At 37.1% G+C, this 288,358-nt stretch overlaps 1 protein-coding gene across 25 annotated transcripts; it reads right to left on the bottom strand.

The window, feature by feature from the left end:
* Nucleotides 1-55,224: 55,224 nt before the first annotated feature.
* Nucleotides 55,225-285,796, bottom strand: RAPGEF2 (Rap guanine nucleotide exchange factor 2). Of its 25 annotated transcripts, none has more exons than XM_026499568.4 (32): nucleotides 285,625-285,796; nucleotides 216,042-216,112; nucleotides 205,715-205,771; nucleotides 191,936-192,019; nucleotides 166,094-166,169; nucleotides 164,327-164,494; nucleotides 161,977-161,994; nucleotides 109,619-109,684; nucleotides 103,444-103,575; nucleotides 92,979-93,156; nucleotides 87,171-87,307; nucleotides 86,453-86,611; nucleotides 81,565-81,717; nucleotides 81,122-81,286; nucleotides 78,440-78,547; nucleotides 78,148-78,351; nucleotides 77,940-78,048; nucleotides 77,220-77,466; nucleotides 74,039-74,196; nucleotides 73,129-73,369; nucleotides 70,729-71,112; nucleotides 69,650-69,861; nucleotides 69,434-69,557; nucleotides 68,796-68,819; nucleotides 67,531-67,754; nucleotides 65,916-66,122; nucleotides 63,582-63,734; nucleotides 62,709-62,831; nucleotides 61,263-61,488; nucleotides 60,122-60,678; nucleotides 58,101-58,406; nucleotides 55,225-57,286 (listed from the first exon to the last, which is right to left on the bottom strand). In XM_026499568.4, exons 1-32 carry the CDS (start codon nucleotides 285,691-285,693, stop codon nucleotides 57,261-57,263), a joined length of 5,166 nt encoding a protein of 1,721 aa, XP_026355353.2. In that variant the 5' UTR covers nucleotides 285,694-285,796; the 3' UTR covers nucleotides 55,225-57,260. The 25 variants fall into 25 exon arrangements, with proteins under 25 accessions (XP_026355353.2, XP_026355357.2, XP_026355361.2 ...); XM_026499572.4 differs by having other exon boundaries at nucleotides 62,757-62,831; XM_026499576.4 differs by lacking the exon at nucleotides 62,709-62,831.
* Nucleotides 285,797-288,358: the final 2,562 nt, after the last annotated feature.

Genomic DNA, 288,358 nt, shown 5'->3' with positions numbered 1-288,358 from the left:
ATTTTTCATGATTGAGAACACTCTTCGTTTTATGACACTAACTGACAATAAGTCCAATCATAGACCAAGATAATTTCTGTTTTTACTGATATTTAATACTCCAGAAAGGGTAATGTACTTTCAAGGATTTTCAAACCTCTTTGGCTTCAGGGCTCAAAAATTGATTCAACTCTTTATTGTGCAAAGAAAAGAGATTCTGAAATAATGAAATGTCAGTGCTCGAGGATAAAATGTCAGAAACAGCTCAGTGAAGCATATTATATTAGTGTCCTATAAATGATTGAAATGGTTATATTATTTGCTCTCAACACATTTATTGACGATCTGCTATAAGCAAGGAATTATTTGTAATAGGTACTATGGAGAATGCAAGAGGACACAGTCTGAGTTGTCACAGTCTAGTGAGGGATACAGACACAGACAAATAATTAGAATATGCAACACCCGGAGTTTGCATTTCAGTAGAAATGTAACCAGTTGTATAACAGTGAACATAATTCAGAGATTCTCTGTAACATAATTCCTTAACTTGTAAAATGAAGTGTTATATGGGCTGGTATAGGGGCCTTCAGATATTTGGAATTGCATATATCTATCCATAAAAATTGTTATATCATACCTCTAATATTTATTTATAATGTTCATGTTACATATTACATACTCTATAAAACAATGGTCAGGATCCCCATCAACCTAATTATATCAGGAAATCTGGGAATAGGGCATAAACATGGATTTTTTTTTAAGATTTTATTTATTGTGCTCACTTCGGCAGCACATATACTAAAAAGATATTATTTATTTGAGAGAGTGAGAGAGAGAATTCACAAGCAGGCAGGAGGGGTAGAGAGAGAAGGAGAAGCAGACTCCCTGCTGAGCAGGGAGCCTGATGGATGTGGGACTTGATCCCAGGACCCTGGGATCATGACCTGAGCCGAAGGCAGATGCTTAACCGACTGAACCACCCAGGTGCCCCATGGATTCTTCATGCCACAAGGCTAGAAGAAGAAACAGATGAACAAGAAATGAAAATTTATATGTACTTTCAAATTTATCATAAATGCTATGAAGACATTTGTCAGAATTAAAGACAATTAAGTGGAGATACTTACTTAAAGTAGAGGTGCATGTTTAGATAGACATAATTAGAGAAGGCTTCTCCAAGAAGGTGACATTTGAAGAATGAGAAAGAGCTCCCTATTAGGAGCTGAACTGTGTGGACTTGTGGGTGTGCGGGCAGGGGGCATGGATAATAAGAATATTTCAAACAGAAAAATAGGAAACACACATCTAGAAAAATAAATCAATGGGAGCAAACAGATGAGAGAGAGTGGCATAAGTTAAAGCTTGAGAATTAGTTACAGGGTAGTCATATAGGCTTTCGAGTGTGGAGCACAATTTAGTCACAGCGTAAAAGAAAGCCAGTGAGGGGTTCAACACATGAGTCATGTGGTCTGATGTTCATTTACAGAAAATACTCTATAAGCACTTAGCCTGAATACAGGCATACCTTATAACCCATCAATTATATACTCTTTCATATATACCTAACAGAAGTGTGTACATGTGATCTCCAAAAGGCATGTGCGAGAATGTTCATAACAGCATTCACAATAGCCAAAAATTGGAAACCACGCAAATGCCCACCAACAGTAGAATGGATAAATAAATTGTGGTATATTCATATAATGGTACCCTGTACAACAATGAGATTTAACAGTCTACAAGCATATTCAACAACATTGATGACTCTTATAAACTTTATGTAGAGTAAAAGAAACAGGGCATAAAATGGTCTATATGGCCAGTGACATTTAATGTACAAAAATAACTCTCCACCTGAAAAGGGAGTGAGGGGAGAGTATGCTGTGGACAGGTCATTTGAAACTAAGATTGAGAATCAGTAATGTAATACAGTTGATACCCTAAAGAGACCAAGTATCTCTCACACTTGTAATTCTCAGTATAAAGTGAAAATGTATTCCTGTATATAGATAGATACAGATATAGATGTATAGATATGTATCTATTGCAGCTTTCAAATTCCTTCTTAAAGAGAGCATGCTTTAAGAGGATTAATAGCTAAGGGTAGAATAATTCTAGCCAGAGATTTAAAAATTCTCCTTAAAAAAAAAAAGCTTTTATTAAAAAAGTACTACCTACCTAGATTACCAAGAAAAAGTAGAAAGTAAAAGAAAAAACAAAAAACAAAAAACACAGAATCATCAGAAAGGGATACTAGAGGTGCCTGCAAGGGAATGTTACAGAAAGAGAAAATCACAAAGAAAAATGAATATTTTGGGCCTGTTGGCAAGGTTATCTCTATTGCAGAGAACAACTTTTCAAGCTACCTGGACCAACCAAGCAATCTTTGATTAAAGTGAGGCTTCTGAGTAAGAGTCCATCTGTAGGAGGGGACCTGGTTGATCATGCAGATAAGAACATTCCTCTGTTCCTCCCTTTGTGTCTGTTTAGTGGACAGTCTAAATTTATACTTCGGTCTTTGTAAGCCAAGTAAATATTAGACTTTTCCTTACAAAATGTGCTTTTGTGTGCTTGCAAATTAGGATTCTTAGTTCACAAGGTAGGGGGTAAACCCTGTACTCCGGTGAATTTACCTGGGTGAATATATTGTTTCCTCAAACCTAGATAACATTCGCGCCAAGAGTCACACCCTCACCATAATTGTTTTGTTTCATGGGGCTGGGATATGCAGGGGAGAGAAGAAACACCGCCACTGTATTAAATGTCCCTAGCAATTGTAAGATACATCTGAACATCTGCAATATTGAAACATGAGAAAATCCAGACATCCTAGAATCAGGACCATTCCTCCCAAGTCTCTTCCTGTTCCATTGTCTGGCAACCTTCCATTGTTTTGGCTTCCTTTTCACCTGGTGTTGCACACTGATCTCTCCAGCAAGGTCTCTCAATCTGTTAAAAAGATGAAAAGAGACTACTTCCCTCAGCAGTGACCTTTTCCACTTGAAATGTTTACTCTGGTGCCCACTCCCTCGGAGCTCCTAACACTGCAGCTGAATGCCGCCGCTGCCATCCACTCTAGCGGCTACTATTTAGGAACATGGCATGCAGCCCTGCAGAGGAAGTGCCATGTGGGTCATCTGTAGTTGGAGGGGAGAAGAAATAATACAAAGACTTGCTAACAAAACCTTAATGTGGATATGGCCTCCTGGGAAGCAAGGGAAGCAGGCAGACTAACCTAGGAGGAGTCACAAGAAAATGGAACAGCTATTTTTAGCACAAGTGCCTGGCATTTAAAGGAGCTGCAAACAAAGCCTTAAGGGGGAAAGAAAAAGGACTGTGGCTACAATTGTAAGCCATATCAGACAGGTATGCAGTGAGAAAAGAACTGCCTTCCACATATAATACACATACCTCGCAGGATAGTCAACTATTGCCCTATTAAGTCAACTATTTCAAACCACTGCATTGAAATCATAATCCAGTTGTTTAGTGGTTACTGGGACTGCAATGAAAAAAAAAATGTTTAATTCCTTACTGTCTGTTTGTCAGCCGGAGCCAGTTTTAAATTCTCTCCACAAAGCAGACTGAGCAGTCTCAGGAGACTAAATGCTTAAACTGTCTTTCTGAGAGTATAAGACCTTGCTGTTTCCTTTTCCACTATACCATAAAATGAAAGAAAACAAAACAACACATACCACGTAATCACCGGAAATTTCATTTATTCTCATGATATATGCCACTCTCACCTTGAGGACATAAAAAATATTACCTTTAACATATAAAAAATATGAAATCTCTTTGATCCTCTGACTATATAAAAGAGTTCACACAAATGCAAAGAAAATTCCAACCTAGTAGGTTTTACTAACTTGAATGTACACATCCCATCTACACAGATTGTTTACTGTTGTTATTGTTTGTGATCGTCAGGTTCCAGATGGCTGGTTAGAGAAACAAGAACAGTATCAGGTGGCACCTGGTAGAAATCCAAGAGAAAAAACAGCACCTTGGAAGTCTCTAGATGTCAATAATCCCAAGAGAAGATGGAGACAAACTTAAAAATCTGTTGAACATCTCCCATGTGCCAGGCACTATGCTAAACACTAGAGAGGATATGAAATAAAACATGGTCTCTGACCCTGAGGACTTAAAAACCTAATGGATCTAAAGACATAAATGCGAATGCCAGTCAATTGATTAATGATTAAATAATTGATGGTCACTGTATGCCCAAGATATGTTTCGGTAGGTTTGGGGGTGTGCATTTTTTTAAATGACCCATAGCTAATTATATTGCATTAACAAATTTGGGGACAGTTTGTCCAGGTAATTAAAAACACAAACCAAGTACTTTGGGAGCACCAACAAAGAAGAAAATCAGTTAAGCTTCATAGAGGTGATTGTATTTGAACTGGGATTTGAAAGCTTTTAAACAAGCATGATTGGAGATAAGGCAATTCTACCGTGAAGGGAAGTTGTATATTATATATTTGTTTGTACCTCTGTCCTTTAAAACAAATTGGCAGTACCCTACAACAACAACAAAAAATAAACATTGATAAAAAGAGAAGAATGGAATTAAAAGAAGAAAAGCAAATAAGCCAGACATAAGTATGTACATGAATTCTGTGAATGAGCATGTGAGTCTGACTTTATGATACCTGTTACCATAAAACAGTATCAACAAAAGCAGCCACCTAGAAGGAAAGGAACACCACGGGTTCAATATGAGGTTGGAAAATAGTAAAAGGCCATGAAAAATAAGGCTATTCAGACTCCTGCACTTCTGCCTTGTACACCATCTTCTACTCACCAAAACACCTATTCCAAACTTTCCTATTTCCATTTTTTTTTAATGGCCCCAAAGTTCTTTGATACTTCTCTCAGTGGGAGATGAGGTCTATATTTCTTCTCTTTGCATATGGACTCCTTGACCAACAGAATATAGTAGGAATGATGCAGTGCCAGTTTCCAGGGCCAGGCCTTAGAAACCAGCAGCTTCTATGTCCTGTCTTTTGAGACACTCTCTCTTAGAATCCAGGTACCATATTTTAAGATCAGGCCCATGAAATGGGCCCATGTAGGTGTTCCAGTTTACATACTCAGCTGAGGTCTCTGCAAAAAGCCAGTATCAACAGCCAGATATGTAAATATAAAGAATCCTCCATGGGGCGCCTGGGTGGCTCTGCCGGTTAAGCATCTGCCTTCGGCTCAGGTCATGATCCCAGGGTCCTGGGATCGAGCCCCACATCGGGCTCCCTGCTCAGCAGCAGAGTCTTCTTCTCCCTCTTCCTCCGCCCTGCTTGTGCTCCATCTCTCTCTCAAATAAATACATAAAATCTTTACAAAAAAAAAAAAAAAGGAAAAAAAGAAAGAATCCTCCAGATGGTAACAGGTGCTAGACTTTGACTTACCCTCAGCCTTCATGTGTTTCTGGTTGAAGCCCCAGACATCAGGGAATAGAGACGAGCTGTCCCCACTGTGTTTTGTCCATGGAGTTTATGAGCATAATAAAATGATTAAACCAGTAAATTTTGAGGTGCTTTGTTATGCAGTGGTAGATAACTGAAATACTTTTCTGCATTTCCTTAGTCTCTTGAATCCTCCAACTAACTCCCCTCTCCCCAAACGTGCATACACACACATTTACAGAATTTCTTTTTTCTCAGGAAATGGCTTTATTTCTTACTTTACATAAAAATAAAACCATCAAATTAGAACTCTCTCAGTCTGCTTCTACAAGCATATCACATTACCTACAATTGTAGCCACACTTCTGTTATAAAAGGAAAGCTCCTTTCTAAGGTAATATGAGAGCCCTATGGGAAGGTAGAGGGCAGGGATTCAAAGCACAGCCCTCTCATAAAACATACTTTGTCATGAATTCAACATTTCTCTCCTAATTGAATCCTTTCCATTCTTATTTAAGTATGTTCAACTGATTCTCACTAAAACAAACAATATCCCTGAACCCTTCATCTCCTTTCTTCTCCCTAGCTTCAGCCCTATCTCTTCTTTTTTCACAGTTATATATACTAAACACCTTCCTTTCGTTCTCTTTCACCCACTTTTCAAGCATCTAATCTGGCTTCCACCCTGTTATTCCATTTAAACGATTCTTATTAATGTCATGAGAGACCTCCTCTTCACTAAATCCAGTGAATATTTGGGACCTTGTACTTGATACCTTCAGCTGCATGCAGCAATGTTGAGCCTTCTCTTTGTCTTCTCTTGTTTCGGGCTGCTACAACAGGATACCATACACTGGGTGGCTTAAGCCACAGACATTTCTCACAGTATTGGAGGCTGGGAAATCCAAGCCAACCCAGGTGCTGGCAGATTTGGTTCCTGGTACCGAGCTCTCTTCCCGTGTTGCAAATGGTCATCGTCTTATTGTGGCCTCACAGAGACAGAATGAGAGAGCTCTCTGGGGTCATTTTTATAAGGCCACTTATCTCATTCATGAGGACTCCAGCGTCACATCCTGATCACCTCCAAAGATCCCACAGCCTCATACTATGACATCAGGGGTTAGGATATCAACATATGAATCTTGGGGTGACTCAAACATTTAGTTCATAACACACTCTTTCTTAAAAATCTTGTTTCCTCCTTGTTTTCATCCTGTTCTGGCCACTCCTTCTAAGTCATATTGGCTGGTTCAGTCTCCTCTAATTAACCATTAAATTCCTCTTGGTCTCTCCTCTCTTACATACTCTTATTCTAGGAAATCTCATCCACATCCTTAGTTTAATTACCATATAAAATTACAAATTCACATCTCCAGCCCAGACCTCTACTGTAAGGTATAAACCTGTGTATCCAACTGCCTGTTTAACACCTATCTACCCTCTTAAACCTGCTCCACTTCCAACACTCCCTGTCTCAGTGAATAGTACCACCATCTGTTCAGTTACCCAAGCCTAGAAACCTAGCAATAACAATACCTCTCTTCCTCCTCCCCATAGTCCATTTCTCACCAAATGCTGTGTACTTTACCTACTAAATATCCTTCATAGCATTTCTTTTTAACTTGCCACTGCTTCTCTTCAAACACCTGATCCATTCCACAGAGTGGAATGATCTTTTCAATGTAAATATGATCAAGTCTGTACAAAGCATCTCAAATGACTTTCATTACTTTTTCAATATGAAGAGCAAATCTTTTTTTTTTCTTAACATAGTTTGCAGCCCTGCATGATCTATCCTGTATCTGCTTCTTAAACCTTACATTACTTTGCACTATTGGTGGAAATGCAAAGTGGTATAGCCACTATGGAAAACAGTATGGAGATTCCTCAGTAATTCCACCACTGAGTATTTACCCAAAGAAAACAAAACACTAATTTGAAAAGACACATGCACCCATGTTTATTGCAGCATTATTTATAATAGCCAAGGTATGGAAGCAACCCCAGTGTCCCTTGAGAGATGAATGGATCAAGACGATGTGGTAAATACACATAGGAATATTACTCAGCCATCAAAAAGAGTGAAATCTCGCCATTTGCGATAACGTGGATGGAGCTAGAGTGTATTATGGTAAGAGAAATAAGTCAGAGAAAGACAAATACCACATGACTGCACTCATATATGGAATTTAAGAGATAAACGAACAAACTAAAAAAGAGACCAAAAAACAAACACTTAAATGCAGGGAACTGGTGATTGTCAAATGGGAAGTGGATGGGGGCATGGGTGAAATAGGTGAGGGGATTAAGAATACACTTATCATGATGAGGACCGAGTAATGTATAGAATTGTTGAATATTGTACACCTGAAACTAATATAATTATGTTGATTATACTTGAATATATTAAAAAAAAAACACAAAACCTTACTTTATGTTTTCCCTTCTGCTGAAACTATCCTCATGTTTAGTTCCTTGAAATTTCTATCCCTTCTGAATTGAATATTCAAGTTTGTACCCTCCCCAACTCTTCCTCCAAACCCATGCTATTTAGTTGATCCTTACTCAGTAGAATATAAGTTCCAATAGAGGAGCTTATCCTTTTTTCTTGTCATTGTAATTCTATTGCCTAGCACAGTGCTTAATATTTAATGGATGTTTAAAATGTATCTTTTAAATGTATAAATATGCATGTTTGATCTGCTGGCCAAACACCTCTATGGCAGTGTATACCAGGCAGTCTAAACTGTAAGATCGTGCCCCAAAGAGATGTCGGAATCAGAGAAATAGATTTGGGGATCATCTTCAGAACTGGTATCTCTGGAAGGGAAATGAACATGATTCTCCAGGGAAGTTGTGGAATAAGGATAGAGGAGAGAGTTAGGAACTGACCTTTGAGAAATATCTTCACTGAAGGGATGGGCAGAAAGTCCAGCAAAGAGACTGCTAGGTAGTTTTGTCACAAGAACAAAGTAACACAAAAGGCGGAGTGAAAAGTTTCAGAAAGGAAAAGGTGGTCAGGAGAGTCAAACACCATGAAGAAGCACAGAATATGAGTGCTGACTGAGATACCACCTCACACCAGTCAGAATGGCTAAAATTAACAAGTTAGGAAAGGACAGATGTTGGCGAGGATGCAGAGAGAAAGGGGAACCCTCCTACACTGTTGGTGGGAATGCAAACTGGTACAGCCACTCTGGAAAACAGTATGGAGGTTCCTCAGGGAGTTAAAAATAGAGCTACCCTATGACCCAGCAATTGCACTAGTGGGTATTTACCCCAAAGGTACAAATGTAGTTATCCGAAGGGGCACCTGCACCCCAATGTTTATAGCAGCAATGTCCGCAATAGCTAAACTGTGAAAAGAGCCCAGATGTCCATCGATAAATGAATGGATAAAGAAGATGTGGTAGATATATATACAATGGAATACTATTCAGCCATCAGAAAAATGAAATCTTGCCATTTCCAACGATGTGGATGGAACTAGAGGGTATTATGCTAAGCGAAATAAGTCAGTCAGAGAAAGACAATTATCATATGATCTCAGTCATGTGTGGAATTTAAGAAACAAAACAGAGAAACCAGAGAGGGAGACAAATCATAAGACACTCCTAATTTTAGGAAACAAACTGAGGGTTGCTGGAGGGGAGGCAGGTGGGGGGATGGGGTAACTGGGTGATGGACATGGGGGTGAGTATGTGTTGTAATGAGCACTGGGCGTTATATAAGACTGACTGTACCCCTGAAACAAATAACACATTATGTGTTAATTGAATTTAAATTTTAAAAAAGAAAGCAGAGGATCATAGGGGAAGAGAGGGAAAAATAAAACAAGATGAAATAAGAGAGGGAGACAAATCATAAGAGACTCTTAATCATAGGAAACAAATTGAGGGTTGCTGGAGGGGAGAAGGGTGGGGATATGGGGTAACTGGGTAATGGACATTAAGGAGGGCATGTGGTGTAATGAGCGAGCACTGGGTATTATATAAGACTAATGAATCGCTGAACTCTATCTCTGAAACCAATAATACACTATATGTTAATTGAATTTAAATTAAAAAAAAGAAAAAGTGAAAAAAATAAATTTGAAACTTAGTAAAAAAAATTAAAGAATATTAGTGCTGAGGTATTGGACTTGGAGATTCGGATATTATTGTTTATTGTAGAAGTTTGGGGACTAAGTGAAAAATGCCAGTGAAAGTGCCCATGAGAGCCCTGGGCAAGCAACAGTGACAAAAATAAATAAATAAATCTAACATTCTGTTTAAAGCTAAATGCTATGCTCTTCCTTTGCTACAAAGTTAAATTTGGCCATTGTTTCCATATCTTCTTCAGCAAAATGCCAATAAACCCAAGTCCCTTATGAGTGGATATAGGGGATACAGGGGAGGAAAAACATCTTTCCTTCTGTCTTTTTAAGTTCTCTGCCTGGGGCCCTGTAAATTATACTGACAAATGACAGGTTAACAGAGAGACAGAAGTTGACTCGCAGGGGCATCATGCATACACACGGGAGCGCTCAGAAATGAGGAGATAGAACTCGGCTTGTAGAGCATCCCAACAAAAGAACAGTAAGTTGTTAGAGAAGTGACAAGACAAAGGAAACGGGCTTTGAGTTTTGAGGTGGCGAATCATGGACAGGTAAATATACGAGGGAAGTGGATGGGGGACAAGGGCTGGCTTTAGCCAAATTTGTTATGTAGATTGCTCTGGCGCCATCTCTGGGCTGATTAGGGTATAGAGTTGTATCTGGTGATTAACTTCTGTCCTTCCTGATAGTAGGGTGGAGTGGGGGGAGATGGGGCACCTTTACAAATTTGTTCTATTTTTAGCCAAAATAGGAAGGAGGGCAGAGAGATTTTCTTGTCTCTGCTTCTCAGTTGCCTTCAACTGAAAAGAATCATTATGCCAAAGTGTTGTATTTTAGGGCGGCGTATTCTGCTACCCTTCAGGGGAAATAAGGGGGCCGTATTTGTTAGGGTGCAGGCTAAACTGCTACAACAGAGAATCCAATGGCTTCCAGAGCAACTAAGTTCACTTTGTTATCATGTACTAGCCCCAGTGCGGGGAGAATCATTTAGCAACCTGGTTTCCTTCAGTCTTCTCACTCCATCAGTCCTTAGACCTTTGTCATCATCTGCACAGCCAAAGCTGAATCAACCTCCAGACTAGATTCCAGCAAATGAGAATGAGAAATAGAACATAGAAGGGACCCTAACCAAAAATGGCCCATGTTCCTTTGGCTAGAACAGTTACGTGGTCATTGTTAACTGCAAGGAAGGCCAAAAGAAATGTGATCTACAAGCCAGCAATGAGCTCAATCATGCCAATCATCTTCATATTACTCTGGAGAAATGCGTAATGAATATTGGCAGACGGCTAGCTGGTAGTCTCTGCCAGAGCCCACCTTTCTGGACATCTACATATCCATGTGCAACTTCCCACAAGTAAAGCATACCCTTTCCTCAGAGGAGAAATTCAATGTCCCACCCAGTTACTGAATCCAGCTCCAATTTCAGAAACTATGGGTAATGTACGTATGGGACCTTTGTAGTTCAGGTACCTATAAACTAAATGATTTTTAAAATCTGCCTAATCTCCCTGCCTCATCCCACTCCCACACTCCATAGGCAGTGGTAGAGCAGAAACAAGATAACCATGATAAAATTCCCACTTGGAAAAGAGACGAATAGGAAACACACAGAGATCACTAGTGCATGAGTATTATCAAGTCCTGGGTAGAAAATCATAGAACTTTACCCTGGCAGTGAAGTGAGTTGTCTGGTTAGCCCAATTTTCTCTCTGGATATAACTCCTATGTCCTTTATGGACCCATCTTTGCATTATAGGAGGCTCTGTCTTGTTCATTTCTTCCAAGGTCAAAGCTAAAGTAGATATTAAAAAGTATGCCCTATTAGGAACTGGTTTGGAGTTGAACAACAAGCTTTTATAGGCGAGGCTTGTCATTTCTTTGGCAATACAATTCCCTCAAAATCTTAGTCGGCTTCTGATATATTTTTTATAGTCTGTTCCATGTGCCAGTATCCATACTCACCATTCTTTTCCAGCCATATTTCTTTAGCCTGCTCTATTTTTTATCCTCTGAGCTTAAATCTGACTTCTCCATTTTAATGAAGATTACCTTGAGGCCATGTGAAACTCTAGGTTTGGGTAGGAAAGCCACACCCAGAGTCCTGGCTCCCTTTGTTTTTCAGAAAAATTTTAAAGGGTCTTTGAGGAAAATTTTCAAGGGGTTCAAAAGTGGTTGGGCTTTAACTTATGAGGCTCTAAATGTATGGACTCTTGCCATTTCCCTACATTTCTGATTACAAACTGGCTAAATCTTGGCTGAACTGGACTCTTTATTGAATTCTTTGCTAAAATTTGCCAGGAGACCCCATACTCCTGTTCTTTCCACCTACCTTCCTTAGAGCAAATAGTGTGTCAGGTAAAATTTTAGCAACATTTTGCCATAATGTAAACAAATATGTTTTCAGCCTGCACTGTCCAGTTTCTCACGGTTTCATTATTATCAAACAATGTATAATTGATTGGCATGAAGGCTAAGTTGCCTTAATAGAGACCCAAAAATACAGCAGGTTGAAGAACGCCGAAGATTATTTCCTTGTCCAGTACCAGTGAGGCAGGGCACTCTCTTCTAGATGGCTCTTCATGGACCCAGTTTCCTTCAATCTTGTTGCTTCACCTAAGGCTTTGTAATGACCAAATCTGAGTCACAGCCATAACTGGGTTCCACAACCTGATGGGAAGGGGAATGAACAAGCCCAATGTCCTAAGACCCGTACCAGCAAGTGTCAAACATCACTCCCTTCCTATTACATTGATAAAATTTAGTCATATTACCAGGGTTTTCTGTCATATGTGGATGGATCAAGAGGTACTGAACAAATGGGAAATTCTCATTCACTGTATATTGCATTTCCCTAAATTGTAGACCAAACCTTTTCTGCTTGTAAAGATTGTCCAAATCGATTCCTGCAGCTGGCCTCTCAGAGAGGGAGTTGGCTTTCTCCAAAGCTTCATGTAATCTAGCTAAAGCCCTGGATGAAGGCAATCAGTTCTCATCAATCATATGCCTGGACCCCAACCCCTCAGCAATGCCAGCAGAGAGCAGGTGTCTCTCTAATGGTAAAAGCCAATGTGGCAAATGCTGCTTCTGTTTTGTCACGTTATATGGCTATTATTACAAGTCTTGAACACCAGGCTCCTGACTATATCAGAGTAGAAGCTAGTGCTTTCCCAGTCACAAACACTGAACTCTCAGGATAGGGCTGGACCCAAGATTCCCCTTCATTATATTGCTTTTGTATGAGTGATCTGATCACAACAGGGAGGGGCTGGTACTTCCCTCATCACGTGGCTTACAAACTTGAGTTCAACAGTTAAGGTCCTCCCCCATCTTGTCTTTTTTTTTTTTTTTTAAGATCTTATTTATTTATTTGTCAGGGAGAGAGAAAGAGCACAAGCAGAGGGAGCGGGCAGAGGGAGCCCGATGTGGGACTCAATCCCAGCATCCTGGGATCATGACCTAAGCCGAAGGCAGACGCTTAAGGGACTGAACCACCCGGGTTTCCCTCTCCCATCCTGTCTTAACTACATCTCTCTGCACTGCCCTAGAATACAACGTGCAGTGATGGGCAGGCACACCGGCTCTGCTCATGTCTGCTGAGTCTTACCCAGTCCATACCGCTCCACCAGCTGAAGTACAAATGCTGCTCAGCTCTTTGTCCCCTATGGACCTCAGTTGTGAACTTGGTGTCTAAAGGAAGAAAGGAAGGCCCAAGACCTTTTTATTTGAGCACAAGAAGAAAAGGTAACTCACAGAAGCTTGTGGGACAGGAGACACATGGGAGGCTGATATTTGGGTTATACCAAATATCAAATACAACTAGATGATTCTGTTTTTTAAAAGCCTAATGATAAAGGAATTTAGCTCTTTATAATAACAGGATGCTACATACAGTAGTTAGAGAAAGTTGAAATCTCAACACAGTGATATATCACTACAGTTTTGCTACTTAAAAAAAAAAAAGGTGTAATCTCTTTCAAATAAGCATTCTCAGTACTCCCCACCAATAGGCTTTTTGAAATCTGCTAAATTGGGTTTATAAGGTTCACTTTCTCCTAATGTGCTATCACAAGGCTTCTCCTCCTCAGCCTATGTGTTATGAGGCCCTTTCTCCCCTGTTGGTGACAAGGCAATTCTCAGAATGGGTCTTAGGTTGTCTCGGTAACCTAAGGAAAAGCCTGTCATTTTGATACGTGAAGAACTGGGATGCAGTGTTCGCCCGGTAACTGGCTAGTGGTTTCTTTCCTCCCTGCTGTGCAGTTCTTAGTAAATGACAAGTTTTATTATAAATTCTGAGTCCATGTTCTTAATTTCTGCCAAACCAGTGATTACTAATTGTGTCCCTTTGCAAAGCTTTCCGGCCAGTTGCAGACATCAGACACCCATAATACCCTTAGCACAGAATTCTATGAGCAACCTGAGCTGCTTATTCCAGACCATCTGCACAAATTCAGTTCTGGAAATTTTATAAATGAAAGAAGACTAACGTTAGCTTAGAAGATAGTATACAAATATGTAACTGGCAAAGCAATTATAAAATTTTGTTGTAGAGAATGAATGAGACTGAAATCACATTAGAAGTGTAGAGAATCAGACTAAAATTAGGAGAAATGAAACAGAAGGGACAGACATATTCACATTATGCTTGTCTATTAATTTTTACCCTATGCCATTTTTTAAAAGATTTTGAACCAAAGTGAATTTTCTGCAAAGAAATTAAACCTTATAAGCTTTGGTTTAAGGATAATTCATGAATTATATTAATAACTATATACCCCATAACAGTGGTTCAGTACAATTTTTTAAATTTTTTTTTCATCAACAGCCATAGACTTCTACTACCTTAGAAATTCTAGGAAATTAGTGAATTAATTAGCAGATTCTTTCAAATTAACATTTTATATCTAAATTCCAATAGTCAAATAGATGTTATTAAGATTTAAAAATATACCTGAGAGACAGCCCATTCTTATGATCTGTAAATTTGCATTATGCTTAAAATACTGATAATAGTAAGGAAACAAGATACCACCTTTGATATGTCTGATTTGCAGTAATATTTTGTAAGCTTTATGAGAGCAGGAAACTTCTTGTCCCCCGAGACTAGTGTCCTGGCACAAGGCAGACACTCAGCGAGTACCTGTGGATTTGATAAATAGAGAATGTCTTAAAATATCAGGTCTTATATATTCAGAACTTTTGCCATCATTTCAGTCTAAGCCCAGATTCTTTCTAATCAAGCAGCAGAAAGATCAAGTTCTTTCCTTTGTGGTTTAGAAATATAAAAGATCTGTTTGCATATTACTCAGTTTTCATCTGTCATGATCACAGGGACCAGATGGCTACCTCCTTTATAGCACTTGCATCCCAAGGAGGACAGCATGACAGAATGTGAAACTGGCAGCCTTCAGTGTGAGTTCTTCATGATTCTGCAGGAAACACTTCCGTTTGTTTCATGTTTTGTGGAGCATGCGCACTCTAAATATGGCCCATCAGATGAACATTTATATAATTGAGAGACTTTTGAAGCAGAGAAAACTCAACCAAGGTTCTCAGAGCTGTTTTAAGATATTCCCAGAGAGCTATCAGTGCTGACACCCAAGTACCATTACTCCATCCCAGAGCACCCCCGTGCCTGCCGAGAAAGGAAGCTTCAGATCCTCCCTTAGTGCAAGACTAGAATACAGAGGCAGGCTGTATTCTTCCCACTTGACAAACAGTATACATATATACCCAGCTGCAAAGGGAAGTGAGTGACATGAAGCCAGGGGTTTCTAGGGCAGGAAGGCCATCCACCTTTGTCTACTCAGTAACAGTGTATCTTATCCAGGAACATGGTTTGGGAGAAGGCAGTTCAATCCCTATTACTGGTGAGTTCAGAATCCCCACCTTTTTCAAAGGATTGCATCATATTTTAGGTCAATTTCAAGACTGGAGACAGAATGTGACTTCAGTATTTCACCATGTCTGTCTACAGAATTGTGACAAATGCCATGGACAGGCCCTGTTTGGTTTCTCTGTGTTTGTGTGTAGGCTATGAAGAGCCCTCCAGTCTTCAGGTAGTTTGTGTCTCTCTATCCTGTGGTTGTCTGCCTTCAGCTCTCTGGGGTTTGTTTTGTTTTGTTTTCAGTGATGTTGGAAACTGCTGGGACTTGCAGGTAAAATCGAAAAGCCATTTTACATCTGCTCAGAGTAAGTCATAAAGCACTATGACTTTGTGATTTGGGGTAGAGATACCTTGAACCAAATACATATTTGAGGCTCCTTTGGAGAGTAAGTATGTTTGCATTTAAGGAAGTTTTGGAGGGAAAGAATTTGTGAAAATAATTTGTATACATTTTTAACAAGGAGTTTACGCTTTCTGTCAGAGTGGTAGACAACAGCAAGCTTAAAAACAGCAAATGAAAGAAAAGAGCTGTAAAATAAACAATGAAGGGTGCAGGAACTGCGGGATGGAGCGTGGGACATTTACTGACAGTAAAAGCGTATTGAATGCGACAGTATAGTCTACTTCTTTAGCCCCTGTGGTATAATTGAAATTCCACAGCACAAATATATTAAGAACTATTTTAGCTTAACTTTTAATTCTTTTTTCTTTTTTGTTTTCCAGTTATTTTGTCTGTTAAACTATCCATGAGTTAAAGGTAGATAAGTAGATAGACTTAATATATAATGTATATATATTTTAAATCAGTGAAAATAGAAATAAAAATTGAGTACTATGCTAGCGTATGTGTGTGTGAATATATGCACATGTGTGCATATATCTGTGTGTCTCTGTATATGTGTGTGTGTGTATCTCATTTTGTTCTTTCTTTGTTACCTAGATAATTTGCAGGTCTTCTGCAAAATAAATATCTCTCCTCACCTCAGGTTTAGCTCTGGATAATTTATATGGCACTGTGGGATTGAACAACAGTGAAAATAGCTTCCAAAGGATAAAAGTCCTTCAATAAAATAGCCCAGTATCTATCCTTGTTTAATCCCACCTTAAATCAGCACAGCCATCATCTACATGTCCTCAAGGGGAACAGAACCAATATGACTTCATTCATTCATCATTAAGAAAATATATTGTGTTCCTACTATGTCCCAGACACATACCAGTAACTGCAAACGTTTCTATACTGCTTTAAACTTTCTCAAACAGTTTTCCTACGTATAATGCCAGGCAATCATCCTAAAATCCTTGTGAAGTAGATATTATTGTTATTCTTTTTTTTTAAAGATTCATTTTATTTATTTATGGGAGAGAGAGAGAAAGACAATGAGTGGGGGGAGGGGCAGAGGGAGAGGGACAGGCAGATTCCCGGCTGAGTGCAGAGCCCTCCATGGGGCTCAATCTCACAACCCTAAGACTATGACCTGAGATCATGACCTGAGCTGAAATTGATAGTTGGACATTCAACTGACTGAGCCAACCCAGGGCCCGGATATTATTGTTATTCCTAATCTATTTTTGGAGATGAGGAAATTGAATCTCAGAGGTATTTAGTAACTGGCCCAAATCACATGGCATTTGAATGGCAGATCCAAGACTCAGGTCCATGGTCATTAATGGAAGGGTCTGTGACTCTTCCACAATACAAAATGGGTGATCCAGGATTCACGTTAAAAATAAATGAAAAAGTTATCATGAGGAAACCACAGGAATGTCTTCTTTGAGCATAGCTATGTTCTAGGGATAGTTAATTTTTGCATGCTTCTTTTGCAGTTAGCCTGGTAATTATAAAGAATTCGCTTTGGGGTAATCAATTAAGGTGGTTTATTAGGGAAATTGTTCAAAAATTTAATATAATCAGTTTTGTAAATTAAAAGGGAGCAGGGTGGGGGATAGTAATCCCCAGGAAATTATATAATATCTAACTGTTTAATTAGCTTTTTAAAAATGTGTTGCTGTGAAACAATGATTGCCTATAAAATGCTTGAATTGGATTTACTGTAAAGTTACTTGAAATAAGAAAAATTGATCTTTTCCTTCTGCAACTTTCATGAGCAACATCTGTTGCCAAGAAATAAGGAGTAAATAGCTTAAAGCTTGGCTGAAAGGGATCACTTTGGTGAAGGGAAAGGGAAAAACAATGTTTTTCTTCTGTGGGAATTACATGCTAGTAGAAAATAAACAAATGTAAAAAAATAATGTCATGTAAGGGAGTGATAAGTGCTAAGAAGAAGAAAACAAGGAGATAGAATGATACCGGGTCTTATTTGGGATACATCGGTTAGGAAATGCCTTTGAGAGGATACTGTTCCATAAAGACCATAAGAAAATAAAAAACAAAGCACTAAAAATATAAGGGGGCAGTACATTCTAAGCTGAGGGAAGAGCAAGTACAAGGGCCCTGAACTGGGAAAGTCCTTAGCATGTTCTAAAAAATAAGAAGGCCAGTGTGGTGGGAGCAGAGTGAGCAAGGGGAGGAAGATAGAAGTCGAAGAAATATGGGATAGCCTGATCATGGAGAGCTTTTTAGTGCATGGAGCAGAATTTCATTTTATTATAAGTGTATTAGTCAAGGTTTTCCAGAGAAGCAGGACCAATAGGAGATAAATATAGATACAGATATGGGTATCGTTATCATGAGACTACATATTTACATATAGCAGTCTCCCCTTTTACATGGTTTTGCTTTCTGAGGTTTCAATGACCTGTGATCAGCTACCCTACAAGCAGATGATCCTTCTTCTGACGTATTGTCAGATCAGTCGTAGCTTCACGTCACTCACCTCACTTCATCTCCTCATACAGGCACTTTATCATCTCCCTTCATCACTGGAATATGGTGAGTACAGGACATTAAGATATTTTGAGATGGGGAAACCACAGTCACATAATTTTTATTACAGTATATTTTTATAATTGTTCTGTTTTATTATTAGTTGTTAATCTCTTACTATCATAATTTATAAACTAAACTTTATTATAGGTATGTATGTTTAGGAAACAGCATAGCATATATAGGAAGAGGGAGAGGGGAGAGGCAGTAGAGTATTTGAATGATCTTTACTCTTCTCCTTGATCTCCCATAACTTAAATACTATGAAGCAAAGTTAACAATACTTAAATACTATGATACAAAGTTAATACTTCTTATGTTACAAGATAAGGGAATAAGGGAAGAAAACAAAGATACTTGCTTAATGTATATCTCTATATCTGCGCATGCACACACACACACACACACACTAACATATTTTTAACAAAATAAGGAGGGAATACTCATTTCTATAACTGGTCACATGGTTGTAGCTGGTATGTATAACTACTTTCTTTTACTACCCATTCCATATTCTTTTCGCCTTCATGTACCTCAACTAATCATGGTTCTTAACCTGGTGGGGTAACCCTGACCTTCATTCCTGAAGAGTTGGGACCATTAGTAGTTCTGCCTGGATTGGTTGTTGTAGTTTTCCATGGACCTTAATCACAAGGCATCATGATAGTAAGAGACGCTCTAGGGGATCTCCTGTTTTCTAGACATACGCTTCCCTGCATACTCTGTTGTGGAGTAGTAGTCTAATTTCCCTCTGGTTGTCAGAATCAATCACCCCAGCCAATGCAATAACTTTGTTTTTTGCCTGTTTTTTTTTTTTAAAGATTTTATTTATTTATTTGACAGAGAGAGAGACAGCCAGCGAGAGAGGGAACACAAGCAGGGGGAGCGGGAGAGGAAGAAGCAGGCTCATAGTGGAGGAGCCTGACGTGGGGCTCGATCCCGCAATGCCGGGATCACGCCCTGAGCTGAAGGCAGACGCTTAACCGCTGTGCCACCCAGGCGCCCCTGTTTTTTGCCTGTTGGTTCATAGGCATGAGGAACCCAAAGTGGCCAGTTTGCAGTCTTAGTTTCTAGTTCAATGGAATTATTGTTGTGTTTCTTGACCTTTGGAACTAAGACCTCTAGGCCAGTAGGATATAAGGTCATGGAAGCAAGAAGCAAAAATTTTGCTAGTGGGTCACTAGGAGTATTAGTGAGGGATGCCACTCTCATTTTTCACTCTTTGATTCCTGGACCCATGAATTCTAGCTATGGAAGAAGCAACACCATATACTGGATGCTGATTCAGTGCATATACAGCCTTCTGGAGAACCTTTCCCTATGCTTATAAGGCAGTGCCACCTAGCTGTCATTGTAACTAAGTTTTCAAAAGTCCATTATAGGGGTGCCTGGGTGGCTCAGTCATTAAGTGTCTGCCTTCGGCTCAGGTCATGATCCCAGAGTCCTGGGATCGAGCCCTGCATTGGGCTCCCTGCTCAGCGGGAAGCCTGCTTCTCCCTCTCCCATTCCGCCTGCTTGTGTTCCCTCTCTCACTGTCTCTCTCTCTGTCAAATAAATAAATTCTTAAAAAAAAAAAAGTTCCTTATACCTTTCTGTCAAGCTAGTTGTTTCAGGATAGTGGGGAACATGATAATGTTAGTGAATTCCACGAGCATGGGCCCATTGTCATACTTCATTTGCTGTGAAATGAACTTCTGGATCAGCAACAATGCTGTGTGGAATGCTGTTTGACCAAATGTCTGGGCATCCCATGACCCAGTTGACACATAAAATTAACCATCACAAAAGCTAGCTAATAAGTCATCATAGGTTTCTAAGTAGATCATTACATGACCTGGGTGTATTTCAGTAGGATCAATCGGGCAGTTGTGTAGAGAATGTTAGAGGGAAGTAAGAACAAAAACAAGATTATTGCAGGCGAGAGCTAATGGCTTGGACTAGATGGGGAGGTAGAATGTATTGTGAAGCTAGAGTCTGCCGGGTGTGTTGATGAATAGTATGTAAGTCATGAAAGAAAGAAGGGAGTTCATTCCAATTTTGCGGTGAATGATGATGGCATTTACTAATATTTGGGAAGGAAAATGGAGTTTGGTGTTGGATATGTAGTAATCAAGATTCCCATTAGAAATCAAATAGAGATATAGAATAGGCAGTTGGATTTCTGAATTTAGAGATCCAGAGAGATTCCCAGGCTGGGGAGGTAAATATGGAAGTTTTCAGCACATAGATGTCTTTTAAACCATAGAACTGTATGAAGTTGTCTAGAAGAAAGTAAGTGTGAAAAAGAAAGCAAGAGTCTATAGACTGGACACCCCAACATTTAAAGGTGAAAAAGAGGAGGAAGAGAGGTCAGCAATGGAGGCTAAGGAGGAGCAACCAGGGAAGGAAAAGAAAAGGCATGCTGGACGCCAAGTGAACACTGTTACAAGAGGGAACCAGCCACCAGATCAAATGCTGCTAAACGTCCAAGTAACATGACTGCGAGTGAGCATTAGAAGAGGCTCCGTGGCTGACATTGACAGCAGCTGCGGACTGGTGGGCTTGAATGTCTGCTAGAAGTGGTTCAAGAAAGATGAGTGCTGATGACAATGATCCAGTAGAGAGGAGAAAAAACAGACAGAGGAAGGTGAATTGCAGGAATTTAGTCCTTCAGTAGGTGAGAGGATGGGATACGGTGTCACAGTAAAGAAATTTTCTTTAGATAAGAGCAAGGGAAAGTCCCCCATCATACCTGAAAGGAAAATAGAGAATATATATACAGTTGCATAGATGGTGGATTGATTTGGTGATGGGGAGAAATAGAGGTTTTCTTCTTTCTTTCTTTTTTATTTTTTTAAGATTTTATTTATTTATTTGACAGCCAGCAAGAGAGGGAACACAGGCAGGGGGAGTGGGAGAGGAAGAAGCAGGCTTCCAGCAGAGAAGCCTGATGTGGGGCTCGATCCCAGGACTCTGGGATCATGCCCTGAGCTGAAGGCAGAGGCTTAACGACTGAGCCACCCAGGCGCCCCGAGAAGTGGAGGTTTTTTTCTGATTGCTTCTGTGTTCTCAGTTACAATAGAAAGAAAGATATCAGCTGAAATATTTCAGTGAAGGAGTTTGAGGAAAGTGAGAGAGTGAAATGACGAGATATGTACAAGACAGACAGACAGTGCCAGGGACCACTTGAGGGTTTGGCATCACAAATTTAGTAAGACTCATTCAATTATCTTAGCTGTGGATATTAGGGACAGCTGGATCAAAACAGGTGGAGAGATTGCCAGAAAGCGCAAGAATGATGTAGAAATATAAGGGACTTAAAGGTATATTCAAGGGAGTATTTACTAATGCTGAATAAGTAAAAGGTGGTAGACTCAATTAATTGAAAGTGGAGTCAAAGAGTTATTGAAATGGGGAGCCTAAAGGAAATAAGCTATAAATATAAGAGATAGCATTCAAAGAATGGTATGTTTGGAATTAAGATTTTGGAGATTGTGAAATAATGGGCAATGACAAAGATATGATCATTAAAGTAGGGGGCTGAGGTGGGATGGAGGGCAAATTTTTGTAAGTGAGAATGTCAAGGAATAGAGAGGTCAAAATGTGGATGGATTATCTATGAGGATACCAGTTATCAGAATGATGACCAGAGTCATGCTGGGGAGAATGACAGTGAACCAGATGGTAAGATCTTCAATAAGGGGAAAAGGGTAACCAAGAGAATGGTAGATAATTGCAGTGTGAAGGGGTAGATACAGACCTAATCCAATGTCATGTGTTTCAAAAGATCTTGAATATGTTAGGAAAGAGGATAAATGATGGTTTGGAAAGAGCAATGAGGAACCAGGAACTACATGTCCCCACCTTTACACCTAGTCTGAGCATCAGAAAAGGACCAGCCACCATTTGAGAAGTCTCTGAAGAAGCTGAGTCTTCTGGGGACAACCACGTCTGAGCAGTACTGTCCTAGAGCAATACAATGTAAGCTATGTACGTCATTAAAATTTTCTACTAGCCATCATTTTTTAAAAGTAAAAAGAAACAGGGCATCTGGGTGGCTCAGTCAGTTAAGCTCCCGACTCTTGATTTCAGCTCGGGTCATGATCTCAGAGTCATGAGATCAAACCCCACATTGGACTCTGTACTCAGTGGGATGTCTGCTGGAGATTCTTTCTCTTCCTCTACCTCTGACCCCCTCCTCATGCTCTCTCTCTCTCAAAAAAAAAAGTAAAAAGAATTGGGTACATATAATTTTAATAATCTATTTTATTTAACCCAATAATAGTGAAAATATTATCATGGAAAACCATGGAAGCCAGAAGGAAGTGATTCATTTTTGAAGTGCTAAAAGAAATATCAACGCAAAATCCTATTCATGCCTAAATAGCCTTCAAGATACTTTAAATTTTTTTTTTCCGCATAAGTGTTCAAAATCCAGTATGTATTTTGTATTGACAGCACATCTCAGTTTGGCTTAACCACATTCAAGTAGTTAGTGGCCACATGTGGGTAACAGCTACTGTATCAGCTCAAAGTTAGAGCAAGAAGGTGAAAGAGATATGTTCACAGATGAGATTGAAGACAGGAAATCTTATGATAACAGTCTCTGAGTTCCAGAGGGCCAGGGGAATGGCTAGGGGTCAGGAAGGGGTGGGAACACGAGTCCATGAGAAAATGTCCTGAACGATTGTGGGAATGAGTCAGAATATAAAGGTTGACCTTGAAGACTTGGACTTTTGGAGGTGACTGAGGGAAGCAGGGACATAAGTGCTGGAGGGGTTTGTCCTCATGGTCTCCTGTGGGCATCTGGGTAATCAGTTCTCATCACAATCTCTTTCAGGGGGCTGGTCTCTTAGGCAATTTATAGTGAAGACAAGGGAGGGTGAAGGGTGGGGGCTAATGGATTATCAGAATCCTTGGATCACTGTGGCTCTCCCTTTAGTCCTGCGGTGGGGGGGGCGGTTCAGGCTTAAAGAGGCATCAGAGCCCCCCCCACATTCCTGACTTAGCCTCGTTGCCAGCTATGAAGAGTAAAAAATGGGCGGTTAACATGGGAGGTGGTGGGGAACTGAGCAGGATTTGTTACTTTGAACAAAACAGTATTTTTCTTGAGAAAAACACTACAGAATAGTGGAATCAGTGCCTCTTAACTAAAGGAAACTGAGCATGAAAGGGCACTAAATCAACAGAGTGGATAAAAGGAGTGCCAAGAAGGCAGGAAAAGAGAAGAGGGTGGGGCAGGAAGGAGAGAGGGTGGAGTAGGAAAGGAAGAGGGAAGTCAGAGAGGATAGATGAAGGACTCACTGTCCCTGCTTTGTTTTCAGAGACCTTAAAAAGATGGGCTGTCTGTGGACTGACGGCCCCTGGTCGGCAGCCCCATTCACAGTGACTGTCAGTGCCCAAGTGCTGAACTCTCCCCAAGCACCCTGCCTTCATCTGCGGAGTGAGCGGCCCTGTGCACACCAGCCTGGACTGAGTGACCTTTTCTCATGCTGACACACCAGGCCCTTGGTCTTCCATTTAGGTCTCCCATGCTTACCCCCCAACAGAATCACGTGTATAAATGACTTACGTGTCTCTGAAATAAATCCCTCCCCAGCACCTGTTTTCCCAGCCCTGTCCTTTCAAAGGAGTAGGACTGGATCACAACCCCCAGCCAGCACTTAGCCAGGTGCGAAGCTGTCTTCTAACTGATGTCTTCCCTGCCTTATAAATTTGCGTCCACGGTAATAACAATAATGGTAACATCTCCGAAGGCTTCATTTTACTCCAAACTATTTCTCAAAAATTTAGAAGTATGGAGGTCCCCAGCAGCTCTTCTCAAGGAGAAGTTGAAACCAGTGTCCAGCACCAGTTCCGAAGGGTATACGGCTGAGAGGGTGAGTGGTAGGTCAGCCCCCAGGGCACACATCCCACCAGCAGATCCCTGTGCTGTGGGAGAGGCATCAAAATCCTCAGGAGAAATTTCTCTGTGATTAAAAAGGGCTGCCTCATCCAGTCGCATCTTTGTGTGAAACGTTAGCTAAATCTTGTAAAAAAAAAAAAAAAACAAAAAACAAGTCTGTGAGAGGATTTCACTAGTCTAATTTTAGACCAGCATTTGACACACTTCAGAGGGAAACAATTGACACTTGCTAAATTAATTCAAATTGGTTTGACTACATACAGAAGCACATTCCCCCAGGAAGTCAAACAACCCCATTTCAGGCAGAAAGGGATGGTAGAGCCCTGTCCTGAACTTTAGCCTCAGGCACAGGGCCCATCTCCGCCATCTCCCAACTCAGTATTCCCTCCCCAACCCTTCCGCACGCAGCGGCGGGTGCTGGCAGGACGGCTGCATCCAGAGAGCAGGCTGCCCAGGCAGGGGCTGAGTCACCCTGGCCTGCCTCCGCCTTCCATCCAAGGAAGCACGTGCCCATAGGAATGAAAACGTCTCAGCATGCAGGCTCTTTTCTCCTTGGAGGCATCATTATCCAGTTTTGAGTGGCCTCTTTTATTCCTCTCCGATTCTTCTCCTTGTGGCTCTAGGTCAAAACAGCCAGAGTGCAATCCTGGTTCCTGAACTTACTGGCTGCGTGCTTTGGACTCCCTGGGCCTCCCCTTTCCCGGCCGTTACATGGAAATGACACTAGCACTCTCGTCATAGGGTTGCTGCATAGGTTAACATATGTAAGGCATTAAAAGACTGTCTCTCATTTAAGGAAAACACCCAGGAAATATTAGCTATTTCTATGGAGAAATGTCCATTTGCCAACTAAGAGCCTCTGTCTACTGGTCCATTCCTTGCAAGCTGCTAGTTTGAAATCTCAGTTCATCTTCTAGTGTAATGTCCTCTCTTACCCACCTCACTCCACCCCCACACACAAACACAAACATGTCTCACTCCTGCACCTACCACCATTGCCAACTCTTAAAGAATCTAAGTCAGAAAGAAAAAAAAAAAAAACCCTCTAGTGACACCAGAAGTTAAATACCGAAAACCATAGCCCGTCCCTTCCAGTGTTGAATCCATGCACAAGGTTGGTTCCCTTGGACTTCTCGCCTCAGGGTGAGGTTCTGCCACCGCTGGTCTACCAGTTGGGCGTTTAGGGAGAGAATGATGTCCCTAAATTTGTCCAGGAGTTAACATGCTTAGGCAAACTGGGTCAGTCCTTTTTTTTTTTTTTTTTTTTCCCTCCAGGAGAGTTTAAAGCACAGAGAAACCTGCAGAAATTTCGGTCGCTTACAGGCCTAAATTCTACTAGTGGGCTCCCGCTGAGTCTTTAGCTGTATACATTCAGGTTTGGTTCCTTTGAACAAAATGGCACTTAACCAAGATGGGACATGGTATGTGAGTTGAAGTTGCTGCACACACACGGCCTGCCTTTGGGAATACAGGCCTGAGCCCCTCGTCAGTCTTCTTTCTTGCTCCCTCGCAAGCGTCTTTTGGGTGCAGCAGTAGGCAATGCCGGCTCCTTGCAGAGTCAGCTTGGTACATCTTTAGTTGTCCTTTGGTCTGTTTTCCCCAGAGTCAAACATCTGCTCAAGTCCAAGAACATTTCAAAAAGCCAAAGTAAATAAACAAAAGAAACCTTTTTTCCGTGGCTCACAAGTTGATTTCCCAAGTTTTTCCCAGCTATAAAAAGACATTTCAACCGACAGGAAATACTTCCGTGACTGACGCACTATCTCTTGAAGGGAAGTTTAACTTCTTTTCTCTCCCTGTTTCAAGTCAGCTAGAGAATCATCCCACCTTCCCTTGAAGGCCTCCTAACGTGCTTTCTGCTTTCACTTGGGGAATCAGGTGTTCCAGTCAGGAATGCCGTGATACTATATGAACCCAATGATCCTCTTAAGTAATCCAATTTACTGGGAAATCCCCATTTTATCCTTAATTAGCAGTGTTCTTTTAATTAGCTCATAGAATAAGGCCCAGGTATATTTGGAGAGCTTTTTCTCTCTTAAAGCTGTTCGTGGTTCAAGAGGCAAAATACTTTTCAATATGAGGTGATCCATTTCAAAAAGATCCATTTAACTTAACATATATTAAGTTTCCTATTGCTGCTGTAACGAATTACTACAGATTTAGTGGCACAAACAACACAAATTTATTCTAATATAGTTTGGGAATCAGAAGTCTAAAATCTGTCTCACAGGGGCACCTGGGTGGCTCAGTCAGTTAAGCGTCTGCCTTCAGCTCAGGTCATGATCTCAGGGTCCTGGGATTGAGCCCTGCATTAGGCTCCTTGCTCAGCGGGGAGTCTGTTTCCCCCTTTCCTGCTGTCCCTGCTTGTGCTCTCTCTCTCTCTGTGTCAAATAGATAAAATCTTTAAAAATAAATCAGTAAAATAGAATAAAATCCATCTCACACTGACAGGGCTCGTTCCTTCTGGCTGGTCCAGGGGAGAATTTGTTCCTTGCCTCTTCCAGCCTCCAGAGGTTGCCTTGGCGTCCTTGGTTCGTAGCCATATCACTCCAAACTCTGCTTCTGTCTTCACATCATCTTTTTCCTCTTTTGACCCTCTTGCATCTCTCGCATCATTATGTACCTTTGTGATTACATTTAGAGTACACCCAGATAATCCAGTATAATCTCCCCATCTCAAGATCTTTAATTTAATTACCTCGGTAAAGTCCTTTTTGCCATATAATGTAACATTCACAGATTCTGGGTATTAGGAAGTAAATATCTCTGGGCGATGGTTATTCAGCCTGACACATATGGCTTTTTTTCATTTTGAACAATGTGTACCTGTTTTCATTTAAAAAAAAACACAGTGTCTTATTTTATACGTTATAATATGGGTCAATTGATAAAACCAAATTTTCTCTGTCTGGCAGCCTGCACAATTTTAATAGCTATTTTGAAGTTCTGTCCTATAACTATGATTTTCCCAGGCGCTCTCCTCTAGGACCACAAGACCTTACAGTATTTCATTCTTTGTCATGGTCAATAGTACCAATTCACAGAAAACTAGCTGTGTTAATCAGAACTCTTTCAGTTGTCAGTGTAACTCAGCTTAAATTGGCTTAAAATATTAATAATAATAATAATATAATTATATGATATAACAATATAATACAAGATTATGGATGAGCTCAGGCACGGAGGGAAGCAAGTACTCAATAACATCTTCAGGAATTTACTTACACCATCTCTCTGATTTGCTTCTGGGTTGGCTTTTTCTCAGGAAAATGCTTTTTCTCAGGTTAATGCTTCTAAGTATTTTTTTAAAAATGGCTACCAGAAGTGCCAGGTTTCCATTCTATCAATTTAGCAACCTAGCAGAAGACTCTGTATCTTTCCCAAAAGTTCCAGCCAAAGTCCCAACGAGGGACTTGACCCAGCTGAGGTTAAAAGCACATCCCTCACCTGATTCCTCTCACTGATGTGACATGGTGCTCTGAGTGGCCAGGCTGGAGTCATATACTCTTCTTGAAACCTAGGGTAAGCATATGATCCAGGCCACATAATAGAGAAGGATGGGCTCCATCACTCAAATAAAGGTGCGGTTAATAGAGGAAGGGGAAATGGATAATGGCCAAACAAAATTAACATGTCCACTACACCTGTGTTGGACCCAAGTGGCACCTTTCACATGGAACATCTAATAGTATATTCAGACAGTCTCTGAAGGCAAAATTACCATTGCTTTTTCAAAGCCAGATCCTTACTTTTGTCCTTGAGCTACAGTGTTAATTGGTTGTTTGTGGAGTCTCAGATAACACTGGAGTCAGGGGAGAAATTATGTTTTCTCATGCCTAGGGCTGAATCATGAAAGGACTATTTTCTTTCTAAAATGACCAAATACTGCAGGATCGCAAAACCACATCACAAAAATATGAACCCATGGTCAAATCTGTTAACACTGGGGAAATTTAAATGAAAATAAGTAATTCAATTGTCTGAAAGGTTAAATGACAACAATGAAAACATGATCTTTAGAGCACTGTACTCTCATTTCCAGTAGGACATAGAATAAGAGTAACTGAGCCTAAGGTTCTTAATTTTGAAAACTCTCCTAACTAAATGAAATAAAAAGGGACCAATAAAGCTCTCAATTTTATGGCTTTTAAAGGCTTTTAAAATTTATTTTACCAAACTAGCTCTTGGATTCTTGAACTCAGAAATCTATTTCTACATAGGATATTCTCTCTCCATCCAAGAGTGGAAAATCAGTCTGATTTTAATTTTTCTCTTATTTGGAAAAGATGAACCAGAGAAATAGGAAACAAAGATTACAGATAAAGGAATCTGCAAAATCACAGTTTACACATTTTTCATATTGTTATCAGTTATTTCTAGTATAAAATTATAATCTTAGTGTTTCTCACAGTTTCTATGTTAAATGATTATAACAGGTAGTATAATCAGACAAGTATATGCTGAATCAAGAAATGAACCTGCAGGGGGCGCTGCTTACCTGATTTTCCCACTTCAAGTGACACAATTTTTATTGCAGTTTTTAGTGGGGATCCACACTGCCCAGCGAGACTAACCGTGGGAATAACAAAAGAAGTCATTTAGATCAATTCATTACGTAAACAACTGAAAAGTTAACAAAAGTACCTAACCTGCATTACAAAATGAAAATTATATACATTATTGTAATGAACTCAACCACATAAGGCACAACAAACAATAAACTCTGAGGTTTTGATATGCCAGTTCGTCCTAGGAGCTGGTCAACTCATAACACAGTTAAAAGTGTTTTACTCTTTTCTGAGTAAATATCTTTCTTGTTTTTGAGTTCTTCTGGTTCTTTCTAATTTTAGAAGTCTCCATTTTTTTTAGTTTATAGTTACATTAAGTCAGAATTTTAAATGCAAGGTCTTATTCTTACCATCTCAATTATTTTAAAAAGTTTATTCCTTTAAAACATTCCATAGAATTCCTCTAACTACCTGTCTGCCTCTAGGAGTAATCCTGCTCTATCAAAGCATGTGAAACCATAATAAAACAAGAGACCTTTATAGCCAGGTTTCTGTTTAGATTTGCATTCACAGACCTCCCATCCAGGAAGCAAGGTAAGTTTTAACAGAGACTGTAAACTTTTGTTGCATATACTGAAAAATATTGAAAGACATCCCATTTTAAATTCACAAAAACACTTCTCAAATGTCTCTTTTTCTACTCTTCATTACTCTCCCTCCTTCTAACCAGTCATGATCTCCTCATATGTCCAACCTAAAGCTCTCATTTGAGCTCCTGCCTATGTCTTCTGAATCTCTCTAGTTCTTTCCACTCCCCAGCTTCTGTATTGTAGGTGGATAGTTAGTCTGAGTAGGTTGTGACCCTATTTTCCTACTACTCAGCAGTCCAGTTCTACTGACTACAACACTGAAGAGTAGGAGATTCAGCCAAGCTGAACCAATCCAAACATGGGAAGGGACAGTAAATTCTTTGCAGAGGAAAAACAAAATTTTCTGAAGCCAGAGAGAGGTAAAGGGGGGAAGGAGGCAAGGAATATTACACAGTACTGAAGCTTGTCCCTTGTGTTTCTACAACTTCCAGCACTTGTGGCTCAGCACTCTTTGGCTGTTTACATCTTGTTCAAGTGTGTGTGCACTCACATCAGATAAGAAAAGGCTATGGGAGGTTTACAGTTGTCTGCTTTTTATAAACAAAAATAACTTCCAAACTCAGTCTGAACTAAAAAGCCTTCCCTATTGCTCAGAAATCATGGATGCCAAGGCAATTTCAACGAAAACCGTTTATGTAACCTTTCTGGACATAGCAATTCAAATGTTTACTGTTTAATCATTTACAGAGTAATGATTAAGACCACAGACTCTGGAGCTAGCCTGGCTGGGTTCACATATTCTAGCTCTACAACTTTCTCACTATCACATATTCTAGCTCTACGACTTTCTCACTATAGTTGCAGCAAGTAGCTTACCTCCTATGCTTGTTTTTTCACCTAAAGCAATGGCAAGAAAATCTACCTTTAAGGTGACAAATCAACCTGTCACTGAAGGTGACATGCCTTGAACAGTACCTAGCACACAGTAAAGGCTTGATATATATCAGTTATTGCCATTCGTGTCTACTCTCATGTAGGCTGCATAGACACATGGATCTGGGACATTAGGATAATGTCTGCTAAGGTACTTTTAGCATATTCATGGCATAGAAAGATTTCTGTAGGCTGTGATACACATAAAACTGTGAAGTTCTGGCTTCACAAAAAGTGTTATTTAGACTAAAAAATGACAGTAACTGCCTCTCCTGAAAGGAAAGCTAATGTATATAGATATTCTGTCCAGGGTGAGCATTTTAGTTGAATTTGCTATTTGAGAGACATATAGTTGCCCAATGGTCTGGTATTCCCAAGTTTGAAACTGTTATAAACTAAGTAATAGGTCTCAGGTCCATTACTAATTAATTATGGATAGGTCCGTCCACTTTTTGAAATTATAGTTTTCTTATTTAAGGTTTGATCCAGCTCTGAAAGCATATGTGTTTCTTGCTCTTTATCAAGGTGAAGATTTTCATGTCTATTCTTATTATTCAGAGAGTTTTTATCATAAATAGGTGTTAAATTTTGTCAAATGCTTTTCTGCATTAACTAATATGATCATGCAATTTTGTTATTGTTTTCTATTAATATGGTGAAGTTTGCTTTATGACTAAGGATATGGTCTATTTTGATATAGGTTCCAAGGTATTTTAAAGAATGTGCATTCTATTGTTGTTGGGTGGACTGCTCTATAAATGTTGATTACCTCCTGTTGGTTCAGGTTGTTCAGTGCTTTTATATTGTTGTTGAAGTTCACTCTAATTGTTGTGAAAGGAGTGTTGAAGTCTCCAACTATAATTCTGGATTGGTCTATTTTTTCTTTCCATTCTACCAGTTTTTCATTAAAAGTCTATTTTCATTAAAGGTCTGTTGTGTGGTAGATACCCATTCAGGATTGCTATAATAAAAGACAGTGTAAGTGAAAGACTATTCTTGATGGATCCCTTTTGTCATTATGTAATATCTTTCTCTGTCTTTGGCAATTTTCTTTGCTCTGAAGTCTATTACCTGATATTAATATAGCTACTCCTGTTTTCTTTTGATTAATGTTTACATAATATAACTTATTCCATCTTTTTCCTTTCAACTTCCTTGTATTGTTACATTTGAAGTGAGTTTCTTATAGACAGCAAATAGGTAGGATTATAGATTTTTAAATAAAATATAATTATAGATTATAAATTTTTAATGCATATTGCCAGTCTTTGTCTTTTAATTGGTGTATTTAGGCCATTTACATTTAATGTAATTACTGGTGTGTTAGACTTTAAGTCTGCCATTTTGTTTTCTGTTCTCTGTTTTTCACTTCTCTGTTTTCTTTTTCCTTCCTACCTGTGGATTACTTGAACATATTTTAGTATTCTATTTTGATTTATCTATAATGTTTTTGAATGTATCTTTTTGTATTGTTTTGTTTTTGGTTTGGTTTTGTTTTGTTTTACTAATTTAGGTGGTACATAATATATACATAACTTGCTGCTACCTCCTGGAGTCAACATTTTACCCATTTTACCAGTTTGATAGAAGTATGAAAACCTTTTCTCTCTTTATGGCCCTTACTCTCTCCCATTTGTAATAATTGGCTTAAGTATTTCTCCTACATATGTTAAGAACTATATCTAGCAGTATTACAATTTTTGCTTCAACTCAAACATAACTTAGGAAATCCAAGAAAAGAAAGGAATTGTTCTGTATTTACACCATACTTACTCTTTCCATCTTTCCTTCTTCCTTTCAGATGTTGCAAATTTTCTTCTTCCACTCTTTCCTTTCTGTTTTGAGAACTTCTTTTAGCCTTTTTTAAAATTGAGAGATCTTTGTAGTTTATCTTCATCTGAGAATGCCTTGATTTCCTCTTTATTTGTGAAGGATATTTATTTTTATTTATTTTTTTTTAAAGATTTTTTTTTTTTTTTATTTGACAGAGATAGAGACAGCCAGCAAGAGAGGGAACACAAGCAGGGGGAGTGGGAGAGGAAGAAGCAGGCTCATAGCAGAGGAGCCTGATGTGGGGCTCGATCCCATAACGCCGGGATCACGCCCTGAGCCGAAGGCAGACGCTTAACCGCTGTGCCACCCAAGCGCCCCTGTGAAGGATATTTAGTTCAATGTAGTTTTTTGTCTAGACAGGCCTTTCCTTCAGCACCTCAGAACTGTTGTTTCACTTACTTCTGGCTTTCATGGTTTCTCAGGATGAATCTATTTGTTATTCAAATTGTTTTTTCTTTGTAGTTAAGGTGTCATTTCTTTTTCCTTTTTCAAGATTGCTTTGGCTATTTGAGGTCTTTTATGGTTCCATACAAATTTTAGTGTTGTTTGTTCTAGCTCTGTGAAAACTGCTGTTGGTATTTTGATATGGATTGCATTAAATGTGTAGATTGCTTTAGGTAATGTAGACATTTAACAGTGCTTGTTCTTCCAATCCATAAGCATCCATTTCTTTGTGTCATCTTGAATTTCTTTCATCAGTGTTTTATAGTTTTCAGAGTACAGGTCTTTCACCTCTTTGGTTAGTTTTATTCCTATGTGTCTTACTATTTTTGGTGCAGTTATAATGGGATTGTTTTCTTCATTTCTCTTTCTGCTGCTTCATTATTGGTGTATAGAAATGCAACAGTTTCTTTGTTTGTTTGTTTGTTTGTTTGTTTGTTTTTGAAATGCAACAGATTCCTGTAGATTGATTTTGTATCCTGCCACTTCACTGAATTCATTTATCAGTTCTAGCAGTTTTTTGGCTGAGTCTTTCAGGTTTTCTGTATCATGTCATTTGCAAATGGTCAAAGTTTTACTTCTTCCTTACTGATTTGGATGTCTTTTATCTCTTTTTGCTGTGAGAATGCTGTGGCTGGGACTTCCAGTACTATGTTGAATAAAAGTGGTGATAGTGGATATCTTGTCTTGTTCCAGATCTTAGGGGAAAAGCTCTCAGTTTTTCCCCATTAAGGATTATGTTATCTGTGGGTTTTTCATATATGGTTTTTATTATGTTGAGGTATGTTCCCTCTAAACTCACTTTGTTGAGGGTTTTTATGTTGTACTTCATCATGCTTTTTCTGCATCTATTGAAATGATCATATGGTTCTTATCCTTTCTTTTATTGACAGTGATGCATTATCTTGATTAATTTGTGAATACTGACCCATTCTTACAGCCCAGCTATAAATCCCATTTGATGATGGTGAGTGATTGTTTTAATGTATTATTGGATTCGATTTGCCAGTATTTTGTTGAGGATTTTTGCACATATGTTCCTAAGAGATATTGGCCTATGGTCCTGTGTGTGTGTGTGTGTGTGTGTGTGTGTGTGTGTGGTATCTATCTGGTTTTCGTAGCATGTAATGCTGTCCTCATAGGATGGATTTGGATGTTTTCCTTCCTCTCTTATTTTTTGGAATAGTTTGAGAAGAATAGATATTAACTCTTCTTTAAATGTTTGGTAGAATTTGCCTATGAAGCCATCTGGTCCTGGACTTTTGTTTGTTGGGAGTTTTTTGATTACTGAGTCAATTTCTTTGCTGGTAATTGGTCTGTCAGGTTTTCCATTTCTTCCCGTTTCAGTTTTGTAGGTTATATGTTTCTAGGAACTTATCCATCCCTTCTACATCGTCCACTTTGGTGGCATATAGTTTTTCATAATGTTCTCTAAAAATTGTATTTCTGTGGTGTTGGTTGTTATTTTTCCTCTCTTATTTATGGTTTTATTTATTTAAGTCCTTTCTATTTTTTTCTTGGTAAGTCTGGCTAGAGTTTTGCCAATTTTATTGACTTTTCAAAGAGCCAGCTCGTGGTTTCATTAGTCTGTTCTATTGTTTTTTAGTTTCTATATCATTTATTTCTGCTCTAGTCTTTATTATTTCCTTCCTTCTGCTGGGTTTAGGTTTTGTTTGTTGTTCTGTTTGTAGCTTCTTTAGGTATAAGGTTAGATTGTTTGAGATTTTTCTTGCTTCTTGAGGTAGGCTTGTATTGCTATAAACTTCCCTCTTAGAAGTGCTTTTGCTGTATCCCAAAGGTTTTGAACCATAATGCTTTCATTTTCATTTGTTTCCACATACTTTTTTATTTCAAGTATTTTATTTCCTGGTTGTCCCATTAATTGTTTAGTAGGATGTTATTTAACCTCCATGTATTTGTGGTCTTTCTAGATTTTTTCTTGTGATTGACTTCTAGTTTCATAATGCTGTGGTCAGAAAAGATGCATTGTATGACTTCAGTCTTTTTAAATTTGTTGAGGCTTGTCTTGTAGCCTAATATGTGATCTGTTTTGGCCTTATGAAGTAGTGATCCTGTGGTACCCTGCTGTGTAGTGTTGCCTCTTCCCAAGGGTCTGGCTTTTCCAAGAGTGTCTCCAGTGTATGCTACATATGCTCTGCTGTTTTGTCCAGCTGTTTTATCCTTCAAGCCAATCGTCTGCAGAGGCTGTCTTTGCCTTTTGTGGGCAGTGTTTGGTCCCTGGCCTGAATATGGCATGCTTTAGGTAGGTGTGATCTGGTCTGCTTGTGAAATGAGACCTGTCACCACCATTGCTGGAACTTAGGCTTCACAAAACTCCCAGGTCAGAAGACACAGTGTTGGCAATGGTTTGGGCTGGTCTTCTGGGGGAGGGGACCCACTGCACTGGGACTGAGGCTAGCATGACTTGGAAGGGTGGTTCCCCTGGAGCACAAGGGGTTTGGCATAAGCAAGTTAGGTAGCAAGTGTTGGTGCTGTGCTTATGATGAGGGAGACGGGAGGGAAATGGCACCTGCCAGTTCCCTTGTACCTGGAGGTGTTCCTCCATGAACACTACCTCTCTGGGATGAGCAAATAACCTCTGCACTGTGTACCCACACACACTCTTTAGACCACTGTTTCCATGTACGTCCTTGGCCTGTTTCTTGTCCTGCCTTTTCTTTAAGTGTAGCCCCAAATGCCTTTGGGCTTTCCCTGAGCCAAGCCCACTGACCTTTAGAACTCCAGGCTTTAAGCCCTCCTGGTTGCAAGAATTCATGAAATTTGGCCCCTCTTGCATTCCAAGTCAATTGCTATAGGGATTCATTTTCCCTGTGTAATCCCCTGTATACTAATCTGTCTCTCACCCTCCTCCAAGACCACAGCTCCCTCCCCATCACAGTGGCCAAGATCTGTTTCTCTCCCAAACTGCATCTCTGCCCTTCCTACCTTTTTTGAACAGCCTCCTCTCTACCTTTAGTTATGGAGTCTGACAGTCTTCAAGTTAGTTTCTGGGGTATTTAGGATGATTTGATAGTTACCTGGTTGTATTCATGGGACCAGGTGAGCTTAAGGTCCTCCTACTCTGCCTCCATCTTCTCTTCTTCCCAGATTGGGTAATTTCTATTGTCCTATCTTCAAGTTTACTGTTTCTTTCCTCTATCCCCCCTATTCTGCTGTTGAGCTTATCTACTGAGTTTTTTTTGTTATAATTGTGTTTTTCAGTTCTGAACTTTGCATTTCTCTCTTTTTATATCTTCTCTTTCTTCATTAATACTTTCTACTTATTTGTTTCAAGCACATTTGTAATGTTTCTGAATCATTTTAATGATGAATTCTTTAAGACCTTTATCAGATAATTCTAATATTGTTTCATCTTAGTATTGGCATCTATTTTTTGTTTGTTTAGTTTTAGTGTTTTTTTGTTTCGTTTGAGATCTTCCTGGTTCTTGGTATGAGTGATTTTCTGTCAAAACCTAAATATTATGTAATGAGATTTTTGGGTTTTATTTAAATATTGTTTTAGCTAGTTTCTTCTAGGAAGGAAAAGTAGAATTGGGAGGTACACTGCCTAATTACTGCCAGATGGCATAGATTCAGGTTCCCACTTGGCCCTCATTGATGTCTCGGGGGAGGAGCTAATCATTACTGTGAGGTGGGAGTAGGAGTTTCTGCTCCACACTCAGCTACCCCTGGGCTGGGAGGGATTGAGAGGCTTGTGATTGCTTTCCTCATGGCATTGACTGACATTATGGGGGTGAATTGGCCTCATTGTTCCTAGGTGGATTTAAAAGTCCTGACTCTTCAGTAGGCCTCCTCTGAAACCCAAAAAGGAGAGGCAAAGGCACTTCATTATTGTTCATTACTTCTAGGTATGAAAATCTATACAGTCTTGAGTGAGACTGCCTGGGAGGGATGAAAGTCCTAGCTCTCTGATCAGCTTTCTTTGACACTGATCCAGTAGAACTTTTAAAGGGAGATTGGTGCCACTACTCTTACAGTCTGGGAACAGTGGAAATCTAGGCTTTCCATCTCAATCTTTGCTGGCATGGGTAAGGCGAGGCTACAGTTTTTTCTGTGCTGTTTCACTGGAGCAGAGCAGTTATTGTCTCACAGTTTTCTGTCTTGCTAGTTGCCCATTTCTTGCTAGAGAGCAGCCTTGTTTTATTTGCTCTCCATTCACTGACATTTCTGGATTGCCAGCTTTAGCTCCAAGTCTGGGATACATGAGGCAAAAAGAAAACCCAGGGAACACATCACCTCTGGTCCTGAGGTCTCTAGCCAGCCTGTCTTCTTCTCTCCACCTTTCAGAGTTATTTTATGTTTGTTTTTTATATAATGTCAGAGGTTTTAAAGTTTTACCTCAGTGTAAGGAATAGGGAAAAGTACATTTATTCCATCTTCTCATCTACAGATTTTTTAAAAACGAAACTGCAGTAAGCTATAAACACTAGAGGTCTCTTCTAACATACTTTTTTCGTTTTGTTTTTTAAGGAAGTCTAATTTTCATCATTCTCAAACATAAATGAGGGATTAAATTGCTGTTTTAATTAATTTTCAATTCCTAAATATCTAAATTTTCTTAAATTTATCTTGAAAAAAAGTCAGATATATCTAATTATTTTTTAAAGATTATTCAATGAGAGGAGCTACAGGTGTGAGTAAACTGTGGCATTACTCTTTGTCCAATGTTGATCAGTTTACTTTTGACATGTTATATCCAGTAAATTCTTTGAAGGAAACACATCAACTGCAGTTTGAAACTAAAAAGTAAAACTTAAGATGTCAGGATTTTGAAATTAGTTTTATTATTCATCTATCTTTAATGAAAAAGCATTTATTGAAAATCTAAAGTTGTTTACACAACCTGAAGGAAAGCAGTTTACAATAAAAAAATCTTTTCAATTTTAACCAATTTGGTAGCTGGAGTGGGACAGCAAATGTTACAACACTTGAATTTCTAAATGTTTGTTTACCAGATGTAAACCAAAAAGGACAGAGCGAGCGAGTTAAGTGTTGCATCTGGAAAAACTGAAAATTCTTGAGGCTATTTTCTAGTTGATTGTTAGATTTATTGGCAGCGTTGCTTGCTCTAACCTCTCACCTACATTCTTTCATCTTCGGAATAGAATGATCAGTCTTTCCAAGTGTTACCAGAGACATTCAAATTGAAATCCTTAGTGTCTTTGGAAATGTAGATTACCATTCCAGTTCAAGTGTAGGTAAAGGTCATGAACTGCTTCTCTAACCTTGCTTTCTATCAACCTTTGGCCAACTAGTAGTTTAAAATCAATTCTTTATACTCAGAGAGAGTCATTCCCATGACCTCTAACAGGACCAGCAGGATTTTACTCTTAAATCACTTTTGTATTTAGAAATCAAAAATTACCATAAGAAAACATGGATACCATTTCAAACCAAGCTTCCCTAAACTTTTGACCTGGGTGCGTTTGTGAGTGAAGAAGGTAAGGAAAGAACTAACTTTCTTCCGATGGAAAGCTTTTTCAGTTGCCTATTATTTAGAATTACTGGTCATGACAGCTTAAAAAAAAAAGAAAGAAAAAAGGTCAAACATCCGCATAATGAACGACACCCCCTGCTGTGTACTCTGAAAGTGATCTGTATGAAACAAAAGCAGATTTGCTTGCTGCAGCACAGGGGGCGGGAGAGCATTTCTGTAGGGTACAACATGAATGGTGCCTGCTGGGGTTTTCCAGCGCCTTCTCTTACCTCTACCACCTACTGACTGCAGCCCCTACCCAGTTTATTCATCGAAAGGAACCAGTACCTGCCGTATAGACTTCATGGAGATTTTTGAGGAACAAATGAAATAAGAAATGTGAGCAAGATATTGGAAGTCCAGAATACTACTTAAGTTTTCTTTGTGAACAAAATACAGTCATTTTACTCTGTTAAAGCTTCCCCCCCCCCCACCCAAAGCTGGGAGAAACATTGCTGAAGCTTGAAAGTAAGTCAGAGTTTGCTGACAGTATGGGAGAAGGGTTGTGGAAAAATACAGAATAACACATTTGAAAGAAAACACAATTGTCTAAAATAATTTAGAGCATTGAAGGAAATACGAGTAGTGTTTATATAGACAAAGTTAAGAGGAGGGATTGGAGAAATAAACAGGATCTGGATCCTGAGCAGCCTAGTTTATTTCAGAAGGAATGTTTTCCTTAAGTGATAGGGGGCCAGTAAGTGCTTCTAAACATAAGAGCCAAATGAATCAATTTACATTTAAGATCTTGCTAATGGTTCTTGAAGGAGCAACTGAAGTGGGTGAGACTAGAGGTCAAGAGATAGTTAGAAACCTGTTGCCATAGTGCAGGAAAGAAAGAAAGAAGTCCTGAATGAAGCAGTGGCGGTGGGAATAGAGATGTTGAAGATGTTGAATGGATGGAACTTTGGGCTGCTGGTTCTGTTGGAAGAAGGGAAAGAGGAATTAAGAGTGACTCTTAGATTTTCTGACCTAGAAAACTGGACAGATGGTTTTAAGTATTGCTGTTTTTAGTGTTGTCTTTTCATAAATCTCTTAAGAATCGACCTCTTGCTAATTTTGATTCTGTACTTCTGTGTATAAAGCTCCATTATGTACTTGTAACTTATGTGAAGTTGTCAATCATTTCAGCCTGATGTTTATATAGATATAAAATTCAGCATTCAAAAATAATTTAAAAATGAAAGTATTTTATGTCAAAATGACATGATATCTTGGATTTTCTTCAGAATAAGAGTAGGAGTAAATAGGGCTAAAAATGAAATAAGATTAGCTATATGTTAATAACCACAGAGGGGTAGAAGTAAACTATTCTCTCCACTCTCTACCTTTAAAATTTACATAAGGAACACTTTTTATTTATTTTTTATTTTTTTTTTAAGATTTTATTTATTTGTTCGACAGAGATAGAGACAGCCAGCGAGAGAGGGAACACAAGCAGGGGGAGTGGGAGAGGAAGAAGCAGGCTCATAGCGGAGGAGCCTGATGTGGGGCTCGATCCTATAACGCCGGGATCACGCCCTGAGCTGAAGGCAGGCGCTTAACTGCTGTGCCACCCAGGCGCCCCTAAGGAACACTTTTTAAAAAAGATTTTATTTGTCAGAGAGAGAGGGAAAATCAGCGGGGGAAGGGGCAGAGGAAGAGGCAGGCTCTGCGCTGAGCAAAGAGCCTGATGTTGGGACTCAATCCCAGGATTCTGGGATCATGAACTGACCCGAAGGCAGACACTTAGCTGACTGAGCCGCTGAGGAGTCCCAGGAACACATTTTTTTTTTGGACCACCTAAAAAATTAAATAACCAAGTTTGTAAAAAATAATTTCTAAGGAAATTTTGTTCAAAAGAAAAGCAAGAGCATACCATTCTAGGAATTAGCTAGTAATGGCAATGCAGTTCTTGAATCTCTCTGGATTTCCCTGTTAAAACAATCAGAGCAACTAGAGAACAAAACCAAATACAGAGATCGACTAAATTACTCTCAGTGACTCACTGAAAGGATGGTGGACTGTTCCGAGAATAGCTGCGGAACCTGCAAAGGCATTTTGCAGGCTGCTTTGTGCCGATGACTTCTGTGGGGTTTCAGGAAATTGAGGATGCAGGATCTGTCCAGGGATTTGTGCCTATGAATTCTTGAAAGTAACAAACCAAACCAGCTTTTTATGACAAAGCCCTGCACCAGGGAGAGAGTGCTGAGAGTAGAATCCTGTTTGAGTAGGACAGAAACAATAGAGTCAAAAGAGAGGTAGGAAGATCAGTAGGAGAAGAAAGGGAAGAAGAAAGGAGGGGTAAACAGAAGGGGGAATGAACCATGAGAGACTATGGACTCTGGGAAACAAAGTGAGGGCTTCAGAGGGGTGGGGATGGGGGATCGGGATAGGCCGGTGATGGGTATTAAGGAGGGCACGTATTGCATGGAGCACAGGGTGTTATACGCAAGTAATGAATCGTGGAACTTTACATCAAAATCTAGGGATGTACTGTATGGTGACTAACATAATATAATAAAAAAATTATTATAAAAAAAGAGGAAATTTAAATAAAATTAGGGAGAAGACCAGAAGCGGAAAATCTTAGGAATGTTACTGCTGTATTTTTTATCACTTTGTAAAAACAACAAAAGAGAGATCTAGAGTCATGAAGTTAGAAAAACTGTCCTGGCTCATTCATTCCTCTTAAGAAGCCAGGAGTACTCATTTCACTTAAAAATGAACTGCGGAAAAGGATTTATCAAATCTCAAGCCAAGATATTGTTATCAGAAAAAAAGAGAAATGGGTTATATTAAAATACATCCTTCACATACTACGAAATAATGCCACAGATCCAGCTCACAAAATGAATGAAAACTGTAATCTAATATTTCAAAATATGTTAAAATAACATATAGAAAAGTATTATAAGCTTTGATACAACATCAAAAATCAGAATTTTTAAAAAAATTTCATAAATAAAATGAGTAGAGAAAAAGCTTTAAGTGAGAAGTGAAAGAACTCAGAAAATGAAACACAATAACAAAGCCAACAGAATGCTTTAAAGGAAATAGAAGACTCAAACAAAACTGAAACATCAAAAATAAATGAAGAAAGAGATGAAAAAAGATTTGATTGAAAGTGGTAGCTGTAAAAGTCAGTAAAAGAGGATCTAACGTGTATTATGAGAACTTTGAAAAGGAAAACCAAAATAATTGAAACAAATGCTGAAATCTGAAATTCAGTAAAATATTCTTTAGGAAAGATAGAAAACTTGAATGTGCCCGTCTGCTTGAATGAACTAGTAGCTGAGAACTCAGAGTGCAAGATTTCTAATTCTAACAAAACTATAGCTTTTCAAGGGGAAAAAGATATCCTTTAGGCGTCAATGCAATAAAGAACACAGAAAGCATTGCTGGCTAATAAATTACCCCTAAAACATAGTAACTTAAAACAACAAATAGTTTCTGTGGTCAGGAATTTGGGAGCCATTGAGCTGGGTGGTTCTAGCTCACCATCTCTCATGATGTTGCAGACAAGTTGTCAACCAGGGCACCGGCCATCTCAAGGCTTGATGGGGGCTGAAACATGTTCCAGACTCACTCACATGGTTGTTGGCACATCCATTCTTCACCACACGAGCTTTCCACAGGCTGCTGAGTGACCTCACAACACAGACTGCTCTCTCCCAAAGCTATGATCCAAAAAAGAAGCAAGGACTCAAGACCATAGTTGCATTCTTTTATAACCTAATCTTGAAAGTTCCATACCATGACTTCTGCCATATTCTGTTGGTCAGAGAGAACAGTATCCATCATGGAAGGGGCACGAGGGCATAAAGACCAGGATATAAAAGGTATACAAAACCAGAGATCATTGAAGACTACTTTGGAGGCTCAGAGATGTAAATTTCTCCAAGTCACATAATTGAAAGGAAGAAGATCTGGATTTCAAACCAAGATCTGTGTGACTCCAGAAACTGTCCTCTTTGTTGTATATTCAAACCAAGATGGAATGTAGATTACAAATGTTCTAGATCTTTCTCTTAGAATTAAACTATAAGGAAAATAGACGGACCTTTCTAAGAGTTTCATATCTACATTTTTTTTAAAATCTTTATTTTTTTTAAAGACTTTATTTATTTATTTATTTGACAGAGAGAGAGACAGCCAGCGAGAGAGAGGGAACACAAGCAGGGGGAGTGGGAGAGGAAGAAGCAGGCTCCCAGCAGAGGAGCCTGATGCAGGGCTCGATCCAGGGACCTGGGATCACGCCCTGAGCCAAAAGCAGACGCTTAACAACTGAGCCACCCAGGCGCCCCATCACATCTACATTTTTAACAGATATATAAGTCTTACTTTATTTTCAGTGACTCTGAACATCCACAGACACTTTTCAAAGTTCAGCCTAACAGCTTAGTTGTTCATCATTTTCAAATAGAAAAACTCTTTAGTTTATAATTTAATGTATGTGATTTATGTCTGTTTGCTTTTGGTTTGGTAAGGAAGGATCAAAATGGTCTGGATAACAGGAGCCCAAACTAAATTTTAAGGTAGCAATTCTCAACCTCTTTTGTTGACACATTTCATTATGTAATATCCAAATCACATTCTTTAAAATATCACTACTAATTTCATTAGAAAAATCTTTAACTATTGGGAAGTTTTCAAGTGTACAATAGCAGATACATATTTTCCAAAATTTAATTTTTACTTGAAAGCTTGAATTTTATCATTGGCAACAAATACCATCAGTTATTTTTCCTTGAAGTTGGTGGGCTCACTTTTTTATTTTTGAAGAAACAATTTACCAAATGTCATAGTCAGTTCGGGTTGTTATAACAAATTACCATAGATTGGGTGCTTATAAACAACAGAAATTTATTTCTCACAGTTCTGGAGGCTCAAAGTCTGAGATCAGAGCGCCATCATAGTTAGGTTCCCGGAGAGAGCCCTCTTCTGGGTTGCAAACTGCTGACTTCTCATATCCTCACATGGCAGAGGAACAGAAAAAGGAAGTCATCTTGCTTGTGACTCATAAGGGCACTAAGAACCATTCATGAGAGCTCCACTACTGTGACCTCACTTAATCCTAATCATTTCTCAAAGGCCCTATCTCCTAATATCATCACATGGGGAAGTAGGGCTTCAACATATGAATTTGGGTGGGGGTACAACATGACATGCAGTCCATTAACACCAAATACCCAAGGCCAAGTAACCATAGTCATTCTTCTGGAAAAAATGATGTTCCTAATATTCCATGAAAAAAAAGAGCTACTTAAGTTTACACTCAATCAAAAAAGTGCATGTTCTTTTTTAAAAAACCACTTTATTGAGATATGATTGACATCAAACAATAAAGTGCTTTTTTTCTGAGGCAATCACGTACTTCGGTATGCAGAAGTGCTTTATTGGTATTTACATTTCTTCATCAAGAATGTTAAAGAGTTCAACATTCAAGGGACAAGATTTAACAAAATCTTAAAAATTTCACTGCCTCCTTAAGGACTGGTGTGTTTCTGTTTGTTTTACCGGAAGTAACTGACAATGAAAAACACAATGACGGCTAGTTCAGTTTGATGCCCCCGCTTGAGTTCATGTTAAGGTACTAACGGTTTACCCACCGTGCCTTTTGTACCATCAGTGTAGATGCCAACACAGAGAACAAAGCAAATGATGTGTGTGTTCATCCCTTATTTCCATGATAATGAAGCTGATGAGGTTTTGACCACATATACCTTCTTGAAAGTGTTTTGAGAACAACTGCTTTTAAATTGCTACAGCCATCGGACTCTGATAATTTGGAAACTTTCCCTTGATTTTTTTTCTTGGGATTTCTTGAGACATTTTCCTTAATCTTGTTGCCTGAGGCCTTGGCCTGGGTTCACACCCTCACCCCCAGCCCTGATAATATCCCCAACCACATCCCATGCCAGTTCACCACATACCCAATCTAAGGGCCAAAGGGCTGGCGAAAGCAGCCACTGTTACAGTCCACTTTGGATCTGCACAAGAGCTCTACTCTGCGTCATCAGCATTTCCCACAGGACAGGCTGGACATTTCAATCACAGCTCGGACATAGCTGCCACGCCTCTAGTTTGGGGCCATGAGATGAATCCCTGATTATTATAACCCATCCGACTTCACTGTCACTTGCAGATTTACATCGTTAAACTGTGTGTGTGCACATCTATGCCTTTTATGAAAAAAATTTCTCAAAAAATATGCATGGAGTTTGCTATTTTGGAAAAGTTATTTGATACTAAAAACTGTAAGACCCTGGTCTCAGCAGAGCATTTCCTAGGAGGAAACAAGGACTGAGGGTCGTTATGAGAGACCAATAGGACCATAGGTTACCTTTAAATGATCTCACTCATCACATGTATACGGACAGGGTCCCTGGAGGATCGTCACTGGTGGAGAGTTTTTTGGGTGTCCCTTTGCACTGCATGAGGACTCTTGCTTTTATGAACCTGAGATCTTGCTCTTAGCTCCCTGCTGGCTCAGTGACCACCTGTTACGGATTGAATTGTGTTCCCTCAATATTCATGTGTTAAAGCCCTAATATCCAATGCGACTGTATTTGGAGGGCCTTTAAAGGGTAATTAAGGTTAAATGAGATCATAAGAGTGAAGCCTTGAACAACAGGACCACTGTCCTTAGAAGACACACCAGGAATATATACTTAGGGTGAAAAGGCCATGTGAGAAAACATCAAGAGATCAGCCGTCTATAAGCCAAGGAGAGAGGCCTCAGAAGAGGCCTCTTGATCTTGGACTTGCAGCCTCCAGAACTATGAGAAATTACCTTTCTGTGGTATTATGACAGCCCTAGCAAACTAATTCAGGGAGCATAAAGGAAAGAGAGCAATCCAGGATAAACCAAAGAGACCTTTGCTTTCTACTCCTGAACACTGCCTGTCTTCCCTGTGGCCAGCTCCCGAGCCCCTCGAAGTCTGGCATGTTCACCAGTAAGCCTTCTTGACCTCCTGTCCACATGTCACCCCACTCCTTCGCAGAGCAGGATGGACACAAAACTCCCCCTTGTGGCAGATGACCACGTGGTGTGTGCTCAGTATTCCTGGTGATGCTTTGATTTGTCATAATGATGCTTTTCAAGAATAAAATAAGGAATAGGAGCTTGCTATTACAGTTGTATTTGCATTTATCCCTTAGGGCTCACACGGTCCCAAGAGGTGATTTGGAGACTTTGCTTCAGTCATAGAAGGAAGCCGGCCTGACCAGGACTAGGGTGCATACGTTGAACACCTTCAGAAATTTATCAGGTCCGTGGGCCATAACAGGAGATGCCAGAAGGCCGTCTCGGAGTGGAAAGGAGCTTGGCTCAGGGCACTCTACTGGCAGCTGAGGACAAGCTTTGCCTTCCCCAGGGAAAAAGCCCAAGATACACCCAGACTTCTTGTCACATTAAAAAAAATAGTATATGTGTATATGCACACACACACACACATACATATATGTATATATATGTGGCATATATATATAATATATATACTGTCTTGGAGGAGAGCTTCTGGAAGGATATTCATATATAGCTTTATACACACACATACCACAGGAAAAGTAGGCACAACTGAAAACTTTTGAGTCATTCACCTTCTTATATCTGAAAGAGTTCTCAGAAGAGAAATAGTCTCTTTTCATGCTGTTCACAGTTTATTTAATTTTTAAAGATAAGGGTTTGTTGTCAGGTAGAAATAAGCCAGGAAAAATGGTTTGCAATGTCTTAAAGAGGGTTAGAATATTTTCTAAATGCCTTCTGGTTTCTTGGCATCTCGGCTTAAACAGCTAGGCTACATTAAAAAAAAGTTTTAAGCTGTAACACTGTACTCACTGTGTGCATTTACTGTTTCCTCTTTTCCTTTTAATCTGTCTTCTTATCTTCCTTCCACCATATTTTTACCCATACATCCTCGCTCGCACGCGCGTGCACACACATGCCCTACATCTTCTCCCTTCACACCTCTTATGTCACATCAAACACATTTACTGTTCGTCTTGCATTGCCAAGAGCTTCTCAGAAGACAAACCCCAGCCTAATTAAAGAAATTAATTAATTTAGTGAAATGGTGATGCCCACTGCCTTTGAGTAATTTTTTAAAGGGGGAGGGACAAAAGCTCATTTTTTTCTTGGGATGGAAATGAACATTGTCTGGACTTTTGTGAGGAGGCTGATGAGAGGAGGTCTCAGGCAAGAAAGGACACCAGCGACCTTGGTGGAAGTTGTGAAGGGTGCTTTAAAAGATCCTCAAGATTTCGCAGTAGAAGATTCATAAGGAGCCTGAGGATGTGGATGAATGCATTTAAAATTTCTCTAATGAGAACCACTCTTTAATCAGGTGTGGGTCAGGGTAGAAGAATGCTCAGAGAAAGGAACTGTCTTCCTAGGGTAGGGTGGGTGGTGGCGAAGGATGTGGGGGAGGACAGGAAAAGGAGGAAGGAAGGAGGACTGGGGAAAGAAGGAACTATTTTATGGTAGAAATAAGTTGTAAAATATTCAGAGAAGAAAAAAGCACAGCAGTAGCCAATAGATATTATTTGCTTCTACTTTGTTCCAGAGACATATCAAAAGTGGTTTGAAAATCACTTAAAGCTCACTGATACTTCTAGCTTTAGGCTCACTAAAGCCCTCAGTGTGCTGTCACCATGGGGCGGAGTCTTCCTGTCTGGGTGGACAAAGCATGATTTAGAGACCCAGTGAAGCCTCCCCAGCATTTCTTTCGAGTCAGGAAGGCAGTGACGTTCCACTGTCATGAGAATTAGTTCCTCAAAGAATCTGCTGCCCTAACATGACCTCCAGTGGGAATCCTTGATTGATGTAGAGAGCAAAGGGGCAACTTCCTGGAGAGCCACGAGGAAGGAAGGAAAGTCTCACTTAGAGTCGCTGCTGAAAGAGTAACTCAGAAGTTCAAGGCTTATAATGTGTGAAGCTGATAAATTTGGGTTCCTTTCTGGGTCTGGTAAAAAATTGAAAGCACTTATGAATATTTTGTCTCTAAATAATGATATCTATATAAACCCACTAATAATTTGCTTCCTCCTGAGCTGATCAGGTCAACTGAAACTTCAAATGAAGTGAACGTGTTTAGCCTATTCTACCCTCCCAATAAAATGGCCTCGTTTGGGGGAACACTGAGGATCTCATACTCTGTAGAAGTAAAAGGAAACACGGCTGTTGAAATTTCAGTCATACTTTACTGACCTTAAAAGATAGTTGAAATCAAAGAAAACCATTCTAAGTGTAAACCAAGGAAACTCTGGATTCGGCTATCACGTGAATTTAGTCTTAAACTAATTAAATGAGCTTATCCAGTAACTACCAAAATCTGACAATTGAAAGATACAATTCTTTGCTTTTATCAGAAGTATCCAAAATATGACCCACATCAACTATTAGTAATGGGAAAATCTCAGTGCCATTATTATAATGTAAAAGGACTGGGTTTTTTTGTTTCACAAGAGTTCTGCTCTATTCCATGTCTGTGCGTTTTAATTTTGAAAACAATGTTTGCCATATACCCAAATATGAATAACTGTAGTTACTGGTTCAGCAAAGAAAAGTGAATATAAACTTCCTTTTCATTCTTTCTATTGGGTGTCAGGAAGTAAAACCAAAAGAAAAATCTGTTTCTTTTGTTCATTTTTTCCCTTTATTATAATGATAATCATATTATCAATAAAGTAATATTTTTCACATATTATGGTTAATATCTGCATATATATTGAGTTATTTGAAATGAATATGAACCACTGTGGAGATTTTCCTCTCTTGAAAAATGTTATTTAAAAAAAAAACAGAAGAAAATGTTATTTATTTCTCCCACATGATTGTTTCTTACCCATCTCTTTCTCTCCATCTTTCCGTGTCCTTCCATCTCCTTGACCACTATTCATGATTTTCCTGAGTTTTTCCATACTTTGTAATATTTAGTTCTACTCTTGACATCCTATAATCAATGATAACATTGTCGAGAATCTAGATTTATGTTTCTTTCCTCTGAAGTATTGCGTTGTGTTCTCTTGTAATTAAATTACAGACAGATCACTTTGGTCCTGGGGGCTTAGCTGTAGGCTTTGTTAGGATGAATCTTAGAGGACATAACCCGCAGTCTGGGGACATGATCTTTACTCCTAGTAATGGCCCTTTTGGGTTTTCCATGGAAAGCCCAAGGTGATTATTCTAACTCCAGTCTCCCCAGAAACAGACAGTGGCTGAAATCTCTGCTTAGTTCTCTAGCCTCCCAGCAGCTGCTTTCTCCTGGGTTCTTCGGACCATCACTTGGCACATGAACAGTCCTGGAGTCCTCCAGTGACTTGAAGGGAATTGTTATGCAGATTTGACACTCCCTCCTCTGTGACCGTTATCTTTCATCCTCTCAGGACAGAACTCCGATCTTCCAAGCCTCGTATGACTGACTTTGAGCTCCGTCCCTAGTGGGCCACGTGACTGGAAGATACCCTCAAGGGAAAAGGCAGTTCAATGTGGAGCTCACCTGGTGTGCTTTCCTTCCTTCGAGGATTGTGTCCCTACCAATATTGCTTTTGGTTGCTCTCCAATGCATTCAAATGAATATTTGCTTTTATATTTTGTCTAGCATTTATAATTATTATCAGCAGGAGGGTTAGTCCAATCCAAAGCTATTCTTCCATTACCAGAATTGGAACCCCCTACTTCTAATGTTAAAGAATGGAGCAGAAGTCATACTTAATCCTACCCGATGCTCTGCCCCCAACCTGATTAGTTAGCAAATCAATTTTCTGTTTAATTTCCTGCATCATGAATATGTAGTGCCATTCTGTTGCGTTTTTTTTTTTTAAAGCATCAATACAACGTATTGGACACAGGATGTAAGTAAGCAAGGTTATTTTAGGTTCAAATATTTTGATTCCCAATATCCTTTTAATTAAAACTGATTTGACTTTTAAAGGGAAACTTACCCCTGATTTCATATTTTCATTCTCAAAGAGAGAATTGTACAGATTTGTTTCCGCCTCTGGAAGACAGCTATAAGGAGCAAGAAGTATGGAGGCACACATGTATGTGAGACTACTGTGGGCTAATGATAAACTTTAAGAAAAAAATTTATGGTAAAATACAAATAAAATTTGCCATCTTAACCATTTTTAAGTGTCCCATTAAGTGGCAAAAGTATCATCACTATCCATCCACGGAAGTCTTCTCATCTTACAAAACTGAGACTCAGTACCTGTTAAACGGTAACTCCCCATCCCTCTAGCCCCCGGCAACCACCATCCTACTCTCTGTCTCCGCGAATTTGACTACTCTAGTGTGCATAGCTCACATAAGTGGAATCAGACAGTATAGTCCTTTTGTGACTGGCCTATTTCACTTAGCATAATGTCCAGCCATTTTGTAGCATGTGTCAGAATTACCTTCCCTTTGAAGGCTGACTAATATTCTATTACAGGTGTATGCCTCATTTTGTTTGTCCACTCATTGGTCAATAGGCACTAAGGTTGCTTCCATCTTTTGGTTATTGTGAATAATGTGGCTGTGAACATAGGTGTACAAATAACCCTTCTGGTTCTTATTTTCAATTCTTGTGGGTATATACCCAGAAATGATTTTGCTAGATCATATGATAATTCTATTTTTTATTTTTTTAAGGTGTATTTATTTGAGAGAGAGAGAGAGAGAGAGTGCTTGTAGTGGGGAGGGGCAGAAGGAGAGAGAGAATCTGCTTGAGATTCTGTTGAGCGCAGAGCCCAATGCGGGGCTCAACTTCATGACCCTGAGGTCACGACCCAAGCCAAAACCAAGAGCTGGACGCTTAACTAACTGAGCCACCCAGGCACCCCTGTTTATAATTTTTTGAGGAACTGTTTATATGGCTTCCCACAGTGGCTGCTCCATTTTGCATTGCCATCAATAGTGTTTCACCAACATTTGTTATCTTGCTGGTTTTTGATAGTAGCTCTCCTAATGGATATGCAGTGGTAACCCAGTGTGGTTGTGATGCACATCCTCCTGAAATGACAACATTTTGCTGAATTGCATTAAGTTGTATGCTTAAAAGCACATTTTAATTACAAGTAGATATAGAGGTTATTGATATGTACATGCTATTTGGGAAAATATTTTGCATTTTAGAAAATCTAACAGCTAATTTTTTTTTTATTACCTACTATGTGCCACATGCTGTGTAAAATGTTTAATATGTGACATTTTACTTTACCTTTGCTGTTACCATTGAGGTAGATACCATTTTACACATGAGGGGACTGAGGTGTAGAATTCAGGCTTTCCCAGAGTCACACAGTTAAGAAATCAAAACCAAGCAGTTCAACTCCAAGATTCAAATGTTTGGACCAAAAAAGAATGTTAGTAAGATTGTAAAAGAAACCTTGGCACATATTCATTTCGCCTTTTTGAAAACAAGGTGTTTTTTTGTCTTTTGTTTTTCACAGACTTGCATCCTACAGACTCGGTCATGTCCCAGGACTCTTGAAGGAGTGAGAATCTTAGCAAAGGCCTTCTCTTCCCATCTCTTGGGTAGTGAAGGACCTGACAGCAGGCACAGCAGATGCCAAGTCACCACCAGTTTCTCCCCTTGTCAGGAAAGATCGTGGGAGAAGAGACCCTCAGAGAATCAAGACTCTCCCATGAGCAGGCTGGGTATGTTCTCATTTCTGCTAGTCCTCTGGGGAGTGCCTTTTTAAAGGTGAGTCTCTGAAATTCCATATTGTAAACGTCCTTCTCTGGGCCCAGCTTTTCATGTGAATCAATAATTATAATTTTGTGGTGCTGTGGCCTAACCTCTTACCCACTCAAATTCTCTGTTTGGCTCTTTTCATTCTATTTATTCACATTCTGCTTGGCTATTTTGTTTCTTCTGTACTTTTGGTCTTTTGAAGTGCTATAAAAAAAAAACTAACCAGCTGATCCAAGATCACACAAATTCTATCATTTAAGCATAACTATAGGGTACATAGTGCTAGAAATAGTTTGGTTAGGTATAGTGGCCTGCCCTCAAAGATTTGAAACCAAGGCAGTGATATAAATGAATGATTCAAACATGTTTTGCAACATGTAGTGAATAAGCCATGAGGACTCACCAATAATGGTACCTAATGGCCCCCTGCCTCAACCACATCCAGTCTTTCCTTGTGGATGCAGAAGGTATGATGGGGATAAGGTGAAACTTTGAGTCCCCTGGACAAAAATATTTTTTGACTTGGTTTTAAAAATCAGTATTTTCTGCGGCTTCTTTGTCATTGTTACTTCCTTTATCTTAAGTGCTCAGACTAGGAATTTTAAGTCTTTGTTTTGGTGGGGAGAGGGGTTTAGTTTTTCTTTAATTTATCCTATCCTAATGGACGCCAAGTTCTATTGTGTTTTTTCCCCCTTTGAATTGCCTTTACTCTCCGGACATACTTTTCAGGACTTGACCAGCACAGGCCTGGATTATTGCAGATTTTTTCCTAGCTAACTGCCTTCTCTTTGCCTCGCCCTTATATCTTACATAGTTCTGCCAAATCAGATTGTCCTTCATAATATTGTCTCATCAAAGAGTCTTTTGCTCTTTCCCTTTCTCCCTTTTTTCTTTTTATAAACACCAATCCTCTAGAATAATCTCCGTAAAAATTTTTTTGTTTCGTGGAATCTCACATTCCCCTAAGTGTTCCACTACTTTCTCCTAATCCTGATGTCCTGTCTCAGTAAGCAGGTCTCCCCAGTGTCCCGTAGGCACTGCTTTTGTTCATCCGTCTTCCTAATACTTCAAGGGAGAACTGAAAGCTCTTCTTTACGGAAACTTCAGTCTTTATAGATCTTTCACCTGTCTGAACTGTAACCACACAAAATGGAACTCTTAAACAGTATTCAATTTTTTGTTCCTTCTGGTTAATCTTCAATCCTTGCTACCCTTGTTAACAGTCATTTGTCAATTTTACCTACAAAAAGGAAAAATAATTTTTTTATAGACTCATTTATTTTATGTCCGAGTATGGGGCACAGTTGTGGATGCCCCTCAATAAATGCACGTTGGCTGATTTTGATCGTCCAGTCTACCAGTGTAATTTAGGCCCTTTAGGTGCTCGGTAAGATAGTCATTTATTAAAAACCTTTACCATATCCCAGGCACTGTTGTAGGTGCTGAGAAGAACGGTTATCAGAAGAGGAAACACAAAGAACAGGAATGGCGTCTCATCCTGGTTTGGGGAAGAATAAGAACAATTCACAGAGCCAGGCTGCCAGGGAGCTGTTCTGAGACTGGAAATCTATTCAAGTACATTAAAGACATAGCATTTGGTTGCTTCCTAAGAACCAGGCATGTGTTGCGCTAAGCTTTTCCCCCCACTCCTGTCTTTGAATAATCCCTTTCTTGACTTCAGAGACTCCTTCTTATTCATGATTCCTGCATGCTCATCACTTCTCTTGTCTCATGGCTTCTGCATACTGATTTGAGTTCAGCTTTTGCTCTTTTTTGCCTTCACCCAGAAATACCCCAAAGAGAATGTGATGAGTTCAAGTTGGTTGTTGCTTTCCCTACTTGCCACAGTGCTTATGCCACGACCCTCTTACACATCACTGTATGCAAGAGTCCAAATGGGTAACTCTTGGCCCAGGTAGCTCCTTTGATCCAGCTATGATCAAGACTACTTGATAAGATATTCATTTATTATCTTAGGAACACTCAGTAAGTTTTCCCCTCTAAGGCTTGAGAAATGGGAGACACCTTGCAAAAAACCTTGTAATTAAAAAGCACCTCAGTTCATATTAGTAAAATCTATAAATATCCAGCATCTGAAAAAGTGCAGACCATAATAAGTACATCATATGAATGAAATCAGCTCATTTAACTACATCTGGAAGCATTGCATTTATTTTTATTTTAATGCTACACGTGACACTGACTTGATCCTACATCAGTTTATAGTCTTATTTGAAAAAACTGTTTTGTATAAATCTGTATAAATCTCAAGTGTTCTGATATACTGTTAATTCATTGGTTTCCATAAGACCATACTGCATGGCAACTACTGAGTGTTAGGTCACATAGTTAATATTATTAATAAAGTTCCTGAAATTTTATGAAACTATTTACAGAATATAACTAGCTTTTATTTTTGAGGTGTTGAATACCCTGGACTGAATTTACTTCACTATTTCCCCTCCTCTATAAATTGGTCATTTGACTCTGAATTTACTTTGATATTATATTCAATGCCCAATATTTCCCATAAATTATTATGAAAATTGTTATGATCTTCTTGATTGCCCATGAAATAAAGCCTGTTCTAAGATTCCTTTAACCTTGCATGCAATGTTTTGATCACCTCGATAAATTTGCCTGTCATACAGCCATGGCGTTGTAAAAACCAGGCAATAAGTATAATTTCAAACATAGACGGGAATTGTATTGTGCTTGCAAAGAAATGTCAATGTCAAAAAAGTGCAATTTGCAAATTAGTTTTCAGGTCCAGTGTCTCTGTCTCACGTTCAGTGGGGTAAGTTCTCATACACTTTAAAATCTTTCTTCAAAGTCCTGCCGGTGTGGCTGCAGTCTGTCCTCAGTTCCATCGCATTGTTGCCCCTTTCGACATTGTTCTTGACATTAGTGAATATTCATAAAATCATTTCCCTCGCCAACAACTTCACCCTCAGTTTCTTCACTTTTTCTTTGAGTAAGCTGTTTTTAAAAGGGAATTATATCATGGAATCAAGGACTCAAGAGAGCTTCCTATTTTTCTTTGACAAAAACAGGAATGCAATACCGCATTAATACATCAGTACAGAGACCTAACCGGTGTCATTGCTAAATGCATGCTCAGAAGCTTGCAGCATTCGGGGACGTTTGGGGAGATGTTATTGGTGCCCTGGAGATAAAATACATTAAAGCATAAATGAGCATACATTCTACACTTCCCAGTAGATGAAAATGGATTGAAGCTGAGGAGAATACCTGGAGCGCTTGAACTGGGATGTATGGAAACCGACCTGGGCCCGTGCGGCTTTTTTGATTAGGGAGTAGAGCATCCGATGTTTGCCAACAAAGTACTTTCTATGACGTTCCTAAAACTTGGCCAGATTTTGTTATTAACATGACATAGATTAAACTCTGTCTCTACTATCAATGACATCTGATGAACACATACTTCTTGAAGCCCGAGGCAGAGACAAGTTTTTGGCTACTTAAAATTAACCTAAAACATCAAAGTGTTAATAATGGGCACCGTGGCAGATTTGTCATTTTCCTATGCTTTTAGCAGAATACAAAAAGTTATGAAGAGCTTATTAACATCAGATTTTTTGAACCAGATTTGAGAAAATTAAGCTTTCTGAATGACAAATTTAAAAAGAGCATTGCATTAAATAAAGCACAGGCGGTTGTTTTGATGTGTCCCTGAGTTAGAGGCTTTATAGTAAAAAGATGGAGGCGAACACATAACACATGTACACACAGTACCCTCATTTTTTAAAAGGTATGGTTGAAGCTATTGGTTTTAATTCTCCAATTGTTTCCATGGACAGAGTTTCAAAATTTACTCACCAAGATAGCACAAATGCCTCAGAAAGATTTTTGGGTTTGGCCAGTGGCCACGTTAGCATCAGGACTAAACTCCTGACTCTTTTGCAGACTTTGGAACGTTTTCTCACGTTTTGCGCCTGTGCGCCGGTATGCTTCTGCTCCGACTTCTGAGGCTTCCCGGTGAGTGGTGGATACTGCTTTTTATTTATGCCTGCTTGAGGATAAGACACGAGTCCTTGATTTCAAAATGTGCTTAAATAGGCTGCTGCTGCTGCTGAACTGATTTCTACCTTTTTAAGTATAATGCCCTTGTGATAGACTGAAATATTATTCAACTTAGCAAACAATAGAACTCTTAGACATAACAATGATATTTTATGTACTCATTAGAAGTCTGAAATCATTAGCTAAATTATACCTTTAACCTAGTGGTCATGATCTTGAAGGACAGTTGAAGTTCTCTGAGGTCCCTGTTTCTTGGTATGTATACTGGGAATGAAAACATTATGTCCCACGGAGATTTTTATTGGAAAAGGGTTGAGAAGAGACAAATGCTCTGTAAATATATAGTGATCATCGCCATTATTTTTCACGGAATCTCAAGAAACATTGAATTCTGAACATGGTTGGGTTTGTGATATTAATTTCTCTGAATCAACAGAAAGCTACCTAAAAGAATAGGCCAAATCTCCTTGGCCTCCTGAGGACTTGCTCCTGCAGTGAGACCCTAGAGCCTTATTACACTTCAATAATAAAAAGCATGCACGATTCATTAAGGATATAGACAAGACTTTCTGTTATATTTATTTATTTTCCAGCTTGTACAAACTGGATGTAGAAGCATAAACATAGTACATTTCTACCATCTTCAACAAAAATATAACCAATATGTACAATTATTGTATTAAAAATACAAAAGGGATACAGACTCCACCAATGTCTTTCTAAAAGACATACAGGTACAAGTAGTATCAAAAGTATGAGGAGATCACCAGTTAATTGTACATTCTGCACTTGACATCACAGAGCGAACTGAGATTAGCAGTCCTATGTTCTACAATTACTTAATGCTTAGATAACGTTTGTGCAACTTGTGGTAGCGCTAGATTTCTGTCTTTCTATCTGCACATGAGGTCCATAGCCTATATAAGAAAACTGGCAAATAATGCATATTACATGTAAAATTACAAATGCATAATTGACAATGTAATATATAAGCAAGTAGACAAATGCCATGATACAGAAGAGATTTATTAAATAAAGCACTGACATCGTTTGATACAGTGAAAAAACACTGCAATTTGACTTTTAAAATTTGAAGCTATTTACGTTTATCTACTGATCAATATGATCAGCTGAATTTAATGGAAAAAAAATCCAAGACCAGCAGTTCCTCACATTTGAGTACTACTCGGATTGGCAGCCTTCACTTTTCCGGAGTCTGTGCAAAAACAACACAAAAATAGAGTGGAGGGGTCATTTCAGTCATTATAGGGTTAATAGCAGCTGTGAGCAGGTGGATGCTACACACGTGGTCGGCCTTCTCTATCTGCAGCTAGTCCATAAAGCCACTTACAGGTCAGCCTTTGGTGACTGACCCACCTTGCAAAGGCTGGCATATCTCATCAGGTTTTTGATCTTTTGTCTTTTACCATGTTAAAGGCTTGTTTATTCCCTAATGCCAATTCAGTAAAGGGAGGCTGTCTTGAAAGAGCAGTATTAACAGCTGGCATTAGCTCCAATATCCCGAGCTGCGTTCACTGCAATGCTATCCAGTTACGAACGTTTCTCTTTAAAAACGAACAACAAAAATCCCTAAAACTAAACAAAAATCAAAGAAACATAACTTAAAAAAAATGGGGTTTGCCATCCATCTCAATGGAGCAGGACACGCCCTCAAATGACACCATCCTGCACTCCATAAGGCTCAGACACAGGACACAAGAGTCCCATTTCCCTCCCCTGGCCATGTGCAAACAGTTTTACAGAAGCACCCCACCCACTGGGGAAGGAGTGGATGAGGTGTTGGTATTTAAGTAATTGGCTAACATCTTATATTTCCAGGATAGGGCACTTCACGGGTGAGGCCAGAAGGACGCGGGAAGACAGGGTCGCAAGCCAGGTCTTCCCTCTTCTTGCTGTGACCACACCCTGTCCGGCATATTTGGTTTTTTAGAAACCCAGGCTGGCAACCCTACTTAAAGGTTCAAAATAATACTGTAATCATTAAATGGATCTAACATTTTACTCTCTGAACACAATCTTTAAATTCATTTCTTTAAAAAAAAAAAAAAGACATTGTAAACAAGTGGACAAAGCACTGTACTCAAAGGATTTCATTGCTTTTCTTTGTCTTCCTTGATGGGTTAAAGGCCCCAAGTAGTTCAATGGCTAGCTTTTCTCATTATCCCAATGAGACCAAGTGCTAGGGCTGGATTGAAATCTAAAAGGAAGATTTAAAAAAAAAAATCCTTTCAGGCATCGAGAAGTGCAGCCAGAGTGAATCATCTTGTTGTGATGACCTTGGGATTGGGAATGATACTGTGTGATGCGGCAGGCGGCAACAGTGGGAGCTCGAAGAGGGCTGCACTGTGCATTTCAAGCAACAAAGTCTGAAAAGTGCCAGGGCAATTTCTTCACAGTATTTCACATGCAAAGGGGAAAGGAAGAAGGGGAGAAGAAGCCCCATGCTGCTTTTAAGGCAGGGAAGGAGGCAAACTGGTCCACCGGCCTCAGAACGTGGGTTCCAAGGCTCTGCTGCTAGGGACGTCTTCTTGTGCTCTCCTTTTAAAGGTGGCTAACTCTGCATCCAGAAAAAGCCTGTGCCTCAAACAGCAGATACTTGTTCATCTTCTGCAAACATAACCAGAAAGGAGAGAAAGGAAAAACATCAGTGAGCAAGCGAGTCGTTTCTTGTGCTAGAGAGAACACATTACTGATAGGTTAAATAAAAATACCATAGTGGTTTCTTTGTAGTATAACTCACCTAAGTAATGATTAATAATAATGTTTTTAAAAAATACATAGATTCATCTTAAATATATATACATAATATAAAATAGAAACATTGTTTATTGATTGAAAAATTAATAAATTGAAAATTATAAATTATAGCAGCATGTGACTTTAAACAATATACACTCAAAGTCTAGAAGGATATCTAACAAAATGTAAATAATGGTTAGCTGCAAGTGGATTAGAATTCATTTTCCATTTTTGTCTTTTGCTTTTTTCCCGAATGGTTATTTGCATAATGAAATAAGTTAAACTTAAGGGGAGGGGATGATCTCTGTCACCCTCATTTCAGCATGATCAGATAGATTGATAGAAGACAAAAGAGTTATAGAGAACTCTGTTTCTTCACCAGACTTCCATCTGAACTCATTAGAGGTCCAAATATAACATCTCCACAGAAAACTTTGACAATTAGTACAGAAATCTAGCCATATACACGCTTCATGACAAGTGCTCCCCCTCTGCAATCTTCGGTATTTCTTAAGCCACTTAGAAACAAAAACCTCAAACATTTGAAAGCTTTAACCCTAAATTTGGACCTCTGAATATAAACTGTTCTCTGTATATTAAGAAAACCAATGCCCTGGAAAGCTTACAGTAGGCAGCATCAGTGAACACAGCTAACGTTATGGTTTTAAGAGTGCATATGTACCATCCTCCTCGGTGGAAAACCCTGGAGACTGATACGGGGCGAGGCGCGGGTCACACTCGTTGGGTTTATGCCACTGCGGTTTGTTCACGGGCCTGCTGCTCGGCGGATGCCCGTGCGCCTGCTGGACCGGCGAAGGCCCAGCTGTGTCCGTGGGTCGGGCGACCATCCGAGACCTCTGAAGTGCCACGTTGTAGTCTGGAGGTTTCCTGGCTGGATGGGAATGCCCTTCTGGAAAGTCAGTGATGGGGATTCCAATGTAGCCGGGAGGGGTGGGCGGCGGCTCTCGATACCTGCCCTCCTTCCGCACTGTAGTAAAGACAAGGTACCGGCCATTAACCGTTTTGTGGAAGAATATTTCATGTCCCAAATGTTTATCATAAATTGTTCAAGTAATTCTTGAGACAGCAAACACAGTGTCATCACAGAGGTAATTCTGTGTGGTCTGACACAGCGGTAGGGGATATGGTAGGTGAGGGAATGGGGGTTAACTGGACCAAATATTCGCAATGGTTATCTCTATGTGGTGAAAGAATTGGTGAGAGAAGCAGGTAAGCAATCTGCTATCTTTAAGCAGACTCCTTCAAACCTTTTATTTAACTATAAAATAGTCATAAGGTTAACAGCTAACCCTTGGGTTTACTGGAAAGATTAAGAAAAGAAAAACAGAAAAGGTACCCAAGTAGTATGCCTGGAATATGGTGAATGGTTCTTTCCTTCCTTCTTTTCTCCTGGCCCCAAGGTCAAGTTAGGCTAGTCCATCTTTGCTGGGCACTTACCCAGCATTACCCTTGTGAGGCAGAAAATCAGTCTTAGGTTACTTTCAGGTCTTGGACCACACTTTGGAAAATAGAGAATTAAATTTGGAAAAGTAGTACCAAAAAAGATGCAAATTTGGAAACTAAACTATATGGTATATATTTCTCTTAAAATTCTTTAATTAATGTTCATGACCTAGAACATGAGATCTGTAAAGGCAAGTAAAACTAAAGTTTTATTTTCTTGAACCTCACAGACTCAATTATTAGGAATGAAATCATTCTTTTCTTTTCTTGCAATAAAAATTAAGTATTCGTTTGTTTAAAAAAATGCTTTAAATTCACAACCCAAGGAGGGGTATTAACTGTTATCATCAATCCATGACTGTTTATATGGCAAAATAACTATAATTTTTCTACGAATAAAAGTGATGTCTGTAATGATTATACTCTGGAGTTTCTCACTCTGTATCCTGTGATATATTCCTACACTTCAATCACATAGATGTTGAATATGCCATAGGAAATACAACCTGATAGGACTGGGGGAACGTGGGGGACTTCGCAACAGAAACAGCAGCCTCTCCCAAGCACTCACGAGTTCCTAGCTAGGCACTGTTCTAAGTGCCTTCCCTAGATTTCCTTTGATCCCCACATCAACTGTATTAGTAGAAGTTATTCAGCCCGTTTTTACAGAGGAAGAAACAGGCCAAGGTTGGTACCTCGCCCAATGTCACAAAGCGAGTAAAGTGGCAAACAGGGATTCAAGCCCAGTCTGCTACGCTCTTCTGCGTCACGTTATCGCTCAGCACCCTCTCCCTGGTTCTGTAGTGTGCACAGAGGATCTGGTTAGCACCCAATCTGTCTGCATAAAGAAAGTCAGTGGAAGATTTATATATGCAAAGTGTAAAGTTCTAAATACAATTCAAGGGAACAAAATAGAATAAGAAACATTTAAAATAATTTCCATTAAAGAAAATTGTTCCTTTAGAAAGAATGGACAACCTTCCTCGTAATTTTAGCTTAAAAGATAAGAGAACATCCATAATGATAACCTGCTGACCTTGATTGCTAAAATGTACTGAATGTTTAGTATGTTGGAATATATCTGTATGTACCTGACCACAGAACCTGGGCTCTTGACTACTCTTCATTTCAAAATCCTGAACACACCACTAATGCGGAAGCTCTAGGCAACAGTGGGTGGGACAAAATGAGGAAAAGACTCATGAATGCAGATTTGACAAAGCTTTCTAATCAGCTTACCTATGAGTCCCTTTGCGGTACTCGATGTCACAGCTATGTGGGCCGGCATGGGAACAGGTTTGGTCTCTTCTGTGGTCACAGAGGTCATGCTGCTGCTTTCAGCCTCAATGGAAACGTCTTTCCCACCCCTTCGCTTGATTGTGCCCGTGTCACCTTCTGAGTCTTCCCCCCAGTATCCTGTGGAAGACGCCCAGCTTGCCCGGGATTGGGCTTGTTCGAGACTCTCCCTACTTTGATCTTGCCTGTTATACTTTGTGCTGTGATCGGAAAACATAATTTGGTCCATATGGCTGCTTGAGGCCCATAAACCTGGATCCCCTGAATAATCAAAGTGAGTGTGCCCGAATGGAAGTGTCTCCCAGCTTCTCTGGTGCTGGATGGTCTGTATGTTATCATGTGAGCCGCTGGAGCACGACGTCCAGCTCCCACGGCCGCTGTCGGCAGCATCGAGGGAAGCCCGGTCCCCTTGGTCTTGGGAAAGTTCCTCTGTGCTTGGAGAAGAAATTACTGTAGCTGTAGCATATAAGCCTCGGCTCTCGGACATCGGTGCGTAGGACCTAAGTGGTCGAAAGAAATGAAAAGGAAAAAAAAAGGTGCAAGATTGTTAACTAAGAAACCTAGGATATAAAACCAAAACACCTTTTCTTCCCCCTGGAAAGGAGGCTTTTTTCATCCCAGGAAGAGGATGAAAGCCCCACTGAACTGCATTCTCGTAGCCGGTTCTGCTACATCCAGTCTGCTCACCTGATCATTACCAAAAAATAAGTCCAGAGGGAAAAGAACCACCACCTGCTCATGGTAAGGGAACACTTTCCTTATACGGCTAAAGGATGGCTCAACATAATCTGATTTCGGGAAGGCAGCTTCTACAAAGGATCTGGGATACGTCCTAAAGCCACCCTCTGTCTTTAGCACAGAACAATGGTCTTCCAATAAAGAATAAACCTAACTTGAAAAGCAGGATGTACAACAAAAATAGCGTGGCATTTAGTAATCTAGAAATTGTGAAAATCAGGACTGGGGTGGGAGAGCATTTTTTAGGCATTACGTAAAGTAATAGAAATATACATCAGGAGTAAAGGATTCATTTTTAAAGCATAGAAGAAGGAATGTAAAAGAACACGAAAGAAAAGCTGCCTACCCTAAGCTGTACTGATCTGGTTCAATCATAGTCCGCCTTTCCATCCTGCCCACACCGAGGTTTGTTTCCACGATGCTGACAGAATGCCTCTGGCGCCTCTCATCATGCAGCGAGGCTGGCACCGAGTCAAAGGAAGAATTGCTGACAATACTGGATCGGGAAGAAATTTCACTGTGACCAGAATCTGAAAAATTATCCACAGTACCACTGGGAGCCAAAGTGTAGCCTGCATGGGAAATACAACCGTATTAATTAGACACTGTGGGTTTACAAGAGAAAACTGAAGTCTACCAAACAGAAGCAAAACCAAAATGTAGGCCAAAGATAGCACCACTGAAGTGGGGGAGAAACCATCTGACTTGTGGAGACCAGGTGACCGAGATAAGGTAAACTTTCACTCAAATGAAATTTAACATGCTTAATGAAAGATGAAGGAGGAAAAAAAAGAAACAGTGTTATGTGAGCAAGGAATGCTGCAGAAATCAGGGCACTACACGACTATTCTTAGCTTCTTTAAGTATAAATTACACTACTATTGGTCTATATAAAAGAAACTAAAGAATACTATGATCAAGTTTAAAAGCTGCCTTTTTGTTTCAAACTGCCAAGTCAGTTACCTTCAATAAAGTTTTAAATTTTTCAAACTATATGGTATAGAGTAATTCACCCGGAACTATCTGTATTAGAATTTCAAGGGTGACAAGTAAGAGTAGTACCCGAAGAAGACCTCTTTGGTTTTTTGCCATTTGGTTTTTCAATATTAATAATATATTGGATGAATCACATAAAAGCCAATTGTTTTGAAGGATGTAATGTGCAAAATCTCCATTTATCTCCCTAGACTATCACAGTGTCTAAACAGATGTCCTGAAGGACATTTTTTGGCCCGAAGGACCCTTCACTTTCCTTTGTTGCTAAAAATAATTTTGAAAGTCACAATGGAAGAGACACTTGTCTTGATATTTTTTAATGAAAAAAATTCAAATCTTCTTTCTCAGTACTCATTTTTTTAAACATTAATTACTATAGATCTCAAGTTACCTTAAAATACTGGTTTTATATGATTATATGGATACAAGCAAATTTTTCAGTGCCATTTACCTAATAAAAAAATTAAATCTAGAACACCCAAGGGCAGCTAATTTACTCTCTAAATAGTACTTCCCGATCCTTTCAGTAGCTTAATTCCTGATTTATTTTTTAAAGGTTGCACAGGTCTTGATAAGATTTAATGTGTTCATCTATGAGAAGTCTTTTTATAAATCACACTGGAAGTTCTGACAAGATTTAAAGCCTTTGCTACACAGTCTGCTCAAAAAAACATCTCAAGAAAAATCATCACTCAGATGGAGCACTTGACATTTAGAGGATTTCTCCCATTTTCCTTAACTAATAATGAGAAAATTCCTCTCTTTCCCACCCCATTTTTGGTTCTATTAACCCCACCTATCCCATAGGTCCGTGGTGCATTGTTATTCTTGTTACTGTTCTCACTTCCAAGAGAAGAGGAGGAACTGGTTAAGTCCAGCTGCCCGGAGCCAAAAGATCTCAGCTGATTGCCACTGCCACCTAACAACAGGATGAGAAAAGAATTTAGATATATCCATTTAACAAGGACAGTAGAGACTGATACCCACACAAAATGCACAGATGTCTGAAATATCTAAAAAGCAGAGCTGAAAAGGTATTTGTCATGTCAGTGAAATCCAATAATTTGTTAATCTTTTTGGCCTTCCTCCAAAGAAAACCGTCTTGGCCATTTATGGCTGGCATCCCCCCATTCACTTACAGGGGAAGAGGAGAAAGTAACTCGGGGGGTTATGCAGAAGAAAGTGACTATTATTGTAATCTCAGAAAGCATCAACATAAGGGAGAGAATTTGCCTAAAATAAATAGCGACCAAAAAAAGATAATCAAGACCCGTGTTAATACAATGAAAAAATAAATCAGGAAGATATTAGTTCTTCTTATGTGTTTAAAGCCCTCTACTCTGTAATTATTGTTATATAATCATATTAAGTTAGAACAACTTTTGGTATAAAAAGAATTATTTCCATACTTACAATCAATAAAAATCTTAAACGTATGTTTTAAAAGGCCTTATATAGTTAAACAGTATTTACTAGAAGTAGAATATTAAAAAATACCAAAAGTCTTCCAAATTTATAAACTGAGGGGGAAAATAATCCCTTGGGCATTATATAGATCATTTTCAATGACTCTAATATCAAAAATGATGTGATATACAATTGTGGAATTTATTGTAGCTGAAATGTTACAGATCACTATAAAGGAAAACAGTAAGTAACTGAGTTCTACCTTTCCTTGGAGAACTTTGTGGAGAAGTGGGAGGGGAAGAAAGCTGTGAAGACGCATTTGATATAGTATCTTCTGCTTGTTTTTTATGACGCTCCAGACTTCCTTCTTCAGACAAAGAAAGAATTTTCTTTAAAGCTTGTGGAGAGTTTATGCCTATAACAGAAAGAAATATGTATTTTCAAGACGAAAAAGAAATAACATTAATAACTAAAATCTCTTAAGATTTAATATTACATTCCGTTTCAATGTATTTATAATCTCAACAGTCTTTGTTCTCATCATGGTATAAACAGTAAGCTTGCAGAAGGCACACGATACCTGTAATGTGGTTTCTGATTGCTAGCTGCTGGAATGCTGGAAATAGACTGTTTTTGGTATTTTACTGTAGATTCTAAATCTTAGAGTAATCACCATCTTTATTCAACAATACGTTAAACAATGAAGAGAAAAACATACACAATTTGAAAACACTAGAATTTAGATGAAAGTGATACAGCTAAGAATATTTGTTTATTATTAGAATTCAAGTTTGAGTATTTTGGTGAACTCAAACAGGTATTTTGGTACTGTGGGATATGTGAGCTCAGGAGAAGTGGGAATGATGGCAGAAAACTAACGAGCCAAGAGCTAAACAGAAGTCGGAAGAAAAGTGAATAAAAGCATTCTGAGGGATTCCATATAGTTAATATTTGATCAAATAGTAGATGAAAGAGAAGGCAGAAGGAGACCTAGGAAAGTGCCCTGTGCCACAGAAATGAGGGGAGATGATTTTCAGAAGGGAGTGATCCAGTGCCAAGGGTAAGATCAAGTAAGGTGAGTGTAGAAGGAAAAGGATTACATATGCCGATATGAGGTGATTTCCCCCAAAAATTATTTTTAGAAATAAGGGACTCACATTAAAATATTTTACAAAGCCTCTAGTATTCCTATGAAGCACTCTCAATTACCTTATTTTAAACAACAAAGAGATACTTGGGAAGGCATGATAGCCTGACACTACCTTGATCAATGCCAGTTTTAATGTTCTTAGATTTAACAGAATCCATTAAGAAGGAGGCAGTAAAATTTAACAGAGATTTAATCCTTCATTTCACCTCATGTAAGCATTTGATCTTGTTTTAATACAGTTTTTTAAAGACCACTTTCAAAGCAATATTTTATTTACATGCATAGATGCTAATATAACCAAAACGCATGAAAATGTTAGCTACACTAAAACTGAATAAACAGGTTTGGTTTGGGAAAGAATTCCAAGGCCAGCATTATACACGGATTCAAAAAGTGCTTTATACTCGGGCACACCTACACATTTGACTGATAGGCTATCTTTAGCCAAAAGAAAGACTGATAAACTTCCATATAAAAAGTTCAGTGTAAAAGAGGAAATAGCAGTCAGGTTGCAGGGGATTTAGGAATATATAAACATTAATAAGATAGTGGGCAAATAAACATGTAATTCAGTTTGTGATAGGGAAAGCAATACAAATATTTCGAAGGGAAAATGTCAAGGAAAGGTATTCTTTTGTCACTCTTCCCCAAATTCAACAAATGGCCTACTTGCTGATCAGGAAGAAAGGGCCAAAGATAGAGTACGAAGGACCTAAGAAGACTTGCTCACCTCGTAAGGACAGGCTGTAATTGGGCAGGAACTGCATCAGTGACCAAGCACCTATTTTATCTAAGTAAACTCTACTACAAGTTCGTTTTTTTTTTAAATAATTTCTTCCCTTTTAACAGTTTCCTTTCACATATATGTATAAAAAAGAACCCACCCATTTTATGAAATATAATTTTGTTGTACCATTTACATAAAGGGACTAAACTTGTAGCTAGATTTTAATGGGAAAGATGAAGCATGATTTGGCCCCTTAACATTCAGGAATTAACTGTATTTCCCCCTCAAGTTACAAAAATCAGTGATGCAACAAATAAGAATTCACCGCCAGATAAATCATTTCACTTAAAAATATTCTGCCTAAATTCTAGCAATTCATTGACCAGAAGGCCAAACTAGTTTAAATAATGTATATGGACAAAGCAACTTCTGTACTCATTAAAAATTAATCAAAGCAAAATTTTCCCATTTCACAGCCCCCCCCCCCCGATGCCATGACAAATGAGTATGATTAAATGAGAAACTCTATAACATAAACAGTCCCTTCCACCAGCAAAAGTAAAGTTTCACTTAGTCAACATTAATGTTTTATTAAGAAGTAACAATCTGAGAGAGACCCAAGTATATTAGATAGTAGTTATTCAAGATCAGGATGTTTTCTAATCTGAAAAATATGACACCAAATAGCCTCAAAAGAGGATATGGTTTTAATCACCTACCAAAAGGTGGGAGATCCTTTACTGGCACTTTCTTTCGTGAAGGATAAAGGGACACAGCAGGAACCTGCAGTCCTTGGTTGATTTTATGTTGGGGCTGTGGCTGCTGGGGCTGGGGCTGGGCTTGTGCTTTCTGTTGCGACCCTGCCCTTGGAGCCACTGGGGAGGTCTCAGATTTGACGGGCTTTTTGTCACCAGGATTCTTGGGCACTGTATTGTTTGGTTTGAAAACAAAACAAGAAATTTCAGAGGTTAGTAACTATATACAACAAGATAAATTTAGAACCACATGAGTATTTTCTACACTTTAGAACACTAAAATGTATCTTTTTATTTTTTTTACGGCCTATATAAAAGACAGAAATGGGGGTGGGAGAGAACTCAGCTATAGAAAATCATAACGGCATGACAGGACAGAGCTATTTACTTTATGACACTGGCTCTCGAATGATGGTTATACTATTAAATACTACCACATTAAAATAAAAATAGAAAAATATGGGGAGTCCAGTATCTTATGTGTATATATATATAAAAAGCACAAATAAATGATAAAAGCTACAACAGGAAAATTGCTAGGAATTACTTTTCAAAATGGAGTCCAAAATTCCTTGACATACATGAGCTTAGTTTTTATTTAATAAGTGGTATTAACTGTAATCTTGTTACTATCAAATTCTCTCTCCTATGGGTAGAATGATCTATGTTAGCTAATAGCAACCAATACTGCTTGAATATTATACTGAGTATATATAAGTCCATGGCATATAGAAGGCGAACCAATTTAGTAGGGCAATGAAATTCTGTATGTATAATATACTAATATTTGAAACACTCAGTATATCTATGATATACTTCCTCCATTTCACATTAGGCAGCTCAAGTAAGTTGCCTCAGGTGACATTGCTATTTTGAGGAACAAACAAATTTGAACTCAAACCAATCTGACTCCAGAGAACAAACTCTTCATGTTTTCACAGCGTCCTGGGAAAATCTCATAACTTGAATCTTCTCAAATCATCTAACATTTAAAGTCTTTCTAAAAGGTGTCTTCAGACCTGCCCATGAAAGACCCAAAAGTGTCCTAAGTGGAAAATGCCTCTATCTCGCAAAAATGCAGATGCAAATAAACAAAACTGCCCCCACTTCGAGCCTGGCCAGGTCCGGAAAGGCCGGGAAGCTCCGGCTCAGGCGGCGTTGTGGCTCACCGCGCAGCAGAATTACTGCTCTGCGTGGCAGGGGAGTTACTGCTCGGCGCTGTCCAGGCTGGGGTCTGACAGGCAGCCAGCTCGCCTAGGGCCAGGCCCCTCCGACAAGGTAGGCCCTCACCCCTCTCAGGCTGCCCATCAATCTGGAAATATCCTTGTGAGAAAAAGGGATGCAACTAAAATGGCAGGCACCGTCAGTCAGTCTCTGGTGTCGTCCTCCCGACACTAACCCGGTCGGACGCAAGGTCCAAGCCTGGGAGAGCGGAGCATTCAAGGGAAAGGCGGGTACGTCCCCGGGATGCTCGCGGCCCCTCCGCACTGCAGCCCCGTGTGTCCCGGCCCAGACCGCGGCACCGGAGACCCGTCTGCGCTGCAGGCAGATTCTGCAGCCACTTCAGGGAAAAACTCACATGTGTTGGTTGCTGGCTCGCACTGCAGTGATAATGTCTGAAGACTCTCCTCGTCCATTTCTAGCTCCAAATTGGACAGGTACTGCTTCACTTTTCGAGCCATTTGGGCATCTTCATAAAGCTTTTTGGCATTGAGAAAGGAACTACGCCGTACCCGCTTTTTATGGCCACCTGTCTGAGCAACGTCTAGCACCGCTGCGTTTGCACTACCCTGGCTGAGGGACCTGGAAGACGGAAGGCACATATGCAGCTCGCTCTAGCACGCGATCGCGGCGGCTTTCTGGAACATGCCAGGACTGCCGTAAGTACTTTAGGTTCTAAAGATCACATGCCTCATTCTGGTAAGTAAACTGTTACAGAGAAATAGAGACTAACATAGATTAAAATGTTTTTTTAAGTTAAAAAATCATACACACACACATACAAACATATATACGTTTGGCACCTGGTTCCAGCCCAACTAGGCGATTCTGCTTTTCTCATCTATAGAGCATTCAAGGCAGTTCTTTCATAGAAGCCGGCAAATAGGAATGATTATATATAAAAGCTCATGCAATACACAGTTAAAAATCATTGAGATTTACATTAAATTTACTTCTCTTAAAGAGGATGTCTTACATAAATTTAAAGTTAGCTACACTGTTCACAATCGTTCCCTTATTTCTTGAGTTAAAGGTATTGAGTTTTTAAAGTTATATGGGTCAATTTGTTAATAAAATGATCATGCAAATATAAACATATATATATATATATATAGAAACTAGTACATGAATTGTTAAGAATTATGTTTAAAAAGTATTGGTTTATAGAATGAAAATAGTAGTTAGTTGAGCTATAAAAAATTTAGTTTTAACACGTAGGGGCACTTTTTATAGTATGCGTATTTACTTCAATATCTGTGCAGTGGTATTTAAATTGCACAGTTTTTCCTTTTAATGTTCTTCCTCCCCCAACCCTGCATTAGGCTTTCTCCATTTCAAAGCACACAAATTATATTAAAATAAAATCTTTTTGAAACTTCCAAAGTATGCCTGGTCTACACTTCCCCAGAACAATCATCAATCATTTCACAGCTGTCATGGATCATGACCTCAAAAGCAAAAGCCCCAACAGATTAAACTTGAAGTCAGTTTGCCAACTGAAATTCTGCTACAGCAAGAGGGTTAAGAAAAAATGCAAAGCATCAGAAAACACAGCAGGTAAGAAAACAATGCAATGAGCAGAATAAGAATCGTGTGTGGGTTTGCAAGGTCTCCACCACTTACCCCAGACTCCTCCACTTCTTCTTCCTGTAAGTGAGAGCCATGGAGATTGAAGCATGGGTGTAGAAAGAGAGACAGAAAGATCACAAGCTCAGAAAGAAAGGACTAGACTTCTGGGTAAGCAGTACTAAAGCTCACAAACATTGAACTGCATAATCACCTCACACACACAGCTTTACTGGGAATATTCTTCAGGCTCAAAAGACCGATATATTTAAAATTCTTGCTCTAAAAACTCCTCTCCTTCACTGGATTAATCACTGTTGACTCTACTGACAACTAAATCCATTGTATAGATACTAAGACAATACTGTTGGGTTCTTTACATATTTTGGGTCATAATATCAGTTATTGAGTTTTAGCTCCACAAATCGGTGTTCTGACAAACAAGGCATAGTTCTGCCTCGTGTCAAGTGGAAAATTTCTGCAGGACGAGCTGTTTTTACTGACAGTCAAAAATGTACCTGATGCAGAATAAGACATTTATTTCAAATTGGAGCCCAAGGGGGATTCTCAGCACGACCTAATACAATTTCTACCATGCTATAAACATAAATATTCGAAAACTTCTCCTTTATTAAGGAAGCTCTAAACCCAAACTTCTCTAATCCCACATGTGCTACTAAAGTTGACACACTCACCGAGTCCTGAACATGAGGGCAGGGTCCATGTTAACTGAAGCCATGCGGCCAACGTGACGAATTTCTTTTGCGATCATCCTCAGCTTCTCAAAATTGACTAGCCCGTCGACTTTTGAGTCATTTCCTGTAATTGTCAAAGAAGAAAGAGAGGATCACATCGCATTCATTTATTCTGTGCTTCCACAAGTGAAGACAGAAAATCTACTTTATATTTACCTTCATGAAGGAATGTGAGGTCCTTCTTGATAACTGGGAATAGGGGGATTATGGGAGGCTGGAGGTTTTGACTATTGAGGACATTGCGATATTTTGCCATGTTTCTGGAGGGATCAAACAGGTCTTGGAGATCTTGAAACAGCTTTTCATATTTATTGGGAAGTTTTTCCCAGGTGGTTCGTAGTCTTGCCACTGGTGCCAAGTTTAGGCCACTGAAAGGAAAACAAGTGACATAAGATCAAATTACTCATTAATGAAGGAAGTAAAATAGCATATTGTTTATTAATATATAACACCTCTGTGTTTATGCTATATATACACAGCAATTTACAGGATTCATAAGAAACTATTAATAACTCTGGGTAATGAGAATTGAAGATAGAAGCAGGGTTAGGGCCAAGGGCTATTACTCTTCTTCCCTTTATACCTTTCTAGTCTGTTTTTTATGAACAAACAACTAGAATGTGAAGTGTCATGAGGGTAGCATTTTATTTTGCAGCTTTGTCTCCATACACAGAGAAGCACTTGGCACATAGAGGGCATTTGATAAAACAGACTAGCCGACTATCCTGTAGTAATCAAATAAAAGTCCTAACAGTAGTGCGAGTATGATCAAACCCCTAGTGAGAGAAAATGACTAATCATCACCATGAATATCAATATTGCTAATTGTTTCAGTTTATATTTTCTTCCAGCCTCAATCTAAGCACTTAAAAGGGAAGAAAATGAACATTTACTGGGCATCTCCTTTGTTCATACCATTTAATCTACTCGATCACTCTTTGGGGCATAGTTATTTTATGGAGAAATAAACTGATGTTCAGAGAAATTCAAATAATTTGCCCATTTTTTTAGTTCACAGAACTAAAAAAAAAGTAGTGAATATAGCTTCTCTGGGCTCTACATGTAGCTTACAGGGGATTTTAAATTAAGAATGACTGGATTCAGAGAAAAAGAATCATTCAATACGATTCAATTAAAAACCACTGCACTTACACAAATTATATGGTGCTCCTGGATTGATACATATTTTTAATCTACAAACTGAACTGAATCTTAGGACCAGTCTGCTCTCTTACCTGATGATTGCAAACATGGAGTTAAAATTCTTGCATTCCCTGCAGTGTAGTGCTATCTTGATGAAATGCTTAATGATCTTCATCCTCTTCAGCTGGTTGGTCTCTCTCAGAATTTCGGATGCTACCCAAAATGTTTCTTGGTTAATTACTTCTTCAAATTTCTTCAGGTTGGCACAGCTGGTTTTGGATTTGAGTTTAAATAAGTCATCTATATATTCGGTCGGTTCAATGTTACGGAAAAGTTCAAAATTTCGCATGGAGAGCTGTGTGGCAACTTCAACGGTGCTGAGCTGCAGGAGGGAGATCTGACTCTCCCTCAACAGCTCCTGAGCATCTTCATCTGAACAAAGAGTTTCTGTCTCCATGTTGTTTTTCAAGTAATACCTACGAAAAACACAGAATTCAAAGCCTAAGCAGTAGTCTCATGACATTACTTGAAAGAATAATGCTGCTTTGTAGACAACATTTACAAGAACGCTCAGTTGAACGACGGAAGGATTCTTCTCTATAAGGACAGAGAACGCAGCTGCCGCCTCAGTCACCAGTTCATAGAGCACCTATCCAGAAGCCGCTGATGGAAGCTAAGGAATCACAAGTCCTTTCATTTGTACCAGTTGTGATGCACTTTTCTTCTGCCCTTTCCTGCTTTCTAGATTATTTTATCTGTTTTTGCTGAAAGTGACAAAAAAGAGCTAAATTTGAAATTTCAGCTTAAATAGGAAAATAGGCTCTAAGGAAGGCCGTGGGAGAGGCCAGACACAGGTCATATACATATATTGTCCCAGAGAGAATCTGTGACTATCGATGTGGTTCAAACTGGATTAATCCAAGTTTACCTATTAATTCAAATACCAAAGAAACCTATAAGCAATTCCTCCCTGTTTGATATTATGAGTACAACAATCCCAAAACAGATTGTTAACTTTTAAGTATCTGATTTTCACAAAAACCCTACAAGTAAGTGAGGCAGGTATTATTCTTATCAGATGAGGAAACACAGGCTCCCAAATATTAATGAGTAGTTAATATCAGTGAAACTCATTCATACTCCTTTCTCTTTGTAAACAACTTGTTGAAAACAGAATCCAGATGTTTGCCCTGTGGCTTTCTTTTTTGGGGGGGAGGAGGGGTGGTGTGTAGACAGACGCTTTTCCTAGGCCAAATTCCATAAAGACAGAAACTGAATGAGCACAGCGGGAGTCCTGCCAAACTGGCCTTTTGCACATTTCACCAAAGCAGCCAGGACAGGAAACACATAACTTGAGGCCTTCACATTCACAGATCTAACGTTCCCAGTTTTCATTACTCACGAAGCCCATGACATGTATTCATCTATAATTTTCTTGAATGTGAACCATGAATCTGCAACTCAGTGGAGATTTGTAGAACTCCATTATGGTTACAGATCTATCAATGTACATTCAAATGATCATGAGAAAAACTGATCTCCTAAAACAACACTAACTACTCGTGTCAGGGTTGGAAATAAAGGAGGAGTGAAGGAGAATATGAAAGTTATAGTTGATAGCAAGAAAAATGAAGTTTTGAATGAATTAAATCAGGTTTAGATATAGACTATGGAAAAGTCAAGTAAAATAAAACACTCCATTTGGCAAGAAAGAAAGAAAAAAAATGTGATGTATGGAACTAGTTAATATTCCCATCAGTGCAGAATCTGGTCATTAAATGACAGCCAAAACTTAACCACTTTTTCAACTTTCACTAATTTGTGGTTTGAGGATACAAATTATATATATCGAGGGAAGCAACATTCAGGAGACTCACAACATCAGGTACAACGTTTTCTTGCCAGTAATATGAGATGAGCAGTTAGGCAGCAGGAGAGCAAGCTCTGAAGCAACTTAAGTTTAGTTCTAGAGCGAGGTACTCTTCCTAGTTTAGCGCACAGTCACAGGCAGCACTAGCCAAACACATAGTCATAGGTATCTTCACCTAACTGAAGCTTCAGAAGGTTGGGCAGGCAGGAGCAACCGACACTAGAATATTCTTTAAAACTGTGTTTGTGAATGTATGTATCCAAGAAGAGAGCCTCAGGGTTAACCCTGTGACTCTATGTTAGGCACACTCCACGTTCTGCCGGCCCAGTGTCCTCAAGGGCGAGTCTAAGAAGTGACGGCCTGTGCCCGGACAGGCCATAACAACATTCAGGTCACACCGCCCTGCTTTGGAAAAGGTTCTTAAGAGATCCTCGTGAGGGTCAACAATCTATGGGGTACATTTACTTTGAGACAGCAATTCTTGGAGAATGGGAAAATCCTTCTTTCTAATTTGTAGGGGTACTTACTTCATTTTAAAACCCTCTGAAAGTGTTCATCTCTTAGACTTTGGTGTGGGTTTGAAGAGGGGTTAAAGAAATCCAACAGAATAGATACTGTATACCTTCCACTCAGCTGTATTCTATCAGCAAGTTTGGAAAGCTGATCTGGAAGTCGTCTTTGTTTGATGACACCCTCAGGTGTGACAGAGACCTCACACAGCGAATACTGATCCGGGGTGGCAGTCACAGCAAACTCTCTGATGGCCTGGATGACGACTTCCTTCGCCGTGGTGTCCTTACTGATCATGATGTATCGGCTTTGCTGATCAGCCTTAAAAACCCGTAACACTTGATCTGGCAAGTCTGGGGGAAAGAAAGGCCATACGTGAGTAGAGAGGATTTCAGTACATGATAACACAATTAAGTGAAGTCATCTGAAAAACCTCCTGAGAAAAGATAGCGTTGAATTTTTATCTCTCCCTTATTATAATCCTTCTTCAAAGATTCAAGAAGTCAGCATACTGACTTGCTGCATGAACACATCTTCCCCTGTAGATAACTGAAACCTGATCCACAGACAAACGCAAACATATCAGTACACAACCAGAGCACATAAGATTGTTAGGTTGTTAGCATAGCCAGAAAAAAAAAAAAAAAAGATTGTCAGGTTGGTAGCAAAAAATATAAAATTTAAATCTAAAGTTCTTTATTATACTGAAAATTCATTAAGCTAACCTAAAATACTCCTTTTACTCTATTTATTTAATATGGTTAGTAATAACCTGCATCGTATGTGTTATCTTCATTTTATGAAAGAGAAAACAAGTTCAGAGAGACTGATTTGCCCACGACCATATCAAATTAGTCTCAAGAATAAAAAAGAACTGATTCCAGCTGTTTGAAATTTAACGTTCATTCTGACTTTCAGCATTTGACATAATCCATTCCAGACCAGAGCACAGAGCATTATACCATTTCGTTAGAAGCAAACAGAGCCTACGAGAAAACCGTAGCAGCGTGGGCGGGGCTCACCGGGAGTAGTACTGAAGTCTAAGATGCGATGATGTGACTGCAGCAAGTCGGGATTGCTGGATGACAAGGTTCCACTGACGGGCAGCGCCGTTGGGATGTGCTTCGTCTGCCTCAATCCCACTATGCTGTCGTCTTGAGACTGACCAATCCCAATATCACTGAACAAAGAAGAGAAGTTAAAAAATCAATGATCCACAAGAAAAAAGGTTATAGCTCATTGATATGTAATAGACGCAGACCCTAAATAAACCATATTTCCTAAGACTTGCAGTTCATTTAAAAGTACCGGTAATAAATTTGGTTGAAAACTGCAATAGCAACTACTGCTTACGTGTATGTAACTCATCTTGCTGTTTCTTAAGCATATGTTACTCCCAAACCTATGTCTTTTTCACTAGACAAAGCATAACAAATACTAGTAATTTATCAGTATATTCAAGAGAAGATAAGCTTCTTGTGACTCCTGGAAATAGATTTAAGAAAAAGCACATTGAAAAGAGTGCATTTAGTTTCATTCGATTGATGATTTATGCATCAGAATGATAAATTATTTTATAATCTGATCTTTAAAAACTGAAAAAAATGGAGTAAAATGAACAGAGGGGAAAAAAAATCCAAGCTGTCCTAATTTCATCCTTCAGTGTTTCAGAGAAATAAATGAAATCACTATGGAGTCAAATGTAAAGAAACCCTGACACAGACAGTATTTCTTAATTATACAAAGCAAAAAAAGCAGTGATTCATGGTGGTATTTCTTAACATCAAAGAAGAGGCAATGGAAATCCAATGACTCACTTTTAATTGTCTACTCAAAATTTCTAGTTAGACATTTAAGTTCCCAGAGAAATATTGCTTATTATTGATAGCTACAAAATTAGTTCCATTTCTAAAAAGTCTCTTACTGTGGACAATTTTTAAAAAGTGGTTTAATAACATATGAAAATTATTTCTAGAATTGAAGGGTCAACTGTTTCCAAAATAAAACATTAAAATTAAAATAAGCATGGACACACACAAAATAACTAGATCATAAGCAAATGATTAGAGTTCTAACTATAATTTTCTTGCCTCACCCTTGTCTTCCCCCTCTGTTCATATTACTCCACCATGCCTATCTTTGCCAATTTGCCATCATCTAGCATCTTAGCTTTTGTAATACTGACAGTGTTTGGGAGGGGAGGGAACTACAGTATATCTAGAAGATTTGTCTAATTGACTAGATTAGTGGCTTTGTTAAAAAAAAAAAAAATCTTTGTGAACACATGCTGATTCCTAGGAGAGCAAAGTTTAAGTAGTAACTAATATTAAATCAAGTCTATCATACCATATAATAGATCCTACAGTTTACTGAGCCTTCTTTTAAATATAATTTTTTTTCATTTCAGTTGCTTTAGATATATGAATTATTTCAAAGCAAATGTCACAATAAAATACCTAAAGGAGGCATGCATGTTCTTAAATACAAATTAAGATGTTTCCACAGTGTTTCAAAATCAACACATCTCATTATCTTCTTTTCCCTTCTCCAGCTTTTGGATATCTTTTTAAATACACATAGAACAAAGTTATACATAGTATTCTCATACTGTGTTCCTTGCCAACATCCTGTACTGTGGATGGCTTATATCCCAGTTCTTACATGTCACGTTTCTATTAATACTTGCCAGGGTCATGCTGACTTTTATTTAACTTTTTTTAAGGTTCATATTTAACTCATGGTCAAATATGACTGTAGGATTTTTTTGTTATTGTACTGCTAATAATTCTACATTTAAGTAATTTATTTTTTTGCCCATTTAAAAATAAGTTTTTTTTTTTTATCTAGAATGGTCACTTTAAAAATCAATTTCTATTTTCTGTAATGTTAATAAGCCTAATCCATCATTTATTAGGAACTTAATATAAACATGTTCTCAAGTCTATAAATAAAACCATCATACTCATTACTTATCCTTAGATCTCTGTTGTAGAAGTCTATTTAGCTGATACAAACCCACCAATCTTTATAGTTCAGTGGGGACAACACAGGCTTGACACTTCCATTAATACTATATTTTGGGCCATCTCTCTAATCTGTGGATAAAAAATGTATCTGAAATGGAATTTAATAAATGTTTGATATAGTTCTGAATGTATCTACTGTTCCTCTAGAAGACCCATTATATTATCAAAGAAAGAAAAAATAAGCTACACGTTTTGAACTTATATCATTGTAGTTTGAAGAATATAAAATAAACGCATTTGGTGCATCCATGTTATTTATTTATTTATTTATTTATGATTTATTTAGGAATGTACGTGCACATGCACAAGTGAGGGGAGGGGCAGAGAGAGAGAAGCAGACTCCTCGCTGGGCATGGAGCCAGACGCCACCAATCCCTGGACCCTGAGGCCATGACCTGAGCTAAAATCAAGAGTCGGAGCCTGAACCAACTGAGCCACCCAGGGGTATCACATCCAGGTTATTTAACGTTAAAAACAAAAACTTTGGCTACTGGTAGTCGAGTTTTATAAAAGATTTCTAGACTCAGAGGAGCTAAAATGAAGAAATAACCAAGTAAACAGGAAAACAAACGAGACTTAAAATCTGTGACACCTACAACTTTGTCTAGTCTGAGCTCCTGGCATAAAAAAGCAGCCCAGAAGAGATTCAAGAATACACCTGACATTCTGACTGTAGAGCCCATTGAGAGAAGGAAAGGAGTTCTGTGCTTGGTGGGTGATATCTTGGCATCAATTAAATAACTGAAAACAGAGAGAGGAAAAAAGAGAATGGCAAGGATGAATAGTAGCACCTAGAAGAAGCAATGATTTGGTTGTCAAAGAGCAGATACAAAGAGAAGATATCCAGAAACAAAGAAAAAGTAGCAAAAACAACTCCAAATCATGGGTGAAACAGGAGCAAACACACATTCTTAATTTTTTTAAGTGCAAATGATTAAAAAAAAGTTCAAATGAGGAAGTGCTAAACTATCTCTAATGAAGCCTGGGTTGGGCAAGTAAGGGGCAAATATATGAGATTAAAATCAACATGGTTATTTAATATTGCTTCTAAGATAGCTCAGCTATAAAAGCTCAGAACATTTTTTAGATTAATGAGTAAATATTAATTATATCACTACCTTTGCATATCATTTTAACACAATAAAATAACGCACAGAAAATTTACACAGACACTTACTTATATGGTTTCTGTGGCAAGATACTGATCCGAGTCTTGTCGAGTATCTTTTTTAGCTTGTTCCTTCCTCCAACAGTATTGGCTTTACTTTTTTTATTTACTTTTTCAAGTCCTATCACCTGTTCTACATCTACAGCGAGATCTGGAATGGAGTAGCGACTGGCCTTTTTGATGTCTCCAATTTTGGGAAGGTGAGGGGCACCATTTCTTTTTTCTTCTGACAATCTTGTTAGGAGTTCTTTAAATACTAAAATGGAAAGAAACACCAAAAAACACCCATCATAAGAAATCAAAGCAATTCAAAGGAAACTGTAGGGCCTGGAAATAGGTGAGAAGTAGACACTTCAGCTATCAAAACTACACTCCTATTGAAAAACACAACCCCAATGAATAAATGACACCAAGAATCTGTGTTCTTATGTTGCTCTATCACTTCCACTCAGAATGATTAATACAGTAGTATTTATAGGTATTTAACATAATGGATGTTTAAAACATCTATCAATAAAAATAATTTTTATGGTCCTCAAGTAAGTAGATTTTGTTTTAGACCTACTTACATACTTACATAATTAATATCTATCTATATACACACATTTTAGTATATTTTTATTCTTATATTTGAAATATTACTTATAAAAATGACTTTTTTCATGATTAAGACCTAAATGTGAAAAAAAACCAAAAGGAAAAAAATGAAAAGTATGCAAAACTACTTACCAAATAGATTGGTTTTCACAGTGATCGATAAATGTGTGTTATTTCTAAGAATTTCCATGGCTTTTGACAGCTGAATATTTTCAAAGTTTTGACCATTTACTTCTAATATCTAAAAATAAAATTATGAAATTTATTTCAGCATCCCAATGGACTGAAGAAAAAAAGACACCAATATTCACCCTTAAGTTTGGATTTAGAAATATCATACCTGATCCCCTCGTTTCAAGCCTGCTTCAGTTGCTTTGCTCCCTGAATCTACACTGTCAACAAAGATTCCAAATCCCTTCTCTGAGCCACCAAGTAAGATAAAAGGCAAAGGAGCTTCTCGGGATGGTTTCGTTAACGTCATCAATCTTCTTTTTGCTTTAGCTGCACATGCAATATTTAACAGCCTTAGATGTCCACCCATTTTCTATAAAAGTTCAGAAAGAGTGGTTTCAAAAATAGGCTGAACTAAATGAACTTAAAATTGATGACTTTTTAAAAATCACAAATATTACCTCTCTTTCCAGGTTATTTTCAAATTCTTCTAGAAATCGAGTCATTGCTGGATCTCCTTCAAAGTCATTGAAGTGATTATTCACCCACAATAATACTACCCGTGTAACCTGAAAAATAAATTGTTTCCAACAGGTTTTCTTTTCAGTGCTAAAAATGTGCAATTAAAGTCATTTCAAAAAAAGATATCTAACAATTTACTTAATAACAATGGACAATAAACTAACAGTAAAACTCCTCACGGCAAGCATTTTATTCATAAGAAAATGACCTTCTGAAAAAATATATATAATGAATACAGACTTTTTGTTGTTTTGCCAAGAAGGGTTTTGAATCTGTGAAGGATGGTATTTATATCTTGTTTACTCTCAAAACATATTTGAAACTGGTCACAATAAAAACAAAACTATGATAAAACCAAAATAAATTAATACAAGACAAAAGAAGACAGAAACTAAAAAATAATGGCAGAGGGCAGAATAGACAAAAGGAATGGATAGTATTAGGCCTAGAAAGATCTACAAGGGAACAAGTTGTAAAAGGAAGGAGCTAGCTGGGAGTTATTGGGAATTACATCTTACTTGCTAACATTAAGATTTAGGAGGCTTTTAACATCTACAAAAATTCAGGAAAAATGAGTAGCCTTTCTTACACTGCACACTTGTTTTCACAGAGCACTACAGCTCCTTTATACAGACACACAGTTAGAGAATATTTGCGTTGTACTGAGCAAGAAGTGTGTGACATTCATTAGACTCTAAGTTCCACGTGGACAGCTTTATCTAGTTCTACGGACATCCTTAAGACTTATTACAAAGCCTGGCATGGAGTGAATTCTCAACAATATTTTACGAAACGGGGACGCCTGGGTGGCTCAGCTGGTTAAGCGCCTGACTCTTGATTTTGGCTCAGGTCATGACCTCAGGATCATGAGATCAAGCGCCCTGCGTTGGACTCAGTGCTGGACATAGAGCCTGCTTAAGATTCTCTCTCCCTCCCCTCCTCCTCTGCTCCCCACTCATGCACTCGCTCTAAAAAAAAAAAAAGAATTTTTTTTTTACTAAATGAAGTGAGTATAACTGCGCCTTTAAATATAAAAGTACTTGTTTTATTTAGGAGCTTAATTTTCTGAATTTTAAATAACTTAAAAGAAATTTTCCATAGAATTGTTTTTAAACATCTTAACCTCTAATCAAACCATCTAACTTTTTAATTAAAGTGAGAAAATTAAGCATGGTATTCTTTTAGTAGCAGAGAAACAAAGGTGACGGTATATAATTTTTTTTTTAAGATTTTATTTATTCGAGAGAGAGCACTAAGAGGGAGGGGGACAGCAGGAGAGGGAGAAGAAGACTCCCCAACACGGGGCTTGATCCCAGGACCCTGGGATCATGACCTGAGCCGAAGGCAGACACTTAACTGACTGAGCCACCCAGGCGCCCCTAGTTAATTTTTTTTTTAAAGTTGTTATTTTTAAGTAATCTCGACACACAACATGGGGCTCAAACTTACAACCCCAAGATCGACAGTCGCATGCTCTTCTGACTGAGCCAGGCAGGCGCCCTGGTATATAGTTAATTTCTAACTATAGTTAAAATACTAGTTATAGTTAATATACACTTAGGAGCCAAGTTTTGATATTTATATTAATTTTTGGTCTATCGCTATTGTCCATTTTTCAAATTTAGGAAACCCGGATTATCTCCCTTGAAACTATATCTAACACATAACCTTTTCATAAAATTAAAATTTCATAGCTGAGAAGTCAACTTGAAAGTCTTACTAGACTATTAGAGGTTAGAAAACTGAGATTCATGAATCATAAGTTGAATATTACCAACTACCACCACCAACAAACAACTTTTAAAATGTATTATGTGTTAAGATGTATTAAGTGAATTGAGTCAGGCACTACAAAAAGAACTTTACTTGTATTATTCACATTGACAATAACCCCAAAGGCTATAGATTATTCATTTTACAAGTAAATAACTGATTGTCAGGAGGGCCAGATGACACATAAAGTACATGGCAGAGTTAATACTCAAACTAAGTTTTGACAACTGGAGAGTTTGGCTCAGCTCTTCTGGGCTTATGACTCTCAGAATATGAAATGAAAAGCATTGCTGTCCAAACAATTTCTCTAAGGCCACAGAGCTAGTTAGTGGCAGGAGCAGCAGGAGAACTTGGGGGCTTTTCACTGTTGGTCTCCTGTTCTGGATCTTCTTGCCTGTGTTCCCAAGTCTGTCTCATGTAAATCAGACTGTCACATAAAAGGAGAAACTGAATATAGGCTGATTAACTCACACACACATCTCTCAGGATGTAGTTTATCATCTAATCTGGCCTTGACAGAACTCTCAAGAGCTCCTAAAGGAGTCTGTTTAGAATTAGATTCCTGGGGCGGACCGACCAGCAATGCTTACAATAAAATGCTGCTCTGGTGCCAATTTAAAAACTGCAACTTTCATCAGCATATACTGACCATTTACCCAAGTAGAGAATGCAGATTCCAGTGGAACTCAGGAGTGTGGGGGTTGCATCATTTTTTGGGGTTAAAAAGTACATTCTCTTATTGCATTAAAAAAAATTGAACATAGCTAGTGTGATACATATTAAAGTATCTCTAAGTTTCTATCTGAATATTTCACATTTAAAAGCCAAACTAGAATATATTTTCCGACCTTATCCCTGAGGCTCGGGTCATTAAACCACTCCAATAACTTTTTGCCCACTTCCATTGGGCTAGAAAGAAAAGTCCTATAGGTCAACAGGAAGTCCTCTATGAATGTTGGATCCACCACCGAATGCTCTTCCACCAAATGCATTGTTAATCTTTCTGAGGTGCCCTGTAACAAATAAAAGCTTTCATCACTAATCCTGCATAAGTATCATCTATATGGTACCTTAATGCCAAATTGTCAACATAACGACCTGAGTAGTCATATATATAATGCTTTATAAAACTGCTGTTCATCAGGAAGTATAAAGATATTTTTTTTTAACAACCGATAACTTTTAAGAGAAATCATACATAAAAATGTGGTATGTGGAATCTTAAGTTGTCATAACTAACTGATACTGCCAAAAAAATCCTTCCCACGAGATGGAGGCATGTCTGTCTTACCTTGATGACGATGTGTCCCTTTCTTGTTCCGGTTCTATCAAGTTCTCGGTGTTCTTTTACCATAACAATTTCTCCTTCCTCCTCAACCTTTTGCATGTTCTTTTCTACTTGGTTGAGAATACGGCAATAATCCTGCTGGGCTATACAGACAAACTGCAATAAAATGTAAGTCACATGTTACTGATGAAGTGCTTGCAAGAAACCCAGCAGTACTAATCATTCAGTGTTTTAAATATTTAACACGGACATTTTTCCATGTCTTTCCCATACTCTCTAAATGAATGCAGTAATGAACCTTAATCAGACTTCTCTACTTTTTAATGTATTTCTTCCTTGGTCAAATCAAGTTTCATTTTTTAGTATATTTATATGTGGTTTATATTAAAAATCCTAACAATTTTAAAAATCAGAAGATAAAATTAGAAGAGTCCTTTTTCATGCCTCTTCTTTGATGGAGGAATCTTAGGAGGATATATTTAAGAACATAATTACCATTTAGTGGGTTTTACAAGTTAGAAAAGATTTTTAAAAGCAACGATTTTAAAATAAAGAAGGTTTTCTTAAAAGATCAAAATTCAAAGATACCCATGGAATAGAAATTATAAATTTGATAATTATACTGATAAGAAATCAGTTTAGAAAGTTTATTCAAAAAAGGTCCACAAAACAAGCCACCTACTTGTTAAACTCAAGTCATTACTCCTTGTAAGTAGTATTAAGGATAATCCTTGCTCTTAAACAAAGTTAAAAATAACATGCACATCAAGCCATTACTCCTCCACGACCCCAAATACAAAAATATCAGGGCTTAGAGCAAACCATTAAATTACATTTCTTAGTAATTTTAAAAAGAAAGTGAAGAATGAATTATACAAATCACTTAATGCACAAAATAACCAGAAGCCAGTGAGGAGGAGACAAGAGTTAGATTCTAAAGTAAGAAAGAATCATTGTCTTCTCTGATTTTTGAAGAATTTATTCTCATTTTGCAAATGAAAAAAGCATGGACATTTCTTTTTCTCCATTAACGTGAAAAGATGAAAAAAGGGGATGGTTAAATTATAGCATATAGAAGATAAAATATGACACAGCCATCCAAAATTATATTTTCATAGAATATTTACAGTTTTGACTTAATGTTCATGATAGCACATTTTTTTTTAAAAAGATGCAAAACCAAATGTTATAATAACTATAATGAAGACAACATGATGATGGCCATCATTTTGTGGTAGCCTTATGGGAACGTTCTCGATTTATCCTCTTGATCATCCCATTAGGAGGTACTACTATTATCTCCACTGTACAGATGAAGAAACAGCTGTACCAACAACCTGATTTGCCCAGTGTCTCATAGTTACACACTTGCTAATTAAAAAAAAAAATTATACACCCACATCAAAATCTTGGAATGAAATATAACAAAGTGTTGAGAATTATTATTTCTGAGCAAGCAAATTACAAGTGACTTTCATTTTATTTAAAATACTTTTCTATATTTTCCATACTTTCTGTACAACTAGTAAAGTTATTTTTAAAAAGAAACAGCAGCATGTCATACTTGAAAAACAGCATATTACAATATTAAGTTTCCTCCAGAGCTGGTTGATATAATCTCATTAATTTTCCGATTAAGAATTTGGAATCAAAAAGTTAAAATTCTAAGGACATAGGCTTTTCTTGTAATTACATATAGTTTAATTTTTTTAAAAACCTTAAAAACAAACCCATTTCTGTAATGCTGACCACAGGTGTATGCATGTTTTGAAATACATGGTCCTTAGTCCCTTGTCTCAAAAATAGTTTATTTTTTTCTTTTTATAGGGCACCAAAATTGCTCTCTAAGCCTCCAAATACTTTTAGGTGATCTTTCTTATACTCAGTTTCAGAGAAAACAATTATATATTGTATCTTCTCATTTATCTCCTAAAAAAGAAATACATCTATGAGTTAAAAGGAGTAAACAGGGAAAAGAAAATACTTTTAGAAGAGAAACACACTAAAATTAATCTTGACTAAGGATTTAAGGAAATTAGAATAAGCCTAATTTGAAATGCTTAATGCCTAGTCAAACATTTTTGGCACTTCGTCTGTACCAAACTGAAAAGCACCATCCAAAAAGAAAATAAAACCCGACTGACTTTCTAATATGGCCACACATACCTAAAAAGAAATAAATTTTAGATGAAAACATTTATCAATATTTTTATTAGATTTATTTTTGCTTTAAGAAGTTAATAGATCTAATAAGAAATTCATGTGTAAAACATAATTTTAATTGGTACGATGAAACCAGATGAAAAATTGTGAATTATGTATATAATTGTTTTGGTAAGGGTTTATACTTTCAGATAGCTGTTAACACATGAAAGTGATATATGACCTTGGCATTCTGATATAAAATAAAAATTCAAACAAGATTTTGCTTACAAAAGGCCAAAGGCAGTTCCTATTGCAGGACTGGTTTTGGGGCAGATGACACCACAACTGATATGTAGAAGAGAACTTACAGATGATAAAAGGATGAAGTAAAATTAAACCTCAGCCATAATACAGTATTGTCAACTTTAAATTTATCCATGCAACTTTCACCAAAGCCACTTAAATTCAAGGTGTCATTAGTTCCCATGGTCTCTGAAAAAGGTGAGTCTAACAGGTTTACCTTAAGAGGTTAGACCTATTTAAACGAGGGCACTTTGCAGTCTGTAAGGGAAATTCATACCTAATTTTTCACACAGGTATCCAAGTGTTCATTCCCCAATGAAGGGTGTAGGGCGGGGCTAAGCAATGCCTGACGTGTCACTGGCAGGCCTAAGACACAGGCAGTGGAGAAGGAAAAAGGGAGAAGGAAAAAGAACATAGGAGAGTAGAAGAGGAGAAAAGGAAAAGACGGATAGGAAGTGAGAAGAAAAAATGAAAAAGGCACATATGGGAAGCGGAAACCATTACCAACTGCCGGCTACCACAGGGTGTCTATATGCAGCCCTGCCTTTGTACTTCAAACCAAACAGGGGAACAAGAATAGACAATGGAAGGAAAGAACTGAGAGAGGAGCCTACGAAGGAGGGATCCAGAGCAAAATACAACTTTGAGCATGTCTTGGGATCCAAATAAACAGAAATGTTAAATTTAATCCACTCATTGTAAGCCACTTAGGCTTAATGCGAGCTCAACTCCATATCATATTACCCAGTATTTATTTTCAGAACCCACTGGAATGTAAGAAAATTAAGGCCAGTCCTAGGTGAAGTTGCTTCTTGGTAAAGAGAGCACCATTTTTGTTCATTTCATTCAATAACTGTTAAATGCCTACAGTGTGCTCAGGAGAATGACCTAAATGTATGGAGGGCATCTTACGGCTGAATGGAAATATGATTCTCATTGTTTCCCTTACTTTCTCTAAGAAGAGGATGATCTGATGTGTACTTTCTGAGAGATACAGGACATTTTAACAGAAACACACTAAACTACTAGACCAAAACAAGTGTTTACATTAAATGGTCTAACTTCATTCTCCATCGTTGTTTTACTGCTGAGGGAATGAATGTCAGGTCTGAGCAGACGAGTCAGTGGAGGTACAAGAGGGATTCTTGAAACCCCTGATTTAACATGTTCCTTTTACGGTGGCTTAGAGCGGAGTGGAGGGGAAGAAAGACTGACTTTCACCCCTGACCTTCTTTGTATATCTGGCAACCTGTATCAGGAGCTACAGGAGTCTAGGTATCTTAATGAGAATTTTCTTTTGGGTCTATCTTGCTAACAAGGGGTTTCCCACCAATTCCTCATCCAGTAAATAGATTAGACTTTCTTCCCTGACATCTACTTCCTCTACTTTTCCCAAAACTCCCAGGTAAGTATTTAATGTTACCTGGTAAATCTGATATTACTGAAGCATTCTATAATATTCAGTCATATAATATTTTTATCAATTATTCTGAAACATTTCTATGCCTCTAACATCACTTCAGTTCCATGATTATAAATTTCTAACAAAAGGGGCTGGCCAATTAAGACATATTAATGTAATCAATGAATTCTCAGAAATAAAGTTACTTTTTAACTTGCCCTTTAAGGGCAGAGACTGACTAAAATGCTCTAGTAATGCCAACATGTCCCAGGGAGGAACTGATAAGAGATACTAGAATGGGGAAACCTTTAACAAATTTCTAGTTTGTTTTGGACTAAGTATGGCTTTATTATTTTTGGGTGTACAGTTCCAGAGCTGAAAAAATCACAAATGATCTCTTTTACAAACACATTTCCAGGCCAAATAATGACATCAAGATTTACCTACCATTTTGTTTTCTTTTATTATGCTAAATAATTGAGAGTTGACTATATTTAGAATGTTCTTCTGGCATTAGTATTCAAAACACTGAACACAGCCATTTATTTTTTCTCTACAATGCTTGCTGAAGGAATTATTTGGCAACATTATTTTGATTCTCTAGGTAAGACCACTTCATTTACAGCCATGGTCATTTTCTCTTTTGGTAAGTAAAATGCTCAAAATGAAAACTTAAATGAGTACTATTTTACATTTATCAGACACTATAAGAATTATAGAACACCTACGTATGCGGAGTTCAAACAACCTTTTTTTTCTTTTAAGTAAGCTCTATGTCCAACGTGGGTCTTGAACTCATGACCCGAGATCAAGAGTCACATGCTCTACAGACTGAGTCAGCCAGGTGCCCCGAGTCCAAACAACTTTAAGGAAAATTTATTTTTAATTTCCTGGGGCATGATAACACTAAAAGTAATAGTTCTACTTTAAAATCTTATTTATAACTCTAAAAGACAACCTATTTATATAGGCAGAAAAATCTTACCCCAATGACATATATGTGTTAAGCATAAAATATACATTTTTAATGATATTTTATACCTGGCAGTCATCCACTTTTGTTCTCATGACTCCTTTCATGTATTCTTTGTCCATGGTAGGAGAGACACCAAAACTATTTCCCATACATAATATTTCTGCTTTTCCATCTGGATAAGTTACTTCCACAGAACCATTCAGAATCACTGACCAGGAATCCAGCTAATTCAAAAATATGAAGACAAAGCAGAAAATCATGGTCATGCAGCTGTAAATGCTAGAATGGTCCCTACAAATGATTTAGCAGATCTTTCACTTTAACGCTGGAATAACTCAAGTAAAATGAACTGTTTACTAAACTCAAAGAACAAGGAATATAGCAAAGCACAGCCACGTATCTATGTTTTCCACACGCCCAGCAAAGGGTACATGCCATTCTGCTCTTTTAATTTGACCTTGGATATTCTTCTCTAAAATGACACAAGGAAAAAGAATTCCTCTGTTCCCCAAAACATATGTAAGCAATATGAAATGATTGCCATTGCCTCAATAAGATCATTTTGTTCTGACAAAAGGCACATTATGAACATTTAAAGTTACAAAAATCTGAAAAGTTAATTCATCAAAGTATTTCTACCAGTATCATATGAGAAATATTATTATAAAAATAATGGATTTGGAATACTTTGACCTAACAATAAGTGTATCACAATTCTTGAATTATTCAAATTAATTGTTGCTTATTTCCTTAAGAAGAAAAAATAAGAATTGGTTCACTGACCTCTTCACCATCATTTAGCACTATGGTCCCAGCTCTTTCCACCACTGCAAACACCATCACGGCACAGAGTTCTCGCCTCACCGACATTGTCATATTGGCAAAAGCAGGCAACTGGTGCATAAATTCTAACAGTTGTTCTGAAAGGCAAAAGATATTATAAACATTACAGCTTTTTTTAAAAAGCAAGCATTCAAAAAGAATGCTCGAGAGTTCTTTTTAAATGTCCTACAGACCTGCCCACTGGAAAACAAAATTATTTCAAATATTGTTAGTACAAAAGTTGGATTTCTTGCAGGTATACAAAGAATTGTGACTGTGGAAATGGTGACATTTACTTAGTGATTTAGGGACAAGAGTATACACTGTAATTCAAATTCTAATGGGAATGAAGAAACTAACAAACTTCAAATGGGAAATTTCTGTTGAAAATGAGCTGTGATCTTATTAAGGTTAATTAAACGGTAAAAAATAAACTGAATTGAAAGAGAGCTCTGAGAATTCTCCAAAAAGTCAGTAGGTCTATTCTAGTGCTTTTTGGGCAAGTAGATGTCCAAAACAGCAGAAATAACTACTTTCAATCTAAAGACAGTCCAGGATTTAGAAACCAAAGGATATTTTCTATGAATGAAGACAAATCTATAAAAATTAATCGACCTAAAAAAATTTACAACACTATGTGAGAAATACAAATGGAAATTGACATAGTATTTTTTATTCCACAGATTGGCCAAAAAAGATAAAAGTTTGATTACTCTTCCTATTGACAATGCTGTGGAGAAACATCTAAAAACTTTGATACATTTCTAGCTGTTGACAAGATGGATGACTTCATAGTCTTTTCTAGTCCTGTGGTCTCTATTTTTAATTTTCTCTATTATTAGGTAGCTTTACTAATTACTTACTAAGTTCTTTCCTTACTCCTCACCATGGCTCTATGAGGCACACATTTTCTTTCTCATTTCACAGGGAGGAAGCAGGTTCAAAGATGTAATTAGGAGGTGGCAGGGATATGACTCAGGACTGCCTGCCCCCAAAGCTTCTGCTGGACATTATAGGTAGCGATAAAGAGCACAAGATGCATGTCAGACATCATTTGAATACTTATTCGTTATATTACTTTGGGAAAGCTGATTGATTTCCTTAAGCATGTTTCTGTTACTTGTGAAAGAATAATATACAGTTGTGACAATAAAATGAAATAGAGATAATAAAGTCCTTAGCACAGAGTAAATACTCAATAAATAAGAACTGCTATTCTTGTCATTATTATCATATATCATTCAAACTTTTGGCTGAGTAAAAATTCTGGTTCATTTTTCTTGTCCTCACATAATGAAACTGTCCCTATGCACATTCCATCTATCTATTAGGATTTAGTGACACATTTTATGTTATTGGATATACAGTTGTTAATTGCAAAAAACAACACAGAACAGAAAGATATATTCTGTGAAAACATTGTATTTCCAGAAGGTCAGACTGAGTGTTTTTCCTTGGTCCAGCTGGGTAATGTCTCCTCTGATTAGACCTTATGTCATTCCTCCTGTATAAGACTTCTCATAACACAGGGTGCTTCAGAATCAGAATAACAACGGTAGGTGGTACCCAGTGTTCTTAAACCTGACCCAGACTGATGTGCCAGGAAATCAATTTACTGTTGCAATCAGCATTTTTTTTTTTTTTGCAACCAGCATTTTTTAAAAAGAGAGAGAGAATCAAAGCACATCACCTATAGAAAAGTTCTGTTTACTGAAATTTTTATTTCTGGAATGAGTAGGTGCATTTGTGTCATGCCATAAAATATATCTATTCTTAGGGACAGCGATGAAGCAATTTTATTATCACTTCAAGAGGTGACCCATATCTATTATATATGGGAGGTAAGAATCATTGTTTTACAAATGCACTGACCTTTTGATTTGAAACATAAAGGCAAATGTATTAGCCTGGTCCTCTGACTAGCATGTCACTGTTAGTTCTTCAGGTACCAGTTCTATTTTCTTCAGCTATCAGTCCCGGACCCCTCACCAAAGGTATTAGAATATTATCTGTAGAACACATATTTTGTTTTTCCCCCTCCCCTACTGACACTAAATTTCCTCAGACAAATGAAGATTTATGGTCTTAAGAATATATGAGACCAGAAATTGTCAGAAATGTTTTAAACTTAACATAATATGTTTAGGCAACAATAAGTCAAATTACAACCACATACTTGATTGAAGAATATGAACCATATGAATATGAAGTATAAAAATATATTCAACTAGGGCCGCCTGGGTGGGTTAGTTGGTTAAGCATCTGCCTTCGGCTCAGGTCATGATCCCGGGGTCCTGGGATGGAGTCCTGCACCGGGTTCCCTGCTGGGCAGGAAGCCTGCTTCTCCCTCCCCCACTCCCCGTTTGTGTTCCCTCTCTCGCTGTCTCTCTGTCAAATAAATAAATAAAATCTTAAAAAAACAAAACGACAGGATAGAAAATATCTGTGCCTCACATATAATGTAGATAAATAATAAAAAGGCAGAAAAGATGTAATTATAGTAATGTACATAATTCTTTAGGTTCCATTGAAAAACTAAAGATAAATAAATGCTTAACCAGATGGCATCTAAGAGTTTTTGAGGCTCTCAAAGATTCAATAATGCTGTTGCTGGTTTTGTAGTAACTTCTGTTTAGTACACTGGAGAATTAGAGCAATTAAAAAAATAAAAAATTTCTATCACTAGTCATCAAAAAATAAATAAAAATAAAATGAAGCATTTGGTTATCAGGACTCAACAGAAACTCTGGTAATGCCACAGGCATCACACAGAGGTAAGGAATTCAGAGCCTGTAATGAGTAATAAGATAATTCCCTGGACATAGAAAGCAGCAGCCATGGATTGGAGAAGCAGGACTACTTTCTTCTATATTGCTTGGAAGAATCTATTAGAATAATATATTATTTAATACTATTTTATTTTGTTAGGAAAGGAATATTTGTTTATAAAAAAAGACATTTTTCAAAACTTTTTTCTAGTCAGTGTGACACACAGAAGAGCCAGATAATCAACTTACAGACACCACGAAATACGTCAGTATAGAAATTATCTTATTTGCTTTGGTTTAATTTTATATAAGAAATGATTACTATTAAGGGTTTTTTTTTTTTTTTAATCTGTGGAGTTTTTCTGATGGTATATTAAAGGGGAGGAAAAAGAATTCTGTGGAAAGGATCTTGGAAGTAGGTCTCTACCTTATGTATCAAGGCATCAAAGCAAAAATTTAAATTCACAACCATTCAATAATTGAGGACATACAAAGTTATGAGTTGGAAAGCAGAAATCAATAAAGTCCCTTCCTTCAAAGCACGTAAACAGAGATACACATACCCAAGAATCTATGGGAATCCAAACGCAAATTTTTAAATTCTTGTGGTTTTTAAAGTAAGATCAAAGATTAACAATTTCATTTGATTCAACTTAAACCCCTCACCCCCGCCCAGACACACCATTCCTTCCCTTTTTTGTGGGGGTAGAGGAAGGCGGTTAGGAAGAGAGGCATGCAGAGAAATCATCAATTAAACAGAAGTTTGTAGTTTATATGAAAGGTGTCTGTTGTAACTAAACACTGGAGGATGAGTTAAGATTTAACAAGAGTAACAGCAAAAGAGCTAAAGAGTTCTCACATGTGGTTTTGTTTTGAGGAGTTAGAATATAAGATCTTACAAGATCTCTTGTAGGCCAAACAACACTCATGAGGCCTTAATAATGATTTATTATTTTAAATAAAAGTATATCTGATGGAGGCAAGCATCAGAATCATCGCTGCTTACAAGTGAATTGGTATTCAAGTAAACGTTATTCACTGGAGATTATATCAACAAGCCCATTAAAAAAAAAAAAAAGATAGCTTTGTATTCTTTTGTAGGAATCAGCATAGCTTTTGCTTTCCAGAAATTGTGGAAAAGAAAGGTTCTTAGATATGAAGTGAAAATTTTAAATTTCCAGGAATGACATTTTTAATAATCACTATTTTCTTTCATAACTATACAAAAATGAACATATTCAAAAAGATGATATATTAAGTTACAAAAGAATAATTTCCACATCAATAAGCATCATAAGCAATGTTCAATCTAATTAAAAAAACCCTACAAACAAGGATCTTGGATTAAGATGGCAAACTGAACATACTTCCAATTTCACTTTCTCTTTAAAATTACAATAAAAAGATTTTTGAAAAGAAGTCTGCAAGGACAAAGAGAATAGGACGGTGAAACACAACTTTGGACACTTGAAACCAAATGCATGTGTAAGTGGTATCAGACACGAGAGAGTGAAACCCAGTGTTTTAGCAGGTAAAACAGAACCACTCTCATTTATGCTACAGAACCCTCAAAAGGCTTATGAACTGCCAGCACCTTTGGAATGGGAGTGGAAGTGGTAGAGAAGGAAATGGTCTGGAGTCAAGGGTGGACATCTGTGAAGCCATTAAGTCCCTTCCTCTAGCAGAATTACCCAGAAAGGATTAACACAGAACACACTCTTTACTGGGGGCCAAGACAAAGGTGGCTTCCTCTTTTCACTTCCTTCAGGTCTGAGCCCTTCAATTTAAGGGCATTACTAGCCATTCCTTCCTAAAACAGATTCCTGTTCAGTTCATTCCCCAACCTCCATCACTCCCTAATCCCCACTTTATTCTGCAACAGAGCAAGGACCTTACCTGCCTTGCTCCCCACTGAGTTGCCAGGACCTAGAAACATGTTCAGCACATCGAAGGCGTTCAATCGCATTAGCTGAATGAACGAATGGTTACCAACAAGTGATATTCACCCTAACTACTTAGCAATTCCTACAACTTTTAAAATTATATTTTAAATGTCTAATACTACTTGTTGTATTTTTGTCCTTAATTTTCTAGCATAGGTATATAGCGTAAGTAGTAAAAGAGTTTCTTCTTCATGTTTGTTTCCCTCAAAACACATGCAACTGGCCACTTACAACTATGCCTGTACTGTCCTCTATCTAATCCCAACAGATCCAGTTCCTTTAATTTGTCTTCAAATATATATTGGCCCAAAAAGAGTGACAGAGTAGTAGGACAGATCATCTGGGCTCAGCCAAGGATGGTTACAGATTCCAGGCCTGTGATGGAAAGATGATCCACAGAAGTTGCTCTGACTCCTCGTAAGGAAGAAGCTGGATGCAGAAGGCACACTCAAACACTCAACCATTATTATATAGTCAGCTCCTGCTCTGATAGGAAAGTGGGTAAAGGGAACTTCAGGGATGGGGAAAAGAGATACAAAGCCACTTCAATTTCTAACCTTAGGATGCACTTAAAGTCTCAACCCCCCAAAGCTCATAGGCTGCTAACTCAACATTTTGTAGTCTTCTTTCACTCAGTCCCATCTTGGTATGGAACCACAGCAGAAGCAAACATGACAATTTTACCAACTGTCATTGGCTAGTATTTATATACAGAAAACATAAGCTTAATAGGAATAGTGCTCACAAGAAAAATAATAGAAGTAACACTGTTTGGAAGACTACTTTTATTTATTTTTTTGTCATAAAGTAAACTAAGAAGGGGCCCACGGGGAAGGGTTGTATTAGGAAGTTTTATTATTTGTAGACTCCAGAACATAACTGAATAAAATTGATTCTTTTCAATTTTTTTGCAACAAAAGCTACTTACTGTTTATGCAAGGGCAATTTATAAATTAATAACTTCTTAAAGTTTACTATTCTTGGACTCTATTTCATCAGATCATTTTACCCTAAATTTTTAAAATTGCTCTTAGATTCATTTTCTCATTCAAACTTACCAATGTCATCGTCTGTCCTGTCAATTGGATCCTTCTCTAGACAGTCTCTCACGATGTCCCTGCTCATCAGAGGATCTGACGCCCTCTCAATGTCTTCTTCGTCATCATCGTCCTCAGAATCCACTGCTGTTTCTGGCAACCCACTCAGGTCCATATCACCAGCCTCACTTTCTGTGGCCTTAAAAGCGATCAAAACAATTTTTTTAAACTGTTTTAGGTAAATGTTTTGTACTCAAAGGAAATAAGGACAAGTCTAATTTGAAATATTAAAACTGTAGTATATTAATCTGTCTATAACTAAGCATGTATTCAATATCAAGAAATATTAATGCACCAGGCACTATGTAAAAGGATTTATTTCAACAAAATAGGAGTGACTTTATCTCCTGTTACATTTCTAGTTAGGATTAATGATCTTATCTCAATAATTCTGATTTCTTATGTGAGCTGTCATATGTACTTGAAACAGTAGATTCAAGAAAAAGACAGTGTTTGTTTTTACTCCATTTTTCCAAGAGAATGGCTTAAGCTAAGAGCGTAAGGGTAACAAATGATTCTGAGCAATTCCTTCCCCAAAAGAATAGGTGTGGACCGACTAATGCCAAGAAGACTAAACAACTTCTCTCCTATTAGATGGTCTTTATGGAAAAGTGAATCATAAATCAAAGGTAACTTAATAAGTGTGTGAACAAAACATTAACATTTAGTGTGACTAACTTGATGTCCGCTCTCCAACTACAAAATACCGAAAAATATTAAAAGACCATATGCCTAAGGTAACACATTCTTTCTTCATTCCTCAACACAGGAATATATCACAGGTGACCGTACCACCAAATTTCAAGTAATCAAGACAAACTCTAGTACTTGAATTTTTTCTTAGTCACTAGAGTCACAGATTTCAAAACGATCTCTTCTGTCGGGTGATCTCAAGGCTAGAACAGTTATCCTATTTAGGTCATTCTATAGCCTGTTGTGATTATCACCGCAATAATACGTATAAATGTTACCATATTGGCCTTGACATTATATACCCAGAATTCACTGTTGAAGCATAATAAGAGTGAATTCAATTAAATATTAACTGTGCAGGGGCTCCTGGGTGGCACAGCTGTTAAGCGTCTGCCTTCGGCTCAGGGCGTGATCCCGGCGTTATGGGATCGAGCCCCACATCTGGCTCCTCCGCTGGGAGCCTGCTTCTTCCTCTCCCACTCCCCCTGCCTGTGTTCCCTCTCTCGCTGGCTGCCTCTCTCTCTCCGTCAAATAAATAAATAAAATCTTAAAAAAAAAAAATTAACTGCGTAAGTCTTAAACATCACAAACATGTTTTGCCAGATAAAATATTAAATGCTTGAAACCAGTTTGTTTTAAAACCATTATCTTTGTAGAAAACATGTATTATAAAGTTAACTAACTTCGAATAACTTGCAGTCCACGTGGTTTCCAAAAACAATAAAGACATACTGAAGAGTAGGCAAAAGCACATTAAAAACAAAAGATAAAAACGTAACATGTTGAGCCGGAGCATCATCACCACCACCATCTAACACCAGATACTTACACTGTGCCAGGAACTGCTCTGTTTTATATATATTAGCTCATTTAATCCACAAAGCAATCCTACGAATAAGTACCATTATGGATTTTTATTATTATTCAAACATTCAGGTAAAGAGAAATTATTTTTCCAAGGTCATGTTGCTGATAAACTGCAGAATCAAAATTAGAACCCAGGAATTGACTCTACAGTCTTAACCACACCTAATCTGCCTCTTTGTAACAGATACTTACATATGAACGTGGCTTATATAAGGATCTGTACTTTTTCTGTAATTTAGCTTAAGTCGATATTTAAAGAAAAATTTTATTATTTTCTTGTCAACAAAGTTACACTTTTCTCAAGTCTTGGTTTATACTGCTGAACGTAAGATTTAATCCTACCTTTTGAAGCAATACAAACAGGTGTTAATATTTTCTGAAGTTTAACAAAAAGAATTTTAATCACATGCTTAGTTCTTTAGGTACAATTTCCTGAACTAAAATACAAACATGGTAAGAAAAACCTTAGGGGAAAATAAGTGAAGACAGAATACCTAATGAAGACAGAATAATTAAAAATGGAACACCTAATATCTACAAAAGTTCTTTAAGTAATGGCCTTAATAAATATCGCAGCAGGGGTTAAGACCACTATCAGCAGAGGTGCTCTAGGTGGGAGAGCAGTAAGACCCCAGAATTAACTGTGGCACACTCCTAGTTTAAATTCAGAATTCACAGAATTGTCTCTAGATTGTAGAATGAAACGGAGGTAGAACTTGACAGGATGGAGTACGCCAAGACTGTGATCAGAGAAATGAGGCCAACCCTGTTATTATCACCACCTTACTTGTGAAATCTAGAAACGTGACAACATGCTAATGTGTGCTACGCTTACATTTTCACCCCGGTTTCGTCTTAACATTGAAGATTATTATTCATCACCTTATATTTTCAGATATACAATCAGTCCTCCCTCTATATATTCTTTAATATTAGCCTGGAGTGAAGAAGGGACACTACTGGAGACAGAAAACAAAACAAAACAAAAAAACTTCTAAGTAACATAGTTATACAGTTTTTCTTTAATTTTTAAACACCTAACATACAGTAAGAGATAAAAAAGATATTTCATACCATCCCAAAGAAATCATTACTGTCATTTAAATGAATTATATTTAAATCTTAAATAGAACAAAAAGACTTTTTTTTTTTTTAAGTAAGCTCTGTGTCCAACATGGGACTTGAACTCAGGACTCCAACATCAAGAGTCGCATGCTCTATTGATGGAGCCAGCCAGGCATCCCGGAACAAAAAGATCTTTAAGTGGGAACTGGGTTAATCTCTTCAAAACTGAACCCTCCACCCCATTTGGGTAAATGATCATTAGTTGTTTTCTTATTATGTGTATTCCATCCTTAAACAAATTATTCATGAAATAACATTCACTAAACCAGTAACTTATTTTTTAAAATAAATATCCGTTATATTTTAAAATGCTACAGAATTCTCTTAATTTTTTTTTTTTAATCTTTAAGTAAGCCCTAGGCCCAACGGGGGCTTGAACTCACGACCCTGACTGAGATCAAGAGTTGCATGCTGTACTGAGTGAGCCAGCCAGGTGCCCCTACAGAATTCCTTTTAATAATACCATTTAAATAGAACTTGGGAAACAGTTTTTTAGGAGTCTACTAATTCCATAATATTACTGTTTCATGAACAATGAAATGTTTGGAGACTGGAGTTAAAAGTTTAATGAACAAACACCAACTTGTCTATAGGAGAAGTGTACTAAGCTAAGGAGTGCCTGGAACCTAGTAGTTACTGAATTTACATTTGCTAAACGAATAAACTCACAGATTAGTTATTCAAATCTCAGCTTTACTATTTACAATGTGACTTTAGCAAAGTTACTTAACCTCTATGAACCTAGTTTTATCAGTAAACTAGAGTTATATCTTCCCACTCACAGGACTATTCTTGACTCAAATGAGAAAGAAAAGAAAGCTCATTACAGCTACTTCAAAAGTCAGTCCCTTCCTGGGGCACCTGGGGGGCTCAGGTCATGATCCTGCGATTGAACCCCATGTCAGGCTCCCTATTCAGCGAGGAGTCTGCTTCTCCCTCTGCCCCTCACCCCACTCATGCTCTCTTTCTCTATCTCCCTCTCAAAGAAATAATAAAATAAAATCTTTAAAAAAAGGGTCAGTCCCTTCCTCAAGGGGACACTTTTTTTTTACATCAGCACTGGCATACCTTTGTCTCTTCCCATACCCGTAATGAAGCTTACACACAATTTATAGTGGCAGAATTTTCAAAAAAAACCCAAAACTCTGTTAAATACTGCAACCTCTTACTGTAAAAATGTCTCAGGCTAATTGAGACTTAAATTCAGGCTAAATGGTTCATGCGGTAATTATGAAAACAGTGGTCCTACACTGAACGACTGCCACGTAGCCAGCACTAGAGTAGGTGCTTTTACCACGTAATCATCCTCGCATCAATTCGGCAAATTGGGATTATTACTCCTACTTTTCAGATGAGAAAATACTAGGAAAATCAAATTGTTCAGTGTAAACAAAACCAAACCTAGTAATTGTACTGGGACTTAAAATCAGGTCTGACCAATACAAACTAGTAAATACTCTGCACTGTAATACTTTGCCCAGTTTTCTCAATAGACTGTCTTCATAAAGAAAATAGTTAAATCATTAATCATCAGGGAAAAGCAAATCAAAACCACAATGAGATATCACCTTACACCTGTCAGAATGGCTAGACTCACAAAGACAAAAAAAAAAAAACAAGTGTTGGCGACAATGTGGAGAAAAAGGAACCCTTGTGCACTGTTGCTGGGAATGTAAATGTGAAAAACAGTATGGGGGTTCCTGAACAAATTAAAAATAGAAATACTATATGATCCAATAATTCTATTACTGGGTATTTACCCAAAGAGAATGGAAACACTAATTCAAAAGGATACATTCATTCCTATGTTTATTGCAACATTATTTACAATAGCCTTGATAAGGAAGTAACCCAAATGTATACTGACAGATGAGTGGATAAAGATGTGGTGTGGGCACACGCACACTGGAATATTACTCAGCCATAAAAAGGAATGAGATCTTGCCTTGCCATTTGTGACAACATGGATGGACCTATAGGGTATTATGCTAAGTGAAATAAGTCAAAGAAAGACAAATGCCACATGATTTCACTTACATGTGGATCTAAAAAACAAAACGAATAAACAAACAAAAAACAGAAACAGACCTATAAATACAGAGGACAAACTGATGCCTGCCAGAGAGGGAAGGGGGTTGGGAAGATGGGCAAAATGGGTGAAGGGGAGTGGGAGATACAGACTTCCAGTTACAGAATGAATAGGCTGGGAGAGTAAAAGTTACAGACAGTATAAGGAATATAGTCAATAGTACTGTAATAACATTGTATGGTGACAAATGGTAGCTACACTAGTGGTGAACATAGCATAATTTACTGACTTGTGGAATCACTATGCTGTACACATGAAACTAATGTAATGATGTAACACTGTGTCAACTATACTAAAAAATAGTTCAAATATAATAAAGCAATGAAATGTTTTCTGCTTTGCTAAGTCATAAAACATAAAATTTTAAATATATATATTTATATATAAACATAAATAAAATGCTTGCTATTTGCTAGTTTCCTCCGAACTATACTAAGATTAATGCTAGTCTTTAAACCCTTTTATTCTAAATAAAGATAAGCACACAGGCACTTTATATTTTAAAAGTATTTGATTATATATGTCTCAGGAGCAAGAAGATAGATTTACATCATTCAGTTAGGCAAATAACTCCTGTCCTAAATTATAGATTTAGGTGTACATTATAGTTAAATAGTAATACTCTCAAAAAAACTAGTAATATTTTCAGATCAATGCCAAAAGCTCTATGATTTACTGAAGTCAAAAGGGACTATATATATTGTATTATGAATACAGTTCTTAAGAGATTATTTTGGATTTTTAAAGGACATGAGGAAAATGAACAGAGGAGTTACTAAATGCCATAAAGCTCCAGAGAAGCATTAATTTAACTAAAATAAAAATAACTACTACATGTTTTATCAAGTACTCAATCACTTATGAAAAAAGTTTTTGGTTATTAAATATACCATGAATATCCTCATGTTTGAAAGACTTGCTTAATAAGCATTCTTGATGTACATGAATTTTGTGCAGAATTTCAAACATACATATTTAACCCAAATAGCACCTAAGTCAGACCCTGATATAAATTTAGGCTACAAGAAGGTTATATTGAATGCTAATGCTGATGATAATTTAACCAAGACAACGAGTAGGAACTACCTACAAAACCATATATATGTAGAAAGTATGAAAATATATTTGGAAATAAGTATAATGCTTGCAATAATTTTAGTTTCTATATTATAAGTTATGCTTTTTCTAATTTTACACATCATTTTTTAAAATTTCAAATAGGCTTTAAAAATATATTTATGCCTAAAAGACAGGAACAATTTTACAGCTTTTAGTATAAATTGTTAGGTTTCTTTCCAAAAACGATAATCCTAACAGGTATAAGAATGTCTATCTGTAAATATTTATTATAAGTAAGAAAGTCTGTGCTAATTTGACAGGAAAATATCATATTTAATCCTCATATACTCAATTACTAATATGTTTTGAAATATTTTATTTAAGATACAGATATCTACATGTACTCTTTTGCAAATTACCTACTCTTGTCCTTTGAATATTGTTATATGGTGAGCTGAGTATTTTTCTTATTAATTTGCATAAGTGAATTGTATTCTGACTTTAAATCTTTGTCTCAAATGATCTTTTAATTATTAAACTTTTTTGATGATTATGCCATTATGAGTTTGCTCTTTAGTTTATCTGGAATTTAATCTTAATTATGATATAAAGTGAGACTACAGAGGTGCCTGGGTAGCTCAGTCGATTAAGCGTCTGACTCTTGGTTTTGGCTCAGGTCATGATCTCAGAGTGATTAGATTGATCCCTGCGTCGGGTTCTGTGCTTAGCACGGAATCGGCTTGAGATTCTCTGCTTTTCCCTCTTCTTCTGCCCCTCCCCTGCTTGCACTCTTTCTTCCTCTCAAAAATAAATAAAAATAAATAAATAATTAAAAAAAAAAAAACAAAAAAAATAAAGTGAGATTATAAAGTGACTCCCCTCACCCCAAAGATCATTTATTGAATAATCCATCACATTCTTCATTGATTTGTGAGGATTCCTCTATTACATATTATGTCTTTACACATGAATTCCATTTTACTTGACCTCTCTATTCTATTGATCTATTTTTGAACAACTGTTTCCAGTCTACCAAGCTACTGCTCTGATTATCACGCTATGTAGCCAGGATCTTATCATGGCTAGAACTGCACCATCTCATATCATCAACTTAGGCATTCTGTTTTCCACTGTCAATAAACTCCCACTTTCAACGCTTCCATCTGTTTCCAAGATAACCCCTTTTCAACTCAAGCATGACCTGCAGTCTTCAAGACTCTACCACCTTCTATGTCTAGCTTTCACCCCTCCAGCTTATAAACTCTAATATTTCAATCACATTCATTCAACACACCTTTACCGAATGCCCACAATTTCCTGACTCAAGAGAGAAAATGGAGATAAGACAGAGAAGTTTCCTATTTTCTTGAAGCCGTCATCTTAGTAAGCAGACTTCAACATAGAAAGCAATAATCATTTCAATCAGAGTCTAAACAAAAGGACTAGCCACAAAAGGAACCAAAATGTAGGACCTACTTTTCAGAAAGTAATAAGGAAAGAACTGAGAAGACGGTACTTAAAAATGAAGGCAGAAAAGGATCAACCTAGGAGAAAACATTCCAGGCAGAAGGCATGCAAAAACAAAGCTCAGCAGTTAAAAAGAGGTTGGCATGTTGCTTCATCTGTCTTTGTGTTACACTCATTTAACAAAACTCCAGGACTGGTGAAGCCAAGTCTTTGCTTTCTTTTTGCTTGCTGTAGAAAAAAAATACATAACAGGACAGAGGGAAATTACTCTGTATTTGAGGGCACCATCTCAATTGAGTTTCCATACTCTAGTCAATTTGCTCGCCTACTCCCTGAAACTTCTATTTCAAAACTTCTCTCCTTAAAACTCTCAACCTGCCAATCCTCTCACTCTCAACAAATGAACTCACCTCTTCAGAGAGAAAAATTGAAGCCATGAGAGAGAAACACCCTCAACTCCCCGCTCCAAACCCACCATGATAAATATATACCTGTTAAAACAGAGGAAGGTTTCTCTTCTTAAACCTAGTTATTCCACTTTGCTCTTGAATTCCCTTCCTCCTACCCTCTCAGAAATATTATTCTACCCTTTTCTCTCTGGTACACAGCACTCAATTTCAATCTCTCTATGCCCATCTCATAAGCATTTATACTCACCTCAATATGACAACTTTCTGACTTAGGAGAAAGTTCTCCTAAGTCAGAATTACACAAAGATTAAATGGACTGCCATGAGAGATAGTTGTCCATCCTTGGAAATGTTCAAGAATAAAGTGGATGCTTCACTGATAGAAAAGCAGTAGATTAAGTCAATCAGAGAAAGACAAATACCACATGATTTCACTCATATATGGAATTTAAGAAGCAAAGCAGATAAACATTGGGGAAAGGAAAAAAAAAAAAAAGGAGAGAGGGAGGCAAACCTAAGAGTGACTCTTAACTGTAGAGAACAGACTGAGGGTTGCTGGGGCGGGGGGTGGAGGGCTAAATGGGTGATGGGCATTAAGGAGGACATTTGTTATGATGAGCACTGGGTTTTGTATACAAGTGATGAATCACTAAATTCTACCCCTGAAACTAATATTACACTCGATGTTAACTAACAAGAATTTAAATAAAAACTTGAAACATTAAAAAATACATAAAACATAAAAAACAAATAAAAAGAAAAAGAAGAAAAAAGCAAAGCAAAGCAGTAGAGGATTCAAATACAAGACTGGTTACTGACCCAGGTCCATCTGTCAGGTTCCTTCCCAGCCTAAGAACTTCGGATTTAACGATAATAGAAATGGTCTATTGGGAATCTCTATTAAATGTTAAGCTTTGTATAGCTAGTAACAAATCCTAAGATACACCTATGGATTTTTCCTTATGAAGGATATAAACTTAACGGGCTACATGCCTACCATCAAATTTGAAATGAGTAGCCTTGAAACTCAACTAAAGTGAAGCAAAATATACAGGGACCCTCTATTCGATCTATATACCCCAAGAAAAAGTCAGGCTGTAGGCAGACCACATCAGAGCAATTTGGAGTTCTCATCCACAGTCTAGATTCTCAGGCATTCTGTACTATCAAGAATTTCCTCATGAACTTATCCTAGCCACATTAAGCTAGAATTCCCTTCAGAATATGCCTCAATAAATTATTTGAACGACGTACTTCATTCTTATAAATTTGCCTTCTAGGAGTTCCATTCAGGTTTGTATATACTATAACCTCAAGCTGTGTCTCCACTGCAGATCTTTAAAGTGTACAAGCATCTCAAAGTTTAGAAGACAAGGACTCTATCATGATATTTCAGTTACTATAAAGCACAGCTTTTAGTTATACCATTCATAGTTTTAGGATAAGGGATACTTGAGTAAGTGTTTTAAAAAACCAACTTCTAAAAATAGGCAGTACTGGCCGGTGGAGGTAGGAGAGCAAAGTTATCCTTATCCACCACCTTCTCCTCCTCTAACATTTGAAAGTGGGATTACTTCCTAAATATTTAATTACAAGTTAACACTTACTGCAAGGTATCTATCTTTGCATTTGATATTCTATCAAACTAGAATTTTTTAAGTTACCTTAAAGAACCAGATATTTCTTATTACAAAATAATAAATTCTTAATCAGAATAAATTCTTAATCTGCAAATAATAGCATGTGTCTTTTGATTATTAGTAAGCGCTCTATAATATCCTTAAATTATAGGAAAGTGTATATACCTATTACCTCCTTCAAACAAAACTGAATTTCTAAGATCTACTAAATTTAGAACCTAAATGTTTTTGCCCTGATGGTACTCTAATTGTTTAGTTACTTTCAGTATTTTTTTTAATAGAAACTTAGCACTGCCTGAAAATTTCAATGATCCTAAAATACTATAATGTTTCTAAAGAAAGGTACTTCTATGGTCATCTCACATCACAATTCCTAAGAAGTCAAGAATTATACTTTGTAAAGTGAGTACTCTGTTCTTTTTATTTGAAACCATCCAAAATTCCATACTGGTAGTATTTGAATACTTCTCCACAGAACTTCTTTGCATTATTTTAGTCACTTTTCCCAAATTTGCATATTCTAAGCCAATGAACTCTTCCTTAACAATTAAAATTATTTTGCTTTTAAAACAGTTTTGGAATTCCATAGTTCTAGTTTCTTTTCCATCCACCAGTATCATAAGAATTTATTTTATACACGTAACTAAATCTATATGTAATTTAAAAATGCAAGAAAAATAGTTCAATGATCTAATCATAATAATCTCAATATTTTAATAAGAAAAACTTACTTTATAGCACAATTCTGCAGTTTTCTCCTACAGTTTTAGTTGAGAAAGAATCAAAAATCTAATATGTCTGTAGTCAAATTTATAAAATATTTAAAGTCAAGAGAAACATCTCCATTGTAACCCCCCTATTTAAAACTCTGATAATTGGTAATAACAGAGGCAAATACAATTAGACAGTAGTTCTACTTCCTGAAACAAACATACTATAACATTAACATTTTATGTACCTGTATGTACATATAATATACACAGATATATTTACTTTATAGATCCTATCAATTAAGAATCATAAAACTCCTTGGAATACATAAAAATGAAGCAAATGACAAGGAAAACACCCTCTTACCTGGTAGATATCAGAAAGACTGCTGCTTCCAGAATCACTAGTGATACTACATCCTGAATGGCTAGAAGAAACGTGCGTCACCTGTGGGTGGAGACTATCAGTAAGGTGTAGTTTTGTGAAATCTGCAGGAAGCTACGGAAGGAGCAGGAGAGCCAGGATTACAATTTGAATCAAGAACTCTTAAGACATTGAAACATTTTATTATACTCTTCCATACCATTTACCCAAAAGTACTAGGAAGAATCTTTCATTTTTCAAGTTCACAAATTACTAAATATTGTCCTATGTATCAAAAATCACAAAATACATTTTAAAGTATTCAATGATCTTAATACTACATTCAATGTTTAAAGAGGTGGGTTTGGAGGTGTTTACTTGGGTGAGCATTTAATTCAGTGAGTGACAACTTTCTAATTACACACCACTGAGGCAATCAGTCTACTATTATTTGTTAGCCCCACAAATACAGCTTTGTAGCAAGAAAGAGCTTAAACAAGAAAACAGATTTGAGGTTCTTATATGCCCAAATACTATTTAAAAGTAAAGAAAAGGGGTGCCTGGGTGGCTCATTCAGTTAAGCCTTGGACCCTTTGATTTCCACCCCGGTCATGATGTCAGGGTCCTGAGATCAGCCCCAGGTGGAGCACTGGGCATAGAGCCTGCTTAAGATTCTCTCTCTCCTTCCCCCTCTGCCCCTTCCCACCCACTGCTCATGGGCCATGTCTCTCTCTCTCAAAAGAAAAAAAAAAGTAAAAAAAAAAAAAATGAGCATTTTAGAACTGACAAAATGTATTGTTATACAAGTAACTGTGCTAGGCTCTATGGAGAAAACAGAAAAGAATGCCTTCAAAGAACTTAGACTTGAGAAAGTTATGGACAACATTTACCTATCTATACACATACACATAAATATCAACTTACTATTTGTTCATTTTTCATCCTAAATAAAAGAGTTTCTATGGAACAGATTCACTAAGTATCCCTCAAGTGCTTCTACAATTTCCCCACATTAACAGAGAAAATATATTGAAAAAGAAAATATCCACAGGTCGCCTGGGTGTCTCAGTTGGTTAAAAAACTGACTCCTGATTTTGGCGTGGGTCATGATCTCGGGATCCTGGGATCAAGCTCTGCATCAGGCTCACACTCAGTGGGGAGTCTGCTCAAGGGTTCTCTCTCCCTCTGCTCCTCCCTGCTCTCTCTCTCAAATAAATAAAACTTAAAAAAATCCATATATTTGTCTATTCAACAAATTATTTACTGAGTCTTTTTCCTCTTACTACGTGCTAGTCAGTGAATGAGACTCTAAGAAAACATTGCCTTAAGAATCTTATACTCTCACAAGTTATCACCAGTTCTTTTGAAGTAAAAAAAGGGCACTATCTATACTATCCCACTTATTATACTATTGGCCAGTAATACACTTGGCATTTCAAAATGTACGCTGACATCATGCAATACCGGTAACATTCTCTATTTCCTCCCTACATATTGATCCTATTTAGCCGTTGAATAATAATAAAGAATGTTAAAACTTAAATAAGAGTTTATCTTAGCAACATTCCCTTTTCTCCTTTGATCTCATCCCTTCTCCCCTTCCAAAAACAAGATGCCATTCCATAGATTAGAATAAGTTTCCCAACAGAGGTGATTCAGTTTTATGACAACAACTAATGAATTTTAATACCTCAAAGTTTCAAACAAAGAGGCAAAATGCATTTATATCCCACAATTGTTCAGATCTGACTCAATAAACAGACTATGATATTTAATATGAAATACAGTTGTACAGAAATATTTTTGACTTCATGAGAGACAAGGTATAGAAAGAAAAGACTTAAAAATAAAGTTATCAGGGGGCATCTGGGTGGCTCAGTCAGTTAAGTGTCTGCCTTCAGCTCGGATCATGATCTCGGGCTCCTGGGATCAAGTCCCACATAGGCTCCCTGCTCAGCAGGGAGTCTGCTTCTCCCTCGCCCTCTGCCACACTCACCTCATGCTCTCTTCCTCTCTCTCAAATAAATAAAATCTTTATTAAAAAAATTAAGTTATTAGGAGGTATATGATTAGATGCCAAATAAATGGACAAAAAACACATGTTGGAGGAGCTCAGAAAAGTGAGATGTTTACTCAAATGTGTGAAATCATTGCAAACGTGACATATCTCACGAAGAGTGTTGTCTTTTAAAAAAACTGATAAATGAAAATGCTGTGAAATATTAGTTAAAATTTAGGAGAATAACAATTCCCCTATAAGAAACAGACTGGTGAATAATTCTAAATTGAGAGTTCTAAACATGAGAATATATATATATTTATCCATAGTGTAGAATGGTGAAATATTTGCAGGATTTCTTCAGGAACAATTTAGACGGAAATTTGCCAAGATGTACTAATGACTATGATTCTGCATGTTAAGTGATAGATATCAGATATTAAAATAACGTGTCCAAAACCAGGATAAATATCCTTCATCATCTACATTTTCATTTAATTCAGTCACTCAACACAGAAATCAACAAGGAAACATTACTCAATGGCTCAGTGATTTTAAAAGGCATAAATCAATACATATAATTATAGAACAATAAACTAATTTCTATTGATTATTTTTTATAGACATGACTCAGGTTGACACGTGCCACAGAGTGTGATTTTTTTAAATTTGTCAAATGAAGATAAAACTATCTAATGAATTTTTACTCACTAGACACTTATTTATTCAAGTCTCATAGGACTCGCTTCTCTTCAATATCCATTAGCTGGTCATCTTTCCTAAGAATTCACTGTGTGGAAAGTACTAAGAGCTACAAAGCTCTAAATCTACCAGAACACACATGGATCCAGCCTTTGTATACCACAATCTCTTCATCTACGCTAGCTTATAGCCACAGATGCCCGAATTACATAGCTATGTTAGGCTAAGACCCAGAAAGAGTATTTAAAAAGAAAAAAGGTATTTTCACTCTTAAGAATTCAATTCTATTTTATAAATACTTATTGAGTGTCTGGTATGTCAGACTGTTAGGGCCAGGGAATATGGAGGTGAATTAGACAGTCCCAATTCCAAATGTAACTTCTACTACCCAAAATGTCACTGAAACAGGTGTTATCTACAAGAGAAAAAGAAATCAAACATACTTTTTTTTAAAAACATGGCTTTTATTTTCCCCCACCACCTGTATTTTTTTGCAGAACAGCATGAAATGTTATATTAAACTCAGAGTAAATACATACATAATTTAGTATTAACTGAATATTTCTTTATATTAGAGCAGATGCCACGTTTAAGAAAGTTTAAAAATTTTCCCCAAAGATTGGTAATAGTATCATGACTAAATTTTATTGACAGTACACCTTAGCCAAGGTTTCAGAATGGGAGAAGTTGTGGAAGTTGTTTCCATAAAGGAAGAGTCTGAAAGGCACTCAGGCAGCCACAAAACCCTAAAAGAATAGAGACCCGAGCCCACATCTAGGGGAAATGGGTCTTTAAGAGGCAAATGAACTAAACAGGGATTGGGAGTCAGGGGACAAGCACTGACACAGTCACCCATGTTTGAACATGAGGTCAACAAGGATACCACAGAATCCCCAGGGAGGCGGTAACTCCTAGTCTGAGTAAAATATACAAAAAAGGGCACAATATACCAAAGACAACAAGATTCATTTATTCCAGATTTTTCAAGGCTTGACTCAGTGCCTATTTAAATTACTATCAGTATCCTATTTCATTAAATTTCAGATTGAAATGGGGCTGTGAATTATCCTGTGACTCTGACCACCGTTTATAGCTGAAACTGTTCAAAATATAGGAAAAATGTTTGAAGTTGGGACTATATATAGTGATTACCTGATTAAAATTAAATAATTAAACTAAAGGGGAAATTAACACATTTTATACATTTTGATCTTAATACCAATATATTTCACAATTAAGAACACAATTTAAAGGAGTCTCATATTTTTTATCATTTAAATATTTTTACTATTTGATATATGAATGTATTACTGCTTAAATTCTTCCTGGATCAAGCAACCTATATTCCTAAAAAATATGGTATTTGTGGATCATAATTGTCACAAACTTCTGTTAGGCAAATGACTGAATCATAGTTTAACCACAAACACTATTAACTACATAAAAAATGTAGGATAATACTAAAATCAGATTCTTAAATGCATAAAATGAGCACAAACAAAACTCATCATACTTTCATATACAATTATATAATAACTTGTTTTGTTTTCTTTTTTGGGAGAAGAAGGGATGTTACAACAATTAAATGTAAACAGGTACTACACAAAAAACCCTAAGTCTCATATATGAACAGGCATTTGATAGTCTTCGATTTATTAATTAGTCCCATAATTGGCATTTATAAAATTACTAGTTAATAAATGAATTCCATTTTGAACATAAATGCAATGAGTTTGAATGCCTTAGAGTCTCTGACACCACTAAGTCAACACTTTTTGAAATGGTAAAATTCTTCAAAGTGGTGATAATGTAGTAGAGGCTAAGATGGCTGCCTTCCTCCCTTTCCTTCTCTCCCCCCAAAAGACTTCTTCACGCTCATGTTTTCAAGCTCTACAAGGAAGAGTTGGTATGTTACTGGACATGTAATGGAAATGGACTAGAATTTCATGTTTCACAATTATTATTATTATCTTAGGGGGTTGCTGAGAAATCCAATAGTTAAAAAACAAAACAAAATACTGCCACCAATATTTGAAATTTATTTAACTGAAAAATTTCCCAACTAACCTTTAGAATCACTTTATTTCAAGAAATAGTTACAACAAAACACCCAAGGTTTGGGTTAATTGTCGGGATCTATGTAATCTTCCCTTTACCCTGCGTAACATTATCTAAGGTAAATTAAATATCGTACTTAGGGACCCAAACCTAACTTTATGTTAAGAATTTACCCAAATGAATATTGTTTTCCTCCTACCATCACTGGAGTTTTATGAGTGTTCTTTATGCTCATGTTTTCAAGTTCTGCAAGGAAGAGTTGGTATGTTACTTGACACATTTTCTATTTTTCTCTGAGATGTTAGTGAAAATGCAGTCTCTTATATTTTCTACTCACTCATCACTTATTGAAAACCTATGTCGTGAGGATTAAATGAATGACTGGGCATAAAGCATTTAGGGTAAGGCCTAGTGCATAGAAATCTTGATAGAAGTGTGTTAGCTGTAATAATTACCACACACGGATGCTGTGTAAGACACAGGTCCTTTCCAGGTCTAGAATTCCTACTGTAGCTAGAATCAAGACTGGATACCAGTGGGTTATTGAGAGGCCTTTAGTGGCCAAAATCATCCAGCTACAAACACTGTTCCCTTACTCACTTCAAAACTCAATTTGTGTTTTAAAAGTAATTCATATTTTCTCTCTCTCTGCATCTGTGTACACACATGACACACACACCCTATTTTTCTTTTACGACTCATCTGTTCAGATACTACTAGTCCTGACACTCTCTGACCTGTTTCTACGTACAGCTTGAATAGGCAGGAATATTATTTAGTAGCTCATTTTAAAGTCCACTTTATAATATAATCGATTTTTATACCTCTCAATCCTAATATTTCTTTAAGAACACCAGAAAAAGTAAACATTTGGATTCCCAAATATTATTCATCAGAAGTAATTTTTGCTTCCCTTACACCTTATGATATGCTCTAGATTCAACTTATTCTTGATTACATCATTCATCAGTACTCCACAAAGAGAAAGATATTTGCACAATACACAGCTTCTTTTGTTCATAAACATAAAAGCAAGTAACAGTTTTCCCCAAAGTGTCATGAGATAATAATTTAATAAACGAACAGATCTAATTATATTTCTCATTAAAAAACATGGAGACATTTTTTAATGTTGATATGACTATGTTTCACAGGAGTGGGTCTACAAAAATTTGCTTTATAGCTACTGGAGAAACCTCACAAAAGTTAATAATTTGTAAGAACATTCTCCCAGCTTCCTGCCAGGCTCAAAAGACAGAAGCTTCATGTCAACGTATATGGAGTTATCCTCTGGTCAACCTCCTCCTAGGCAACTTTGGACAAGTTAATTAACTTCTGTGTACCTTAGTTTCTTCCATCAAATGAATACAACATAATACAATGACTAATGAAATAATCATCGTGAACTACAGAATCTACCTTACTGATGCCTCTCTCTTCCTTTTCATTCCCTCTGGCATCTTTCCAGTCAAGGTTCTCCATCACCTTAGGTCAGATGTTTTTCAAATACAATGAAGAAAAAAAAAGAAAAAAAACCTGACTTATTTTTGATACTGTCATACCTAACACTACCATTATAGCAGTTTACTTATGATATATATTCCCCCCAGTCTATATATTACCTTTTAAATAAACCATATGTTTATATGGAGGAGCTCACTGCTTAGAATACTGTACTAAATTTTGTAAAGTAAATAACCTCATTATCATGATATGCTTATAGTCCAATTACTCTCTTTTATAAACATTCAAATTGTCATAGCTAAGAATTCTCTCAAAGTGATAATATCTTGGGGAGTTCATGTTTTGTGTGTATAGTCTCATGATGTTTGACTGCAAAAGCAGCATTTGACCCAGACACATGCTGAAACCTGGTATGGCTTAACCACAATACGATACTCCTGCCATCCTGAGGACACTGCCTCTAGAGGACAGTCTGAACAGAAACATCACTGAACAGGAGCAAAGTGCCAAGTTTAGTCATGCTTTACTTCAAAAATTCCTTGCTACTTTCCTACATGAAAATCACGTTTTAGAGAAGCTGTAATAAAGAGGACTTGCTATTAAGATACACTTACACACATGACTATTTCACATGGCTTTCTGTCCAAAAATAAACCTTTATGTGTTAGAATTAGCTACTGAGATATGGTAGCGACCTAGCTCTCACCCCAAGGCAGAAAGGCCACTCTCATGTTTTTTTGGGGTTGGTAACATAAATGAATCATAAACTTCATTGGCTACAGTTGGGTAAATTATAATCTATCTGAAATTTAATTCCTATACTTCTTTTTTAAAATTTTTTATTATGTTATGTTAGTCACCATACAGTACATCCCTAGATTTTGATGTAAAGTTCCATGATTCATTACTTGCGTATAATACCCAGTGCTCCATGCAATACGTGCCCTCCTTAATACCCATCACCAGCCTATCCCAATCCCCCAACCCCTCCCCTCTGTTTGTTTCCCAGAGTCCACAGTCTCTCGTGATTCATTCCCCCTCTGTTTACCCCCTCTTCATTCTTCCCTTCCTTCTCCTACCGATCTCCTTACTATTCCTTATGTTCCATAAATGAGTGAAACCATATGATAATTGTCTTTCTCTGCTTGACTTATTTCACTTAGCATAATCTCCTCCAGTCCCAACCATGTTGCTGCAAATGTTGGGTAATTGTTCTTTCTGATGGCTGATTAAATTCCATTGTATATATGGACCACATCTTAATTCCTACACTTCTGAAATAGTGGTAACGTGCACACAAATAGAATACCTATTACACTCCATTGAGGAAAATAAACAACCAAAACTAGTAAATTGATGTTTTTAGCAAATACTTTTAGAAAGCCTTCTACTAGATGTTGAATGAAAGCACTGAACAGAAGGAATCCACATGACCTTTACTTCAAAACAGAAAAGTCGAATTCTTTAGTATGATGAGAAAGTGTATGAACTTATTTAGCTACCATATTATTTCAAAATGTAAGACTATGCCCCATTTTTTTCAAAGAGAAGGCAATTATTAAAACACCTGTATGGGAGTTCCTTTGTGCCGGGTGCAGATCTAAGCACTTGCAGGTATATTAGGTCATTTAATTCTTATGACTATCTTACGAAGTAGGTGTTATTATGACCACTTTAGATAGGAAGAAACTAAGACATGAGAAAGTTAAGTGATTTGCACTGAGATCATATAGTGAAAAGGCGGTAAAGAAAGATTCCAGCTCTGGATATCTGGCTCCAGAGCATACACACGTAAGCTTTAAATTTAATGTATTTATTCATTAAGTAGCTGACCTGAAACCTCTCATGGATATTAATGAAATGGTCAAATGGCTGCTTATATCAATTTATTAATATAGTTTCTTGTGCAAATTTTAAAATCATACAGAAAAATACTAGTTTAAAATAATTTTTTACTCTCACTTTCATAAAACCATTTATTAAAACTTTACATCTGCATCCTAACAGAATTTTCATTCCTTCTAAATTTAGTTTGAGATACATTACTTTTTTGAATCTGTGATACTGTACATTAGTGATGTTGATTTTTCATTTGTCTTGTAGGTTCTTTATAAAATCGTTCACTATTTACTTTATAAACTCATTTTTTACAATATTATGACAATATCCAGTACTTGCCGTTTTGAGATCACACATCAAGGGATCATTATTAAATCCGTGTAAAATATAAAGCTGCCTTAACTCCTTTATGCCAGTTCCATCACGTGACGCTTATAAGCATTCCAAGCTAGCACTGCTTGAGGTCATTTTTGCATTATGTTTCTTACTGAAGAGTATTTTTAGTTTTTTTAAATGTAAAATAAGAGAGAACCTCATAAAATATGTGAGGAGAGACAACTCCTTTTCTGGTAGTTATTTTTGGCAGAAACTAAACCTTGCCTGATATATAATTTTCCTAACATTTGATAATCAGAAAAAAATAATGCACACTATACACAGAGTTAGTTATAAGTTAGTCAATGAATTTCATCATCTTAAAGGAAGACACCTGGCGTAGTGAGAGTGGTTCTATAAGTAATACCAGAACCAATGAAAATCTGTCATCTGAAAGACAGCTATATTTCTTCAAAATGAAAATGTTGATCTGGGACCCCAAATAAACTGTCTATACAGTTTTCCACAGAAATATTGAGGTAGTGGATTAATTATCATGATATACAGCCAAATGAAATGTCCTGCTGCCTATTAAGAAACACAGGTTTACAACAGTTTAAGAGACAGCCACTCCATTCTCACTCCACCTCCCTGTCCCACTCCCCTACGCAACATATAATCCCTTCTTCTTTTCAATTTATTTGCAATCATCAATAACCACCGATCTGAGAAGCATACATTTCTCCAAGGGATTCCAAAAAAATGCCTAGATCACTCAGTCCAAGAAACTGTCAATAAACTACGTGGCAGCTCCTGGCACTGAGTCAGGTAATTTAAACATCTTCTCAGTAGCATTCTATCTATTTAAGTCCCAAGCCCCTTTGTGCATTTTCTCCTGTTAGGAACAATTACTGCCATTATTTGGGGGGTATGTACTGTGTAATGAGCAAAGAGCTCAATATTTGATATCTATTTGTTCTAATACTTGTAAAAAGTTCAGATGCTGCTAGAGAGACAGAAGTTCGAACAGCTCAAGTGACTTGTCCAAAGCCTCCAGGTAAGAGGCTCCAAAATCTCTACCCTTTTTACTTTGTACCCTGACTCTAGATATTTACTATTTGGGGCTGTATTCTAACCCAATCTTTGCACATATCTTCTCCCTTATTTAAACAGTACACACCTTAAAGGAACTTTACACTAATATAAGAACAGCTTTATTTTCTAATGTGAAAACCAGGCCGATAAGTACACTTTTTAACAAAATTTGTGATTATCCATATGGTAAAACTGATCATCTCTTGCAGTTGCTAAAACTTGGAGTCCTCGGTCTCTTGTTTTCCAGGACCAAGGGGGACTGGTGCTATGGAAGTAGCAGTCTCTGGAGAGTTGAGAAGTTGCTGGTAATACTAGAAACCAACTTCTGTGACCAATTAGACAACAACTCTGATGAGCTCCAAGGGGACTATGCTTAGTTATCCCAGCTGTAAAAATGCTCAAGGGACTATGGAGTTAGGGAAATGAGTGTTTAAAGTCAAGGAAAAAAAGATTCCTAGGGGATCTATGGAGAACCTTAAGCTGCCTTCTTTTTGAAAAAAAAAAAATAAACAGTTGGTTTGGAGAGAAAGCTTCACACAGAATTAAAAACATTAACCTACAAGTAGTTTTTAACTCTTTAAAAGTTATAAAAGCTACCACACATCCAAATGCAAAGGTACTAAGGTCTCTAGACAACAAAATACCATAAAATATCTGAGACTGGCTAGTTACTCATCAGTGTCCTCTCTTCCAGGAAACACAGCTGGACCACATCTCCCAGCCTCCCTTATAGTTACACATGTGCCTATATAAGTGACTTCAAGCCTTACAAGTATGGAGAAACACCAGTGATGTATGCCATTTCCACACCTTACTTATAAAAACCTCCCTTAAGACCTGTCATGATCTTTCCCCTTGCATCAAGAGTCCCTGTTGGATGACAACAGAAGTTTTCTTTTGAGGGTCAGACAACTGAGCCACAAAACAGAGGGGACTGGATCCTTGAAACACTCCTTAGAAGGGAACGATCCACTAAGTATTCAAGAGTATTTGCTTTAGAATTCATCCAAAAGAGAAATAAATTTCTACCATGTTTGAACCATTATGTTTTGTTTGGTACAATGGCCAGCATTACCTTAACTCATATAAATACACCATCATTAACTCAAATAAATACAAATAACTCATATAAATGCATTGTCTTAACACATATAAATATCTTAACTCATATAAATACTCAGTGAGACCTATTTGTGAAAAATCTTCCACAATGAAATTCTAAGTTCCTTAAGGAGAAGTAGGTAGGGCTCTGAAAATATCTTGACCTCATAGTACTATGTCCATATCCATAGTATGATGGATAAAATAAACCTTAGAGTTCCTCTACCTATTTAAACACATTTATTGAAAACTCACTTTATGCTAGTATGCCAGGCACTATTCCAGGTTTTCTAGACATTGGAGTAGGAAAGATAAGCTCCCTGCTCTCATGGATCTTACAACTAGTGGGTGGAGACAAACAATAAAAGGATGATGAAGAAAATCGTCAAATAGTGATAAATGCTGCATTCAACAAAGATTAAATGAGACTGGTGTATTATGCTAAGTGAAATAATGAAATAGGCCAGTCAGAAAAGACACATACCATATGATTTCAGGCACACGTGGAATTTGAAAAACAAAACAAATGATTTGGGGGGGGGGGGAGAGGTAAACCAAGAAACAGACTCTTAACTACAGAGAACAAACTGATGGTCACCAGAAGGAAGGTGGGTGGGGGGATGGGTGAAATAGGCAGTGGGGATTAAGGAGGGCACTTGTGATGAGCACCAGGTGATGTGTGGAAGTGTTGAATCACTATATTGTACACCTGAAACTAATATCACACTGTATGTTAATTGGAATTTGAATAAAAACTGAAAAAAAAAAAGAGACATGTGATGAAGAATCACAGGATAGTCAAGGAAGATCTAAGATGTGATACGGAGATGAGAAAATTATTTTTTATATTTTCACTTATTTTCTAAAGGAACAGTTCCGTTATATCATTTTGTTAGATATATATTATATAGATGTATATACATGTTATCTAATAATACACATAACACACACCTATACATATATATTATAAATATACATACATGTGTATATATATATACATACTATATATATACGACATATACATTACCTTCCATATATTTTTATAATATGTTATGTTTGTCTTTGTGTAAAAGTGAGATAAGACTAGTACATCTCTAAGCCAAAGGAATATAATTACGAAATATTTTATTAAAAATTCTTAGCTATTTATACAACTTAGAAACAAAATCAACTAAGCATCATAGTACCTTAAGAATCAAAGACAGTATAAAACATATTTGGAGTTGTTCAGTACCTATGAGTTGGAGACCACTAATATCTGCTCACATTTCAGGACACAAATATCGTATGATGGAAATATAAGTCTTCAAAGTAATTATTTGTTCTCAAAAAATACTGCTAAATAAATGGAAAATTAAGTCTAGAACCCACCTACTTGTAGTCAACTGATTTAAGTACTCAAAAATTTCACTGAATAGATTGCTTAAGAAAAAAAATAATTCAATAAAAATTTATGTTGTAATCTTTTAAAAATAAGAATTAATGAATCTTTATTTCCCTAGGAAGAAGCTCGGATATACTCAAAATCCTTGATTCATAGACTTTACATCCTAGCATTTGTGTGTGGTGGTAGGAAGCTGGGGTAGGGGGAATGATTATCAAACAAATAAGAATGTCACACAGAGTTAAGTAAATTGAAAAGTAATAAAATAGGATACAGGATATAGAGGGTAGAAGGTCTCAACGCTAAGATAACATTTCAAAGACCTTGATGGAGCAAATGCCTGAACCCTACAGATACATAATGGGGAAACAGGCATTTCACAATACAAGGACAGCAAGAGCAAAAGTCAAACGCAGGGGTGGCCTTGGCATGTTTTAGGAATAGACAGAAGGTTAGTAAAAGCTCTCAGAAGACCAGAGGGAATTAGTACATAGAGACAGTCCATGCTGAAATCATGTAGGAAAGCTATGGTAATGATTTCGGATTTTATCCTGAGTGACATGGGAAGCCACTGGAGGGTTTTTAGCACTCACAATGTATGCATCATGAATTTAAAACATTTTTCTAAAGCGTTTAATGTGAATATATATTACGTTTTGATAAATATTTATGAGCAATTCCACATGACTTAAAACAGAAAAAGATGTTTATTACAGCTTGTATCAAGAGGTCGTCAGCAAACAAGGGCATCATAGCTTGTCTTGATGGACACACCATAGGTAGAGTGATGCTATGTCTATTCTAAGTTATTGTTCATGGGTACACTGGCTGTACAACTTAATTTACTGAAAAATCCCACCCCATTTGTGTGAGACACACACGTACACACACAGAGGAAATGACTTTGATTTTAATCGACGTCTCGGATCCTACCTCTAATGGTTCATTTCTAGATTTCACTCACACACTACCACCACAACTGCTACTTTTCCAGTGATGAGTATTACAACTTAGCTAGACAATAATCTTTAAATCAAAAAATAATTACATGTTATCCCTCTTAAGTTACTAACAAAAATAGTAGGTATTAATTTTATGTGTCTAGTGTATCACTTTTTCCTCTTCCTTCAAAGATAAAGATATTCATTTCAGCATTTATTTCCAAGGACTTCAATGCTAAGACATTTAATTTAATGTTTATTGTCAAGGGCTTTATGTGTCAACCCTGGCACACCAGATAATTTCATTGCTTTAGCTCTGTCTGGAGGGCACTATGGGAGAACTGACTGAACATTTGCGGTGCATTACTCATTGCCCAGGGTCAGCAGAAACAATTACTGAATAAATTGAAAGAAGTCTAACAGATTTTTCTTTTTCCTTCATCTTTCCTTTTTTTTTTCTTTGTTTGGACTAGTAAACCTTAGACACCGTATCATCAAATGAATAATTTGAATTACTAAGACACAGTCAAACACACGTTACCTCATAAGGAGACTCCTTCCTAATACCCTCACTTCTGTCAATGCTCCAGCATTTTTCATGACCTTCTCAGTCATCTGCAAAGATTTATTTACATAATCAATTGAGCAACTCTCTTAGAAAGCACATTCTTCCTACATTAATACCAACATTTAGTACTCTATCAGTCCATTAAGCTTTCACTTTCCTCAAACTTCAACTACTTTCTCTGAACTTTTCTGTTAAGCGTGTATGTGTATGCATATTAATTTATTACCCCAAGTTTAAATCAGGAAAATAGAAGAGCATTAATCAAGATACACTTAGGGAACCTTATGACTGGTTTAATATAATCTGTGATGTCAGTGCATGTGTGTATGCACATACACGCACACACACAAGCACTTAATAAATTGAACATGTCTTCAGATATAAACAGTTTAACTTCCATAACCTGGAAGTGACATTGCATCAATTCACCTTCAGCAAAAACAAAAACTTATAAAATGAGCCAAGCTCGCAGTGACAACACAGTGACAGGGGATTTACCAATACTCTCCCACTTCCCTCTGATGCTCCCACACCACCGTTGTCCTCTCCTGCTGCTGCTTGCAAGTCTTTTTTCCCCCTTTCAATCTCTTTTCCATGTTAAAGCCAGAGCAAACTTTTAAAAGAAAACAGAAAAATACACACCTGATTTTATCAGTCCCCTGCCACAAATCTTTCAGTAAACTCTTTTCACCCTCATGAGAGTGTTTACACTCCTAACCACTGCACCCACTAGCTTCTCGTCCTGATCTTTTCACACTCTCTGCCCCCCAGTCTCTGTAGTACTAGATCTCTAAAGCTCTTTATGGTTATGGAAAAGTCAGACTCTGTAACTCTCTCCTGGGTCTTCACTGTTCCCTTCTCCTAGAAGAACGCTCACCCCAGGCTGGCTAATTCTCTGAACTCCCCTTGTGAAGGTGAGAAGTTCTTGTAAGATGCTCCTGTGACACCAAGAATGTCGCCTGTCGTGGAACCTAACCACACTTTACAATAGTTGCTGATTTAACTCTCTAGGTGAGTCCAAAAGGGAATATGTCTCCCTTTTTCATCAGTCTTTCCCTTGCTTCAAAATGCCTAAGCTATAGTCAGTACTTAATACATGCACGAACCACCGAACTATTAATCTTAGTTTAGAGAGACACTGTACAAGGACCACCTGTTGCCAATGTTCTCTCCCTTCCCAATTCCACAGTCACCCCTTGCTACCAGCAATTATATGTAGGATCACCAGAATAAAATGAAAAGACAAGGAACAGAAGAGGGATGGAATTATACTAAACTTAGGCCAACAGTAACTGTAGTTAAGCATTATATTTAGTTTGGATCTCCTAGAAGTTGGGACAAAAAAGTTATGGACAAAACCCTCTGGGCAAAAAATTTTTTAACTTTCTATCTGTATAGATAGATTCCAAAAGAGGAGCCTGGCAGATGAAGAATACTGAAATTCTACTTCGGAATTGTAAGGTTCATTCAACTACTTAATTATTTAACAAGTATTTATTGACCTGCTTCAATGAACCAGGCATTGCTATAGGAGCTAGTTATATGGCAATGATTGGGACTGGCAAAGTCCCTGCTCCCTAGAATTTACATTTCTAGAGGCAGGAGGGGCTTGAGAGTGGACAGCAAGAAAAATAACAACAAACAAAACAACTTTAGATATCAGCAAGTACCGTAAAGACAATACCAAAAACTAGAGTGACGTAATGGACAGTGGTGGTTGGGAACAGGGAGCTATTTTATCTTTTTTTTTTTTTTTTTTTTTTCAGGGAGGCTATTTTAGATTGGGCAACCTGGAAAGGAAGCTCTGAGAAAATGACATTTGAGATCAGGGATGAGTAAACACAAAGAATCTAGCCAAATAAGGGTGGGGGAGAGCTTTACAGGTAGAGGTGATATCAAGGGCAAAGATCCTAAGGTGGGAAGAACCTAGGCATGTTCAAGAAACACAAGTCTCCCATCCTTTTTGGATGGGAGAAAGTGAGAATGCTTGAGGGGGAAAGTGGTACAAATGAGGTCAGAAGAGCAGGAAATATTCCTGCTAAAATGTAGCCTTTTTAAGGGCAATGGGAAGACACTGGACTTTTTAAATAAGCAATTAACATGATCCAGTTATGTTTTAAGATTATTCTGGTAGGGATGGTGGGGAGGGAGAAGGGATTCTAAGAGGTTGCCATGGAAGTAGAAAGACAAGTTAGGACAGAGTGAGGGAAGCCATCTAGGTTACAGCAAACAAAAATGGCCTTTTGAAACCTAAACTGTGATACTTAGAGGGGTCTCTGTAATCAACTGTTTAACTTCTTCAAAAGATAAAAATTCTATCTAAAGTACCATATAGGCGATTAGTTATGCGGCACTGGTTGCTATAATAATTTAGTAAATAGTTCTGACCTCCTATAAGTTATGTGGGTGCCTAAACAGATTTCCAAGGAACAAGGGGTCAGATTATAAAAATATTCAGGGTATTTCAGTAATGACTTATTAAATATCCTAATAAAATGAATACTTATTTTGACAAAGCACCCAACGAGAGAGTAGCATTAGGAGGCCACAGTTTATAACATGAAACTATAGAAAGAATATATGGCTAGTTCCAAGCTGTCTGTGTGACTCAAGAAAATCATTTAAATTCCTTGCAACTCAATTTCCTCACCAGCATAGAACAGACATAACAAGGTCTGTCCTGCCCACCTCGGAAGAGAGCTGTGAGAATGAATGGAGGATAAATGTGAAAGAATTCTAGTAATATAAAGCATTATATATATAAATGCAAGGTTGTGTATGCAAGTACAGTGACAGGCCTGGGAGGATTTTTAGGGGCTCATTTAACATAATCTCATTTCACAGTTGTGGGAACTGATGTCAGAGAAGGTGAATTAGCATGGCACTGCTAACACTAGAATCCAGATCTTACTTTTACATAATAGAAAAAAATTTGAATAGTTTCCAAATTCTCTACAATATAAACCGTAGCATTAATATTTTTAAACAAGTATTCTAAAAAACACAAAGATACTAAAAGGGAAAAGTAACTTGGAATTCATTACTAATGATGTATGATGTTTGTATAAACCAAAAATCATGTAGGATTAATTTTAATCTCAATTCCATGATATATGTGTCTTAAAACAATGACTGCTCTCAGAAAAGCATGTAATTTTCATAATGCTAAATGGTCAAGCCCTTTCCACGTAAGGACACAAGCAAGTACCTCTACCTGGTTTTTGGCACTGAATTATATTGAAGGCCTTCAAAGATAGCTTAATCTTTAATATAATCCATATTAATACTGTTTCTAAATAGTATGTCTCAAACTTCTTATTATCCCAAATTAGCTTATACCAGAAATTTTTTGCTATTTAGGTGAATATTTATTTCTGTATTTCATGTAAAAGTTAAAGAACTGCATGACTTACTATAACAAAATTCTGATAGTTAACAATGTTAATCCTAATTTATCATTAGAATTGCTAATATAAATATTGGGGGGTTGATGTATGCTGGCTCCTACTTTATACCCTATTCAGTTTCATCTAAGTTTATCTAGCCATAGGGGGGTAAAAAAATCTTTCCAAGGTGAAACAATTATTCACTGATTCTGAACTTAATAATATTTGCCTATATCTGCATTTTTGTACTTTTTATTAATTCGTCTCTTATACAATCCAGAAATACTTATAAAATGGCTGAGATCTTAGAGTCAAGGAGCTGGCCACATTAAAATCACAGGAAACGAGATTCAGGCAAAAGAAACAACTAGAAGGGAGACTCCATGGCTTGGTCTGTTAAATGAACAAAAGGAAGATCATGGCAGCTGAAGTGGAGTCGAGAAGGAAAGTAGAACAAGGTGAGCAAAGAAGAGCAAGCCTCACCTGGTTCATACGCAGCTTTGTAGGGAATACAGATTTTATTCCAGGTGCAAGAGGGAGTTACTAAAGAGTTTTAAAAGAAATGACATGGTCTAGGTCATATTTACAAGATAAATCAGGCTGCTATGTGAAAATGGCAAGACTTGAAGTAAAGGGAACAGTGGGAGTCAGCTGGAATAGTCCAAGTGAGATGATGGAAGCTTGGTTCAGGATGGTAATGGAGATGGAGAGAAAAAGCATGAATTCATGATTTAAAGGGTAGAATAAACAGGATTTGATGAAGAATAATGAGTTTTGGGCAACGTGAAGAACCAAAGATAATTTGTAGCTTTAGAGTTTCGATATCTTAATAGATGGTAATCCCAAAGATGATGAGATGAGGAAAACTAAAGAACCATAGGTATTTGTGGCCTACTCAATTAGTTGGTTGGTTGGGTTTATTTTTTGATGGTGGTTGGGAGAACACTCAGGAGTTATATTTTGAGTTGACAACATCGACATCAATATATCTAGTGGGTAACTGAATATATAGTCTTGAATTTTATTATAATCAACCAGTGGATGTCTGGTTTGGGGGGCGAAATTTTGTAAGACTTTTCACCTGCTCATTAAGTGTTTATATGTTAATACATATAAAAATAATAAATGATCAAGATGATTATGATGATGAGGAAGACTATATTTTGATTTATACTGTAATGGGATAAAGATTCTTGAAATCAATAAACAGATGGGATAACAAGAGATACAAAATCCCATTTTCTCTCCCTTTTGATCTAAGCCATTAATAATACACACTAGCAAAAATTTAAAAAGTAGTCCCACAGGAATGTAAAATAGAAATCCACTTATATTTTACAGTAAAGTTAGCTTAAACATCCAGAATTCTGCTCACAGAATCTTTTAAAGAACTTGCAAAATAACTAGTACCTCCTCCAAATGTATAAACCTAATAAAAGTTCAGGTGAACTAGGTGTTTGTCATTTGACTTAATGTGCCTTTGTAAATAGAGTCTGTTCTTTAAATGCTTTCAGGATCACAAACCTCCTGAGATAGAAATCTCCTTTCTTTTACATCTTAAGAGAACTCAAAGATCAGAATCAAGAAAAACTAAATAGTAACCAAGACACCAATAACAAAACACATCAAGCAAATCAGACATCATCTCTGATTTCCTTTATGTATCCTCTTCTCTTGAAGGCCACGGTCTGACATCTGTTATTCTCTGATGCTTATAAACTAGATATCTTCATATCAAACTAGACAGATGCATATGTTCATATATGACCAAACAAGGCTTAATCTAATGTATTCTACCAACTATGGAAAACTGGGGAATAAGAAATGGAAAGTAAAGGAGGTGGAAAATAATCTTAGTTCAATGCAGAGAGAGTAAATTAAGACATCTTTATTCCAAAGTGAATAACTGACTTAAGTGGTGAAAGGAGGGGAAAAGTGATAAATACACAATTGCCAAGAATTCTATATATTCCACTTAATTAAATGCTTCAAATCTGTGAGATATTCTGAAGTGAATGGAACAACAACAACAAAAGATTTAATCACCTTTAATTCAGGAAAAGGGGGACAGGGTATCAATTTGAATGAATACCCGACAAGTCAGATACTATGTACCCCCACGAGGACACAGCTTTGCTTATCTCAGAGCAGATGACCTGCTCTGTGTGTCCGTGTGGGTGTGTGTGGTGTGGGAGTGGGGGAGCAAGGATTAACAACATCCTTCATATTTCCAACCTAAATCCTCCCCAGGGTGGTTAGTCACCAGGTACCTTAAAAAAAAATCCTTGAAGTGTTCAATTTCACAAGGCCCAAGGGTTCCTCGGCATTATTTGTGTAAGAAGCTTGTGATATATGTATCTCCCTTTAAGTCAGTGAGTGGTGAGACAAGAAAACACTTGCCTTACCCGAGAGCATGTTTAGTTGATACGGTTATTATATTGTTGTGTTAGAAGAAGGCAGGTACCTTTCTTGGTTGATTTGGGGAAAACAACTCTGAAACAACAATGGTTTTTCTGGCAGAAGTGCTAAGGGAATTAGGAGAAAGGGAATTAGGAGAAGGCTCCAATAAAGTCAGATTTAGGAGCTGTTATACCACTTTTCAGTAAAGAAACTTTAGCCTAAAGTTGTTCACTTTTCTTAAATTGAAATATGGATGATTTCACTGAGAAACAGCCTAACATAAAATATGCTGCACTTAGCATATAAGAATTTCAGTGTTAACACCTTTTTTGGCACAGATTGTCAATTTTTATTGCATGCAAATTTGGGGGGGGGGAGAATGAACTCATGACTTAAAAATCTGGCAACTGCTTGAATTTCACTGTAAAGAAGCATCATTAAGAAGCTGGGAATGTGAGTCACTTAATATCGGGCTTCAGCTAAATTCTTAAGTGGTTACATAACACCACTAATTTTTAAGAACAAGAAAGATTTTTTTTTTTAACGTCAGGCTTTAGGATTTCCTTTTTCTGTTTTTCATACTACAAAAATGTCATGTCTGACCCTACTATATATATTACTTATTGTGTTTTTTTTTTGTAAGAATGAAACCTCTCCATATCTTCAGACAGATGTCCATTATTAACCTCGCTCTCCAAGATCATATCTTTCTTTAGGTTTGGAAACTCATCTCTCTATGATAAAGCTTCATGTTTACAAAATAAGGTAAAACATGAGGAATTCCACTGCAATAATTAAAACAGCACTAAAATCCTGGTTAGATCACACATTACCAAATAATTGAATTAAAAATTAAAAACCATGCTTTAAATCCTAGAAGCTTCACACCATGCAGATAACATGTTTGAATGATTAACAAAAGTTTTCACTCAAGCTTTGACATTTTGACATGAAGTAAATATAAATTTTAAATTTTGGAAAACGAATAAAGAACATATATTTGATAATTAGTCTTAAAAATCGTTTGAACTTCTATATAAATACTTCCCCAAAATTAGCTGTAGTAAAATTAGAAAAACAAATATATAAGTTCTATGCTTATCATTAGTCAAAGGCACGCTTTTGTGAGAACAAGGGTCACATACAACTAATATTAATTTGCTTAAGCTGTAAGAGCTTCTTTTCCCAGAATTTTAAAAAAGATGAAAAGAACCAGACAAAAGAAAATATTATCGTAATTTAACATATATAACATTGTGTTTAGAGCAACAAGAAAGCAAATAACCATGTCCCTCTTACATGCTCAGCATTAAATTATCTTTCACAAAGCAAAAGGCTTTTTTTTTTTTTTTTTAACCGAAAAGCAATATGTACAGTTAAGAGGTATAGAACTCCCACATTCCGGCCTTTAAATTTTTCTTCTTACGAGAAAGCAGCATTTATGAGCCCCATAATGACTATTTTAAATCCCCTGAATCACATCACAATAGAAAAACACTGTGTAGCATAATGTAAAATGGCATATTTAAATATGACCCAAAATTCTATGCTTCTATAATCTATATTAAGTTGTGAGCAAAATAAAGGCATTTCTACCTTGATCATTTCTCTAAGCAAAGGTTAACTAGAAAGGCCAACCACCTTAAGAAGAAACAGAATACATACCATGATATAGTCTCTTTCGTTAGAAAAGGCAAGAAGAACAGATTTAAATTAAGACTTGGTGTATAAAAGCTGAAAGCATAGAATTTGTATCCACATAATGAACTGATGTCTCCTCTAAAGACGTCAGATTGCTGTTCAGCTAAACTATCTAAAAATACCTCCTTGCAAACACACACACACACACACACACACACACACACACGAAATGACTACAAAGACAGGTCTTACTAAGCAGCTCTACTTGCACAAAAATCACTTAATAAGTGGGGAAAAATTTTAAAGTATTTAGGGAAAATTTAACGGGAATTTTTCATAGCAACTATGATCTTTTATGAGCTATTTTGAAACCCAGTCCCAATCTGTAAAAAGTAGTTAATGAAGGATCTTAAAGCAAATCATAATTGATCTAAGATGTCCAACAGAGACTCAGGTTCTATGAACTTAAAACAAGATAAAGAAAGATAAATCTCAATATCACTGTCAACATTCTATTTAAAAACCAAGAAAAGGGAAATTTTCTGGCTGGAAAAGTGGGAATCAAACTCACGGATGCCACCGTATGCCAGACCCTGCGCCACATACGTAATCCCCACAAACAACCTATGAAACAGGCATCGTTAGCAGCACCTTACAGACCAGGAAAAACGGTTCAGAAATTTAACTAATCTGCTTACTGCCACACAGCTACTAAGAAGAGGTAGCTTCCAACCCACAGACAAATGATTCTGGAATATTATAATCTAACATCAATAACGGCATTCACATAGGCTGTAGAGTCTGCAAATTCTGAAAATATTAACTTTTTATATTTGTCTTATTTAAACCTCAAGTTTTACACAGGGAGAGTCTCATTTCAGTCCTAGTACTATTTTGATAATTAAAGAAAATAATATGTGTAAGGTACTTAGTAAAATAATTGTAACTATTACTGTAATCATTAATAATCTCCCAAACAAGGTTGTGGGGGAGACCAGTACTGTCATCATGTCTCCACTTTGAAGTGAGAAAACAGAAACTTCAAGAAGGTAAATGACTTGCCTAACAGTTGAGCATCAGAACAAGGACCCAAAGCGAGGTCCTTGTACGTGAAGTATTTTACTGTTCAACTACACAAAAACCTACTTGGAATAGTTCCTTCTTATTACAATGGGGAAAGGTTCATGGCTGAAGCAGGTATTTTACTTTAAATATCCCTGTTAGAAGCTTGAAGATGATACGCAATGAGCATTGTTAGGGAGTTTTGCTATGCTAGGTCATTTCGGTATGCATCCTGTTTGCTCTCAGGTTCAGGGTAACACTTCAAAGCCACCCATTAAGTTTTTTTATAAACCAACTGAAGGCAATATCTTCTTCCACAGCATCTGTGGATAGAACTTAGAGGAGGGAACAAAACAGAGATAAGAAGTAATATATATCCCGTGCGTAACAGAGCCAGTACTTGATACACCTTGACGGATGGCCTCTAATCCTGCCTACTACAATGCCCCACCCACCATCCTACTTCACGGAGAATGGAGACTGAACCTAGGGCCATTAGCACTGCCAAGAAAAGTCTTCTTAATGCAAGAGAGTCCATAATCATTGGATCTTGGGTCACTGTTGTGGCCAGGTTAAAGTATATTTTAACACAGCTTTCTAAAAGGTGTATTACATTCCACAGTCCCAAGAATATGTGTTATAGGGATGGAGGTTAAAGAAATGTCAAAATTGTGATGAAGACGGACCTAACTATGATTCACTTATCTGCATTTAAAATGGCTAAGACAATGCTGCTAAAGCTGTGTGTCTGAAAAAAACTATCTCATCTGGCTAAATGCTAAAATTAGCTCCTTATAAATTACTTATCTCACTAGAAACAAATTAAGAGGGCAATCATATCACCCAAACAGTAAGTAAAAAAAACAGCATTCTTTTCTATCTTGATGTATAAAAATAGGGTAATGTGAAAGACCTCTGAAGAACCATACAGATGGGAAATCTCAGATGTGTGTGGGGACCCAGAAAAGGCTGAATTAACAAGAGAAAACTTCCACGTAAAGAGTTAGAGTAATTCTTTAATACAAAATTACATTCTTGTAATTCTAGCCACATTTACAGGGGAATAAAACATATTTCTCTTATTTCCTTCAAGATCAAGGTAAAGTTACTCTATATTTTATGGTAGGGATGGTAATTACTACATCACACATACGAAATCCCTTTGAAACTTACACTAAATAAAATCTTAATGTAGGGGGAGAAATACACTGTTCTCAAACTTTCTGGTGAGAATTATAATCCACAGAATACATAGAAAACAGGATTGGACCATCCTTGCAACAATGCACTAGAAGCCAAGTTTAGTGCCCTCATGCAACTTCCAAAATAGATCTGCATGTGCACAGGGGTGTGTGTTGTGTTTATGTGTGCACATGCATGCACACGTGTACAATAAAGACTTCCACTGGCTCCACCACGTATTAGCTGTATCACTTTGGAAAAGTTACTTTACCTCTCTATGCCTTGATTTCTTTGTGTATAAAAGGAAGACAATATACTTATATGGGTGTGAGGATTAAATGAGATAATATATGAACAGTTTTGAACATTACCTAGAACATAGGAAGCCTTCAATTTTAGCTAATGACATTATTACTATTACTTTTTTACTCTAATACTAAATTAATGAACAGAAGATTGCTTGCTGAGTATGAAACTGCAGAGGAAGAAAGGTGAATCAACATAAGGACATGTCATCTAAGCAAAGGGAAAACCTAACACAGTCTCATGACAGATTTTATTTTCCTTACCTCCTGGATAACGGAGGATGACCAGCCACCTTTAAAAACATAGGAACTGAGCTTATTATGGGCCATGCATTACTCTAAGCACTTTACAGCTTTTACCTTGTTTAATCTTCACATAACCATATCATCTCCATTTTACAAATGGAGTCCACATAATAGGGAAGCTAAATAAATTAGCTAGGCTTACATAGCTAGTGAGTGGTGAAGCCAGAACGTAAGTCCAAGTTCCTGGCCCTGGAGCCCTCCTCTGCCCACTAGGCTACAGTTCTTCCTAATCCCTTCTCTCTGTGTAACTTTCTTCACCCAGGTTACAACTGGTCAGATTACAGTTTTCATTATTTCATGTACAAACTTCTTCCTAAATTGGGTTATTTTTATAGATAGAAAGTAAAAGTACTCCTAGGAACCTAAGTGAGAGTCCCCTTCTCTCATTCACTGCTAAGTTCTAAGAGCTCCTGGAGATCTCTAGGGTAGTGTTTTTTGTTTTGTTTTGTTTTTTAACATATTTCAGTACTCAGTTTCCTTTAAGTAGAAAAGACAGCTTCACGTCAATTACAAGATTACAGTATAGAAACCAATATGGGAGCAGGGCATCTTCAACCTCATTTCATCTTGGGCTTCTAGTTCTTCTATCAGATGACTCTGATGTGCTGCTTAAAACCTCCAAAATCTGTCTGCCTGAAATGCCTTTATTCCTTACATCCACTCCTATCCCCCTGGTGGGCTCCAGCTGCCCCCCTGTATATTCCTCCATTAGGCCCCATACATAACACTAATGTACATGTCAGTAGGTGTCTCTCCTGCTGCTCTTCTGTGAGCAACTCTGAGACAGAAGCGAGGTCTTATTCACAAATAACCAAGACCCAATACAGAATACATTTTCCCGAGACCAGTGATTTTGTATATCTAGTTCCACAACTATATGTACACTATTATTGTAACATACAAATGTTATGAAACAAAATTATACTAAGTAGTATACTGATATATTTCACTGATTCTAAGATATACAATTTCTTTTTTATTTTAACATCTTTGAAACTGGGATCCATCTTAAAATCAATGAAAAGAAAATACTGGGTTATTTAAAGCAAGGTGAATCAATCAATGGTGTCTTAGATTTGACGAAAAATTACATTTTCATTAAATTACACACAAATTTTTAAAGAAAATAAGCTTAGGGAATTCTTGATCCATCCCACCTGCTGCTCACCTAATATAATTAGGAGAAATGATTAGTCAACTATGTCCAGATCAATAGAAATGGTTTGACTACTAGCTACCCTCAAGAAAGACCTAAAACAAAGCCCATACTTCAGAAACTTAACTCATGAACATTACAATCCCAGGTGGTACCCTGGCCATACCACACTTTTCACTATATTCTAACATTAGTGGCTTTCTAATTACTACCTGAATCCACAGCATTGGGCCAAAATTCTTTGACCTGCCACTGAGAGGGCTCTACAATCGGAGCCTTCTCTCATCAACGTGTGCACCTCCCACTGCCCATCCCTCTCAGCTAAGCTCATCTATACTTACTGTTGCTTGACTGTTCATGAACACTTTTTATTCAGTGCTTTCGCTCATTCTGTTTGCCTTGCAAACATTCCTCCCATTTCCTTTTTTCTTCACATCTTGCTTATCTCTTGCCCTTATTTGTGGCACAGCTCAAATCCTATTTCCTTCTTTGTAGACTACTCAAATTATATGTAACATTCCTGCTTGTGCACTCCTATGTATTTTTTGTCAATACTGCTCACCCAAGCATTTAAATATATGCAACCAGAAGCAAAATTTTCAAACCATATTTTTAAATCTCTTTTATGGAAATCTGGATAAAATCCACAAGAAAACATTCAATGTTTTCTTATTTTGACATTTTATTCAGCTAACACTGAAAACACTTCTATTATTTGAGAACTACAATCTATATTCTCTTCTACTCAAAGAGAGAGCTTAAGTGGTCTTGCTCTAAGAAAACACTGAGAGACATTTAAGTTATCCATATCTCTTTTTCTAGAGCAAAAGTAAGTTTTCATTTAATATCACTACGGTCAACTTTTGTGATGTTTGTTCTTCAACACCAGGCTTTATATCTTATTTATACAAAGTTGTTAATTTTTTCAAGGGGACAATAAGCAAAAAGGATAATGAAAGGTAAAGAAATCTGGGAAAAAGCCCAACTAAAAGGAATACAAAAAAAGTTTCAGCGATAAAAGACATGATACACAGTGGAAAGGAAAGAGGACAGGAATGCCCTCACAGGTGTTCATAAATTTTCTTTAGCTAAGCCATTTGAAAGCTCACTTCTTTTCCTTTTGACATTTTAATACTGACTTCCAATATCTTAAGATTTTTCATAAACTTCAAGAAAAGCACAATGATATGAATAGAGTAAGCTTTATTAAGATCACATTGCATTTTTTCTCTTCTATATTTGGGATGGAATTCTAACACTAACTTAAGAAGCTCTTAAGTAAATAACAAAATGTAAAATATTATATATAACATATATATTGTATATCAATATAGAATATATGGCAAACTTTGAAACTATAAAGTAGACAAAGCAGCTGAGGATAGAAGCTTCATACTAGTTACAGGTGTCTCTTAAATCAGTTGTCCTTAAATATATTTTCTACATATATTTTGGGGGTAGGAAAATCTAGAAAAAATGCTATTACCAAATTTTATACTATGGTGTAATATGAACATACCTGTAATAAGAAGCTATATATTAAAATGTTACCAATGGTTTTATCTGACTAGTAAAACTGTGATTCTTTTTCTGTCCTTGTCTTCACCTGTTTTCTCTTCAATGAACATATAAGTTAAGTATTTTTTAAATTACAAATTATGCACAAAACTAATAAGGCAGACAAGCTGCAGGTTAAACTGCCACTTGAATAACCATAACACAAAGCAAACAAGCACCAAAAATTAGTTTACCTATTCAGGGGGTAGCTCTTCTAAAATAATTTTAAATTATTTTTATATTTAGATAAATGTTATCTCTAAAGTAGCATAATTTTGACATTTGATTGTTTTCACAAATGGAATTAATTCAAACAAGAAATAGGAAACTTTATACATTAATATAATACAAATATAACATAAAATGCCTATTTTTAATTGCCACTTAATATGAAGAAAAATGTATTTTTAAGAAAACAAGTAAGTATGAGATTAATTAGCCATAAAGAAAAAGTTAATTTCAGCCTTCACATTTCAATCACTAGAAACCTAGGTTGTAAATTGTACTCATCACTCAACTTCTGCCAACCTCTCCTGGTCCCCCCCTTGCCCAGCCACTACAAGCCCAGTGAATCCTTCTAAATCCTTATTGATAACTCCAAGCAATCTTCGTCTTCACTAATAGTAAAAGTGCTATGCACTTCTCAGTTCCATAAAACCTGGAAAAACTACGTCACAATATTCCCATTTAACTCCAAATTTTTCCTGATTACAGAAAAAAAAAAGTGCTTTCATTTATTCAAAATAGTTCAGAGAGTAGAAATGTCTCACTGAACCCATCCTATTTCTCTAGGAGAACAGAGGCAATCGAGATTACAATTCTATAGCTTTTTTTTTACAGCCATGTTTGTCTTCGTTTATTATGAAAGGCATGAAGTTGTATACCAGCACTTAGTGAAAATTTGACCTACTGGAAATAATTCATTATAAGGTGCTCCCACCATAATCTGTATTTTTAAGTTCTCTAATTAAAATTAACTTTACCAATTAAAAAAAACCATGCAGAATGTTAAATTCTAGCTTTTTCTATATACCTAAATTAGAAATGAGATTATGAGTTAATTATTTTTAATTATTTTACACAAGCACATACATAGGCATGAAATACATTCATTATATATGTATTACATATATAATATATATGTATACATATGGGGGTATTTCATTTAATAATCAATCCAAGTCAATATATAAACCAATAATGTATTTCTCTAGAGTTCACAAAAAAAGAATATGTACTTTAGTCTGAAAGGTGTTTTCAGACTATCACTTTATCAATCAATAAATGTAAGGTTACTCCATAACTAATACATCTCTGAGAACAGCCCTTATAATGAACATGCAGTGTAATCTGGTGTACTGATACGGAATGAAGAGATTCGAAGGGCATGGGGAATATTTATATAGTGACTTGACATACAAAAGAAACATAGATAAGGGGTTGACTGGTAAGTTATGCAGATATGACACATATAATAGACTGAACAATTAAGATCAATCATTATATATCATATACACACACTAAATATATATGAGAGAGAGAGAGAGAATACAACATAACTAACATAAAAAGCCTGTGCTACAGGTTCAATGAATAAGAAGAAATGACAGAGGTTGACATCTGACTAGTCCTAGGTGGCAAGGGCATTTCTCTACTAACAGAAAGGGCAAGGGCAGGGACCAAGAGCTTAAGAGGACTACCTGTATGATGCACAATGCTTTTGTGAGCATATTCTGTTGTATCACTTCTCTATGTGCTTTGGAGTATAAATGTATATCTATGTTCTCTTATATGCTTTTGTACATGGTTCTTATCTGTGTTCCCAAAAAAGGGCCCAATATTTAACCAGTCCTGTGTAACTCCTATGTCAGTACTAATAGCACTGGCGTTTTAACAATGTAAATGGAAATAATCACAAGCATATGTCAGGTCTCCAAAAATAAATTTCATTTCTTAATGTTGAAGAAAAATAAAGTCAGAGAGAGGGAAAGATCTTAGAACAAGGAAATTAACAGGGACCTGAAGGACACATTTACAAACTTTCCTTTAAAGCACGCACGCACACACACAGGTGTATATATACATCCAGACACTCATGTTCTTTTGTTCTTAAAATATCTTTTTTTAAAAAAGCTCATAACCAAACCATAATTCAAATAAAATATGTGGATAATGATAAAATGGTCATTAGATCTAAATAGGCGAAGTTTTTCAAAGTTTACAAAAGACTGCCAAAGATGTGATGGTACTAAGTATTCTTTTTCTTTTTACTAAGTACATAAAGCACTAAAACATACTTCATTAAGGATTTAAATTACATAAAAATAATTTTACATGACTATTATTAAATAGGAAAATGAAGAAAACCGCACAATTACTCTGGAGGGATTCTTAAACAGATTACCTGAATAAAATATTTAAGAGTGTTGTCAGACCTAAAATCAAGGAAATCAACTGAAGAAATTTCAGGTTATATTTCAGGGATATTTATAGCTACATGACCAAATTTACAGGGCATATAAAATATGATATTTTAAATGAGAACGAAAAACTATGACTAGTGATCTTACTATGGTTAAACAGTTAAAGGAAAAGAAATAATTGAGCTTCTAATGATGCATTTTAAACATTTCTTTTTTTTAAAGTTGATCATTCTCTTTTCACTAATCTTAATTGATTTAATTTTTATATAGTCTATTTTTAAATGGACCATTATTAAATTATTAAACAATATTTAAAAGCAAGGATGGTAAGTATGGTTCTTCTCTTGACTAAAAGTAAGGATTTTTCTTTAATATATTCCACAATGAGACAGAGCTTTTTTCAATCTCACACATATAAGTAGTGCATGTAATACACTGCAAGTTTCTAAAATAGATTTCTTCACTTCTAACAGGGTAAAAAGATCTATTATTTGTTGCTAGGGTTTCTTGGCCCAAATCCAAGGCAAGATGACCTTGTCCTTGAATAAAACAATAGGATATTGCTTCCTCTCAAGCTTCTTTGCTAGCTAGCACAGTGAAAAACCTCCCCAAGAGATGAGTTTATTTCATCTCAGGAAATATATCTGTCATAATAGATGAAAAGAAAAAAGATCAGATAAAGAAAAGGTGGAGTCTTAACCCAAAAGACGCATAACCTAACATCTATAATTAATTTTAGTGCTATTTTCTACATTGCTAAGGAAAATGTATCAATCAAATTATATTAAAGAGATACTCCACTCAGTGTTTACAGACAAGGTCAAATTGTGATGGTAGGAAAAAAAGCAATTTCTTAAAAATTGAGTTTTCTTTTTCTTTTTTTTAAAGATTTTATTTATTTATTCGACAGAGATAGAGACAGCCAGCGAGAGAGGGAACACAAGCAGGGGAAGTGGGAGAGGAAGAAGCAGGCTCACAGCAGAGGAGCCTGATGTGGGGCTCGATCCCATAACTCCAGGATCACGCCCTGAGCTGAAGGCAGACGCTCAACTGCTGTGCCACCCAGGCGCCCCAAAAATTGAGTTTTCTTAAATCTATTTTAGTTAAAGAAAGAGGGGGTGCTTTGGGAGGTGGAGATGAAGAGGAGATCACAGTCCTTTCCTGGATCTTCAAATTATAGTCATTATTTGTCAGGTATCCTAATATCTTCCTCCCCATCACCTGTATTGACCTACTCTCTAATATAATCCATTCCAACAGTGACGATTTCATTGATTTTCCTAACCTTCTGATTCCTCATATGCTTCTACATCTTTCTGCCTTGGACCCTCACATGTTATTCTTCCATTCTATACTTCCTTCCTATTATTCTTCCTTCTCTGTACTGCACTTTAAACAGTACAACTACATCCTTAATACATGGTACAAAGAAAGCAAGAATTCATTCAAGATACGATCTCTCATCTAACTATAAATAAATCAATTTACAAGCACTGGTTATAAGAATAAATAAAATTAAGCATTACATATTAGGTGCCTCTAAATCATTATTCAGAAAAAGCAGAGACGAATATGAAGAGACAAGGAGCAAGTGAAAGTCAAGCAAAGAGTATTGCATGCTGAGAAATAGGAAAAGAAAATGAATCTGAAGGCTCTGTAATCAGATCATCTTGTCCTAAATAAAAAAATCACAACTGGGGGAAAAATATGTTGACAAGGAAGAGAAAGTAGATTATAGAGGGCCTTAGTGACCAACAGAGATTCAGACATATGGTTAAGCTACATCATATCCTTCTTGGTTAAGGCTAATGAAATAATGAAATTTATATTTATGGCTACAAACGAGCCATGAGCAGTATGGACCTCAGAGAGGTGATCACAAATTCAAGTTGGGTTCCATGATAAATGCAGACTTCATTAAAGCACAAACAGGGTAGAAGAAACAGCAAGACTCAGTGCTTCCAATGGAGCACAAGTAGCCAAGGTCAGGCTGTCACAAGTTACAAAGGGAACAGCGGAAGGTGAGGTGTGAAGGTTATGTTTAAAGAGTTGAACAGCAAAAGTAAAAAGGTATGTGTACGATAAGGCCAAACACAGAAAAGCAGAAAGAGGAAGGAGCTGAGCTAAATGGCATCTATTCCTGATCACCCCAACTCAAGTCTAAAGAGAACATCAAAATTGCAAGTGGCAATAAGTACCTTTATAAAACTACTTTATGAAAGTTTTATACAATAATTTTGATCAAGATATTGTTGCTTTTTTATATTAACAGTGCTTAGAATGTCACAAACACCAGAAAGAAGAGTAGCAGGAGGAAAGTAAGCATCTTTTTCAAGTTATGTATTCCACTGATTAATACCAGCTCTCAAAATTAGGCAGTCTACACACCTAATGTACTCTACATTTGGCTACATAAGGAGAAGTAGTATAGGTTTGTGGTTAAAGCAGGGCTATGAAACCAGACAAACCTGGCTTCCAATGACAGCTCCACCACTTACTAGACTTTGGAAAAATTTATTTTTATCCTGCTCAGCCTGTTTCATTATCTCTAAAAAGGCAATGATACATCTTTCTTTAGAGGGTTGTTGTAATAATTAAGTCAGATAATATACAGTGCTTGTCATAAAATAAGTGCTCAGTAAATGACAGCTATTGTGATTTATTCCACACATTTAAGTAAAGTGTTTTCTTATGTACAACACTTTTTAAAATTATTCAATCATGCCTGAGGTTTCATCTACTGTAAGTAAAGCCCACTACCTATACCAGTAATTTCTAGGAAAAATGCACAACTGGAAAAGGGATTATTGGTTTCACAGTATTGAGTTGTTTCATTTTAAGTAATTAATTTAAAAATCTGCAAAGACTCAAACTCATCCTATAGTGCAGAATTTTTAAAAGAATGCTCAAGGAACATCCTTCCCATTAGATAACCTGAGGCAGGCAAAAAGGGGAGAGGCAAGTTAAAAAACAGTTGGTAAAGAGAGTAATGACACCTTTAATGCCATCCTAAGGCTTTCCCCAACTTACCGGGCTCATAAAACTTTTTTCATGAAATATCTATTCACAGTCCATACAACTAGTGCTCAACAGTAGTCTTTTGGAAAGTGCAGTTTTATCATACATTTCTAAAATGTATTTTATTTTCAAAATTCACAAAACCAGAAGATCCCTCTGAAGACTAACTGAAAGCACCAGCCTATAAGGATATAGCCCTGTGCCGGGTACATTTTTGGTGACACACAGGTATTCATCTCACAGTTACCAACTGACTATCTAGAACTGGGATGCGGAGGAGATGTAATAAAATATATGAAATTTACTAGTTTAGAGGGTTAAATAAGACTTCATTAATCCAAAAATACAATTAAATGAAAAATTAAACAGTATTTATTGTGCACCTACTATGTGCCAGCAACTGAGATATGCGCTGAGTTAGCCAGAAATAAAGAATAAAAGCCCAGAAGATCTGAAAACTCCTGACAAAGCAGAATTAGTGAGTTTACTACTGGTGTCCAATCACAGCTCTTTTAAGAGCGCCCAATTTAATATTTTTGCTTTTTAGTTTCTGTCTTCTATTGTCAAAGAAGTGAAGGCACTTAAAAAGCCGCAACCTTTTGTAGAAGCAGAAATGGAAGTATTTGTGAATTTACTAAATTTTACTCATTTAAAATTAGCTCTCACACTATTCTCATGAAGCCTCATAGGTCAAAAGAGGGGCGTTCTTACTCATTTTTGCTCAACAGTTTACTGAGTCACCTGTTATGTGAGAGCCAGAGTAATTATTCTCCTATTCAACTCCTTGTAAATCATTAAAATCTTAAAGGTCTACTCATTACACAGCAAAGTCTAGATAACAAAAAAACCCATCAACAAGTACAGAGCAAGATCTTGACACCGTAGGCTACCAGCTCGGCCGCACACATTGCTCTACGATGGCCAATTCTAGTAGTCCAACTTGTAAATTATCATGGGAAATACCACTCTCATGTTTTTTTAGAATTGCTTGATTCAAGGCTATTTTATGGCTGCAGTTACTTCTGCCATAGTGTTACCTTAAATTTCAGTAAAATATATACATAAAGCACTTGTCAGGAAACAAACATCCTTACAGAATAGTATACTAGGTGCTGGAGCTTACGCACTATTTGGTGTTATCCGTCCCATCTGCTCTTGTTGTCACAAATCTAGTAACACTCCCCCCACCCCCGCCACCACCCGTAAATAATTTTAACAATTTTCTCTGTTCACTGAAATTATATTATTAATAAAATACCCCCTCCTTCCATTTGGAGAAAAGTTATATGAAAAAGGTAGAAAAGGAACCTGTTGTTTAAACTTTCCTTCTAAGGTTCCTCAAGTAGTCTTAAGTAATATTCTCACTTTTACCTGGAGAAACCATGGCTACAGAGGAGCTTAATTTCAAAGGCCCTGTTAAGAAAATCAAACTACAGTAGAACTTTTCTATAACAACCTTTCCTATTAGTGAAATTAAGTATAAGGCCGGTCTTTTCCTGGATCTGACCCGAAGAGATTTAATTAGTGAGGTACCATCAGGATCTCATTACGAAGGGGCTGGGCTCTAAGCACAGCATCATAACATGTTTCCACCTCAGATATTGCCCAAAGAACATCCTGTGGTTCCCTGTAAAAGTGAGATAGTGCCTTAAGAGTCACTTCATCTACGAAAATCTCTCGGATTTAATTTATAATTTTGTTGATAAGGGTGAGCAAAACTAAACTATACCCATAGACCTAAGCATCTAAATATTCTAAAATTCATGGCCTCCTCTCTATAAATTTTCAAAGCCTTAGCGATCTATCTCCATTTTCGCAGTTTAACATCTTATCCTTTTTAGGATACATAAAAGATAATTCCTATACCCTAATAGAATACTTGCTATATGCAAGGGTGTAAAAATAGGCAATTCGAAAATACTTAGACTACTATACAAGCCGCCTAAATTTATACATTTTCATTTGGGGAATTTAAAAAATATATAGACATAAAAATATGAATTAATGTGATGGCAGAAAACCTCCAACATGGTGACATAAAAGTAGCACTGTGAGAACTCCCATTCCTGAAACAGGAGGCTCAGACTTGGTGCTAACCATAGAAAAGTGTTTCCCACAAACAGCAGTAGCTGCCTGTGGGATTTCAGCATGACAAATGCATAGCTGACTCATGGGATCAATTATAAAGAAGCAATACTTGTGGCATTAAAAAAAATTATTCTCTGTTTTTATCACCTATTAATGCATGTTAAGAAGTCAGATGAGTCCCACTGACCAAACGTTTTATTACCAAATCAATACCTAGAGCTCTCCCTCCCTCCCTCAAACCTACATGTGAATTCCTTGCCACAGACGCCTGCTCCCAATAACCCTTTTCATGATCTCTCATTCAATTCAACTACAAAAAACATTTTTAAAAAACTATTTGAGTATTAAGTTAAAGCTGAATTGTCAAGTTCTAATTTCTGACAATAAAAATTGTCCAATATTTTGCCTTAAATGAATTGTTGGTCTTGTTTAAAATTTTTAAAAAATTACAACAAAATTGGAAGCACAAGCCAGTCGTAACTTACCCTCCCTCCTCCAAGCAGCCTATTACACCCTCTAAAAAATCTGTTTTCCCTGAACAGAAGCAGCAATAATTCCCGTTTTAAAGCAATTCTCTATGACGTGCTGTTGAAGCACAAGCAGCATTGGCGATACTTACTGAATGTTTCTCCTGCTGGCCCATAACTCCATGGTTAGCTGGGATTGCTAGTGGTTTCATAATGAAGAAACATATGCTGAACTGAATTTACACATCATGTACCAATCTCTCATGGATGGCAAGTCACCCTCTACAGCATTAAATTAAAAGAAAAAAGAAAAAGGAAAAAAAAAAAAAGAGGGAGGAGGAAACCAAGCTGCAGCTTAAAGTGTCACTACTGGTAAGCTTAAAAAACCCCTCGCACTTGTAGACCAGAAAAGGAATCCGAACAACGGTGTTCGTCTCCATTTTTATAACACTGAAACTCTAACCATCTTAGGCTATGACAAGACTGAGGAAACCTTATACAGCTCTCAGTCTTCCAAGAGAACAAGATCATTTCTGAGATTGAAGAACAAGAGGCAAAAGAAAAGAAGAACAAGAAGAAGAAAAAAAAAAAGCTAAAATGGCTGACTGCACACAGACTCCCCTCAAAAAAGGCTTAATACAGAATTATATTAGTCAGGGTGGTATAAGAACCAGTCTCTAGCATTCAGCCAAGCATTGTTAATACTCTTGTTTCATTTGCAATCACACATACGGACCCCTCCAACCAAGAAAAAAAGAAAAAAGGAAAAGAAAGAAAGAAAAAATCAGGGCAGAGCATGTGAATCGGGACCTCCTCCCTAGCTGCTAATGATGCTGACAGAGTGGTGACCAGTGATCTCTGTCCCACTCCACTAACCAAGTTTGCACAATTAATCTTAGCAGCATGACACTGATGGACATTTAATTTAATGATGTCTGTCCCTCACACTCAACACAAGCATGACTGCTAGCAAGAGAGTCACTAACAGAAACACAGCACATGCACACACACAATCTCGAGAATCATGAGTCTGAATGCAATACACCAATATAATTACATTATTGTGCTTACTTTGGAGGACCATGGCTGCAGGCAGTTGGCATAGCAACGCACAAGGAAAGCCATTTCCTGGGTAGAGAGAAAGCTTCCTTTTCTAAATAAAAAATTCCTCTTAGGAAACAAACGGCATTGCTGCTTCCTGCAGAAAGCAAGACACTGTAGTCTGTCTCTTAACCTGCAAGGCTCACACTCAATGCAGTTCTAGTGATGTAAGTGGATTTCTCTCTCACCCTCCCTCTCTCTACATACACTGAAATATTCAGCTCAAATGGTACACACATTCCTTAAGACTCGCCCCCTCCTCTACTTAACCATTTCACTCATTAAGGTAGCGATGGACGATTCAGATAAAGTAACAAGCTCTTGCCTGTATTATATCAGCGGCTGTAGGTTAAGCAAGTCTCAGAGGGATGGAATCCATTGATTGCTGACTCCAAATAATATCACTGAAGACAGGGTGGGAAAACGGAGCAAGGACTTACTTGAACAGCTTTGAACTAAAATATGATTTTTCACCAATCTGAAGATAAGAGAATGGATATGACCTCTTCCCCACCCTCAAACATTACTGTCCTACAGGAAGCAAGTATCTATCAAAAATTTATAAAATGCACATTTAACAAGCTTTATATAAATTTAGAAGATGTGATTTTCACAAACACCCATGCACACACACACACAGAGCACATTGCAAATAATATCAAAATAAACACACTCACGATTTAAAAAAAAAATTCAAACTTTAGAGGTAGAGAGTTTAAATTTAATGAGGATATGTTATTCTACCATAAAACTCTTAATTTCATCTGGGTTAGAAGGGTATTTGAGAGACAGCATTATAGCTGACAAAGAATAAGGACATTTTAACTCTGAAGTACTGGTCAATTTCTCATAGTCAAATCTGTCTATAAATGCCATACATGATAGAAAATAGATACGGAAAATCTAGCAACTTTAATAATTGACTTTGGAATTGTCAGTGCTTGCTAATTTGTGTTTCTTGTCTACTTAAAACTGCACCCATGCTATTCTTTTTTCTTTTCCCCTCTCATTATCTAAAGGCAACCATTCCCTCCACATGACTATTTTGGATCTTTCTCCCTGCCCATGACTATTTTGGATCCTTCTCTCCCGCCCATCCCCAGTATACCCCTTCCATATATTATATTATCCATTATCCTTTCTTTCCCACATATATTCAACCTCTCCCCCTACAACTCGCAGGTCTCTGCACTGGCTTTTAAATATGTTCAGGTCTCTCACGTCTCAAAAACAAAACAAAGAACAAAAACCTTCATTAGATCCTACATTTTCCCATGGTTTACAGTCTAATGTCTTCACACTAACCCAGTTTACAACCAAATTTCTCAAGAATTACCTGTTTTGGCTTCCACCATTTCCTCATCCCAAGCACTTCTTCAATAAAGGACCATCATGGTCCTGTTGTATAATTTATACATCTATGAGTTATCCTTAACGCCTTTCTCCATGCCCAACCCAACACAATATCCCATTAATTAAATTCTCTACCTTTTCTCAAACTTAAATTTCTCTTCATTTCTGCTGCTATCATCCCACTTATTACTTTTTGCCGTAAAAATTGCAAAAGTCTCTTTATCGAACTATCTGGATTCAATTTTAACCTCACCCACCCTATCCGTTTAACATACTCCTCCTGAGATCTTTTAAAAACTAAAATCTGGTCATTTCAACCTAATCTACTGAGCCCTTTTTTCAATTAAAACACACCAGTGGCTTCCTATTGCTCTCAGCATACAAACTAAAATTCCTATTACAGTCTGCAAGATTTGTATGTTTTTAAGAGTTATGCCACACTCATGCCCTCCACGTCACCTGGGCTGCTCTTGTTCCCTTAAATGAGCAAAAAGGCCTTTCTACACATTGTTTCCTCCACCTAGAACATTCCTTCACGATCCTCCCTTTCCTGATTGATTCTTACTCCACCCCTAAAAACTACTGGTGAAATGCCCTCAAAGTTATCATGATATTGTGTATCACTTCCCTCTAATGCTTATTACAGTTCTAATTTTACATTTAATCATGGGATTATTTAAATAGTTAGTATCCACTTCCCCTGCTGCACTTAATCCCCATGACGGCTGCCATCATGTTTGTGTGTGCCACTGTACTTGCAGCCGCTAGCATGGTACGTATCATAGGCTCTCACCTTCTCTGGATGAATAAAATCTTCAGTGATCAGGAATGGACATCAGCAAAACCATGTTTGATCTTGTAAACTAGCTCTTATCAAAATCGCAAATGCTTTTCTACCATAAATAAATGAATGATTTAAAAGTAAATGGCACTGATCTTTGACAAAGGAGCAAGGGCAATATAATACAGCAAAGATAGTCTCTCCCACAAATGGCACTGGAACAACTGGACATTCACATGCAATAAATAAATAAATCTTGACACAGACTTTATACCCTTCACAAAAATTAACTCAAAATTATCACACACCTAAATGTAAAATGTAAAATTATAAAACTCCTACAAAACAACAGGAGAAAACCTAAATAACCCTGGGTATGGTGATACCTTTTTAGATAAAACACCAAAACACAATCCATGAAAGACATTAATTGTTAAGCTAGAATTCATTAAAATGAACTTCTGCTCTGTAAAAAAACAATATTAAGAAAATTAGAAGACAAATCACAGATCAGGAATAAATACTTGCAAAAGACACATCTGATAAAGAACTCTTATCCAAAATATACAAAGAACTCTTAAAACTCAAAAGTAAGGGGCGCCTGGGTGGCACAGCGGTTAAGCGTCTGCCTTTGGCTCAGGGCGTGATCCCGGCGTTATGGGATCGAGCCCCACATCAGGCTCCTCCGCTAGGAGCCTGCTTCTTCCTCTCCCACTCCCCCTGCTTGTGTTCCCTCTCTCGCTGGCTGTCTCTAACACTGTCGAATAAATAAATAAAATCTTTAAAAAAAAAAAAAAACTCAAGAGTAAGACAAAACTTGATGAATGGGCCAAAGACCTTAAAGGACACCTCACCAAAGAAGATATACAAATAGAAAATAAGCATACGAAAAGATGCTCCACATCATATGTCATCAGGGAAATGCAAATTAAAACAAGAGTGAGATACCACCACATAACCCATTAGAATAATCAAAATTCAAGACACTAACAACACCAAATGCTGGTGAGGATGCGGAGCAATGGGAACTTCACTCATTGCCTGTAGGAAGGCAAAATGGTACAGCCACTTTGGAAGACAGTGTGGTGGTTTCTTATGAAAATAAACATATTTATCATGTGATCCAGCAATCACACTCCCTGATATTTACTCAAAGGAGTTAAAGACTTATGTCAGGGCGCCTGGGTGGCTCATTAGTTTAAGCAAGCATATGCCTTCGGCTCAGGTCATGATCCCAGAGTCCTGGGACTGAGCCCTACATCAGGCTCCCTGCTCAATGGGAAGTCTCCTTCTCCTCTCCCTCTGCTCCTCCCCCCAGCTTGTGCGCTCTCTCTCTCTCTCTCACTTGCTCTGCTCTCTCTCTCACATAAATAACATCTTTAAAAAAAATAAAAACTTATGTCTACACAAAAAACTACATACAGATGTTTAAAACAGCTTTATTCAAAATTGCCAAAACTTGGAAGCAACTAAGATGAATTTCAGTAGGTGAACGGATAAATAAATGGTAGTACATCAAGACAATGGAGTATTATTCAGCACTAAAAAGAAATGAGCTATCAATCCATGTAAAAACATGGAGGAAACTTAGCATATTACTAAGTGAAGGAAGCCAATCTGAAAAGGCTGAATACTGTATGATTCCAACTCTATGACATTCTGGAAAAGGCAGAACTATGGGAGCAATAAAAAGATCAGTGGTTGCCAGGGGTGATGAATAGGTAGAACACAGAAGGTTTTCAGAACAAAGAAAATACTCGGTATGATATTATGATGATGGATACATGTCTTTACACATTTGTCCAAACCCACCGAACGTACAACATCAAGAGTGAACTGTAAGGTAAGCTATGGACTTCGGGTAAATATGATGTGTCAGTGTAGGTTCATACTGAGTTTAACAATGGACCATTCCGCTGAGTGATGTTGATAATGAGGGAGGATATGCATGTGTGGGGGCAGGAGATGTATGAGAAATCTCTGTACCTTTCTTGCAATTTTGTTATAAATCTAAACTGCTCTAAAAATATTTTTTTAAAAAGTACATGGTATCAAAAGGTAGAAGCAATCCAAGTCAAGTGTCCATCTATAAATGAATGTATAAACAAACTGTAGTATATACTACAATGGGATATTACTCAGTCTTCAAAAGAAATAAAATTCTTACAAGTTACAAGAATATACCTGAAAGACACTATGTTAAGTGAAACAATCCAGCCACAAAAAGACAAATACTGTAGGATTCCATTTATAGGAAGTACCTAGACTAGTAGTTAAATTCATAGACCAAAAGGAGAATGGTGGTTGCCAGGAGCTGTGGGAAGGGGTAAGAAGGAGTTATTGTGTAATAAGCATGGAGTTTCAAATTGGGAGGATGAAAAAATTCTGGGGATGGGTGGTGGCAATGGTTGTGTAACAATGGGAATGTACTTAATACCAATATACACTTAAAATGGTAAAAATGATACATTTAAATATGAATAGTTTACCACATACACACACAAACACACACAAAGTTAATGGCAACCCGAGAACTAAATAATCAAGTTCTACAACTTCCATCCATCTAGCCCATGTCCCACAGGTCCATGTGACAAAAACTCTCCTCCAAGTTTAAGTCAAATTACCCCCACGCTGATAGTGGCTGACCTTACATGTGAAGGTTTGCCATTGCCTGCCTCTCTCTGGGAAAATGTGTCACTTCTCTCAAGAAGGAAACTAAATGGGAAAACCTGATGGGTGATGTCAGAAAATCACACATCCTCAGGCACCATCGCTTTTCTGTGCTGAGACTTGGTGTGATTTCTCTCACAATCTGGCTCCGTGCCTACAACCTACATATCTTAAAACTCATGACTGTAATACTGAAATTCTACTATCCCTACTACCTTGTACATTGAAACACAATTATGCCAGGCTATAATATGCCAAACACTGCTTGAGAAATAAAATATAAACTGAAGATTTAAGAGAATCCCATATTACAGATTTTATACAAACAAGAACTGACACTCACCTTGAAGTAGCCTTAATTTGAGTTTTATTTGCTCCATTCCTTAACCATCTAGATTTAGCAAATAGCATTAAATAGATCCAGCGAGAAAAAGGACCAACTAACAACCTTTTGTCCTATGTCAAGAACATCTAATGACTTCCAAATTATCAGTAACAATGATCCAAAAGACAGAGATTATATTCACAGTTCAGGAGACTACTTAATGTAAGGCCTTTCCATGCTAAATTTAATGCCACTGTATTCATTCATATTTTTCCACCTATTGTGTTTGTTTTTTAATTACTATGAAACTGAAAAAAAATGGACTGTTCTTCTCAGTAATTATTAACCACATTTAGGATTATTTATTGATTGATAATTTTATTTATAATACCTATTTGGTTTATCCATAGATTATAATGTGCTTTACAAATATTTTAATTAAGCTTGGTCATAACTCTAGGAAAGCAATAAAATAATTTATTCATCTTTCATAGAAAAATAAAGTGTATAAAATTACAGGTTTGGTAGCTTGGAAGAATACAAATTAGAACTCCAGGTCTCTAATATCACTTACTTCACTTATCCAGGATATATCGATTTCCTCCCTTTTCTCCCTACCTGAGAGATAAAACTATGGAGTTTTGGAGAGATTCTGTGGGAAAGGGTAGAAGAATTTACTGATATCTAGAAACAAGAAATTTTACAAATCTCATTTCTAATATTTTATTGTTCACCAAAGAAATGACATTTTAAAATGCTGTTTTCTCTATAGATATGCCAAACAAATTAAGCACTAAGCCAACACAAAATTGTAGGAGGTATGGTCAGAAGTTTTTCTTCTCTTCCTAAACCCAATATATACCACCCATTAGTACTATGATTTCAAAGAAAAAGTTGATTATCTAAAGACCCTTTATACCATAACTCAATCCTACATTTCACATAATCTATTCTATCCATCCCTGGGTATACCTCAGACACATCTTCCATGCATATCCTCCTAAGCTTTCATAGACAATGTTATTGTTTTTCTACTTTCACCAAATAAAAATGGTACTTTGGGTTCATTATTAAAAATAATTTACGAAATACATGAAAGATACCAACACAATGCCTGACATGTAATAACTGTTGAACAAGTATCTGAGTTGAATTTAAATACAGGTTTCACAAATATCGGGAACCTGTTGCTTCCATTAACACTTAGTATCAGGAAGACCTAACTGAGAGTCTAAAACTTTCACCCAGGTATACTTCAAAGACAGGTTTGAAAGAAACCTTTAGGCTCTTTCTTTTTTCTTCTCGAGTTCTTTTTTCTCTTTTTCACGTTTTTATTTTAATCACCTGGTGCCCATTATGACAAGTACACTCCTAAATCCCCATCACCTATTTCGCCCACCCCCTCAACCCACATCCCCTCTAGTACCATCAGTTTGTTCTCTATAGTTAAGAGTCTGTTTCTTGGTTTCTCTCTCTCTCTCTCTCTTTTTCCCTATTCTTATTTGTTTTATTTTTAAATTCCACATATGAGTGAAATCATATGGCATTTGTCTTTCTCTGACTTATTTCGCTTAGCATTATACTAACTCCATCCATGTCACTGCAAATGGCAAGATTTTATTCGTTGATGGCTGAATAATATTTCATTGTATATATTATGTGTATATATACACACTACTTCTTTATACATCCATCAATTGATGGACACTTGGGCTGCTTTGTATCTTGGCTATTGTAAATGATGCTGTTATAAACATAGGGATGTATGTATCCCTCTGAATTGGTGTTTTTGTATTCTTTGGGTAAATACCCAGTAGTGCAATTGCTGGATCACAAAGTAGTTCTATTTTTAACTTTCTGAGGAACCTCCATACTATTTTCCAGAGTGGCTGTACCAGTTTGCATTGTCACCAATAGTGCATGAGGGTTCCCCTTTCTCCACATCCTTGTTAACACCTGTTGCTTTTTGTGTTGTTGATTTTAGACATTCTTGACAGGTGTAAGGTGATATCTCATTGCAGTGTTGATTTGCATCTCCCTGATGATTAGTGATGTTGAACATCTTTTCATGGGCTTGTTGCCATAGGTATGTTTTCTTTGGAAAAATGTCTGTTCATGTCTTCCACCCATTTTTTAGTGGGATTATTCATTTTTTAGATGTTGAGTTTTATAAGTTCTTTATATATTTTGGACACTAACCTTTTTTAGATATGTCACTTGGCACATATCTCCTCTCATTCTGTAGGTTGCCTTTTAGTTTTGTTGACTGAGTCCTTTGCTGTGCAGAAGCTTTTTATTTTGATATAGTCCTAACAGTTTATTTTTGCTTTTGTTTTCCTTGCCTCAGAGGACCTATCTAGAAAAAAGTCTCTGATGTCAGAGAAGTTACTGTGTTATCTTCTAGGATTTTGATGGTTTCAGGTCTCACATTTAGGTCTTTCACTCTTTTGAATTCATTTTTATATATGGTGTAAGCAAGTGGCTCAGTTTCTTTCTTTTGCATGTTACTGTCCAGTTTTCCAGTACCATTTGTTGAAGAAACTGTCTTTTTCCCACTGGACATTCTCTCCTGCTTTGTCAAATATTAACTGACCATATGATTGTGGGTGTATTTCTGGCTTTTCTGTTCTGTTCCATTGACCTATGTGTTCATTTTTGTGCCAGTACTATACTGTTTTGATTACCACAGTTTTGTAAGATAACCTGAAGTCAAGAATTTTGATGCCTCCAGCTTGGCTTTTTCCTGATTGCTTTGGCTATTCAGGGTCTTTTGTGGGTCCATACAAATTTTAGGATTGTTTGTTTTAGTTCTGTGAAAAATGCTTTTGGTATTTTGACAGGTATTGCACTGAGTGTGTAGATTGCTTTGGGTAGTATAGACGTTTTAACAGTATTTGTTCTTCTAATCCACGAGCGTGGAATATCTTTCCATTTCTTTGGGTCATGCTGAATTTCTCTCATCAGTGTTTCACAGTTTTCAGAGTATAAGTTTTCCACCCCCTTGGTTAGGTTTATTCCTAGGTATCCTATTACTTTGCTGCAACTGTAAATGCGATTGGTTCCTTAACTTCTCTTTCTGCTGCTTCATTATTGGTGTATAGAAATGCAACAAATTTCTGTAGATTGATTTTGTAACCTTTGAGTTGAATTCATTTATCAGTTCTAGCAGTTTTTTGGTGACTATTATAGGCTATTTCTTTAATAAAAAAAAGTTCCTGACAACATACTGTTTGTGATATCTTTGATTGATAACTGGAAAATTAACATAGTAACCTATCCATAATAAATATGCCAAATATTTACATGATGCATGTTAGAAGAGAAAGATTAAAAGATAACATGAGATGGGACACATGTAGAAAAAGAAAATAAAGTAGCCTGTAAGTCAGTGAGAAATTCCAACATCAAGAACGGGACTTTTCCAATGCATTTATTCAAAAAATGAATAGACTTTAATAGCTAATTTAACAAAGCTTATTTCATTTCCTAGAACCGATTTTTTTGTGTGTGATTCAGTAGTTGTCTTAATTTTATTTTTATTTATTTTTTATTATTATGTTCAGTTAGCCATTTCCTGGAACCTATTTTAAGAAAATACCAGACTTCATCTTGAAATACTCAGTTATAGAGGTGAAGTCCTTTTACTCTGGTACTCAGTGTGCGCTCCCTACTGCATTATTTCACAAAGCAACATTCCAATTCAATAGCAATTATTACCTTTAGTACTAATTTAGCATGTAACATATTCCCTTATGATTAATATATTTACATGAGCACATGAATTATTAATTATCTCTCCATTTTTATTGAATAAAAAGGGGGCTATTGATCACAAACGGGAATGTAAGTTAGCTGAAGGCAGGGGCCATACATTTTATTTATTTGATATTGTTGTTTTTTTTTTTAAAGATTTTATTTATTTATTTGACAGAGATAGAGACAGCCAGTGAGAGAGGGAACACAAGCAGGGGGAGTGGGAGACGAAGAAGCAGTCTCATAGCAGAGGAGCCTGATGTGGGGCTCGATCCCAGAACGCCGGGATCACGCCCTGAGCCGAAGGCAGACGCTTAACCGCTGTGCCACCCAGGCGCCCCTATTTATTTGATATTGTTAATGACAAATTATGCTTTCTTTCTTATGCTTAACACACAGTAATTACTCAAAAAAAGAATGAATGCATAAGTGATTCCACTTAAACTTTTTCAAAACTACCCTGTGAAGTATTATTACACCAGCTTTAAGATGACAAAACCGAAACAGGATAACTGTATAACCATAAAAGATGTCCAACTTGTTTACCGACAAAATTAGGTGTTTTAAATAATTTAAAAGGTGAAAAGAGTATACTAAAACCAGAAAATTTAACAGGGATAAATATAAACATCTACATGCACACTATCAACATGTCAACTTGCACAATTACAATATAAGGGATATTGGGCTGGAAAAACAATTCACAGGGATAGGAGGAGTCGGGAAGACTTATCTATAAAATTGAGCTGGCTAAAAGCTCCATATGAGCCAATACACAATACCTTACTGCTCTCATATAATCATGGGTTTACATCATCAGACATATAATGTCCAGAGCAAGGAAGACAAAGTTGTACTACAATCTGCACTGTAGGGTACTGCAGGACCTTATGTAAGTGGTAGCAACCAGTTCTAGACATCATAACTTAGGAGAAATAATGAGTAACTGTAGTATTAAGAGCAGAAAACCTAGACGATAAAGTGTTTAGGAAAGTACGAGAAGTTAGGAATGTTTAACCCAGAAAAGAGGCTTAATGGAGTAGGATCTCTTTATCTGAAGCACCATTATATGAAAATGGAATACAAATATTCATTTATGTTGCTTTAGAAGAAATCTAGAACCATGAACTATAATTATAAAGAAGCAGATTTCAGCTAAATGTAAGGAAAAGTTGCTTCATAATTAGTCCTTCCCTATAATAAATAAAAACTGTTATGATTTACTAAACTCTTACTTTGTACTAGGCAGTGGGGTACAATTTTGACACTATATGTAAGGACTACCTTGCAAATATCAGTGCTAGTTGTAATTAAAAATCTTACAGCAGAGGCTGAATGTCAGTGATTCGATAGAGAAAAATAAATTGTATTAAGTGGTTTGACTGGGAGATTCCTAAAATTCTTTCAAATTCTTAAGGTTATCTAACACGGCCATTTTTTTTTTTTAAGATTTTATTTGTCAGAGAGAGAGCACAAGCAGGGGGAGTGGCAGGCAGGGCAGGCAGAGGGAGAAGCAGCCTCCCTGCTGAGCAAGGAGTCCGATGCGGAACTAGATCCCAGGACCCTGGGATCATGACCTGAGCCAAAGGCAGACACGTAACTGACTGAGCCACCCAGGTGTCCCTCTAACACGGCTATTACCAAACATTAGCTGGTAACAAAACGGGAATTAAAGGGATAATATGATATAGAACAGAAAAAGAGACACCCATTGAATGGAAAAAATCTATCTTGTAATAAGATTTCCTGGTAGTAACTATCCCTTTATTCAGAGATTTCCGTCTTCCTTATCTTGGCAGTTAGAGGGGAAATATTAAAATGCCCTTACTTTTTAAAAATTATAGTGCTAATTAGACAATACATTTGAGGTTTTCTTAACATCCTTAGTTCGTAAATTTAAAGTTGCCAAATTTAGAAGAGGGTAAGTGAAAGATCATTTTCTTAATGTTAGCAATAATTGATTAAAAATTATACATAATCAGTTTTATAGAATGTTTTTTAAATCCCTTGAAATTACTTACTATATGTTTTCAATATTCTTAAATATTACCAAAACTTCCAATATTTTCCAGTGCAGAAGCAATCTGCACCAGATTTTTTGTATGTTATGACTTTATTTTTTGACTTTATTTTTTCATCTCTAAAATTACTTTTTTATGACTTTATTTTTTCATCTCTAAAAACTGTGACTACTTTCAGACAACTGTAAGTTGTTTTGATTCATTAAAAAGTCATATTTACAAAAAATCTTTCAGCAAGATTTGGTTTTTGTTACTTATTAGTGAAACTAACTTTTAAAATACATTAATTACATAGTCATCTTTGCTACAAAATGGCACTATTTAACAGTAAAACCCCATTTCAGTATTGGAATGAAACTATAAAGGTTAAAGGGGGGGGAAATGCTGTGCTTTACTGATGAGAGAAATGGTTTGAAAAGGAAACATACTTGCAACAAAAATACTGATGAATCAACCAAAGCCTATTATCATTGCCAATATAATCTAGTAATTATTTTTCACATTGGACATTCTATGCTCTAGCCTATGTCTTTTAAAGGTACTTAAATAGCAGGCATCTAAACTGGCTGAATTATTTGATACATGTCTCTTTCAGAAAAATTTAAAGTTCAAGTAACATAAAAGCAAAACATGCTAAGTTTATTCTTTAAAATAAATAATTTTAAATATCAGGAATGGAAAAGACGGATGTCTAGGTTTGACTCTGAGTACCATAAACATTGAACATATAACTGAACCTCTTTGACCTTAGCATGCTTATCTCCTATCAGTGGAGACACTATCACCCAAGTGTTTAGAACTACAAGGTTTAATTGACAAAATATATGAGATAATACCTAGCCAACTGGCATATATCATAAGGATTCAATATGGGTAAATTTTATTCCTCTCAAGATATTCTAAAAAGTCAGGTGCACAAAAGGTTTGGGCAATCATTATTTGGGCAATCATTATTTAATACTATATAGATGGCTGGGATAATATCCTTGTGCAGATATCCTTGTGTAGAACTGGATAATGTAGGTAGATATATAATGCCATTCCTAGAAATATTCAGTAATGCTAACTTTGTGAGTTTGAGCCAAAGACACCAATGTACAACCAAGATGCTGCTGAGCACCTATTATATACTATACTGTGCAAAATGTATACTATGGAATACAAGATACTATCTGCTTTTAAAGACTATTTTCTCTTTAGGTATTTAATTTTTAACAAATGTACTCTCACTTCTAAGATCCAATGTCTTGGGTGGCTCAGTTGGTTAAGTGTCCAACTCTTGATTGAAGCTCAGGTCATAATCTCAGGGTTCTGAGACTGAGCCCCACGTCTGGCTCCACACTGGGTGTGGAGCCTGCTTAAGAGTCTCTCTCCCCTTCTCTCTTTGCCCTTCCCCACTACTCTTTCCCTCTCAAAAAACAAACAAACAAAAATCTAATGTCTTCAAATAAATATCAAAATGTGTAGGTTTTCATAATGGTTGAATAATCTTCATTCTAAGAGAAAATGACAATGTTTATAAACGGAAGCATTAATCAATAGACTTCACAATCAGGAATAGAATTGTGACTGTCCCTCTATTATAATTAAATATATTCCAGACAGGAAATGCTTCCAAGTAAATTTGCCTGGAAAATAATTAAATATAGAAGATTGTCTCAATATAGAAAATATTTTAGATGCCAGAGAAATTTTTTTAAGTGTTCTCTTGAAAAAGAAGTCAGCCTATGATATAGGACCACATGAGCTCAAGATGACAACATTCAATCGTCCTTCTCATAAATAAATGAACAAAGCCCAAACCACGCATCTGATTCTTCCCTTTCCTTAAAAGCTCTAAAAAGGCGAACAGAGTATTTTACCTACTCATATTTTAGTTGCACTTTGAAATTTTCAATTACCACCATGCTGATATTTTTAAATAATACTCAAATAATTGTATATATCAGACTATTATAATCGTTAGAATTGTTCACAACTGGCCAGATGGATCAGTTCATGGAAGATTATATCTCCTGGTTGTGCCATAAAGTAGCAGTTCACAGTATCAACACATAACCATAAACCTATAATTAAATATTAAACAGAATAAGGCAGTCACTTATTCATTCTACATTTGACCCCCAAGAATAAGTGGGTAAGTTAGGAAACAAGAAATCAGGGATGAACTTTAGAAATTCTCCTGGACAGCTGAACAGTGTGACAGACCTACGCAAAATGTATTGTTCATCATATGAAATGCTCCCTAAAAGACTGCCTTAGAACAAATATATAACAAAAACCATTTTTCTTGATGGCTTATATTTTATAGGTTTTTCAATGACAAAAACCAAAATAAAAATCTGTTGGACCAAAATTTAAAAATACATGCCAATCCAGTGGACTTATAAGATTAAAAACAAAAACAAAAATTCTAAGATATTAATATATTATTCTCAAACGACTGCAAAACATGGTATTCATAATAACAGTAAAAATACAGTAGGGAAGAAAATGAGACAACTATTTAAAGGAGACACTTCTCTATGTGAGAAATGATATACGAATCTATAGTAACCACTAACCCCATAAAATATTCACGTGGACATTTCAGCTTTCATCAAGGGAAACCCACCCACAATTTGAAATCTGTGGAGCAGGGACATTTTCAGTCCCTTTCCAAAAGCAGCTCTATCCTGTCAGATATTTTGCTTTAGTAGTTGATTATTGAATCACATTGAACCTTGGAGCACAATCAGTAGTAAATCACACTTCGTGATGACAAAGGAAACTAGACACTAACGTCTTAACATAAGTAGAACAAGTGGATGGAAAAGATTGAAGGCAAAATCTTTATTCGGACACAAACAAAACAAAAAGACAAAAGAAAAGAAAAGAAAAGAAAAGAAAAGAAAAGAAAAGAAAAGAAAAGAAAAGAAAAAGAAAAGAAAAGGAAAGGAAAGGAAAGGAAAGGAAAGGAAAGGAAAGGAAAGGAAAGAAAAGAAAAGAAAAGAAAAAAGAAAGAAAAGAAAGAAAAGAAAAGAAAGAAAGAAAGAAAATAGGTACTCAAAGTAGAGGATAACAAAGAGAAAGAATTCAACTCTTAAAAAAATAGTAAGTGGAGTTTTAAGAAGAAAAAGTTTTAACTATATTGCTAGGTTATTTATTTATTTTGTACTATCAAACTGAAACAATCTGTTAAATTGGATTAGATTGTCCTGAACATTAACTATGAGTCACTCATAGGATGTTGTTAAAACTACCCATGGTGATCTTTTTTTTTTTTTTTTTTTTTGGGTATTGGGGGATGAGGACCTAAAACTAGTCTTATTGATATTGGCATAAGACCCCAAATCCATTTTTAAATATCATCTAACAGACATTTTACAGTTCCATTAACATACAAAGTTGAATGTAAACATTTTAAACATTTTTTAATTCCACTTAATGGCTCATAATTATCTTAATAGGGAAGGGGTGTTGGCTTTTTTTGGGGTGAGATGGAGGGCAGATAAAATTCCTAAAGGGAAAAAAGCTCTAAATGAGAAATGCTCAATAAATTAAGTAAAAATGTCTATCTTTAAAAATCACTACAGTAACTACAAAATGGATTGTTGGTAACAATTCAATACAATTAATACATTTAAAACACAATTATTTAATGTAAAGCACTTTAAAATGCTTCTAATTTCACCCAAAGTTAGCTTGGAATCTTTCCATTTTCTCCCAGTATCTACCAATGAATTAAGCAGCAAAGAGGAAAAGAAGTCATGAGAAAAATCGTACAGGGGAAACAAGGTTAGGGTCAGCTTCACAGGTATGGAACCTATGCAGTCATAAAGGACTCTGTTCAGAAGGGCGCCTGAACTTGGGGAAACTATTTTTATTTTAAAGAACAAGCAATGGACAAACTATGGTTATTCGGAATTAGATATTTGACAGACATTTTCTTGAAAATGAACAAACTGAGCTTGTCTCTTCAAGGAAAACAGCGGATAGCACTTTGTTTGCCAATGATAAAATTTTAGCTTTCAAGTAAAAATTAGACTTTTGCAAAATTTCTATCCAACACCATAAACTTGACAGCTTCCCCAATAAGTGGAGCTTCTTTAATGAGACTGGTAGTGATATTAACAAAGCTGATTTTTTTTTGATATCGTATAACATGCCAAAATTTGGATGACAGCCTAATTTACTGACCAATGCATGATGTTACAAAATCATACATGAGTAAAAAGATCCATGGGTAAGTAAGACCAATGGGCTTTAATAAAAGACAATAACTTCACTGAAACAGCTTTACATTCTTTATTGCAACTAAATTTTTAAGAAACAACCGTATGTCAAATTTTGGTGAAGTATATCAATAAGATTGTTTGAAAAAGCTGTTAAAATACTTCTGCCTTTTCCAACTACCTGTGTGAGGTCAGATTTTCTTCATATACTTTATATATTTGAGCCAGAAGAGTGTATCATAACAGATTGAATACAGAAGTTCATTTGAGAATCCAGCTGCTTCTATCAGGCCAAATATTAAACAAAAGTATAAAACAACATTACTCTCCTTATAAATTTTTTTGTTTTGCAAAATATATTTTCACTAAAAAAACCCTTTTGTAATACATAATAGTTTACTATTTTTTAATTTAATTAATAAATATTTTTAAATTTCTCAGTTTCAATTTCTAGTATGGCAAACAATTGATATAGATAACTCATATAAACAAAAGCTTGTTGGAGCTCTCGAGAAGTTTTAAAAGTGTAAAAGAGTCCTGAAATGAAAAACTTTGACAACTACAGCTCTAAGAGATGAACTAGAAAATAATCAGCCTTTTTGCTCTTTTAAAGAGTCCACAGTTATCAAACATCCAGAGACTCCTTTAAGACAAAATCCTGTGTTTACATGAAATACAGCTTCAGCTGAACCCTCTAACACCTTAATCTACTTGCTGAATGGTTAGTTGCTCATACTCTTCCAGTCTAATTAAAGTTAGGAAAATGTTCATACCAAGGAGACATAAAAAGACCGAAGCTATCAAGTGCTCATCAATAAGGCCCACTGTCAAGGGCATCAATATCATCAAGAATATCAATGATGCTCAAGCATTCTCCACATCCCAGTTAGCTGCGATGCTCATGCTTATGTCACAGATTAACAAATGCAAAATGATCTTTTTTTCCCCAAACACTTTCCTGAGTATTCCAAAATTCCTGATGATTCAGTTTTTCTAAGGTTCAGTTTAAAAACTGTATACAGAAATGGGTACAAAGTAGAAGTATGATAATAATTAGTGAAAGGAAAATATTACAACTTACTTTGAGATTTTAACTTTATTTTCTAACATTTGCAAATGCTTTCTGGAGTGTACGAAACCCACAAGTGACCACTTATCATTACAATCCTCACAGACATCTAAGTAAAAATCAAGACAACCTGAATATTTTCTTTTTCATCCTTAAAATCTTCCCAAATTAGTCTGCCAACCAGTCATCCCAAGGAGCAATTCATATTTCAGATTGGCTCACTCTACTCTCACATCATTTCTCCTCCAGGCTAGCAATTCCAAATTCCATATTACATCCAACTGTCACCTATGTTTCACATGAAAGAGAGAAAGGAAGACGTAAGAAAAATAAAGGACTACTTGATCCTATACTAAGTCCATAAGAAATTGCTCTAATACAATTACTCAATAGAGTCTATAATTATTTTTTCCAAAATATCTTAGTCATTTTTCAGCCTCTGTGTAATTTAAACCACAAAGGATATTAGGTATAATGTGAACTGCATATGTTCAAGTCAGTCAAAAGTTTACTATTAATTTTTTTTTTAAGATTTTATTTATTTATTTGACAGAGATAGAGACAGCCAGCGAGAGAGGGAACACAAGCAGGGGGAGTGGGAGAGGAAGAAAAAGCCTCATAGCAGAGGAGCCTGATGTGAGGCTCGATCCCATAACACCGGGATCACGCCCTGAGCTGAAGGCAGATGCTTAACCGCTGTGCCACCCAGGCGCCCCTACTATTGATATTCTTTTTTTTTTTTTTTAAAGATTTTATTTATTTATTCAACAGAGATAGAGACAGCCAGCGAGAGAGGGAACACAAGCAGGGGGAGTAGGGGAGGAAGAAGCAGGCTCATAGCGAAAGAGCCTGATGTGGGGCTCGATCCCAGATCGCCAGGATCACGCCCTGAGCTGAAGGCAGACGCTCAACCGCTGTGCCACCCAGGCGCCCCTACTATTGATATTCTTAACACTACTGAACTATGCATTTAAAAATGGTTAAGATAGTAAATTTAATGTTATATGTTTCTTACCTAAAAAAAAGAAAAAAGAAAAACCATTGAATTATGCTGTTTAAATAAGTAAACTGTACAGTATGTGAATTATAATTCAATAAAGTTATTATTTTTTTAAAGTGTAAGTTTGCTCCTAATCAGTTTTTGGGTTTTTGTTTTGTTTTGTTTTTTTGTAGCAAAGGTTTGAAAAAAGGTTTACTACTGAGATATGGATAATGACTAATTTTTCTTAAGGGAATAAGGGGCAGATCTTATATACATAAATACGTATAACATATAGTAGGTATTTTAATAATTAATTTAAATATTTCCTGTCACAAATGATTTTAACCTAACACCTATACACTGAATACAAACCTAGAGTTTCTTCCAGAGTACCTTCTAGCTAATAGAAAGGCATTTCTAGTTAATAATGTTTTAATACTGGTTCAAAATCAAAAGAGAACATTTCTAGTCACCTGATATTTCAAAGAGTGAAACAGACAACTTACTGATGACTTAATTGTAAAAAGATCAATTCAGCACTGTTAGGAAATAGGTCTGAATATCAAAGTAGATTTTCCCAAAGAAAAGAGACATTTTTCAAATCAGCATGTAGCACTGCAAAACCTCATGAAGAAAAACATCACATAAGAAATGAAACAGTCTAAGATGAAAAGGATCTTTGCTGTTGAGACTAAAAGCTAAATTTTAGCCAAGTATATTTAAAACATATACAAGCACAGAGAGCCACCAGTGTTCACAATCAGAGGCAGGACAAAGTAGCAGTGGTCTTTTTGACAAATAAATTGCTTGAAATATTGCATGACTTGCTACACAACACCCTTATTACTTTCAATTTCCAAGTGCAACCAAAAGATGGGTCCAATTATGACATCAATACAAGCTTTCTTTCAAAATGGAATGAAAGAACAGTAAATCCCAGTGGACACGGGAGTTCTGCAGCAGAGATGATGTAATATATAAAAATAGACATCCTCTAACAGAAGCTGAAACTTGGGTAAACAGCACACTGCATACTATTCTCAACTGCCTTGCATGAATTTGCAATGCATGCTGTTAATAGCGCAAGAGAAATCATTTCATGTTTTAAACTATTTCCTGATTTACATCTCAATTTCGATACACACTCTATAGTATAATTTCCCAATCTGTATAAATTAAATGAACATAAATACCTGATTATAACTGCAAGAAAGAGAAACAGTCCCCCCAAAGCAAGGAAATGGAGCCCACTGCAGCAGTTTTGCCATGCTGCATTTTGTTAGAAATTGCAGCACATATGGCACACAATTGTTACGTCCACCTATTGTTCAAAGACCTTTCCACAGGGAGCTTTCTGCAGGATTTTAAAATGCAACATGATCTAGGTGAAGAGGAGCCAGTAAACCTGATGGTAATGGGTGTGAGAAGCAAAGAGTATTTTTGACACTCCAAGACTCTGATGCAAACATCAAACATCAGGCATGCATACAATAACTAAGATCTAGCAAAACTTGTGGGTTTATTTTTTTTAAAATATATACATCACTACTGTCTAACACGCTCTCCACACCTCTTTTTTCCATTCTTTACCAATTCAGTTTTCACATTTGTATTGGGCTTTCCTGGATTGAAGAATATTTTCCTTTGAGCCAAGACATTAAGAAATCATGCCTGATTCCTCAAATGCCCTGTCTATGTGCCTCCACGGTACCTAGAATTTCTTCTATTTTAGTTGCCCATGTATTTATCTATATCCCCTATGAAACTAAAAGGACAATAAGGGCAAAATATGCCTGTCCTGTAGACCTTTATAGCTCTAGCGTCACAAACCTGAAACAAGGTGGGCACTTGATAAATATTCATTAAATGAATAAAATATGTAAATGAAAATACTGAGCTTTCCTCTCTGTGATACAAGAAAGAGAATACACACATTTCCTGAAACTCCATCCTATTATAATTCACAAAGAGGCACTGATGACATTATTGAAGACAAAGGCTTTAGGTTTAATTAAGCGAACAAATGCTTGACGAATTTAAAGACGAATGAAAATGTCAAAATAATTAGGAAATTTCCCCCATATTTGAATATTTTCTATACAAGCATATAAACAGATTTTTAAAATATCATCATATGAATAAATCATAGTCAGGTATATTATGATGTGAACTGATTGTTATAAGTTAAAATCCTAAGACCTTAATATTCTAGGACATCTAGCAAATATACAAGTCACTGATATATCACTCAAATCATATTCTCTTACTCTTAAGCAGCAAATAGTGTATTAAACTAAGAAGACTTCAGCAAAAAATTAAATCAGTGAAAAAGCAAAGTCATAACACGAGTGAAAACACTATTTCTAATACAAGAACAATAGTCCACATCAAAACAACTTGTCAAATAAAAGTGCATAAGCACAAAACACTGTAATTTTTCATTTGTTTCAATATCTAACAATTTTTGAAACTAACCAAACCTACCAAGTAGTCCTTAACTGAAAATGAAACCAACTTAAAGCTATCTTTCAAAACAAGATCTACTTGAGAGAAATATAAGATATAATCAAGGAATGATTATATAACAATTATTAGAAATGGAACTTGTCTTGTATTATTATAAAGAATAACCTTATGAAAAATAGGACTCATTTCCATAAGCCTCACGCATAGATCAATCTTATTACATTGGTGCCACATTTTATAGATATTGTATTATCACTGACTGTAATACAAAAATTATTCCCATTATGTTAATATTACATTGTATTCAACTTACATTAACTTAATAATTTTATGCAGTATTTTTATTACCTTTTATACATCTGCACCAAGAATTTTAAACTAAGCCTAATCTACTGAAAAAATGTAATAACGTAATTATTAAACAGTGCTCTGAAGTGTATATTCATGTTGTAGAAAAGGACTACTAATAAAATGAGTGGGAGATATCTTTTTATATGATCAACCAGTTTCCATTATTTCAAAAATTTTGCATTGATTGAAGCTTTATGAATGTTTTATGTTATACTGTGTTCAAATCCTCCTAATTCAAATTTGTATAAAACAGAGCCATTCCTTGGGAAAATATCCTTTAGGACAGTGTGAGTGTGCTTACACCTAATCAAATAAAACATTCCAAGATTAAACACATACATACACACACACACACGCACACACACACACACACACACACACACTTAAATGTCACAAGGCCATCTTGGATTTTGACTGTCTCTTCTCATCCTAACAATTACTAGTCATGGACATTTCCAAAATACTACTTAAACTAAATCAAATCTCATAAAATGTTTGGCTAAGAAGTTATGATAGCTAAGGAATACATCCTTTTTCTATGTAATCCATTTTTTTTTTCCATATTTTAAAAGAGGTCACTGCCATTCATTGAGTTCATTGTGTTTTGCAGTATAGAATGATGTGAAGAGGTTTGTCTGGAGCCAGACCTCTGGGGTTTGAATTCTGACTCTATTACTTATTAGCTGTGTGTCCTTTAGCACATCTCCTAATCTTGTTCTTTCATTTCCTAATCTGTAAAATGTAGTAATAATAATCCATCCCTCACAGGGTAGTTAAGTATATTAAATGACTTAATTTATGTGAAATGTTTTAGAACAGTAGTTCTGTTCTAAATACATAGGTAATACTCTATAGATATTTGATAATTAAACTATTAAAAAAAAATAACAGAGCCATCTGTTGGGGATAAGCAGGAATGGGAAGTGGAAAGTCAATCAGAACTACAAAGCACCAAGAGCATTTCAATTCTTGCAGCCTTGCTAGGCTGAAATGTCTGTTGGTACATATAAACTCCATGGTATAGACAGGACAAGCTTTCTTCAGTCTTCAGTCTAATATCTCTGTATGATTTTGTTCTTTCTAAACTGAGAAGAGAGCAGAGCTCTCTTTTTATTAAAATTAAAAAAGAAATAAAAGATGACAGAACAAGTATGTACCAGTCTCCCCATCACTGCAATCAGGTAAGTTAAGTCCTCCCCTTAAGTATCTTCTAGAATAAATCACAAACTCCTGGAATAAATTACCCATAAATATAGACAGGCAGGGTCTGTAATTATGGATAAAATTAAACAAAGCTTTCTTCCTCTACCCTACTTTGGACCCAAAGACAAAATAAACTCGTCCAAAGTCTAAAGAGATTGATCCCACATCTTCTGCCAAGAATCTTATCTACTACCTGCCTCTATTCTCATTATCTACTCTAAGACTGAAAACTCATGCCACATCCTCTCTTCTGGCAATCTTAAATACAGCCTCAACCTCAAAGCAACAAAATGTAGGAAAATGCTAATGAAAGCCATCTCCAATATTCCCTTCTCACTGCATTTTAAAATGCTTATTATTCCCTCTGCAAACTTCATATATTTGCCTTGAAAAAATATCTTGAAAACATTCCACATGGACTATTTGAGTACCCATATTTCTGAAGAAAATTATTATAATCTGTTTTAAACTATTGCAACACATCTAATTTTAAAAAGTGTACATAAAGTATAGACCTTAACTCAGTGTACATTTTCAATTCAACTCATAGTTCTAAACGGGAATTAGACTAACCGTTAATTTTTCATATTAAAAAAGACAAAGATTGATTACATATTGATGTATCTTTCAAAATATTAAAGTTACATATTTTCAGAGTATACTTTAACCAGAAAAAAGCCCAAAACACTGGTGCAATTTTAAGAAGTATATAATTACATCAAAATTTTGTTAAATTTACAAATGGTCTGAAAATGTTGAAGATGTACCAGATCATTAAAAATTTAGCAGTGCTTCCCAGGTACAATATAGCAGCCGTGACACCTGTGGCATTTTAATATGCGTCCTCTTGCACAGAACATAAAGTTGCTGCCTCATTTTAATTTGAAAAACTATACAAATATTTCATGCTTTCAGGCAAGGTTACTCTAATAGCCAAAGATATTATATTGACAGTAGACTTCTTCTACTGTGAATTAAATTATACATGATCTTTTTCCCGGGCAATAAGAAAACACAACCATAAGATTTTACTAGCTACTTAACCAGTTTGTCTCCAGAGATAAATCAGTTTTCCTTCCTTTATTCCAAATTCCCTGATAACCCCCAATCTGACCCACAATTTCACAAGAGTAACACTGAAAATCATAAATGAGTCATGTGTTGGCATGAAAGAAATGAGCAAAGATATTATTATAGGCTTCTTGATTAAAATATAGAATGAAATAAAGCATGAATTCTGGTTAAAAATAAAGTAGAAATAAGAAGACACAAGCATTTTTAAATTCTCATTTCCTTTTTGACTAAGCCTTTACTCTATCTGACTAAAATTTTACTAGTAGTCTCCCAAAATGCTCTCATATTGGGATTCCTGCAATTTAAAGTTTTTACCTACAGCATTTAAAATGTAAATTCCTAATGGGTTTCCCATAAGCTTTCGCATAAAAAGCAATTAAATTTCTATTACGTCTGTCTTTCTCTCTTCTTTACTTGCAAATCATGTTAGTTAAGAACAGTGCTTCCTTCAACTCATTCTTACAAAAAAAAAATAAGTAGGTTGCACTTAGGTGGACCTAAGCTGGACAGTCCATCACTACATCCGCACGAATAAAGTAGACAATGCCGTCACCTACACCACTAACAGTTTAAAGAGAGTTCACTGAATCAGAGCAAAATACAAAAGAACAAGACCAAGCCAAACACATCAATATTATAAACTCATTAGTTACAATGCAAATTCACAAATAAACTTCGGTTAGTATTAGGAGACCACATACAAATTACAATACCTGAGATTTAGTGCATTCCTTTGAGCCAAAATGAAATGAGTGCCATAAAGGAGGAAAGGAAAAGATGAACATTATCAGACATGCTATAGTATATCTGCCAAAACGAAGACAATGTTAAAATTAGGTTAAGATGACCATATAGAATTGGCTGTATGTATAATGTTCTCTATGTTTTTTAGCCATGCACTTGAAATGCACCTGAAATCATTTAAAATCACCTGTGAAGTATGATCATGCATCTTCTAAATAAACTTTTCACCCTCAGTCCCACTCTACTAGCGTTCTTTCAAAGAGAAATATTTCTGTTAAGAATAAGTAAATATAACTTAGGACTAATGAAGAATAATAATTTTCATTTCACTCTTTTTATCCTGTGGCACCATATATATAAAACAAAATTTTGTTGTTTTCTATGTTAAAATCATGTATTTAGGTGAAATAATAAATATTACATAAATATAATTAAAACACACCTTGCACACACAAAAAAAGGATCCAGTATTTTCAATTATGACCATATTGCTGTCAATCTGAACTCATTTAGTAAAATTAATACCAACATGTCACATATTAGTAAGCTTGTACATGATACATTAGTAATCAAGTTAAATTTTTCATCCCAGCACTGAATATTCCATAATAAAAGTACCCGTTGACCAGGTAAGATATTTATTAAAACCATTAAATTAAAATTAAAAAAGTAATCTTATAATAATAAAAAACTCTGCAAATTTTTTTTAAATCAGATAAAAAAGGGAAGTCACATAGCGGAAGTGAGTGAAATATTCCATAAAGAGGGGAACAAATGGGAATAAAAGAGAAAAACAGTTACAGGATTCCCCCAACTTAAGTGTGAAAAAAAGGACTATAAAATTAAACCAATCAGCTTTAATACTAAATTTTAAGTAATTCACGCTCCCACTATCTTAGTATGGAATCTGATTTGGAAAAATAATTCCAGAGCAGAAAGAATATTAATAATATTAGCACCAGACTAAAATAATATATGCAACTATTAATATGTACAACTATTTTTAATCCAAATTTCCTTCTTCCATGATGCTATATCAACACTAAAAATACTACCTTCTTTTACAGACAATGGTAACAAAAAACCTTTCATAGTGGTTTTTTTTTTTATACCAAGTCTCTCAAAAGGACAAACAAAGCTCTCTTTATGATGAGCAAAAAGCTACCCTTTCCAAAGGAACTCAATGAAATGATTCAACTATAAAATTCATGTTAAATTAAAATAGTGCATGGGTAGTGAAAGGATTAGGCGGGTAGCTGGTGGTCAAAACTGCTTAAATATTCACACACAAAGAGCTCTCAGAAACACAACATATGAAGTGTGGGTATAAAATATATCGTATCACTAAAAGTTACCAAAAATTGAGTATATAACTTTAAGTCTATATATTTTCCCATATATTTTGCATTTATACTTATTTGCAAAAGAAAAGTGTAGGTAAGCAGAACAAATGAGAAATGTAAAATAGTTATCAATTACCTATTTTTCTGTTTTTTATATTTTCATTTTAAAATTAATTTCACATATAATGACTACTCACTTAATGGTATTTATGTACAGACAAACCATCTTTGACTCTATTATGACATATGTAAGAACTCATGTTACTTTCTTTTTGAAAACAGAAATCCTCAAATATATTCTCAGGGGAAATGAGCATAGTGCAGCTAAGCAGAAAGAAAGGAATAAGAAAAATAAGGTCCTAAAACTGACTTTATTGGGGTCTTGTACAAATCACTCATTATCTGTGCCTTGGTTTCCTCAATCACAAAAATACTTTATCAAATACTTATGAAATAAATAATGATCAAGTGGGCTACAGCATTTAAGAGAATCTTTGAACCCATCAGAAATACTTCAGACCATCTTTACATTGGGATTTTAAAAAGCATCACTTCAAATTATGCTTTCACTTAAAACAAAGTCTCAAGTAATAGTCTCACAGTGGAATGCGAGGTATGAAAATAACATATGATTTTTATATATCAACTTTTGAAATAAAAAGTAAGTCTGATGTCAATCGCTGGGGTAGGAGCAGGAGGAGTTCAAATTTTAGATTAAGGTAAGAACTTAAAATACCCCAGTTAAAACTGCATTGCTGATCACAAAGCTAATCCTCAGAGGACATTTCAGGAAATAAAAGGCTAACCAATGTCTTTTGGTATCTTATTTCAGTGCTCTTTAAAACTGTTAATACTATATGTGTTTCTAGCACATATCACAGAAAGGAATTAATTAAAATAAGAAATGCACATGTCTTTTCACAAAATTCCCAACAAAAAAACTGAAGATAAAAAATATTATACTTCAATAACTTACCGTATGATAGCCTCGAGGCAAAGGTGGTTTGCCCACAGGATAAGGATCCACAGTGTCAATAATTGTTTGTCTTTCACCTTTCTGGTTGATTTTTCTAAATCTCCTTCGAGATTGTCGATGAGAAGCTTGACGCTGAAAATATTCTTCATTTTCATCCATATAGTCCACCTGAAATAAAACCCCACCAAAAATTTATTTCCTCAAACACAATGTTCCATATAAAGATTAGACGCAGCATAAAACTTACAGATAAGTCCATATTCATTCATTCTGCAAAGACATTCGTGGACAAACTATCATGTCAGACTGTATTTGAACTTCTCTGGAACTAATTGGTTTTGAGCAACTTTTCTTTTATGAAGAAGCATTTTCAGTTCCACTTAGGACAATATGAGTAACTCTTGAATTTCCTGCAGTTTCAAAGGGAAGGATATTTTCAGTAATCTTTGTACTGATTTATTAGTGAAAGAACTCACAGGATACATTGCCTCGCACTATGAAAGCAACTGCCCCATTGTCCTAACCCTGACATATGTGAGTAAAGCTGTAAAAACCCCAAATCCCAAATGACTCAAACAGGACTGCTAGCAGACTGGCTTTGGTAGGTTACCTAAGGGTTTCTCTTCCTATTTCAATCTGTAGATTCAGTTTCTCTTTTTTATAAATAGTGCTATTTAAAAAAAAAAAAAATCCTCATTTTCAACATTTTAGAAACTGATGAATTGACTAACCAGAATAAAAGTTACCTTAGGTCAATCCTCGTCACACTTATATAATGAAAATGTGATTGCTCACAATCAGAGCATACTAAGATCCGAAGACCATTCTCACACTGGCAAACTTCAGAGTTTGTATGATATCAGCAAGTATAAAACCCTCAAAGAATTTTGAAGATCAAAAGTCCCTTAGAGAAACATAAAATAGCACTAACAGAGGTCAAAATCTCTAGGAAATATCTAAAATGCTTTTTGCTTTTTAAGACCTGTTGCTGGAAACTCCTGTGTAACCACCCACATTTTTCCAATCCCAAATCTTTACTCACCACCACACTACTGTCTCACTGAAGAGTAAATTTTGTGAAATTTTACCAAAGGTTTTCACTACCTTTGACAAGGAAGTTTTCATTCTGATGAATTCCTCTCCCACATCATAGGGAAAAACCCTAAATCTCCTCTGAAAATAGACTTACAGCTTTCTACCAAATACTTCACTAAATGTGAATAAAACACTTCCACCATCTTCTATATTAGGCCAGAAAATTGGGGGACTAGTATGTTACTTAGACACTCTGTTGAAATCTTAATCTCTCTTTTTAACTGAATTGTAGGATTTTAAAAATATATTGACATAGGACATACACAAAAAAACAGAAAGTGATTTCTTTATGTTAACGGTTGCCTGGATATATACCACCTTGACTCATCTGAGGTATTTCACTCATTCCAATTAATATTTGGAGAGCTAAAGTCCTGCAATTCAAATATTCCCCCCAAATTTCAATTAAATGGCAATATCATAGACTGATTTAACAAAGTTCAAGCATGAAACACTTAGTTACTTGGCCCCTTTGAGTCTTCTATCTTTTTTATTTCACTGAATCTCATAAGTAATTACAATATTATGAACTCAGATTTATAATAAAAAATTATGAAATAAATATATCTAAAGTTATAAAGTATATAAATGTACTATTAGAAGTACTTTGTTAAAGGGCTTTTATTTTATAATTTTTTTTAGGGAAAAAAGTCTTCACACAAGTATTCTTACCACAATCATTTCAGAAGGCTCTAAAACAATGCATTCACAGCCACGCCTAAAGCTTCCTGCAGAACGCTTGCCAAAACTAGGAAGAGAAAAAAAAAAAGATTTATGAAATATAAATTGTAAATTTAGGCCAATTCTCCAAATAAATGAAAATGAAAAACAAAAACAACTAGTGGAGAAAGAGAAATTCTTTAATCATTATTTACACTGACAAGGAACCATTCAATTTCTTAAATTTCAGACACATATTTTTCTGGAAAATTCCAATATCATGTTTTCAAATTGATAATGTAAGTAACAGAAAATCAGTATGAATGTGTTTTATGTTAGGCTATTTTACATCATTCCCAGTTAGGGAATTCTAATGGATGGGAACTGAATCAATGGCGAACTATAAAAATATGCAAAGTATAAAATGCATATAAATTTTCTTCTAAGCTTAGGTTAAGAATTTCTTTCACCTAAAAAGTGTATTTAATTTTTCTAAATTAAAAGAAAACATTTTATTTATTTATTTGAGAGAGAGAGAGAGAGCGTATGAGCAAGAAGGAGGGGCAGAGGGAGAAGCAGACTCCCCACTGAGCAAGGAGCCAGATGTAGGGCTCCATTCAAGTACCCTGAGATCATGACCTGAGCCAAAGGCAGACACTTAACTGACTGAGCCACTCAGGTGCCTCTTTCTAAATTTTCAAATCAACTTATTCTAAATAAGTTTAAGGAAAAGGTATTCAAGACTCTTTTTCTTAATTCAAGTGGTTGTGCATATTACAAGCCCACTTCTCCTGAAAATTTTTCACTAGTGGACTCAGATACCTCAACTTTGCCCTATCTGTGATAGCTTCCACCTTAACACTGCAGCAGATTTATTCTGAAACAGCTATATGCAATCTAGAACCGTGAAGAGAAAATCCTGGTGAAAATCCTTGTACAAATTAGCCATTGGCTCAAAAGAATTTTATGGTAGAAGATATTATTTGCACTAACACTATTACTTTGGAGATGAAAAGTTTGCATCCTCTAAAATGTGCTATTAAAAAATACTTCCATGAGAATCTTTTAGGAAATGAGATACACTAGAATCTGACGAAACTTTCTTTGAAGCCACAAAAGACTCAAGTTCTAGTGAACAGCACAAATATGTGAACTGTAGGAGAAGTAATACTGTCCTTCAGGTAACTCCTTGAATACACAGAGCAGAAGAGCAGAAAAGGCAAATGCACACAGAACACACTCTAGCAGAGGAGACTATATTATTTCATTTATCAAAAAATCCATTCTTTCAAACACAGCCAAGAACCCAGAAGTAAAGAGTGGCCTCACAAGAGACAAAGAGTAGGTCATGAATGCACATGCTAGGCCTAATGACTAGGCCTCTTGTCTCTAAGGCAAAGATGACTACTGTTTGCTTACAAACCAGAAGCTATAAGGTAGGAATGAACAGGGAGAGTAATGAAAAACGTTAGCTAGAAATTCACTATGTCCGCAAAATACTTTTGCTTTTCCTATGTGATTCTCTGAAACGACAAATATGTAAAAAAAGGAAATAAATATCATTATTTACTAAGCTTTTTAAAATCTTGAAAAAAGTTCTATAAACTATTTTAAAAACTCAGTTCTGGAAAATAAGTATAGAGATAAAAAAGGAAACCAGACAGAGATGTATAACAGATAAGATCTACCCTAGGTGATACTAAGATCAATTCTTTAAAAATTTTAGATGATTTAGTAGAGAGAAATGGAGAGAAATCTTCAGGTTTGCAAATGACATATAGTTGTTTAGACAGTAAAGCACAAAACAAAGCCAGTAAGAATAAAGTACAAGACATTTCATTAAGTTTTATGTGAGTGCAACAAAGCAGTAATTAGAGGATCCAATCTACACAATGAAATATCCAATGTGAAAAGTGATCAAATGCACACACCATTTAATATGACATTAAATAAGGGGTTCTCATGTTTTAGTTAAAAGGCATAAATGAAAACTAGAAGTATTTAAAACATTAGCACAGTAGGCTGCTGACATAATAAAGAACAAATAATACACAAAACACACCTCAAAATGATGAACACACCAGGAAGTAATAAAAAATGAAAATTACTATACCTACCCTTACAGAAAATCATGTAAAACCTACAAGATAGCACTGCCCTAGAAAAGTTTCTAAGGGGAAAAACATAGAACTGAAAAAGTTTCCAAAAAAAAATTAAAGAATTCCAAAGGGCTTTCTGTAAGATCAGGGGCATACATTAAAAGAGCACTTCTTCAGTCTTATTAACAGCAGCTGAAACTTAGTATCATTTAAGAGCCTAAAGTCATAATTTAAGAAATTATATATATATAATACAAATTTATATATATATATATATATAGTACAAATTAAATAAGAACGTGGACAACTTAAAAAACATACCTATAATCCTTAGGGGTTTTAAGAAAAGTCGGGGGGGAGGAGAGAAGGAAGGAAGGAAGGAAGGAAGGAAGGAAGGAAGGAAGGAAGGAAGGAGAGAGAGAGAGAGAGAGAGAAAGAAAGAAAGAAAGAAAGAAAGAAAGAAAGAAAGAAAGAAAGAAAGAAAGGAGGAAAAGAAGGGAAGGAAAGAAGGAAGGAAGGAAGGAAGAAAGAGAGAAAGAAGAAAGACAGAGAGAGGGAGGGAGGGAAGCAGGGAGGGAGGCAGGGAGGGAAGGAAGTAAGGGAATGGAAGTCAGAAATAGGTAAGGATTATTTCCAAGCTATGTGACTACACTCTGCTCCAAATATTCCTTGGTGCCACTTCAGAAATGGACAATTAGTCCTATCAAATGCATTCATTTTTATTATTAAGTTTTCTAAGAGACTACACAAAGTAATCTACAGATTCAATGCAGTCCCTATCAAAATCCCAACAGCATTTTTTGCAGAAATGGAAAAGCCAATCTTCAAATTCATATAAAATCCTAAGGGACCTACTTAACCAAAACAATCTTGAAAAATAACAAAGTCAGAGAACTCACCCTTTTGTTTTCAAAACTTACCTCAAAGCTATAGTAACCAAAACAGTGTGGTACAGTCATAAGGACAGACGTATAAACCAATGAAATAAAACTAAGTCTATAAACCCATATGTCTACAGCTAACCAAATTTTGACAATGGTGCCAAGTTCAATCAATGCGAAAAGAACAATGTGCTGGGACAGCTGTATTGCCATATTGGAAAAAAAAAAAAAAAAAGAAGTTGGACCCCTACCTCTCACCACATACAAATATTAACTGAAAATGATCACTGACCTAAATAAAAAAAAAACCCAAAACCACAAAGCTCTTAGAAAAAAATCGGGATAAATCTTCATGACATTGGATCTGGTAATGGATTCTTTTGGTTTTCTCTTCCAAGTTTTATTTAAATTCCTGTTAGTTAACGTACAGTGTAATTAGTTTCAGGTGTAGGATTTAGTGATTCATCACTTACATACAACATCCAGTGCTCCTCACAACAAACGCCCTCCTAATACCCATCACCTGTTTAACCCATTTACCATCCCCCCACCTCCCCTCCAGCACCCCTCAGTTTGTTCTCTACAGTTCAGTCTGTTTTATGGTTTGGCGATGAGATTCTTAGCTATGACACTAAAAGCACAAGCAGCAAAAGGGAAAATAGATAAATTGGACCTCCTCAAAATTAAAAACTTCTGTGCATCAAAGGACATTATCAAAAAGCTGAAAAGAAAATCTACAGAACAGGAGGAAATACTTGCAAATTATACATCTGAGAAGTGTCTAATATTCAGAATATATAAAGAACTCTTACAATTCAACAAAAAAAGTCAAACCACCTAATTAAAAAATAAGCCACATACTTGAGTAGACCTTTCTCCAAAGAAGGTATACAAATGGTCAATAAACAAGAAAAACTGATAAACATCCTGAGTCATTAAAGAAAAGCAAATCAAAACCAAAATGAGATACTGTTTCACACCTGATACTGGATGTGAATGAGATACTAAGATGGTTATAATTTAAAAAACAAACAAACAAACAAACAAACAAACAAAAAACCCAGCAAGTGTTAAAGAGGATAGAGAACTTGGAACCTTTCTTATTTCTCTGGTGGGAGTGTGAAGTGATGCAATCACTGTGGAAAACAGGTTCATGCTTCATCAAAAAGCTAAACAGACTAACCATATGACCCAGCGATCCCACTCCTAGGTAAATACTCAAAAGTATTGAAAACAAGGACTCGAACAGATTTTTGTACATCAAAGTTCAGTACAGCATTATGCACAACAGCCAAAAGGTGGAAACAACACAAGTGCTCATCAACAGATTAATATTTAAACAAAATGCGATAAATACCTACAATGGGAGCCATAAAAAGGACTGAAGTTCTTATACATGCTACAGCCTGGATCAGCCTTGAAAGCATGATGTAAGCCAGTCACAAAATGACAAATGTAAGATTCTACTTATAAGAAATACACAGAACAGGCAAATTTATAAGGACAGAAAGTAGACAGATTATTGGGGGTTATAGGAATGCTTAATGGTTACAGGGTTTCCTTTTGGAGCCATGGAACATAAACTTTGGAAACAGGTAGTGGTCACGGTTGCCCAAGTGTGATTGTAATTAATGCCACTGAATTATATACCTTAGTTAAAATGGTGGGGGTGCCAGCTGGCTTAGTAGGAAGAGCATGGGACTCGATCTCTGGGTTGTGAGTTTGAGCCTCACACTGGGTGTAGAGATTACTAAAAAAATAAACTTTAAAAAATAGTTAAAATGGCCTATTTTATGTAAGGATAAAGAGGTTCAGTTTCTTGGCAAAAATTCAGGGCTTGAATAACAAAAAGTGGGAACACTACCACTCGGACCAAACAACAGCAAATCTTAGGGACAAAGAAAGAGTTAACTTTGATGACCGAATTATACCACTAACAAGCCTGGAACCAATCTCTTCTCTACATTAATTAGCAATGAAGTGAGAAAAGTTGTGGGCAAAAGTGGAACCAGTAAGAAATGGGGAAAAGGTAAACATATATTACTGAAATATTTTTGAAAGGTCAATTATACCTACATTTTTTTTTACCCAACATTAATCCCATTTTTATTTTATCCCTGGCTATAAATTAGAGGGTACTGCCATGCTAGTCCCATCTCCACAATTTTGCTTCCCATTCCTCTTCCAAACACTCACTGGACACAAACAACAGAATTTATACATAAAGTCTGTAATCAATACAGAGCTTACTAAATATAGTCCCTATTCTTACATAGGCTGTATGTAAGAACGTATGTATCTTGTACAAAAGATGAGTACACTAAATTGTGAACGCAGACAGAATAGTAAGCACCAGGACTTTAACAAAAAGAATCTCGTATTTGCTTCCTATAGTTGCATCTCAAAACCAAAACAGATTTGTAAACTTCAGAGTTGAGAAAAAAACTTAGAAAATCATATTGTACAGGGTCTCTTTGCATTTTTTTCTTCCGCTTCAAATCTGAAAGTATGCCATAATCCAAGCTACTACATTCAAAGGTCCTCCAACATTTGTATTTAGAAAAAGGCCCCCAAGTGATTATATGTATGACCAATGCGTTCCTACTTTCCCCATAAGAACTGCTTCTCTAGTTCAACTTCCCTTTCACAATTGAAGAAACTAAGCCAACCTACCTGAAGGAAGGTTAAATGAGATGCCTGAAAGGACAATCAGATTCCACGATACAGGATTCTGCCCTACTGCACTGACCTTACCCTCCCTCTTGCTTTCCTGCTGTAGTCCCCTTCCACATTCCGTAACATGAACTCTGGTCTTTGGTAAACCTGACATTTGTGAGGAATAATTTCCAGACCTCCTCAGAAATATTGCTATAGTGTATCACAGCTACCCCTGAAGCACAAACCAGATGTTGGGCGGAGAGCAGAGCTTTGTTAAAAGGTAGACTCTCAGAGGCTGGCTAGGCTCACTCACTGCCTCTTTGACTGAAAAAGACAAATCAGCTTTTGTAATTCAGAAGACAATTCAAATTCAGCAAAATTACAAACGACCATCAAGAGCTTAAGGACTACCCTGGAAGAGTCAAAGATTTGAATGTCGAATCTATGAAAACCAAGCTTCTTCCAGCGGCCCCTGCCAGAATTTCAACTAGTAGAACACCTGCTGCTTTGAGACAGCGCTCATAGTACCACATACCACGATAAACAGTGATATTTTTAAAGTTTAAACGTCTTCATTTTTAAAGTCACATAGCTTATTTTAAACTTTGAATTGAATTATTTTTAAAAATTCCTGTCCTCTGATAATTTCAGTCCTTGTGTGAATACACATAAATACGAATACAAATGCATGAAAACTTTCAAAATCAGGAAAGATGTGGGTAAGTTATCCAAGAGAATTGGCCTGACTATTTAAAAACTTGCTAGTCCTTTCTACACTAGATGCCAGCCTTTCACAAGAGGCCATGAAGTCAGAAAGAAAGAGGCAGGGAGACAGGAAGAAGTACGCTATATGTGTTTTAAAAATGCTGATAGTCTTTAGGTCTATGCAGTATGAAAATTTAATTACTTCAGCCTATTTTAAATTCTTCTAAAACTGTTCCGTATGAATATACTATACAGTTTGGCTTTCAACTATTAACCTCAATGTAATTTCAGAATGTCCTTATAATCTTACATTAAACAGCCAAAGATGACAACGAAGAGTGATGCAGGTTCACTTTTGGTCAATCTATTAGTTCTCTGAGCTATTAAAAAAAGTTAAGCTCACACAAATGATTACGGAAAAGACCACTTAGAGCATAGCAGGCAGATTATTCCTAAATGCTCATATTCCCTAAGTACAACTAATTTAGGAAGGGTTGCTCCAAAAACAGTTTAACAATCCAGATTTTAATTCCCACGAAGTTTTTGTACAGAACAAATTTAAAATTAAGAATTACAAGTTGTTCTAAAATTGAAATAAGCTAACTTCAATACTTTTACAGGTGCAAAATGCAATGACTTTATAGTACTAAAAATATGCAGACAAAAAATTACTCAAAGTAATTAGTCTTCTACATAATGTAAAATAGGGAAAATTTTAATAGCTTGATAAACTTTCTTTCAAGTTCAAGACTCACAACCAGAAAGCACAAATGTTTGAAAATATAAAGGCTTACCTAGTTTTCATAAATACCTTTGGTAATAATACACCAGACAGGGAACTGAGGGATCTTACTCTGGTAAGGCCGTCCTGTCTTAACTTTCTGGAACCACATTTTCCCCACCCAAGTGGAGTCAAGAGCACTTTCCACCAGTGTAAGCTTCCACGAAAGCCAGTTGCTGAATACAGAAGCTTGTTCTATCACTGTCCCTACACTTGCCCTTTGTATGGGCCTCCACATTCTTGCTGTACGTCAGAACCACTCGGTGGAATGGAATTCCTCAGTGCGGGAATGTAAACTTACTCATGTCAGGCTATCCCCAGCAAGCGAATGCACAGCAATCAGACTGAGATTATACCGGTGGGCGATCCTAATTTATAAAATGATTTAAAATGTGATACTCCAAGATACTAATTTATCATACCTATTTCTAGATAGTGATAAGTAGTTACTAAATTTCATTTTCTTCCCTAAGAATGTAAGTAAATGATTGAACGTGATGCTCCTGAACCAAAATCCATCTATTACTTGGGGCTCACAAAAAAACATTCACATGACATTGTCTTTAAATAGAAGAACAGCAATTCACTTTAGGGGAAAAAAATCTAACAAGCAACTGCTGACGCCATCGATCCCGTTCTCAATCAGAATATTTAGGAGTAAATTTTAATGTTAAGTATAAAAGGAATATGGTCTGAAAAACGTACCATAAAAATGCATTTAATCTTTTTAAATATTTTGTCCTCACTCATGGGTTAACCAAAAGTGGGGGGGGGGGAAAGGTAACAGCTATTTAAAACAAAAAACATACACACACCAAGTACACATATAAGTTACATGTGTGTGTAAACTACAAATTATTTCTAGAGCACTGCCTTTCACAAGCTCATATTTCAGACGTAACTATTTGGGAAAACTAAATATACACTTACGAGTCTCTAAATTCCTTTCAAGGCTCACGTAGAAATGTTCTAACAATCATCACCCCACACAAAATAACGGAGGTGGACTGCTCCACGGCAAATCTCAACATTTAACCTTTGCTTAAAACAGAGCAACAAGAGAAAAATTACAAGCAAAGGCCTCATAAGCTGTGTCTTCTCCTCTCTGTTCCTTCCTCGGCAGCCTGTTGTCTATTTAACTACGGGAGGAGTACTAAACATTTGCTATTGGTACTATGAACATTTTAATTCATTTAAAAATAAAGATCTAACCTGCACTGTCTTCATATCTCTGAAGCACCAGTAACAGCAATAGCGCTGCTACCTTCTACAGGAGATCTGTTCTCTGCAGCAGTGAGCACTCCCCATTTCCCTGTGTGTTTTCTCTCAGTGAGTCCATGCGGCTGTAGCTTGTGCAGAGAGCCAACATTCCTTCTGAAGGCTAATTTCCTGCTTCGATGACCCACCCGCCCCTCCTGGCTGCAGTTATGTGTTACGCATGTTGTATGGGCACTGTTTCCGCATACCAGCCTCATGACCTCAGCGGCTGCCTGACAGACGCTCTTTATCAATTTCTATTAATTCATTATCTCCTCTCTTGTAAGTCTAGGGCAAGTAGGGAAATCTGCAATGTCTGCTCTCCTATGAGTCTTCAAGGTCAAATGCTTAGATGTGCTCAGCAGTGCAATTTTGTTATTAGAATTTATCTAAGCTGCACTACACACATTGCTCTCCACCAAAGGGATGCTGAACTGTATACCTGGCTTGAGGGATTATCATGGAAAAAAACTAGCATAAATTTCCATCAAAACAATGTGGGAAAAGTTCAAAGAAGCTGCTTTTGGTCTTGCTTATCCCTTCAAGAGAAAAAAGGTGGATCTTACCTCAGCTGTATTGGGGTGGAGAGCAAGCAGTTTTTCTCTCTTGCCACAATCTAAACCAGCAAAGGACAGTGGTGTGATGATGACTACACTTTGGTAGTGTCTATGTCCTCGTGACCAAACTGCTACAGAACAGCTCAGCTAAATTGATCTGCTGCTATCAGTCTACACAGTGGCACAAACAGGTCTCTGCTGATCACAGTGCTTTGTACACAGATGGCAGCTGATCAGTTTGCATAAAAGTTATGGTCCATAACAGCTTTCCCCTTCAGCATATAGACACATGCCTTATCCAGAACGCCTTTGTGAAATGTTCACCACTTCACTGTGCAAAGCTCATCATGTAGGAGCTGAAGAGACAAAGAAGCTTAGCTCGAACATCTTATCTAAAAACCTGATTTTCGTAAAATTCACTAAACAGGTAAAATAAACAATTACACCAAGAAATAACCAAACAGATCTATGTAACGTGTTAATGAGAAAAATGGTAGATGAATTCATATGAATGATTCAGACTGGCCCTTCACCAGGAAGAAACTGAACTGTTCTCAAAAATCAAACAAGGTCTCAACCAGGCATCTGATATTCTTTAAAGGCTTACAGGAACGGCACCAAAACCTAGCCACTAAGCTCCCCCAAATCTGGCATACCATAAATGAAGTTGAAATAGTAGGTGTGTCCTTGTAAGACAGGACTTACAGGACCCCCCCCCCTAAAAAACACAGGTCACTTGAGTAATAGCACATTCATAAAATTCTTAGAAGTTAAAAAAAACACATTTACAAGAAAATAAAAGCATAAATTCACTTATATATAATTTCTTACAAAGATATCAAGTAATAAAATGTCTACTAATTTAATTCATCTGAATAAAATGTGGACATCTCTCATAAACCATATTTATTTTGTTTTACCTTCTTTTATAAGTACTTGTTCTAATTCTACCAATAAGTAGACAATCCTGGCAATATTGATTAATCTGTTTCAGATCTTCCCTTATAGACCAAAGTAGTAAAAACCTACTACTTATCAACAAAAATAAAACACTTGGGAATAAATTTAATGAAGGATGCATATGGCCTGTACACTAAAAATTACAGAAAGATACTTTACCATGAGAAGGGAAGCCACAGAAGATGTAAATAAATTATGAAATATACCATGTTCATGGTGTGGATGCCTTGATATTGTTGAGAATAAATCTTTTACCAAATTAATCTATAGATTCAGTGCAAATCCAATCAAATCCTAACAAATATCTGACACTGACAAGCTGATTTTAAAATCTATATGAAAAAGTAAAGACAAAAGAGCTAAAACAATTTTGTTAAAGAACAAAGTTGGGGATTTATACTATGTGATTTCAAAAGCTACTCTAAAGCTACACAATTGAAGACAATGTGGTATTGGTATAAGAACTAACATGTAGATCAGGGCACTGGGTGGCTCAGTTGTTTAAGCATCCAACTCTTGATTTTGGCTCAGGTCATGATTTCAGGGTCGTGAGATAGAGCCCCACCTGGGGCTCCACCCTCAGCGGGGAGTCTGTTTGAGAATCATATTCTCTCTCTCTCTCTCTCTCTCCCTCTCTCCCTCTCTCCCTCTTTCCCTCACTCCCACGCTCACTCTCTTTTTCTCTCTCTTTAAAAAAATAAATCTTAAAAAGAAAAAAAAAAAGAACTGACTAGATCAATAGAACAGAAGAGGGATTCCAGAAATAGACCTTTTTAGTGGGCAAAATCCAATTTTTAAAAAATTGTTTTAAGTGGGTGAACTAACATTTCACCAGAAAAAGTATATGAATAGCTAATAAGCATATGAAAATATTCTCAATAGTCTTCAGAGAAACGCATAATAAAGCCACAGTGAGATTATCACTACATATCCACTAGAGTGGCTAAAATTAAAAACACTGACAATATGGAGGGTTGGGGAAGATGTAGAACACCCAGAATTCTCAAAACATGTTGAGAATGCAAAATATTACAGCCATTATGGACAACAGTGTGGCAGTTCTTTATACAGCTAAGCATACATTTACCATATAATCCAGCAATTCTCCTCCTAGGTTTTCAAAAAGTAGTAAAAACATATGCCCAGACAAACAGATGTTCATGAATGTTGACAGAAGTGAAAAATTGGAAGGAACCCAAATCATCATTTTCAAGTTATGTTTTGCAAAAGATTAATACTACCTTGCTTACAAAATTCAATAGAATGCAGGTGCCTGGGTGATTCAGCCAGTTAAGTGTCCAACGTCCATTTTGGCTCAGGTCATGATCTCAGGGTCATGAGATCAAGACCCAGGTCAGCCTCCATGCTGTCTATGGAGCCTGCTTAAGATTCTCCTTCTCCCTCTGCCCCTACCCCCCTCCCTGCACTCTCTCGCATGTGCACACTCTCGAAAGAGAGAGAGAGAAGAAAGAAAGAAAGAAAGAAAGAAAGAAAGAAAGAAAGAAAGAAAGAAAGAAAGAAAGAAAGAAAGAAAGAAATTTCAATAGAATTTATGAAATCTGGCATCCACTTTAATGAGAATTGGCAACATATTGCATGGTTTGCTTAAAACAGGCCATGAGGTAATTTTGCACTGAAACGAGCAGCAAAATTTTCGTTGTCGAAGTCTGTCCCATAGCCTTCTGACCTCATAAGCATCTCATTTTTGCTTCTGTATTCTTCCTATTTACCGACCTTTCCACCCTACACTACCGTATCTCCAAAGTGTTTCAGGTGACTCAATACCCAGCTTCTCTTCATACCTCCTGTAGCTCCCCCTGTCTGTCAAAGAATGTACCACAACACACCTAATATCAAATATATTCATTTCAACGCTGATATCCACCCATTTCATTCCTTCCAGATTTGGTTATAGCTGGCAAAGGCATCACACCACCAGACATGCAAGTTCAAAGCACTGGAACCTCTTTCACTCCATCTTTTCCCTCATCTGTAACTTCAGTCTCTAAATTCCATCAATTAGTCCTTCTAAATTCCACTGACATGTGACCCATAGACTTCTATTTTCCTGAAAATAATAGGCCCTTAGCTCTGGCACACTAAGGCCACTGAGATAGGGTTCCTGTCTTGGTCCCAGCTTTGTCAAATCTTCCACGATCTTCTCATTCGACTGATCTTTAAACTTCATGGTTACACATCAGTTTCATGGTCATTAGCCCAGCCTTTCAGTTCAAATCTGATGGACCACCTGCTTATAAACTTTGAAAATCAGAGTGTATGGTCCAATCTAGATTGTAGTGAACGAAAATCTCTAGGGTCTGGGCCTCGGGATTTTACCCATACCAAGCCAGGTGAATCTACTAACCGGCCCAGTTTAGAAACCTCTGCCTTGGTCAATTACCTTTCATAATCTTGCCCCATGTTACCTGCTAACCATCTTTATTGCCAAACACAAGGACTCTAATCCAATGTCTTTTCTACTTTCATCCCACAAGCACATTGTTTGGATAAATTAAACTCTTACTTCTTGGGCTACAGTAGTTAGCAGCCAGTTCTTCTCTACTATTTTGAAAAACTGTAATTACTTTATACTCTGTCATAGAGAATCAAGGAAAAAAAATCCCTGCTTTAGCCACAGTGATATTTCCATACATAAAATTAACTACATCAAAGGTTTTTAAAAGTTCACTTAATAGGGGCACCTGGGTGGCTCAGTCAGTTAATCATCGGACTCAGGGCATGATCTCAGGACTGTGGGATCAAGCCTCTGCACAGGGTTCTGCCCTCGGTGGGGAGTCTGCTTAAGATTCTCTTTCTCCCTCTCCCTCTGCCCCCACCCCCCCCCAATCTCGGCCTCTCTCTCTCTTTCTCATAAGTAAATAAATCTTTTTTAAAAAGTTGACTTAATATATGCCAATCATACTTCAATTTTTAAAAAGTTCACTTAAATGGGATAATGATTTTAAAACCTAGAAGACCCTATTCACAGGTAACTCTTCACTCTTGTGTTTCCGAAATTATATAAGTTAAAAATCAGATCAGGTGACAAAGTGGTAAACTAAAACAAGATTCTGAATAACAATTAAGTAATTTTTACTTTAGACTATATAAACCATCTCAGCAGCAGCAGACCTCTGAGATATATACAGATATAGATAAATACATGTATAGGTATAGATATAGATATATTGTGTATTACATATGATTTAGAATGAAGTTTTCCTACTTGTAAAACTAAAGTATACTTGATAGTTGTCTAAATTCATCTTAATAAAGCAAAAAATAATAATGAAAATGTAAAACTAGGAAAGTGACAGATTTTGACCATTGCCTCAATATTTTAAATTCTCTGAAAATCTTTAGATTAAGAAATAAAGATTATCTTAATAAAGTTGATAAACTAAGCAGTTTATAACTATAAAACATAGAATAAGTCATCAATAAAAAACAAAGTAAAAATAATCTTGAAGTGTAGGACCAAAAAAATTTTAGATAAATGTATAACTAAGAAAATACAGTTACTTAGTGTTTTTATAGATCTATAACACATGAACATGCAATACCAGAAATTATATTTTATATTTCATTGCAAAAACCACATAACCTCTATAAAGCCATAGATAAGTGGCAAAGTAAGAAACACCTAAGGAAACAATTTTTTTTAATATTTTCAACTTACAGTTCAATATTCCCATCAGTAATAAATATAGAAGGTAATTTTAAGTACACATTACATTTACTTAAATTCTAATATAAAGATGGTAATACACATCTAAGCTATTACTTTACTTTATTTCAACTATCTTACTTCTTGAAGTACTTTTAAACAATTGCCAGTACACTGAAAAAAATCAAGGGCAGTACGTAATATAAAGTCATTTTCTTTAACATTCAAATATATGATTGTTGCCTTTTATACATATATGTACGTATATATAATTGAACTCATAGTAAAATAAAATAGAGGGTTCCTGAACTATGATTAATGGGAAACCTTTATTTAATAAATATATTCCAATTTCACCAACTATAATTTGTTTCATATCGCAATCTTTCTCTTAGTAATAACATTCTTACTCCTATTTTCTGTTAGTATTCCCAATACTAAAAGTATGCTTCTTTTTAAAAAAAATTTAGTTGATACATATTTTAAGACACTTTGAATGCATACAGGTGAAATGGTAAGTCACCCATCCCTCCAAACCAAGCCCCCCCCCCCACCAAAATAACTGTGGCACAAATAGTGGTTGTGAGTTCCCTTACACCTAGCAATAGATAAGCAAATCCAACTTTTTACAGAGAATATTGCATTTCATTGACACACACATCAGACTTTAAAACCTTTATGAAATACAATATTTACTTTTGCAAGAGAAATCCAAACATCACTACATAGAAGGACATCTAGGGTGAACTCTCACACACTCATTTACACCAAGGATCACAAATGACAACTTCCCTGACTGAAGATTTCAAGCATCAGATGATATCAATCATACTACAAACAAAGACATCAGAGTCCTTCTCCTTAAGGCTACTTACTTTGTTAAGACGCTACCAATGCCAACTTTCCAAGGACTATGAAAGCCTGTGCTTATATCTGTGAAGTTGTAGTTATAGCAACCAAATTCCCAACTTGATCCAGCAACTGAACTCCCTCTCTAGAGAGCAGTTTTGCTCTGTGCATCAGGTATCCCATGATTTAAAAGGGTAAGATTGGTCTAAAAAATGCTCAAAATCATGTTAGCTTTCCAGAATAAGGATGCTTCACCCTGAAGCAGAAAGTACAAGTAATACCCGAAGGGGAACATTTTAATATATTCCACTGTCTGTTCTACATGTCTCCTCTATTCCTTTAATTTAGACATCTACCTTATTCCAAATTTAACACAGGATACATTTATATCAAGTGTAACTAAACTCTCCCCTCAATATCACCAGCTGTGGTCAAACCGAGCTCGCATTTGTTTCTTAATTTTATTCGCCTTATTCGGAAACCTACCCAGCATTTCCTTAAACTCTTTAATCTATATCTTTACCTTGTATGTGTGTTGTCACGGGACTACCTGGACCCGAGTCAACTTTAGATACGACAAGTAGAAATTATAGATGATGTAAGGCCTGAAACAGCATGAATAAGCTGAAGAAGAGTATGAGCCTACGGCTGAGGGGAAGAACAATCTAGCAACGAAAAATAATGAACAAACTAAGAGAATGTGAGGGGAAACGAAAGAGCAAATGTAGCAGAGACTGCTGATGGCCCATTCCAACTTCCACTCTCCTCCTTCTCCTTAGAAGGATATTTTTATATTATTATTTTTAGCGGGTGCATTCCATCGCAGAATAAAAGACTACTTGTCTTCGACTCCTGGGTACCCTGAAGTGGCCACGTAAGTACCTCTGGACAATGTGATATAAAAAGAAACTTTGTTTCAAGGAATCTGATGGGGATAGAAATTAACTTTTTTGTCCTGCCTTTCCTCTTGCTTCTAGCTCCCACCGCTGGCATGACGGCGGGCTTCAGCAGCCATCCTGCGGTATAAACCGATGCCGAAAGTGGCAGCTGTGTGTAAGCACAAGTACAGAGGAAGGATGAAAGCCTGTAACCTTTTCTACTGTGGAGCCATGGGACCATCACGGACCATCTACCTTTAGGTTCTTTTGTGTGACCAAAAAAAGTAGTTCTTGCTGTGTTTATGCAATTGTTTTATACAACCCAAACTAACTGTAACTAAGGCAGTAAGCAAAACGATACGCAGCAAGATACCATTTGCCTTTCTCCCCTCCTTCTGCACTCCTGCACAAACTGGCCAGAACCAACTTCATGAGCACCCCCAGACTCCCTCCTTCCATCGTGCTGCAGCCTCCTTCTTTTCCCAGACTTTTCGTCTCGATACCGAACAGACTTTCAATACATCATAGGTTATTGAAAAGTTAGTTCTAAAAGGGAGGATTTTAGCATAATATTGTTAAATTCTTTTTTAAAGGGCAAGTTAAAAATATAATCCTGAACCAATATGATTCAACAAATATTTATGAAAGGGCTGCTATGTGCTAGCCACTGGGAAAGCAAAGATGAGTAACACAGCACATGCCCTTCAAAAAATCTTACAGTTGAGTATGGGTAGGGAATGATTAATCCCGACAGGAATACACAGGTCGGGTTCCCAGAGAAGAAAACATGTTGGAAACGTGTTGTTTTCACCAGCTGATGAGGAGGAGCGGGAGTGAAGGTAGCTACAACGAGACAGACATCCCAAACAGTGAGAACAGCCTGGCAAAGGTATGCTCAGGCCACAATGATCGGCTTGGGTGTCTGAAGAAGGCAGAAGGAATAATGTAGGTTGGAGACATTTGAGCTGCCTTGAACATATCACTAGGAAGTCTGGATTTTATCTGTTTGGCTGTTGATGGTCGTTTAAGCTCATTATGCAAAGGATCAAGGAGAAAAATTTGGTGCTTCCCACAATGACATAGTGACACTCTGGGAGAAGTACTGAAGCATATGGGGAGCTACTTTAATAGTGAGGGTGACACCTGAACAAAGTCACTGCCAGTGGTGACAGAGGCAGTTAATTGGATAGATACTGTCATTTCTAACTCTGAAGTATTTACTTTAATAAAGAAAAAACAATTGTCAAGGGACAAAAGAGAGGTCAAAATGGAGACTCACAGAAATTTCTAGAGTAGGTGACAGGCTATTTATTAAAGCTATTATCAGAGAAAGAGCAGGAAGTCAAGCACACTTATAGGTGTTTGTTGCTTTACATGTATGGTATCTAGAGTTCAAGGAACCTGGAGAGAATCCGCGTAAGGAATGGGTGTTCCAAATACACCCTTAACTCCTGCTCCCATCTCTCCCTTTACTGTACACACTGACAAAGCACAAACCCCAGCAACACCCAACTACTCACCTTCTCCACGCCTGCCCCTAAACAGCCAAAAGTTGCTAGGAAACATACACACACTTATGACTACAAATATCAAATGGGCACACAATCCTCCCTTTGTTTCACAACTTCTCTCCCTCTTTTGTCAAAACTCCTAAATACCCACTATTGAACTCCCAAATCTACCCAATGAACTATATAGCTTTTATCATAAGCCTGCCAAGAAGGTGAAGCTCTCTCACTCTTTCCAAAGCTAACACCTCTCCCCTTGTGGGTCTCATCCACTTCTGCAATTATCTCTCCTCTTTCCAGTATCATCCATTTACCCCTCTCTACTGGGTCATTTCTATCAACATACAAACACACACTAGCAACTCTAATTTTACAGAAACAAATCTCTCTTTACTTCATAAACAACTCCCAGCCACCACCCCATTTCCCTGTTCTGCTTCACAATGAAATTTCCTGTAACAATTTTCTCTTTCACCGGTTCTTGTTTTCCCATTGTCCCCCCAACCAGCTCTAGCACTTCACTGAGACTGGTTCACTCAGGTCACCTATGACCTGTCAGTGGCTAAATCCAAAGGTCATGTCTCTACTCTCACCCTGCTGAATCTCCTTGCAGCACCAGAAAAACTGACCTTCTCAAACACGTTTTATCTCTTGGCTTTGGTGACACACAGGCAGGATCTCAGCGTTTCAACACTATATTCCAGGCAGGCACACAGAGGCAACTCAATAATATTTGTAGAATGAACAAGATAGAAGGATACGCATATGTAACTGAAGACAAGCAGTTCAGGACAGAGGTCGATAAAAGGACTCATTAATACTAATCAAGCATCAAGTTGAAGACTCCCTTAAAAGGACATAACTAATGGCCTTGGGTACTATTTGGTGACAGAAATCAGTGGCGCCTGGGTGGCACAGCGGTTAAGCATCTGCCTTCGGCTCAGGGCGTGATCCCGGCGATCTGGGATCGAGCCCCACATCAGGCTCTTCCTCTATGAGCCTGCTTCTTCCTCTCCCACTCCCCCTGCTTGTGTTCCCTCTCTCGCTGGCTGTCTCTATCCTGTCGAATAAATAAATAAAATCTTTAAAAAAAAAAAAAAAAAAAGAAATCAGTTCTAGTCATTATGCTCATCACCTTTAGGTAAACAATTCTCCTAAGATATGAAGTTGTTAGGATACTATCCCCTGTAATGATTAGGTTTAACAGACTAACATTTTTAAAAATATATATATTATCATTTATTTTTGGTACTATTTAAATTAATTACTTAATCTATGAAGTAGAATGCTTATGAAATCTCTATAATAAAGTATGTCAGTTTTGTTTTGTTTTTAAAGGCTATTTATTTTGGAGAAAGAGAGAGAGTAGACAAGCACAGTGGGCAGGGGCAAAGGGAGAGAGAATCCCAAGCAGACTCCTACTTGGAGCTTGCTCTCATGACCTCGAGATCATGACCTGAGCCAAAACCAAGAGTCAGACACTTAACCAACTGAGCCACCGAGGCATCCCAAGGTATGTCAGTTAAAAAAAAAAAAAAAAAAAAAAAAACTGTCACTGGATTAGGTGTTGGCAAAATAACCGTAGAAGATTGATGGGAAATAGTCATGTCCAATAAAATACACCCATACATGCATATATGTGTATATTTTAATCCAATTATATATGCAAGTATATATATATGTGTGTTTATATTTACAGATCAAGTTGAACATTTTTAAGTTAAAATAGAAGTATGTTTCTGGGACACATGGGTGGCTCAGTCAGTTAGGCATCCGACTCTTGATTAAAGCTCAGGTCATGATTTCACCGTCATGAGATTGAGCCCTACCTCGGGCTCTGAGCTGAGCATGGAGCCTGCTTAAGATTCTCTCTCTCCTTCTCCCTCTGCTCCTGCCCCGTACCCCCACCCTGGCTCTCTCTCTGATTAAAAAAAAAAAAAAAAAAAAAGTGTGTTTCTATGATTCCATGCCTAACCAACTATTTTCATTAATTGGCCAATTACAGGCCCCAATCACCTGCTCCTGCAAAATAATGTAGTAATGGGTTGTATGAGACAATGTCCGAGATCTGAGATAAGTGGTTCTTGTAATTTATTAGCCCTTACTAATTCTTCTATCATCCACCAACTTTAGAATATTTCAAATATGAATTAAATAAAATCTTATGGTTTCTCTCAGAAGAAAGGAAAGAAAGAAGGGAGGAAAGGAGGGAAGGACAATTTTTTCTTTTAAAGAAATAAACAACTTTTAGTAACACTGGCTATAAAGAAAACTTCTGAAAAACTTAGGTATCAAGTCATTTAATCCTATTATAAGTTACTGATATTTCCTCATGTGAGAAGGAAGGTATATAGGACCAATACGTTACTTTAAAAACCCAATGAGAGCAGTTTTAAAATGACTTACAGTTTTTCTTCCCCCCCCCCATTCCTTCTTTAGTAACCATGGTTTCCCTTCCATTCTTAATCTACGCTACCATTGTTGTGATTTGGCCAGGAAATGAAGGTAAATCTTAGCTGTAATGTACAATTTCCAGAACTCTAATCCTCACCCTCCCTTCATATCATTTGGATACTTTTAATGTCCAATGAAGTTACCCTTCCATAACATGATTCATCAGTGAGTTATTTTTTAAAAACCATATTCCAACTCCAATAAGGCATCATATGACTTATAACACATTTGTACTTTCAAGAATATGATTTTCTAATCCTATACAGCTCTTTACATGAATTAAGGAATATTTAGTTGTGTTTTCAGTCCCCACCATGTAAACACAGAATCATTCTTCCATTGTTTCACCCTCTTCTGTTAGTGAAAAAAACTGGCATGTTTCAGAGCAATCGATTAACTTATCATGCAGCAATGGGGAGCAGGAAGGAAGCCTGTGATTTTTAAACTCAAGTAGCTCATTGTTTGTCATGTGAATCATAATGACAATAGTATTTTAGACTCTCAGAACTGATTAGTTAAATGTCTTGTTTCCCCACTTATCCTCATTATAGCTGCCAGCTCTAATTTAAAATGTGATTATTGAGAGTACCATAGTATAATTTTAAATTTTAAACGGTCGATACATTTGGTATCAATGAAAGAGAAGCACTCCTTGTAAATGGACACAGCCAACACGATACAAAGAAATGATGGGTGCATTTCTCCCAACCTCTTGTCAATGTTACATGACACCTAACTTACCAACAATCCTAGCCTTTCCAACCAACTTATGTCACTTTGTAAACTAGACCTCCCCTAAATGCCACCATCACCAATGCTTTGCAACTAGCGCACTCTCTCGAGTGCACATCTGTTCTAGAAAAATGATCCTATTCCTGTGCCTCCACCCAAGCTCTTGCTTACGTATGAACTGTGGTCCTTCAATCCTATTTCTGTGCCATCACTCATGCTCTTTACTATGTCCAGATTTCCTTTGCAGCCACTGTCCAACAATCTAAATCATAATCCTAACTCAAAATTCACTTCCTTAAGAGCTACTCTTGATTACCACATACATTAAAACACCACTAATCTTGGAAGGGATCCTGCATTCTGTGTGGTCTTTGCTGTATCAATTTATACTATATTATCTAATGACACCTAGGCAATTTTTTCATGTTTCATATAAAACAGCCTCAACTCCCCAACCAGATATCAAATTACATGACAGCAGGGAGTAGACCATTTCTTTTCTTTTGCAAACTCCAGAACTTTAAATATAGAGACCATACAGTACGACTTAATGCCAGTTTCAACTACTATTTGAAATGACATGGAAATAGTCCTCAAAATTTAAACTCTACTGAACCTATTTTAGGATGAGACAGAATGACCCATAAATATGAAAAGGGCCTATGAACCAATCCTAAATTTTGATAGCATGTCAATGTTTAGCAGTTTCCATGGACAGTGCTTTGCCAGTTATAGACATAACCTCTTACTATACTTACAGTGTACAGATTACTTGTCCCACTAGGTCTGCTGCCTGACAACCTGGTAGCTAAATGATCCCATCCATGCATCCGAAGCCTCCACCCTCTGTCCCCAATTCCTCTGGCTCCCAGCTTTGATTATAACCCATTTCTTGGCATCTTCAGAATTTCTAGACTATGGCTAGCTTGGGCTTATCTTTTCCTTCAAACTTACAGCCCCTGATACAAAGTGAAGACATTTGTTTACTAATTGCTCTGTATATAAAAAATATAGAAAGTTTTTAACTATCAAAGCAATAAAAATAATATTTATGCTTAAATACGGTATGTATGATCGTTTCTATTAAACGCCCTTCCCTTGGAAGCTTCTATGATAAAATTGATACTATTGAGAAAATCATGTTCAACATTTTAATAAAGTGATTTTTTTCTCCAGGATTGTGATCAATGTAAACCCAAAGGAGAGTTTTATAACAATAATGTCTAAATATCTAGCATTCTGTTTTTTGCCAACAAATGTGAAATGACTGATAAATAACTAGAAAAAGATTCCAATGCTATGAGTTAATGTAGGTAAACTGTCTCCTTTTCTAACAAACAATCCAAACAGCAAGTGAAAGTTTAGAGGCACAGTCTAAGGCTATCTTTAATATCTACATTAAAATTTTCAGCCTTTCAAAGAAGCCAGTAGCCAAAACACAACATATTAACCCAAGTTATTAAATTGTGATTTTACTACCAAGTAGGTCTCAGCATCCTTAGTAAGATGATACAATTTTGAAAGTGAGAAAATTTAAAGTATATAACAATTTCTATTAAAGTTCCATAAATATGCTGATTTAGATCACATTAGGACAATGAACATTATTAATATCTTCCTGCCCATAGGTAGAATAATCAAAAGTATATTTTAAAAAAACACTTTATATAAGACAAGTTTCATCTATTGCTTTCCAGCCTTACTGTTGATGCAAACGGTGCCTTTGAAAAACTTAGGGGGGTAAAAACTCCTTCCTCAAAATATTTCACCACCCTCTGCCTGTCACTGTCTTAATAGATCAACGTACTACTACTGCAGACACCACCTGCACAACTCAGTGACTATCATTGCGTATAGCACTGAAAAACACATCCAGTTTACACTGTGTCTATATTCATCTGTGACAAATGTCCCCTCTGATATTTTCCTAAATGGGAACGAGAATGACCTTCGCTACACTCCTAAATTACCCTTGCTTACCATCTTTCTGATCAAAGAAACTGAATTTATTTTAAATAAGACTTTAAGAAAAACATTACTATAAATCATACATTGCTTCAAGACTACAAATTTTATTCCAAATAAGAATTTAGCCCTATCTTACATTATGTGTAGCAACATTATAAATGACATTACAGCCACTTGTACAAATACCTGTGTTTCGAAAGGTGATACATTTATAATAGATTTACAATAAAACTCATAAAAACATTTATATCATTTAAATTGCTTGGAATGGGAGTAAGCTGTCACTGATAGTCTCAAAGGAATTAATAGACTCCATAAATGTTGTAATTCTTATCACAGGAAAAGATTCATGCTTCAACAATCACAGAGAGGTATGCAACCGCAGGAAACTTTATCTATCTAAAAAGAAAACAGAATTTCTTTTTTAAAACCACAAAATGCTGACCTAAATGTCGACTGAGGAATTCAACAAAGCAAATGAAATCTGGAAGCCAAAGATAGATGTTTTCCAATGTATATCATCCTCTTCACTTGATGATATCAGCCGTCAAAGCAATTTCATGAGAATAAGTTAAAAATATAAAAATGTTTTTCAAAGTACTTTGATTCAAAACTAACTGTTCAGGGTGAATTAGCTGTCAAAATGAGTTGAAACTTTTAAGAGAATGAGCTGGTTATTTATTATATATACCAATAAACAATTTCCAGACTAACATGATAAAAATACGGTAAATGTGGAGAATCATCTGTGAATTAGTTGTTTTATAAAATCAGACTGCTACTAACAGCTGACCTATATTATTCTCTAATCAAACCTCAACATCTTCTGGAGAAGGAAATATATATGAATCACTAACGTCAACCTTTAGCATAGCACCAGCAGAGACTCCTTATTAAAACAGTATCAGCACTATCCCTAAGGCAACATCACCAAAGGAAACAAACAACTGAGAGCAAATGTCACAGGTGCAACGTGAAGAAATAGCCTATATATAGTACTAGTTGTCATTCAGACTGAAACACCATTCCTTCCTTCATCCCATTAAAGTACTGGCTTGCAAGCATTTGACATCCAGCCAGAGAAGAGTAACTTATGTCATCTTTTTTAAATAATTAGACATAGAGTCCAATGTGTTCATAAAATAGGTCTGAACTGCAAGTCCTCTTTCTTCTAGAACAGCAGCTTTCTGAACATTAGGTTCCCTTTCCAAAAGTTAGAGCAAGCTGTTACTTGACTAGTTAATTATGGCTGGTAGTCAAAAAAGATCGTCACAGGCTCCTTCACTGTTCTAGGACCTCAGTCTATAGATTCGGTTTGCACAACAGACCTTGCATCAATATAATGAAGTCATCAACCTCTGTTCTCTTTTAAGATATGTAAATTTCAAATCACAGTCATTAAAGCAATATTTATAATAAAAAGTATCAAAAATGTACCCTTACATTTATTAACTAAACTGTGGAAAGTTCAAATAACTGAACAATTAAACAGGCAATAAGATGCATAAAGTATAAGCCTTTTAGAGTTTTTAATATTACAAGGCAACAAATATATATGTATACATATTCCTTAACTGAAATAAACAAGATATTAAATTGTTTATTAAGTATGCTCTTAAGTATGTGGAATGCATACATGTAAGACTAGATAGGAAAACACTAGAATATTACAGAATGATTATCTTGGACTGGAGATTATAAGTGATTTTTTCCTTCTCTTTATCTTTGCTAATTTATATAGTAATTATTATTACTATTTACATAAAATTATATATAAGTTTAAAAATATGACAATGTTTAAATATTGTTTGCCTATACCTTCTTCCAAGTTCAGAAATACAGTTAGAGTCTCCAAAAAGGGACTAAAATGAAGGTCCTGTATTTGAAGGAGAAGAGTGTTGTTACTCAACTCGCCATTCCTCTGGGAAACAGAACTCCTAGAACTATAGGAGCTGGTTCACAGGGACACTCCAGGCTTCCTAGGCAATTTCTAAGAGGTACAACCACCTGCCATCCCCTCCTGCCAGTTTCCTCAGTCATAAAATGCAGAAGATAATTATACTTACCTCAAAGGGTAGTTGTAATATTAAATGATTTCATTCACACACACTACACACACACACACACACACACACACACACACACGCACATTTAGCATTTAAAATGGTGACCTGGTAAACAGAAAGCACTATCAAAGCCTTAGCTATTTTTCTATCATCATTTTACTACTACTACGACGACGATTACTACTTCTATTACTACCACTGCCACCACCAACGCTATTACCATTACCACAACTATTGCTACTATAAAAACAACAAACAAACAGGCAGTAGAGCCTCTCTCCCTCATGGGGCCATTTTCCAAAGAGAATAATGCCTGCCGATCTGATCTTGGAGTAGGAGAAGGGCAAAGAGGCATGGGAAGTGCACCAGAGTGTTTTTCAGTGGATGCAATGTGCCTCTGGCACTCTCACTACATTCTGGCCTCCAAAGTGCCTTCCAGTACCACACCCAGGCCTGTATAAATTACCTCTCCCTGTCTCACTGACTCTGACATTTTATAAAAGTTTATTCATATCTTTAAAATAGATTCTTTTTTTTTTTTTTTTTAAGATTTTGTTTATTTATTTGACAGAGAGACAGCCAGCGAGAGAAGGAACACAAGCAGGGGGAGTGGGAGAGGAAGAAGCAGGCTCCCAGCAGAGCAGGGAGCCCAATGCGGGGCTCAATCCCAGGACCCTGGGATCACGCCCTGAGCCAAAGGCAGACGCTTAACGAATGAGCCACCCAGGCACCCCTTTATCTTTAAAACAGATTCTTAACATCTCTCTGACCCATTCAGAATTCTTCAAGAATACACTTAAATATTTTTGTGAGAGAGTTAGGTTACAGAAGGGTGGGTGGTCCTTATGCTTTAATAAGTTTTGTCAATTTAAATATTTATTTAGTAAATTTAAATAAAGATATTCTTTTTGAGAGAGAGAGAGAGAGAGAGAGAGAGAGAGTGTGTGCGTGCATGGGCACACAGGGTGGAGGGGAGAGGCAGAGATCGAATCCCAAGCAGGCTCTACACTCCCACAACCCTGATTATGACCTGAGCCGAAATCAAGAGTCAGAGGCTTAACTGAGTGAGCCACCCAGGCGACCCTTAATCAGTTAAAATTTTAAACACTTTAGTCCAAATAAAAATATTTAATTGTGAAAAATAAAAAATTGGGGTAAAAAATAATTAGTAAAACTTAGTGGCTGGCACCCTCAGTCAGGGAACTTGAACATAGGTGGCCACATGTATTACAGGTAAGTCCTAACCCTCTTTGGTCATAGCTGATTGGAAGTAGGTACACATCTGCCCCAAGCCCAGACAATCAGACAGTAGCCTAGAGAGTCCAAAGAAAAGATATGGGCACTACCATCAAATGACATAATCATTAGGGACGTAAGGTCATAAATCAACAGTCAGCACATAAAAGCCAAAATCACAGGAAGAAAAGCATTAAGGTCCTGAGAAGCAGAAAAGTAAATGACAGTCCCTGGCTTTCTATATCCAGTCCCATGTGGTCTCAATGAACTTTCTTCACTTCTCTTTACATGTTTATGAGACTGCCTGTTACAGAGGCAGAGATGAACAAATGTGCCCTAAACTAGCCTGACATGTATATTCTCATAACAAATGGACATGTCACCAGCACGTGCTTTTGTTCTTTTCCTTGGTTAAAGAGATTGTAATAGTGTTTAAACATAAAATGGTCCCTTCTTAAAGATCGACACCCCAAGGTACTACCTTGCTTTGTGTCAACGGAAGAGGAAACAGGAAGAGAAGAATTCTGCAAAAGAACTCAATTCTGCAAAAGGATTTTAAGCTTCAAGGATAATCTATTACCGAATATCTATACAATACCTGCTTCTTGGAAGAAACATGGATTCCTTAATGAACACGGAACCAGACAGAAGGATATACCAGCAGGTCCCAATATCATCAGGACTGGAAAAAAAGATAATAAAATCAGATGATTAGCTATGACAACAACAAAATCAAAACATACATAGCACATAGTACCCGTGTTCCTTTTAGAACCATGAAGAATGACGAAATAACATAAATAGGTACATAAAAGTAACATTTCATTTTTTAAATTATCTTTTATCCCAAAAATAAGCTAAAGATATTTACCAGTATATTTAAATGTTTTAAATGCTCCTTAGACCTATTGCACCTACCATCCCAAGTTTTATCTTTTATTTTTTTTGACTGAAAATACTTCCCCCGCTTCAAAAAACAAAATATAAAGAGGTAAACAGTGAAACTCAGTCTTCCCAACCTTTTCCCCAGTCTACCAAGCTCTCATATTTTTCTACCACACTTGTTGGATATTCTTTCAGAATTTTTTTATGTGTATGCACAGAAAAATGGACATCTATTCTTAGTCCTTCTACTGTCTTTTCTTTCTTTTTATGGAGAGATAGCATACTCTCTCGTGTTCTTTCCTTTGTGCTCGTAGAGATCTTTTTATGAGAGCACAGCTTTCTTGTGGATGGGCCATATTTGCCTTAAGCAACCCCAGTGAGAGTCATTTCTGTGGTTTTTAATCATTTGCGATTATTTAAAAATAATTAATAAAAAGTGCCATGAGTAACCTTGTGCATACAGTATTGACTATGACTGGTAACCAGAAGCGCAACTGTTGGGTCAAAAGGCATGTACACCGTAATTTTGATAAACGTCAAATTGTTTTCCACAGGTGCTCAGCAACTTGCTTATATATGTTCCCACAGCTTTACTAACATATAATACAGTTTGTTATATTAGTTTAACAAATGTTTCATAATTTTATGATGAGGGCTATCCTAGGTGCTTAGGATACTTTGGTGAACACCAACAACAACAAAAAACCCCTTCCCCTATGAAACTTATATTCTGGTGGGACAATACAGATAATAAACAAGAAAAATAATAAACTAGTAAATTACAAACCAGCGCTCTGGGGAAAGAAATTACTATAGGTTAAGGAAAGTGGGGGTGGGGGTGTTAGAGTTTCAAACGGCTGAGCTGAGATTGCAATCTACAATCATTTACCTAGTTTTGGGGGGAAAACTTTGTCTTTCTTAGCATAAGGCGACAGCGTTATTATTAAATTCTAATTTATGTCAAGTGAAAGTGTGTTCTCCCAAATGCAAGCATAGCTTAAATTTTTTTTTAATAACAAGTAATAAAACACTGAAATAAAAGAAAAGAAGAATTATTATGTAAACTTAATCTATTCTTACAATGCTTCCTTTATCACCAAAAGGTTGGTCAAGAGAAATGAAATCTAGAAAAACAGGAAGTTAAGGAAGATCACTGCTTATTAACTATGTGGCCTTGGGAAAGTTATTAGAGCGCCTGCAAGGATTAAATGAACAATACTCATTGAATGCAAATAATAATTATTGTAGAGCTTTTTATCACATACCATGGTCTAGATTAACTGTGACACAGAGAATAAAACAAACGTTCACTGGCTTTCCAGTTATTCTGTATCTGTCCATTTTGAAGGCAAATTAGTATGGATAAAATAAGAGCAAGGTTTGTAAACTCAGCTTTCCTGGCACTGATCGTAAAGCACGCATGAAATGAAAGACAACCAATGTCCAAAGTGGATAAAGTACTATAACAGCAAATATCCTGGCTCCCTGAATGCCCATTCATTACCCTATAATTAGAGTTGATTCTTCTAGAAAAACCTTAAGGAGATAAAGATAAGAAACTGGTCCACCCAACCTTTTCCACTTACTATAATTTTGTTTTCCTAATAGATGGGCTGTTTAATCTACCTTTTCCAAAAAATTCAAATGTTAACTCACAAGAGCTATATTTGCTTGAGTAGAAACTGGCAGAGGATGATCATTCAATTAACAAACATTTTTTGAACTTGGTAATAAGCATTTACACTACACGCCATGCCAAATATAATCACTGCAATTTCTTTATTATTGAGTTGTTTCTTTTTTACAGATTCAGGTTTTATAAAAATAAGCTCATTAGAACTAAGAAAACAAAAACAGTGAATTTTATTTTAACGTGTTCTGGAAATAGCTGTAAGCTAGAAAATCCTTTCCATCTCCTTCTCTTCCCACCCCTCCCCCCACAGAATTCATGTCGGTTTGTGTTCCAAAAATTCCTTGCTGTGAGATGCCACCATAAAATCTGTTTTACTTAGTCTTAATCATCCAGAAAATTCTCCTGACTTTGGTAGAAATCATCTCCAATTATGCCTCAGGCAAGGAGTGTTTCAGTATGGGGTACATCCTGCTTCCCTTCAAAGTCTGCAAATACTCCTTTCCCACAGTGCAGCTTTCGTTATCCCAGAGGTTTTACAGCATTTTTACACATACAAATGATGATGTTTTCAAAAGAAAAAATGAAGAAGAAGTTCTAAGAACAGTACTTAGCAGGAACAGCAGTAAACTTTCCTACACTTTAAAGGTAAGCAAACTGATCTAAGACCTCACTACAGACACACAGGCAACGAAGTTAGCTAACAGAAGATTGACTATAATAGTTATCTAGGACTAACGCGGGGATTTTCTTTTGTCCAGTGGTTCTCAGGCTTTAAAATGCATACGAATCGCCTGGGATATTAATTCAGAATGCGTGCTCCCAAGCTCTACCTATTCCCCCCTATCCCACAGTCCATGATCGTGAGGTGGGAGATCCATCACACTGCCTTTTAAACAAATATCCTAGGTGATTCTTATGCATGGGGCTTGTCAACTTTGAAAAACCTTTAGGAAAACTGTCTCAATATTAAGCCCCAACAGCAACAAATGGCAACCAAAAAAGGACAACTCTATCAATATCTATTCAAATACATTGCAGGTGTTGTATTCACCAGTGTTATTTTAATTTTTTCCTCAAGTAATTGTCTTATGCTTTAAAAATATGAGTGAAGGGTCGAAATTATGAGCTAAGGGGAAAAGCCGAATCTCGGAATAAACCTGACTGAGCATCTCCTAATAACCTAAGTCTTACCACCACCAGCAATGGGCAGAAGAGAGAAACCTAAGGATTAAAGAGGGACCGATAGCAAACTAGTACACTGCAAGTCTCTCTGATTAGCCAAAACCAACACTTAGAAAAGACCTATAATTTTTTAGAAGAACTACAACAGACAAGTGATTGGATGCCAATACAGCCCATTTTGCAACCTACAAAACGAAAGGCTCCAAAGCCTAGATGTATGAAGAGATACTCTGAAAGCCTTTTTTTTTTTTTAATCTCATCAACAGGGAGAAAATGAACAAACCCAAACAAAACAAAAACAAAATATAAACAGACCATTACAAAATGATCGATTCACTCCCAGTATAATTAGATAGAAGGACTCTGAAGTAATCAAAAATGAATGATGCCCTTTTAGAACCAAGGCTAACCCAAGATGGCAAGTGCAGCCCGGGAATAATGGTGAAGAGGCAAGCATGTCATCTGGTGAGGTTCTTTCCACCTTATTTCCTTCTACTCCTCAGCACAAACCCACCACTGCTAGCTGGCTGCTTTGCTGTCTCTCCTTCCCACCTCTGCCAATCTGCTAAGACGCGTGCCTTGCTCCATCTTCTCAATAACATTGAGCCTGAAAGAAATGGCTCAAACCCTATTCTTGAACAAAATCTTCTCACTCACTGTTTTCCAGATTCCAAAATATTTATTCCATCTAATTTCATTCTATTTTATATTTTTCTCTATTGAATTCTTAGTCTTGAGGTATCTAGGTACCCTCCTCCAACGACACTGACCCTCCTTTTAGACAGGAACTGTGTGCTGCTTCAGGTAGAAACTGGGCACCGTTTCAGTTATCATTTGCTCAGGCAGATCAGATCATGGCATGCTTCTGCTCATAACCCACCGTTCCCTAACAAGGGACAGTCCAAACCCCTTGGCATAGCACGTGAGGGAAGCAATACGTTGCCATGCAAAGCACAAAGGTTTTGGAACATATGCTCTTTCCTACTGGCCATGCGATCCTGGTGAAGTTAAATTCTGAGAATTCTAGTTCCTTCAGTGTAAAATGGGGATATCGATACCTTTTCCACATTACTTGGATTTAACAAAACAGTATATGTGCAGTGCTTCGTATAATAAATACACAAAAAATACTAGTTCTCTTCATCTCTTTCCTTCTCTTACGACCCTTTCTAAAAGGGCCAACCTACAATTGTACTTTCTGTTCCTAACCTTGAATATCCCAACAGCAAACTTCACCCTGTTCAGCCATACTACACTTTTTTCCCACCAATGCCTCAGGGCCTTTGAACAAACCTGCTGTTCCAGCTTTTAAACAGTACCTTCTAAGTTCATTACTCATCCTTTGAATTCCCGATTAACTACCACTTCCTCTGAGAAGTGTTTTAGTGGTTTTCAAATAAAGTGAGTCACTTTCCTCCTCAGTTCCCAGAGCATTTTGTACATGTTCACATTAAGCAGTTGCCGGTATCAGAATATTTATTTTAGGAGTCTTCCCCCATTAGTTTTTAAACTCCTCTAACTCACCAGTACCCCCAATATATACACTACACAATGCTTGACTGGCACTCAGCTATATTCTTAATGAATTAATTAATAATTTAATAGACACCAACTCAGACATGGTATTTTTTTAATTAATTAATTAATTAATTTGACATAGAGAGGCAGCCAGTGAGAGCGAGAACACAAGCGGGGGGAGTGGGAGAGGAAGAAGCAGGCTCCCAGCAGAGTAGGGAGCCCCATGCGGGGCTCAATCCCAGAACACTGGGATCGCGCCCCGAGCCAAAGGCAGAGGCTTAACAACTGAGCCACCCAGGAGCCCCTCAGATATGGTATTAAAGTGAAAGTCAGGGGCGCCTGGGTGGCCCAGTCAGTTAAGCGTCAGACTCTTGGTTTCCGCTCAGGTCAGGATCACAGGGTCATGAGATCTGGCTGAGCAGGGAGTAGGGCTCTGCGCTCAGCATGGAGTTGGCTAGTCCATCTCCCTACCCCTGTACTCCTGCCCCACCTCCTCGTGCGCTCTCTCTAAAATAAATAAATAAAATCTTTAAAAAAGATAACGTGGAAGTCAAAGATGTAAGTGTCAATTTACTAGTAACCAGAAAAATGAAACCAGGCTAAAAGAACTTCCTTAGCAATATCCTGTATGTCCACACGGTGGCGATGTCTCCACATGAAAGAGCTGTGTGCGCTGCTCCGCGTTCCCTATTTATAAAGCGGGAAGCTAATACAAGCGATCAAACTGAAGTTGACAAGGGGATTGAAAGAATCATCATCAGCATCAAAACTAAACTAACTCAGCAAAGACGGCTATTAGAGAGCAAAAAGTAACATGAAAAGGCTACTTTATTCAGCTGTTAACACGATATGAAAATTTAATGTTTTGTGGAGCCCAATCAACCCAAAAGGGCTGTTTACGGCAATGAAGGCAAGGAAAACTGAGGAGAGAGGAAGACCTGTAACAAAACAAGAGTGGCAGGAGTGGGGCGGGCGGCTGGGGGCAAAAGACACTTAGCTAGCTTAATATTCAGCTCAAAACAGACATCTAAGGGGGGAGGGGTGGTGGCAACAAATAGAAACTGAAACATTGGTAAGAATGGTACCCTTGCAAAATTCAAATGATTTTGGACCAGAAATTAGTGCTTCCCCAGATGACCTGACAAAATAAGGCATGAGGAGGGCATGAGCGCTACAAGAAGGGCTCCCTCCCACTTCAGCAGATCAAGTGCAATACAGCATTGGCACAAGTCGGAAGTGGTCCAGGGAAGCGTAGAAGCACTTCTATGGTGCTTTCTATGGGCAGCATTAACAAGGCCTTTAGAACACAGAGAAGCAAAAACATGCAAATCATGGTGAGTAAGAATGGCCACCCATTCGAGCATCAGTGAAGTGTCTACAAGCAGTGGCTAGGAAGACCACTCAGGGAAGAAGTGGTACATAGCAATCACAGAGAGGGTAAGTACAACTAAGGCCTCAAACATCAAACATCAATTTTTTGGATATTTTAGAAAGGATGTTATACCATATTCGAACAAAGCTGCCGGCATCCGAGAGATGCGGAGACAGGATTCTTACCACCTTTATGTGGGCAATCAGCTCCACATTTGGGGTAAAACATCAGAAAGGGAAATAAAATGAAGACTAACAAAAATTCCAAAAACTAAGTGGAAACAACTAGCAAGAAATTTCAGAGGGCCAGCCACCAAGTGCCCCAATCTAGAAAAACACCTGTTTCTTTTTCTGTGTCCACTCTCTGAGCAGCAGCACCCAACCAGAGGATAAAACCAGAAAACAGAAAATCTTCCTAAGTTTCTCCCTCTCCCCAACCTATCATCACATTCTTTTTGTGCCTCCCAACCCCCAAGCCTCTCACTCGAAGCCCTCTGCTTAAGTTCAGGCCCTCGCTGCTGCTCACCTATGCCATCATTACACTCTTCTGATGGGCTTAGTCTTGTACTCTCAAATATAGGATTATGCCAGAAACCAACATGAAAATAACTTTACTTATTAACACCAAATCATTCTCTGTTCTTTCACAGGAGTCAGACAGTCAGTTCACATCAGAGGTTTTCAATACGCACTTGCGAGCCCCTTGGGACTGCACGCTGTCCAACCCTCCTCTAACCACAATAGCTACTACTATTGAGCTAAATAGGATTTCCTATGAACAAAGTGTTCCGTGGCTTAAAAAAAGAAATTCAAACAATGGCCACCTTCCAATATGCAGATGGCTTTTCAGATACACAATAATTTTAATCTTTTTCAAATACATTACATCACTTTTGTTACTGGATTTATCAAAAAGTTTAATCATTAGTTGTTTTTGGTTTTTGCTCCTCTGATGAGGCTGTAAGCTATAAGCTGAAAGCAAAATATGTATTATTTATTTTTGTATGGCCAATGGCACAAAGTAAGCTCACCAGATAAATTAATGCAACACAGCATTGTAAGCAACCCTAACAATATTAGGTCAAAAGAAAGGTGAACCCACACTATTTTTACTAAGGCATAAAATGTAAAATATATTTTAGAAAGAGGTCTACCAAGAGTTACAGGTGTTGGTATTTATATTTCCAACCTGCAGAGAAGCAATTTTTATCATAAAATTACATACTTCATAGTATTTAATTATATATAAATATATAAATTCCCATGCTTATGAAAACACATTTAAAAAGTAGAGGGTAACTTTTTATTCTATTTCCTAAAAGTTCTAAATTATAAGGAAGTTACTTCACTTTTAAAAATAAAAACTTTGAGGGGAAAAAAGCACCATTTAACATTAAGTTTTTCAGAAAATCCTTATTCTCTACTCAATAGCAACTCAATTGCAGAGGCTTAGGACCCTGAAAAAGGAAAGTAAATAGCATCAGAAGAACTCTGAAAATTGATGAAAATATTAAGGCTACTTCAGCTTCATTTTGAAAAACAAATTGTATTTTGAAAACATTGGGAATACAGTAGGAATCCATTTTTTTGAATTGTAATTTACTTAATCAGCAAAATGAACAATGTAAACTATTGACGAACTAGTACAGCCAAAAATTCTGTAGGCTCATAAATGGAGTCATTCTTAGACATAAAATTCATTTAAAAAATGAAATGAAGGAGTGATGCCTTGGGAGCCAGTTATTCAAAACACTTTTTTTTTGAATGAAAGAAAAAAATGTCAATGCAGATTACATATTTATTACAGTAGATCAGTCATTTGGCTATATTAAGGGTGGAGGGATATATTCAAGAGCTCAAGAAATAATTTATCAAATTTAAAAGACCAGCCAAATCTGAAAAATTTATGGTTTTGAGAACTACCAAGGGTCATGACATTAATTTATAAAGCTGTGTCTTTTAGAATTAGGCACTGCAATTCCGTTTTCACAACAAACGTCTTCCTCAATTAGAGAAAACTGGTGCTCAGAAATTGAAGAGAATTGTAGACGTCCAAAAACTGAGTCAAATCCAAAGCTAGATCTGCCCAACCACCAAACAAGGGCCTGGACTGACTGCAATGATACTGCCCAATAGTTTACAGCACCACCACCCTGTTCTTGTCAGAAAGCAGGAAGCCTTATCTACCAACTATATATTTCTTTAAGTAGTTATATTTGAGAGTTCAGAGGTCTGTATGCCCTAACGAGTTTCACAGAAAACTGATACAAAGACTCTAACACCTAACATGTAGTCAGCTCTTTTATTACAAAATGAGACCATAATGAAAGTCTTTATTGGCTGATCTATCTATAAAAGGAGTATCTTCCTTTGAAATAAATTCAAAAAAATAGCAGAGAACAGATTCATGCCAATTTCCGTACTAGGCATGGCAAATGTAAGCCATAGTCCTTGCCCTAACAGAGTTTAAAACTAAATACAGTTTTGAAAGTTATTTACTCTTCCACTCACCACAGAAATAAAACATTTTCACTTAAAGATTACTAGTCAATATTAAAATATCAATATTGCTAAGAAGCCCTAAAGTATTACCACATGTACATAAAACAATCTTTCTAAGTATGTCCATATGTCGGTGTATGTATACGAGTGTGTGTATATTTGAATTTTCATACTTACATAGGGCACATGAGTACCCCACAACCTGCCAGACTTGGTGGCCAAATATCCTTGTACTACAACTCTATGCACAGGCTAACTCTTTAAAATTATCATTCCTCCATGTAAATGAAAATCTTAGGTTTCACCATTTTCTTCATACACACATACAAGTATAGCAAAATTATGGAAACATAGACAAGAAGGATACTCAAAAATTGTGATTACATCTTGCTAGGAAAGAAAGATGATTTGAAGTATTTTGTTTCTTTCCTTTTTTTTTTTTTTTAAGAGGGGAGAGCTAAAGCAAGATGCGTAATGTAAAATAAAATAAATGCTTAGCCACATCAGGAAGGAAAAAGCTGTACAATAATTGGATATGGGCCAAAGTTCTTACAGATGGGAGAGACTGGCACACTTAGAGTCTGTAGGGAGGGGACAGGTGGAGAGGCTGGTAGCACAGGAGAGAACAGGAATAACCACCCTGCGCAGGGAAACGGACACCTCTTCCCCCTGGGGGGATGGGTGAGGCAGGAGGCACCTGCAGCCACAGACAAATTGGGCATCTGAGAACAGAAACTAAAGCCTGAAGCAAAGTCCCTGGAGGAAGAGTGGGAGGGCACGAAGGGGACAGCAGTGGCTTGGTGGCCTTGCAGAAAAGTGACAATTCAGGATAGCTGCTGTGAAAACAGGAAACCAAGCCAACAAATGAAAAGACTGCTACAAGCAATAAGGGCTGAGCTGAGGCTTGAAGTTCTAAATTGCACATTTACAGACTTAAATCAAAATGCTTGAAGAGACTCAATAGGCCTCAATGAAGCTTTTTTTTTTTGAGGAACAATTTCCTCTCCTGCAATAAGGAGAGATAAACCCCTTCACAAAATGCTATGAAAACTCTTTTGGAAACCAAAGCATTCAGGCAGACATAGATGTGGAAAATGAGCACAGAGGTCGAGTTACACATTTTCATACTGTGGGTGTGGGGTACAGGCACACACTTTTAAAAAACTGTAATGGTTGCATTTCTGATCCAAAGGTTTTAGCACTTCAAATGTATCTATAAATTAAACGGAAATCATGAGGTTGGTTGGCCACTAAAAAACTAAAGCTCAAAGGACATATTGCTTATTTCATTTCTTGAATTAAATACTTTAAGTAAAATATCTCTAAATAAAAGTCCGTCAGATTAGGAATTTATATTACCTAACTCCGTATTCCCAAGTGAGCAAAATACCTAGCATATAGTAGATAACAAACGAAAGGAAGGCAGAAATCACCTGATATTCTCATCCACTGTAGAAAGTTCAACTAATCTTATCTATATTTCTGGTACAGAAAAATACTAGAATCTAAATGGTCAATTCTAAATTTTTTAAAGTTCAATTTCATCAGAACCACAACTCTCCCTCTAATCTTGATACATTTTAAAGCGGCATTTGTGTCCTGTTGGTTTATGCTAAAACAATGACACCATGGGAGTTAGACATTACTACCATAATGTCTTCCTAACACAAGTCTAAAGCAGCTAAAAAATTGGGAGACCAAATAGTAAATTATCAAAACACTGATGACGACAATGACAGTAGCAGCTAACATTTTTTTAAAAACTTTCTGTATTTATTTAAGGGGGAGGAGAGGGGCGGAGGGAGAGGTCTCCAGCAGACTACCTGGGAAGCAGCTATCATCTTTACGCACTTACTACACATGCAATGTTCTATATACTTTACACCTGGTACTGATATTGTCCTCGCACCAACACTAAAGAGTAGGTACTATTATTATTGTTCCCATTTTATAGATGAGAAAAATGAGGTACAGAGTTGGATCAAAAGAGTATTATATTTACCTGGTGAAATTATTAAAACCATAGACTTAGAAGTTACCAGCACACAAACATAATAAGGAAAAGAAAATGCTCATCACTTGGTCATAAAACCAAAGTCTGAAAGTCTTTGATAGTCTGGCTATACTACATTCTTAAAGCTCGAGGGGGGGCAAGAACAGACAAGTCATTTCCCTCATGAGTTAATAACAACAGGTCCCCAAAAGAGGGATAGTATTATTAAGTTATCACAGATTTATATGTACCACAAATTCAGGCATTCTTTAATTTTCAAAACTGAATTTACACGAATTGGTAAGAGCAGAAACATGTCTATTCAAGAATCACAGAAGAGAACATTACAATTACCCTCATCACAAGATTGGGTATGATTAAGTGGGATCATGATTAAGTGATCTGATTAAGTGATCTACAATAAGTCTCTGTGAATTTTTGGTCTTACGAAATCATGATCTCCTGAATATCCCCACACTGTTCATTGCTTACTAACACTGTCACCTAATTCTAACCAGTCAAAAATGAGCAACTGCTACAAACTCTAGCCTAAATGCAATTAATTTAGGATTATCTAAGACATGGCTTTGCCTGATCAGCATAACTCACATTTACCCAAACTGACTTAAAAAAAAACAAACAACTCAGGTATATTTAAAGACCCTGTAACCTCCTTCAATTTAAACGAATAATAAGTAACCATTGCTAGGGACTAGGATAATGGTGGGTTTCATCCCCTCCGGGACGCCAGCAGCAGGGAGGGATGATGTGCCTATACTGACCCGCACACAGGCAACAGAATTTTTTATGATATGATATGCCATCATAAGAAATGTCTTATGATGGCATGAAAACGGCCGGAAAACGCTGGGGAGTGGTAACAGCTAAGGTGACAGAATCACAATGTCTAGGCTCAAATCCAGATCCCACTTTCAACAATGAGACCTTGGCAAGTTCCTTAGCCCCTAAAAGCCTCAGTTCCTTCATGTGCAAAACTAGGGTGATGACAACATCTACCCCACAAGGCAGCTGTAAGGAATAAATTAAATGTAAATTAATGCATGTAAAGCACTTATTAGACTATGTGGGAGACAGGAAGTCCTTGTGAAATGTTTGCTATGACCTCATCATCAATACTACCAAAACCATGTTTTAAGGGGGGAAGACAAAGGAAGAGAAAGTTGACACTTACTGCCACTAGACTGCTTCAATAAAAGTTAATAATATTCCTCAAAGATTTCCAACCCTGACATTTGTACACCCCATTCCACTGACAGCTTCCAACTGTTCCTAAAAGAAACAAATATTCTAAAACATTTATATCTTAATTTCTTCAAGAATAAATATGCTAAGGGCATTTGCCTCTTCCTAGTTTTCTCATTAATACATATATCCTGGTTACGTACTCTTCTTCTACATTTGATGTACATTCTTTTAATCTCTAGATGGGATATTTACAGTTGCCTGTTAAACAGCCCCTAGATGTCACAGTTTCCTAAGTTACAACCTAAGAATCATCCTAGCTCAGATCAGATCACCTGTATCTTCTAAATTCCATCCCTGACTCCCCCATTCCTTTAGTTAGACTCCGTTCAAACATTACCCCCTCAGATTACTTTGATTGTCTCCTCACTAATCTCCCTGCCCAGCCATTCAATCTAATCCACCTTTGTATTTTCAGAGAGGCACACGTATCATCTTTGTGGGGAAGAATGGGTCACATCATTCTGCTGCTTGAAAACTGGCCACCTGGCTACAGATTAAAAGAGATTTAAGAAAAATATCAACCAATAAATAAACTGTAAAAAAAGATTTTTGAGACAGAGATTTTGAATATTTTCATGATATTAAAGAATTATTTTTTAAGGTTTGATGCTATTATTGTGGTTAGGTTTTCTGTTTAAGTCTTTATCTTTTAAAGGTAAAGACACATACCGAAATTGACATGAATGAATTGCTTTATCTAGGTTTACTTAAAAATAATCCAGTTGGAGGTGGGAGAGGGGGAGTAAGAGATGAAACATAACTGGCCATCAGTTAACAAGGTTAGATGATGCATACATGGGGGTGCATTATACTACTGTCTCCAATATTGTGAACATTTGCAATTTTCCATAATAAAATGTTATTTAGAAGGAAAAAAACACATTTCCAATTGCATAAAGAATCACAACTGGTATTTTTAACAACACATTCACAAGCAAATACGACTGTAGCCTGACTCTTCTCTTAATTTCTCATCCTGACGCACACCCACATGTCAGTGGCCCTAAACTTGCCACTGCATTTGGAACATCGGACCAGGCCCCTTCCCCTCTCTGTGTCTCCGTACTTACTGTTCCTTCTGCCAAGAAAGTCTCTCTAGACCACCAGATAGACCTTTGAGACCTAGTTCAAAGGGCCACTTCTCTGAGACTCTCCCCATTCCCCTCAAGGCTTCCCTTGGACTTCTTCAGCCCTTAGTACCTATCTATATTCTCAGTTCTTCTGGTTACTTTTTGTTGTTGTTATTTTCCTTTTATTCTATTTCTACCTCCTTCAAGAGATTATAATTACAGCCTCCCTAAGGGGGAGAAGCTGTATTTCATTTATTTCAATAAATATTCCCTATAATATGCACGGAAAGTAGTAATTATTTATTTAATAAGGGCTTTGAAAAATAGTAAGTCAACAGAACAACAGCCAATCATGGCAAACGTTATTAATAAGATAATATCTGCAATAAACCAGTTTATATGTCCTGAATACAATATATTTACCTGCAACATGTTTATCACATTTTTAAAAAAACTGTTGTAATTTTTCAAGGAATATGTTACACATCTTGAAAGAAATATCAGTATTATTTACAGAACAAACTAAGCCCAAAGAGAAGTGGACAGCTGATTTTCCTTTTTCTGAAAAGGTTTTAAACTAAAAGATGACATTTATGCTATCATTAAATCTCATTTGATGTGGTTGTGGGAACATGTATTTTGTCCTGCTGGAAAGACCACCCTGTTTTTTATTTCATAATGATAAAAATGTCAAAATACTCCATAATATTAAATAATATCTCTGAACCATAAGTGAGAGATATAAAGGTATAGATGGGAACTTAGCAGCAAAGGACCATAAACTTTTACTTTACGACAGGTAATAGCTAAAATGTTTTACATTTCTAAATTACAAAAAATAAGTTAATGCAAAATTAAGGTAACACTGACTTAGCCATTACTAATACTTCTTGACACTTTAAGGAAATTATTTACTTATTGCAGTATACACCATATAAAGAGAAAGAAAACACCTACTAGTATAAAACTTCATTTGCTTCGTGTCTTTCATATCTCACAGTCTCACACATTAACCTGTAAAAAAAAAAAAAAAAATAGAGACATGAGTTCAACGTATGTTATGAAAAAACACTCTAGTAGGTTAAAAACAAAAGAGACATGTAGTCTAGAAAGGTAAGATTACTTTATATGGATTGCCACAATCATTTATTAGCTTCAAGATTAATATTTTTGGTACCCAGGTTAACAAAATATAATAAAATAAAATCTGGTAAAGAGATGCTAGAAAAAAACCATTTTGTTAGATGTCAATTTTGCCATGTTTATTTTATAGGGAACAAAATAGTATGTCCTTTACACTTTGAAAATGACATGCGGACAAATTAATGTTTTCCGAGGTAAGCAGAAAATGAGAAAAGAACCTAAAAATTAGAAGGGAGAACCTATTAATTTAAAAAATGATAATGACATTCATGTTAATGTTACTTACCAGTATGTAATTTCAGACAAAAGTAGGCTTTTATTAACTCAGTATATTTATGACTAATGATTAAATGGAGGCTTTACAACTTAAAGATTTGTTATTTTGGCTGATTCATCCCTGAGGAAAAAATTATGGAAATTATGGAAAACATGAATAAATGTTTAAATATTCAAAGTTACCTCAAGAACAGCATCTTCAAGAAGCAGCCTATTATTTTAAGCCCAAGTAAAATTTCCCAAAAAAACACAGAAATGCAAAAGAGAAAATGCCTATTCCTTCTTATGAAGGAACTAGCAAATAAAAAATGGGCTATAAAATGATTATTTCAACAGCACCTCCATTTTGGTCAGTGGGGTTAGTGGTCTCCAATTTGTGAAACTCTGATTATCAACCCACAACCATTTTTCTTGTTTGCTGAATTCAATTACCACCACATACTCTTGATATTTCACTTGAAAACAACTCTCTTGGATATTCTTTTTCCTTGTTCTTACTACCACCACCCTACTTCAGAGGTCCTCTCAATCCCATACTTGAAACATTCCAACCGAACGTCACTTAACTGCAGGAGGCAGCATCAAACCTTGAATACACATCATGTATGTACAGATTGAATCACACCAATTCTTTATAAGAAAAGATAAGAGTCACAAGTGATAGGTCTAAAAATACCTGATGTTAAAATACACAGCAGCTCTGTCTTGTTTCCTATTAGAATGAAAGAAAGAGCCTTGCCCCAAACCTCTTCACTGGATCTCATTCCTTCAGGGTTACCTCCTTCTCCACATCGCCATCCATTTCTACCTCTCTCCTAAATCACTTCCTTTACTAAACAAACACATCTTAGCATCACCTATTGCGTAGGGCAGGGGGACACCTCTTTTGACCACGCATCTCCCTCCAGCTATTATCCACATTTTTCTTTTCCCATAACAAATATTCTCTTCTTGGACTCTCTCCATTTTCTCACCCTCTTATCACTTCTCTCCATCATTTGCTCCCTGAAACTCCAAAGCAAAGGCTCTAAAAGTTATTAGCATCCTCTGTGTTATCTAAATCCTTTCTGTCCTTATCTTAATTCCACTTCCCAGAGTGTTTGCTGACTCCCTTTTCCTTACACCATCATCTTCTCAAGGCTTCCTGCCCTCAGTCTCCTGGTTTACCTCTTAACTTCTTAGTCATTTTTTCTATCTCCTTTGGATTCTCCCCCCATTCCATTCCTCTACCTGACTTCTAAATGTTATCACCTCCTGTCAACCGTCTTTTCCTCTGTACCATGTAATCTCATCCAGTCTGTGATTTTAAATTTTATCTGTCAATGGATGACTTTCCAAACAATGCCCCACACCTAATCTCTCACTACAATACACACTCATCTAAATGCCTACTCAACATAGCCACTGGCTGTGTAACAGTGATTTCATGTTCAAAATGTCCAGAACAGATCTTAAACTTCCTCCCAAGAACCTGCTTTCCCACAATCAGTAGTATCCAATTGTGTAGGCCAAAAGCCTTGCAGTCATTACCCTTGCTTCCTCTTCTTTATATCCCATCTTTCTGCCAGCACCTGTTTCCAAAATATATCCTCTCAAATTGACCAAGTCTACAAATGTAGACGTCAGCTTCTACTTTCGTACACCTATGGTCCATTCTCCACTTGGCTTCCAGAGAAATCTTTCTAAACGTTAAATCAGATCATCTCACACTTCTGCTCTTGATTTCCACTACCTCTGGGAGAAATCCAAACTTCTTACCCTTGGTGCCTTCATGCACCAAGCCTATTCCCATGGAGAGTATCTGCGGCATCACCACACTGTGGAGATTTCTGCACAGCTGCCCTGACTCAAATGTTACTTCCTTTGACTACAAAGTCAAAGCAGCCCAGCACCCATTCTTATGTGCATGGTAAGTGCTGGAAGGCTTGCTTGTACAAACACACCCTAAATGCTCCTGTTAATCACTCCCTTGAGACTGTAGAGATCCTGCCCTCCCTCTACAGTCCCTTCAAGCAAAATGTACAGAAGAAAAATTTAGTATTCAAAGTCAGGGGTTGGGGGTGGCCGACCAGAAGCATCTCCTTTGTAACAAAGAGTGTCCGGACGACAGGCTGTGAGCTCCTTGGAACCTGGCCATGCAGGGAGGGGATGGGCTACAGAGATTGCTAGGCTAGCTGCTACAGTATAAAAGCTTGCTGCATGCACATCCCTGCAACAGATGCTTTGTGTCGAGGCTGACACTTCAGGACTCCCTATAGTAAGTTCCCCCAATAAACCTATGTTTCACTGGCTGTCTCCAGGTCATTTCTTTAACCTCAAGGATAATCATCCACCCTTGGCCTCTGTTGGGGTATGACCACACAAGTGGTGAGCCAGTCAGGAACCCAGGAAAACAAAACAAAACAAAACCATGAGCACCAACATGTGAGAAAGGAAATAGGGAAATCTGCAGGGGAAATCCCAGGTTGCCCATCCACATCTATGTACGGCCCTATAGCCACTATCCTTGATGGATAAGCCCACCACATGGGTATAGGGAAGTCCCTGAAAATACCAAAGGGTCTAGAGGAAATTTTGACCAAGATAAATTTGACTAAGAAAAGGATGGATGCTCAGCTGCCATAGTTGGGTGACCCCTCCTGTCTGTGTAGGGGCTTTGAAGAAAGTATGCCACCTACAGGAGAAATTGCATTTAGAGAGGACTTGTAGATTAACATAAATGACACTGCAGAACCTTGATAATTGGCTTGAGGAAACAAGATATTAAATTAAAAATTCTGGCACACAGAATGGCCCAACTGAAGGGTAGTAAATTGCCCTGGCAAATGAGTTCCCATGGCTATCTCTAAGCCAGCCTGGGATCCCAAGCTGTGGGACCCCACTAAGAGTTCTACCAAGGAAGAGACTAATTAGACTGAGCCCATAAAAATTCCCATTCTCTTGGCTCAGCCTCTTGTTACCAACCAAAACGAAAGTAGAGCATCCATGCCCATAGATTGTGGAACCCTGGAACTTGCCCATGCCTAAGCACCAGCACAGACCACAGTGAAAGACTATACTGAACTGGTAGAATTGAGGGATAAATTCAGACAGAAACCAAGGGAATCCATGGTGCTATGGTTTCTCAGTAACAGGACATGGGCACTGAAGGCAGTTAGCTTTTGGTCGGATATGTCCAAGATGGTGTTCATTACAACATCTGCTTTAAGGTAGCATCCCCACGGCATCATCAGTGAAGGTCACATTACCCGTTTACTCTCCTACATGGCATGGGACTGTAAATTAGCTTAGCCTAACAAAGGGGGGGCGGGGGTGTGCTGACTCCCCTTTACAATGGCAGACTATGGAAGAGCTCCAGCATATCCTACAAGAGCTGTCTATGCTGAACATTACAGAGGTCTCAATAAGGAACTGTTTGCCATAGATAGAGATACAGTGGAACAGTCTGCCCCCGATCATTGGTAGGGGGCACTTGTGTCCATCTTGATCTCCTTTTCTTTTTTTTTTTTTTTTAAGATTTTATTTATTTATTTGACAGAGAGAGACACAGCCAGTGAGAGAGGGAACACAAGCAGGGGGAGTGGGAGAGGAAGAAGCAGGCTCCCAGCAGAGGAGCCTGATGCAGGGCTCGATCCCATAGCCAGGATCACGTCCTGAGCCAAAAGCAGACGCTCAACGACTGAGCCACCCAGGTGCCCCCCATCTTGACCTCCTAATGGGGCAGCCTGTGTCACAGGCTGAGAGGGCTGCCACAGACCTAGGGGAAAGAGAAAGGTCAGAAAAAGAGGTATCAGGGGGCGCCTGGGTGGCACAGCGATTAAGCGTCTGCGTTCGGCTCAGGGCGTGATCCCGGCGATCTGGGATCGAGCCCCACGTCAGGCTCCTCTGCTATGAGCCTGCTTCTTCCTCTCCCACTCCCCCTGCTTGTGTTCCCTCTCTCGCTGGCTGTCTCTATCTCTGTCAAATAAATAAATAAAATCTTAAAAAATATATTTAAAAAAAAAAAGGAAAAAGAGGTATCAGAAAGGCAGGGATGAAGGAAAGGGACTCACAGGAGAAGGAAACAAAGAAGAGGGCTATGCATATTACCTGTTGTCAGATGTAGTAAGACCTCAGGGCAGCAGGGACCCCCTTGAGAAAGCCAACAAACAATCCAATGCAGTCCCTGTTGGGCTCTGTTAGAAATTAAAACCTGAACAGCAATTTACAAAGGGCACCCTCAGAGGGAGGACGACGGGCGCTTTCCCTATGAACAAAGGAAGAGGCAAAGGACAAGGACTGCTGGTTCGAGCTGCTGTCACCTGCATGTCTGGGGACGGGAGGCCACCTGTCTGTCACATGTAGAACTCACCATATATTGGTCTAATAGAAACAGAGTGTTTTGGCTCTGGTTGAAACCAGTGCCAAATTTACTCTCCTTTATGGAAACAACTACTTTCAAGGGCCCATCTCTGCCATCGATGGGTGGGCAGTGATACCGTCCAAATGAAGCAGATTGCAGTAACCGAGGACAGGATAACCCCCACCAAAGACCCATTTGGTGTATATAACCCCAATACCCAAATATATTCTAGGAATGGATGGCCTCTCAGCAGTAACATTACAAACTACCTTCAGGGGAATTCAAGTTGAGGGTACACTTGGTCAAACAAATAATAAGAGGAGATGCAAAATGGACAGCTGTAATACTACTTGTCCCACAGACGGTGACAGCAATTAAACAATATCATCTCCCAGGAGGCCATGAAGAAATCACAGGCATGATTAAGGAATTAGCCAATGTGGGCATTATATGACCAACTCACAGTCTATATAATAGTCTCATCTGGCCTGTGAAGAAACCAAATGGAACATGGAGAATGACCATGGATTACAGAGAACTAAACAAGGTGGTACCCCCTCTTCATGCAATTTTGCCCAACAACATGTCACTTGCTGACTTGAATTGGGGAAGTTTTAAGTACATATAATTATGTGTTAGACCTGGCTAACACCTTTTTTGGTATTCCCATAGCCCCAGAAAGCCAAGAACAATTCGTTTTCACCTGGGAAGATATATTTATATATTTATTTATATGAGTACTTATATAGCCCCATGATTTGCCATGGCTTGGTGGCCAGCAACCTAAGTCATTGGGCAATTCCAGAGGCAGTCTGTTTGTTTCATTACACTGATGATCTAATGTTAACCTCTCAGTCTTTTTCTACTTTGCAGTCCACTGCACCAGACTTGCCTTCTCACCTAAGGAGTTAAGGATGAGCAGTCAACAAAAACAAAATACAGGGCCCTGGCTTACCGGATAAGACAGAAGTTGTTTCTGCAGAATTACTGATAAAATACAGGCACACCAATGCCCCACCATCCCAAAGCAATTGCAAACTTTCATATGTCTCTTAGGGTATTGGCATCAGTTTTTCCCTTGCCTAGCTCAACTGCTTCCACTTCTTTATAGACTGGTTTAAAAAGGAGCCCAATGGGACTAGTCCTCAAAGAAAAGGCAAGCATTTGAAAAAGCCAAGACGGCTAATAAATAGATCCAATCCTTAAGTGTTCTTGTACAAGGACAGCCACATGAATTGGATGTAGCCAGTTACCCAGAAGGGCTTGAATGGAGCTTGTGGCAACAGCAAGGGCACAAAACTGTGCTACTAGATCTCTGGACACAATCATAAAAAGGAGCTGAGACCCAATACAGCATTTTAGGACAGGAGCTGTGTGCTATTTACCATGCCTCACGGCAAGTAGAAAACATGTAACTAAAGGGATCCCAGTAACTGTTCACACCCAGTATCCAATAGCAGGATGGCTAAAGGATACATCCCAAAAGCCCAAATCAGGCAGCGCCCAGATCCAAACTAGCTGAATGGCATGCCTACTTGCAACAGTGTAGTACCTTGACACATAGCCCCCTTCCTATGGCGCTGCACTCCATTCTTGGCCCTGTAACTTATGTCACTGTCATTAACTACAGCAGAGCCACCATGGCTGCCATCGTTTTGTGCTGGAAGGAGACAGACCAATCCCTAAGCATGCCTGGTACACTGATGGTTCAGCAAGGGGCAAACCCCGCACCTGGAGAGCCACCGCCATCCAACTCTCAACTGAAAGTATTTGGATAGACTCTAGCACTAGACACAGTAGTCAATGGGCCAAACTGTGAGCAGCATGGGTGGTGCTGCTCCACGAGCCTACCCCCACTGTTACACGCACAGACAGCTGGACAGTCTACAAAGAACTGACCATGTGGCTTCTCCAATGGAAGGTACAAGATTGGATGGTGGCGGAGCACCCACGCTGGGGCAACATGTGGAAGGACATACTCCAGCAATTATGAGGTATGAGCATCACTGTTTACCATGTAGATGCACACACGTGGCATGCACCCCACCTGGTAATCACAAGCTGGTGAGCTGGCCCACAGCTGCCTCCTAGAAGATATGTCAGCAGAAGGTGTTACCCCCTGGCTACACAAGAAGACAGGACATCAAGGACAACAGACCTTCTGGGCCGTTGCTAAGAACTGGGGCTAACTGCGGCGTTACAAAGACATTGTAACCATCTGCTAACAATGCTCAACCCGTGCCGCGGAACAACCACGACCTTTGCCAAGAGACACTGGACAGACAGCACAGGAGTGGCACCCCATTCAGAGATGGCAGACTGACTACATCAGACCCCTGCCCCTCTCTCATGGCTGCTGTTACACTTTGATGCGTACTGACACTTACTCAGGGCTCCTGCAAGTCTACCCCAGTAAGTGTGCTGCACAGAAGGCTACCATCCTCGGTCTGGAATAGTCGTGTGCTGCCTATGGGGTACCACTGACATTGACAGCAACCAAGGCTCCCACTTTACAGGACATGAAGTGCGAGAGTGGGCCAACACTCAAGACATCCACTGGCATTTCCATCTACCATACAATCCCACTGCACCTGGCCAACTCAGAGCATCTCCTTTGTAATAAGGAGTGACTAGATGGCAGGCTTTGAGCTCCTTGGAATGCTGGCCATGGAAGGAGGAGAAGGGCTACAAGACAGCTGCTAGACTAAGTTGCTACGCTATAAAAACTTGCTGCCTGTGGATCCCAGAAGCAGGTGTTTTGTCCAGTCTGCTGTTCCTGGACTCCCCGTATGTAAGTTCCCTCAATAAACGTATGTCTCAATCACTGCTTCTGGGTCTTTTTTTCAGCATCACCAGACTATCACCTACCCTTGGTTTAGAGTCTTCTGGGGTTCGGCCACACACCATGCTGAACACACTAACATCTGAATAAAGCAACACTGACCCGTTTACTTAAAACGTGTCTGCCTCACCAGGAATATAAGCTTCATGACAGCAGAGGCTTGGTCTACTTGAATGTATCACCATGGCTTATGTCAGTGTCCAGCACATAGTAGGCACACAATCAATGACTGTTGACTGAATAAATAAATTTAACCAGTGCCCTCAGAAAATCATGACAAAATCTTCTATAAGACAAATAAATGGGGAAGTACTAAAATAAATAAATAAATGGGAAAAGTACCAAAACTGGTCATCTTTGAACATCGCTGGAGGATGTTTTACAAAAAGCACATTGATACTCCCTGAATTCCTCGAGAATATACTAAGCATAACTTAGTTGTTTCTTAATGATCTAAAACTGCTTATATAACAATAGGTACACTTATCCGTAATGCTAAAGAATACATATTTCAGCAGGCTCTTATTTCCAACACTGAGTGGGTCCAGACAGTTACTCTGCTTTTTCAGATTTTTGGGCTCCTCTCCTAACGATAGCATCCTCTGCCTTTTTTGGCAAATATGCCACTTCTCATCCATGTGGATTCAGGGAGTAAACATTATAAAAATAAAGGTGTGTTGAAAAATTTATAGTTTTTAAGTGAAGATCTGAAAACCTATGCACTGCATAGAATATGTGATCTTACAGCAATATAGTCAGTAACTGCGTGCCGATTAACGCTCAGAATCACTTTACTGCTTGCACATGGGTGGCCACAATAACACTCAAAGCTGAAGTTTTCGAATAAATGAAAGCCTCTGCTGTCCCTCGTAGAAGACTAATGTTCTATTACCCAACACCGAATAAACAAACTTTCAAAATCCTGATGAAGTGCTGCTGTTTCTTTTCTAAAACTGGAAAACTCTATTATGTGCAAGTCTTAACTGTTCTCTGTTAATCCCAGGGATAAAACTTTCCTGTATAAAATTCAAAGAAAATAAATTATCTAAATAAGATATATTTTTCCAAAAATGGTAGCTATTGTAAAGCAGTTTATCCAAGCCATTGTATTTATCTGTACCTCTTTTTTTTTGTTATTAACCATGTTGGTATCTTGATCTTGTTCTAAAAAAGGACTGAAGTGAGTTTCAGCTGGTATTTTCCATAAATATCAGAAACAAATGATTTTCAACATAAGCAGAATAAGATAAACATCTTAAAGTTCCCTCCCTGTAAGCTCATGCCAACAAACAAAACTGTATAGTCTCCAAAACAGACTTTCTAAAGTATAAATAGACTAAGCTATACCACTGAATTAATCAGTTATTTCTACCCAAAATTTCCCTTTGAAACTGGAAAATTAGTGGTTCTAAAGCCGGGTGATAGATTTATGGGACTTCATCATTCTATTTACTTTTGTAGTTTTGAAAATTTCCATAAGAAGTATTAAAATTTTCCTTGTTCTACTGCACAGAGTCCTTGTTACCTAAATAATTTTATAACCACATCTACCATAGATATACATTATATGATCAATATATGTAAATATTTAAATATTAGCCACGTGTGGTTTTATACACACATGGGAATGTGCCATTTATATTTGCTTATTAAATAATTCCATTTGCACTTGCAGATTCACTGCATTCAATCAAACAGATGGTGCTACAATTTTTTCTTAGGGTGGTTGTCACCAAAAAACATAAAATGAAAGTTAGACACTTTAAAAATTATTCCTACGTTAATTTGAGCCATCTTCTAAATTCCCAATGGTTTTGCCCTTTCCAATAGAACTTGAATTTTTAAACACTTAACCTGCAATCTACTTTAATTTAAATGATTTTCATTAAAAATTAAATTTTAGAGGTAGTCAATCCTCTTGACGCTTTTTTCAATTAACAACCAAATACGAAATTGACATGCTCGCAAATTAATTAGTGTTTAAAGAGTAAAGGGAAAATACATAGAAAAAGTATTCCTTTAGTAATTAAAACTGCTGGTATCAAAACTAGGTACAGTTGGAGGAAACAAACCTTCTCTATGTCCTTGCTGGTGTTTATATATAATCCATCTTCCCAAAGTCCTTTATATTCTGTTCCAGTTAAGACAAAATCACTGGATTGTAAGTTTTTGTTCTTTTAATATAGCCCAGAAAACCATAATTAAGTTTACTCTATCGCTGTAGAATAGAACCAATAAGATTTTACATGTGTTTCCCAAAAAAGAGCAGTTAACTTAATGCAATAAATATATTCCATACAAAGACCTTAAACATACTAAAATAATGAACCTAATTGTTCTTTGAATGGTTAAAAACATTCTGGTTTCTTATTTTTTCTAAATGCTAAAATGTAAATCTTTGTTCGCCAGGAGAGCAAATAACACTCCTTTTGGGGTATTCACCAAGTAGTGTTTATTTCTTTAGATGAGGGGGGACAGGGAGTGGGATATGGAGGAAGAGAGGATATCGCTATGGTAGAAATGTCAAAAAATTCTTATATGGATGTAAAACTTACAAGGCCAAGGACAGAGGCTGGATGAGGCAGAGTTTTCATAAGTTATCTTTAATCCTACTCTTAACCATAATAAATGATCATATGAAATTCCAGCATCCCGTTATTAGTCATCATAAAATGACTTACCTAAGTTGGTGCTCTCTCAAGTTTGATAAGGCTTCCATACCATGTAAATAGGAATATACTATTTCCAGATCCTGTTTGAAAAGAAAAATAGAAAATATTAGATTTGTCAGGAAAAAGCAGGAAAAATCAAGAGGAAAGCTAAATCGTACAAATGTCATCCATTTAATCACCTTGGGGGTATATACAAGGATATTAAAATACAAAATAAATTGGCTTAAACTTACGAAAATAAGCATTTTAAGAAACATGAAAAATTACTGATTTTTTAAAAAGATTTTATTTATTTTGAGACAAGAGGGCACGTGCATGCATGGGGTGGGGGGAAAATCTGAAGGGACTCCTGTGAGGAACCTGGAGCCCCATTTCAGGGCTCAATCCCACCATTATGAGATCATGACCTGAGCCAAAACTAGGAGTCTGATGCTAAACTGAGCCACCAGGTGCCCCTATGCTTTTTGTTTTAAAGTAAGAGTTCTATTGAGAGATAATCCACATTCTATAATTTTTGGTTTTTTTTTTTTTCAGGAGACCACACTGGCACTGGGCCGTGGCATAGAACCCAGCAGAGGCCATGTGCATGACCCTCTGCTGCCTTCTGGGCTCTGATACCCACCGCACCCTCTTCACCCCAGAGGAAGAGCAATAGGAAGAGGGCGTAGGTGGGGCATTCCAAAAAAAAAAAAAAAAAGCCAGCTGAAACTATAGTAAGGACTGCATTGAGTGGATAGATCAATTCAGGTAACACTGCCATGTTAACAACATGTAGTCTTCTAATCCACGACAGGGGATGTTTTGCCATTTACTCAGGTCTTCCTTAATTTCTTTCAACAATGTTTTATACTTTTCAGGACACAACTCTTATACTACTTGGGTTCAACTTAATCCTCTCTTTTTAAGATTTTACTTAATTATTTGTCGGAGAGAGACAGAGCACAAGCAGGGGGAGGGGCAGGCAGAGGGAGAAGCAGACTCCCTACTGAACAGGGAGCCCGACGCAGGGCTCAATCTCAGGACCCTGGAATCATGACATGAGCCGAAGACACTTAACTGACGAGCCACCCAGGCATCCTTTAATCCTTTCTTTTAATTAAGAGAAAAATTCTGTAGCTTTAGGAACCTTTCTAAACAATTCAAACTATATGTGCAATTAAATTTCATATATTAAGGGCACATATAAGGGATAGTGGTAACAACTAGATAAGAAATTTGACACCTTAAGAGGATACTGAGGAGGTTTTCAGCCTTAAACATTTCAGTGTAGTCCTTAAACAGTACTGTGATGTGAAAAGGGGGAAAAAACCTTACTTACAACTTTAAATTGTCCCAATTTAAAATTTATCAATATTAGAAATTTAAAGTGCCACCCTCTGGTGATCAACTTTCAGATAAACTGATGGTCTTTAACTTATCCATCCATGGTCCTTGTTATTTCCCACAAGTCTCTTAAAAGCTATTTAAAGACTGAAATCTAAAACTGGACCCTATAAATTCAATACAAATAAGAAAGCTGAAACAAAACCTTTCCCACCATCTAGTTAACAAAGTTTGCATTCCTAAAGCTAATAAATTCCTTCTTTAGAAGCAATCAGACTCCAATCATAATATTCTATTTGCATGTAGGGAAAATCAATAAAATGTCCTATAATTAATGAGTTTTCTTTAATAGCTGTCATTAAAGCTTTTCTGGACAATCCTAAAGTTCACATTCTATTTTAGATATTATAAGTATGTGTGCCACTTGCAGTCATAAAATAGTATGGAAAGACTGCCCCCCATTTCTGAAGAGTTTATACTCTGAATTTAATACTAAAGTCTTATTTATTTTTCACTGAATTACCTATCAACCTTGGGTTAAAACCTGCCCAAGGCCTAAAACACTCTTATGTAAGCAAACAGAAAAGACTATTCACATTCATTTAATACTCATCAAGCAAATAAATTTACAATGATAAAAAAAGGTACACTGGGAAAGCAGTAGAAAGAAATAAAAATTTTTTAAAGCTAGAGAAGGGAGAAGTCTAAAAAAAAAAAAAAACATGATAGAAGCAAGAATTTGGAAGCTTAGAAATAGAATGGAGGGGAAAAAAACACCCGTAAGCCTTAAAAGACAATAGGTCTTAAAAATAACTGTCTTGGTCAAACAAACCCAGCAAAATCAAAGTAAAAGAGCATATCCCTTAACGAAATGGCACTTTATTAATCTGCTGCCTTATAACATTGTAGAGTTTCATAGTTGTGCAGAGGTCACCTTCCTGAATAAGTTACATCACACCTAGTATATGTGTCAGTACTGATGCAAGAACTTTGAGCATGACTGAATAGCCTATAGGATTATATAAAATATATTTAAGGACAATAACTACGTTATTTATCTTAAGACAATATGTATAATTGTAACTTGCAAATTAAATAAGATTGTTTATTAGTTTAAAAAAATATAGAGAACAATGGTGTATTCTCCCCTACAAGTCACCAACGTAAGTAAATAGGTCAGAAAGCTGTCACGGAGCTGCATTATAAAACTCTGAGTGTGAAGGAAAGGGACTGCATTACATCACCACTGCATGACCAAATCCGTATGTATGTCACTGCATAAATAAGACATCTGCAGCTCACATAATCATGATGTTTTCTGGGGAATAAGTTTAAACACGTGTCACTCAAGCAATACACAATCAGGGAATCCTATGCAACTGTTTCATGTACTTCACATATCTAACTAGACCATAAACTTCTTGAATTGAATTCAACTCTTGAAATGAATTCAATGATTATGTCCAAAGTTTCTTCTATTACTCTTAGAATAAGTCATCTCAAAAGAAACTTACTTTAAGTGGTTTATGCCATAAAGAGCTTATAAACTCAAGGAGCAGACATCATTATTCTAAATGAAGCTGTTAAATGGAAGGCAATATTATCTAGCTTGAATTAGATGACTTGACAGATACATTCTATCTAAACTAGAGATCTCTTAGTTGTAACTAACGGAAGGAATAGTAAGAAATGATGTCTAGATGGCAGCAACAGGCAAGTGTAATGTTTCACTATCCAACATGAACACAACCCTCACAGATTTGGGCAGGTAGGAAAAGCAGAAAAGCTTTGGAAAAGGCATCAGGAAATCTCTCCTCCAGACTCGGCGGAATGAAAGAACATTGACTAGAGATAAGCAGAAGAAATGGAAGCTAAAGGAATAAGGACTCTGGCTAAGCTCTTCAATAAAGAGCCTAGCGGCCAAATATTAGGTTTAGCGATGATTAGGGATTTCAAGTAAGGTAAATAACACTGAAAGGCAAAAAGGAAGGCAAGCTTTCTTATCCTTTCCTAGGAGTAAAACGGACCAAGCAATATTTTGAAATAGGCAAGTATGGCATTTTGAATCTTCCTATGCATTTTTTTCTACCCTCTCCCCAGCTGTCCAGTGATCTTATATTACCCCAAACCTCATTCTGAGGCACCAATGCCCTGGTCTAAAAATTAAAATTAAATCTGAACACAAATGCAGCGGTGAGTGATCAGTGGGGGCCCTTGAATCTTCCATGGGGAGCTGTCTGCTTCCGTTTGCATTTCCATAGTCCAAACAAATCTGCAAATGTACAAGATTTCAGGCAGCACAACCAAGAGAAATGAAAAATATCAGCAGAGTAAGGGAAGAGATGGGGGGGGGGGCATGAGAGGCCAGGTGAAGCAACCCAACTCTGCCCAGGAACCCACTTCCACCCCTCCTTCCTTGTCCTTAGAGGTCACCCCTAACTGCTCAGCCTTCACTTTTCACCTGTAAGCCTTCACCCCTCGTTTTCCCCTTAATAGTTGGTCTTTATTAAAATAATCTATAAATCGTCATGGAATTGCCTTTACCCAGAAAAGATACAAAAAGGCAAAAGGATGAGGTGCTGAGGAAGATTAGCTCCTCAAACCAGCCTGAAATCTGCCAACCTCAGTGAAAAGCAGATATGCTCCCTGCATCACAGAGCAAGGGCTTTCTCCTCAGATAAACAAGGAAATGCGTGACCTTCGGGGAGTTAGATTCTTGGATTATAAATTTTTTTCTTTTCTTTTTTTTTTTTTAAGATTTTATTTATTTATTTGACAGAGAGAGAGACAGCCTGCGAGAGAGGGAACACAAGCAGGGGGAGTGGGAGAGGAAGAAGCAGGCCCACAGCGGAGGAGCCTGATGCGGGGCTCGATCCCGCAATGCCGGGATCACGCCCCGAGCCAAAGGCAGACGCTTCACGACTGAGCCACCCAGGCGCCCCTATAAATTTCTTTTTCTATACAAACAAGAGACATTCACAGACTGAAGTTACATTTCAACAAACTTGATTCCAGGAAAACAAATGCTGGAGCATTAATTCACCTGAAATTTCCCACCTGACATTTCTGTCAAGAAACTATGACATGCAAACTGAGAATTCCCCAACTGCATCTCCCAAGACAAATACAATCCACGTGACCGTTGCTATTCTAAAGGATCCTTAAAAAATGTAAGCCATTTTCCCCCCAAATTTTTCTGGTCTTGAAGACAAACAGGAACACGTTGCTCTAACCAGGAAGCAGCATTTTTGGGAACAATAAGCTTTTCCTTCTACCCCAGGAAGGACATCCTTTTTTCAAAAATAGATGCTATTTGAAAGGAGACTGAGTGACTGTAAAAACACTGCAGCCCAGTAGACAAGAATACTGACAGGCCGATTGGAATGCAGCTTTCCATGAAAAGAAAAGCAAACAAACTTTTCCCCCAAACATAAACCACATATCAAAACCCAAAAGCATTCTCTAATTGTTCACAACCTAACCAACCCTCCTGCTCAGAGTCTATGAACACAGCACAGCTCTAATAGTAAAGAAGTCAGGGGGAAAGTTTTCTGCATCTTGGGCTCTTGCTCTAATTTCTCCTTAGAGATTCATTCGAAATATCATTGGCCTCATAGCAAATCTATAATGCATTTAAAACTCGCTTTTAATTTCATTTGTTCACCAGCATCGGGGATTCACCAACAACTTACAGTATATTTTAATACAATCTTTGGAGATCTGAGAAAAGAGAAGTAAGATACCTCTAACTCTTTTCCCACAATTAGTGTTGTGTGCTTCTTCCTCCTTTCTTCTAGAGACTCTTTGTAAACAATAGGGGAGGCAGTATTTTGCACTGCACTATGAGAAAAAATATATGCGTCTTTCTCCTTTAAAAGGAGTTTTATATATGAAGCTATGTATTTTTTTTTAAGATTTTATGTTTAAGTAATCTCTATACCCAACGTGGGGCTCAAACTCACAACCTGGAGATCAAGAGTCACAAGCTCCATAGTCTGAGCCAGTCAGATTACCCATGAAGCTATGTATTTAAACCATAATCAGTAAGGTGGCCAAAGGGTATCTCTCCAGTTATAAGATAAATTAAAAAAAAAAAAAAAAGGGAAGGTTGATTCCTTTAAAAAGACTTTATCTCAATCATCAAAGAAACGAAGGCCAAGATTATGCTACAATTAGGAGGCCTACGGAGACCCAAGGGGTAAATGCCTACAGAATTAAACATAAGGAGAAAGAGAAAGGAGTACCTTGTTTAAGTGGCATCAGTCTCAGCACCAGAAACTATACGGATGCCAATTTATTCTCCCTTGCAAAGACAAAAAGGTTAATTTATCCTTGTAGGCCAAAGATCACCAGGAATTAGAGAGCTATGTCTTGAACATTATTAGTAAGGAGGGTAAAAGCTAGAATATTCAAGGCTCAAACTCAAGTGCATAGCCAAATGGGGAAGTGGGCAGAAGGGTGAGAAGCCTGAAAGTTTCTCTGTGTCTGCTGATAGGGCGGTAAAGCTGAAAAGTTTTATTTGGAAGATTCTCCATTTTCATACACTAAAACACATAAAACAATTATCCCAAGAAGAATATTGGAAAGAACGCAGGTTTGGGTGTCAAATGGGGCAGAGTTCACATCCTCATCCCCATCACTGCCAAGACATGTGACTCTGGGTGTCTTACAGAGACTATATTTGCAAAACAAAGTAAATAATATCTACTTGGCTAAGCTGTATGACTAACATGATATATAATTTCAAAACAACACTTTGCACATACAGACCCTTGGGAACTAGCAGCTGATTTTATTACTCATGAGACTGGAATACAAGCACATAGTAATGCTAAGAATATAAAATTTAAAATATTCCTGAAATCATATACATCAGAATTTTTACAAATTAATGCATCCTTTTCATATGTATCTCTATCTTAAAAAAATAAAGTCAAATGAATTATTTATAAAATTTTAAAGGGTCCCTTAAGTTGTCTGCTTTATAAATCCCAATTTTTGTACCACATTTGGGGGGCAGAAGATGCCTATTAGCCTCAGAGCATCCACCTGTGTACCGTTTCATGCACATCCCATTCAAACCTCCTGCTTCCAAAGCCCCCCAGGAGGGCTTCTGGATAAAGCCCAAACACCAACAATCTCTTGCACCCTTTCCATACAAATGACCAACAATCTTTGGGTCCAGTCTAACAAAGTCCCTCTCACCCTAGTGAAAGGCATGTTTCCCAGACCCCATTTTGCACAGGCAGTGCGGACTTCCTCTTTGAGCCACTAAATATCCTACTGCTTGTGCCACTCACATGTGGCCCTTCACGTGTATTCTGTGTGGCCATCTGACTTTCAAGCATTTGCATTTTATCTCCTCAACTAGAGAATCAGCACTTTGAACAAAGTTACGCTGTTCTCTTTTATACCTTTTTCTAATCTATCAGCAGACTGTGGATGCACTAGATGCTAAGAAAGGAAAGGGAAACCTTCCAGCGGGGGTGCTGGTACACAAGACCTTAAGGAGAATTCTCCTGAGAATAGCAGTGAACGAAGAAAAGGGAGAAAACATATTTCCTAACTTGGTTTTCAGAGCTGTGGGAAATACCTACCTGTAGAGTCTGAGACAATTCTGTAAAGGACCACAAGGTGGCAGACGGAACCATCAGTCCATGTCCATCAGCCACACACTTAGAGTTTTGAGTGTTTTAAAGCACTCCTTAAGATCATCTGAGAAAATTCAAGTTCTTTTTCCCGTGCCCGTAATGAAAAGGGGGTAGGGGAAGGGAGACAAATCCATCAGAACACCTATTAAAATCACTTAATTCTAAGCATCCCTGGTAGGGAACAATCTTATTTTAAGGCAGCTTCCCCATCCCACGTGTCATAGTAAACCAACAGAGCATTTAAAACAACAATGTCAAATCACAACACCGCTGAGGTGTATTGTGCCACCCAAGTCCTTCATATCCCAGAGTTACACCATCACACACTTCAGGAAAAAAATCCATAGTGGAGTATATGATTTTCAGTAAAATTCTTAAATATGTTCTTAACAGCAATTTCAACTTTAAATCCAATGAAGACTGTTTCTGAGCTTACTAATTTATACCTGAAAGGAAACAATCTCCCAGAGTGGTAATTTCCTTCAAATTTACATATCAAAATCCAAGAAAATGATATTACTGGTCATCTTTGACACAGCCTGGAAATATTTCTCCAGCTTGGTTTTTCAGCTTTATATCTTCACAAGACACATGCATAAGGAATTCTGAAAGTAAAAGGTACAAATTCAAGCTACTCTGTTTGTCTAAAATTTCCTCGGGTGTTTTCTACTGAAGAAGGCATCACTCATATCTTTAAAAAAGAGAGAGAGTTTTTGAACAGTTGCTAAATTTGAGACAAAAGTAGTTATAAAGTCATTCCCTCCTGAATGAACCATGACAATTACAAGACAGACATCTAGGTTCAACAAAACACACCCTTTTCCCAAGACTCCTCTACTTTAAGCTGGTGTCAGGCAGTCTTGAGAGCAGTTACATTTCAGGGGAGATGAGCTGAAGAAGGCAGAAAAGTACTTCATAAATTCTAAGAGAGACATGAAGTCTTGCAGCCTATCCTCACTCGCAATGAGTTTCCCTCTTACTGAAGAAAATGCGAGAGTTAAATCTATAGCAACAACAGACATCACAAGGCAACTTTTATGATTACTAAACGAGCAGTGTTATGTCGAACAACTTAGAATACATATTGTACTCTACGTTCGTTGTCATATACTAAGGGGGAAAAAATTCATCGAGCAATTAAGTTTCATTTGTGAAGATTAAAATTTCTCATTAGAAAAATCAACAATTTAGTTGTAACTAAAAACTCATCTTGTGCACAAATGAGAAAAATGTCAAGTGTCTAAATCAGTCCACGATGCCTGTTTTCAAGAGTCAGTAAAAGTATTTCCCCTTCAGAACAATGCATTACCACCAAGTTTACCGCTTCCCACAATTCACATCTCCTAGGCAGCAAAAACAAAATATATCTTCATTTCAAAGTCACTGTCTTACTTTAATTTCTCAGAGTAAAAAATTGTGTAGTCAAATTTTAATTTCACATGTACAGATTAACGCACTAGAAAATTATTTGCAGTAAATTCAACTCTAGCCTGGTTTTTGCTCTCCATGATTAAGCGAGCAGGTGGTGAATGACAACATTTTAAGTTAACATTTAAACATCTGATAAGAGCAACAATCAGAAGGTCAATCAGCTGGACACAGGTGTGCACACGCACAAACACGCACACATAAACACACAAACACACACCACTCTAATAAAATGATTCCTGGACTACCATTCAATTAAAAAAAAAAATCAACCAAACAACTCCCTCCTCCCCAACTCTCCTCTAAACAACACAGTTAAAACCTACAACTTGGTGTTCAACTCATTTCCCACAGACAGTCTAGCTCGGGTAAACCTTGTAGGAATCTTGTTGAGTTGGGGTAGGCAGAGGGGAGCTGGCGTACACCACTCCACTGAACACAATCTCTGCAACAAGGGGCCCAAAGTCTACAAAAATCACCCTCAGGATGCCTCAAGTTTAAAATACCGACCTAACTAACGGTACTTATTTTGAATCGTTGACTGTACAAATATCAATATTCCTGCAGCAGTAGAGTTTAGACAGTCCTAGCATAATAAAAGCAAAGCAGAACAGGTCACCGAGGACACAGGCTCTTCATTGCGTCTTAGCAGAAAGGAAGAGCTTCTGAATGGAAGCAGGTTTAAATATAGAAAACTTCACTGCTGCCATTTTTCTAGGACAAAAGACAAAAATAATTTGACATCTGTTTTTCCCATCTTGAATGTTTTACTGAGGAGTCAACACCAATATTATACTTTTTCTCAAACTTTTCTATTTCTCAAGAGAACAGGAGAAGCAAATGAGAATATTCTACATATGTAATTAAAGACTTCCAACTATGTTAGTCAGAAATAAACTAGGTGCTAAAAAAAATTTTAGGTACTGCTCAAAATTCAGATCTGTCCGTAAAAGGTAAGGTGGCATGAAGGGTTAAGTTTGACCATCTAACCAGATAAACACTTGATGGTGAGGTGAGGGCAGCAGTTACAGAAAAAGAAGTATATTATTCAATTTAAAAAAAGAATTAGAAATATATACATATAATATATATTATATATTACACACACATATATAAAATTCAAATCGAGTGTTCCACTACAAGGAACAGCAGGTCATACTTTCTGAAGCATCCCACCTTTCAATCATGTTTTGAATTCTTCTTTGAAGCTAAAATTAACATCTTTTTACTTATCCTACTATTATTGTTTTACCTCACCCAATTGTACAGAATACGTCATGCATGCATGACAGCTTAAATCTGCGCATGTGTGCATGTGATATATGATAGACTCCATGACATACATAAATGAACAAATTTGGCCTTTTTTTTTTTAAAGATTTTATTTATTTATTCAACAGAGATAGAGACAGCCAGCGAGAGAGGGAACACAAGCAGGGGGAGTGGGAGAGGAAGAAGCAGGCTCATAGCAGAGGAGCCTGATGTAGGGCTCGATCCCATAACGCCAGGATCACGCCCTGAGCCAAAGGCAGATGCTTAACCACTGTGCCACCCAGGCGCCCCACAAATTTGGCCTTCTTAACAGCAATACTCTGACATCAATACACACACGTGCGCGCGCGCACACACACACACACACACACACACACACACCTGAAGCCACTGGAGCATCGTTACCAAGATTCTCCAGAAATCAGAAGGATGCAAAGAGCTCTTCCATGGCAACAGTGACCATCCTATGAAGTCAATGACTGCAGAGAAGCCCTCCCAATGAGAAAGGGACATAAGAAGGAAAGGTGGGAAGATGGCTCCCAGCTCCACATTTCCTGCAATACATGTTCACAGTTTAAACGGCCTGCCACCTCAGAGCCAGGGTTACAAAGGGCAGATGGGTTTCTACACCAGCCATGGCATCCTAGAACTAGAGGACCGATACAGGAAGAAGGAAAAAGAAGTTGTACAATTTCCCCTTCCTGGTAAAGGACAAATTTCAAAGAAGAACAGTGTAAGGGTTCCAAATGTAGGTCCACAGGAACGTCTCTGTGAGTGAGCGGCAAGATGAGATTCTTGATGAGCTAAGTGTATCCAATTTAAAGAGCCCTCCTTTATGTTAGGATCATAACCATATTTTTTTTAGCTTTCTCTGAAATGAAATTGATACTAGGTGATAGCAGTTCATTGTTTTGTCTAATATCATTAATAGTAGAAACTTTCTTTAATTGTCCACCTTATGTTGGTAATTTAATTTTTGAATGACAGTCAGGGAGTTCAATGCTCTTAATTCAGTGAAATCCAAAAACTTGGGACACCCACTTAGGCAATCATACTAACAAGGAGGTGAGGGGTAAATACAAATTTCAAAAATTATTTACCTCTTACTTCCAGCTCTTATTCTCAGAACTTTCCAGAGACATGCACTGCTGGTATTTTGACTCTCTCCAAAAGAGATTTTTCAATAATTTTAATTAAAGAAATTTCTAACATTAGAAACTTCTGATGGAATTCTGAGCTTAGAATGGAATGAAGAATTGGCAGAAAACATAGCAAGATATTTTGGGCAGGGTAGGTGTTCAGAGGGAGTCCTGCCAGGCAACTCTCCTATGTACTCTCTGCCCACCAGACCACTGGGCTAAGAGTTTGAGTCATTTGAATCACACTGCCTGAGTTCAAAACCTGACTGCCATTTAGTAGTTCAGTATCCTTCAGCAAGTCAAGTCACCCAACCTCTCTGTAGCTGTTTATTCACCTGTAAAATGGGGCTTCCAGCAGTTAAGTTTCATAAAGTGTTTACACAGTGCCTTGGCATATGGTAGGCATTTTTCTTGAGCACCAGCCACTATTACTATTACTCAATGTTTAATGCTAATTATGGAAAGCTAAGGCACAGGGGTGCTGCAGTGGAGGAGACATCAATAATTCTTCAAAACTTGTCAGGCTACAGAGACCTCCTGGCAACATACTGAAAATAGCACTTCAGTGTTTTGTTTCTGTCTTCTTACTTAGATAATTTCTGGATTTAAAGTAAAATACAATGTTGCAACACTCTAACAGGTATAGCTAAAGAAGTAAAGAATGGCTGGATTTGAAAAGTAAAGAATCTTGAATACACCTCATGTTCTTTGTAATACAAATGAAGACTTCTGCTTGGCCCAAATTTCAACGCAGGGTAGGGAGGACCCAAAATCTCTTTAGATGCCATCCCTTCCCTTCATTCACAGTTCACAGGCAATCCACTGTCATACTGAGTAGTGCTCTGAGCAAGCACTGTGCTAGATGCCATCTTGGAGGACAGAGACTGGAACAGAACAACTCTGGTCCTCAAAGATACTTAGTTTGTTTAGACAGATAAAACATCAGGGGTGCCTGGGTGGCTCATATGGTTGGGTGTCTGCCTTCGGCTCAGGTCACGATCTCCAGGTCCTGGGATCGAGCCTCATGTAAGGCTTCCAGCTCAGCGGGGAGTCTGCTTCTCCCTCTTCCCCTTCCTCCCTCTCCCCTTGTTTGTGCTCTCTGTCTCTCTCTCTCTCAAATGAATAAATATAAAAAAAGAGAAAAAAGATAAAACATTCTCACAAATAGCTACAATGCAAGACAGAAATTCAGTTGTAAGGCACGTTTTCTTACTCTCAAATTCAACAAATGCTTTCTGTCACTCTACCATTGCTGCCAGCCAATATCAGAACTTCTAAATCATATCACATATTTTCTTCCCCCATAGCTGCTTGATCTTCAAAACATGTATTAAGAGAATTAATTATACCAGAAATCTTAAATATCTAGAACCTCACTCTTACATTTGACAAATTGTTATTGAGTACCTACTACGCATAAGGAAATGTGATAGGATCCAACAGTCAGTATCAAGTCCTTTTACCATTAGAGAAGGAGTGTCATTTCCAAAGTGTAGGTTTATTGAGTTATTTACATCTATTACAGCTCAATAATAAAATATGAGGCAATGCCTTAAAAGTACAAATAAATTTACATGCCTCTGGAGAGAAAACGCAACTTAGCAGAACCACCAGCTACGCTAAACACATGTTGGGCCCAGTCTTCCGCTGCCCTGCACCCAGTCTGCTGTCAAAGCCAAGCACCAACTGTAATGAACAGAGGAGAAAAAAAAGAAATAGGGAAGACAAAGGACATAATCACTTCCTCTCTAGTCACAGGTCTCTCACCATTTTTCACAGTCCTGGTCTAGGCTTTGTGTGCTTTACGAATATCTGTAAGCACATTCTCCTGAGTTGTTTTTTTTGTTTTTTTGTTTTTTTTTTTTTAAGAATTTATTTATTTATTTGACAGAGAGAGACAGCCAGCGAGAGAGGGAACACAAGCAGGGGGAGTGGGAGAGGAAGAAGCAGGCTCATAGCGGAGGAGCCTGATGTGGGACTCGATCCCATAACGCCGGGATCACGCCCTGAGCCGAAGGCAGAAGCTTAACTGCTGTGCCACCCAGGCGCCCCACATTCTCCTGAGTTTTATCATTAGTGATCATTCTGGGAGGTTACGCTTTTGAAAACATCCAACATTTACACAGAACTATGCCTAGTTAGCGAGTTGGTTTTTTAAGCTCAAGCAGGCTCAAAAATAACATGTAACTTCCTTGTAGGATTCACTAACCAACTCTGATAATAACACTAAGTCTAAAAATGTTTTCAACACTAGCAACAATGTTTTTATAAATACCATATTATACTTGGAAATGTAACAAATTCTAAAGATAATACTTTTTTAGATATATAAGCCCTGCTTAACCTTTAATCTCATGTTGTTATAGCTGATCCTCATTTTTGGTAGAAAACAGTACGTCAAATAACAGACAATTATGGAACTAAATCTACTATATTACATGACTCGTACCTATGTGTCATTTAATCCTCCTTAACTCTATGTGGCAGATAACGAACTGTTGTATTTCTTATTCTTCTGGAATCAGCGCATTGTTTTATTCATGAAGGTAAATATTAGATGCCATTGAAATGATCCAAATGCAAACCTGTCCAAACCGTTGCTTCGTCATGCCAGGGAGGATTCCACCAAACACACAAGTATTGCCCAGGAGGCTAGTAATCTTATGAGTAGAAGATTCAGTGCAAAAATGTGAAATGAAGAAAAAAGTCTGGTAGACCAGTAAACTCCTCCTCAGAACCCTACTACTACCACCACCCAAAACATTCATGCTGATTCTGCCTTTAGTATTAATACCCTGAGCAAAAATTAAGTTTTTACAAATTAAAACAAAACAAAAAAAAAAAAAAAAACAAGGGTAGCTTTTTTTTAATCACCTTTTGGTGTTTTTTCTGAAATTGGTAAGTCATTCAAGCACAAAATAACAGCACACACCCAGATTTTTAAACTGTTAACATTGTGTTCTCTGTAACATTTTCCATTCTTTCCTTAGCAATGAACAAGTTTCCCACCTCAGAAAATCTTCACTTGACCCTTCCTGAATCCTCTATAGCAACAGCTCTATTTCTTAGCCAAGACTGTGGAACGAGAGGTGTACCGCTTTGGTCCATCTTCTCAACTCCAGTTATTGTATAACCTTTTTGGAATCTGATCTTTGCCCTTAAATTGACTGAAAGTCCTTTCTCCAAGATCGCCAATTATCTGCTTTTAAAACAAATTAATTTTCTCTTTTTCCCTGTGCCAAGCACTCTTGTAGATGCTAAGCATATACTAGTATATAAAACGGACGACAGTCCCTGTCCTTGTGGATATTGCAGTCTACTGGAACAGAAGAAATTCAATCAGCAAAGTAGAAAAACTGTTGCTATGATAAGCAATAAGAAGAAAAAAGTAACGAAGGGAAGGAGAGTATGAGATGTCATAAGATGTGGCCAGTGCTGATCCCTCCCACCCCCTGGGTCTTCCCTGGGTCCCCTCAAGGGCTCTGTAGGCTGCACCAAGTCTCTCCAAGGTGAGTATCCCAAGGCTGGTCTTTGAACCTCACTCTTCTTTATAAAATCCTTTCACTTAGAAATCACATCTGCTCTCAGCCTACCTTTACAAATGACTCCCAGACCCTGGCTTTTCTTACAAATGACCACAATCACCAGCTGATTAGTGACCATTTCAAGCTGCTAGAGCACTGCTTAAAATGGTACCTAAAATCCACACTAAATTTCCCCTACTCAAACCTTTCAATTTCTCTTCTTCTGCCACTGGTACAAGTGCCCCAGCTGCTCTGGGGAGAACCCTAGAACTTATCTTCAAACTATAGCTGCAACCTATAGCAGCTCTTTTCTCCTTTTTCATATATTCAGTATTTTCAAATCCAATTAAGTCTGTTGTCATACTCTTTTTCTGTTTTCATTCTATTTTCAATGGCATGGACAGTTTTAGAGCCATCACCCCTTTTGTCATGCATAACCTAAGGGACTCCAAATGTGTAGGCTGCCCCCTCTCCCCTAGTGAAAAATTTCCATTATCACCAAATTTCAATTGCATCACACATGCATTCACAGTGCTTTCTACTTCCTGTACCTGAGGTCCTATCCCAGATATCTCCCACTCTTCCTCTGCTCCATTCTCTACTTGGGTGGCTTTTCTTCCTACCAGCATGCCGTGCAAGATGCACACCTCCTTCTGCCTTTCACATAGCCAATGCTCAATCCATCCTGATGGGCATCTCAGCTCACATCCTCTGAGATGCCTTTTCAGACCACTCTACCATGCTCATTCTTCCTCTAATATCCTACACATTTATTAATGCATCATTCATAAGTAACTTACCATATGTTTGTTGGTATTTTTTAATATATACATAATGAGATATCTGCAGGAACAAGTCAATATGGGCAATACTCAATAAAGACCATATGCTCCCAGAGAGGACCACATCTTGTACCTCTTTTTCCCCATAATCCCTAGGAAATGTCTAGAATTGCCGAAATCCAGAATCTGATTGGCAGAGGGCTCTATAGCTAGTAGCTACACTAACTTCTGTAGTTTGACTAGTCCTGAGACTGAGAGAGATTAACAAAGTGATCACACTAAGATCCCAATGCAGAAGGTAAGTGAGAATGTGCGTCTGGTCACTATTATCTGCAAGTAAAGACATCTTTCCTCTGGAAGCGCTCATCCCTCTCACCCAGCAGCCCTCCATCTCCACCATACCTCATTGCCTGAGCTTCTAAAGGGGTTGTTCAGTTTTATTTTCTTCCTACCAGCATGCTGTGCAAGATGAACACCTCCTTCTGCCTTTCACATAGCCAATGCTTTTATTTATGCCTCTGCTCTTTTCCTTCCATCTTTTTTTTAATAATTTCTACACCCAATGTGGGGTTCAAACTAACAAACCTGAGATCCTCGGACTGAGCTAGCCAGGCACCCCTTTCCTTACATCTTTAGAGCACCATCTGCATTTGACCAGTTCCTACTTCCCAATTTTTTATTTCTCTTTCTTCGATTCTTTTGTGTTTTTTCTTTAATCTCATTTTTTTTTCAAATTTTCCACAATATCCATTGCTTACACAATTTGTTCAGTGTCTGTGCTAAAATAAAAATACCTGTGCCTCTATACTCAATCTGACATGAATTCTTCACTTATGACAACTTGAGTTTGAAAACTGTTAGGCAAAGAAAATATCCCTACAGATAATTCTACTCATGTATACATATATAATATATTGAAAATCACTGTCAAAATAGATCTGAACCGTATGTTTTTTCCTCTAAATTAAAAATGTAGTGATTTTAAAATAGCAGTTGCATGAGAAAGAATGGCAGCTTTGTACCAGGTGGCCCATTTTAAATGTTCTAGGTGAGGCAACACCACTTTAAACAAGACTCCTTTATAAGTCATCATTTAATTAATATCCAAGTACCTTGAGAGCCAATAATAGTTCAACAAACCAGCTGGAAATCAAATATCAGATATAATTACTCACAGCTGGCTTTATTCAACTGATGTCATATTAAATAAACTTATCCCACAAACCTTTTCCCCTCCCCACCCAAGGGGAAAAAATTCCTTCCAGAAACAGAAGACTCTTTATGTTGAGCTGTCTCTTTTTTTAAGTTTGCAGGATATACTCCCATATTGAAGATTTTCAGCAGGAGTACATAATATTAAAGATTTTCAGTAGGGTACACTGTTATTTTTTGTACCATTTTGTGTGCTTGCAATATTTCAGAGTCTGGGAGTTTTGTTCTTCTTAAGACTAATACAAAAATAGCAAACTGGACTAAGCCACAAAATACAATGGACATCTGTATTTTTATGATCTGGCATTCAGTTTACTGTTTTGACATTGAGCTCTATTTGTAATTTTTGGAGAGATGTCATGTCTCAACAGCTTAGTAATATGAATTATCAAACAAAAAAATTGGTTTCAAACACACTGTTTCATGACAGTTAAACCATTTCACTATATGGCACCACGCACGTTGTGTGAAGGGTAACCTCTTTATAAACACTAACTACTACCCATTACTGCCAGGCCCTGTGCTGGGTGTTCTACATCTATTATCTCTAGCTTCTGTAACAACCTCACGTGTAGATACTTTGTACCTAATAATTACCAAACAGAAAGAAATCAAAGATAGTTTTTAAACTACTCCCCCCACAAACATACACATGAAAAGATCACTCTATAATAAGCAAGATTATTGTATTTATACTACAGAATTTTCAAATCCCAAATATTCTAATATTCATTCCTCTCACTCGTTCGGATTCATTCTCATATTCATATTCTCCCCTTCTCCCCCTCTCTCCCCTTTAAGGAAGAAAAAAAATGAACAAAAATTACCAGCAGTTATACATGTTATAGTTATCTAACCATCAAACTTAAAACTAAAGTCATACTTTATGAAACCTCCCAATTAGTCCTGGTGTTGTTTCATATATGATATAACCTTTCATCAATCACCTTTCCAGAAACTAAAATTAAATCCATGCTCGGGAGCAGCAATTCAGAAATACACAAGTCCAATCATAACATGTCACTTTAAAAAAAAAAGTTTGTAATTTATAAACTACGATATACCTCAATACAAACCTACATAATGTTAATTGTACTATAAGCAATTGGCAACCTTCAAAGCCTAAGATTCTAACTTTGGTCATTTTATATGTACTACTATTTCTTCATACCCATCTAGATATCTGACACGATTTCCACACTTCTAATATATCCACTTATTTTTCTCAACCTCTTTGACCTTTCAGTATAGCCATCTTGGCATCTTTCTAAACTATACAGCATCTAGCCTACAGTATGTCCTCAATGAAAATATATTGAGTCAATGAATAATTTTTTTCCCAAAGCACTGCAAAAGGTTATTCTCATTTTATGCCCACCAAACTACTTCAATAGATTAGTTTTAACATGAAATTTTCTTGGATTGCTTTAGACCGTTCCACTGGATTGATTTAATTTATGGATTTTTAAGAGGGGTGAATATCAGTTATTAATCAGAACTTTTATTTTTGCATGAAAGACCAAATTATTTTCTGCAATATCTAATGTAAAAAAAAAAAATGGACTTAGGCATCATTATTCACAATAGCCAAGGTATGGAAACAACTTAAGTGTTCATAGATGGATGAATGGATCAAGAAAATGTGATATATTTACACAGTGGAATATCATCCAGCCTTTAAAAAAGAAGGAAATCCTTTCATCTGCAACATGATGAAACTGGAGGGCATTATACTAAGTGAAATGAGCCCAACAGAGAAAGATAAATACTGTGTGGTAAGGTATCACTTATACGTGGGATCTTAAAGAAAAAAAAAATTTTTTTAATTCAAACTTATAGAAACAGAGTAGAAAAGTGGCTGCCACTGGGGGATGGGGGAAATAGGGAGAAGTAGGTGAGAGGATAGAAACTTTCAGTTCTAGGATGAATAAGGCCTGAGGATGTAACCGATAACATGATGACTATAGCTGATAACACCTTGTTGTATAACTGAAATTTATCAGAGTAGAACTTAAATGCTCTAAACAACAACAGAAAAGGTAGCTGTGGGTAACAGATGTGTTAACTCAAAGTGGGGGATCTTTCACAATGTACGTGTATGGTAAATCACTACAGTGTATACTTCAAATATCTTACAATTTTATATGGCATTTATCCTTCAGTAAATCTGAAAAAAAATTAAGATTAAAAAAAGAATTCTGGAAACGGAAAAGACTTTGAATGTTCTCCTGTATTTCCACTGAACTTCTACAATCTTTCTTATTTGCTCTGTTCTATCAATACAATCAATTTTACCCATGAAAAGCAAGCATCCGCAAATAACCACAGCTAATTCACCATCAAGGCCAACTGCTTAAACTCTCAGTTTTATACAGTAAAGTAGTGTCTCCAAGAATAGCTCTCATTATATGAAGGACTAACAGGATATTATGGGCTTTTGGGGGGAAAAAATTCTACCACACTTTTATAAATAAATCTGTAAAGTAGGTACAATAATACACAAAATCATTTGAGTAGAAAAATATTTCACTCTAAGTACAATAACTGAACCACTTACTTCAAGTACTCCCATCTTCTAGTAGGGATAAATACCTAGTAAGCAACTATCTTTGCTGGAATGATAGCATACAAAATTTAAAAACAAAACAAAAATTAAGCTCTTTACACAGCTCAGCAAGTGGTGCCCAAGTCACCAGAAATGTTTCCTATTATATGAAGAGGTGTTAACAAGTAAGAGGGTAGCAAGTAACAAAAAGATGATACAGTTTTATCTTATAGTTATATCTGTAGTTACATGTATATAGTGCGTGCCTACACTATGGCATTTCACCTATTTCTTCCCTCCCTGAGTAATCTGTCTGGAAAAAATGTTATAAGGGCTAACAGAAGAGACTACTGAAATGCACTGTTTAATCTACCTTGCAGGCTAGCACAGTGGGTAAGAGACTGAGCTCTGGGCCAGACTGTATTAAAACCCAAGGCTCTTCCATTTGCATGCTTTTAACTGTGGACAAAGTATCTTAACCTGAGAGTCTGTTTCATTTAAAAAATGGTGGTAAAACTAATGTTCAACCCCTAAGGCTGTTGTGAGGATTAAATGAGAGAATGCCAGCAAATCCTTCAGGTGCTATTTTGATGATTGGGAAGCATAATGTACAGAGGTGGGCAGAATTTATGTAGGTTCTCTCGTCCAGGTTCATTAATATATACAAGAAACCTGAATCTTAAGTTTGAAAATTTATAAGTATGCTTCCCTGGAGGTGGAAAATTATTTTCTAATAACAATTATGACACTTATCATAGATGAATTTTTTCAATATACATAAACTCCCAGATTTTAATAAACATTTAAAGATGTGTCAGAGATAGCATATAAATGAGCAGAATGGAAAGTTTCTAGTTTGTTTGCATGCAGGCTTCTGAGGACTTTTCTCTCCAGAATTTTATAATGCATGCTTTAAAAAAGTATGAAAGTTCAGAACATATCCGGGAGATAATCTAAATTACTGTAGCTCTTAAAATATAAGTCTTAATTGCCTCTATTAAGTGACCATTATACTCCTGAAACATATTGCCATTCTTGATTCACTCATCAAACCTGACCACACACCAGGGATCAAATTTAATATGTATGAAGATAAGCAATTATGTATGGCTACGATTAACAATCATAATTGACATCACAATCTAAATTATTTCTTTAATTCAAAGAACATTTTCATGAAATAAAAACTATAAGGGAACTACAAATTATATATGATGCAAACTTCTAAAAATATAACTATTTTCAAAGAAAACTACCTCCAAATAGTTAAGATCTCTAACTACCTCCTTTCTAAGCCCGGCATCACAGAAGAAATTCATTACAAAATTCAATTTTACCAACAATTTTGAATTCATATTGAAAAATCAATTTCTAACAAGTTAACACATCTATCTTAAAATGTTTAGAATGCTACACAGCAATCCAGTTTTTACTATTATACCCAAGATTTTTTTTAGCCATATACATGAAAGAAGGTCCTCAATCAAGTTATACTTTTTTCCTCTCTTCATGATTTTTTCCAGTGTAATCACATATCTGATCAAAAACATTTATGTTTTCAAAACCTATAGCTTTAAAGAAATTTAATTTCTAATTAGTTCCAAATATGTAATCACAAGAAATTAGCAGAAGATGGAAAATGTAGCACAGGAGATATTATAGAAGAAATTGAAGTATTTTTACCTTTATTTTCCTTTTTTTGTTTTTGTTTTTTTTTTTAATTTTTGTTATATTAGTTACCATACAGTACATGCCCAGTTGTTGATGCAATGTTCCATGATTCGTTATTTGCATATAACACCCAGTGCACCATGCAATATGTGCCCTCCTTTAATACCCATCACCGGCCTATCCCAATCCCCCATCCCCTCCCCTCTGAGGCCCTCAGCTTGTTTCCCAGAGTCTACAGTCTCTCATGGTTCATTCCCCCTTCTGTTTACCCCCCCTTCATTCTTCCCTTCCTTCTCTGAAGTATTTTTACTTTTTTTTTTTTTTAAGATTTTATTCATGAGAGAGAGAGAGAGACAGCCAGCGAGAGAGGGAGGGAACATAAGCAGGGGGAGTGGGAGAGGAAGAAGCAGGCTCATAGCGGAGGAGCCTGATGTGGGGCTTGATCCCATAACGCCGGGATCACGCCCTGAGCCGAAGGCAGACGCTTAACGACTGAGCCACCCAGGCGCCCCGTATTTTTACCTTTTAAACCTTTTAAACCTTTTTAAATGGATAAGTAAACTCCACTTGAATATGAATTCCTGCCTTGCACTTGAAAAGTTTCATTGTGAAAAGAGAGTAAGATGGTGATTTACCAGACTGCATAGATAGAGCGTGCATTACAAATTCACTTAAATCAGATCCACTTCTTTTTGGAGTCATTACTTAAAAGCACAAAGTAGCAGATGTTCGTCCATATAGCTTGCTACACGTAGAAAAAGGTAACTGCATATCATATTAAGGATGTACACCAACTCTGGTCTAAGCTCTGTGGGTTTCAATGTAGTTAATTTGAAGTAGACTTTCTTCACATGTGTGCTACTGAATGAAATAAATTAAACAAATACCTTGTAGCCATAGTCCCAACACCATCAAGAATATTCCTATGTTATGAACGGGACTTTAAAATCAAAGAGAGAGGTTTGAGGCTTTGTTCCATTTACCTTGGGCAGGTGTGACCTTGGGCAAGTTCCTAACTTTCCTCATCTGTAAAATGAGGATTAAAAATAAAAGTATGTTCTTCACTGGGTTTGAGAGAGGATTAAACTTGCTTAAATATTAGCTATTGTTAAGATCTCATATAGAAGCATGACTAACAGTTATTGGCAGGAAGCAACAGGGAAGAATCAATTGGAAAAAAGGACATTTCATAGAATAAATAAACCTTAAAACAAAGATAGGAGAAAAAGGGGAGGGGGCTCCTGGGTGGCGCAGTCAGTTAAGTGTTGCCTCTGATTCTCGGTTTCAGCTCAGGTCACGATCTCAGGGCTGTGGAATCAAGTCCCATGTCGGGTAATGCACTCAGCGGGGAGTCTGCTTGGGATTCTCTCTCCCTCTCCCTCTGCCCCTCCCGCTCGTGCTCGTTCTAATAAATAAATAAATCTTTTTCAAAAATTTTAAATAAAAAAAATAAAATGAAGCTAGATGGTGCCCATCTATGGTATACCTGACATAAAAGAAGACTTTTTCAAGTCTTTGTACAACTAGAATACCAATGTAATGTTGAACAATGACAGTTTATTGATGAAAAACTCCTATTAAACTAAAAAATAATGTGAATGTCTAATTTATGAATCCAATGCCACATTTCATATTTAGCTATTAGAATTAAAATGGAGTCTCTTCTTTATAGCTTAGTAAAAGCCTGGTTGGGGGGAGATCAATAATACCTACGCTATAGTTGTCTTGCGTTTTCCCACAGGAGCGTTCACCTGATGATCTGAGGACAATACTGTTTGCTCCTCCTAAGAAAAAGGATGCAGCTGCTTCCATCCGTAAATAGGGTGCTGCTACACAAGCTGGGAACACTATTGTTCACACTGTCAATTAAAATTGCTTCCACACTTCTAATGAAGAGTTCCAGTTGTAGAATTTTTATATTCTGCTAATTTAAAAAAAAAAGGGGGGGGGTAGAAAAAAACTATTTAAGCCCTGAGGAAGTACCTAACAAAAGAGCATAAAAAGCCCCACAGAAAGCAATGAAGGGGCTGACAAATAAATGGGGGCTTCCACAACGGCCTAGAGATCTAAGGGGTCTAAGCAACAGATCACTGAGATTTTAAAGACTGGAAAATACAATGCCTCAAATTTAACTTCCCATAATATATACGAGATAATTCTATAGTGGTCAAACTCGATTCTGAACTGTTTCCTTAAATTGACATCTTGGACAAGAACAGACTAGCTTAGTTTTCTTAGAAATATCGTAGACTCCATGACAAGTCAAAAGAAAATTCTCCACGCAGATTCAGGCACATATTTTTCCCAAGAGAATAGTAATGATGCCTTGCCACTTTTGCAATACGGTCGAATCTGAACTTGCGAATTCTTATTTGTAAAATGGAAGGATGATGATGCAAAATATAAACAGCTGCACGATCCAGAAGGACAAAGGTTGAAGGACACACACACACTGCAAATGACAGAGGTGGCAAAGGACAACAATTAAGAGAATGTATTTTGGCATCAGAACCCAGTTGCAAGCCTGACTTTGTTATTTACAGCTATGAGATCCTGGGAGAGTTACTTCACACCACTAAACTTAAATTTCACCATATGTAAACTGTGGATATTATCTACACTGTAGAGTGCTGCTGTGAAAATCAAATAAGATAAGGTAGATAAAGCATTTACTAAGCTATTACATAGCTATTGTTATTAGCTCAAATTTAAGGGGAAAGGGATTAGCCAGACTCCATGATGCCCATCAAGACAAAACGTGAGGAAGGGATTCTGGCAAGATGGCAGTGACAGTTTCCAGTTCCCTGAAGTTGTCAGGTCCAATTTAGCAAGTACTGTTGGTAAAAATTTCATTATTTTCAACAAAATTGAATTAAAATTATACAAAATGAGCAAACTGAGAAGACTTTGGTGTGTGCTTTTCAGATACTTTGGATGTTCTCCTAAATGAACAATCTCTGCATTATTTTTTTTTTACAACCACCAAGGGTTGCAATTGGTATGAAATTACTTTTCTCCCCCTTACAAAGAAGAAAACATTTGCCCAAAATGTTCAACAAGGAACTCTATAAATGACAGGTATCCACTACTTAAAAGTAGAGAAATTTAGGTAGGAAAATGCTGAATGACCGCTGGTAATCTTTTAAGTGCCTTCAATAAAGATGGTTTAGGTACTGCCCCCCATGGAAGACTGGAGATTAACTAGGTGATCTTTTTTTTTTTTTTTTTAAGATTTATTTATTTATTTATTTATTTATTAGAGAGAGAGAGAGAGAGAGAGAGAGAGAGAGCATGCACAGCAGGGGGGAGCGGCAGAGGGAGAGGGAGAAGCAGGCTTCCCCGCTGAGCAGGGGCTCCATCCCAGGACCCTGGGATCAAGACTTGAGTCAAAGGCAGATGCTTAACCAACTGAGCCACTCAGGAGCCCCTAACTAGATAATCTAAAATCCTTCCAGACCTAGGACACAAGAAAGAGAACCAAAGAATAGTCACATGCCTTCCTTTGCTTTTTGCTCAAATATAGTCTATATCTGTATCTGTATTTACATCTAAGTAATAGTATTTTCACAGATAAGGAGAACAATGAAAGATAAAAGAACACTGAACCGCAGTTGCTAGAATTTATTGTTGGATGGGGAATGAAGAGGGTGGATGCAGAAGAATTAGCAGGAACTCTCCCTCTTCTCACTTTTGGCATAAATGCAATGCAGACATTATTAAGAATAAAAATTATAAAAACCTGCTAGTATATATTTTTCTCCTATAAGAAGAAAGTATTATTGACTTGCAGTAAGCTCTGAAATGCTGAATAAACAAATTGGGGAAATAACCAACTGGGAGAATTTTTAAATGGTACAACCATGGGTAGGTACCCTTTGTCAGCACTAGCACAGATATTTCATTATGCTTTGCTATCACTGCCACCCGCCTCAGTCCATACTCCAACTCTTCCAAAACCCAGGTTCCCCCCAATCACCTTGCCACTGCCATTAACTCAAGAGGAAAGGAAAAAGGGGCGGGGGGTGTGTGGCTTCAATTGCTTAAGGGACAGTCACAGGGGAAAGGTGATTCCTTTCTCAGAGAATGAAACTCTAGTAACAGATATGTGTGTGTGTGTGTGTGTGTGTGTGTGTGTGTGTGTGTGTGTGTGTGTGTTGGGGGTCTTTTTCAAATTCCTAAAGGGAAAGTTGATATTTTAAAGGACAAGGAAAGCCACTGCAATACAAAGATTAAAGTTATCTCTTATATTTTCCCTCCATCCTAACGAGTGGGCTTGGTGAAGAATTGCTTTTCACAAATAGATTATAGATACCAAGTGCCACAAACCTTATAGGGTTGTAAAACCTGTTCTTTTAAAAAGCCATTCATCCATCTTGGCTAACAGGTATAGTCAAGTTAAGTCAAAGGCATGGCTTTGAAATTCTAGAAACCATTTTAAAAGGTCATAGGCTTATGATTCCCAAACTGGAAAGTGAAGAATACAATAAACACAAAATTCAGCAATATAGTTTAGGAGTATCGGCCATAATGGATGAATACAATAAACACGTAACTTAGAAGTATCACCAATAATAGATGAAATATTAATGGCCCTGTCTCTCCCAAGTGCTTAGTAACAACCCTGCTGGCTTGCTCTTTCTTTCTTTCTTTCTTTCTTTCTTTCTTTCTTTCTTTCTTTCTTTCTTTTTTTTAAGACTGATACTGAATTGGTATACCCTGCAGGCCATCATTTATATTGTTATTACACAGCAATTTCATTCAAGCCACTCAACTACAACCATCTGAGATCCCTACCACAAAGGGCAAAGCTGCAGTCCTAACCTCGTGGCTAATGGAGTCTGCATATGTTTACTGACACTTACAGATCATGAAGTTCCTTGTGAAGAAGGTACAATAGAGCAGTATCTTTTCCTCACCTTGAATGGACCACGCCAGAATCCCGACTAGCCAAATAAAATGAACAGCCAATGAACCAAGCTATAGGCCAACTAGGGAAATAGTTCCTAAATTAACTGAATCACAAGGTGAGTTTCTTAAATAATACATATTCCTGAGTCTCTCTCTAGCTGTATTAATTCTTCAATCTGGAGACCTAGGAACCCAAATTTTTCACAAGCAGAATGTGTGCCTCCCCCCGCCCAAAGTAACTCTTATAATCAGATGAGTTTGGGAAACGTAGACATAAGGGAACACTTGAAGGAATCATTGGTTTCCTATCATATGCAACTGGGTTTCTTGTCCAAAGCACCTGATTACCACTGTACTTGCTAATCTTATAGTGTTAAATGACATTGTGATACCAGAATTATGATCTTCCACACTGGGTATAAAAATCATGGTATTTGTTTACAGTAAGTCAGCTTTACAGTTATCATAAAGCAACATAACTAACCAAAGATGCCATAAACCAGATAAGCTGAAAATGATAAGACATCCTAATGATTATGGCAAACTCCTACTTAAATTTTTGGAATAAGGGGCGCCTGGGTGGCACAGCGGTTAAGCGTCTGCCTTCGGCTCAGGGCGTGATCCCGGCGTTATGGGATCGAGCCCCACATCAGGCTCCTCCGCTAGGAGCCTGCTTCTTCCTCTCCCACCCCCCCTGCTTGTGTTCCCTCTCTCGCTGGCTGTCTCTATCTCTGTCGAATAAAATAAAAAAATAAAATCTTTAAAAAAAAAAATTTTTTTTGGGATAAATGTACGTAAGCATTTGTTAGTACTTTAAGGAAAACAAAAACACAGCATATTGGGACATTGTAGGGAGTAGCCTGACTTGGGGATCTGAAAGCCTGGATTTCAATCCCAGCTTTCCTACAAAGAAGCAAATTACCAAACTTCCCTGAGTCTCATTTATAAAAAGGGGTAATAACGATTTCATAGTTTTACCATTGCAATTAAATAAGGAATAGGTGTACTATCAATAAAAATTACAAATACATTCGAGCATCTGTCTTGTCCTAAAGACTATTCTAGACTATTCTAACTGTTCCTTTTTATCAAAAATTTATTTTAGGTTCAATTATTTTTTTGTTTATAATTTCTCCTTCCCAGTTCTACCTCTTTCGAAGATTGTAACCTAAGATGCAGCCATCATCCAAATTTAATTATTGGATTTAGTAGTGTCAAACTCATAAAAACCACCTGTTTGAAAAGGATCATTTTTCAATCCTCAGAAGAATCTTATGAGGTGGATTCTTTCATTACCCCTCTTTTACGGATGAAAATGTTCAAACAGGTTAAGTAACCTGCCCAAGTTCATACAGCTTATAAAGGAAAGAAATAACCTACCAGTCTTAACCAGTATGATAAACTAAATCTTTCCTCCCAACCTCTGCTAATTCAGGATCCTCGGTGACAAAAACAGATCTCATGCTTCCAATTAGGTTTAATACTCCTTCCCCAGCACATTAAATGAAAGTGTTTCTTTAAACCATTTATCTACCCCACCTAGTTGATCAAGGATATCCTGGTGTCTCTTGCCAATGTACTTTTTTTTTTAATTCTCTGTAAGCCCAAATTTCAAGCTTAGAATGCGTTTTGCCTCTGTTACCTACTCTTTATTAATAATTATAATTTATATTTACAATAAACACAATCACCATTTCAGCTGGACTTAGGACTCCACTAACTTTATCCAAAGAGAGCAGTGAAAACCTAAGAACAAGCACAATTATCCTAATTTTGCATTTTTATGGTGGCTTAGACAACAATTCACAACAGGTAGTTTTCATAAGTTTGACACTACTGAATCAAATACTTGAATTTGGATGATGGCTTCATTTTAGGTTAGAATACGAGAAGAGTTGAATAGACCTGGAAAGGAGAAATTATAAACAACAACAACAACAACAAAATCAATTCGGTGATACAAATTTTTGTCTGAAAAATCTGAATCTTTATATTGTAATTAAGGATATTTTTCTCAAAGGTTTCAGAGCAAGGAAATTAGAAAGCGACCATTTTCAAAGTAATTATTTAGCTTGCCTACACTTTATAACAACATACACAAGTGAAATATTTTTTTTCAAGGTCAATTGCCCTCAGTTTAAAACACGAGTTCACCTTGAAACATAAGGATGCATTTACTTATTAAATGGCACAGGTCTGCCAAGAGAGAGTACTGTTTTGTTCCTTAAGAAGTAATCAAAAGACATACTTGAAAACTGTCACATTTTCTGCAATATCACTCAAATTAATTCCAGGAGTTTCTCCTGTTCTAAATAGAGTCAATTCAGGTGGGAAACTATAAAATAATGCCCAATAATGGCCCTATTACAGAAATAGATAACATCTCATCTGTTCCACTACCTGGAAATTTTTTCCACAAAGAAGCCCATTATCTCCTTTCCATTAAATATGTTTCTTCTCAAGACAGAACTATATTATTGAACATTCCCACCTTTGTTCAAAGCCAAAGGGAAGAAGAAATACTTAAACATTCCCTTTTCTAATCCTCTTAGATCATGTCAAAACAAGGACGAGGAAATAAAAAGAAATGTGCACAACAGACTGTTGACCAAAATGGAAAATCAAAACTGCTCACCTGGAGTTTCATACTGACTTTAAGTGCTAAGTTTTTCAACTTTTTCCCACCTATGTACACTTTTATAAAACTTAAAAATCAGTCTTCCCCCTATAGTTTAAGGTTTTCTGTCATCTATTTCCAATTTGAGAATCACTGTAGCCACACCAGCTAAATGTCTCCCCATGTTAATTTCTGTGGCTTATGTTATAGAAGTTACAGGATTTTCTGGATTTCAGAATATCAAATATTTTTATAATATCGAGTGTTTCACCCCTAAAAATTATGCTTTAAATAAATATGTAATCTACTAAAAACCAGTTTATACTGTATATTTATAAATAGATTATACAAATGATTGGCTCCCTAGGCAAACAGAATTAAACCATGGCACATGGATTATCCTCATACCAATTACTATCAACAGACCACCTGTTTCACAACCATTCAATCTAATGCAGAATCTTAGGTACCAATGTAGTAACAAGGTAAGAAATCTAACTGTGATCTGGAATTAAATCCTATCCGAGATTCTGAGCAAGTCATTGATTTCCTCTGGGTCTTTGATCCCAAATGTGTGTTCTAAAAATGGTTAAATCAAGGATCTCTAAATTCTAAAATCTCCTAATCAATCACTAACTCAGCCTCTAACCTATCTCCAAAAACAGTTCACTGTACAAATTTTCAAATACATTAACATAGGGTGCCTGGGTGGCTCAGTCGGTTAAGCATCTGCCTTCCGCTCAGGTCATGATATCAGGGTCCCAGGATGGAGCCCCTGCTGGGCTCCCTTCTCAGCCGTTGGGGGGGGGGGGTGGTCCTGCTTCTTCCTCTGCCTCTCCCCCTACTTGCCCTCTGTCTTTAGCTTTCTCTCTCTCTCAAATACAAAATAAAATCTTTAAAAAAAAATACATTAGCATAGTCAAACATTAATCCCTAATCATTTGTTTTTTTCTAAATGCTAAAAGCAGTTTCTAAGGCAATCTCAATTTAAAACAGCGATAAAACAAGAGACAAAGGTAATGTGAGTGGAACGAGAGGTTATATAAGAATGTGATTATAATCTGAGTTCAATGATACTAGCAATGTGCATTCTCTAAAGTACAAAGACAACTTTATGAGTGAAAGGATTTCAAAAGATGGAAACACACACAAGACAGTATGGTGAGGCAACAGTATCATGTGCCTCCTTTCCTTCTTAGGAGCCCTCAAGAACTACGCTGGGAGAGAATTAACCTCTACTATTCTCCTTTCCAAATCCTACCTACTGTAAGTGTTCTTGACATTTCACCAGTATAATGAATCTCAGTTGCTTCTCTAGTTCTAACATAAAACACGGTTATATACTGATCAGTTGATGAAAAGACTGTGACCAGAAGCTGGCAGAACCTACCCTAGTACTTCCCCTAGGAGCAATGGCTCATTATTTCCTAATTCAGGGTTCTCAGCAACTTTATATAATATAAATACCACAAATAATGAGATAAATCAATTCTACTAATAACAGTAATAATATAACTAATAACAAGATAAATTAACACTACTTGATGAAACTTCTCCTAGGATTTGCAAATTCCAGGGCAAAAAACCAAAATATTCTAAGTAAAAAAATTAAGATTACAGAAGCAATTTTCTAGATCCAAATTCTATCTGTGCCCAACTGTTTTTAGAATAAAATTATGTTCTAAATCACATCTGTTTGTGATAACAATGTCTCCTATGAATCCTGATAATTACTGCTCTAAAGCAAACAAGGGGAAGCCTACCCAATCCAAACAATTCTATTTTATGAAGTGTCTGCACAAATTGGACAGTCTAAAACTTACTACTCAGAGCAATTTTTGAACACTCTTATTACCAATGTACATAGAAATAATCTACTTAGGAAAACAGAGTAATTCTCTAGTTATTTTTATCATTTACATAAAATGTTCTCTTTTTTAAAAAAAAAAAAAAAGGAAGGGATAGATAGATGGGGGCAGAAGGAGGAAAAAGGAAAAGAAAAACTAAAACTGAAACTTTACCTAAATTTGCTATCTTTTAAAAGTGTCCACAATACAGTTTTAAGAGCCAGTTTTACTTCTTATTCAATGGGTAGATATTTCAGCTCTTTTTTTCTTCTTCTTCCTCTCTATATTTTTATTTAAAACAGTATTTCCCAGAGTGTCTTTCATGATGATTCTGCAAAAGCACTGCCTAGTCAAATAAATTTGGGAAATACTCTACTCAATTCCACCCTAGAGAGGCATGATGCAGACCTGAAACCTAAGAGCTCCAAAGATGCTGCAATAAATAAATTTGTTTAACCCAAGTTTAATTTGGAGCCAAAAAAAAATTCGACCACAACACTCTCATTTCAAGAAATAGAGTAACAGACATTTTGTAAAAAGTCAGCATTTGACAAAACAGATTATAGAGAGAACTTGCATAAAATAAAACAATGTGTTCATCAAATTAGGTTTACTTTTGTTTCTTCTGGACTTGTTCTTGACAGTCCAACCAGAATGCAATCAATAAAAGAGAAAGATATACTACTACTGAGATTACAATGTAATATGAAATCCAGATTCACGCCTGTAACCAATGCCTAACTACAATCAAAGCTAAGATTGATTTACAACAAGAAAACCATGAAAAATACAATGAAATTCCATTTCAAATGGAAAGAGTAGGCATTCAATAGGTAGTTATTAAACAATGTGTTACAGATTCTTCAAAATAGGTAGAGGCAAAATGGAAAGAAAACAGGAAAAATAATCAGAAATAGCATTATACATAACCTCCAAAATCAGTAAATCATTTGATAGTTTGCCCTTCTCTTTATTAAGGGTCACAACACTTCCTCATTCAAAGTATAAGAAATGACATAAAAAGTAAAAACCTTTCTGAAAATAAGTATAAGGAACTAGCATTTCCAATTTTTTTTTAAATATGTATTTATTTGACAGAGAGAGACAGCCAGCGAGAGAGGGAACACAAGCAGGGGGAGTGGGAGAGGAAGAAGCAGGCTCATAGCAGAGGAGCCTGATGTGGGGCTCGATCCCAGAACGCCAGGATCACGGCCCTGAGCCAAAGGCAGACGCTTAACGACTGCGCCACCCAGGCGCCCCTAGCATTTCCAATTTTCAACATCTATTCTTCCTTTGTTGAACCTCACCTAACCACCTACTTTAACAATAAAGAATAAGCCTTAGGATTTAATGAAATCTACTATCTTCATAAGTACTACTAAATGTAAGTGTACTTGAAGGGCTGTTTGCAACATCAAGTGAGTGGTTCTCTAAATTTTCTAATTCAGTAAGCAATACAACAATTTCTGGTATATGTCTCATCTAATATCTAATCTAGCTTTTCTCTCTTTAACCCAAATAAATTAAGCATTTTCCAACCTTTTTTTTAACTCAAAAAACATACCTATTGTAGAACAAGTATAAATGTAGAAAATAAGAAATTTTAAATTATCTGTAATCCCTTCACCCAGAAACAAGGTTTTTTAAAAGACCTTCAAAGCCCATTTATTAAACGCATATGCCAGACACTGTGGAAAACTCTCCTTGTGTTTATTTAATCCTTCCAACTACCTGTAAGTTGGTAATAGAATTTCCGCAATGAAATTAAAGCAATAGGAAGTTAGATAGCTTGACTAAAGTCACACACCTAGTAAGGAACAAAGCAAACATTTGAACCTGAGTCTGTTGAGGTGATTTCCAGTCACCTATGTAATGTGAGCACATGGGTATATTTTTAAAAATTCAATTACAGTATGCATTCTATTTTGTAATCAGCTTTCATCAGTGATCTCTATTATAAATATCTTTGGGAAGTTAAAGGCTACAAGATAGTCTTTGATTATAAACTCTGTTCGTTCCATCAGGCCATTCATTTTAGATTTAAGTTCTTGCTATTTTTTTTTTTGTGTGTGTGTGATGATTTTAAGTGATGCTGTAATATATAACTGCTACTTGATAATGTGTGACCTTGGGCAAGTCATCTGACTTCTGTGAGCCTCCTGGGGTGCTATGAAAATTATGTAAGTTAGTAGATGTAAGCAGTAGATGCCATATAAATCAAGCCCTAAATGGTAGTTTGTTCAAATATCCTTCATTGCTTTCTTATTATAAAATCCTAGAAGAAAAAAACTGCTGAGTCAAAGGGCATGCACACTTTTAGTGCATGTTACCAAAGGACCTTCCAAAAATGTTATAAAATATATGCTTACCACCCCTGTATGAGAGTACCTGTTCCTTAATCCCCTAGGAAAACTGGGTAATATCCTTCTTTTTCTAACGTTTTTTCAATTTCATGAACAAAAACATGGTATTTCATGCAACCTGTACCTTTAATATCTAATAAAAATCACTTTTTCATGTATTTTAGGTCATTTGTATTTTTTCTCTTTGTATTTTCCTTTCTTTTTTTCTGTTCACTATTAATGTTTGCCTTTCTTATTGAGTTCTTTTAAGGACAGTATCCTTTATGGTGCAAGTAATTTTCCCCAACGATGTTTAATCATTAATGTTTAGTTTCAGATGAAAAGAAAAGGCTGGCTGCTAGAACAGTAATGTGGAAAATAAAAAATAATTTTAGATTAATGTTGTAAATGTTGTCTTTAAAAAAAACTTTTTTTTTTTAAATAGTTTTAGCAGGTTTTGGAAAAGCAGCTATAAACATCCATGTTCAGGTTTTTGTATAGACCTAAGTTTTCAACTCCTTTAAGTAAATACCACAGAGCATGACTGCTGGATCATATGATATAAGGGTATATGTAGTCTGTAAGAAACTGCCAAATCATCTTCCAAAGTGGCTGTGCCATTTTGTGTTCCCACCAGCAATGAATGAGAGTTCATATTGCTCCATATCCTTGCTAACATTTGGTATTGTCAGTTACAGATTTAGGCCATTCTAACAGGTGGGTAGTGATATCTTATTGTTTTAATTTGCATTATTCTGATGACATTTGATGTGGAGCATATTTTCATATGCTTATTTGCCATCTGCATATCTTCTTTGGTAATTGATATTTCTGAAAATTGTGTTTTCTTTACTTGTTCTGTCCAATGTGGTAGCCACCAGCCACATGGGGCTATGGGATGCTTGAAATTTTGCTTGTCCTAGTGGAGGTATGTTGTTTAAGTGTAAAACACACACTAGATTTTGAAGACCTGGTATGAAAAGAAGAAAGTAAAATATCTCAATAGCTTTTACATAGCTTACCTGTTGAAATGACAATATTTTTGGATATACTGGTCAAATAAAATGTATCGCAACTATTTTGTTTTACATTTTTTGCTGTGGCTACTAGAAAATTTTAAATTATATGTGTGGCATGCATTATATTTCTGTTGGGCAGCACTGATCTATATATAGCCTATATTTTGACAATTGTATTGGGTAAACACTAAGTCCACAGCAGTACTTTCTGAATAGTATTATGATAATAAGGAAATTACAAAAATGAAAAATAAGAAAGTTGTTTAAAAAGCTAAACCATCAGCAGACTTGATCGAAAGTGCTTTTGCTTTGCTTTCTCTAGATATCCTAAACCCAACAAAATGTTACAAGCAGTTTCTTATAATAGGAATCTTTTACTTATAATCTTCTGAAAAATGCATAACTTGAGGAGATAACTAAGGACATCCCAGAACCTGGCCAGGCTACAAGTACCTGGTTAATATGTATCACAGTTCAATTTTGCTAGGTTGAATATGTAAAGAGAAGGAATGACTGGAAGATATCTAAAACAATTTTTTTAAATAACAAAATAAACAGACATTATTGAGGAAAAAAATGGAAAAACAGATTAATGATAACTTATGACCTGGCTTTTGCCAAATCAAAATTAAATCAAGCAAATATTTATTGAGTTCCTCTACTGAACAATATGGACAGGACAGGAAGAAATAGAACTGAGGAGTTACAAAGACATACAATGGGCGAACACTTTAAACATCCAAAACTAAGGAACTAGATTAACTGCGATACGATAGAATACTATACACCAACTAAAACAAACGAACCAGACATATGTCCACATGAAGAGAACTCAAGAAATATGGCTGAAAAAAAAGCAAGCTGCAGAATCATATATGAAGCATGGTAGTATTAAGATAAACTTTAAAAACATAAAGCTATGACATATGACATATATGCAGTAAAAGAATGAAAACATTGCAAGGACATTCATTAAATCCTCAACAAAGTTGGTCCTCCCCTGAGAGGAAGGAGTATGAGACTACAGAAGGAAAAATGGTTTTTCTCTATCCTGTTCCGTTATTTCTATGTCAGACACATACATAGGAAAAAAGAACAAGAAAAGGGGAGATTGCAAAAAGACCAACGGGCTTCTGGCTACTGCAAAATAACTTTCATGAACAAATTGAGTATACACATCTGGACCGCACTCTGCTCTCACGGCCCCTCACACTCAACCCAATGCCATATTCCTGTCTGTCATTAGAGGCTGCATTTATGGAATCTAAAGGTCTCCATGGAAACAACATGGACTGTGAAAAAGGGAAGTTATTTGTTTAAACACTGCTCCCCAAAAGCACCCTGCCCAACCCCCCCCAAAAAAAAAGCCGGCAATACTCACTCCATACAACTCACTCCCCATTAAACATCAACTTTAAAGCAACCATGTAACATTTAACCAAGCTCTTACACAGAGTACTGTATGTAATATATCCCTGGAGCTGTAAAAGATTTATAAAATTTGATACAAGCCCTCAGTCAATATAAACTAATATATCAAATGGTTTTACAAATCCTCCTTCTACTATCAACTAGTTAGGGGCCCAGAGGAATATTCTGCGCCAAAAAATACATTCCCCATGCATATACCAAAAGATGAAGAAAATAAACATTTCAAACGTGTAATTTTTATGTGTCTCACTTTTATAGATTTCCATTTTGTGTGGGAGTCTTCACATTATCCCTAGGACCCAAACAAGGGAGAATTAAGATCTGAATCAAGAATAGCACGAACACCAACATTTTTCATCAAAAAAAAAAAAAAAACCAGAGGAAATGAGTATTCATTGTAGAAAAAAAAAATCTTCTTAATCCTTAAAAAGTACTCAAAGAAAAAATTTTAATGTTTTAAAATTAGCAGGTTATTTATTTTAATAATAGAAGCCCAACTCACAAATTCTATTCGTTCTTCTTAATGACTTAAATCCAATCTAACACAGTGCTTAAGAGCACACAGAGTCCCTGGATTCCAACATCAGCTCTACCACTTCCCACCTATATCAGCCCTGACAAGTCACTGCACTTCCAAAGCCTCTTCTAAAAATGCAGTATGTTCCTCACATAGCATAGTAAAATGTTTTATACAGAAGCTATTCAATAGATGTTTGCTCTTAGTTACTACTATTTTTTTACTTCACCATTGCTTTCTGCTTTTGAAACACTGAAAACCAAAAAATAAGGATTCTTTTTAGAACTATGTTTTTTAAGTGATCTTTTTAATTTATTAGCAATAACTGGCTCAATTTACCCTTTCATGCCCAAAGGCATTTCATATTATTTTTCTATGGGTACGGGTTGGTGGGGAGTTTTTGTTTTTTTCATTGTTGGGTTTTGTTTTTTGTTTTTGGGTTTTTTTTTTTTATTAAAGCATGAAGTATTCTGGTAAATCAACCCTTCCTCCATAGCAGCTGTTGTGTGAAACTGACTCATGAAATGTAGATGTAGAAATGAAATATCTGATCATCTGGTCCCATCCACTTGCCAGTAGGATTTTTCCATCCTATCATTTACTTTTAGATTCTGCAAATAAATTGCTTATTGGTTTTGTCAGAAATCAGTCTGGATTCATTGTATATTAGAAATAACGTCCCTCATTTCTCAAAACTATAAATCCATTAACTTTTAGTTATAAAAGGAAAAAAGAATAAAACAAGATATTACCATGATCTTTAATGTTCTGAGTGGCAGTAAGGTATCTCTTTTTGCTTTCAAAAATCAAAAAAGAAAAGTAAATATCCAAACTAAGTCTTTTTTTTTCCAATTGTTCTTTATAATGTTCTTTGCTAACAAGAATAAAACTGTTATACCTACAATCTTAGATAAACACAACATGCAAAAGACGTTTGGTTATACATACTCAGAAGGTACAGGGAATTCTCTATTTCTTCTGCTCTGCACACATGCCCCAAACACTGATACACTGAGGTGAGCACTAGGAGCGAGGCTTTCAGGATCCCATTGTTTGTTGAGCCAATCTCCACTTAAAAATGAAGCATTTGTCATTGACATATAGGTAAAACTGGTTAAGAATGCCTTCAACATTAGCCCTAAATATATAAAAATATGTTTAACCTCACTTAGAATCAAAGATTTGTCATCTGAAAACTGTCATACAATTTTTCACTTCTCATATTGGCAAAATTGGGAAAGTTTAGTGAAAACTCATTGTTGGCCTGGGTTTTTTACACTGTTGGTGGAAATATAAATTGGTACAGTTTTTTCAATGAGTCATTTGGAAATATCTATCAAAATGTTAATTATATGTATACTTAGATTTGGTAACTCCACTACCAGGAATCTAATCTAGGTATCTGTTCCATAAACACATATCCACACATGTGCAATGATATTCACCACCATACTATTTGTTAGGGGACATGGAATCTGGAAATACCCTACATGTTCATCCTTGGGGGACTGCGGAGATAAATTATGATGCATCCAGGGGCAGAACAAGGCTGACCTCAGGGTCATCTCATAGAAAATCTATGTAAAGGAAAAGGCAAGAATTGTATGTAGAGAATGACTCCACTTGCATATTTTTTTATATATGCTGTGGATCATAAAACTTTTTTCTGAAGTATATAAAAACTTATTAGAGATTTGGGGATGGTGGTATATAGGAGAGAGACCTATTTTTATTTATACTGTTTTAGATGAGACTTTAGAGTGTTTGCATTTTTTAACTTAAAAACGTATTTCTAGAAAAAAATTTGAGGCACAAAACAGTTCAACATCACTGCTTGTAAGATCTCCCATTACACATTAAATTGGCATTATCAGTGTTAAATTCTCTCCTCTCAGCCCCCATATGCTTAAATAACGTGCTGGCCTTAATTTTGTTCTCTACTTTGTCTACTAGAGAATTATCAATGAGACCCTTTTCTCATATTGATCTCCACCCCCGTAAGTAGAAGAGCCTTCCACAACACTATGTTGAAACCAAAACCAAGAGTCGGACACTTAACTGACTGAGCCACCCAGGTGCCCGCAAAAACAACTGCTTTGAAAGAGAAAAATAAGTTCAGGTTTGTTTGCTGTTTACCTGCTGGAGTTCCAGGAGGGGAAAGTGCTTTTTAAATATTACAGCTGACATTTTCCCAACTTTCCTGAATATATATATATATACACATATGTATCTAAATATAAAAACATGTAGCTATACTAAACAATATGAAACTCTACTAACCATTCGAAATTATACCTATAACTATCTCTATGGGTGCCTGGGTGGCTCAGTCAGTTAGGCGGCTGCCTTCCGACTCAGGTCATGATCCCAGGGTTCCGGTATTGAGTCCCACATCAGGCTCCCGAGTCTGCTTCTCCCCCTGCCCCTCCCCCCACTCGTTCTCTCAATCTCTCTCTCTCTCCCTCATGCACGTTCTCTCTCTCAAATAAAAAAAAATAAAATCTTAAAAAAATAAAAAACTATCTCTACCTAAAATGAAAAAGTATCTCCTTACAGAATAAAGTATTAAAAACAATGAGGCTAAACACAGTGCATTGGCCTGTGAAAATACACTGAATTAAACGTAAAAACTTTAATCTGCAACCTGCTATCCTAGTGGAGATCATATGTCATCCACAGTATTATAGCGATGAGAAAAAAGACCACCTGGCACTCCATAAAATTGCACATTCTTATAAAGGTTCTCATAATGGTGAAATATTCCATTGAAATTCTCAGAGCATGGGCCTCCATTTCCCTTTCAAAAATCTGTCTCTCAGCACGCATTTCCTGTTTACTGGATTTCAGTCTTCCCGTTTAATGACTCCACCCCTGGTGTGACAAAACCCAAAACTTGAGGAATCCATTTTTAGCACATCTACTTAGGTATTTTCTATTTAATCAACAGGATATAACATTGTTTATGCCTGGCAAAAATCTGTCTGCTTTGTTCACTGGCCACTTGCTAATATTGAACAAAGGAAAATCTTTTTAACAAATCTTATTTGACAAAAGATAACTTTAGAATAATCTGGAGCTTAATATCCCTCCAATCTTTATATTATGGGAATCAAGATTACCAAAGTAACCTTTAAAGAAAAAATTAAGGGGTGCCTGGGTGGCTTAGTCGGGTAAGCCTCCAACTCTGGATTTCAGCTCAGGTCATGATCTCAGGGTCCTGGGATCGAGCCCTACGTGGGGCTCTACACTTAGTAGAAAGTCTGCTTAAGACTCTCTCTCTTCCCCTCCCCCTCTCCCCCACTCACGAGCACACATGCACGTGCTCTAATAAATAAATAAATCTTTAACAAAAAAAGAAAAAAGTAAGAGTGCTCTGTATATTTGTGGTATAAATGACAGTATAGGAAATGTTGCTCAAAATGGCTTAGAATCTTTTACTATTCTATGCTCTAAATGTGTGCTTTACACTGTGTAAGATGCTCTTCTCAAAGCCCTAAGTTTTACAGAATTATAATCTCAAGCAAAACTGAATTCAGAAAGTATATAGAAGAGGCTGCTGTGGAGCCCACAAGCCTTCCGATAGAAACAGTCACAGGCATCTGTCATTTGACACCCGCACATTAAAGTTCTTTTCACTCTCCCATATCACCTCATCACTTCCACAACTGTATGAATTTGCCCCCCGAGTACTGCCTCCCTGAACTGTAAGTTTCCTTCACTGTCTTACTCATCTGAATATCCAAATACAACTAGTAGCGCAGTGCCACACACACCATAAATGTGTTAAAAAAATATTTAGCAAGTGACAATGCGCCTCAAGGTCTAAGTATGCACCTCGTAGAACTTTACATGTTACAATGTATGTTACCTTCACCCATTCATTGAAAATGTTACTTAGCCAGATGTACCAAATTGACTGAGGCTCTATTTCATGGAAATGTTATAGTATTCTGTCCTACCAATTTCAATGCGTTATTGTCTGGAAACTTCCTTCAGGTGGTAGTTAGGTCGGGTATCCATTCAGTGTGTATGGAACTCTAAAACAGAACTACATGATTGGTATCCTGGTCCTGTTACTTTTGGTTCAAGTGGTCTCAAAGAACAGTTTTATGCTCCAAACACTGAAGTAGCAAATAGATAAAGATATGGTAGAAGATTATTACATTGCATTTCCTAATCCTTTCAATCAACCAAACTCAAAATATAAAGTCAAAATCCACTTGTCTTCATCATTTAAAAAAAAACAAAAACAATAAATATGGAGGAGAAAATATTTTCCCCTAACACATATATTTTATTCCTTCATATGAATCTTTTTACCTCCCAAATATGAAGTTAACTAACTCACCACAAGGGCAGTGAGTCACCTTATTCTTATTGGTGTATTAGAGTATGTTCACCCAACTCAATGAGATTTTAACAGAGCAGAATTTTGACAAGGTTTGGTCTGCATCCTAATGTATGAACTTAACTTTTATTTCTTCCCCATACCTGCCTAAATTTCAAAAGCTTTTGAAAAGGGATAAAATTTTATTCAACATAACAGTGAAAACTATAACCAAACTATTTTTATCACACACAGGCTTTGTAATTTTAGCTGGATAATATGGACATGAGAATATAAGCTCTATATTTTCATACTTTTTATCAAAAAGAACAGAATACTCCATAGGAGTGCTTTCAGATATTTTGTGCGATATAGACCCATTTGTATATGTATGTGTGTGTATATCTCCATCTATCACAGATCCTTTCAGCAGTGTCAAGGTGGGATGAAACAGATACCAATGTAAAATGACCAAGGGGAACCTCTTATTCCAATACCTCCCAAGAGAAAGCTTGTGGTTGATGTATCAAGCCATATTATGTGATAAAATTAAGCCATATTCATTAAGGTTCCACTAATTAGCAATTCAGTCTGTGCAAAAGTCAATTACTTCAGGAAAATGCTAAGCAAATTAATAATGCAATTAAATCTGTATGTGGGCACATTTTCCCTACTTAAGAAAAGAATTTAAGAACCCTAGCACATTAGTTGAATGTTAATTACAAGTGAATTATTTCTTAATTCACTAAAATCAATTCCATCAGGATAAAAAAACATTTTTACAGGATCGCTATTATTCTTTGTGCTTATAATGATCTGCATATATTTAAATATTCTACAATGTAAGCATTTCAGAAATTTAAACTACCCTTCCCAGTAACCTAAATCTTTGCATTATTTTTGCATTTTTGTACAAAGTCACTCTAATTTTCTAGAATGCCTCAGGTATAAGCACCTTAAAAGATGTGTTCTTTGGCTTTTTTCAAACACAAGAGAAATTGCAAAATAACCCCAATATCTGAAGATGCTACCATAGTAATCATGTTGTTCCCCCCCAACCAAATTCATATGGTGAAGTCCTAACCCCCACTGTGATATCTGAAGATGGGACCCTTAGGAAGTAATCACAATTAGATGAGGTCATTAGGGGGCCTTAGTCCAATGGGATTGGTGTCCTTATGAATGAGGGAGAGACATGAGAGCCCTCTTTCTCTGCGCAGAGGAAAAGTCCACGTGAGAACACAGAAAGAAGGTGACTATCTCCAGAAACCGAAGCAGTCAAAACCTGGGTCTTGAACTTCTAGCCTTCAGAACTGTAAGAAAAAAAAATTCCTATTGCTTAAGCCATTCGGTCTGTCTTATCTTGTTATGGCAGCCTGCACAGAATAATATGTTTCTTAAATATTAAACTTCTATTGAAGTTGCAAAACATTAAATAACACATTCAAATAGATCTCTAGGCCCACTGAACAGAGCCAAAATACAGTTACTACCAAAAACCTTCACTTTTTCTGATAATAACTTATGATACATATAAATTTAATTTTTTCCAGTCTAAGCATTAGAAATCAATGGCCATTAGGAACAAGAAGCCTAGGATCAAGGATAGCACTTTTTTTTTTTTTTTTTAGAGAGAGGGAGTGCAAGTGGGGTGGGGAGGAGGCAGAGGGAAAGGGAAAGAGAATCTTAAGCAGGCTCCATGCCTAGTGCAGAACCCAATGCAGGGCTCGATCTCATGACCCTGAGATCATGACCTGAGTAGAAATCAAGAGTCAGACATGTAACTGACTGAGCTACCCAGGTGCCCCAAGGCTGGCACTTCTAATGATAGTCAGGAATAGAGGTAATGAGGGAGCAGCGTGAATAGCTCCAGCTCACATACAGGTTATACTTTTTAATATCTACACATTACTGCTTAGCATCTAAGTGTTTCCAGAAACTATTATAATAAAATATATCACTAGAGGGGCGCCTGGGTGGCACAGTCGTTAGGTGTCTGCCTTCGGCTCAGGGCGTGATCCCGGCATTCTGGGATCGAGCCCCACATCAGACTCCTCTGCTAGGAGCCTGCTTCTTCCTCTCCCACTCCCCTGCTTGTGTTCCCTCTCTCGCTGGCTGTCTCTCTCTGTCAAATAAATAAATAAAATCTTTAAAATATATATATATATCACTAGAGAAAAGAGTATTGAGATATACACTTCAAGTCCATTCATCAAATATTTATTGAACATTTTCTGTCATACCAAACACTACACTAGGCACTCACATCACTAAGATCAGATAAAGCCTTCCAATGATAGACAGATGTCAGGTGTGAGTTAAAAAGCATTGTAGCCCTGGGGCGCCTGGGTGGCTTCGTCGGCTGAGCATCCAACTCTTAATAGCGGTTCAGGTCACTGTCTCAGGGTTGTGAAATGGAGCCCAAGACAGGCTCTACACTCAGTGAGGAGTCTGCTTCAGATTCTCTCTCTCCCTTTCCTTCTGTCCATTCCCCCATGCTCTCTTTCTCTTTCCCTCAAATAAAAAAAAAAAAATTTAAGGCATTATAGTCTTAAATCTCGAGCCCAGTAGACTCCAAACTACTTACCTGACAAGAGCTCTTTGGATCACAGTGAAGCATCCCAAGCACTACTTGTTCTAAAACTGAACTCTTGATTACTACCAGCACCAGCACCACCATTCCATCCCCAATCAAACCTGATCTTCCCAAAGTCTTCTTCTCCCATAAATATCATCCCCATTCTTTCAGAAACCATGAAGCCATCCTTGAGTCCACTTTCACACCCAGTTCTAATATATTTTGTCTGCTCTGCTTTCATAATGTACCCAACGTGACCATTTCTCCTACCATCACCTGCTATCACAATTAGCTGATTGCTTTGACCTCCTTAACTGGTCTCCCCGTTTCTACCCTCTCCCCTCTATTGATTATTCTCAATCCAGCATTTAGAATTGATTTTACCTTACTGCTACTCAAATCCTTCCAATGCTTCCCCAACATCCTCAGAATAAATGCCAAAGTCCCTACACAACCAGGCCTCCCCTGCTACTCCTCAGATGTCAATACCTTCCATGGGCCACTGCTTCAGCTCTGAAACTTCCATTCCTCACATGCCATAGCAAGATCCCACCTAAAAAGCCTTTGGCGTTTTCTGTTTCCCACAAAGCTGGTTCCATAACTACATTCAGTCCTTCTTCCAATACCACTTCATCAGTGAAGCCTTCCAAATGTGACCTTACTCAGCTTAATATTTTTCTATAATACTTATCAACATCTGACATGCTATATATTTCCTTGTTTGTGTGCCTCCCCTCATTATGATGTAAGTGCCGCATACCAATCAGGGGTTTTTGTTGTTGTTGTTCACAGCTGTATCCTCAATGGCTACAATAGTGGGTGGCATGCAGCAGACCCTTGATAAACACTTGTTGAATTATTTAATTTCTATTACAAGGACTCATAGGAGTAGTGGATGTTTACTGATATCCAAAGTACAAGTATTTCTACAGTGAGATCCATTGTAAAAGGAAAAAATAAAAATAAAAAATATCTGCCTCATGCAAAAGGTTCCTAAGGCCCCCCGACCCTCAGAAGCTTTCTATGTAGCCACATCTTCATGTTTGCAAAGTGTCTTTCCCTGTTTGTCAGAAAAATCAATCACATTACACAGAGAATATTTCAACAATAAGAAAATATTTTTCTGGGGCGCCTGGGTGGCTCAGTCAGTTAAGCGTCCAACTCTTGATTTCAACTCAGGTCATGATCTCAGAGTCATGAGGTTGAGCTCTGCATTGGGCTCCATGTTGAGTGTGAAGCCTGCTTAAGATTCTCTCTCTCTCCCTCTGCCCCTCCCACCACCCCCCAACTCACATGTGCACGAAAGAAAGAAAGAAAGAAAGAAAGAAAGAAAGAAAGAAAGCTTTTCTGAGAACGTATCTACAAAACTATGCTGAAAACTGAAGAAAATATAATTTTTTCACAATTTTTAGAATATATTCATTTGTTATGTAAGTGGGGAAACTACAAACCTCTAATGTTATGTAAATTTAATCAGCATTTAAAAATACACACATTTGCATTTAGCTAAAACAGAACAAGCAATGATTCTGCTACAAATAAAAATTATTTTATAGAACTTTACAAAGTTACAAGAGTCATTCATCTGATAAAGGACTTGTATCCAGAATATATAAAGAACTCTCACAACTCAGGGAAAACCATCTAAATTTTCAAAATGCTAAATGCAATGTGGTATCCTTGACTGGATCCTGAACAGAAAAAAGACATTTGTGGAAAAACTGGTAAAATGCAAATATAGTTTATAGTTCAGTAAACGCTATTGTTCCAATATTAATCTTCTAGTTTTGACAAATACACCATGGTTCTGTAAAGTATTAACAGCAGAAACACCTGACAGGTATACATGGGAACTCTCTACTATTTTGCAAACTTTTATGTAAATCTAAAATTATTTCAAAATAAAAAGTTAAATGTGAGAGGAAAAATATTTGCTAAACCTTCACCAAAGATATGTGGATGGAAAGTAAGTATAGGAAAAGATTCTCATCATTAATCATTAATATGAACACATACATGAATATTTACAGCAGCCCTATTCAAGGTAGAAACAAACCAAACGTTCATCAACTAATGAATGGATTAACAAAATACATTATATCCATATAATGAAATATTATTTGGCCTTATAAAAGAATGAAGGAAGTACTGATACATACCACAACGTGGATAACCTTGAAAACATTATGCTAAATGAAAGAAGGCACTCACAAAAAAACACATATTATTCCATTCACATGAAATGTCTGGAATAGGAAAATCTATAGAGACAGAAAGTAGATTCAAGGTTGCTGAGGCAGGGCAGGGGGGAGGACAGAGGGTAATAGCTAAAGAGTGCAAGGATTTTTTTTTTCCTGAAGTCATGACCATGTTCTAAAACTGACTGTGATGACAGCTGCACTTATTTGAAAATATACTAAAAACCACTGCTTACATACTTTAAATGGGTGAATTGTATGGTATATGAATTATATCTCAATAAAACTGTTTTTAAAAAACTAAGTAGACATCAATACACGCCTGTTGGATGGCTCAATAAATAAAACCAACAAATCCAAGTACTGACCACTGTGCAGACACTGGAACTTTCATACGTTGCTGATAGAAATACGATATGATACAGCTGCTTTGGAAAATAGTTTGTCAGTTTCTCATAAAGTTAAACTTACACTTACCATATATCTCAACAATCCCACAGTTAGGTATTTGTCAAGAAAAACTGAAATATATATCCACATAAGTTCTTATACACAGATGTTTGCAGCGGCTTTATTCAGAATTGCCAAAAACAGGAAGCAACTCAAATACCCATCAGCAGGGGAAGGGACAAATTTTAGTACATCCGTACAATAAAATACTTCTCAGCAATGAAAAGAAAAAAATGATATATGACATATGCCACAACATGGTTGAATCTCAAAAGCATTATGCTTAATGAAAAAAAGCCATACAAAAAGACTGCACACTACATGATTCCATGCATAGGACATTCTGAAAATTCCATAGGAATAGATACCAGATCAATAATTGCTAGACTCAGGGCTAGTCAGAGGAGACTGACTACAAAAAGGGACAAGGGAACTTTTCAGGATGATGAAAATGTCTTTATTTTTATCACAGTGGTGATGGTGGTGATAGGACTATACAAATGTTAAAACTCATTGAATTTTACACTTCAAAAGGTTAATTCTTACTATGTATAAATTATACCTGACTTTTGAAAAAGTTGCATCCAACTTAATTGCAACTTAGTTTTTTTTTAATTCCTAATACAATGCTGATAGGTAGTGTAAACTGCTACTACAATAACTACCAAAATTAGAAACGCAAGCACCCTTGGCCCAGCAGAAATAGACCAGATCACACATGTAAGGAATATTCTTTATAGAACTGTGAATACCCTGAAATAGTTAAGCACACATACACAGACACACACACCACAAGGGAGTTCCTCATGTCCTGTTCTAGAAAGATCTCCAAATTATATTTTTATTTAAATAAATAAGCAAGGGACAGATGGATAGATATAATTTAGGGATGGGGGAATACATTTTGAATGGGTCTATATATGGTTTAAGAAAAAAGTCTTTGGAAGAATAAATAAGCAACTAAAATCACCCATTACCATTAGGGCTTTGGGAATTGGGCAAACGTGGAACAGAAGAGGAAGTAAGACTCTCCAATGCGTACCTTTTTATACTTTTTGATGCATGAGCCATGAAAAAAAAAACTAAATAATATTGAAAACACTAATTTTAAAAATATATAGTTTAAGTACAAATTATAAACATTTTTGGAACACTAAAAACATTCCAGAGACAGAAAACATTATCATGTACACTTACAATGCAAGTTAACATTCAATTACCAGAAGATAATGAGCAATCCCCATAGGAGACTATGTACTTAACCTTTCTTTTTGATCCCAGTACCCTACAAAAATAGAAGAAAATAAGGAGTATAAGAAATAGAGAACAGAGAACGTTTTGGAAGGGAAAGGTATAATTTTTTTAAAGGAGGAGTAAATGAGAAAACTCAGGTTAAAAAAAGTCAAGAACTTGGTATACCTTTGAATAGCCCCAATCTTTTTGCCCTGGAGCATTGTCCTCTTCCAACCCTACGAGGGATTGGTATTTTCTGTCTTATAAGAGCCAAAGGGAAACAAACAGAACTTCTTGCCACAGACACAAAGCGACACACATCCTGGGAAAATGACTGACTCGAAAACATCATTTAAACACAGATACACACTCCGCACAACCAGAGCATCTGCATGAATTATTTTTGGATTTCAGAAGCATTTAAGAGTCCTGGAAATTTCACATTCCCAATCCAGCAATCTGCCCTTTATTCCTAGTTGAAACTGTGAAGTACAATCCTAAAATGGTGTTAGAGCTAGATAACTTCGGATATATAGTATATCTGTGTAAGATATAGGCTTATGAATCAATTCTTAGCATATCTGAATAAATGTTTCTCAATTCTGGTGAAATTCTAGTCCGTGATTAGCCCCTCTCTGAACAGTGTGGCCAGACAACAAAGTTCATTTACAATCAAAGACATCCTCATGGCCACAGATAGGGAAGTGCCAGGAATGTTTTATCCTCCAAACTGTTAAATTTCAAAGACTTAAAGCCCATTCAAATCTAGTCCCTGGTAGCAATCTCCCAAAACTTTCCCCTGGCTTTTCCAGTCAGCACTGAAAAACAAACCTCCCAGCTATGTTCTTATACAGAAAGGCTAAGTATTAATGTAATTCCATGTTGAAACTTCATAAGCAATGGAAATAAAGTGGCAAGCCAATTCTGTGATTCTGACAATCCAGCACATGCCTGGTTGTGCTACTGCTGATGAGAAGTGGTTACTTTCCCCAATACAGAACAACTCGAAGGCCATTCTGTAGCTAGCCCATTCTGTAAACGAAAGAACTTTTTTTTTTTTTAAGATTTTATTTATTTATTTGACAGACAGAGAGAGACAGCCAGCAAGAGAGGGAACACAAGCAGGGGGAGTGGGAGAGGAAGAAGCAGGCTCCCAGCAGAGGAGCCCGATGCGGGGCTTGATCCCAGGACTCTGGGATCACACCCTGAGCCGAAGGCAGACACTTAACAACTGAGCCACCCAGGCGCCCCTAAACCAAAGAACTCTTAATCAGACTTATCACTAGCATTTCTCTTCAACTCGCAAAAATTTCCAACAGTGTACTTGAATATTAAAAAACAAAAACAGGGGCGCCTGGGTGGCACAGCGGTTGGGCGTCTGCCTTCGGCTCAGGGAGTGATCCCGGTGTTCTGGGATCCAGCCCCACATCAGGCTCCTCCGCTGGGAGCCTGCTTCTTCCTCTCCCACTCCCCCTGTTTGTGTTCCCTCTCTCACTGGCTGTCTCTCTCTCTGTCAAATAAATAAATAAAATTTTAAAAAAACAAAAACAAAACAAACACCAACAAGCTAAGAACCAAATACCGATAGGAAACAGTTCAAAGAAGGTATCAGAGGATATCAAGATAATAAGTCATTTACATCCTTAACACAGTGTCTGATAACAAAATTAACAATCAATAAATATTAGATGCTATACGAGCTACTTCAAAGGTGTAGTTAAAATAACAATAGCTAACATTGATTGAGAGCAATCCATTTGCTAAGTACCTGTATCTAATTTAAAAAGTAGACCTTCTAGCCCTACTCTAGTCACTGCAATAAAATTAGACTTTAGATCGAAGCTCATCTCTAACACGTAAGTAACCTAATGATCCCAAGCAAATCAGAACTTCATTTTGTAAAAGTCCTTATTAACAACAATACGGTTATACCCAATCTTACTGTAGAGGGAGTACAGTATAGTAGAAAAAAACACGGACTTTGAAATCTGATAGTTACATGTCCTTTAGCAAATGACGATTAATCTCTTTGTATCTCAGTTTCTTCACTGGTAAACTGAAGACAGCACCTCCTACTTAATTCAGTTGTTTTTCTAAAAAACCAGCTAAAAAAATTAGAAAACACCTAGTTGACTTTCAAGCACATAACTGACAATAAATGTCAATCGCTTTTCTGCATCTTTCCTCAGCTATTCTGAGTTATGCTCTCCCCTAAATATAAAATGAAGAACACAATTCAAAGTATTTACATATTATTACAGGCAACCTGAAACAGCTAATATGGCACTTTCAAAAGGGCTGCATCATAAAAATAACTCTTATTTAAAGATAATTAGAGGTATAATATAAAGATTCATTTACTGTTGCATCTTTTGATTTTGAACATTTATATTATGACAGTAATTCAAATTCCTCTTCAAATTCTTCAAAAACAGTCATGAAATCTCTATTCCACATTCTTTTTCCTATTATGTTAGTTTCTGGCTATATGTCTAAGTTCATACAGCATTCATATTTAAATTCAAAATGATGACAGATCTCAATAATCAAAAAAGAAAAGAAAATTGCATCCATTCATAACATATAATTACAAAGATTTACTCTAAAAATTGTATTCTGATAAACACCCTTAGAATAGAACATATGCGCATGTTACACACATGGAAAGACTTTGCCACTTTTGAGCACTCTTGCAAGTGAAGAATTTTGGGTTCAGCTTTTTTACTCAAAATAAAATGATGAAAACTATTTGAGCTACATTGGCGTAGATGAGTTTTTACACAGTGGTTCTTTGAAGTCTGAAAAGGCTTTAACAAAGAAAAGCTCTTTATAAAATTCAACATGAAGGTTATGCTTCTAAAATGGTCCAGAGAAGTATTAACCTGGACAACCAAATAAAGCAATAATTTGAAAACATGGTTTTACTGCTTTACACGCACCAAAAGGAGGCACATTTCTATAAGTGCTACTAGCCAAATATTAAAAGGATCTTAGTCTATTACCTTTACAAATGGTTCACAATTTCTACTGGCACTAATACTTTGGCTGTGTCAGTGATAGTAATGCCTTACGTAGTGTAGACTTTTCCATTTGTGAAGGGCCTTCTCATATATTGTACTCATTTCAGCCTTTCAACCACCCTGAAAAATAGGTAAGGCAGACAGGGTGCCCTATTTTACACAGCACAATAACCACAGCCAGGTGAAAGTTGCCAAAGTCACACAGAGAATGAGGGGTATAACACCAGTCCTTCTTTTCCAGCTACTCTTCCTCATTAGAATTAGAGACCCCAAAAATGAATGGCATCATTAGAGTGACATCAATGCAAAATAATAATAATAATAATAATAATAATAATAATAATAACAATAATAATAATAGTTTAAGGCATTATTACTCTCGATTTTTTCTTTTTGGATCTTAAAGAGATTGAATATATAATTTGAAATATTCTTGATCTAGCTTAAGAAAGGTTAAAAGGTAGATGAATAAAATAAAAAGTTCAGAATCCAGTGAAAGCAAATGGATACATACCAAAATATAATCCAAAGCAACAAACTGAAGCCCAGGGCTTAGAAATTCATAATGTCATGCCTAGAATTCAGGTTTTACCTTTGACTTTGCTTCTATGGCTGACACAAGTCATGGTGACTAAGTAAAATTTGAAGCACTATCACCTAATCAGGCAATTCTAAGAATCAACTGGGCACAGTCTTAAAATAATCATAAACCTAACTTATGTTACAATGAAATAAATATAATTTTCTAAGAGTTAAATTTTAAAATTTTTCCAGAATGGGTTGTTCCCCATCAGTACTGCTTACTGAATTACAGGAGAATGTCTGACATACACTTCATACACTAAAATATTTATTAAATGCCAAGGTCTTTTAAAACTTCACGGGAATATAAACATCAATAAGACTTCACCTTTAAGGAATTTTGCCATTTAAAAGAAGAGGTAAGATGTGTATAGCTAATAATTACGAAATAATTACCGGAGGATAAATGCCTTAAAGAGATACACAAGCTAAAAATAGTAAACATCCCATAAAGAAAAATTCAGCCTCTTGCCCAAGGGACCAGAAAAAGCTTCCTGAAGGAAAAATTTTCAGTTAGTTCTTAAATGACCAGGACAGCTATGAAGGTGGGAGAGCAGCAGTAAATGAAGAGCTACTAGCATGGGTTAAAAAAGAGAGGAAATCAAAAGCTTTACTTGCGTGACATTGATAAGGCCTGAGAAGGATGGCAGTTGGAATGGAAAGAACTAGAAAGGAAAATAAACTAATGTTTTCTTTCCCGAACTCCACAGTTAGCTTTTTACAGAATCAGTTCAAACACAGGAGTTTACACAGAAGATCATTCAAGATTATTGTTCTCTGTGGTTACAAGTATCATTCTGGACAATTACCATCCACATGAATGGGTTCTACTTAACAGTGAGAAATGAGGCCTCAGGTTTTTTCCTCTAAAATACCGTCCTAAGTAAAGAGATCCACAACAGCATTTCTCTTATACCTTTGATCTTATAATCAACTGAGAAAAGTAAAAATGAAGGGAAATGGAAATTAGGACCTAGCCTAAAAGCAGAGAGGAAGAAGGACAAGCTTGGTATGTAAGTATTTTTAATGTAGCTATTTTCATAATCAGCAGAGGGGAGTGTTTATCCAATAAATTAAGAAGAACATTCTAAGAAATTAATGTTCTGAAAGAGATGACAGAGATTAGGCATTTTTTTAAAAGCCCTAGACAAAAAATAGAATAAATGACATTTTACAGTAAGTCACTTAGCCTATTTCATATATAAAGAACACTGTAAGATGACAAAAGGCCAGATTTTAAGGCCCAGATTTTATGGGTGAGATCTTTCTTCTCATTTTTCCTAAAAAAACTTCACCCAACTAGATGAGAAGTATGGACTGCTTTCCATCAGACTTTCAAAGAGTTATAGGAGCTGCTAGTTTTTGGTTTTTGGTTTTTGTTTTCTTTCCTCCATGCTATTTTGTTGCAACCAATTTGAAGGTAAATATTGTTTTCCTGAAAATTGATTCAATATGTTTAACATCTACTCTCTTCTTTAAAAAAAGAAAAATCAAAAGTAGAAATGTACAAAATATTGTACAACATGTTTTAAAGTTTTAAATTTTGACCCTTTCAGAAGACTACATTAATTAGCTGTTTTCATAAATAATTGAGATAACATGTGAAGAGATAAAAATTGATTATCCTCTAAGGAAAAGTAGCTGAAGGAGAGTAAACACTAAGAACATTTCTATTTGGGAGTGAGGAGTTCTGATACTATGTACATTGCAATAATGTTTTCATTAGTACTTTCTACAAAGTTTCTCTTAATGCTGTCAAGACACTGTTGCAAATTTGGAGTGGTATCTCCCTCCTACACCTCGATTAGAGCAAATGCTCTCAACTAAGTAATTTCACTTCTAACCCCCCAAATCCCATTGGAATAGTCTTTTCTTTAATACATTTGATATAATGTATTACCACTGATGTACAAGTTATATAACTAATTATTTAAAAATTACTTGTGTAACTGCAAGGAAATTAACAGCTACTGAAGACAACGCCGTAGCACCCTACAAAGAGGAAAGATGATAAACTCATCCAAGTTTGTTTGGATGAGAGATAGAGAAAGGTAAACAACTTAAAAAGTAAATAGTTATATCTCTGAGTCCAATTTCAAGGTTTAGATAGTATGCCTACAGTTATTTTAAATAAGATAAAGTAGCAGTAAAAATAATTCTTGACTACAAATTAAATGGAAATTAGGGTATCTTTGAGTACAACACAAAGTTGCTTAACTGAGCAGAGCACCCAGCATGCACCAGGTACTGGGGCCTGATATACCCAATAGACTTACAGAACTCAATAATTTCACTTTGTTTTGTCTTTCTCATAATGAAAGCCTAATTCAGGAAGAAAATTTTATTAGAACTTTTCATCTAACTCCAAATTTCTTGAAACCTAGAAAAAGGCCACAGACACAGTTTCCAAAAAGTTAGGAGGCTGGAAAACTGAAGACAACAACCTAGACAAAAATATATCCTTCCTAGGAGCAAAACTGTATGACTCAGAAAAACTATATTGGGTGAACAGTAACAGATAAACAAAATAAATAATACATATTATATCCAGTGTCTTTAAGATGTTTGTGAACAGTTATGTTAATAATACAATTATGGAATAAAATTTCTTTTTTCCTTTCAGAGTTCATTTGTAAAGATCACAAAGAGCTCCTTTATTAGAATGATTAAAAGTCCTACTCCTTATCTGGCTATACATAGGAATTAAAAATAAGAGATTGACAAAGTAGCTTTGTTTCTGCTGTTTTACATAATAGTGAAAGTAGGCTGGGATAAGTCCACTCTTCCTCATTCCTCTGTGTAAAGATACCTCTTCAGTAAAATGACTACAGGCTTGCAATTATAGAAGACTTATTAAATCCTTGAGCCCTAAAATCAGTTGGAAGTTCTCATTGAGGGCCCAAGAAACAACGGAGGAAAGAAAAACTTAATGTGTTTAATGCCACACACACACACACACACACACACACACACACACACACACACACAAAAGGTAAAGTAATAAGAACCCATATTCTGTGCCCCTACCTCTCTTCAAATTCCTCTTTAGCTTTCCTGACAAATCAGATTTCCTCATTTACTTTATCCTCACAATCTACAGTCAATGGAGTGTAAGATGTTATTCCTTTTTTGCTGTTGTTTTATTTTGATTCCAGTACAGTTAACAGTGTTAAATTAGTAAGAAATTATTCTTTTTTTTATTTTATTTTATTTATTTATTCGACAGAGATAGAGACAGCCAGCGAGAGAGGGAACACAAGCAGGGGGAGTGGGAGAGGAAGAAGCAGGCTCATAGCAGAGGAGCCTGATGTGGGGCTCAATCCCATAACGCCAGGATCACGCCCTGAGCCGAAGGCAGACGCTTAACCGCTATGCCACCCAGGCGCCCCAGTAAGAAATTATTCTTAACATATACCTAATATAAAATGCAAAAACAGCCATGTATCTTGCCCTTACACCATAAGTTGATCATTCAGAACAGTCACAAAAAAGAAAATAATACAGTCGTCCATTCTGAGAAGAGTCCTGAGCCATTGCTGATCGCTCGTCCATTCATGTTTGTCTGTTTCATTTTGAACTGATATAGATCCATCTCCATGTAATTTCTAGTCCAGTGCACCCAGTCTAGTTGAAGGTATGCCTTAAGCATGTCAAAAGCCCCAGCTATCCTCCATGACCTTCACATCCATCCTAACACTACAAATTTATCTTCAAGCTATATCTTGACTCACTGCCTGGATTCAAAAGCTTCCGAAGATTCCCCACTGCATATCGAACAGACCAGAAATTCTTAACCTAGCATGATTAAACGTTTCAAGACTGTAAGCAAACCAGAAGGCAGTGAAACACACATTTTTTTGTAACCACTAGGGCAGTCAGCAAGATACTTCTTATGGAGTATATGCAAAATATGAAGGAATTAACACTTTCAGTAAAACAAAAGAGAAATATGGAATTAAATGTTCTATCACAAAAGGAGAAAACACCCTTGCTAAGAATTAGTGAGTAAATTTATCCCACAAGTTTAGCTAACTTTCTAAATACGCAGTTTGAATGGTTCCTAAGCTTTTATGTTATTGTTGGCAAAATAAATGGCCAATTCATTTACGAAGGTGTTTAAGTAATAGAACACAAAGCTTATAGATTAACAGAATTGAAAATCAGTGTTTTCATTTCCTGTAGTATTGATTACATCACCTTCATTCACTAAACAGCATTTATTTCTAAGGTAACAAATTTGTTTTCTGTCGAACAAAAAAACAAAACAAAACTTTCACAAGTTATCTTACAAGAAATGAAAATACATGACACGTGCCAAGAAAATTGATTTACAATATGGGGGCCTACTCTTTAAAAAGTTCCTAAAGTTCTCATTTTATGAACTGACTAGTGATAGAGTATGGAATAGCAACTGCAACATTTATAACTGCAATCACTGAAGAGTTCAAGCAACTGACTGACATTTCCTAAAAATCACTGTACACGTAAATTCTGAGTCAGAATACTGAGTGAGAAAGAAAAATAATGGTCAGGTGTCGTAATGTTCTGACCAATTTGATACACATTTCCAGCCCATCTTCTTCATTCTGAAGTTTTCTAAACTGTAGAGCAGACCATTGAGGAAAGTTATTTAATTGAATCTGCTCAGAACTACATTATAGGCGTGCCTGGGTGGCACAGCGGTTAAGCGTCTGCCTTCAGCTCAGGGCGTGATCCCGGCGTTATGGGATCAAGCCCCACATCAGGCTCCTCCGCTATGAGCATGCTTCTTCCTCTCCCACTCCCCCTGCTTGTGTTCCCTGTCTCGCTGGCTGTCTCTATCTCTGTCGAATAAATAAATAAAGTCTTAAAAAAAAAAAAAACTACATTATAAACAACTCCAAAAGAACCCTGCAGTTATCCCTGAGAAAAATACACACTTCAATTTAAGGCATATAATTAGAAAAAAAAAGACATTTTTGCTGATTATACTGCTATATTTTTAATAGAAGGAGCCCCTTGAAATTATAAAATACACTCTTTTAGCAAAGTTTCATCGACTCCTCATTTTATCAACTATTAAAAAGGAACTTTCCATTTCTCTGAGGTTTACTGATAACAGTACTGAATAGTCACCCGACACCCACACTCTTCCAAAAGTATCTGCATTTTCACCAAGATGAAGGTCTAAAAGAAAGGGCAAACTTTTTCTGTGAAGAGCCAGACAATAAAAGGTTTTAATGCTTTGCAGACAACACCGTCTCTGTCAACTATTCAACTCAGCCTCTATAGCATGAAAGCAGCCACAGACAATATGTAAAGAATGAGCATGGCTGTGTTCCAATAAAACTTTACCTACAGAACAGGCTATAGGTTGAATTTGGTCCAAGGGCAAGAGTTTGCTCACCCCTGATGTAGACGATTAAACTTTCAAGTTTGCTGGCTCTGTCTGGAGAAATTGACTCAACTACTCTTGTTGTTTACTTCTTCTACTCAGGAGTCCAAACTAGATCAGGAATTTTCAACATTTTTTAGTGGTAAAGCTCCTTTTTCTAATAAAAATTAAGTGTGCAAGCTAGGCTAGATTTCCGGGCCTCCCCAAAGGCCCCTGAGAAGCTTCCCAGGGTCCATCTACAGGTCTGTGGGACAATGATCAGCTAATCTCTAAGGTTCCGCTCAATACCAAGAACCAATATTGACAGGTTTTCCTGTCACCTTAGACATCATAAGATGAGGGAAGCGTTCTATGGATTAGGGGCCTTCCAGATACTCCAGAAATCACATCATCTCCTTCCATGAAGAAAAGCAGTTACATGTCAAAATTAAAAATATAGAACTGGTGAAAAGTAGAAGACAATGAAGTGAAAGTTAAAATACTCCTCTATGTATGTATTTAACTAATATTGTCTCTCACTAAAAATCTATAAAATTTACCTACAGTAAGTTTTATTACAGCTTACTTTTTCTTAAAGTTTTATACATAATCAGTAAGTTGAGTAAGATTTCAGTGGAGTATATTTAATCTATTCTTGACATCACCCCTTAAGAAGTTGATATATTTGCATGTAAATCATTCTACAATTAAAAAATAGTCTTATCTATCAAAATAGGTCAAGGCTAGGATCTCTACTTAGTAACAGTCGGCAAATTAGTTTTAGATACTAGAATAGAATTTAATTTTATAACTTAAGTCTGTCATTAATTTAAATTACTGTTCCTGATGATAGTCAAAAATCTCAAAGTAATAAAAAATTTGCATAATAGGACAAAAATGTCACAGGAGCCCAGAGAAAGAATTTATATCCTGTGTTAAATGCCAGTGAAAACATCATGTAAATGACAGTTTGAAATACTAGCACCAAAGTGATTAAACTCACAGGGAGGCAACTGCCTGATACTCAATAAAAATAACCTCATTCCAGAAAGGTACATGTTTCTATAAAATAGGAGGACTTATGTGTTACAGAAACTGAACCAAAAATTACTACTCCTTTTCAGCTTTTATTCCCAACCTGCTATTAATATAGAAGTATATAATTACTTTTTCCCCTGTATCTCAAACTCTCAGGAAAGAAAGATCAAGTCATTAAACATTTATTAGCTCAAATTCTGCACCAAAAGGTACGCCAAGTCCTGAGCTTTAAAGATGGATAGTTAAGTCCCAGACCAGCAGGCTCTCTAGCGAAGATGATTGACACAGTGCAAGCTAACCCATTGGAAATGAAATCGGGGTCCTAACTTAGACTCAATTTCAGGCATTTATTATATACTCACCCCACCCAAACAAGTAACTTATGAAAACACAGACTATTTTTAAATGACAAATAGCCAGGACTCTTTCCAATAACATCTCTATCCATTAGTTTCTGATAGCAAATTGTTTAACTGACCTCACTACACATAAGCACCATTTATCTATATAAATCTTGAATGCTACCATAAAAAGCTCATAACTAAACACGATTGCTCTAAGGCAGGACACAGTGCATACTTAAAGTTTGAGTATCAAAGCTAGTTTTGTGTAACATTCATTATCAAACCATTTTTCTTAAACACTAGGTTTATGATATAGGTATGGATTCAACAAAGCACAGAAAACTATTTAAACAGCTATCTTTTACAAATGTTTTATATACAGATGTATATGTATTTATAAAGTGACGACTCAACTTCTAGGAGGAATGACAATTACAACCTTAAATTCACAGAAACATGACAAAGTATTTACGACACGTAGTCATATAAGAACACACAAATGGAGCACTTTAAAAATGAAATAAAGTTACTGAAATTTTAAAAATAAATTTGAAGCAAAAATAACAAATTAAGAAATATAAGCCTACATTCAACTTTAAATCAGTACGTAAATCAATAGTTACCACTTAGAAATAATTATGTTTAAAAGTTACATTGATACTCAATAAATATAAATTTTTATAAGTTTATATTTACATATAATGCTCACCCACTGGCATTTTTATCTCTATTTTCAGATAAGAGATTGCAGTGCAGAAAATTAATAACCATATGCCTAATAAGTGAACGAAGAAATCAAATATATCTGTATGATTCCATAACTGAAGCTATAATAACGTAGCTGTATAGTCCAGCAACATTTTCAAAGAGGGCTCCTGAGAATCACCACATCAACTTACTACCATTATCTTTTCATCTGCGAAGTAAACTGGACAAATACTATCAGCTCACAGCACTCATTCATTTTAATCTCTCTCTTTCCTGCCTTTCTGTAATACAGAGGTTTAAAAGCAAAATACTCGAATTTCCAGCTTCCTTTGCCACTACTAGTCATGTGACACAGCTCCGGCCAAGGACAAGTACCTGGAAACGGTTTTCCTTCAAAACAGAAGATGAACTCTTACCCAAGAAAACATTCTCCCTTCTCTCCTGGTTGCTGGTGTAGCGGTCATCTTGGGATTTTGAAAACTAAAATCACGTGCTAAGTAGGAGACTGAGCCAGTTTCCTTAGTGACACCCTTGAGCATCTCCACCAATCTTATACTACCTACCCTTAGATTTCTTATTGTGTGAGGAAAATAAGCCCATGGCTAAGCCTAGGCGTATAGTTTTTGGTAACCTGTAGACTAGCAATCCTAAAACAGTTTTATGCTATGAATCAAGCCTATGAAATTGACTCATGTTATAAATCACTTTGGTGAATTCACCATAAGGCATACTAATGATGAAAAATTATCTAAGAGAAAAAGATCAGATAGCCTGAATACCAATTATTTAAAAATAATAATAAACATGAAAATATTAAACTATTACCTATGATTCTTAACTCTTCACTAACTTATTTATGCCAGAGACTGTTAAACAACTGTAATATACATGAACACATTTAATCCTCACAATGATAGGAGGTAATTTCACCATACATAGCCATTGTAAAATTTTCATCAATCCTTGACAAAAACAACAATAAAACAATGCTAAATTTACCTATTCTAACGTTTTCTATTTTTATGATATTAAAATGTCCTTTCTTTTATGAAATGAGAATAGTGGAGAACGAGTTTATATTCATTTTAACATACTTAGTTGGCAAAATAAGTGACAAATCAATGTCAGTGCCCGAGTGTTTTATGAAATTTTAATAGTCCACGAAATCCAAAGGCCTGAAATCCACTAAAGTTAAATAACCTGCCCAGGACCAAAAAGCAGTTTGTTTGACACCAAAGTCCAAGATAATACATCACAACTAGGTTACATAAAGGAAATACACTAAATGAACTCAAAACAACTATTCTGTGAACACAGCTAAAGATAGAAATGTATAACTACAAAGGAAAATAGCCAGCCCAGAATATCTGAAGTGGGAATACGGACTTCTAAAGTGAAATGACTTTATCATGTTACCTCCCAGAGTCTTCTCTGTGTAATGTAGATTTAAACCATACCAAAGAAAATGCAATCAAGATAGGAATTCCCACTCATCCTAATCATTAGGTTTGGAGATGGACACCGCGAAGAACTTTTGGGTCTCTTCCTACATTGCCTGCCTCTAAAAGAAGCTTGTGGTTTCCCAAATAGGAGTAGGAGCAGGTATGCAGATAAAATTTGCCCCCTGAAGTTTGCTTCTCCATTTCTTTGAGTTCTACAAAAGTAGGGGGATCAAACATTAAGATTAGAAACAAAACTGAAATGCAGTCAAATTCTCCTTACCTCAATTCTTGGCATTTTACGCTACTGCCTTTCATTATTTTAAACTCTTAACTGTTTAAAACTCATCTCTAGTTGTTTGGAAATATGTATATTTTATCAATTTCTTATTACTATAAATAATGGTTTATGTCTTTATAACTGAAAAGAGTAAATACTTTCAGACTTAAGTTTATTTGTAGTTTTCTCAAATGTTAGGTCCCATATTTTTAATCCAATCTTCCAGTGCCAATTTGTTTTAGAAGAAAAACAAATAAACAAGTACAGCAGGCATTCTCCAGTATTTACCATAAATAAATAAATAAATAAATAAATAGGAAAAGTAGATGGCTAATGGAGGGCAGAGGGCTGGGAAAGTGGGTGGATGGTAGAATTTGGCTTTATAATTGAAATACAAAGGTGTACAGATGAAGGGAAAAAATATTGCTAAAGATATTTCTGCTTTGAACTTATTTTATTTTTTTTAAAGACTTTATTCATTTATTTGAGAAAGAAAGAGACAGAAAGAGAGCACGAGCAGGGGAGAGGGGCAGAGGGAGAGGGAGAAGCTGGCTCCATGCTAAACAGCAAGCCAGATTAGGGGCTCAATCCCAAAACCCTGCGATCATGACCTGAGCCCAAGGCAGAAGCTTAACCACTGCATCGACTGAGCCACCCAGGCGTCCCTGCTTTGAACTGATTTTAAAAGAAATTCTTTTTTTTTATTAAAATAAAATAAAATAAAATAAAATATTTATTTTAATAAAATAAAAAGTACACCTAGAAGGTGTACTGACCACACTCAAGTTTACATAATATTATCACCTCTATAGTGGTAACAGTACCTCTGACCAAACTTCTGATACACACCCTTGCCTTTTCCTTCCATCCACCCCCCCACTCCCACAAAAAGTAATAATTTAAATAATTTCTAGACTGACTTCCTTAAGCTACTATCATAATTCCTATTCTATTGTGCTTAATGTACATGGAATATTTTATTTCCTACACGTTTTTTCTTATACCAAATACACTAATCTACTAAAGTTCAGGATTATGAAACATTCAAAACTGGTAAAATACATGGCATCTTGTGAATGTCTACAAAATTCAGACAAAAATAAAAATGAATAGTTAAAAACTTACTTTAGCTCATCATGTCCACTTACCTATTAGTGTGCATGTGTATTTTAAATTTCTTCCAGCTAATATATTGCTTTGAACATGTCATTAATGGTCCAATGCATACAAGACATTTAGCTAGAAAAGGACTAGGCTCTTCGGTAAGATTAAATCATTAATCAGGAAAAAGATTATTTTTCAAAATATCTTAATATGCGGCCCCTTATCAGTCACAATAAAACTCCAAAAGCTGTACTTTTTTTTACTTTTAATTTTTAAATAACTTTAGAATAAAAAAGTTATACAAAAATAATTCTCTATATTCTCTATATACTCACCTAGCTTCCCATAATCTAACAAATAAAATAACCACAGTAAAATTATCTAACTGCTCAAATTTCACCAATTGTCCTAATAACATTCGTTTTTTTTTTCTTTTTTTTTTTTTTTTTTAAGGATTTTATTTATTTATTTGACAGAGAGAGAGACAGCCCGCGAGAGAGGGAACATAGGCAGGGGGAGTGGGAGAGGAAGAAGCAGGCTCCCAGTGGAGAAGCCTGATGTGGGGCTTGATCCCAGTACTCTGGGATCACGCCCTGAGCTGAAGGCAGACGCTTAATGACTGAGCCACCCAGACGCCCCTAACATTTAGTTTTTTCCGGTCCGGGATCTAATCCAGAATCTCACATCTCATTTGTTTATCACATTTCCTTAGTCTCAATCTGTAACAATTCTTCAGCATTTCATCCTTTCATAAACTCGACACTTTCAAGTACAGTTATTTTCTAGAATGTCCTAAAATTTGAGTTTGTCTAGTATTTTCTGACATTAAGGTTGAAGTATTTTTCGTTAAGAATACTATCACAGATGTGCCCTTCTCAATGCAGCATGATGTTGAAATGTCTTATCACTGGTGTTAAGAAGAAACGACAGGCCCAAAGTGGAGTCACTTGTGCTAAACCATGTAACCAAACCAAGGCTCCATAATTAACCTAACAGCAGCTTCCACCTTCTCCAGGAATTTAGTCTTAACTGGTCAACACCAATGAGGTAGTTTGCCACACAGACCCTTTCCATCTCCCAAAAGGAAGATGAAGTAATCTGCTCTTTCATTATCCCTTCTCCCTTCAGCCTTCCATTTTCTAGAGCGTCTGCGAGCTCCTTCCTGTTTGCTAGATGGGATGCTACCTGATTCATGAAACATTCAAAAAAGCCCAATTTACTCAGCTGAATTTTGTTATTTGACAGTGGTGACATAACTTTGATTCACCCGGTTCATTTGGTGTCTACCAGTTTTCCTCACCATAAAGGCACTGATTTCCCCTTTATAATTAATCAATCTTGGGGAGATACTATGCAAATATTCTGAAGATATCTGATATAGATTTCTTTTTTTTAAGATTTAATTTATTTGGGAGAGAGAGAGCATGCATGCACATGAGTGGTGAGAGGGGCAAAGGACCTGAGCCAAAACCAAGAGTCAGATGCTCAACTGACTTGAGCCACCCCAGTGCCCCTTTGATATATATTTTTCATATTTTCACCCACTAATTTTGACATCAACTGCGTATTCTTGCTTACAATTATTGCTGTGATGTTTGCCTACTGGTGATTTTCTATTTCCATCATTCCTTCTAAAGTTTTTTTTTAAATTGGAATTCTAGAGTAACAAAGAACTGTCTCTTCTCCCCCATTTATCTGTGTATTCAATTATTTACTTATATTGGTATGAGCTAATGGATATTTTTTCCCCTGGAGCTTATAACTCATTTTTATTTTGTTCAAGCTGTCCCTGATTTGAGCACTGGGACTCCTTCATAAGGATATTCATTAGACTGTCTTCTGAATTGTAAAAATGTCACTTCAGTTACAGAAGATAAAGTTTTTTTTTTTTTTAAAGGAGGGGTCACTGATGGCTAAGGCTAGCTTTACCACTTCCATTATGACCAAAAAAATATTTTTTTATGGAAAGAAACTATATTGAAATATCCCAAATGTGTTGTACTATCATAACTCTTGTTCATCCAAGAGCTTATAATCTTTGGTCACTATTTTATACATATTAGCACAGAATTTTCTCACCATTGTCACTATCTAAATCCACTTTACCTTGCATTCCCCAACCCCCAGATATTAGTGGTATGTCAGAAACACAGCCCAAACTATTCAGTGACAACAGAAGAAATTCATTTTAGCCAAAAGGTAACAAGCTTTAATTATACGGGGGGGGGGGGGGGGCAGTCAATCCCAAAGGTCAAATACTGTATGATTCCATCTATATAACACTTTTGAAATAACAAAATTATACCAATGGAGACCAGACTAGTCCATGCCAGAGGTCCGGTCAGGGAATGATTATGTCTACACAAGGACAACAAGAGGAATTCTTATGGTGATGGCATTGTTCTGCATCTTGACTGTATGAATGCCAACATCCTGATTGCAATATTCTAGTTTTGCAAAACGTTGTTAATGGGGAAAACTGGGTAAAGTTTCCACAGGACCTCTGCATTATTTCTCACAACTACATGTGAATCCACAATTATCTCAGACTAAAAAAATTATTGAAATAAAAAAAAGATAATGAGTTTTGACAAGAGTGAATACTCAGGAGAAATCAGATTATCATCATCATGCCTCACCCCTTTAGATCTATGGATTGCTAGGTAGCTTCTCAGAAAGTTACTATCAGGCCTCTTCAGAATAACTAGCTAATGGCTAATTCTTCTTTAGGGTCTCTTCTTAGTAGCTTTTAGGTTGGGTAGGAACAAATACCAAGAGCTAGAGAACAGAAAGATGCTAAGGGCCAATTATCATGGTGAGTGTTGTTTTGTCTACTTAACTACCAACAGTTAGCAGGATCGATCAAAATATACATTTTCATTTCAATTCATTTAGCTCATTTTAAATATATGAAAAAAATCCTAAACATCCACAATTTATTATTTCCATTTTTTTTTTTTAAAGATTTTATTTATTTATGTGACAGAGAGACAGCCAGCGAAAGAGGGAACACAGCAGGCGAGTGAGAGAGGAAGAAGCAGGCTCCCAGCGGAGGAGCCCGATGTGGGACTCGATCCCGGAACGCCGGGATCACGCCCTGAGCCGAAGGCAGACGCTTTAACGACTGCGCCACCCAGGCGCCCCTATTATTTCCAATTTTTAAGAGGCAAGCAATGAAAATCTACAAGAACAAAGAGGGTTTAGTTCCAATGACGAAAATAAAGTTCCCCTTCAAGTCCCTAACACCAACTCCTCTAAAACACTTTCAATGCATACGGATGAGAAAGCACAGAAATGGTGGACCCAAGAGAATTTAAAATGCAAGGACTAAACTTTCCACTCCATAAAAACCCCACCACAACGGCACTAAAGGTAAATCCTTTCCCAGATTGAAGAAGAAAAGGAAACACCTGAGTACAGCAAGAAGCACTTGGGGTAAATAGTTCAGTAAGTAGTGGTTAATTAGCATGTAAGACCAGAGGTGGGTTTTTTTTTTTTCTGAAAAGATAAAAATCCTAACATAAATAAAGTAGCAATCAGCTTGTTTTTCTCCATACAAAGGCTGCCATTATAACTACTGAACATATTTTGACTATACATATTCAAGCTCTGACAAATCTACAAAAGAGCAATAATATGTACTACAATGGCTTCTCCTTCCTAACTTACGAACATTAGCTAAACTATCTAAACGAAAGTGGTATAGAGGAATATGCCATCCCAAGTGTCCTCAAACACCCACTATAATCATTACAATGTGCCATCCTAAGTCACCTGTGAGTTTTTATTTAAATAAATCCATTTTTTCCTGCTTAAAGTCAGATACTCCTCAACTCTTCCAAGGACAGAACGCTTAAAAATCACATTACAGGGATGCCTGGGTGGCTCAGTCGGTTAGATGTCTGCCTTCGGCTCAGGTCCTGATCCCAGGGTCCTGGGATCCAGTCCAGAGTCAGGCTCCTTGCTCAGTGGGGAGCCTGCTTCTCCCTCTGCCTGCCGCTCCCCCTGCCTGTGCAAGCACAAGCTCTCTCATGCTCTCTCTCTCTCTCTCTCTCTGACAAATAAACAAAATCTTAAAAAAAGAAAAAAAATCACATCACTATAAATTAACAAATACTAACATATTTGGCATAATGATATGATAAATCAGATATTTCATATTAGATTCCCAAATGTAGATGTAGAAGATACCGAAGTTTAAGGAAACATAGTGTAAGACAAAAAAAAATTTTAATAACAAATATATTCAACAACTTCGAAGTTTTTCGTAAGAACTAGGAAATGTCCGTCATAATCACTTGCCATCAGACTGTAACTGGCATCATGTGCACACAGTTTGATACAATGAGTAGCTGATACAAATGGACACACATTTAGCCAGCCTGTCCAACAAATTCCACTACTGCAACAATTCTAGTCCATCTCTACCACCACTGTTTAACTCAGGCTCCCAACCATCTCAAGCCTGAAGAACAGACATCAGTCTGTAACAGACTTCTTGGTCTCCTCTCACTCCCCTTCAAATCATAACCTTCAATACTCCAGTGGAATTACTCCTCATCCCCTACTCACTCCCTTGGCTCCAAGCACATGGAGCGAAGGTCTACACCTATTTTCTTTCGACCCTGTGTGCTACTTCGGGAATATCCTGCATGTCCCCTACTCCACTAATTGGTTATTTCCTACTCCCCTCAGACTCAATACATGCTTATCAAAGTGTTGGCACAGGACATCTCACCTAAGAAGTCCACAGCCTCTTCGACAGCTGCTACAGCACCAATGAATCACATCCTACTTAAAGGATACAATACATTGGTGAGTTACTTGAGGGACAGATGTCTCATTTCATCTTTGAATTACCAAGGTCTAGTAAAAAGTATTGCATTAAAATGTGCTACGATAAAAACTACTATTAGACACTGCACTAAACAGTAAGTGTACTTTCTTTCACTTAATCCACAAAACCACCTCAGGAAGCTATTATCCTCATTTTACAGATAAGAAAACTATCTGGTGCCAAAAATGGGGTGAGGAGAGGGAATGGCCCGTAAAATTTAGATATCAAAGAATTATCACCACATTTCCTATCTCTTTAGGCTAGATCAAAGTTACTTCAGGTGATTACAAGTCTTTTTCACTTAAAAAAAAAAAAGTAAGTTTTCCAATGAGTCAAGAAGCAGCACAGTTTGTGTTTTTAAAGGGGTTATTTTATCTTTACTTCAGACAGTTAATTTATATCTCAAGTGTACCCCACTGTCACTTTACGTGACTTAAATTTCAAATATCAGCAAAGGCAGACCTACTGTTATCATTTAACTCCCCCCAAAATCCACCTCGATAAAGTTGTTTTCCACAGTAAAATTAAAAACCAAAAAACAAAAACAGTGAGTTTTCTTATGAATCAAGGAATCTTTGATCTCGAGAACTAAGCTTTGCAATGACAGTATTATCCTCCCTTTCTTATTAAAGGGCAACACCACTAATAAAATGATAGTGATCGAAGGTTACAGTTTGTTATTTTACACTCTTTCTTGAAAAAAATGAAACAAGTTGGCAACCTAGTAGTCCCCTTCCTTTTCTTAGTTTTATTTTGTTATTATTTTTTTGTAACTGTTCTGTTAAAGGCCAGGGCCTGGGAAGAGCTGCATTAAACCAGCCCACATACAGCACTGCAGTTGGAGAGATTCATTTTGAACCTCAGCCAATATATGCAAAGCTAATTATGGAACTGTTCATTACTAAATGCTTAAAAGGTTATGTTAAGGCAACTAAGTTTCTACCAATATCACAAAAAAAAATTTCACAAATTTCAAAGTCACATGCTATTACAGTTTGAAATTAGTATTTCAGTTATAAGTATGTAATATATTTTAACCTATAAATTCAAGTATCATTGGTATGAAAGGTAAATAAATGCTGGCCAAATAGGAATTACTTAGTGAGGTCTGATTTTCTAAACTGCACAAAAATCATTTAGTTCTATTTTTTGAACAAAAACTACTTGAGAACCAAATATTACCAGAGCCCTAAAATTTGCTAAAATATAATCAAAGTGTTAAGTCGTCAAATGAAAATATGAAACTGCTCATAAACAATGATTAAAAGAAATTCAAACGGAAAATGTAACTGTACTAAACACAATTCTTCCACTAGATTTGAAAATTAAATATTTACCAGAGATACTCTTCTGTGCAGATTCTCATCATTTAAAGTTCTCTGGGCAAAACGTGTTTTTTCAGCTCTCTCATTATGACTAAGTGACTTTGCAAAGAATGAAGTCTTACACTGTTATGAGCCCTCAGCTGACAAATTCATGAGTTAACAACTAAATCTAAAGGTTCAAGAGCCAAAAAAATTTTCAATAGTGAAGGACAAAGTAGTACTATTAACTAGGAAGAAATGAGGTGGAGGTGTTTTACACATACCATTTTTAAAAATAACTTATAACTAGCTAAAAACACATTAAATTAGATCTTGAAAGAAAACAATTCAGCAATAGATGCTTCACCTGAAAAACTAAAAACATGCATATAAATACTCTACAGAAGCAGCTACAAAGGGTCTGAACTCAACAAGTTAATAAAATGGTTTAGAAAAAGCATTTTATTGTTTAAAGCCTTGGGGAATAAAGCTGTTTGTAATTTATCTACATCTTTTACTTTACTAAATTGCTTTGGTGACCAAGCTTCTCATTTAAATGATTAAAGCATAAACCCAAATAGTTTAATAAAGCAATTACTTAAGAGTCCTGTTTTTCAACATAGGTGCACTGAAAAATATCAATAGAACATTTAGTGTTCATTATTTTCAAGGGGTTTGTTATATAAAATACAGTGCCCCATTGACTAAAATTTAGCCAGGTTTCCAGACACAAAATGTGGGACACACACTGGATCAAAGATTTTTTTCATAATTTCAGAATATCAGGTGAAAGAGTGACAGCCTCTTAAATCTAGGTATGCATGATCTGGCTAAAAATTCAGATGACTTTTTTTTTTAATTTCTCCTTACCATTCTGCCTCTCTAATGACATGGCTAAATAAAACAGGTTCCCATTTTCCAGGTGTGCTTGAAAGCTAATTTGCAAAGTCTGTGTTTACACTAGGGCTCGCCCCACTCTCAAATTCTCATCTAGCTAATGTCTTAGGTTCCACTAGTAACATCACTATTAACTTCTAGGCAATTGATTACCTTAAATACAAAACTATGTATTCACAGAGTTTGAGAGAGAAACTGGGATGGTGGGGATTTAAAAAAAAACACAAAACCTGAATTTAACAAAAAAAATTATATATTTCCTCTATTCTTTTAAAGCATTCCTTTTGCCTGTAATGAGAATCATATGAACTCCTTTATCGAGTCTATCCTGAAAAACAGAAGGAAGCATGACAGCAAAACTTTCCTAATTCATATCCTTCTGTTTGTGATATCAAATTTAATACATGTGCTTCCCTCATATTACAAAATTCTAGCACTGAGAAAAGATGGTACAGAAAAACTTCTAGCACTCAATACAGTGAGTGCTTACATTAACAAAGCACTCAATATAAAAAGCACCTTCTACCAAAACATTTTTTTTTTTACTCTTTTGAGTACATTTCAAACTTTAAGAAGATGGTTTTTAACCAGCCAGGTAAGGTTGGGAAAACATTCACATTTCAAGCTACTTTCTCTTGAAAACAACAATGAGCAAACATGGGGTTTGCATTAGTAATAACCAAATGAATATCAAAGTTAATGGGGCTGATACTTAACAATGTTCAAAGTGTATGGTAGCTATCTCTATGTTTACTTTTCCTATGAAGGTTTGGTGGGGGGACATGTGCTGCTTTCAGATTATCAATGAAGCTTTCATGTTGTGGTGTTAGTAGTGACCGGCCCACTTCTGAATCAGGCCAAGTTCTCCGCTAGGTCAGTTTTCATTCTATTCTACACAACTGGCACGAAAAGAGGAAAGTTTAACAGTTCATTTATTTGGCACAATCCACACACTTTCACAGTGGACGTTTTGTCTCTTCCAGTCTTGTTTGGTGACCCCACCCCCACAACTGATAGGTTTGATGTCATTGCTGTTCTAATTAATCAACCGAAGGTACGGCTCCCCCCTCCCTCTAATATCCACTAAAGCCCTATGACATCATTTTCTAACCTGCCTTCCTAGGTTCTAATATACTCAACTTGTTTGATATCATTTGGTCCTTCAAACACTGAAAGGAATTGAAATATTTCACTGAAATTTGCTTTTCCATCACACTACCACTGAGAACGTGCATTTTCAGATGCAGAAGATTCATTCAGTTGACAATTTTAAAAGAAACAGTAGAGGAGGACGGCACATGGGAGGCAGTGCAATGCCCAGGGACAAGATCAAAGCAGCGTACTGCTTGGTTTTGATAAATAACCCTTTAGAATTGGAACCTTCCAAAAATATACTGAAATGAATATTCTTGTAAAATTATCACACATCTTCCATTCTTGTGGTAAATATGTGTAACCTATGATCCCCCAGATGTGATGGCTCCATCAGGAAAAATGAAAAATCAAAAACGGTACCAGGTGCCATTCTTGGGCCTTGCCCAAAGGCAGCCAGTGAAAGATTCTATTTTATTCTGTTCTCCCCACATTAAATAATAATAATCAACATCAGAGAAGGAGAGCATTTGGGTTTGAACAGATGGCATCCAACACGTAACAAGTGAAGCAACTCCTTCAAGCATTAGATCCTACATGTCTGCTGGTCCCAAGGATCAGGAGGGCTTATTTGTCTTAAGAGAGCTGGCAGCAGGATCCCCTGTAGTCACCATCCCAATGCTTAGGAATATGCGTCATTAACCAGGCAGCAACTAAAAGCAAAAAAAAAAATCAAACCACCACATTTTTATAAAATTTCCCCCTCTCTAGTCCAACTTGAGACGACCAAATCCAACACCATCCGCAACTGCTCCACTTAAAGTAAGAGGACCAATAAGCCTGAAGGTAAACGAACGTATAAAGGTTAACCAACTTATCTAATTTTGACAAGGTTGTGCAACACCAAAAGAATCCGCAGGGTGCCCTTTCGGGGGGGTGGGGGGTGTATTTGAATATGCCTGCTCTGCAGTTATGTCTGCAATTTCAACTAAAAGCACCAACCTAATCAACTTTTCTTCCTCTGCACTGGAAAGCGGCATCCCTTCTTCAAAGAAGCAAAATAGTAAATATACAAACATCTCAATGTTTTACTTTAGAAGGTCAACACGAATTTGTCTTTCCCAAAGCCATACAAGTTTCCTTCTTACACCTCTTCAAACACCACAGAACTCTGAAGGTAGAAGGGGCCACATGCATGGGAAAGATAGGGGGCCTGCAGCCAGGGTGGTAGGAGTAGCTGGTTATGGGGAGGTGAGCTCCCCTCTCCACCGAGACTCAGAAGCTCCAGAGTAGGGCTGGGAAGAGGGGAATCTAATTAGAAAATTCCCTCCTCCGCGGGGCAAACGAAGGAGCAAGGTCAATAATGGGGAGGGCAGCTAAAAGGAGAATATCGAGGAAAGGGAAAAATAAACCCAGGACGACCAAGGGAAAAGATTCGGAGATGGGATGCCATTGAAAGTTGGGGGTCCTGATGGGAGAAGTGGGGAGCGCGGGGCCAAATGTGTCAGGAAGGGGAGATGGGGACAGGAAAGGGCGCAGCCGGCGAGGCACAAATCCAGCCAAGTCCCGGAGGGTCTCACCTGGGGGGTCCTCTCGGCGGGGTTCTTCATCACCGCTTGGCGGAAGCTGTTATCCACGTAGGACGCCATCTCCCCCAGTGGGCCCGGCCGGGGCCGCTTCGCACCCTTGTCGGCCTCCTCCCGGCCCAGCGCAGCCTCTGCCTCCGCCCTGCGCGCTCCGCCCGCCTGCCCGCCCGCCCGAGGCTAATAAGCCAAACCGCGGCGGCGGCGGGGCCTACGGGGGGGCGGCTCCGCTGGGCCCGGCGGCCCGGAGCGCGGGACAGGCGCGCAAGAGACCCGGCAGGAGAGCGAGGCCGCGCGAAGGGGGCGGGCGGCGCGCAGCTCCAGCGACCGGCGGCCCGGAGGGTCCCTGCGGGCGCTCGGCGGCCGGGAACTCCCCTTCCTCCTCTTCTTCCTCGCCGCTCGGCCGGGAGAGGCTTCCTGGCGCGCCCGGCTCCCTCCGGGCCTGGCTCGACACGCCTCCCCCGGCTCCACTGGGGGGACAGTGGCGTCTCCTCCTGGCCCCGGCGGGCCTGAGTTATTTTTAGGGAGGTACGAGCGGCAGTAACGAAGGGAAAGGCTCGCAGGCAGACGGGGCCTCCTCTCCCCTCTCGCGCGGAGGGTCGCCCCCTCCTCTCAGGGGCTCGCGCCGCCGCCCGGGAGTCTCCGCGAAGCACTCGGATCTCCCGCGTCCCTAGTCCTCGGGCACTTGGGCGCCGCAGCCGCCGTCGGGACGACTGGCTCAGGTCCGGGCGCTGAGAAGACCGATCGCCTCCGCCGCCGTCCGTGCCGTTCCTAGTCTCCGTCTATTGGGCTCGGCCGTCCCTCCCGACTGCTGCTGCATCCCCCCGGGCCGCCCCGCCGCCGCCGCCGCCTCCTCTGCTGCTCTGGCCGCCGCCGTGGGCTCCACCGCCGCCGCCTCCCCCCATCAGCGCGCCCGGAGCGGAGCTGCCCCGGCGCCGGCGCCGCCGCGGCCAGAGCACCCAGCCGGGGCTGCAGCCCTCCGGCCCAATCGCTCTCGGCAACTTTGTTCCCGGTCTGCGCGGGGCGGGGGAGGGGGAAGAGAGGGCCACGGGCAGCCCGGGTCCGGACTCCCGGCGGCGGGCGTCCGAGGGCCGAGGGCCAAGAGCTGAGAGCCGCGCACAGCCCCCTAGGAGAGAGTGTTTGGGAAGCGGCGACTCCCCCTCCGCTTCCTCCGCCTCTTCCTCCTCCTGCGCCTTCTCCGGCCGCCGGAGCCGCTCCTCAGGGAGGAAGCGGCCTCCGGGGCTTGTTGCTTTGTGCTGCAACCATGGTGAGGAGTGAGTGACAAGGCGGAGGCGAGTCGGCTGGCGCCGCATCATCGGGGGGCGGGGCGGCCCCGTCGCGCTAGGTCCCGCCTCCTCGCGCTCCCTGCGCCCGCCCGCCGGCCGCGCCCTCCCTCCGGAGCAGCACCTTCGTCGCGACCAGGTGAGCCCGGCGCCCGGGCAGCGAGTGGTCGCAGCGCTCTCGGCGGAGCTGCCTAGAGCCCCGCGCTGCCTTGCTCCGAGGAGGAGACGCGAGTCCTGGTGCCCGGGTGCGAAGCGCTGGGCTCTCCTCTTCCTACCCTCCCCACCCCTTCCCTATCTCACGCCGTGCCGCGTACCCACACCCCACCCAGTTCCTGGGAGACCCTGCGGAGTCCAGCCGCCTCTCTCAGACTCCTCCTGGCGCCACGCCGAGGCCAAGGGGGCTGAAAGTTGACCCGGAGCAGAAGTCCAGCCCGCAAGCTTGGGCTGTAGTGGGCATTCATTATGAACCCGAGGGTTGGCTCCGAGTTGCTTCAGATGGGATAAATCCTCTAAGATTTTATTTTCCTTATTTGTAACTTGCTGCAGGGAAAGCTTTCCTCTCCTGCCTTCCTTGCTTACTGCCACCTTCAGACACTTTAATGACCACGAGATTAAGGACATGGAAAAGTGCCAGTTTCAACACTAGATCCAATACCACCCCCAGACAGGCAAACATGCCAGATTTAAAGGTGATCAGTCATTAGCGAGAGACCCGGACGGCAAGGTCTGTGACATAGTCAGAAACATTGACAGATCTGGCTCTGCATCAGGGCAGAGCAAACCTCCTTTTCCAGACCCCAGATTTCCAAGCCGGGCTCACTTGGTGCAGAGAACACGATAACATAGCCCTTTAAGATGTTACCTCTCCTGCTGCATCATTTCCCCCTCCCTCTCCCTCTCTGAGCCAGGTCAAGGTGTGTAAGGTCAGCCAAGCACCGGGGACAGCTCTGCTGTTCTGGTCCTAGGGTTTTATTTTTATCTGCCTCCTTTCCCTCCTCCCCCCTCCCTCCCAATAAGTTCATGTTTTGATGTCTATGTGGAGGCTATACTTAGAGGAGGGTTGTTACTTTTATGGCCTACTATATTGAACTTTTTTCAAATTTTCAAACATACTTTTTTAACACCTAGTTTATTTTAAACACTTTGAATGGGTTGGTTGTGAGCAAACATTTTGGGGTCCTTAAGTCACCTTTGTGTCATTAAACAGATTGTGTGGCTTCCTAGAGAAATGGCTGTCCAACCTTGTGAAACTGGACCTGAGTTATAAATTGTATCTCTAGAACTTTTTATATTATGGGTCTATCTTGCTGAAACTGCTTCCCCACATTTTTTTTCACCCCTTTGTTAAGCCCCAGCATCAAATTCTCTATGACATAGACCACCACATTGAGAGCAAAGGGACATGAATAAATGCTATTACAGCGCTATAAAGAGAGAAGAAGAAAAAA

Source organism: Ursus arctos, unplaced genomic scaffold (genome assembly GCF_023065955.2).
Source record: "Ursus arctos isolate Adak ecotype North America unplaced genomic scaffold, UrsArc2.0 scaffold_11, whole genome shotgun sequence".
NCBI lineage: Eukaryota > Metazoa > Chordata > Mammalia > Carnivora > Ursidae > Ursus > Ursus arctos.
Note: the sequence above shows the minus strand (reverse complement) of the source record. Positions and strands in the feature narration are given on the sequence as shown.

Bases quoted from the DNA above. Each gene is read 5' to 3' on its own strand.
- RAPGEF2 (XM_026499568.4), bottom strand. From the start codon at position 285,693: ATGGCGTCCTACGTGGATAACAGCTTCCGCCAAGCGGTGATGAAGAAC. The intron at 166,170-191,935 runs GTATTGTATAGA...TTCTCTTCCTAG, and splicing joins ATGTTTCTTCCAAGAAGCAG to TTTTGGCAAGCGTTCTGCAG. The intron at 71,113-73,128 runs GTATACAGTATC...TGTTTTTCGTAG, and splicing joins AGAATACAGCTGAGTGGAAG to GTATTACTTGAAAAACAACA.